The sequence below is a fragment of the Sminthopsis crassicaudata genome, chromosome 1 (genome assembly GCF_048593235.1).
Source record: "Sminthopsis crassicaudata isolate SCR6 chromosome 1, ASM4859323v1, whole genome shotgun sequence".
Lineage (NCBI taxonomy): Eukaryota > Metazoa > Chordata > Mammalia > Dasyuromorphia > Dasyuridae > Sminthopsis > Sminthopsis crassicaudata.
The window spans coordinates 415,749,349-415,961,316 of record NC_133617.1 but is presented as its reverse complement, the minus strand read 5'-3'; the positions used below and the strand labels follow the sequence as shown (position 1 = coordinate 415,961,316).

Here is a 211,968-nt window from a genome sequence, read left to right as displayed (position 1 = left end):
TTGAAGAAACTTAGAGACCAAGAGTCTGGGCTCTGAGACAGATCCAAACAGATCTCTTGCTAAACTCTGTTCAATATCAATTAATCTGATATTCACTTCAGAAAAAAACCTTGATTTTAATAGTACCCATAGTAGCAGTAACTGTTACATGGATTCCACATCTCTCCATCTTTAGAATTACTTATTTTTTTTTGCAAGGCGGGGAGGACCATATCTATAACTTTATTCATGTGGGAAACTTCCATTGTACCTCTCAGCCACTCATCTATGACTTCAATTTAAATCTTTCTCACTCCAAGAATGGCCCACTATCCACTAACTTCTGTAATGCCTCTCAGTTACATAGAGGTACATAAAAGGTACATACAGTTTTGTCCATATGACAATTTGGGGCTTGTGCCACAATACTAGCATTATAGAAAGGGTTTGGTTTTTGTTTTGTTTTTTTTAATTCCTATTAATGAAGCAGAGAATATTAGAAAATCCATAAGAATAACCCTATTCTGAAGATAAGGAAGCAAGGTCATTATTATTATTTCTAATTGTGTAGAATTCAAGTTCTACCTATGACACATGATGGCTGTGTAGTGCTAGGGAAGTTGCCTAAATTCTCATTATTCTAAATAATGCCATTACAGAATAGCTGTCATCTTCATTGGTAGAGAAAGTCTTCTCCTTAAGAATTCCTGAACAGATGAAATCATAACTCTGGACCAAAATGAAATTATTAATTATAATTTATTAATAACAATTATGATATTCTATGTATAACATGCTATGATTTCTAAAGCACTTAAAATAATCACTGTTGTTATAATAATGAGAACAATACCTGTTATTCAATGCTTTAAAATTTTTAATTTAACGTGTTAGAACCTCACAATAATCCTTTATCTCCATTTTACAAAAGAGAAAATTGAGGCTCAAAGATGTCAGACAACCTTGCCATGGTCACACAGAAAGATGGAGGAGAAAAAACACTCCCCAAATGTCAAAGGCAGGATTTAAAACTAGATTTTCTTCACTCCAAATTCAGTACTCTATTCACTACATCATTGATTTGTTTCTCTGCCTTCCCCCTTAATACTTTTTTAAAAATATTAAAAGCTTTTCCTGGAATGGCAAAAAAAGGGAGAATTGGTTTCCAGAGAAATTTTAAATGAAACTATTACCAAAAATGCATCTTTTCCTGTCTTCATATTACCAGTGACCATTGACCATTTTCATTTTCAATCAAAGTGTCTCCACTTTCACATTCTGCCTTTTAAAAACGTCTGATGCAAGAGCAACTGAATCACGACTTTCATCTCTGTACATTAACCAATTTTCCATTTCTCTCTTACTCCTGAATTCGTTTTCCCTTCTTTTTCTTTAGTGGCCTTTATCATTAGATCAGAGATTTTGAGCCGGAAGAAACCTTGGAAGACATTAAGTCCAACTCCCTCGTTTTTGCTAATGGGGATACTGAGGTACCGAGATTAAAGAACTTGCCCAGATAGATGTTTAGTTGGCCCCCATCATTGCTTTTAATATTAAGGAAAAGAATTAGTGCATACCAGGAAGTTAATTGAGACTGTCTGCCTGTTTTAATTCTCAGAGTGGTGTTTGCTGTTTATTGTTTAAAAATCACATTTGAGGGATGCTTCTTTCAGGCCAGTCCTTGCTTGCCTTTTTAACACAAAGTTGTTTGTTTTTGTTTGTTTTAAAGCTCTACCTTTTCCCTCTCTCCCCCATTATTATTAGTCACAATCCAGTCTCTCACAAGCTTACAAGGCAATGGCTGCAAATGAATCGTTTAAAACAGCAGGCAAAAAATGCCTCTTCCTTTCAAATGGCTTCATTAGATCCAAGTTCATTAGGTTCCCTGACCCGTTAGTGGCTCTGCTTTTTATCTCTCAAGGTGACTAAGCAGCCCTCACCTGTCTTCCTTTCGGAACCAGTTCCAGGCCTTTAGATATCCCATCATCCTGCGGGTTACCACCATCCCTAGTCTTGGTAGTTAGTCAGAGTTCTGACAAACCTATTTCACAGCTCTAACTCTCTAGTATTCATGGCCTATACCCTCTTCCACCTCTTTCCCTTTCTTATAATAAAATAGTTCCTGGCCTCCTAGACCCAGCTTCTCCCGCGCCAGTATTGTCATGGAAGCATCTGTCAAAGGCTCAAGTGTCTGCAGATTCTGTACAATGATCTGGGGAGGATCCTGCCACTCCGAAGCTCTTAGAACTCTGCTGCTTGTCCAGCAATTACTTTTGCTTCTTAATTCTCCAGTTCAGCCTGTGTTGTTAACATCTCGTGGGGAAATTCGAAGTCTTTTATTACGGGAGGGCCCTCTTTTCTCCTCCCTTCCTGTATAACTCAATAAATGCAAGGAGATATTCTCTTTATTTCTTAACTCTTTTTTCAGGCAATTAATTCCTCTTCATTTTGCAAAATCTTTACTACTCTCCTGCCCTCATCTTCCAGCTAATTGTGTTGGCAAAGAGAAAGAAAAAGGTTCTTCCTTTCACCTTTCAAAACCCTTTGTTTTCTTTCTCCACATTTCTCTATGTCTCTTTTAATTTGTACCGGGTATTATAATTTTTCTCCTCTCACCCATATCCCGTTAGTTTGCTGCACGCACTAAGCAGTTTGGACCGACTTTTGCTCCCATTTGCCCGGTGTCTTAGTTTAACCTCCCCCGTGCACGGATTCTTTCCCCCAAATTGCTTCGCCCGGCACCCGCTCCCGATTGCCCCGTGCTTCTTTTCAGCCTCTCCCGGGGGCTGTTTCTTCTCCTTAAACTGTTTTGCCGGGCTCCTGCTCCCGATTGCCCCCCTCCCGGTGCCTTTGTTCAAACTCCCCAGTACGTCCAGATTCTTCTCCCTAAACCACTTTGCCTGGCTTCAGCTCCCCATTGCCTCAAGCCTCTTTTCAGCCTCTCTCTGAAACCTGGAACGTAATGAAAGAAAAGCAGTAAGTACTCCGTGCCCTTTAGTTATCTCCCTTAGCCATCACCTTCCTCGCTTCCTGTGCTAAAGCGGGGGGGGAAAAAAGAAAAATGAAAAAAGAAAAAGACCATTGTGTTCAGTCCCCCGCACCCCTCCCTGAACTTCTCTGCTTTTCCAAAGTTAATTGCTATCTTTAATATCGAATGATCTGAAACATACATCTCTCTTATAGTACATTCCATAATTGCCTTCTTGGAAATAGATTTGTATCTATTCAGTTTGTGCTCCTTTCTCTCACCAGTGAACTCTCCAGCACTGCTTTATGTTGTGAAGGAGGAATCCTTCCTCCTTCCCCCCTTCCTGTAAAATGTCCAAATACTTTGCTTGTAAATAATTGTTTTTGGAATCTCTCTTCCGATCTGTCATACAATTCGAATTCTCTACTGAACGGTATTTTTTCTTAGGGATAGCGCCTTTATTGCTTGCTCTGGTCAATACCTTTAATTTAAAAAAAAAAAAAGTTTTATTAATATTTTAGTGGTTTGGCCGTTTTCTGTCATTATGATTGCTTCCCAAAAACAACACTCTCCCCCAAATACTTCTGTAACGAAAAGGTTTTTGTCTGTTGTTTTCTTTGCTGGCCACAGATTTTTAAGAATCTTATCTTTTCCCCTCCCTTTCTGAAATTTGGACTCAAACATTTTTCAATTACAATTTCAAAACATGTGTGTGCTTTATTTGATGTGAGATCAAAAACAGTTTAAATACAAGCTCTAATAGTGCTTCCTACATGCAAGATACCAACTAGACTAGTGTTAGAGGTGGGTGGGAGATAATCCAGACATTTCAAATTGCTTGAAAACAAGACAAGTGTATCATTTATGTTCTCATTTCCTTTAGCACATAATGTAAAATGTGGAAAACATTTAATGTTGAATAAACACCGTCCCTACCCACGGGGACACAAAGAAAGTCTGAAATCTCATTCTTGCTTTGAAACTGAATGTTACATTAAATCATACAATTTAGCCTTTGAAGGGAGTTTAGGGATGATTTAGTCAAAAGTTCAAATTTATGTATGAAGAAACTAAGACCCCAGAATCCATGGCCCAGAGGTCTCCAGCTTTTGAATTATATGATCTGAATTCTCTCTTTTTGGCTTAATATGTTCTGATGCATCATTTGTTGGAAAAGCTTATGTTCCTGTGGAGATATATATATATATATATATATGTTTAGTAGATTGAAATAACTAACACTTGGCTGCCAGAATCATGACCAAGGCAAATAAGGATTAAAAAAAAAAATTAAAAGAGAAATTCAATTAAATTGTATTGAGTGTTAATAAGCACCTGCTATATACAAGATTTTGTTTTAGGGACTGGGAAACATAAACAAAAACCAGTCTCTATCCTCAAGGAGCTTCTGTTCTACTGGGAGATAATATGTACAAAGCTATTGATGAATAGGAATATTTTGGTAGCAGGGCAACAACAGAAAAATCTACTGAGAAGGCAGTTTACATAATGTAAACAAGCATAAAAAGCGTTTAAATTTGACGGACATGTTACACTCAGTTCAGAGGCATTATCTCAGTCTTAAGAATAATTTGAGATTATTGTTAGGTTTATCCAAAAGTTAGACACTGTACTACTGATGGTTCTTTTCTCATCTAGCTTGCTTAATTCAGGGATGGACTAGAAATAATCTCCACACTGCTGCTGCTGCCTAGCTCTTGTAACCCCACTCCTTCTCAGTCTCTCAGGCTGACTGTCTTCCTCTTAAGAACTCTTAGCAATGATTTAAATGCTTTCAGGCTGAAAGATCATGATAGACCCAAATGTCTCAGGGCTAAGAGGATTTCTCAGAGACAGAATTGAAAAAGAAGTGCTTTCTAAGACTGGGAAACAGCCTGTACAAAGACAGAGATGGAAGAGTTGGACGACTGAGTTCAGAGTACCATATAACCTGCCACTTTGGTTGGAATATAACATGTGGTTAAGGGCCTAATGTGAAGAGTTCAATGTTCTTTATTTAGGCTTTGTTTTATCTCTAGAAAGCCACTGACTTTTTTTGGGAGGGGAGGGTGGAAAGGAGGGAAAAAGACATGGCTAGACATTTTTTTCTAAGAAATTTACTTAGTGGAAAATGGATTGGATAAGGAAAAGGTTGATGACAAAAGATAAAATAACAACAGCAAAAACAACAGTAATAAATATCTAGCATTTATATAGCACTTTAAGGTTTGCAAAGTGCTTTTCACTTTATTGTCTCATTTTATTCTCACAACAACTCTAGGTACTATTATTGTTCTCATTTTAAAATGAGGAAACCGAAGCAAACTGAGACTGTGATATTCCCAGAATTCCACAGCTATTTGTATCTAAGGATGGATTTGAATTCAGGTCTTCCTGACACCAGGGCTCTATCCACTGAACCACTTAGCAGCTTGTTGAGAAACCAGTTGTAAGAAAAATATTTGCATAAGAGAATCTGGCCAGTTTACTGAGGTTTTCAGGAAGAGGCCTTTGTATGGAACTTTGTGTATGTCCCCTATAATCCTGCTTTAATCATACCATATTAGGGGTGGTAAGTAGGACTTTTGGCCTGAGCAATTTGGAGCCCATTCACACATCACTGAGATGATTGAATGGTCCTGAATGACTTGACTGGATCAACCAATCTGACCCTGGAATAGGGAGATCAAAATCCCACCTAGAATGGCCTCTTTAACCTAGCCAAAAAAAAAAAAAATTACAATCTGAGAGGAAAAGACCCTCTCTGGCCAAAACAGTAACAATTGCTATTTACATTCACTCCAAGTCCATCAGGGCACAATGACCAATATATGTACCTCTGAACACCCTTCTAATTCTGAGATAATGAGGTTCTGTGTGACACAATTTTGAGGTTCTTAACTTTTTAATATATCTTTGACAGTCTAGTGGAGCCTATGGAACCTCTCAAACAATGTGATTAAGTGCATAAAGTGAAATACATATGTGGAAACTGTGGAAATATAATTATAAAATAATTTTTAAGTTTATGGGCCTTAGGATACCTGCACTGTATAACTGTTATTATAATATGTTGGGGACGCAGCATGAGATTGTAAAAAAAGAAAATCAGTGAACTTTGGTTCAAATCTTCTCTCCTTCACCTATGTGACTGGAGGTAAATCAACCTCTCTAAACCTCAATTTTCTTACCCATAAAATGAAAGGGTTGGATGAAATGGCCTCTTTGGTCTCTTCCAGAACAACTAGATAGCTCAGTGAATAAAGGCCTGAATCTGGAAAACCTGATTTTAAATATGGATTCAGATACTTACTATATAACCTTGGCATGTCACTTAGACCTGTTTGCCTCAGTTTCCTCAGATGTAAAATGAGCTACAGAAGGAAATGACAAAAACCACTCCAATATCTTTGCCAAGAAAACTCCAAATGGGGTCATGAAGAGTTGGACAGGACTGAAATGACTAAACAACAACAAAGAGCTTTCTTTTAAAGAAGTATGCCCTGTGAATCTATCTTCATAAGTACTAGAAAATTAAGCAATTAAGCCAAGGATTAGAACGCCCTTGCTGTCCAGCTGTTGCTTAGCCTGCTAATCTTAAGTCATATCTCAGGAATCATATGTTGTCTAAGTTGTTTTTGTCCTTGTTCATTTCATCATCTAGAATTACCCATCTGACACTTGCTAGGAGTACTTAGCAGCTTCATGAGAAACCCAAAGCAGATGTATTTTCCATTTTAAAAGGAAAGATATTTGAAAAGTTAGTCCTTCAGTAAATGCTATTTATGGGCAGCCAAGAACTCTAAGCAGGTCTTTTTTTTTTTTTTTTTTAATTTTGATTATCTTCTTAACAGTGAGGAGAAAATCACATCCATTGTGTTATCTACAATCTTTGGGTGTGTTGCTGCAGGGATTTGGAGAAAGGAACCTTAAAAATGATGTTCAACCCATCAGTCTTAGTGCTCTTTCTTTTTACCACCCTACCCTCTATCCTGCTGATTGAACCATGAATTCTAAAACCTCCATTTAAGAAGGGAATTCAGCTCAGAAAATCTCATTTCTCACCTTCTTAATTAGGGACTTCAATGACTTTTCCATTGCTCTAGATCTCTTATCCTATTTCTTCTCAGTTCCTTCTCACCCCCATTTTCAGCTTTCTTGTGTATCCCCATCACTTAGCACAGTGTCTTCCCTATACATAGTAAGTACTGGATAAATGTCTATCAATTGATTATTAATTAATTAAATCTTGATTTGTGTTGCAACTTCTTAGCTCTTCAAGGCAGAAATATTTAGAATGTTCATATCCATATCCTATAGAAAGCTGGCTGATAGCAAATAACCTTTCATTTCCCTTCCAGTTCTATATCTATTATATAGATATTTAATTTGGATATTTGATCTGCCAAGTAAATTTGGTGGTATTTTGTAGTGAAATGAAAGTTGAACTTAGAACCAAAAGATCTGAATTTAAACCCAGACTCTGCTACTTTCACCTGAGTAAGATGAAGAAGTAATCTAGCATCAATTTTCAAGTTCGCCCCATGTTGGGCGCCAATATGTAATGTGCTGTTGTCTCCAGAAACTGCCAATCGCTCTCTGGTCTAGAGGAGACTTGTTCTTCCTCCGGAGAGCGGCCTTAAGTCTGGCCCAGACAAGACTCTCTATCTCTGGGGTGCTGCCCTCTTTTATCCTCCCAGAGAATGGGCGTGGGATAACGCAAGGACTGCTCCACACTCTTTACGGATAGGCTTTAGCCCAGGTGTATTGAAGACTATAGTTGGGTAGTGGCAGGGGTGACAGTTCTGCAGGAAAAAAATGACCATACTAAAATAATCATATCATTTGGTATAAATTCTCAATTTATATGTGTAGTGTTGCCTATTGGACCCATTCCCAATGTGAGTAAGTTTTCAGAATACCCTCCTCCTCATGCCTCTGTATCTATTCTTCCTCGGCACTCATTTGTATAACATGTTTACTATTTTTGCCTTAATTCTGCTAACCTTTTTTTTGAGCTACTCTATTGTTGATGTGAATCTTAAATATTTCATATTCATTTCTCATATAAAAAACAAAAACAAAACCAATTTGCTCATGTTTAAACAGCTTGTCTATGCAAAGTTCCTTAAAACTGATCTTTGATATTGGCTTTTATATATTAAATTTTCTGTTAAGTTCAGATTTGGTTGATATTAAGTCCTGAAAACTTGCAAGTTCACTGAAGGTCCATTTTTTTCCTCATTTAAAATTATAGATAATTTTGCTGGATATGACATTTTTGGCCACAGGTCTTGTTCTTTTGATTGTCAGTAGATATGATTCCAGGGCCTGTGGTCTTTTATTGTAATTGCTAATAAGTCTTGTACAATTCTAATTGTAGGTCCAGTGTTTTTGAATTTTTTTTCTTGCTTCTTACAAAATTTTCTCTTTGCTTTGAAATTTGGCAATAATATTCCTGTGTGTTTTCCACAAAGATCTCTTTGAGATGGTGATCAGTGGATTTTTTTTTCCCTATTTGTACTTTCCCCTTATGTTCTATCACTCTAGGGCAATTTTCTTGGATTATTTTCCTGCATTATTGTGTGAAGATTCTCTTTTTGTTTACAACTTTCTATGAGTACAATTATTCTTATATTTTCTCTTCTTGATCTGTTGTCCAGATCTATCATGTTTCTTATAAGATGTTTCGCATTCTGTTCTATTTTTTCATTCTTTATAATCTGTTTTGTTATTTCTTAGTCTCTCACAGTTTCACTGGCTTCACCTTGCCCAATTATAATTTTCAAAGAATTATTTTCATTTTTGAGACACTGTACTTCCTTTTCTAGTTGGTTAACTTTTTCTTCATAATCTTGTTTTTCTTGGATGGTTTTAATTGTTTTTCTTTAGATTTTCCTCACTGTATCTCATTTGATTTTTGATTTCTTTTTTTTTTTTAATTTTTATTTTATTTTATAATTATAACATTTTTGACAGTATATATGCATGGGTAATTTTTTACAACATTATCCCTTGCACTTACTTCTATTCAGATTTTTTCCCTTCCTCCCCCAACCCCCTCCCCCAGATGGCAAGCAGTCTTATATATGTTAAATATATTACAGTATATTCTAGATACAATATATGTGTATAGAACCGAATTTTTTGTTGCACAGGAAGAATTGGATTCAGAAGGTAAAAATAACAGTTTACACTCATTTCCCAGTGTTCCTTTTCTGGATGTAGCTGGTTCTGTCCATGATTTCTTTTTTGAGTTCTTCCTTAAATTTTCTATGGACAGAGACCTCTTTGGGGTAGAAGCTTATTTTAATAAAGTGTCCTCCTCTGAAGATGAATCCCAGTCTTCCCTATTCCCATATGTTTCAATGGTGGAGTTCTTTCTACTTTGCCAGTTCATTTTCTCTTTAATAAGCAATATTAGTATAAGTACCTCCATTCCTGATGTGGGGGGAATGATGTTTCAAGCTTCCCTTCAGCTCTCCACTCTGATCAGGAACCTCTAAACAAGAGCTCCACACTCCTTCAAGTGCCCACCATCAGCAGGGTTCCCACCCCACTGCTTCTGCACTCACTAGGAGCTGGTTCCTACTTGCACAGGGCCGCTTCTCAGCAGCACAGTTGGGCTCAGCATTTCCAAACAGCCCAGGTTCAATCAGTCTTCCCAGACTCAAACCCCAACTCAACAAACAGTTCAGGAGCTGAAAGCTTCTGTGGTTCCTACCCATACCCAGCTAGCCCAAGGGTTCCCCACTTGATGTTTCTTCTGACCTAGCAGAGAGATATTTGTACTTCATACAGGTTAATCATCTATAGAAACTTTCTTCAGATCTTCTCAAGTTGTGTCAGGAGGACCCCTGTTTTGCCCCAAGTCGTCTTGATTTTTCACATCTATTTTTACCCTGAGGTGCAAATTTGTCCTCTTTGTGGGGAAAATCAGAAGAGCTTGAAATTTACCAACCTACTCTGACATCTTCCTGAGTCTTTCCCTAAAGCATAGTATTTTCACCTTTTCTTTTGTTTTTTATTTCTCACAGTTTTTCTCTTTTGCTCTGATTTTTCTTTCACATGACTAATATGGAAATATGTTTTAAATGATCATATATGTATAACCTATATGAAATTGTTTGCTGCCTTGGTGATGGGGGGGGGTGGATAAGAGAGAACGGGAGAAAAAAATTTGGAACACAAAATTTTATAAAAATGAAGGTTGAAAACTATCTTTACACATAATCAGAAAAATAAAATACTATTGATTTTTTTTAAAAAGACTGTACATTTAAAATACTTATAAAGATTATATCTAATGACATTAATGAAGTATTATAGATCAGACAAAATTTGGACCAATTTTTGAGCATAAAAAATAAGGAAAGGCACATTTTAGTTGATGCTTTTTATTGTTGTTATTGATTTTTTTGTCATGTACCAGCCCTTACTGGCACCCTGCCAAGGGCAGGTGTGCCCTCAGAAGACACAGATCAGGCACAGTGCTTCTGTTGAATCCAAATGTACAAACTTATTACTGGTTACTCCCTATGGTGCCGTCTGTGCTCAGACCACAAAGTAGTGCAGCAAAAATAATCATAGACATGAGATGCATGGGAGAGACACAGTGGAGACATAGCCTGCTGATTTGCCTTCCTGGAGGGGAGGAATAGCAGGAGACCATAAGAACTCATGTACAATCTAAAATGCCTCTTGAATGTTGCAACCAGCCTCCAAGGTCCTATCTGAAAAAGTCTTTTTGCTTCTCTTGAACTTTTTAAACCACTCCGCTTTACACTATTATAAAGGAGCTGGTCTAAAGGTCAATATGAGCAATGGTTATATTGTCTTCTCTGCTTAAATACATTGGCTCCACAAGATTTAGGAATGGAAGAAATACTTGGGCACTGTTCTCATACAAACAAACATACTTGCACCCTTCCTTTCTCCATAGTTCCTGTGAATTGCCTTTCCCACTGTGCTAACAAATTTGTTGAAATGAATATATTACTGTAAATCATATTTCCATTCCACAGGCCTCGGACCTGAAACAGAGTTAATACTCAGCCAGTAAATTGGCAAGAGAAAGTAAGTACTTTGAACACAGCAGATGAAAAAAGGAGGCACTGTTCATATGCTTTATTATTATTATCTGACACTTAGAGTTTTAAGGTTTGCAGGTACTTTGTATACATCATTATCTCTTTTGAGATATTGTTATTTACTTTATGTACATTATTACCTTTTTGAGATATTGTTATGCCCATTTTACGTATTAAGAAACATGAGTCTCAGAATATATCAAAAATGAGATTCAAATCTGTTTTCCTTACTCTAAGTTAACAGTATCTATTATGCCATTCTGCAAGGTCTGACTAAATTTGCTTAGATGTATGAACTTTTATTGATATCTTGTTTTTATGTCACCTACATTTCCCAATTTTTATTCCCTCATCTTCCCAAAAAGCAATCTTTTATAACAATGAATTTTTTAAAAGGTAGGGGAAACAGTTCAGAAAACCTAATCATATATTGAAAAAGCTAGAAATTATCTGGAATATTCTACAATCATAGTCCCCACTTCTACAAAGAAAAAGAGGGTTGCATGGAGACTTTTTAAAAAAGATAATTGGAATATTTGAGGTAGATGATTTTAGAAAGATTAGAGAATAACTGTTACATTAAAGCTAGGCAAAAGAAGTATAGAATTCAACTAAAACTCAACTCTTCTTTCCCTTAAAAAGTATAAACACAATTAAATTCCTATATAGAAGCTATCCAGGATATCAAGGAATATATTTTGATTTTTGTAAAGAATTTGTTATTCTCAGATCAATTTCTATGGGCTATCTCTCTTCACATGTAAATGGCTTTGCAATAAGAACATTATAATGTGATCTGGTCCACATATGTTATAGTTCATATAGGCCATTCAAAGTGACAAAGCTATTTTAAAATGGACAGATGGGTTTAACTCAAGTGCATAGAACCATTTAGAGTCATTAAGAACCAACATCGTTATCTAGAGATGCAATAAATGCAATTATCAAGTTAATTCTGACTTAAGCAAAATGAATGTGGGTAGGTGTTGGTAAATTTGATTTTAATTGCTTGAGCATATTATATAATGAATGGTTTGTAAAAATTAATAAGGGAAGTAGTGATCAATAAGAGCCCATTTAGATTCATATGTATTATTTTTTTGGAGGTGATTGGTGTTAAGTAACTTGCCTAGGATCACATAGCTACTAAATGTCTGAGACCCCATTTGTACTCAGGTCCTCTTGACTTTAAGGCTGATGCTCTATCTTCTGCTCATATATATTATTTAAATTAGCATGTAAGAGCCATTTGGAGTGTTTTCCCTCAATTTCCCACGTTATTTTAAGTCATATTGTTGGAGTAACCCAAAGATGTTGGGGTACTGAGACATGGATCGTGGTGACATCTCGGAAAGAATTCAGGCTCAAACCTCCTTATGTTTATTTGGTAATTTACTTGGGGTAAGGGGTAATGTATCCTGCAGGCTTCCTCCTTAAGGGAGACAGGGGGCAGCTAGGTGGCACAGTGAATGGAGCACCAGCCCTGAATTCAGGAGGATCCGAGTTCAAATCTGGTCTCAGACACTTAACACTTCCTAGCTGTGTGATCCTGGGCAAGTCACTTAACCCCAGCCTCAAAAAAAAAAAAAAAGGGAGACAGACAACCCAATAGAGAGAGAAGAGAAATTATATAGAGAAGGGAAAATAAGGAAAAGCAAAACAAAATGGGAATTGGCAGAGTAGAAAATTGGATCATTTCAGAGATTTGCACAAATTTGGACAATCTCAGAAAAATTCCCATGATTGGATTAAGATATGAACCAAAAGGGTAAAAGGATCTTTTGTTCCACTGAGGTCCATAAGAGAAAGTGATTATTGAAGTTTGGGGCAGCAGCTAGGTATGCATGAAAAGAGTAGAGTCCTTTTGTTCTAATGAAGAGGAGAGACACAGAGACACATAAAGAAAGTGACAGAATTATTAGGGCTGGGGCTGAGGTTGCAGCTTAAATTTCATCAGTATGCCAAAATGAAACACTCAAAAACATGAATCCTTTGGTCTTGGGAATAATATTTTTGTGACTTAGAAAAACAGCTATTTTTATTCTAAAGTTCATTCATTTGACAAGTTAATGCACCACTCTGCAAAAGATATATTGTGAAAGTCTATGGGAGATAGAGGGCATTGGATTTCAAATTAGAGGATCTGGTGCAAGTCTTTTGACACTATCTATATGACTGGACAAGCCTTTTAAACTCTGGACTTTGTATTCTTCGTAAAATGAGGATAACCTGTATGGCCCCTTGCATGTATAGATCTATAATCCAAATCATGCCAGAATAACTTCAAGACAACTAGATTGATCAGAAAAATTCTGATAGTGTATTTAAATTTCAGCAAGCATTTAACCAAATTTCTTGTACAGTGCTTGTGGAGAAGATAGAGATATATAGGCTAAAGAATAAGTCAATACATAGGGTTTGGGCTATTTCTTTAAAGTAAATGAGTTTTTAACCAGCATCTTGAAGGAAGTGATATCTGAATTGACAGAAAGAGGGAGAATTAATTTATCTAATAAATATATGAATTGATTCTTATGTAAAACTTCCCAGAATCAGAGGGGTAGAAGGGAAAGTAAAATAGGGGAAGCCATGCTAGAGGGGATTGTGGCCAACTACATTAAAATAATTAGAAGACTGCAGGAGATAGGAGAAAAGGTTGCCCACTAGTCTTGATTATAGTGCTTGATCCTATGTAGTTATGGGGTAAGGCTTTAAAAATGTGGGTGTCTAAGGGAGAAAATGTAGTCAGACCCACACATACACACACTCCTCTATGGAATTTCTTTGGCAGAGTCCTTGAAATTACCCACCCATAAAGGTATTAGGTGATGAGTTTCAGACCTTTCTAACCCTAAATCAGATAAAGGCTTAGGAAAAGAACAAAGTCTCCTAGGGAAAGAAAGTAAGTTTTTAAAATCATATTTAATCTTGGCCTGGGGCAATTGCTAGTTTCTGACTGTTAGTGACCCGTAGTGGCTTATAGTCTTACCTATGACTAAAGAGTTATTAGTCCTGCCTTATCTAGGAGAGACCTTTTTAGCTAACACATGGGCAGTTGGTAGCTAAGATGGCCAGGAGGAGATCTGAAGAGAGGAAGGTCAAGAGAAGGAATTTGGGCAGATACAAGATCAGAAAAAACACATGGCCCTAAGACCAGTGACACATCATCTAGAATAAAAGCCTAGCAGAGATCAATACCTAGTAGAAATTGTATGACATATTCACGTGTCCAGCAGTTCTAGAACCTGGCAGACATTTCACACTATATAAGATCAACAGAAAACCAGTCCAAGAAGAGATTATTGACCTCCCTAGAAGATAACAGAAATCTAACAGCTCTGAATGTTCACTACACTCTTCTCACCAATGCTATGTAAGACAGTATGCCCCAGGTTTATAGAGGGAATATTTTATTGATACTTTTCTTACCAAATTGTTTCATTAAATGTATCTGATTTGAAACGTATACTCTGAAAAGCTAGTAAAAACAAATAGATTGGTTGAGGCTTTTGGAAATGGTTAGTAGATGCAGTAAGGATCACTTACTATAGAAGATTTGTGTATCTCATGACTTTCTCATCCCCAACACTGTATTCCATTTACCTAAATGCAATAAAACTTTATGAATGCATACTCAGAGCAAAATTTGGCATTTAATAGACTATGTGATTGTAAGGGAAAAAGACAGGATGTGAGATAGACAAAGGCAACGTATGATAGAGAGTGCTGGACAGATCATAGACTTATTTTCTCCAAGCTGAAAATTTGCATTCAACTAGGTCCTCAAATCAAAGACTACCAGAAGAATGAATGTGAATAGATTAGATTGTTTCTCTGAGAGGAAACAGTTTGTTCCTAACTCAGAGGGTTGCCAACACAGTTGGCAACAGTGGAGCAGAAAAGGAGTGGACAGCTTTCACAGATTTGATGTACAGCACTACATTTGCTCATCTGCATCAGAATACTTGCAAATATCAAGACCAGTTTGATGAAAATGATAGGCAAATTCAGAAGCTGTTAAATGAAAAATAAGAACTCCAGAGGGTGTATCTATAGAATAATTCATGCATCTCTAAACAGGGAGCATTTGATTCCATCAAAAGTAAAGTACAATGGAAAAAACTTAGAGAGATGCAGGATTTTTGGCTCAGTTAGAAGGCAGATGAAATTCAGTTTTCTGCTGATAGTAACAATCTAAAGTGCTTTTATGATGTGCTAAAGGCTATTTATGGCTCAAAGACCTACAATGCATCTCAACTACTCAGTGCTGATGGAGCCACATTGATTAGGTATAAGAACATGATCCTTGAGAGATAGGATGAACACTTCTATAGTGTCTTCAACACACCATTATCAATCAATGCTGAAGCCCATTGGCCATTTACCTCAAGTTGAAATCAATCACTCCCTGGCTGAAGCACCTACTAAAGAAGAGGTTTGAAGGGGTTGAGGAATAGTTGATATTGCTGTGTTTGCTGCTTGAAAATTCTAGGAGAAATGCCAGGAGCAGAACAGAGGTCTGTATACAACATTTAGATTTGACCAAGGCCTTTGATACTGTCGTTCTTGAGGAGTCATGAAAAATTATGTCAAAATATGGTTGCCCAGAGAAGTTCCTCAGTATAGTACATCATTTTCATGATGGTATACTTGTTTGGGTTCTGGACGATGGGCAACACTCTCAAGCTTTCCCAGTTCCTGATGGAGTGAAACAAGACCTTGTGCTTGCTCCCATGCTCCCATGATGTTTTCAGCCATGTTATCAAACGCCATCAATGAGAACAAATAAGGCATCAAAGTTAACTACTGATTGATGGCAAATTATTCAACTTGACAAGGCTACAAGCCAAAACTAAAGTGGAGGCAGTGTTGGTGCAGGATTTTTTTGTGTGCAGATGATTGTGCAGCCTCCAAAGTAAAGAGGCAACAATGCATGGATCAGTTCTCTGCTGCTCGTGCTAATTTTGACCTAACAATTAATACTAAGAAAAAAACACAGGTTCTCCATCAACCAACCGCACAGCATCCATCCATATATGCAACCATTGATTACAGCAACTAGAGAGGTTTTGAAGGTTGTGGATAAGTTTGCTTCCCTTGGCAGTATGTTTTCCAGGGATATACTCATGAATAATGAGACTGACACACCTCCAAGCTAGCTCAGTGCTTGGGAGATTGAAGAAAAGTGTGGGAAAGGAGAGATTAAATGGCTGTACTATTGCCAAAAAGATTGTTATATGGAGAACTCACGCAGGGCAAGTGCTCACAGAGTGGTCAGAAAAAGTGATAACCCTCAAGATATCTCTTAACAACTTTAGAATTAATTGCATGACATAGGAGACATCTACCCAGAATGGCTTGCCCTCATCAGAGAAAGTGTTGTACTCTAACAGCAAAGTAGAATTAGCTCAAAAGAAACATGAGATGGGCAAAGTTAGAGAATCCACCCCAAATGTTCATAGAAACTATTTGTATCCAACCTGTGGCAGAGCATTCTGAGCAGCTACAACTGGACACCGTTAATTTGACTCTAACATGTCATTTTGTCATCTTTGAGAGTGAAGGACAACAACCAATCAACAGTTTCTTGAACCTGAAGTACCATTTCTTGGAGACCCACATGAAAAAGAAGGTGGCCCAATATTCAACACATCCAAAAAGGATTATGACAGTTTTTTCCTTAATGAAACTTGGATACCCAAATACAGGTCTTTATATTCTGAGAGTACTTAATTGCTTTGAATAGAGAGGGGGGAGTAGGGAATAGGGAGTGTAGGTAGGAGGGGAGATATAGAATGTAGTCTTCGTACAAAAAATGATGGAAGCAGATTCTGGTTGTAAAATTATTTCTATGACTATTTTAGTGCTTAGAGATTTTTATGAAACATTCAAGGATTCTAAAGGGAGTTCAGGATTTGTTCCTGTGTTTGAGTACTATGTGTGAACTATGCTGAGAAAGCTAGGTTGATTGATTGGGTAGGTGGACCCATAATTGGCTCATAGTGCTCATCCCATTAAGGATAGATTGACTTTTGCCATTCTTTGCTTGAATGGTGCCCCATTGTACTATTCACCACCACACCCAATAGTTATTACTTTGTACATCATAAAAGCTTAATAAATGTTGTAGTTACAATCCACTTATGACATGCAAAAGCAGGAAAATAGAAATGAGAAAGATGTGTGTAAGGAATCATAAGAAAAAAAAAAGTTTGGCTGAAATAGCTTCATTCTTGCATGAACTGCCTCAGGACTTAGCATAACCAGAAAACACATACATATTCTTAGGATGATCTTGTTTCTTAGTATTTTTCCCCCTTTATACCTACAATTTGCCTTCAGAAGCAACAACATGTTCATTTTATTCATTTTGTAAAAGCAGCCACCCTTGGGTTGAAAAACCACACGTTCCAAGTTTTTTCCCACTCAACCAAGTGTTTCTGATTGCCTGGGCCTCTGGTACCAAGTCTTTAGAGGATAACTATCCAAATTCTAGTGTGAGCTAATGAAGCTGGTGACAGCTTTATCTCAAGTGGCAGCGCCCTGTGTTTTGGGAGCATTAAGTTCTACTCTCTGAACCATATGTGTGCATTTGATTTGGCTGATGGCTGTGTGTCCTGCATATGACTAGGCTCATTATGTGCTTTACTCTAAATAGATATTGCAATATAACCTTCCAGGTCTTAATTAATGTTACAGTGAAGGTTCTTTTTCTATATGAGGTATACAGATGACCAGAGAGCTCCCTTCCAAATTCTACAACTCTTTGATTCAATAATTGGTATCAACATTGGTGTTACATTCCACAAACTTCCTCACACAAGATGCCATTTCTAATATGGAAATTCTTTTAAAATGCCTTAAAGTTAAATGGTCAAACTTAATTTACTATAGTAATGTGTGCTGAAAATTTCTATTAACTAATCAAGTAGGGATAATAAATGACAGCAAGATACGTTGCACCCACTGAGGATTTAAAGACGCTAAAATTCTAAAAATTAAGTTGGCAATGACAAATGTAAATTGATCTCCTCTGCTGGGTCTCTATATTTTTAAAGGTTCTTCATTCAATATAACCTGAATAAAATAAGCATATGGGATAGTGACATCTATTGACATTTTATGCCCTTTAAATAGTGATGGATCAATGTTCAAGCAGTTGTGAACAATATGGTTTAGTTTTTTGGTTGAGTTTTGGGGGATATTTTGAAATCTCTATTTGTAGGATAGGAATGTTACCCTGGGCAACGAGGTGACATTGTGGATAGAATGCTGGATGTGGAGTAAGGAAGATAGCTTCCTTAGTTCAAATCCAGCCTCAGACACTTAATAGTTGAATGACTGTGGACAATCACTTAACCCTATTTGCCTCAATTTTCTCATATATAAAATAAGTTAGAGAAAGAAATAACAAACTACTCCAGCATCTTTGCCAAGAAAACTCCAAATGGGACCCCAAAGAGTTGAATGTGACTGAAACAACTGAACAATTACAATATATCATCCTCTTTCTTGTAAATATATTCTTGTAAACATATGCTATCTTTGTCTCTAATTCTCTCTGCTTGTATCTGTCTCTAATTCTCTTTATCTCTCACTCTATCTCTTTCTTTTTTATAATAGCTTTTTATTTTTCAAAGTACAGCAAAGATAGTTTTTAACATTTACCCTTGCAAAACCTTGTATTCCATATTTGTCTCCCTCCTTCCCTACTACCCCTCTCCCCTAGACAGCAAGTAATCTAATATAGATTAAACATGTGCAATTCTTCTAAACATATTTCCACATTTATCATGTGCACAAGAAAAATCAGATTAAAAAAGGACAAAAAGTGTCTCTCTCTTTCTTGATACATGTCTTCTTGCTGTTACTTGCATAAAACATTCCATCTCTTGATTCTGAGAATTTTCACTGGATGTCCTCCATACCTGGAATGTTCTCTCCTGTCATCTCTACCTCCAGCTTTCCCACCTTCTTTCTAGTCCCAGCTAAAATTACATCTATGAGAAACCTTTCCTGATCCCTCTAAATGCTAGTACCTTCTCTCTACTGATTATCTTCATGTTATTTATTTTTTTGGGTTATACACATACAATTTTAACACTTTTCCTTATGAATAGTGTTGGGAGAGAAAATCAGAACAAAAGAGAAAAACCACGAGAGAAAAAAAATTAAGAAAAAGAAAGAAAGAAAAAAGTGAACATAGCATGTGTTGATTTACATTCAGCCTCCGTAGTTCTCTCTCTGGATGCAGATGACATTCTCCAATCAGAGTTTATTGGGATTGCCTTGTATTACTGAACTGCTGAAAAGAACCAAGTCTTTTATAGTTGATCATCACACAATCTTTCTGTTAATGTGTACAATATATTCTTGATTCTGCTTGTTTCACTCATGTAAATCTTTAGAAGCCTTTCTAAAATCAACTTGTTCATCATTTTTATGTAACAATAATATTCCATTATTTTCATATACCATAACTTATTCAGCCATTCCCCAACTGAAGGGCATCTACTCATTTTCCAGTTCTTTTTCACCACAGAAAGGGATGCTACAAACATTTATGTACATGTGGATCCTTTTTTTATGATCTCCTTGGGATACAGACCCAGCACTGTTGTATCAAAGGGTATGCACAATTTTATAGCCCTTTGGCTATAGCTCCAAATTACTCTCCAGAGTGGCTAGATCAGTTCATAATTCCATGAACAATGCACTAGGGTTCCACATCCTCTCCAATATTTACTATTATCTTTTCCTGTCTTAGCCAATCTGATAGTCCTTTTAAAAAATTTAAAGCCAAATCTGTGATTTCATTTATATAAGAAGTTCCTGATGAGAAACTTCCTAGAGCAATTCATAGTGGTATTTTGTCTGTACCTTTTAATCTTACAGAGCTGCTTGGGGTGTTTGAAAATAAAAGTGACTTGCTCAGTCAGAGATAGGGCTTGTCCTACTCCAAATTAGCTCCTAGCTACTATACCACACTGCCTTGTCATGTAAGTACCCTGGGAAAACTCTACTACAAGAAACAAATAGTGTGGCTTTCAACTTGCTGCCTATAAAGAACAATTTTTAAAAAAAACCTATATACATCACAATCTCCTTCCTCCCCCATATCTATAACAAAAGTAAAATTCAAGACTTTAGCTCTTGCCTTTCCACCTCCAGACAAGCCAAATGTATAGCATTCCCTTGAAACTTAGGAAGAAAGTCTCTTGGGCTTTTCTTAAGGACCACAGAGCCAGCCTGGGTTCTTTCTGGGTTCAACTCCAAGGCTAGATCTCTATCCATTACACCACACTGCCACCTAAAATAATCATTCTAGACAAATCCTGCTGCAAATAAGCAATTAACAAGCAAACACCAATGAATACAAAACAAGAACTCAGGATTTTAAAAATCCACATAGCGCCATCCCTTTCTTCCCGTGTGCCTCTCCTTCCGATCTATAAAAGAATTAAAACACTGGGATTTTTCTTTTGTTTTTGAATTTCCCAAGAAAAGCCAAAAAAAAAAAAAAAAAAAAAAAAAAAAGCTAAACATGTAGCACTGCTTGAAACTTGGGGAAAAGATTTCCCCTCACTAGGATTTGCCCAGGGGCACCAATATTTAGAGGATGCCAAAAATTTAAAACAGACATTGCTTTAGCAACATAGAAACAAGTGAGTTTAACACCTAGTTAGCAAGCATAATTAGCTAAAAATCAGAAGCCATCAGGCTGTACTGTTAATAACATCCATCTGTGAGCCACCAAAACAACTACTTCACCCTCAACTAAATGTGTCTTAATTACTTCTGTTATTTTCACATCATGAATTATTATTTGACCTTGTCAAACTGTTGTTGGCCCTGGCACCAAAAGTGTTGGTTACAGTTCTGCTTCCAAAGCTTTTCTGGTAGAGAAAGGAAATTATCAGAGAGAAGGGAAAGAAGAAGGAAAAGAGACAGAGAAACAAAGAGAAACTACAAAAACATAGTTTCTATGTAGGAACTTTAATCTTAAAGCAAACTCAGTCTGCAACCCTATGGAACACAGTGTTTCCATGACTGCTAATTACAGCTAGATTGGCTCTTGGCAGATGCTACTGCTGTAGCCATTTGGACATACAACTTAACCTGTTTAAAAAAAAATCTCACTAAATTATAATTAAACTGACCTTTAAGAATACTTACTTCTGCAAATACTGCAAAAGGTTCTTCCTTTGTTGGAATATAGAGTGCTTAAAAAAAGCCGCTGAATACACTCAGATTTAATGCTGAAGAAGATGATGACCTCAACCTATATCAGATTTTCAGACCAAACCTCAACTTCAATCTGTAGCAAAAAAAAATGCCAAGTAATCTAAAAGGTTTTGTTATATCCTCCATTGAAATGTAAACTCTTGAGGGCAGAACTGTGGCTTTTATCTATAGTCCCGTGTGCTTAATCACATAGTAAGATGCTTTGTCTATCTGTAGGTGTTCTTTAGATTCTTTGGAATCCCATGATTTACAAATAGGGATTGTCTAAAAGACCTCTCTGGTTTGAGGACCCTCACCTCTCTTGAGGAAGGTATTTTGCTATAAAATCATGTCCTTTTGTTCTTTTTTGAAATAGTCCATATTGGGGACTTCCATGCTATGCTTAGCAAGAGCTTCTTCTGACCAATTCCTGATGTTTCCCTCCCTGGGACATCCAAAATGAGAAACCAATCAGATGTACCTGAGTGAAACCCCACTCCCTCCTTGTAAAAAAACCAAAAAACAAAAAACATTGCCTTTCCTCATCAGCATCATCCAGTGGCCTTCACTGTATTCTTCCTGTGATACTACTACTGTAGCTTGGTACAAAAGACCTACTTCTTTGAGCTTTTACTGTATAGTCCTATTTTCAAATTTTTTTCTTGAGTTCCAGATCTCCCACGCAATGGACTGGGAACATCCACACCCATGGATAATAAAGCATTCAAAGAATGAAGGTCAAGGTAGTCACAAACATAATAGAATAGAATAAAGCAGTTTGGAAAATAGGAAACACAAATTTCCTAGCAATGGGGGAGTTTCAGTCCTTTTAATATGAATTACTTCTTTTTTTCTTTTTAATTTGCCTTCCCAAGAATAAAAGACAGACAGAAAGGAAAAACAGCAGAGCTGTGGAACTAAGGTTAAAAACCTATAAAAACTCAGTGAGGTAAGAGGTAACCAAAAGTGTGAATCTTGGGAGAGCATAAATGTCAACAGCATCATAAATGCCCAGACACAGTACTTGGCTAGCCTTAGATAATCACTTGCCTTTAATTTTGGTGGAGATAGGATTGTAGTTAAGATAGAGAACACAAACATCCAGAAAGGAAGGTATTCCTTATTCAGTTATGAAAATCTTTTTTGCCTTCTCTGTGCTTTTCAAACAGGATTGAGGAAAGGCAAGGATAAAAAAAAAAGTTAGTAGACTAGACAGAGAAACCTAAGGTCCAAAATATAGGCCTCCTTCAATTTTCCTTTTCCTCTATTTGTGGGTCTTTCCAGGACAAATGGAAGCTCTGTAGACTTTCTTGAATTTTTGGTGATTTGACCACATAGGTGCTTAATAAATGTTTTTTTGGGAAGGATTGAAATTAATAGATGTTCAAAAAATAATCCTAGTTTTCTCCAAAGATGAGGCTTGAAACCTATCATATATAAATCCCTGATCACTCTGACTTCAAATTATCTATTTGATGTTATGTCCTGCTAGTAAAATAAAAACAAGCTCCTTGAAGTCAGTGCTTGTTTATCCTTTTTGTTTTCATATTGTTTTCCTATCAGGAAAGGCATCAATTATTTATTATTGATTGTTATAAATTATTAATGAAAACAAGCATGTATTAAATGTTTATTATACACCAAGCACAGTGCTAAGTGCTTAGGCTAGAAAAATCAACATGAAACAGTGTCTGACCTAAAAAAGGATACGGTCTATGAAGTGAGACAATATAAGCATAGAAATAGATAGATGGTAAGATAAAAACTATTGTTTGGTGGTTTCAATTGTGTTTAAATCTTCATAACCCCTAGTGGGATTTTCTTGGCAAAGATACTGGAGTAGTTTGCCATTTCCTTCTCCAATTTATTTTGCAGATGAGGAAACTGAGACAAACAAGTTTAAGTGACTTGACTTGCTCAGAATCACGCAACTAGTGTCTGAGCCCAGAGTTGAACTTAGGAAAACGTCTTCCCGATTCCAGGCCTGACACTCTATCCACTGTCACCCATGTACTACAGTAAGATAGATAAGAAAAACATATACAAATCTAAATATATAGAAAGAGATTATATATTTAACTAATACATACATATATGTTTGTGTATGGCTATCAAAATTGTTTAACTCAACTTGTCAAATGATTTCACTGGAAATGACATGAAAGAAGATGCATTACCATCTGTTTGGGGTTGTACTCCAAGTTCCATGATATTTTTTTCATCTAACTTGCAAGTGAAATTTCCTATACATACTGTCTTCACCATTGGAATGGAAATTCCCTGGGGTCATGGACCAGTTCCATTTTTCGAGTTTCCTCTCCAACATGTAATGTAGTGCTTTGCATGTGTAACAAGTATTTAATAAGTGCTTTTTAATTCATACAAACTATTTCAATATCAATTTTGCTCCTGAAGGTAGCTGGAGAAAATCATAAAACTATGCCTATTGAATCCATTACAAGTTTATGTTACATGATTTCAACAAGACCCTCAATATGGCAAGGCAGTCATTTTACACTTCATTAATTGATTCACTATCCCATTCTCAAACAATTTAATTTCTTTTAAATTTCCCATAGTTCTCCCTCCCTCTACCTTACCACATGTTTTACTAAAAAAAAAAATAAAATTGAGACCTTTGAAAGAAAATTCCCTTTTCTTCCCTGTTCCTCGTCTCAAAACAAAAAAATCCCAGTGGTCATAAGAGTTCAGGCAGAGAGTAGCAGAAACAGAAATTTGAATATCTTTTGCTACTATCTTCTCCTTCCCATGTTTTAAATGAAGAAGTGACCTTTCTTCTTGGCAAGGCAAATCCTTCTACATGCACAAATGATCCCACTCCATCTTATCTTCTGTATCATTCCCACTCTCTTACTAATATATTTCCTGTCGACTGGCTGCTTCCCTACTGCCTACAAACATTCTCGTATCTCCCCCATACTCAAAAAACTTATTATTTTACCAGTCCATGTTAACCAGGATCCTATATCTCTCCTTTCTTTTGTGTCTAAATTTTTGAAAAAAACCACTGACAACAGATACCTCTGCTACTTTTTTCTTTCATTCTTATTGAAGTCTGGTTTCCAACCTCATCATTCAAGTGAAATTGCCCTCAAAAATTACTGATGATATCTTAATTGCCAAATCTAATGATCTTTATCAATTCTCATCTCTCTTCACTTCTTTACAACCTTTGATACTTTATTGCCTGCTTCTTGATATACTTTCTTTGCTAGGTTTTTATGACACTATTTTCTCATGGTTTTTCTATCTCTAAGACTCCTCCTTGAGAGTATCCTTGGCTATATTTCCACCCAGGTCAAACCCATTAAGAATGGTTGTTACCTCAGAGCCCCAATCTGGGCTTTCTTCTCTTCTGCTTCTCTACACTATTTTGCTAAATATTATAATTATTAGCTCCCAATTACTAACTTTATGCAGATCTATTTGTCCAGCCCAAACCTCTCTTCCAACTTCTAATCTCAGATCTCCAAAGGTCCTTTAGATCTCTTAAATGCAATAGTTTAAACAAGTCATTTTCTTCCCTCTTCCCCCACCCCCACCCCCCAAAAAATCCTCCCTTCTCCTTAACTTTCCTGTTACTGTCCAAGGTATCAATTTCCCAGTCATCAGGATTACAATCTAGGTGCATCCTGGACTCTTTACTCTATCTTACCCCACATATATCTAATCAGTTGTCAAGTTCTCTTGTTTTTAATTTTATAACATCCCTCAGATATACACTCCTTTTTGTCCTCTGATTGCCAATAACCTGGTTCAGGGCCTAATACCTTGCATATTATAATTATCTATGAATATTTCTCCCTGTCTCAAACTACCCTCCACTTGGCTGTCATATCACTCTTCCTAAAATTCAGGTCTGGCCATGTCATCCCCTAGCCTTCATTTGAAAAGCTGCAGTGACTTCCTGTTACTTCTAGTATCAAATATAAACCTCTCTGTTTTGCTTTCAAAACTCTTTATAATCTGACTACCTTGTGATGGAGAGAGCCATCTACATCCAGAAAGAGGACTGTAGGGACTGAATGTGGATCACAACATAGTATTTTCACCTTTTTTTTTTTTGTTTGCTTGCTTTTTTCCTCACTTTTTCCCTTTTTAATCTGATTTTTTTGTGTGTGCAGCATGATGAATATGAAAATATGTATAGAAGAACTGCACATGTTTAACATATATTGGATTGCTTGTTGTCTGGGGGAGGGCTGGAGAAAATGGAGGGAGAAAAATTTGGAACATAGGATTTTTCAAGGATGAATATGTTGAAAACTATTTTTGTATGTATTTTGAAAATAAAAAGCTATTAAAAATAATCTGTCTATCTTTTCAATCTTCTCATGCCTTATCCCCTTCCACATATTTTGCAATCCAATGACACTGGCCTCCTTACTCTTCCTTACACAGTATACCCCATCTCCTAACTGAACATTGATTCTTCCTCATTTCTGTCTCCTGGCTTTCCTAAAACTTCAGCTAAAGTACCACTTTCCAGAAAAAAAAAAAAAGCTTTCCCAGTCCTCCTTAATCCTAGTGTTTTCCTTCTTGAATATACCCAATTTATCTTGTACATATCTTATTTGTAAATTGTCATTGGAAGGTTGTCTCTCTCCTTAGACAGTGAGCTTCTTGAGAGCAGGGACTATTTGGTTTTTGTATATGTGTGTTTTGCCTTTCTTTATATCCCTAATCTTTAGCACAATGCTTGGCAAATAATAATGGGTACTTTAAAAATACTAGTTGATTACTCTATATGTATAATTTCATATAATAGATATGTATCAAGTAAGCATATAAGTATAAAAGTACATATATACTTTTAAGTATTTATATTCTGCATAAAATATATAAAAATAATATATGAATACATATATACACATAAATATATATAAATACAAAGTAATTTGGGGGGAAAGGTCCTGATGGTGAGAGATACCAGGAAAGGCTTCATATAGAAGGTGATGTTTGAGTGGAGTTTTCAAGGAAACAAGAGGTTTTACATGGATTGTGGGTATCCCTTATGCCTGGTAAAGTGCCTTATTTAATATTTGTTAATGAAAAAAATTGTTAATGATAGAAGGATAAGAGCTGAGAATAGCTAGCAGACAGAGTATTGGAATAAACTTTGGAGAGCTCTGATTCTTTTTTGCCATTGTATTTGTGAGCTCCAGCATATACTACCTTTTTCTCTGTTTCAGTGTTTTAGTTAAAAATAGATAACATGACCCCTTACAGAGTGATAAAATAAATTGGATTATACATGTAGAGAGAGCTGTGAGATTTTAAGAGTAGGATGCTAAGTAAAACATAATCTAGGATGATATATTTACCCTTCAGTGGAACATATTTAAAAATAATCCCTTCATTAAAACAGTCAATTTATGTTCCGCTCCTTTCACCTTTCCTTGTCAATCAGTACTTCCAGATCTCTAATTGTTTAAATTGTTCTTTCTCTTAATCTCTCTATTTTCTTCATCCTTCAACTAATGAAGTACCAGGAACTGAAGGACTTTTTCAGGGGCCATCTCAACAATCCTATTTACCTCTTTGTACCTACTAGGCCTTGATGAGATGGAATATCTATTTTTATGCATCAAAAATTCATATTACCTTTTCCTCCCCTGCTATCCTCCTTTTTTCCCTCATTGTCTTTTTGTTTTATGGAAAAAGCTAAATTGTTCTGGTATTTTCAATGGTCAACACAAAGACCTTTCTCAAAAATCCCAGTGATCATAAAAGAGTTCAGGCAGAGAGCAGCAGAAATAGGAGCTAAGGATGGTTCAGAACTACCATTCCCTGCCTTTCCATCATTTATTTTTTTCAAACCAGACCAGCAATTTCATTCCAGTAAGGAAACTACCTAATAAGCAAATCTTACTTTGCAATTTTGTTCAAATATTTCAGTTGTACGCAAAAGGAGAAACTTCTTCATCTTCTTGTCCAGAACAAGCAAAAGTTCCACATTTGGATTTAACCTACTCATATACAGTAATTAAAGACCAAGGTCCCCCACTGCATCCTGTGTCATCACCAGTCATTAGATTAATGTTTTGTCACTGGGTTCTGATGACTTCTGGTGCCATTCTTCAGGAATGAAGGAAGCACAACTTCCATACATCACACATATAAGTAGACATACATATGGATATCCATTCATAAAAAAACAGGTATAAAGGAACCTTCATATGTAGATTAGGCAATTTAGAAAGTATATTTGTAAGGTGTACTAATGCACAGTTTGATGAGTAGAAAAGCAAAGGTAGAGAGGCAAGAGATATGGTGGATGAGAGCATGGAAGGGAGAAGAAGGAAAAAGAGAGGGAAGGAGACGGACCACAGAGAAAATGGATAGCCAGAAAAGAAAATAAGTAGTGAACAATACCACAGGTGCTTGTAAATGAGGTAGTTGGCCAAATGATTTTGAAGTTCCTTCCAACTCCAACAGTAGGTGAATCTATGCTAAATAGAATAATACTACTCTATAATCATAGGGTACAGTATGAAATGGAATGGAATGGAAATGCTCTCTGGGGGAGTTTGGAAATGGAATGGAATAGAAAAGCGTTTTCTTCAAAACTTACTATTGCTAGTTAATTATTGGTTAACCAATTGCACCAACTGAGGGATACCAAAAAGGAAAAATCAGCTCCTGCTCTAAATGGACTTACATTCTAATGATGGAAAAACTGCATAATAACAAGGAACATATAGTAGAGATGAAAAATAATTTCAGAAGAAGGTACTAGAGGATGAGGAGGGGGAAAAGGCATCTATCTGGTAGAAGCAACTTTATGCTGCTGCTGGTCTTGTCCAGTAGGATATTACTGGGCCTATTCTTTCTAGAAGCACCCAATTATTTTTTATGCATTCTATAAAATGTATGTTGTTGTGGTTATGGTTGTGTTTTGTTTTTTTTTCCCCTGAGGCAATTGGGATTAAGTGGCTTGCCCAGGATCACACAGCTAGGAAGCTAGATTCATTTCTAATAAACCACATTCAACTCTTTGTGACTCCATTTGGGACTTTCTTGGCAGATTCTGGAGTAGTTTATCATTTCCTTTTCTTTCATTCTTTCTTTTTTTTTTTTTTAATAGTTTTTATTTACCAGATATATGCATGGTAATTTTACAATGTTGACAATTGCCAAACCTTTTGTTCCAATTTTTCCCCTCCTTCCCCCACCCAGGTTGGTGGCAGGTCGACCAATACATGTTAAATATGTTAGAGTATAAATTAAATACAATATATGTATACATGGCCAAACAGTTGTTTTGCTGTACAAAAAGAATCAGACTTTGAATAGTGTACAATTATTAATTAGCCTGTGAAGGAAATCCAAAATGCAGGCAGACAAAAATAGAGGGATTGGGAATTCTATGTAGTGGTTCATAGTCATCTCCCAGAGTTCTTTCTCTGGGTATATAGCTGGTTTAATTCATTACTGCTCAATTGGAATTGATTTGGTTCATCTCATTGTGGGAGAGGGCCACATCCATCAGAATTGATCATCATACAGTATTGTTGTTGAAGTATATAATGATCTCCTAGTCCTGCTCATTTCACTCAGCATCAGTTCATGTAAGTCTCTCCAGGCCTTTCTGAAATCATCCTGCTGGTCATTTCTTACAGAACAATAATATTCCATAACATTCATATATCACAATTTATTCAGCCACTCTCCAATTGATGGGCATCCACGTAGTTTCCAGCTACTGGGCACCACAAAAAGGGCTGCCACAAACATTCCTGCACATACAGGTCCCTTTCCCTTCTTTAAGATCTCTTTGGGATACAAACCCAGGAGCAACGCTGCTGGGTCAAAGGGCATGCACAGTTTGATAACATTTTGATCATAGTTCCAAATCTCTCTCCAGAATGGCTGGATGTATTCACATTTCCACCAACAATGTATCAGTGTCCCTGTTATCCCACATCCCCTCCAACATTCTGCATTACTTTTGCCTGTCATTCTAGCCAATCTGACAGGTGTGTAGTGGTATCTCAAAGTTGTCCTAATTTGCATTTCTCTGATTAATAATGATTTGGAGCATCTTTTCATTAGACTAAAAATAGTTTCAATTTCTTTATCTGAGAATTGTCTGTTCATATCCTTTGACCATTTATCAATTGGAGATTGTCTTGATTTCTTATATATTAGAGTCAATTCTCTATGTATTTTGGAAATGAGGCCTTTATGTGAACCTTTGATTGTAAAAATGTTTTCCCAGTTTATTGTTTCCCTTCTAATCTTATCTGCATTGATTTTGTTTGTACAAAAACTTTTCAATTTGATATAATCAAAGTTTTCTACTTTGTGGTCAATGATGATCTCTCGTTCTTCTTTGGACATAAATTCCTTCCTCTTCCACAGGTCTGAGAGGTAAACTATCCTATGTTCCTCTAATTTATTTATAATCTCTTTCTTTATTCCTAGGTCATGAACCCATTTTGACCTGACCTTGGTGTATGGTGTTAAGTGTGGATCAATGCCTAGTTTCTGCCATATTAATTTCCAATTTTCCCAGCAATTTTTGTCATATTGAGTTCTTATCCCAAAGGCTAGGGTCCTTGGGTTTTTCAAACATTAGGTTATTAGAGTTATTGATTATTTTGTCCTTTGGACCTAACCTATTCCACTGATCAACTAGTCTATTTCTTAGCCAATACCAAATTATCATTTCCTTTTCAAGCTCATTTTATATTTTTTTCTTTTAAGAATTAGTTTTATTTCATTTAAACCTTTTAGTACATTAAAAAATAGAATTTATTTCACAAGTATTATGAGGAACTGAGTTTAACAGGGTTAAGTGACATACCCATAATCACAAAGCTAGTGTCTGAAGTCAGAGTTGAACTCTGGAAGATTAGTCTTCCTAATTCCAGACCTAGTACTCTGTGCACTATGGCACCATCTAGCTGCCCTGTATAATGTATAATGTAGCCTGGTTGTATAATCTGACGCATACTAATCTTTCTAAATGTCTTTCAATAAAAAGATATAGTACTTGCTTTTCAATTCTGAAAGACTGGGGTTCAAATAGCAGATCAGACACTCACGAGTTATGGGACCCTGAGAAAGTCGTGAGATCCTAAAAATAGAGCTAAAAGGAACTTTCAAGATCATCTAGTCCAAAACAATTATTTTACAACTGTCAGTTTAACTTTTCTGATCCTTAGTTTCCTCACCCACAAAATGATGATAATAATAACTTCTATTTCAAAGGGTTGTGGTGAGGATCAAATGAGATAATGTATGAAACTTAAGGTGCTATATAAACACAAGCTATTAAATCCTATGTAACCCATAATTTTGTCATATGCTCCCTGTATGACCTTAGGCAAGTCACTTAATTTTGCTGTGGAACATTTTCCTCATGTATAAAAATAGAAATGTTAAATTAGCAGGCCTCTAAGATCTTTTTGAAGTCTAAAGAAGCTGTCATTACTATATTCAAAGGAGTTATAGATACCTGTTCACTTTTAGATTATTCATTGTTTAGAATTATATTATTATTTAGAATAACATCTTCCCTAATTTCACTTCTAATTTTTGATTTAAGAAATCTAGCCTGTAAACTCCTTAAACCAAAACCAATCTGATTTTTACTGGCTATGCTAAGCCCCATTTGGTCTTCGTTTAGGTCCTGATTGACTAAAATGGAATGTAAATAACATTCATTTATATTCTGGCCAGAAACCCTGAGGGTTTCCTCCTCCCAGATTTATTTATTTATTTATTTAGATTTTTTTTTTTTTTTTAGTAGAGGAGATCCTTTCCCGCAATTGCTACCTAGCCTTTAATTATAAACTGTTGAAGACTTAGGTTAAAAAGGCCAAGATCTCCCATTTTGTCTAGGACCATCTCCAGTGTCTTGCTCTATTTCTTGCCACTGGACCTAAATGGCTCTGGAGGGGAACATAAGGCAAGTGACTATCCACAGTCCTCCCTCACTTAATCCAATTCACTTGCATGTCATGACAAACAACAATATCCTCTTGAGGAAGGGACCCTGAAACACTCTGAAAACTTTTTCAAGGAGAAATTCTCAAGTGGTTTATTTTGGTGGGACTAGTTGAAGTATTCAATTCCAAGATTTTCTACCCCTATTGTTGACTCAAAACCACTCCCAGTAAGTGGTCTCATCTAGGCCTGGGGACAGTGACAGCATTGAGGGAATCTCATTCGATTGAAACTTCTGTCTCAGATTTCCTTATAAAAATGCCAACTTGGGGCTCAGTCCTTATAGAGGAGCTAATATGCTATGCTAAGGAAACTCTCTCTCTTCATGGCATATTAGAAAATTCTGCCCACTGGAATATTCTCTTTCAGTGTTACCCTCTCTTTATCCTCACCTATTTCCCTAACAAGACTTTATACCTCTCTGTCAGGACCTTACTTTATATCTCTGTGTTGGGACTTTGCCACTAAGGAATTCAGTCTTTCTATTCATGTATAGCAAAGGCTGACTTCTCAATGTCCATAATAAACTTCTTTTTATCAGTCTTGCTTTTCGGGTACATAAATTCCTTTACAAAGGATCTCTGCGCTGCCAGAAGGGGATTCCCCAAAACTCCCTACCTTGTGCCAATCCTAAGGGGGTTTGGGGAGCTAGATCTCTTCATTTGGGTCCCTGAACCCCAAACCTGCCACTAACCTCATCATTTAACTCCCTGACCATCAGGAACCCAAATCTCATCATTTGGTTCCCTGAATCTAGATCTCATCACTCTGCCTTATAATAACATATTATTGATGTAATATTAATGTAATTTAACAACACTATTAATTTAATATAATATTATTAACATAATGCTATTAATATAATTATAGTAACAACACATGCTTATAATACTTTAAATAAAGTAGTATTTAATCTACTTTCAATAGATTTTTGCTTATGACAACCCTATCATGTAGGTAAATTATTGACCCACCTAAATGTGTTACTTATTGTGAAACCATTCCTGAAGAGTGTGTTGCTAAAGCTAAAGTTGCTAAATACCTCAGGCTGTGCCTCCTATGCCTTCTGTTATCTCTGGCAGAGCTCTGATCAATTCCTTTCTTTAACATAGGTGACATTTGCCATTCTTTCTCTTTAGAGATTCATTCTTTACAAACATTTGTCATTGTCAACAACTGGAAATACTCCTAAAGTCAACTCTTGTAACAAAGCTGCCATTCATTACCCAGAACAGAATTGAGCACAATTTCACAAGCCCACACTTCTCTCAGAAGATTGGAAATCTACTCGCAAACAACAGACAGACAGACATTTTATCCTATTAACAGCTCTTATTTCCATTACATTTTTAAGGTTTCCAAATCACTTCTTCCTTCCCCCTTTCCAATAACTCTGGCAGGGAGATAGTTCAAGTATTATTACCCTAGTTTTCAAATGATAATGCTATGCTGGGTTGAAGAGAGCATGGTATAATGAAAAGATAGAGTGATGAACTTAAGACCCATATATAAATTCCACCTCATATGTTCACTTACTAACCATATGCTTACCATATACTATACTTAACCACTTTGAGCTTCAGTTTCCCCATCTATAACCTAGGTACTTGGGACACAAATGTAAAATAGAGACAATCATTGCCTCAAGAATCTTACTTTGTACTGTTGTACTTTCACTGCCTTAAATGAAGGGAGGTCAGAGAACTAGAAGAACAAAGAAAGCCTTTTCCAACTATTTTTCTGGGGTGGGAGAGAGAGGAAATAAGGAAGAAGAAGGAATGAGACTGAGAGTAGAATAGGCAGTCATTTTTAATCCTTAACTCCTTTTACAGATGAGTTTTTGGGGATCAGGCTTTCTGCCTTTTACACCATTGCTGCACAATGACATATGATTCATATTCATAGAGGTGCAATTATCACAGGCCCTAAGCTTGCAAAAAACTTTTGATCCAACAAGCTTGCTGGGACATAAGTAAAGGTGGATTAAGGTTTTTGTCTAAACTCTTTACCCAGAGCTTAATCTGAGTTGATTTCTTTATTCCAGAATGGCAATTCTCCTGAAAATGAGTTTCCTTGCCAAGTTCTTTATGGAGCTGCCCTTTTCACACACACCTCAAAATTTAACTGTGTGCCAGCTGTCTTGCCACTGTCTTACGACCTTCCCCCCATTTTGAAATGCATATTTTGTTCTTTGCTAACTGTCTCTCAGGTTCTTGCTCTTCTATATAGAAGCCTAACAGATGCAAGTACCAAGTGTGTTGGATATTAAAGGCATAAATTGATTCTTTAGGACAAGAGAAGAGTAGCATTACTGAGCCTTCAAGACAATTAAGGATTCTGAGAGAGGCAACTGAATAGGGAATGCTGGCTTGGGGACTCCTGAGCATGTGTGGAAAAGGAGATAGGGTATTAAGTTCTCACTACACCAATAGCCCAATTTGGCCAGAGCACAGAATGTGTGAAGGAGGGCAATCTTTCAGCACTAGTAAAACATAGAATTATCCCATCAGATCTCCACACAGCACTAACTATGTTAAAGTCAAAGTATGGTACGTCTGATTGCAACTCATCCACCAAAATAAGCTTAGAAAGCTATACGACAAATCTGGTAAGATAGTCCACATGAACATTTGAGATGGATATGTCTCTAAATTTGCACCTCACATTTCTTTTGAATAGCTGCATTTCTGCTTTGTTCATAGAGTACAGCACCTTTTTTGAAACATACACACCATGTTTGGTGGTCCTTTGGCAGTATATCGCATGTCATACAATTTATTCCAAAGTTCTTCAGAAAGATCTTGAGTGTCCTTGTATCACTTCTTCTGACTTCCACATGAGCACTTGCCTCATGGTCTCCATAAAATAGTCTTTTAGGCAAATATACATTTGGCATTTGAACAATGTGGTCAGCTCATTTGAGTTGTATGCCCTGCAATAGAATTTGAATGCTTGCAGTTTAACTTGAGAAAGGATCTCAGTATCTGCTACCTTTTCTTGCCTGGTGATCTTCAGAATCTTCCCAAGAAAATTCAAGTGGAGATGATTCTGTTTTCTGCCTTGGCAGTGGTATTCTATCCAGGTTTCACAGGAATACAACAATGAAGTCAGCACAAGACATTTTGGTAGGCAGTCTTATCCTTTCCTTTGGAGCCTCCCAAATGCTGAGCCAGCTCTCACAATGCATGGATCAACCTCATCATCTTTGTGGATATCCCTGAAAAATATACTGCCAAAGTAATAACATTTAATATTTCTCCAACCAAAGGTTCCATGTATGAATGGTGTGATGTTGGCTGGTGGAGAACCCTGTTTTCTTGTTAATTATTAGACAAAAATTAGTACGAGCAGCAGAGAATCCATGTTTTGTGGCAACAGCACTGATGTGAAGAACTCAGATATTTTTCCTTTTAATTTGTGATAAGAAATTAAAACTTTAGGCATGTCTTCTTAATCAAAGGCTACTGAGGATACTGTTGATGGATATATAAATCAGCTTCCTCTCCATTGCAAAAGTCAACATTACCATCCCCATACTGGGATGACTATGAGCTACAATGTTGAAATCAATCCAGGAAACAATTCAGAATAGTTTGGAGTCCATTGATCCTGAGATTTTTTTTCTTTCCTTATTCATTTATAGAACAGTTAATTTTTTAAAAATTAGCTAACATTTATATAGCACATAGAACAATACTTGGCACATAGTAGCCTCTTAATGAATGTTTATTTCCTTCTTTCCTTTAAGATTTGCAAAGTGCTTCATAGATATTATCTCATCTTGAGTCTCACAACAACCCTGGGAAATTATTTTTTTTTTCAGTTATCAGGTTGAGGAAATTGGGAGAAGGGAAGAAGCATTTATTAAGGACTTACTGTGTGCCAGGCACTATGCTGAGAGTTTTACAAATATCATCTCATTTAATTTCAACAATGACCCAAGGAGGGGTGGATGGTATTATTATTAATCTCTATTTTACAGTGAATGAAACTAAGCAAATAAACGACTTGCCCAGAGTTACACAAGCTAATAAGTATTTGAGGCTAGATTTGAACTCATATCTCCCTGATTGCAATTTTAGTGTTCTATCCTTGATATTACCTAGTTGTCTCTGAGTTGAGGTCAGCTAGAATGTGCGAGCTGGCAGATCCTATAGTTGAGTATTAAAAGCAGTTCCTATGGTTGAGTTCCAAAAGCTCAAAAGATGCCAGAATAACTCATTTCTTTCCTTTCAAGCCAAATGAATATGAAGTCATCCATTGACAGTCACCAAGCATGAAATGACCTTCCTTCCAATTTCAATTCAGTGCAACAAATGTTTATTAAATGCCTATTTTGTTTCATCTACTGTGTTCGGTGCTGGGAATACCAAGATAAATGTGAAGCAATCTCTGCAGGCAAGAACCTCACAAGTTACAGGAACACAAACAAATTCAGGATAATTTGAAGAGAGGCAAAAGTACTTATGGTCAAAGGGTCTAGATACTTTAGTTATTTCCTTGGCATAATTCCAGACTTCCTTCCAGAATAGATGGACCAGTCACAATTCCCTGCTTGCTTGTCTTTTTACAGCCCCTCCAGCAATGATAAATTATTCCCATCTTGTCACCATTTCCAGTTTGCTGAGTATAAGATGATACCTCAGAACTTTATAACAATTTGCTTTCATCATCAGTCATTAAGACACATGACACTAAGACACTGTCAACTTGAGCTTTGATATGCTGTTCTGACAGGCTGAAATGACACTTGGAAAGTCAAAGCATGAAGGGCAACTGGACAAATCATGTTCCCAATAGGTAAGAAGCTAGTGAATGCCTCACATTTATTTACTTATTTATTCATTCATTTATTTTCTGAGGCAATTGGGGTTAAGTGACTTGTCCAGGGTCACAAAGCTAGGAAGTATTAAGTGCTGAGGTCAGATTTGAACTTAGGTCCTCCTGACTTCAGGGCTGGTGCTCTATCCACTGCACCACCTAGCTGCCTCATGAATGGCTCATCTCTAAGGAGCTTTGTCTGAGGCATCTCAATTTTTTTTTCCTTTTTAAAAACAATTTTATTTTAAGAAAATATTATTTTTCCAATTACATGTAAAGATGATTTTCAACTTTCATTTTTATAAGATTTTAGAATTCTCATTTTTTTCCCCTCCCTTCCTATGCTTGCAATCAATTTGACATATACAGTCATTTTTAACATATGAGTCGTGGAAAGAAAACAAAAAGGGAAAAACACAAGAAAGAAAAAAACAAAAGAAAAAGTGAAAATATTATGCTTCAATATTCATTCAGCCTTTATAGTTCTCTCTCTGATGCAGATGGCATTTTCTACCCAAAGTTTATTGGAATTTCCTTGGATCTCTGAATTGCTGAGAAGAGCTAAATCTATTATAGTTGATTGTCACACAATCTTGCTGTTGCCGTGTATGGTGTTTTTCTGATTCTTTTTGCTTCACTCAGCATCAGTTCATGTAAATCTTTCTAGGCTTTTCAGACTTCCACAAAGGGAATCTAAAAAAGCTTCCAGTGATTTTCTCTTCCCTGCTCAGAAACCTTTAGTTCCTCCCTTTTCTTTACAGGATAAAATACAAATGTTTCCCTGGTACTTAAAGCCCTCCACAATCTGGCCCCAACTTAAATTTCTAGCCTTGTTCCATGTCTCTCCCTTCAACCTATTTGATATTTACATCAGATTAAACTACTAATTCCTCCTCCAACTTGCAGTCTATTCTGTTTGATTTAAATTTTTGCAGGCCAACTACAATGTCTGGAATTGATTTCTTCTACACCTCTTACTTGTTGCAATCCTCTTCTGTTAAGGTTCAACTAAGATGCTTCATCCAACACAAAGTCTTTCCAAATACTCCCTCTCCCCCCCCCCTCCATTTTTCTTCTAACTCTCTTTTAAGATCCTTTTTTAATTCTTCCAAGAAATTCTTGCGAAATGAGGACCAACTCATATCTCTCTTTGGGTCTTTATCTGGAGTCGATTTGCCATTAGGAGCGTCAGGGTTCGAGGTCTTTTCTCTCTCTCCATAAAAGTTGTCTATGGTCAGAGTTCTTTTTGCTTTTTTGCTCATTTTTAAGGGTTGAGATCTGCTCTTAAGGCAAAAGGGCATTAGTCACTTTAGTTTGCCCTGGGACTGTTGTTTCTAACTTCGGGTGCTGAGAAATCATGGCCTAAGTTCCTGGGGCTTCGTGGCTTACAATTTGCCTTTTGTATTTGCTTTTGGATGTTTTACAGTAAGTTTGCTAAACCCCCTGCTTGCAACTAGGACAGAATAGCCTAAGAACCTCACAGAAAATTCCCTGGTCCCCTTCTCCCCACTCCAGCTCTTTGCCTTAGGATCTTTGCTGCAGTCTGGGCTCCACAGACTGTCCCCCTGTATGATTGAAACAGACCTGTTTTGAAGTTCTTCCAAAGTATCTTCTTCTGGAAATGTGTTGTACTCCAAATATTTTTGGGTTCTGTGATTCCAAAAATTAGAGGCTTAATCCACTGTTGGTTTGAGATAAAGTCAAAGGAGGTCACAGAAAATCAGTACCTGTTCTCTGCCATCTTGTCTCCCCCACATCCTTCCTCTGTCTCTTCAATTTTATCATCCCTATGTAGTTAGTCTTTACTAAGTACTTCTCCTTTAAACCTAGTTATTTCAAATGTCTCTTCAGCCTCTACTTTTGTTAACTCCATAGAGAAGAGGAATTAATTTTTTTTTTCATCTAATTCCAGGTGGGATATTTATTAAATTATTTAAGTAAAATGTTTCCTTGTCAGTGTACCTCAAACAGAAATCCAGTGCTCCTTACCAGCACTATAGATATAGGGAGAATAGGGCTTTGTCCTAAAATACTGATATCTAAAAAGGATGCCCTGTGGTGGATAAGCATCTACCTTTCTCTTCCTTTAACAACTGAAATGTTTTGTCCTGAAATACTCTGGGATATGGAGGCTTTCTATTTCTACTGGACTCTGAAGAATGGAGTTCCTCCTCCTAGTGTAACTGCATTTATAGTGAGATTGTCTTTTGCATGATTTCCCTTCTTCCCCCACCCAATACTGAACTTTCTTCTGGGACATTCCCCACACCTCATTTCTACCACTTCTCAACAGCAGTCTCACTGCCACCATGATGCACCCACAAAACTAGCCCAATGTTCAATTTCAGCTAGTTACATTTCTACTCATTACTACCAAGTTTCCCGGCATTTTACTGTAGCACAAGTCAAAAAAAAAAAAAAAACACTCAATGAACAGCAACATTTGTTTCACTCTGATTTTTCCCCAAATGTCTCAATCTGTTTCAATAATAGACAAGAATTCAGACTTTCTATTAACTCTTATCCAAAAAGGAGGAAAGAGAAAAGGTTGGCATTTTAGCCACATGTTTTTGTTTATTTTTAACTGGATATTTACTACCCTGGGATGCTTTAAAGTCATCAGCAACCAGATGATAGGGCAAAGAAGGTGAAACAGAGCTTCCAGAACTCAATTTCCCTATGATTTAAAACACACATGCACACGTGTGCATGCTCCCACTCACACACACATTTTTCAATCATTATCTTCAGAGAAAACAAGCAGCTGGATCTCTTAACAAAGAGATTTAATAGGATACTAGAGAAAAGGAGAGAGAATTGAAGGGAACAATGACTGTTTCAGTGCCCACTGCACAAAATTACGGCAAGCAAGGTAAAGCACATCTCTCCTTACGCCAGTCACATTGTCAGAGGCAGACCGTTAGATAATGAAAAGTCCCTAATTATTGGCATGCTCTGAACACATTGTGCAAAATGGTCTAAAACCAGAAATTGCAACAGCAAAAGCATTTATGCCCCTTGGCCCCATCAGTGAAAATATATGTAAATGCAACAACAAAAAAAGAAAAAGAAAGAAAACCACCAGCTCTGATGTATCCTGTAGCCATCAGCAATAGACCAACTTCAAGATGGTTTCTCTCTTTCTTTCTCTCTCTTTCTTTCTCTTCAACTGCAATTTGGAGTTTTTCATTGCTTTGAACCTTGCATGTCACCTCTAACCCATGCTTCACCTGCCCTTTTATCCTTATTTGTACTACTAAGTAAAAACCTAATTAGTAATTTTCTTGTTGTTTTAAAGATTCTCATAGCACAGTATTGTCTGAGCATTCAGAAGTAGGCTTACTTGAGTTTTGCTGGGAAGTTTGCCTCCTTCCTTGAGACCACACATGCAATGTTCTTTAATTAGGAACCATTAGATATTGAGGAAAGGCAGGGAAGAGAGGAGCCCTCCCCCCATCAGTCTTACTAGGAAAGCAATGGGGGAGAACAAGATGCTTTTTAAATTCTGCTTAGACCAAATTAGCAACGTGGGCAACAATACTGGTACTCTGTTTTTTCCTTAAATGTGTATATTAACAGCCAGGGAGGCTAAGCAAATTCTGTTTGGTGGAGAATGAATTATGTAAATTCAATTTATAGCATTAATTTGGGTTTGTAAATTTAATCCACTCAAACATAAAAAGGTTTCCGTGCAATGAATATTTCTGAGGTTGTTTAATACATTTAAAATAAATATTGAGCAACTGATAGAAAAGCATGCCCTCCACATCACAAGGGCTGTTTTAAAAATGATAATGCAAGCATCTAATGAATATTTACACCATGGGATTTTAACTCTTAAGTAAATTTTCTCCCTAAAATATTCAGTATGCGGTCTACACAGGTAGTGAAGTAGAGATGCTCAGCAATCAGAAATGTACAAGCCAAGAGAACATTAGGGAAATAAGGGTTACCCTGGAGACAAATAAAGACTTTATGTCCAACCAGCATGTTACAAACAATGTAGAGGACAAGTGAAACTCACATTTGGAGGCCTTATTCCATTTTAAAACATCATTTTTGTCAGCTACCTATTTTGTTAATAAATTGTCCAAGGATGCTTAAAAGTATTAGACAAGTTAAAGAGAAAAGATTTTAAAAGAATTATATTGAGTGTGAATTTTAAAAAAGTTTTTGGTTGCTTTTTGTTGATTTTTTTATTTGGTTGACTTTTTAAGATATATAGATATACACACATATCTCAGAAAAGAATGAGTCAGAGAGAGATAAAGAGAGGGAGAGAGAAGATAGAGAAAAACATCGAGATAGAAAGATACTGCCTGCAGTCATAGCTAAAAAGCTGTCAGAAATAATCAATCAAAAGATATTGTGTTTTATTAAGCAATATTAATAAATACAATAAATTATTGTACTTGTTAAGTACCTTCTATCCACCAGACACTGTGCTAGGTATTGAGGACATAAATAGAATGAAACAGTCCCTACTCTCAATAAGCTTACACTCAAATGAGGATACTAAAAGTATATATAGAAGTAAGAAATAGAATAAATACAAAATAGTTAAATTTAAAGTAGTTTAAGTAGGAGAGTACTAGCAGTTGATCATAAAAGGATTCATGAGGACCAGGAATTCTTAACTATTTTTCTGTTGTGACCCTCTCTAGCAGTCTGGTGTAGCCTAGGAACCATTTTTATTTTTTTTTTAATAATTTTTTATTATATATTTTTTTATAATATTATCCCTTGTATTCATTTTTCCAAATTATCGCCCTCCTCCCTCTAGTCCCTCCCCCTGATGACAGGCAATCCCATACATTTTACTTGTGTTACAATATAACCTAGATACAATACATGTATGTAAATACCATTTTCTTGTTGCACAATAAGCATTAGATTCCGAAGGTACATGTAACCTGGGCAGACAGATATTAGTGCTAACAATTTACAATCATTTCCCAGTGTTTCTTCTCTGGGTGTAGCTACCTCTGTCCATCATTGACCAACTGGAAGTGAGTTGGATCTTCTTTATGTTGAAAATTTCCACTTCCATCAGAATACATCCTCATTCAGTATTGTTGTTGATGTGTACAGTGATCTTCTGGTTCTGCTCATTTCACTCAGCATCAGTTGATTTAAGTCTCTCCAGGCCTCTCTGTATTCTTCCTGCTGGTCATTTCTTACAGAGCAATAATATTCCATAACCTTCATATACCATAATTTACCCAACCATTCTCCAACTGATGGACATCCATTCATCTTCCAGTTTCTAGCCACAACAAAAAGAGCTGCCACAAACATTTTGGCACATATATGTCTCTTTCCGCTCTTTAGTATTTCTTTGGGATATAAGCCCAGTAGTAGCACTGCTGGGTCAAAGGGTATGCACAGTTTGATAACTTTTTGGGCATAGTTCCAAATTGCTCTCCAGAATGGCTGGATTCTTTCACAACTCCACCAGCAATGTATTAGTGTCCCAGTTTTCCCACATCCTCTCCAACATTCATCATTATTTGTTAGGAACCATTTTTAGAATAATGTTTTTAAACTAATAAAATAAAATATATGACTAGGGAGAGAGAAAAATTAATGAACATTTGTATAGCATCTATTCTGTTATTCTAAGTGCTTAATTATCTCATTTAATCCTCAAAATAATCCTATGATGTAGGATTTCAACAGAAACCACTTATATTGAAATTCAGTTATCAAAAAAATTTAGACCTCACATTAAGAACTACCACCCTTCCCATCAAATTGATCAAACTGATATAGAAGGCGGTGCTTGAGCTGAGGAAGAAATGGGTTCTAATCCAAATCTTGAGACAATCTGGCTCTGCTACTGTAGTCACCCACAACTAGATAACCCAACCTCTCAGGACCCCCAAACAGTTCTCAATCATACAATAGATGCCAAAATGCACATTGGTAGAAATTTTTTTCTTAGTATGAGTTCCTTATGCTAGAGAAATTATAGATCTAGTCTAAAAGAGTATAGAACAAAAATCTTTCCACCAGAAACTGAGAAAGGATTTGGTGCATCTAGATCTGTGGGAGAGACAGTGTAATGGAGTGGAGTTAGGAAAGCCACAGTGACATTCCTACCTCTGACTAGTACTGGCTGTATGATCGTGGGCAAGTGATTTAAACTCTCGGTGATCCTAGCAAAATAATTCTGGAATTTTCCCATATAGAGTTACCATGAAATCACAGATTTTGATTAAAAAATTATTCATATCAATGTAATTTTTCATTTGTGGATATTAATGGAACAAAACTCAAAGAGATGCCCAAGAAATCAATCAACTTTGGTGCACCATTTCCGTTTAGAATTAGACCATTCTTACAGATTTACAGCTAGAAAGAAATAGATAAGTGTTCTAGTCTTTTAGGCAATGGATTTTCTAAAGAGGGCGCATGATTTGCCCATGTATTAAAAAGTAGTCTGAGTTCTTGGGTTTGCAACTCTGTAGTCTGAATCTAAATGCACTGCCTGCTCTATGCTGCCCCTGTTTACTCTACAACATTGGTCTTCCAGTGTTCTTACCTCCATTTTACCCTTTAATTTATCACTATCATTCAGGAATGCTAGTACCAACTACACATTTTTATCACCTCCTCCCGTTTCTCCTTTATTCTCTGTTCTCCCAGTACTCCCTCCAAGACAGAAAAAAAAAAAAAAAAGAAAATTTGACAGAAGTTCCAGGATTCTGAAAATATGTAGTCCTATTTTCATTTGACAAAGGAAAGGATAATAGCAAGGATGTAGGAAAGCAAACTGGCTAATAAACCAGGATGTGAGGCGTGTCATAAGTATGCAAAAAATATTCAACAAAAAAAGTTAACTTACAAAGGAGAGGATAGGAAATTTGGACAAGCATCACACTACTAGTTCAGGCTCAAATGAGCCGTGAAATGAGATCACCAGTTAACCAAGGAGTTTTATTTAGCCCTAACATAGCAAGAACAGGCAAGGACCCACAGTGCTTAGCTTCTATAAATATAGCTTTCCTCTTATTTATATAAAAATGTATCCATTCAATAGAATAGGGTGTGCTGAAGGGTACCTCTTATGCCTCAGTTGACCAGGAATCTATGAGCACTAGGAAAATGCATTAAGAAATATACGACTTAGGGCAGCTACGTGGTACTTTGGAAAGAGCACCAGCCCTGAAGTCAGGAGGACCAGAGTCCAAATCTGATCTCAGATACTTAATCCTTCCTGACTGTGTAACACTGGGCAAGTCACCAATTGCCTCAGGGGGAAAAAAAAGAAGAAGAAAAAGAAATATATGCTTTGAGCTTTACCTCACCTTGAACAATTGAGTACTGGCTTTATCATTTCTTTGAGACTTAGCCTTTTTTTTTTTTTTTTTTTTTTTTTTTTTTTTTAATGGGGGTGAGAGAGAAACAGAAACGTTAATAGATATCAGTCCTCTCAGAGACATACAGATTTCATGATTTTGGAAATGAATGAATTTACCTTTAAAAAAATATGTCAGCATTTTTTCATGTGTGAAGATCACATGTTGCATCATTCAAATGGATGATCTTTATGGGGATTGGGAATTAAGGGCATATAGTCTGGTTACGGACATAGACATAATGCTGAAGTGAATTTGTTATCAAGTATGTCCAGCGCCAGAGATTTCCCCGTGGGAATACAACTCTGAAGTTTCAATGGATTTAAATGGGGAAACATGATCTAATAAACAATGACTTTTCAAGAACATAGCTAATGTGTAAATTGAAGTCAAGCTTCATGACAAATTCACCAGATAACTTTAAGTTCAGTACTCCCTTGGGCTAAGAAAATGTGATTTTTATAGGATTAAAAGCCACAGAAGGCTCTTGGGTCTGAGGTTCAATAGTAAATACAAGAAGACAACTTTCTACTTCAAAGAAGAATGGCTTTGGTGGAAGCTTAGAGAAAATCTCATTAGGGAATCAAAAAGCTTTTTACCAGTAAAGGATGGGAGAAATTAAATAGAAAAGCATCAGAAATAGATGATTTTTTTTCCCCAAAATACATAAACACTTAATTTTTTTTTTAGTAGATATGAATGGTAGAACAAATGTTACTAAGAGGTAGGGATAAAAGAACAATGTTTTATTTTTGTATTTTTGCAAATTTGTATATATTAGAACTGTTAAATTTTTTTATACCTCAGAAATAAGCAAATGCTACAAAATCAGAGCTTATCTAGTCTTAAAGTGATGGAAAATATTTTGATAATGCATTTATATTAAAAGTATGTTGCATTACATTTCCCTCCCAAAGAACTGGTTATTAATCATCTACCAGCATATCTATCCAAAAATACAAAGGGCTGGCTGCTGCAGCCAGTGATGAGTTTCCCCATCTTTGATGGAAATCTTAAAGCAAAACTCAACTGCCACTTCTTAGGAATGTTGTAAGAAGGGGATATTTGCCCAAACAGGAGTTGAATGAAATGGCTATTTAAGTAATGTCCAGTTTTGAAAGACTGTGACTTTGCTTACTGTTTCACCACAAATCCCACTGTGTTCTCTTACACTTTTTTATCCTAGCTTTTTTGTGAGATCATTGTGCCATCTTTCCTAAATAAAATGTAAGCCTTATATTATCAGGGATTGATACTTATTCTTTGTTCTCCCCTATGATGCTTTTCACATAGTAAGTGTATGTATGTTGACTGAACTGAATTGCTTCAGTGGAATTATGAATAGAATGAAAATGCAGCTTTTAGGATTGGAGTGTTTTCAGTTTGTTGTAGGATTATGTAAATTCAGAGGGGGGAAACATCCTTTGAACTGAAAATAATCTAGATTTGTCCTGACTCAAATGTGCTCATTCAATAAGTATTTATGGAACACCTACAGAGTAGAAGGCATCATGCTGAGGACTGAAAACATTCAAATGTAGCTGATTTTGCTGGACATAAGAAATAGACATGCTTTTATTGTCCCTAATATCCAAATATAGAAAATTCAGGGAAAATGTTTTTAGCCTTTCACATGTGCTTGGAAAAATATCTTCACATAATAGAATGCCTGTATACTATTGTACAACATTAATAAATTATAAGCAGATCCCTCCATAAAATCATGAAACATCATTGTAATATTGTTTGGCTAGTTGCTGAACGTTTGTAATGTTGTAGCTATGGAATTAACTGTCTCTTGTTATTTTGTTTCACCTGACAGGGCATTTCCCCCATCCAATTAACAGTGTCAGGCAGGGTATGCCTGTATTTCTATTATAGAAATAATAGCTTGTCACTCAAAAGAGCCTTCAAATGGATGTCTGTGCCTTTCTTTAGTAATGACAGGCCACCAAGGATTTTTGTGAAAATGTCTCACCACCATCCACTTGGGGTTTGTGTTAATTGATGGAGAGAAAAAAAAAGATTGTACCTACTGATTTTATCAATTAAATCAAAAAAGGTTTATTGAGTATCTAACATCTAGGAGGCATTGTTTTAGGTGATAAGATTGTACATCTCAAGCTGCAAGAGGTATCAAAAGCTACTTGTGAGGCATTGAGCATAGAGAACCCACCCTGGAGTCAGGAGAATCTGAGTTCAAATTTGTTCTCAGATCTTCACTAGCTCTGTGACCCTGAACAAGTCACTCAACTCTAACTACTTTAAAAACAAAAAGAAAAAGACAGTTACATCAACTCCTTCATTTTAGAGTTGAGGAAATTCAAGCGGGGAAAAATTATCTGATTTGTTCAGTCACACAGCAGGCAAATATGGAACCAGATTTGTAATTTAATTCTCTATGTATTCACAGTAAGAAAATTCCCTGTACCAAAGAAGATGCTTTAATATCTGCTTCAAAATTCCCAGTTTTAGAGAATTTTCAAAGAAATTAGATGACTTATCCAGGATCATATAGGCAGAATGGCCAGCGGGGACCCGGCTCTAAAGTCTGCCCCCTCTCCTGGTGCTGGAGATAAAATGACAAAAATGAGGCAGTTCCAGCCTTCAAGGACTATATATTATATTATATATTATATAATCCTACAATAATAATAATTATAACTTTTGTATACAAAAAGGGTTAGGGACAGGATCTGTGATTTCCTTTGAATAGGAACTTCTATATGAATTGTCCAGTCATTTTAGTTACATCTGATTCTTTGTGACTATATTTGACATTTTCTTGGCAAAGATGCCGAAGTGGTTTGCTATTTCCTTCTCCAACTCATTTTGCAGATGAGGAATCTGAGGCAAATAGGGTTAAATGACTCGCCCAGGGTCACAGACCTAGTAAGTGTCTGAGGCCAGACACTCAAACTCAAGAAGATGAGGGATCCAGACTGGGTATTCCATCCCCTGTGCCACCTAGCTGCTCTAAGTTCTTTCTACTAAGGTAAGTCAGCCTTCTTTTCAGTTTTTAGTCTTTTAGAGAGTTGCCAACACTAGAATATTAAAAGTCTAAATGAATTACCCAGAGTCACTCAGTCAAAAGTAGGACTAGAATCCAAGTCTTCCTAGTTCTGAAATAGGCTATCTACTACTTCATGATGCTTCTCCTAGGTCTCATAGAAAAAAGACAAATTGAGGAAGGAATAGGCACTAACAACTTAGGATCAATGGAGGTTTCACAGAGGAAATGGCATCTGAATTCTTAAAGGAAGACAAACCTTCTCAAAGATGAGGGAGGGGCACATTCCCTCATGCTGGGGACAGCAAGGGGACTAGAGATAAAATGCTAAGTTCAGGGAAAAGCAAGGACTTTGGTTTGGCTGGGATATGGAGTTTGTGATGAAATAAAATTGGAAAGCTGGGTTTTCAAAGACCTTAGTTCTTAATTAGCAAATTAAAGAGTTTCTATTTTATTCTGTAAGCAATGGGGAATCACTGAAATTTTTAATCATAGGACAGTGAAATAGTCAAACCTGTCCCTCAGAAAGATTGTATTAACAGCTGCATGGAAGGTAGACTGCAGAGAGGAGATAGAGAAGCAGGAAGACCAACTAGGAGGTTATTACAATATTTCCAGGTAAGAGAGAAAAAGAATCTGAATTAGGGTGATGTCTGTGTGAGTGCAGACAGATGCCAGAGGATGGGGAAGAGGAAAGAATCAAGGATGATTCTGATGTTGTGAACTTTTATAATCAGAAAAACAAAGTGGAAAGTTTAGGGGGGAGAAAGATAGTGAGTTCCATTTTGGATATTTTGAAACAAAGATGCTGCAGGGCAAAATGGAGGAGATATCCAGTAAGCAGTTTCTGTGTGACTAAATTCACAGAAGAGATTATAAAAAACTTGCCATCTATATATTCTACCTTGGGAGCCTTAGATCATTAGTTTGTCTATATTGAAAATATGGCCATTTCTCAGATCTACAATTTTAAAGGATTATAATTTTTTTACTTAGGAAATATGTACCTTAAAGTTCAACCATTTTATTTTACATTCTCATGCTTGTTTGAAGAGTATTCATTTCAAAAAAATTAATGTCCCTGTTACCTTGAATAATCTAAGGTTTTGAAGTAACAAAGTCTAATTTTAAGAAATTGTTTCATTTTTTTTCATCTTCATCAAACGTTTTTAAAAGATTTCATTCATTTGTTTTTCCTTTCCAATTCAATTCAACACACTTATTAAGTCCCTGATGCATACATAGCACTAGAAATACAAAAATAAAAAAATCATATATTATCTGCCTTCAAGGAGCTTGTTTAGAGAGAAAAGGAATAAAAAATGTAAACAAATAATGATGAAGGGCAAATAGAATATGATCAGAGTGAAATGAAAGACTAAAAGAAAGCATCCTCAGAAGATTTAAGAAGGAAGAGATCATTACCATCTAAGGAGAATCAGAGAAGACTTCTTGGAGGAGACAACACCTGAGCATGGCTGGGAAGGAAGAGGATTTCAATAAGCAGAAATGAAGAGGGAGGACATCCTAGGTAAGGCATTTAGGGACAAAGAGTCTAGCTTCATTCATTGCTACTGCCAAAGCAATCCCACTAAGAGAAATACATTATAAGGTTTCAATGACATCTGATGCTCAGAGACAAATCAGCTGCATATCAGCAGCACCAGCTTGAACAGGCTAGAGGTTCACAGTGTTTTATTAGCATTCAGAGAGTGGGCCCAGGCCTAACTAGCATCAAAGTCTCCATTTCCCATCTGTCAATACCCATATATGCATTTTTATTCCCTTATGAACTGTTTGATTGGTCCTTGGCTTCTTTCATAACACTTGGGCTCATTAGTTCTCTCACACTCTTAGGGACTTATCCCTCAGGTTTATAATCAAGCAACAAGCATTTATTTAAATGTCTATGATGTGCCACGAACTGTGTTAGACGCTGATAATACAATTCCCTTACCCTAAGGAACTCACATTTTATTTGGAGGTGGGAAATGTATAACATTTTCACAGATAAATGAAAACTCAATTGAAGCTAAATAAATAGTTTAAATTTTGTGATGACTATACTCTAGCAGTTGGGGGAATCAAGAAAGTCTTCTTGAAGGAGAGAAAATAATATAAAATGTAAAAAATCAGGATGATAGAATGTGGTCAACAGGAAATGAAAGACCAAAACAAAGTATCTTAAGATTTAAGAAGGAGATGATTACCTCCAGTTAGAATCAGAGAAGACTTCTTGGAGGAGGTGACTTGAGCATGATTGAAAAGAAGATTTCAATAAGCAGAGATGGAGAGGGCCACTGAGCAACACCTCCAAGAGAACTTGGGGTTACACGAGGTGGAGGCAAAGATATAGATAAAGAACATGGAAAAGAACTGGTGGGAGATTGAATGATGTGGACAGAGAATTGCAATTTGGGCAACCACAAATCCAGAACTGGCGAACGTCATAACTTACACTGTTATAATCTTCTAAATTCTGTCTGGGGAGACTTGGACTCAACTACCCCATCCTATCCCACTTTCCAGCTATGGCAGCAACCATGGGCTGATTGGTCTATAATGCAGAGACCAGGAAGTAAGACTATTCAATTTGTATCTCAGGTAATCAGTCAAGGAATGTTATAGTAGGGCTTCATGTCACTGCAATAAGGTTTAATTATAATGTACTTATGTTACTACAAAACAGTGATATTCAGGGCAGTACTAAAAGGTTATCCTGTAATGGCTTATTATTAGAATGTACTTTTCTTCCAAGAAACTTGAAAAAACTTTGCAACTATCATCTTATTCATCCTGATAGCATCCTTTGTAAAACAACTAAGTGCTGTTTTCAGAAGTATTTTGATTCGAGAATGTTAATGCCATTCCTATCATCATTTCATGGCTAGAGACCTACAATCAAGCCACAGGGCCATCAGGGTGATGATCATGACATAATGATCCCTGCTACCATAATCAACCCCTTTAAAACAAGAAAAGCAAAAGGGAGAGACCAGGGACCTGTGTATCTAGGATTCTTTGTTCTCTCTTTTGGATTCTCTCATCTGGCTAGAGACTTCTCTAGCAAGAGGAAATTTATAGTCAGAGAAGTTGGTCAGAAACTACTGAAGGCCTTTTAAATCCAGTGACTGGCCAAACTCAGAAGGTTGAATTGATAGTCTAAAAGTTTCTCTCACTAAAAAAGGGGAGAAAAAGCCTCAGATATGTGTGCAATTTCTGAGCAATTCCTGCCTAGACTTCTGGTTGCTATAACAACAGTCACTGGTAGGTTAACCCTTTGACTTCAAGTCTTCATGGTATCCTCTAGATGTCCAGAAAATGTTTCAGACCTCTGAGGAAGAAATATTCTTCTTTACTCTTCCTCTGATACTCCGTTTCACTGTTCTTATCCCAGCATGTCCAACCAGGCATTGCCTTTAGTGTCTTATGCAGTGTCCTAGTCAAACTAGTTTACTTGTTGTGCCTTACATATCTAACAGTTCCTAATCTCCTGGCCCTGGGCCAGGCTGTCTCTCTGGCCTGGAATGTTTGCCCTCCTCCCACCTGTCTCCTGAAATCCTCCCTAGCTTCCCACAAGGCTCAACTCAAGTGTTACCTCCCACAGGAGAACTTTCCACAGCCCTCCAACTGTTAATGGTCTCCCTTCCTCAAAATTAATTTCTATGTATATTATAACTCATCTATATACATATTGTTTTCTCCAGCAAAAATGTAAGGTCCCTGAGATCAGAAACTGTTTCCTTTTTTGTTTTTGCCCATTGCTTAGCATAATACCTGATGGGAAACAGGTGTTTAAAGTAGTTGTTGATTTGAATTATAGAATTTCATCAAGTCTCCTGAATGTTCATCCTAAATCTAATCTCTAGTAACTTCATCTTCTTTAACCCTTGTCTTGTCTCTCTGGATTCTTTGTACAACTGAGAGACAGAGAATGGTACAGTTAGGGGAAAAAAAAACTTCATAGAAGAATCATACCTTGGTCACGTGACCTTCCACAAATTGCTTCTTTGCACTTCGGTTTCCTAATCTATGAAGTATGGAGATTGGACTAAATCTCTAAATTTCTGACTCACAGATATTGATTTTCTCTTACCTGTTTCATTGTCATGGTCTGACTCTGTGACCCCATTTGGGGTTTTCTTGGCAGAGATACTATAATGATTTGATATTTCCTTCTCCAGCTCATTTTATAGATAAGGAAACTGAGGCAAACCCAGGATCATATAGCTAGTTAAGTGTGTAAGGCCAGATTTCAACTCAGGCCTTCCTGACTCTGCACCTGATACTATACCACCTAGCTGTCCCTTACCACTGGACCCAGATGGCTCTGGGAAAAAGAATGAGATTGGTGACTTTGCACAGCCCTGCCACACTTAAATCCATTTCACTTGCAAGTCAAGACATCACCTTCCTGATGTCGCTGGTCTTTGAAAACAAAGAACAAACAACAACCCTCTTCTTGTTACCTGGCTCTTGATGTCCTGGTCAAGTCTGGTAATACCTGATTCTACCAGTGACTTGCAAAATCCTGCCATCTATCACAGGGAAGGTCAGATGGGAAAAAATTCAATGACTTAATGTCTTTGAGAGGCTTGACACCAAATTGGAGAAAAGAGCACCCCACCATGGTGAAAAGAGTACTAGATTTTGGCATCAGATGGTGTGGAACCCTGGCTCTGTTCCTGGCTCTCTGTGTTACTTTGGGTAAATTTATTTCCCCTTTCTTGGTCTCTTCTAGAAAATTATGTGATTGGTTAATTCAAATGAACCCATATTTATCAGGCACCTACTTTAAGCCAGGCATCCTGCTAAGTGCTGAAGATATTATGAATACTTACAACAACAATGATTTACATAATGATTACTGTGTGTCAAATACTATGCTAAGAGCTTTTTACAAATATCATCTCATTTTATCCTCACAGCAATCCTGGAGGCAGGTACTATTACTACCACCATTTTACATCTAAGGAAACTGAGGCAAACAGAAATGAAGTGACTTTTGAGTCATACCTTTGATATTGAACTAAGATCTTTCTGACTACAGGCCCATCACTCTTTCCATTGTACCACTTCACTGCCTTCCCTCAAGGAGCTTATAATCTATTGGAAGGAAACACAAAGCATTTTCAAGAGGGAGAAAGTGCTAACAATTGGAAGGATAAAGAAAGACTTCGTGTAGGAGTTGGTGTCTGAGCTATATTTCGAAAGAAGCTAGGAATACTATGAGGTAGCAGTGACAAGGAAGATATATGGGAGGGAAACCTGTGTGAAGGTATGGAGGTAGGAGAATGGTATGTATAGAAAATAGCTAGAATGCCAATTTGACTAGACAGAAGGGAAGTCATAAGAAATAAGATTAGAAAAGTAAGCAGGAACCAAACTGGAGAACCCCAGTGTCATCTGTGGCCTTTGCATATCAACTACTACCTTTCCCCCTAGAATTTCTTACGCCTATCTAGGATATATCAACTGATGAGTAAAGTCTCAAGGTTGAAGGGATTAATGTAATTGCCCTCCCTCACAGGTAGGCTAGGCTAGGTATTCCAATAAATATTTCTTACCTTAAAGACCCTGTGAGCCCTGTCATGTTCACCACTCATCTCTCCCTGACTCTCCAGACTTTTTCCATATATCTCCTTGCAGGTACTTTCTCTATTCTATCCTTCCTCCTTTACATGTTTAAAGAAAATAATATATTTCCCCAATTATGTGTAAAGACAATTTTAAACATTTATTTTAAAAATTTGAGTTCCCGATTTTCTTTCTATTTCCCTCAATTCCCCTTCTCTAATACTGTAAGCAATTTTATGTAGATTATATATGTGCAGTCATGTAAAACATTTCCATATTAGTCATGTCAAAAGAAAAAAACTGGGGATGGGGGAGTGAAAAACAATATGCTTTGGTCTGCAGTCAGATTCTATTAGTTCTTTCTCCAGATACAGATAGCATTTTTTCGTTATAAATCCTTTGGATTGAATTTAGAGCATTGTATTTTACTGAGAAGAATTAAGTCAATCATAATTAATCATTATACAATGTTGCTATTACTGTGTACAATGTTCTACTGCTTCTCACCTCATTTTGTATCACTTCATGTAAGTCTTTCCAGACTTGTCTGAAATCAGCCTGCTCATCACTTCTTTTTTTTTTTTTTAATAGCTTTTTATTGACAGAACATATGCATGAGTAGTTTTTCTACACTGTCCCTTGCAATCACTTCTGTTCCAACTGTTCCTTTCCTTCCCTCCACACCCTCCCCTAGGTGGCAGGCAGTCTCATACATGTTAAACATGTTAAAGTATATCTTAAATACAATACATGTGTACATATGTATACAGTTCTCTTATCCAAGAAAATCAGATTCAGAAGAGAAAAATAATCTGGGAAGAAAGACAAAAATGCCCGCAGTTCACACTCATTTCCCAGTGATCTTTCTCTGGGTGTAGCTGATTCTGTTCATCACTGATCTATTGGAACTGATTTAGATCCTCTCATTGCCAAAGATAGCCACTCCATCAGAATTGATCCTCATACAGTATTGTTGTTGAAGTATATAATGATCTGGTCCTGCTCATTTCACTCAGCATCAGTTCAGGCCTTTCTGAAATCATCCTGCTGGTCATTTATTACAGAACAATAATATTCCATAACTACATCACTTCTTGTAGCACAATAGTATTCCATCACAATCATACACCACAACTTGTTCAACCATTCCCCAATTAATGGACATCCCCTTGATTTTAGCACCTTTTTGTGTTGTTTTTTACTTATTAGAATGTAAACTCCTTGAGGGCAAGGAATATTTTTCTTTTTGCTTTTACTATATTTTTATTCTCAACACTCAGCAAATATTTGTTATATAGTAAAGGCTTAATAAATGTTTACTGACTTAATTTCATGCTAAAGTTCTCACTGATTGTTTGAATGTTTTGGAAGGCAGCTACCTAATTCATTCATTCTGCCCTCATTATGCTAATATCATGAGGTTTTTCAAAACTCCATAAATTCCAAACTGTTCAATAACAGGCTAACTTCATAATATTAATTCTCCAAACTGAAATAGGTACCCATTTATGTTTATTATCCCCTTCAGAAGACATAAGGGTGAATTAGATGTTATGAAGTACTCCCCTGATGAAGTAGGGTAATAATGATTAGGCAAAGCAGTCTGAGAGAGAAAGCTTCAACTTGTGGGTACCATGGACATGTGCAATATAACCTTTTATATTAAAACTGTCCATCACTGTAAAATTAACAAGCTGCCAAATTTCTTTAAAAAAACAAAAATAGTTTATTAAAATTAAGATGGGTTGGGGGAAGGGCAGGGAGGAAAAGAAGGAAAGAAACCAGAGGTAAGATATTTAGTTAAGCTAAAGGTGAGAAACAGAAGGCCTTTCTTCCTAAAATTCAATTTGCATTTAGGGGCACTTTTGAAAACAAATAGATAATAGGTTTGGCATGAATAAAATTCAGTTTATCTGCATGCAGTTTCATTATTTCCCTTTCATTGCACCTGCTACTTTTAAAAGATGGGGCAAGCTGACATCGGGAATAGAGCATGAAATCAGAAAAGCCTGAATTCAAATCCTATTTCTGACACTTCATAACTGTGGCTTTGGGCAAATCATATAATCTCTCTGATAAGGCATCTTTCTAAGATTAGGTTTTTTAAAAGCTTTGAGCTGGGAGAGGTTTTTAACCTGAGTCTAAGGGATCCATGAACTTGCATAGGGAGAAAAATGACATCATTATTTTTACTAACCTCTAAATGAAATTTTAGCATTTTCTTCAATTATTTTAAAATGTCATTAAGAAAACTTATCTCTAGGCTTTACCAGACTGCCAAAAAGGAACTGTGACAGAAAAAAAGGAAGGAAAGAAACAACATTTGTTTAAGTGTCTATTATGTTCTAGGTGTTTATAGATATTATTTATTTTTTATTAATTTTTTAATTTTAATTTTTAAAACTTAATTATTTTAATTAATTTATTTTATTATAATTACATTATGCATATAATTATATTTAATTTAATTATTAATAATTATTATTATTTATTATTTAATTCTCCCAATGAGCCTCATAGATAGGTGTAATTATCACCCCCATTTTATAGTGGAGGAAACTGAGGCATCAGCTTGCCCTATGTCACTCAGTTAGTAAATACCTGAGACCAGATTGGCACTCAAGTTTTTCTGACTCCATATCCAATTCTCAATTTACTGTCAACCTACCTGGTCCTGTCAAAAGCCTTTGTACCACTCATGCTAGGTTTTCATACTAACAAAATAGATCTTTGATGTGATAATATAATATTTTAAGGGTTTTTAATTTTTTTCTTCTTAAAGAATACTGAAATGCCATGCCAATTTTTGGAATAGGTCTAATCCTAAACTTTGATATTTTCATGTTTTATAATTTGTACATAATCTTTAGGATGTGAACCATTTTTACGGATATCTAACTACCATTCTTGTGTAATGTTATTTCAGTTCCAAGAACTTTTTACCTCATCTCTAATTACCAAACTATATATTAATTAAATAATCATAAAATCTGCGAAATTGAAGGAATATCTAAAACTAAATATTTCAACCCAAGTGCCTCTAGAGTATCCCTAAGTTTTTGGATAAGTCTAAAACTCCTAAAAAGTGGACTAATCATTCTTCTCCGTGAAAACCTTCAAATATTTGAAGTTAGATATCATGTTCCCTCTGAGTTTTCCATTTTATATCTATAGAACTTATCTTGATATAACAGTTCTCATCATTCAGTTGACTAGTTTCTGGATTTATTGCAACTTGACTACAAACTTTGTAGAGTGTATAAAGGGTGTGAGAACACCAAGTCAAGACATTATTCTATGATACTGCATGAAAAAGAACATCATATTCCTGATGTGTTTAATTACTATTTATGAGGATATGAAATGCATTTTGTGCCAGAAATCAATTACTGTGTGAACAATTATATAACACATAGTATCAGGTATAGGGGCAGCTAGGTGGCACAGTGGATAGAACACCAGCCTTGAATTCAGGAGGACCTGAGTTCAAATCTGGTCTCAGACACTTAACACTTCCTAGCTGTGTGACCCTGGGCAAGTCACTTAACCCCGGCCTCAAAAAATTTAAAAAAAAAAAAAAAAAACATAGTATCAGGTATCATTAAAAACGATAATTTTTCCCCACATCTTCATATTTTAGCTGAAAAAATGTAGGTAAGATTTTGGCATTTTACATGCTGTGCATTTATTGTATATGGGGGAACTTTTTGAGGGAATGGAGGAATGATTTATACTGTAGATAGTTTATTTATAGTTGGAAGAGTCTTTTGAAATGTTCTAATCCAATCCCCAATTTTTACAGATGAAAAAACTGATGCTCAGAAATTGAAACAACTTGGAGCAGTTGGGGTCCCCAAAGTCCCCTTGGCCAACCTTATGACTTCAGATCCAAATAGTCCTTCTCCCCCCCCCCATTTCCTCTTCCTCTTTCTGTGTTTTTGATGTATGTGCTGTTGATGGTATAAAATACATGCTCCCTAGATTGTGATTAATTCATTGCCTAAGATTAAAATGCATGTGGTCTTTTTTTACCCACAGAACAAGTTGTCTCTGGAGCACACTGCTAATAAGAATTGTACCTTGTTGGACAAAAACACTGTCTAAATAAAACAAGGCTTTTTCTTAATGACTAAAAATACATGTGTTTCTCTAAGAGATGTAGAAATTTGAAAAGGCAAAGATAGCACTATGTTCTTCCGAGATGGTAATTAGAAATGAATTAGAGTTTCTGACAGAATGAAAACAAGAAGGCCTCTGTTTATATCTCACCCCCACTCCAACACATCCTCTGTCTCCATTCAGAGATTAACTTGGTAGGAAATCTCTTCAATAAGGTCTTATAAAGCAATTCACTTCAGCAAACTTTTTTTAAAATTTAACTTTATACTTTTTGATTAACAAAAATCTATTTTCTCTCCCTCCTGTCTGTTCTCCCCTCCTCCACTGGCAAAGAAAAAAGAAAATCCCTGTAATAAATATATAGTCAAGCAAAACAAATTCCCTAATTGGCCATGTTCATAATGTATGTGCTTCATCCAGAAAAGGACTAAGAATGTAGATCAAAGCATATTATTTCCACTTTTCTTGTTGTTGTATTTTCTTTTATGTGGTTTTTCCCTTTTTTTCTGATTCTTCTTTCACAACATAACTAATGTGTAAATATATTTCATATGACTACATATGTATAACCAATATCAAATTGCTTGTCATCTTGGGAAAGAGAAAAGGAAAGGAGAAAAATAATGAAACTCAAAAATCTTATGAAGGTGAATATTGAAAACTATCTTTTCATGTAGTTGGGAAAAAATACTATTAATCATAAAATAAAATAAAAAACAAAAAAGAATGCTTTATTCTGTACCCTGAAGTTATCACCTTTGTTAAAAGATGGATAGCACATTTTGTTTTTTGTTGTTCTTTAGTTGTTTCAGTGGTGTCCAACTCTCCATAATCCCTTCCAGTGTTTTGGCAAGAACAGTGGAATAGTTCACCGTTTCTTTCCCTAGCTCATTTTACAGAGGAGGAAACTGAGGTAAACAGTGTTAAATGACTTGTCTAGGATCATACAGCTAGTAATGGTCTCAGGCCAGAATTGAACTTGGAAAGATGAGTCTTCCTGACTGCTTGCTGACTGTTCTATCCACTATACCACCACTTTGTCATTGGTCCTTTACAATTGTGGTTGTGAATTATAGTTGATCAGAGTTCCTAATTCTTCCAAAGTTGTTGGTCTTTAGAGTGTTTCAATAAATGTTTATTAAGTTCCTGTTCCATGCAAGGCTCTGGGGATAGACACTAAGAATAAAAAAGCAAAAACTAAGAATAGGCAAAAAATTGCCCTGAAGGAGCTTATATTCTCTAGGGGATGAAGAGAGAAAGGTACAACATGCACAAAAAGAAGCCAAGATAAAACTAACTAATAAAAATATAAATGAAACAAAAAAAATTCCCTTTTATTTTCCCACATAAATCTTTATAGTTTGTATCCTCATTTCCTGACATATCTGAAATGTTTATGGTTTTATTTTGGATCTTTAGAAGGGCAGCTTTTATTTCTATATAAACCAATTTAGTCATCAAAGAAACAAATACATTGTGTGTCCTCCTTCTTATCCTTTTAAAATATTTCTATCCATACTCAGAGAACTCTCCAAAGCACATACTGAAACAACAAATAAAATGCTTATTTTTTTTTTGAAATGGAATTCATCCCCAAGTAGCTTTTTCTTCTTTGGACATTACACTCAATCATGAATATCATGAATCTAGACTGGAGATGTCATTTACAGAAATTAAAGTGTCTCCAAGAAGTCCTGAGAAAATGAAAATAAAGTCATCCAAAGCTTCCTCTCCCTTCCCCACACCCCAACCTCCAACACACCTCAAACTCTAGTCATTCCCTGGTTCAATAGGCAACTTGTATATCCTGCTCTCTCAATCATCCAGAACAACTTCAGTTCCCAAAGTAACCAAAAGCAAACATCAGCCAAAAAGATCAAGATAATAGATGTGCTGTGATTAGTACAGTCTCAAGAGTTGCTAAGAGGAATACAGAGAGGCTTGGAGAGACTTACATCAACTGATGCTGAGTGAAATGAACAGAACCAGAAGATCGCTATACACTTCAATGCTGTATGAAGATGTATTCTGATGGAAGTGGAGATCTTCAACATAAAGAAGATCCAACTCACTTCCAGTTGATCAATGATGGACAGAAATAACTACACCCAGAGAAGGAACACTGGGAAGTGAATGTAAATTGTTAGCACTACTGTCTATCTACCCAGGTTACTTATACCTTCGGAAGCTAATAATTAATGTGCAACAAGAAAATGGTATTTACACACATATATTGTATCTAGGTTATATTGTAACACATGTAAAATGTATGGGATTGCCTGTCATCTAGGGGAGGGAGTGGAGGGAGGGGGGGATAATTTGGAAAAATGAATACAAGGGATAATATTATTTTAAAAATTACTCATGCATATATACTGTGGGAAAAAAATTCTAAATAAAAATAAATAAATTAAAAAAAAAAAAAAAGAGTTGCTAAGAACCATCCATTCCAAATCCTTACTCCATAATAATGACTGACATTTATAGAGTGGTTCAAGGTAACTACATACACACACACACACACACACACACACACACACACACACACACACACAAAGTTTCATTTGATCCTCAAAAATTAGAGTTGTTAAAAAAACCTATTCTATCTATTATATTTATGTCCTATATATATATACATATTTAATTATGTGGAAATTGATATTGACAAATTTATATATACATATTTAATTATGTGGAAATTGATATTGACAAAGGTTAGGTAACTCCTAGATAGTGAAAGCTGTTAGGTTTCTGAGGCAGAATTCAAGCCTAGGTCTTTATTCCTCCAAATATAGATTTCTAGTCATACATTTAATAGATATTTGGGTCCCTTTATGGTAACCCTAAAGAAAGGAGAGCATTCAGCTTGTCAATGGCCATCAAAGTTAAATTCTCCTGGTGTCGTTCAAGCAGTAAGTCTTAGTGTAATTTAAAGCTATTAAAGCTTCAGGACACTCTGTAGACATTTGTGAGAGATGGAGACAGAAGAGGAAAACATAGAAAAACTATGTACAGAAAATAAGGAAAAGAAAGAAGACAAGGGACAGTGTTATGTTATGTCATGGCAAGAGTTCCAAGAGGGAGATCCACAGCAATATTCTTGAAATAACCACTAAGTTTGCAGTCTGCTCTTGTGAAATGAGGGGATTAAAAAGAGCATTGTACACAAAAACAGCAAGATTATGTGATGATAACCTATGATAGACTTAGCTCTTCTCAGCAATGCAGTGATCCCACGCAATTTTAATAGTCATGGGATGGAAAATGCCATCCACATCCAGAGAGAGAAATGTGGGGACTGAATGCAGATTGAACCATGTATTTTCACCTTTTTGTTTGCTTGCTTTTTCTTTCTCATGGTCTTTTCCCTTTGGGCTTGATTTTTCCTTGTGCAACATGACAAATATGGAAATATGCTTAAAAGCATTATACATATTTGACCTATGTTAGATTGCTTGCTGTCTTGGGGAGGAAGGAAAGATAAGGGAGGGAGGGAGAAAAAAATTGGAATACAAAGTCTTACAAAAATGAATGTTGGAAGCTATCTTTATACGTATTTGGAAAAATAAAATACTACTGAGGGGAAAAAAAATTAAAAAGAGAAAAAAAAGAAAAGAAATGAGGAGGTTAGACTAGATGATTAGAAAATTCCTTCTAGCACCACATCTATCTCTGTTAGATCTGGCCCCAATTTTTTTCTATGTTTATTTCACATTATTTCCCCTTACACACTGTCTACTGAGCAAAGTGTCCTACATTTCAGGTGTAAGACATTCTGCCTATTGTACCATCCACCATTTCCTAGCTTTTGCATATGATACCTCCTATTCCTACAACCCCCACCTACCTTACCTCCAGCTCTTGGAATCCCTAGCTTTCTTTAAGGCTAAGCTTAGGGGCCACCTCTTATATGAGAACTTTTTTGGTCCCCAGAAGTCCTTAGAGCTTCCAGCTTCCTAACAAGAGATTACATTGTATAGACTTTTACTTGTTGGTACATGTTTGTGTGTTTGTATGTGTGTGTATATTCTTGTTATTGTTGTATCACATACCACTGAAATCAATCCCACCACTGCTTCTAATAAAATGCAATAAATTGTTTGGGGGACTGGGATGCTTTCATTTTTATTCTTGATTCCTAATGCCTCTTTTAGAGGACTATAGTCAGCCAGGAAGTCAAAAAGCACAGATTTCAAGCTGGAAGAGTAAGCTATGCCAATCCTATCATTTCTTTCTCTCTCTCTCTCTCTCTCTCTCTCTCTCTCTCTCTCTCTCTCTCTCTCTCTCTCTCTCTCTCTCTCTCTCTCTCTCAACATTTAGTTTTTATTTTATATTTTTCAATTAAATGTAAACAAAAATGCTTAATTTTTTTAAAAAATGAGTTCCATATTTTCTCCTTCCCTTCACTCCCCACTCCTTGAAAAGGCAAGCAATTTGATAGAGATTATACATGTGCAGTCAAACAAAACATTTTCATATTAACCATGTTGCAAAAGATAACACAGACCAAAAAATCCTAGAATAACATTTTTTAAATTTAAATCAATAATGATTTAAATTTTTTAATTAAAAAGTTTTAAAAGGCATTCTCCAATCTGTACTTAGGCTCACTAAAAAGATTCCTGCAAGCATATACTGATTTAGAAAACTACATATTAATATTTTCTATATTTTATTATATTTTTACTTATTTTATTAAATATTTTCCAATTACATTGTAATATAAGCAAAACACTTGAATGTTGTGAACTGCATGTGGCCAACATGTTTGACACCTCTGGTCTAAAATTATAAGACTGCATACCAGAGTAGGAAAGGTCCTGGGTTTCAATCAAAGGCCCTGTGTTAAAATTTTAGTTTTACTATTTACTGCATGTGAGATCTTGATCCATTTAATCTGTGCTAGTTTTTATTTTCTTCCTCTACAAAATGATGGAGTGGAAGAAGAACTACATAATGTCCAAGTAGTGAATTGCATGCACAATGTTCTGATTCATAACACGAAGGTGAAAAAATAGTCTGTTGTTTCAAGGGCTTCCATAAGAGGAAGAAGAAGGGGAATAGCCTCAATCTTGTAAAATATCTCTGGGAAGGACTAAGTTAATTAAAAGCCTGAAGACCACAAGATTATTCTCAACACTTGGTACTGTCCAACTGGGCAATCAGCCTTTGGAATAATAACCTTTAGAAACACTGGTTTGAGGGAGCCTCCTCTAGGCCAGAATCACACCAGAGATGTCCAGCTTTGGAAATCAGCCAGCAGGTCAATTCCATGACTTCCTTCAAGAGTTAATGGAAGAAGCTAAATACAAGCTCAGTACCAACTGCTACCAAAGGACTCCAGAACTGTTTGTATTCTGGAGTCTCTAGGAGCCAGCCTGGGACTTACCTCTCAATTTCAGCCTATATTTCTGAGAATGGCAGATGGCTTCCTGTCATATTCCCTTGGTCTCTCCCTTAACACTGTGAGAGGGGGAGAGTATAAGTGGGGGTTGGGGAGAGAGGGAACCAGCAAATCATTTAAACAACTACTGGGAGCCCTGGAGCTGTGACTGTACCCACACAAATAACACAATGGCTGAGTAAATCTATCAAAATTTCAGGATTTTCTTTTCCTTGTATTTGTTTAATTGACCATGAATTCTAGGCCCACCAACAGAGTGCACACATGATAACATATGGTATTGGTTTAGTTATATTAAAGCCATTTAAACTTCAGAGTAGGCCAAAAAGCCTGACTGCAAAAGCTGCCCCTTTGTGCTCTTCACCCACAAAAGCAGGGTGGTAGATCAAAGCAATTGCCCCAGGCCTTAATTCTGGGCCAACTTGATGCTTCAGAAATCAGAAAATTTGACTTATCAGGAGTTTGGAGAAATGCTGATGCTAAAAACAAACACATAGAACATTCTAAACATTAATGGACATAATGTCCCTAATAACTTTCCTAATAACAATGAGTTATATTTACTTGAAATTTTACAAAATGCTTTCCTCACAAAGTTTCTGTGAACTTTGGTAGTGTATATTATCCTCATCTTACAGAGAAAGAAAAATCAGTCTCAGAGTGGCCAAATAATTATTCCATAGTTGTACAAGAAGACTTAATTTAGGTTCAACCTTCCATAACTTCAGACTTTTGTCTTCTGACTCTTTCTACTTCTCCATGCTGCTTAGACACAAAAAAACCCCACCATTCCTTAAGCTGCAAGGTGCCCTAACAGGAAATATTTTTCCCTTCTAAGGTTGTCTGATGTGCTTTTTTAAAACAATTTTTATTATAACTTTTTATTGACAGAACATATGCATGGGTAACTTTTTACCACATTATCCCTTGTACTCACTTCTGTTCCGACTTTTCCCTTCTCTCCCTCCACCCCCTCCTCTAGATGGCAGGCAGTCTTATACATGTTAAATACGTTATAGTATATCCTAGATACAATATATGTATGCTGAATCGAACACTTCCTTTGTTGCACAGGAAGAATTGGATTCAGAAGGTAAAAATAACCTGGGAAGAAAAACAAAAATGCAAACAGTTTACACTCTTTCCCCAGTGTTCCTTCTCTGGGTGTAGCTGATTTTGCCCATCATTGATCAATTGGAACTGAATTAGATCTTCTCTTTGTCAAAGATATCCACTTCCATCAGAATACATCCTCATACAATATTGTTGCTGAAATATATAATAATCTCCTGGTTCTGCTCATTTCACTCGGCATCAGTTCATATAATCTCTCCAAGCCTCTCTGTATTCATCCTGCTGGTCATTTCTTACAGAACAATAATATTCCATAACATCATATACCATAACTTGTTCAGCCATTCTCCAATTGATGGGCATTCTTTCATTTTCCAGTTTCTAGCCACTACAAAAAGGGCTGCCACAAACATTTTGGCACATACAGGTCCCTTTCCCTTCTTTAGTATTTCTTTGGTCAAAGGGTATGCACAGTTTGATAACTTTTTGGACATAATTCCAGATTGTTCTCCAGAATGGCTGGATATATTCACAATTCCACCAACAATACATCAGTGTCCTAGTTTTCCCACATCCCCTCCAACATTCATCATTATTTTTTCCTGGTCTGACATGCTTTTTAACTACAGTTTACCTGTATAAAAATGTTAGGAAAGATAGGGAGAAGGATTGATGGAATCTCATATGCTGGACCCCAATAACTGATTACTTTGAAGGGAAGATCAGTAGATATGAGCTATGACTGGGGAAAAAAGTTGTGAATTTGAGAAGTTAGGAAGATTTAGGCCTTTAGTTTTATATTATTAACCTGGGGTTCTTGAATTTATTTTTTAAAATATTTTGATATGATTATTTCCTTTGTAATCCTATCCATGGGCTTAACCAGAATGGCTCAGAAATACACACAAAAAAAGACAAAGAACTATTCTAGGTAGGGAAAAAAGTAACAGGATGGTAATTGGTAGAACAGGTGTTCTTAATCTGGAGTCCATGGGATTTCAGGGGATCAGGTAACATAGATGGGGGAGGCAGAGAAATCATCTTTATTTCAATGTAATTGGTTTCCTTTGTAATCCTATGTACTTTGTTTTATTTATTTAAAAAAGTTTATTTTGAGAAAGAGTCCATAGTTTTCACCAAACTCTCAAAGGGATCCATGACACAGAAAAGTTTAAAAACTCTCAAGGTACCATTGACAGTGGAAGGGAATAGAGGGTTGGAATTTGATACTAGGAAACTGAACTGCATTATTTATAGAGGTCTAATTTATTTCATCATATTATTATCAACAGGGTTTAGACCTATATAGAGAATGGAGACATGTTCCTGTATAAGTTATGGACATCCTTATTGAGCTAATTAAAGATATCCCCTGGGAAACATGTGTACGGATTGCTGGGTCAGTCTAACAAGGTTAAAGGATTGAGCATTTTGTTCTTCCTTTTGAAGATATACTACCATAGAAGGTGTTAATTAATCCCCACCAAAACCACAGTTGGGGTGGACTGAGTCATGGCCATTAAATATCAGAGCCTCACTCTTAGTCTTTAAAAAGGAGCAGCCAGATCTGGCATAGATCAGAGGGGCAGACAAAAGCAGAAAAGAACAGAGCTGATCTGAGCTGTACGAGGAGTTCACAAACACCTTCACAATTCTCCTAGTCCATTCAAGTCCCTGGGGATGAAATCCTGCAAAAAGCATGTGCACCCATGGCCATCCACAGATGCCATTTCCAGACCATTTTGGAGAAGCAGTGGCAGAGTGGACAGAGCATACAATTGCATGGCCCCAGAAGAGGGCAACGATGAGAGATGGCAAATGCTGGGGACAGAGTGGAGAAGTGAGTCATCCTGGGACCAAGCTCCTAGAAAGGAGGAGAATAATCGTATGGCCTTGGAGCTAGAGGAAGGAAGGAAATCATAATGTGAAGGAACAAACCTAGACCTGTGAGTTATGTAGACTGTGCTGGTTCAGTTAAAAAGGGGGTGGGCTTTCAAGTAATCCCAAGTACAAAATTCTCTTTTGGGGAAGCCCAAAATCTTAAGTTAGGATATGTTTTATTTTGTAAGCAATCTAAACCATAGAGTATCACTGTGAGTTAGAAGTTTCCTTGAGAGGAAGGGAAGATAGAATTTATCACAGGTGAAAAAAAGAGAGGTACCTTTGATTATTGAATAGTTCCTATGAGTTCCTTATGGTTTTTGCATTTTTCTGCAACATGACATAAAACCTCTCCTGTATGTAATAAACATTGCCAAACTAAGTGATTATAAAAGCCCTTTCTGCTGACATCTATAGACACTTAGACATTCACTATTCTGCTGTTTCTAGAGAAGACTCTAATTGGGGCAAAATGGGTTAAATTCTGATGTTCCATAGGAAAAATCTGAGTGAGGACATGAACTAAAGAGAGATTGATAACAAGGCTCCAAGACTAAATCTAGCTTATGTACACCTAGATCAGGAAGTGAGGTAGCACAGTAGATACAACACTGAATCTGGAATCAGGAATACCTAGATTCAAATCCTGCCTTAGGTATACCAATTGAATGACCCTGGATAACTTGCTTCACTCAGTTTACCTCAGTTTTCCTCAAGTATAAAATAAAGATAATACTATCACCTACCTCCTAGGTTTGTTTTAAGGGTCAAATGAGATAATATATAAAGTATTTAGCACAGTGCTACATAGTAGTTGCTTAATAAATGCTTATTCCCTTCCTTTATCCCTACTTTTGGGATATGGAATACTCTCTTCACAGCAACTTTGTGAATTAGATAGTACCATTATTATTATAGCCTCATTTCAGAGTTGAAAAAGAAAACTGAAGTTAAGAGATATTAACTTTTCCTTGGGTTATACAACTAATAAGTATCATATTTTGGCCTTGAACCTTTGAATAGGTCTTCTGACTCCAGAATCAAGTTATCTATTGTTTTTGTTTTTCTTTTTACTATACCACTTTATGGTCTAAGACAACTTCAGGGTTTTGTTTAGTATCTGTTTAGTATCTGCTTTTCTTTTTATCAATCACCAGTGTCATTGAGGATGTCTTACATAATATTCAAGTTAAAAAAAGAAAAGATCTTGTAGTGATTGCAAGATCATTGAAATGCATCTGTTCAGAGATGACACTGTCCTATTTCCTTCAGACTAGAAGGAATGAAACATCCTCAATGAAATTTATAGTAAATCAAAACATTTATTTAATCATCTACAATGGAAAAGCAAAGTGGATTAAGAATACATGTCCCAGTTATGACATAGGCAGAGTAAACCAATCCATTACCACTTATCTTAAACAAGCATTGCTCATGTATAAATGAAAAAATGAATGCAAGGATGAGGAGGTGAAAAGAAAGATCTCTCTGGATTATATCTGAGGAAGAAGCAATGCTATCATTGATCCTCCTGTACCTGCTCCTGCAGAAGACTCTCATTTTTACCTCAATATTCTCTAAGTGAAATCATATGGTTTTAAATCACAAGATGCTATAATTTTAAAATTAAAATGGCAAAAATCCAAAGGATAATGGGTGTTAAGCATGTTGCCCAGCATCTTATGTAAAGGGACTTTGTTGAATATGCCTCAAATCACCCATGATGGAAGTACCTATGATGGGGAGATAGCAGTGACTGGCTTCTAGAGGATATCTTCTCACCTGCTGCCACATGACTGAAAAAAGCTACTTTCCATTGGTTGTATAACAGTAACAGGCTATGTCTTTAAAACTACCAAACTGGTATAACTTCTTTCTTTTTGTGGCAGCTTCCTATTCACCCACAGCATGGCATCATGAACTAAGCTGGGAGGAACAAAGGGAAAGAATCAATTCTTTTTCCCATAACCCCATCCAAAATAAGCATGGGCTTTTGGTCTATTTTGTTGGTCCTTTTTCAAGTCTATGTCTGAGTGTTGGAACTCCCAGACCTGGTAGCTTGAATCCTGGCAAATTGGAGACAGCTGCCAGCCTAGCAGAGAAGCAAACCCTGGACCAAGGACACAAGCCCAAGGGAGCTTGGAACTTGGAACTTGGCAGGACCTGAGCTAAGTAGGGAATCTAAATCTTCTTCCAGGACCTGAGTTAAGTAGGGAATCTAAATCTTCTTCCTCACACTGGGAAATGAGTGTAAACTGTTTGCATTTTTGTTTTTCTTCCCAGATTATTTTTACCTTCTGAATCCAATTCTTCCTGTGCAACAAGAAATTCGGTTCCGCACACATATATTGTATCTAGGATATACTATAACATATTTAACATGTATAAGACTGCCTGCCATCTAGGGGAGGGGGTGGAGGGAGGGAAGGGAAAAATTGGAACAGATAATTCAAGGGATAAAAAATAATGGGTTGGTAGCTGGAGTAGTATACTGGTACTCCCAAGATACTCATAGAACCCTAAAAGCCTCCAGTACATTTTATAGAATTTATGGGAACACATGAATAAGAATCAAACTGAATGAAAAAATACGAAGGGGCTATGATCTGTCCATGTCAGGAAAATCTTAGATCTCAAGGTATCAAATTCCATTACAAGGCACTTTATGGTTTCCAAATGCTTTACATTTGAACTTCATAACTCTGGGAATAGTTTTCCTACTTTGCAGATAAGGTAATTAAGGCATAGATAGTATAGGTAAGTGACTTGCCCAATTCTCTGAGAAGAGATTCAACCAATGTCTGACTACAAGCTCAACCTGTCCTTCCCAAAATGCAGTACTTGAAATGAAAAAAAAAAAAAAATCTAGATATTATATGATAAAGGGTTATTTTCCTCAAGTTATATTAGGCAGCCCTTTATTCAAATGAATATGTGACCTAATTATTAAGTCACCACAAAGAGAAACAAATATTTAAATTATATTTGTGGAAATAGATGAATGATGAAATTGAAAGCGAACATAAAACTTGATTTTGAGACCACTAATTTGACTAGACAGTAGAAGTCCACTTGTTTTTTCCAAAATTGAATTCAAAAAAATTCTAGGATGTCAGAAGAATTTGGATCATCCCTGGAATTTTAGTAGGACTGGATCTAAATATCATTATTACTAATGAAGCAAAGGAAAATCACAATTATTTATCTTCAAGTACCTGTTCAAATATTACGCAGAGTAAAAGATGATACCATTAAAACCCAGGATGCAATCAGAGTCCTAAGAAGCTGACTAAATATTACAAACTGATGTGGAAAAGGGAGGGGCAACTCACAGAAAGACTAGGAACTCTTGGTCTCACCAGAATCCCATAAACACAAGTGTATGTAAATCAAGCAAGGAAACTGGAATTAGAAGAGGTCTGATTCCATCTGGCATATCCCATATCTCAGCAACAATGCAATATCTGAGTTTTAGCTCTACCACTAGGGATAAGCTCTTCACCTTAGCTTTCTCACTTTGTAAAATGGGTATAATAGTTTTACACATCTCACTAGGTTGTGAAACCCCAGAAGCAGCAGCACCTGCAGCACCTCCACCCTTTAGTCTCTATTTTGAATATTTCCAGTGATAAAGAACTCAATAGTAATTATATTTCCCATTTTATGGCCTAAGGTAAAACCCTGTCTGTTTTCAGTTCTGTCATTGATTAGCAGGGCAAAATCATAAGATAAGGCCTTTCCATTGGTTCTTATGGGAAAATAGAAAAAAGTTTTCTGAGTTGTGGTTTTATTTTTCCCTTCCAGATCTTAATCCCCATTCCTTCTGTCTCTCTAATGGACATTTATTATCCAACCCTTTGGCATTCTGTGACATAAATTAGCATGACAATAGACTCTGTGGGATACAGTGCCAGCCAGGCTATTAAGCCTTATCTTGATAACCAAACAGGTGCATGGGGGGAGTGGAGGGGGAAGAGGAAAAAAAAACTAAACAGTGCAGACAGAAACTAAGCAAGTCAGACTATCCTTGTTAACATTTTTAATGGCTGGTTCTTGTAGGTGCCATGTATGGGAGTGAGTTAACTTAAACATATATGATATATATTACAAATATATGGATATATATAATATATGTGAATACATGTGTGTGTATATATGTATATATATAAGCTATAAAAGCTGGAAATTATTAATAATATAGCAATAATTTTCTCATTCTCATAGTAATGTAAAGAATGATGGATTTGAGTCACAAAACATGTGTTCCAATTCTGGATCTTTCTTTCATCACTCCTAAAATCCTAGATAAGCCGTGAACTCAGTATTATAAACTCACAGACAGAACTGCCTCTCTGTTAATCTAATTCTGCTCAGTATCTATATTAGCATCAAATACAACCACAACAGGGAAAAGGAATTAGCAATGATTTTTCAGTGGCTTTTAAATCCACTAGTATTCAAAGTATACCTTGCATCCTTTAACAGACAGATCTATAAGTATGAATTGTAAGGATAGCTATATTAAAATGGTCCATGTCTCATTAAGGATTTCTAATAGATTTCCTATTCTTTTGACATATAAGATTTCTGTAGGGGTGAGACCTTTTTATATTAATAGCCTTCCAGAGGGACAGTCGTGGTACAGTGGGTAGAGCACCAGCCCTGAAGTCAGGAGGATCTGAGTTCAAATTTGATCTCACACACTTAACACCTACCTGTGTGACTCTGAGTAAATCATTTAACTCCAATTACCTTGGCCAAAACCAAAAAAAACCAGTCTTCCATGCAACTCTCTCCTTATTTCCATCTCTTAGAATCTCTGAGGTTCAGCTCAAGCCCTCTATTTTTCTGAACTTCCTCTACTTACCCCTCAAATTAGCTTCTATTTTGTATAGTTTTCTAGTCAGACATGGCTCTCCCAGTTAGACTAGAAGCTCTCTTAAGTTACTTTTCCTCTTTTCTTCTCCAGGACCTAGCATAATTCTTAGCTAGCAGTATGTACTTAATAATTGATTGGTTATTTGGGATAGCCTGATCTTATCAATACAGTTTTCCTTTTCTCATTCTTTTTTTTTTTTTTTTTTTTTTTTTTTTTTTTGGTTAGGGTTAAGTGACTTGCCAAGGGTCACACAGCTAGGAAGTGTTAAGTGTCTGAGATCAGATTTGAACCCGGGTCCTCCTGAATTCAAGGCTGGTGCTCTATCCACTTCGCCACCTAGCTGCCAACTAGCTGCCCCCTCCTTTTCTCATTCTTAACCTGGTCCCTACAGAAATTCCTCTTCAGTGAATCATAAATCAAGCAAGAAAGTTGTTTCATACAAGTCAAAAGTCAATTCCTTTTTTAAATTTCTTTTTAAATAGACTTTTATCTTTTTTTGTTTTCACCATGGTCCCTGGACACCCTTCCAAAGTCATCTCTTATAACAAAGAATTTTTTTAAGACAAAGAAGAGGAAAAAAATAAGCAAAACTGATTATATGTAGAAAAAAAAATCCTATAAATACAATGTTCCACATTAATAGACTTCCTTTACTTCTACAAAGGAGTAAGGGTAGGTGTCTTCTCATATTTCTTCTTTGGGGCCAAAGTTTGTTCTTTTTACAACATTTATTTTTGATTGCCTTACGATGGTTGTTTATTTTCTCCATATACATTGTTATAATGAGTGTATATGATTTTTTTCCTGATTCTGCTTATTTTACTTTGTATCATTTCATGCAATTTTTTCTATTACTTTAACATGTTTTTTATAATACAGTAATATTGCTCTACATTCATGTGCCGATTTGCTTAGTCATTCTCCATTTGAAAAGAATATATTCTTTTTCCAATTCTGTACTATAGCAATGCTATCATAATTATTTTGGTATATATGGAGCTTTGCTTTTTGTCAGTCAGTCAATAAATATTTATGAAGCAATCTGGGGATATAAATGGGGGAAGAAAAACAGTTTCTCTCCTTGAGGAGCTCACAGTCTAATGGAGGGAAACTGATGTAGACACCAGATAATGGTAGGCACCAAATGTTAGGGACCAGCCATGTGAAGAGTTCGAGATGGCCATTCTCTATGGCAAAAATCAGATTTATTTAGGGAAGAACTTATAGACAAAGTAAAGGGATAAAACAGATTCCAGAAATAGTAAATATGAAATAAAGTTAGGAAAGCATAAAAAGAGGTGTTAATAACTAATGATGAAAAGGGCTAGTTCCCTAGTGGAACTTACCATTTGCCAGGAGAAAGGAAACACCCCATGAGGTTAGGGCAAGGCTGATTAAATCCTGAAAGGGACTTAGTACCCCAAAAGAGTTAGCTCTAAGGAGAAGTGGAGCATAGTAGAGTTAGGGGAGACACCACAAGATATGGGAGAGTTAGGAAAGACGACAATACAGAGGGGAGGGATAAGGGGAAAACCACCACAAGGCAAGTAATTTTTTTTTCCCCTTGAGGCAATTGGGATTAAGTGACTTGCCCAGGGTCACACAGCTAGGAAGTGTTAAGTGTCTGAGGCCACATTTGAACTTCGAGTCCTTTTGATTTCAGAAGGGATTTATAGGGAGAATTTTAACCTCAGGGACATGACTGGAATTTCTGACAGGACATGGCAAAGTCAGGCTGCCTAAAGCCTTCCTGAGCGTGAGCCTCAGGGGTTGACGTAACTTGGATTTCTGACTGGACATCTTCTTCAGAGGGTGGGCCCACTACTTTCTCTATCACTGCCTTTTCCCTGACTATCTCAGGGATCAATTCCTCAGTTTCTCTCTGCCCAACACACCTACCACTCAGGTCCTCATCAGAAACATCATACAAAAAAAAGCTGAAAGGCAATGGGAAGTAGGTGGGGGAGGCTAACCAAAGAGTGCAAACTGGTGAGAAATGAAAAGATGGCTGCCCTGGGAGCCTCTTTAATGGAAACATTAGAACTTAGAGCAACAGAAAGTGTTAAAGATACAGATAAAGTATGGTTACTAGAGATGACGAAATCTTACAGGATAAAGAATTTCCTGATGATGTGATTTCCTAGAGTCATGAGTTCTCTAGGGTCCAATCCAAGTGATATAAGCTGATGGGAAATGATTTGCTGGGGGACACAAGTTCCTATTTAAGGGTTTTTGAATTTTAAGCTTACCAGATTTGGGGTTGACACATGATGTGATTGTGGGTAAAGCATTTTATGCTTTGAAATGGGTTATACACTTTAGACTGTGGACATTTCAAAGAACAGTTTATTTACATTATTTTTATGAAGGTGGAAAAAGGCTAAATGGACACTTGTGCAAGAGGAATATCCAAGTAAAAACTACATTTCCCAGGATGCATTTGAGACTAAATTTAGCATAAGGGGAAATTGCAAAGAAAGACAACAGCTGGAAGAAGAGAAAAAAAAAAATGATTGCAGCTATTGGGATTGATGACTATTAAGAGGAAGAAAGATAAATGCACAGATATGACAATGACTAGTGTGCCAGTTAGTGCATGAGACCAGCCAAGTAGGGAACCGTTGGAGAATCAGAATTAGAGAGTAAGCAGAAGATTCTAGAGGGAATAGTTTTCAAATGGTAATGGTTAGATTGTCTGTATTAAAATCTCCATCGTCCCCATTCTAGAGCCATGAGTCTTGGAAGAACTTGCTTCCCAAAACATTCAGACAGAAAATATAGGCTGAGGCTACATTTATTTGGAAATAAATGTGCAATAGTTTCCCTGTAATAACAAAGTAACAAAGCAAATGTACTCCAATCCTAATTAATTGTTTTATTGATTGACTATTAAAATTTTAGAAGTCCCCAGTTTCACCACGGATGGGGGCACAATGAGTCAGATAAGATAAATTATCTTTAAAAATCTTCCACAATTTGAACCCCAAACCCAATGAATCCAGGGAAAATGGAATATGTGTTGCACATGTTTTTCCCTTGTGTTAGTAATTCCACAGATTGGAGGAGTTTCATTTGAGAAGTAGGCATAGAAAAATCATTTCTAAAGAATGAGTTGGCAAAAGGGAAGCATCTTTGCTACTCAGCTGAAACTCTTTTGCTGATACTGCAATTCTTTGAAAAAGACAATTGTATCCTGAATCTGCATACAGACAATTGAATTAGTCCCTAGTGACCAAGAACGGATAAATAATTGCCAAGTGTGATATCTTCTAAAGGATCTCTCACTGAGATATACCAGAAATGAATCCCACAGAGACATGAAGCCATTATTATTTTAATTGCCTAGAGCATTACCTAAGATTTCATCACCAATGTGACCCTGATGTCATACCTGTACTGCCAGTAGCAATGTTGAGGGCAGGGCAGGGGGATAAAGAGAAATCTCTAGGGTGGTAGTATTTACAGGCGTAGCTAAATTTCCCAGAAATTCTGAAATGTCCCTATCTAAAAGGTTTAAAGATAGTCAACACTCCAAAGAAGAAAATTGAAATAGCTATGGCAGATTAGTGACACAATGCATTAGACTCATGATCAGGAAAATCTTAATCGAAATCTTGTCTCAGACACATCCTATCTATAGGCAAGTCATTTAACCACTCTCAGTCTCAGTTTCCTTTTTTGTAAAATGGAGGCAATAATAGCACCTATCTCATATGGTTGTAAGAACAAAATGAGAGCATATGTAAAGGCTTTGCAAATCTTAAAACACTATATAGCTTATTAGGTATAGAAGCAAAATAAAAATTAGCTATTAATGCTATTGTTATATAAACCTAGGAAATTTATCCAGTTTGTGAGAATAGACACTGAAGCAAGTTTCAAAAATATTTTTGGAGAGATGCTAGCAGTATCTGGTTATAATTGTAGCTTCTCTAGGATTCTTAGGGTTCAGAACATTCCAAACCCCACTTTACCTACTCTGCCCACCTGGGTCCTTGGGGCAAAGAAGAGAATTTTCCTAAAATCCTCCTTAGAAGCCTCAAACTCAACACACCAAAAACAGAATTTGTTATCTTTCTTTCTCAATTCACCCCTTCTAACTTCCCTTTTTCCACTAAGGGTACTACCATACTCAGATAACCCAACTTAAAAACCTAGGGGTCATCTCCAACTTATCATTCATCCCCAGATCTAATCAATGGCCAAGATTTGTGATTCTACTTCCTCATTATTTCTCACTTCTATCTCCATCTCTTTACTAACACAACCATGCAAGTTCAGACCCTTATCATTTCTCACTTGAACTATTGCAATGGACACCTAACTGATAAACCTGTATCCCATCTCTCCCTTATCCAAGCATCCTCCATAGACCTGCCAAAACAGTATTACTAGGATAACCATACAGGGGTATGCTGGTAAATAAGTGCTTAACACTGTTGAAAACTACAACATATTTTTAAGTTTAATTTGTATTATCACTATTTTTTCCATCTCTTTCATAAGCCTGGACTATCCATAGAACAATAAATCAAGTCCTAGTTTGTAGGATTTGCCATTTTCTGAGGTATAATTGTTCAGACTGGAAATTGGCTTTCCCCATAGGAGATAACTCCAGCTCACTCCTGTGCAAGTCTGACAATGTCACTCCCCTTTTAGAGAAGCTACAGTGGCTCCCTGGTCATCCACATAACACAAAACACAAAAGTCATCCAGTTCCATTCCATCAGTTTATAGATAAGGAAACCAAAGCCCAGAGAGATTAGGTGAATTACTCATGGTCACACAGGTTGTGGTTATCAGAAATGGGATGTGAAACTGGATTCTCTGATACCAATGCAAGTGCTTTTTCAATTGTACTTAGCTATCTCCTGGATATATGCTTTCAGGATTATGATTATGAAAGATATGAATTTCCTTGTTGACCCCTAAACCCTTCCCAGTTGGCTGGAGCCTATCTTTCTAGGCTGATGACATATTATTCCTAATCTTTCATGCCGTTGTTCTAAATGAACTGAACTGCTTACTGTTCCTCATATAGACATCCCATTTTCCAAACAAGTTGTTGCCTATACTGAAACGCTCTCCCTCTTCACCTGACTCCTTTCAAACTCTAATCAAATGTTACCTCCTTCAAGAGACTTATCCAGAATCCCTCAGTTGTTAATGACCCCATCAAATTGTGTTGTATTTATAACTGTTTTCACCCAAGTCTGAGATGGTTTTGTAGACAGTTTTATAGTTCTTATTGTTATTCATCCTTCATTCTCAAAGAGGACCAGAAACATCAGGAAGGTGATACCTTGTCTTGCAAGTTAATTGTGTTTAAGTGAGGCAGAGCTATACAAAATCATCACCCTCTCTCTCTTCCAAAGTCCTCCTACTTTTTGTAGCTTAAGTGAAGGACAGTGTGACTCCTTGTTGAATTCTAGAATGCTGGGCATACCCCTCCCTACATGTATAAAGAATTTACTTTGATTATTGTAGAGATTTCATGTGGAGAGAAGACCTCCAGGGAGGAGGAAGTCAAGAGAAACCTTTAAATGGTAGATCAAAGAACCATCAACACATATGTGAGCCCTCTGGACTTGAACTAACAGAAACTAAAGAGTAAATCTCCTCTGATTGCAATCATTCTCTCATAATTTGAGCTGACATCTCATCTTACTTACAAATGAAGAGCTCATTTATTTTTATGCATTATTTGGTATATTCTAATCTATAGAATTTCTCTGATTTTTGTTTTCTGGATTCATTCTCTGTTACTATTCTTGATGGAATTTTATATGAATAACATTTTGTGGGAAGGGGATTAAGCTAATGAATGTAAAGTAAAGAACATCCTCCTTAGCTTAAGAGTGATTTGAAAAATGCCTCTTTGTTTTAAATTCCTCAACATTTTGCCCCTAGACTAAAGATACTTGATAGGTAGTAGATAGAAATAATCCTAGTTCAATACCTCTTTTGGAGATAGGAGAGATAGTCTTTCCTTTAGCCGTGGAACCTGTCTGCCTTTTTCTTCCCCTCCTTTTCACAAAAATAGCCCAAACCTCAAATAATACTATTCATGGCACTTCAAATTATATCTATGGATATAGACAACACACATACATTGTGCATATTCATTTTGTACAGATTTTATACATATTCATCCAAGGCCATATTGTATACCCATCTCCTATTCCCCAGGTAAATGTATCAAGACTCTCAATTTTGTCACTAGTATATAATTAGTCACATAATAAATGCTTATTGATTGACTATTATATCATGGAGTCCAAGTTCTTGAATGTCTCAACACGATGAAAAGGCAGAGAATAATTCTGGCAAAGATTGAGCTGTTCTTATCCCATAACCAGTCTAAGTTCAGGAAGATTCATGAGAAGTCTAACCAACAATTTATGAAGATTTTCTGGCCTCAGCAGTTCATTAAGATTCCATCTACTGTGGTACAAGGGAATTTGCAATTTAGATCAATGGAGGCTATCCCCATATCAGTGAAATCACAGATTTTTTTCAAAGTAATGAAATAAAGAGAATAAAGGATATTTTTATAGTCATAAGACACAGCTCTATCACTTTAATGATAAGTGAAAAATGGTCTCTATGAAGCTCAATTCAGGACATTAAAAGAACAATGTCTAGTGCATCATTTGTCAGACTGAAATTCCATTTTCAGTAAAAAGAGGAAAAACCGAGGCACAAGGAAAGTAGAGAAAACCACAGTTACCTAAGTTTTTAGTCACTTGAGGCTATGCCAGCTATTTGTATCCATTAAAGCCTCTTTGTCCCTAGACATGTTTCCCATGTTTCTCTGTCTAATGGAAGCAATAATGGAACAATCAGGAAATTTCAAAGCTGTCTAAAAGTATTGATATTTAGGCTTCTTCAGGTATCCCTTTCTTCCAAATTGATTTTGTGAGTGGCCATCTAGTTTCCCACTCACCACTTTCCTAATTACAATTATACAACTTATGTCAATGGCTCCCTATTACCTCTAGACTAAAATGTAAATTCCTCAGGGAGGCATTTAAAACATCACAATATAGATCCATGCTACCTTTTTTCCCCAGTTAGTAACATTTTATTTTTTTTCCAATTGCATGTAAAGATAGTTTTCAACATTTAATTTTAAGATTTGAATCCTAAATTTTTTTCTCCTTTTTCCCCTCCCCTCCCCAAGACAGCAGTCTGATATAGGTTGTACATATGCAATATATTAAATATATTTCCACCTCAGTCATGTTTGCATACTACTTTTATAGACTTACTGAGTATCATTCCCCTTCAACAACTCTATTTCCTCCTCCATGCTTTTGCACAGGCTTTCCTCATGCCTAAAATGAAAGACGATACTCACTTTACAGAAATTGAAATTTATATTAAGAAGATTCATCTTTAGTCAAAGAATTCAGAAAGCTGTCTTTAGTACTACATTTTTTCTCTTCTCCTGAACCCCTCTACTGTCATCAAAACAAACAAAAAAACCTCTCCAAGTGAAATCAGAAGAACTTATCATAGAGAGAACCACCATCACCTCTTTTAAATCCTACCTCCATCATTAACTTGGAAAACATTTATTACCTATGTGAGTATTGTAAAAATCATTCTTTGGATCTCAATTTCTTTAGCTCTCTGTTATATCCCCTCTAGGCTACCATCCCAAATCACAGTCTTAGGTTGGGTTCCCTGGAAGATTCCTTCAGTTTCAAAATATTTTAATGGGTGTTACTTCTAAAACTAGAGCCAACAAGGTTCAACCAACATTTACCTTTCAATAGTCAGAGACAACTATGTAGTGCCATAATGATTAGAGTGCCATTCCTGGAGTCAGCGAGACTCATCTTCCTAAGACCAAATCTGGCCTCAGACACTTACTAGTTGTGTGATCCTAAGCAAGCTTCCTCATCTGTAAAATGATCTGGAGAAGGAAATGGCAAATCACTCCTCTTTCTTTGCCAAGAAAACCCTACAAGGATGTGCAAAATGTTTGTGGCAGCCATTTTTGTAATGGCTAGAAACTGGAAAATGAATGGATGCCCATCAATTGAAGAATAGTTGGATAAATTGTGGTATATGAATGTTAGGGAATATTATTGTTCTGTAAGAAATGACCAGCAAGATAAAGACAGAGAGGCTTGGAGAGACTTACATGAACTGATGCTGAGTGAAATGAGCAGAACTAGATCATTATATATACTTCAACAACAATACTGTATGAGGATTATTCTGATGGAAATGGATATCTTCGACAAAGAGAAGATCTAATTCAGTTCCAATTGATCAATGATGGACAGAAGCAGCTACACCCAGAGAAGAAACACTGGGAAAAGAGTGTAAACTGTTTGCATTTTTGTTTTTCTTCCCAAGTTATTTTTACCTTCTGAATCCAATTCTCCCTGTGCAACAAGAGAACTGTTTGGTTCTGCACACATATATTGTATCTAGGATATACTATAACATATTTAACATGTATAAGAGTGCTTGCCATCTAGGGGAGGGGGCAGAGGAAAGGAAGGGAAGTCAGAACAGATATGAGTGCAAGGGACAATGTTGTAAAAAATTACCCAGGTATATGTTCTGTTAATAAAAAATTTGTAAAACTTTTTTTTTTATTAAAAAAAAGAAAAGAAAAGAAAAGAAAACCCTGCAAGGATTTTTTAAAGAGTTGGAACAGAATTGAAAAGACTGAACAATCTTGTGCGGCCCTAGACAAGTCACTTAACCCCAATTGCCTCAGGAAAAAAAAAAAAAGAGAGAGAGAGAGAGAGAGAGAGAGAGAGAGAGAGAGAGAGAGAGAGAGAGAGAAGAGAAGAGAAGAGAAGAGAAGAGAAAAGAAAAGACTGAACAATAGCAGTCTGGCAATGAACCTAACATTAGTAGCTCAAAACAAAGGCAATAAGTGAAATAGTACAGTAATAAAAGCAGTGATAAAACATCACCTTCCCCATAAAACTGAGGCAGACTCTACTTAATGCCCAAGCATTAGAGTGCTTATATACATAGAGATCACAAATAGGGGAGCACATACATGAGCAAAACATGTGACCAGAGTATGTACAAAGAGACCCACCTTATATTTCCTAAACCTCCAGATCACTAAGTTTGCAGGCTGCTTCCACTTTCCTTGGTTTCATGATATTCACTGAAGGATATTCCTTTGGATATTGCTTTATTAAAATAATTTCTAGTTTCTTAATCATCTGGAATCTTTTCAAAGAGTATTTTTGTCCTCTTTCACAAAGAGAAAGACCTTTTAATTACCCTAGGATCATCAGATGTTTCCCCAATGCTGTTCTCTCAGAAAGATGTCTACAAGCTCATAAAGAAGAAATCAAAGAACTGGGTTACTCCAAAAAGCTAATGTCCTTAACCTCAGTCTTTTCTTTCAACAATTCTTCAAATTACAAGACTAGATCTCCTTGGTCAAAGACCTCACTCTAGTTTATGGTGATATTATGGTGATATCCAATATACTTCCCAAATGTTCATCTTTTCAAGTTAAATCATAAATCAGAAAATGGCTATTTTCCCAGTAATTACCAAATAGATGGGAGTTCCCTAATTTTCAAATTTTAAGTGCTTCTCATTTATTTTTAATCTACTTTGGGATTCACACTTAGTAGTGGTATTGTTGATCAAAGGATGTGCATGATTTTATAACCCTTTGGGCATAGATCAAATCTTTTGATCATTTATTAATTGGGGAATGGCTCTTTTTTAAAAATGAATTTGACTCAGTTCTCTACACATTTGAGAAATAAGGCCTTCATCAGAGAAACTTGCTTCAGAATTATTTTCATAATTATTACTGCTAACTGCATTTCCCTCTTGTTTATTCTATTCTCTCTTTCCTTTCACCCTGTCCTTCCTCAAAAGTGTTTTACTTCTGATCAGCCCCTCCTCCAATACCCCCTCTCTTCTATCTCCCTCCCCTTTCTCTTATCTCCATCTGCTCCTACTTTCCTATAGGGTATAGATTTCTATACCGATATAAATATGTATGTTATTTCCTTTTTGAACCAATTCTGATGAGAGTAAGACTCATTCCCCTTTCCCCCCCTTTCTTTCCCTTCATTGTAAAAGCCTTCTCCTAGCCTCTTTTAAGGCAGATAATTTTCACCACTCCACTCTCCCTTTCCCTTTCTCCCAGTATATTCATCTCTCACCCCTTGATTTTATTTTTTAGATATGTGATAGTCACACCCATGCCCTCTGTCTATATATACTCCTTGTAACTGCAATAACAATGAAGTTCTTATGAGCTACAAGTATCATTTTTCCATGTAACAATGTAAAACTTTGTTAAATTCCTTATAATTTCTATTTCCTAACTCATTATGCATTTCCTGAATCCTGTATTTGAAAATCAAATTTTCTATTCTATTTTATATGGTCATCATATAAAACATCACCAATGTTTAAAAGTCCCCCATTTTATTGAATATCCGCCTTTCCCCATAAAGGGTTATTTTCAGTTTTGTTGGATAAGTAATTCTTGGTTGTAATCCTAGCTCCATTGCTCTACAGAATCCCATGCTTTCCAATTCTTTCTTTAATGTAGAAGCTACTAAATTTTGTGTTATCTGAACTGGTACTCTACTATACTTGAATTAGTTCTTTCTGGATGCTTGTAATATTTTCTCCTTGACTTGGGAGTTGTGGAATTTGGCTATGGTAGTCCTGTGAGTTTTTATCTTGGGATTTGTTTCAGGAGATGATTGATAGATTCTTGCAATTTCTAGTTTACCCTCTGGTTCTAGAATATCAGAACAGTTTTTCCTTGATAATTTCTTCAAAGGTGCAGGCTTTTTCTTTTCTTTTTTGATCATGGTTTTGAGGTAAACCAATAATTTTTAAATTATCTCTCCTGGACCTATTTTCCAGGTCAGTTGTTTTTCCAATGAGATATTTCACATTGTTTTCTATTTTTTTTTTAATTCTTTTGGTTTTGTTTTATTACATCTTGATTTCTCATAAAGCCATTTGCTTCCATTTGCTCAATTCTAATTTTTAAGGAATTATTTTCCTCAGTGAGCTCTTGTACCTCTTTTCTTAATTGGTCAATTTTGCTTTTTAAGTCATTCTTCTCCACATTAGGTTTTTATATTTCCTTTTACATCACTCTCATTTCTCTTTCCAATTTTTCTTCTACCTCTCTTACTTGATTTTCAAAATTCCTCTTGAGCTCTTCCACAGCTTGAGATTAATTCTTATTTTTCTTAAGAGACTTAGAATGTAGAAACTTTCACTTTATTATCATCTTCTGAGTATGTATTTTGTGCTTCCTTGTTGCCATAGTAATTTTCTATGGTCAGAATATTTTTCTGTTGTTTACTCATTTCCCCGCCTATTACTTGCCTTTTAACTCTTTGTTAAAGTAAGGCTGTGTTTCCAGGATGGAGGGTATACTGTCCTAAGCTTCAAGGGTTTTGTGTAGCTGTTTTCAAAGATTCTTTTAGGGACCTGTACTGTGAGCTAGCAGTGCTACCTAAATCTGAGTATGGGCAAAGCAACAGAGAACTCACAGTGGACAGCAAAGTGTCCCTGCAATTTTCCTCTGACCAGCCATCCATGCCCCTCTTACCTGGGTTGGGGTACTCTTCATACCTTAGTATGCCAAACCTTTCTCACTAAGTTGTCCTTAGCCTCTGTGGACTGAGGGACCTGGAGATCACTGCCACTTCCTGATTTCCTGGGATCTAGCTGTTCTGTCACAGCCTGCACTAAGATTCTACTTCAGACACATCCTGATGCAACAGACCCCTCCTGCCAGCCTTCCAAGATGTCTTCAGCTGGAAAATTATTTGACTGCATCTGTCTGTGGGTTCTGAGACTAAAATTTGTTCAGAGACATTCTTTAAAGGTATTTGGAGTAGGCTGAGCGAATATAATAAAGATGACAATACTCCCCAAACTAATCTATTTATTTAGTGCTATACCAATCAGACTCCCAAGAAACTATTTTAATGACCTAGAAAAAATAACAACAAAATTCATATGGAAGAATAAAAGGTCGAGAATTGCAAGGGAACTAATGAAAAAAAAAGTCAGAGGAAGGTGGTCTAAGTGTACCTGATTTAAAGCTATATTATAAAGCAACAGTCACCAAAACCATTTGGTATTGGCTAAGAAATAGACTAGTTGATCAGTGGCATAGGTTAGGTTCACAGGGCAAGATACTGAATAAAAATAGCAATCTAATCTTTGACAAACCCAAAGATCCCAAATTTTGGGATAAGAATTCATTATTTGACAAAAACTGCTGGGAAAACTAGAAATTAGTATGGCAGAAACTAGGAATAGACCCACATTTAACACCACATACTAAGATTAGATCAAAATGGGTCCAAGATTTAGGCATAAAGAACGAAATCATAAATAAATTGGAGGAACAAGGGATGGTTTACCTCTCAGACTTGTGGAGGAGGAAGGAGTTTGTGTCCAAGGGAGAACTAGAGACCATTATTGATCACAAAATAGAACATTTTGATTACACCAAATTAAAAAGTTTCTGCACAAACAAAACTAATGCAAACAAGATTAGAAGGGAAGTAACAAATTGGGAAAAAATTTTTACAGTTAAAGGTTCTGATAAAGGCCTCATCTCCAAAATATACAGAGAATTGACTTTAATTTATAAGAAATCAAGCCATTCTCCAATTGATAAATGGTCAAAGGATATGAACAGACAATTTTCAGATGATGAAATTAAAACTATTTCCACTCATATGAAAGAGTGTTCCAAATCACTATTGATCAGAGAAATGCAAATTAAGACAACTCTGAGGTATCATTACACACCTGTCAGATTGGCTAAGATGACAGGAACAAATAACGATGAATGTTGGAGGAGCTGTGGGAAAACTGGGACACTGATGCATTGTTGGTGGAGTTGTGAAAGAATCCAACCATTCTGGAGAGCAATCTGGAATTATGCCCAAAAAGTTATCAAAATGTGCATACCCTTTGACCCAGCCATACTACTACTGGGCTTATACCCCAAGGAACTACTAAAGAAGGGAAAGGGACCTGTATGTGCCAAAATGTTTGTGGCAGCCCTTTTCATAGTGGCTAGAAGCTGGAAAATGAATGGATGTCCATCAATTGGAGAATGGTTGGGTAAACTATGGTATATGAATGTTATGGAATATTATTGTTCTATAAGAAATGACCAACAGGAGAAATACAGAGAGGCTTGGAGAGACTTACATCAACTGATGCTGAGTGAAACGAGCAGAACCAGAAGATCATTATACACTTCAACAATGATAGTGTACGAGGATGTATGCTGATGGAAGTGGATTTCTTCAACATAGAGAAGAGCTAATCCAATTCCAATTGATTAATGATGGACAGAACCAGCTACATCCAGAAAAGGAACACTGGGAAATGAATGTAAACTGTTATTTTTACCTTCTGAATCCAATTCTTCCTGTGCAACAAAAAATTCGGTTCTACACACATATATTGTATCTAGAATATACTGTAATATATTTAACATATATAAGACTGCTTGCCATCTGGGGAAGGGGATTGGGGGAGGAAGGGAAAAAATCTGAATAGAAGTAAGTGCAAGGGATAATGTTGTAAAAAATTACCCATGCATATGTACTGTCAAAAAAATGTTATTATAAAATAAAATAAAAAATAAAAAATAAATAAATAAAGGTATTTGGAGGACTCTGGAGGAGAACTGAAGTGAGTCCCTACCTTCACTCCATCCTGGCCCTGCCTCCCTCTCATTTAACCATGTAAATGAGTATGAAAAGAAAAAAAGCTGGGACATTATTATAATGTCCCAGAGGCAAGTCCATAACTTCTACTTGTGGTTCCTGATCAACTATCCCATTACAAATTCAAAATTTCAATTTTTACATTCAAAATTCAAATTTTTACATTCTTTATTAGCTGCATTCATATTATGAAAAGGGAAAAGTCTGAAAGGGATTTTGCCTCATACACTTTCCTATAAAGTGAAAGAGTTGTATTTGATGGCCTCTAAGGTCCTTTTCAGCTGGTTGCTTGCAGAATTTGTTGCTTAAATTTAACCACTATGTGGTTTTAGAGTTTGCAGAACAGGATTTTTCTTTTTTCCTGGAGACAATTTGTGGAGTTTTTGATTGGCATCTTGTTCTCTGTGTTCAGGAGTTTGGGGCAGTTTTATATTGTGTTATTTCTTCCATTATGATATTCAGGGTTTATTTGACTTGTCATGTTCTTCTGAGAGATGTATGATATTTAAGTTGTCTCTATTCATCCTGACTTTGAGATAAATGTTTTGCTTGCATAGATATCATGTTTTCTTTAAAAGTCATTTTTTTTTTGTTTTTCTTCTTCCAGATTGTCCTTCACTTCTCTACATTTACATTTACATTTCCAGCCCATTTTCTCTCATTTCTTTGGTGAGGTTTACCACTCTGTATTCAAGTTTTTCTATTCTATCAATTAATTCTGATAATTAGGCCATAAATTCTGCTTTCACAATTCTTATTTCTCTCTTTAACCATTGAAGGAAAATATCCTGCTCTGATTTCATGCTATCTCAAGAATACAGAGTCCTCTGCTTCATCAGTTACTAGTTCAATCACCTTTGTCTTATACTATGTAGTCACATATATCTGTATTTACTTAGAAGATCTGGAGGCCATCTTTCCTTCTGTTAATATCATCTTTATAATTAGCTAATCTGCTTGTGGCTTATACTTAAGGCCAAGTTTCTGCACCTGTTCATCAGGAATATTTTATTATAATCATATCTCACAATTTGTTAAGCCAATCTCAAATTAATGGAGAGCCCTTCTATTTCCAATTCTTTGCTACCACAAAAATAAGTATTTTTGTACAAATAAGTCCTTCCCTCTCCCCTTTAAAAAATTTTCTTTGGGATATAATCCTAGAAGTGGTAGTGATGGGTCAATTGGTATGCATGGATTTATGCCCTTTGGGCATAGTTTTATTGACAATTTCATTTTTATCTTTTTATTCCTGTTAACACAATGTCTGACACTTAGGAGCCTTTTTTTTTTTTTTTTTTTTTTTTGAGCACTGGGTTGCATTGGGCTTTTTATTTTTCAAAAAAAATTTTTTTTTCTAATTACATGTAAAAACAATTTAACATTCACTTCTTAAAATTTTGTGTTCTAAATTTTCTCTCCCTTTTCCCCTCCTCAATTGAAGGCAATTTGATATAGGTTATACTTGTGCACTTATGCAAAACATATTGCAGAGGAAGTATTTGATAAAATACCTGTTTGGTTTTGGGAAGTCATTTTGCAGTGTATTGTCTTTTCTTCCCCCTACTCCTTCCCCTTCTACCATATTTGACTTGGAACTGTCTTAAAATCTCAGACTTTAAAAAAGAGTTGAAATGAAATTTAGCTTAGTTCCATGCAAATCTGAGACTTGTCAAATACCATGTTATCATAATTAGTTTTGTAAATGACCAGGTATACAATAATGTCCATTATTATCAGCTTCAATGTTCTCTTTAAGGCATATATTATAAGTATATCATTTTAATAGCATAGGCTTTATAGCAAAGATCTAGAAAATAAGTGTGGAGAATTATCTTTCTGGGATAGAATATAATTTTGTTTCTGCCATATAGTCCTCACTTAAATTGCTAAAAGAATTTGCATGTCATGTTTAACCTATGTTGGATTGCTTGCTGTCTAAGGGAGGCAGTGGGGGGAGGGAGGGAGAAAAATTTGGAACACAAGATTTGGCAAAGGTGAATGTTGAAAACTATCATTGCATGTATTTAGAAAAAAAATTATTTATTTATAAATATATATAGAACATATAGAGAATATAGAAAAATATTATTAAAATTTTAAAATTACACATCATTTCAATAGCATGAAAACCTAAATATATATATATATTTAAGGGTTAAAGTCTGAAAAAAATAGGTAGACATCTCACCACAAAGAGATCCTTCAACATGATTGAATAACAGTATTGTAGCTTCTATCTATTATATTATTGTTCTGATAAGGAGAAGTGGGGAGAAAAGGAAAGAAGGGGGGAGAGACAGAGATAGTCAGAGACAGAAAAAATTGAGAGATTAAATAGATCTCTAACCCTAACCCCTGTTTTCTCATTCTCCCATTTTACAGATGAGGAACTAAGGCTGAGAGAAGTAAAGCATAAGAGCCAAGATTTAAACCGAAGTCCTATAATTCTAGAGCCAATGTTCTTTCTACTTTAACAGAGGTAACCTGTTGTGTGTAAAGGACTGCTTTAACAATCCAATGAAGCCTATATATGCTTTCTCAGAATATTGTTTTTTTAATTCATAATTGAAAGAAATGCTAAATTTTAGACCTTTTTTTAAGTTTGTAAAATTAATTCAGTTCTTTTCACCACACTCATACATCCTACATGCCTTTCCTTCCTTCCTTCCTTCCTTTTCCTCAAATACTTTAAAACAAAATATTAGTTTGAAAAAACAAACATGGCATTTGAACCTGGAACCATGGAATTGATACCTACTGGTCTTCAGATTTACTGAGAAAATTCCATTAATTCATTTCAAAACAAGAGAAAATTCCATTAATTCATTTCAAAACAAGAGAGTAGCATTATCAGGCACATTGGCCAGAGAAAGGAAATGTTTCTCAGCTTGAATTTACCAACCCTACTCACTGAAGGCTGAAAGCCCTCTCTTAGGAAGCCGTGTTTCCAAACCCACGAAATAGACTCAAAGGAGAGGAAGTGAAAGAGTTTCAGGATCAGCTTTAGGTCTGTGAAGGGTCCCACCCCCACCAGAGGTCTTAGAATTCAGGGAACAATCATCTTGCTTTGATTTTTCCCCCCTTTTCACTAAAAACATTTTTCCCTTAAAGATTCAGGATGCCAGTAATAGCACTAAAATTATAATCTTTTCAATTTTTTTTCCCTCTCCATCTTCTTTGTCTTTCTGTTTTTCCCTTCCCCCCCACCTTTTTTTTTTGTTGAAGAGTTGGAAATTTATAGGAAATAGGGTAGATTTGGTTACCATTAAATCAATCTCACCTTTTCTCCTTTCACAAGTGTGAAATTAATTCTGAGTGATACTGATTACAGCAACTGTACTCTGGCCCTGGTCAAACCTAATTACAATTTCATGCCGGGCTGCTTCAACCATTATTGTATCTGGGTAATGTCATGTCTATTTGCAGGCAATGGCGGCAGCAGTAGCATCAGCAGCCTTTGCTAGGCAGCTCCTTGTTAATGAATAGGAAGAGTTGAGAAACCGCCACCATTGTCTCAGGAAACCTCTTTTGCATTGTAAAGGAAGAACGGAATAGATAAATACATTAAGATGAGTTATTATCTTTTATTCAGTTTAACAATTAGGGAACACCTGGTCCCAGGAAAGTAAGAATGGCTGTTTGGTTCCCATCACTCTTTTTGCAGTGTGGTATGGTCTGCACCTACTCCTAAAGTGGAGGAAGGGAAGAAAGTGTGTGTGTGTGTGATAGAGACAGAGACAGACAGACAGACAGAGAGACAGAGAGACAGACAGAGAAAGAGAGAGAAAGAGAGGGAAGGAGAGAGAGGAAGCCCCTTTGCTACTTGACTGAAGAATTAAAATTTGAGGGTTATTTCCATTAAAGTTTTAAGTTGGTGGTTTTTAATTTTTCTTTCAATTTTTTTAATATTTTTATTTAAAGTTTTAAATTCCAATTTCTATCTCTCCTTCTCATCCTCCCCTCCCCACTCTTGAAACTGTAAGAAATCAGATATAGATTACGCACATGAAATCATTTAAAACATTCATATTATTCATTTTGTATAAGAAGACTTGAACAAAAGACAAAAATGAAAAATAGTGATAGTATGTTTCAGTCTGATTTCAATCAATATCAGTTCTTTCTCTCGAAGCAGACAATATACTTTATCATTTATCTTGGATAACTACTGCTGAGAATTCTTCTTGAACAATATTGCTGTTGCTGTGTACTATGTTCTTCTGGTTCTATTCACTTCACTGTGCATCAATTCATATAAGTCTTTGAAGGTTTTTCTTTAATCATCATTTCTTATAGTACAATAGTATTCCACATAGGCTGCTTAGCCATTCCCCAATTGATGAACCTCCCATTAATTTCTAATTCTTAGCCACCACAAGAGTTATTACAAATATTTTTGTAGAAATAGGTCTTTTTTCCCTTTTTTGGATGTCTTAGGTCTGGATTGTTGGATCAAACCGCCTACACAGTTTTGTAGCTCTTTGGGCTCAATGGTTGGATCAGTTCACAATTCTACCATCAGTGTATAAGTGTCCCAGTTTTGCCACCAGCATCCAACATTTTATCTTTTTTGTCATATTAGCCACATCTGTTCTTGGGGATTTTTTTCTTAGAAACTTCATTGATCATTTGTTCAATTTCTTTTGATAAAATTAGATAAAGCATTTTATTTCTTCTTCTATTAATCTGGGTAATTTATATTTTTGAAAATATTCATCTGTTAGGTTCTTACTAAGTGCTAATGAGATAATGAAATATTAGGTTTTTACTAAGTGCTAAGTTGATACTTAACAATTCTCTAGTTCCAGCCTTTACTGGGAGTTTTACCCCTTCGAATTTCTGGGAAGGAGCTTGCATGTTTAGGAAGAGCAAGTTCATTGGTTGAAGTATTTTTTCCCAGAAGCCCTTGCGTTATCCCATGCCCATTCTCTGGGAGGATAAAAGAGGGCGGCACTCGAGAGATTGAGAAGGGTCTCTGCTCTAGGTCAGAGTTGGCCGTGGAGAGATTGAGTTGAGACAGCAGATCTCCTCCCAGAGAGTGATCGACAGTCTCTGGAGACAATAGGACTTTACATTCATCCATTTCATTTAGATTGCCAATTTTATTGGCATATAATTGAGCAAAGTAGCTCCTAACAATTGTTTTAATTTCCTCATCATTGCTGATGAATTTGCCCTTTTCATTTTGGATACTAATGTATCTCTCTGCTTTAAATATGTTTCTTGTCAACAATATATTATAGGATTCTCATTTTTCATCTATTCTGTTACCTGCTTCTTTTTTATTGGAGAGTTTACGCCATTCACATTTATAGTTTTAATAACTTATTGTGTATTTTCTTCCATGCTGTTTTTTTCATTTGTTTATCCTCCTCTCTGTCTTATGTCCACCCTTTTCTTCCTTAAAAGTGTTTTACTTCCGATCACTACTTTCCCCAACATATCTTCCCTTTTATCAATTCCTTTTTCTGCCTCTGTTATCCTCATTTCTTTTTACTTCCTTAGAAGATAAGATAGATTTCTATATCAAACTGAGTATTTATTTTATTCCCTCCTGGATGCAATTTTGATAAGAGTTTTAAGCTTTGCCCGCCATCCCTATTTTTATCCCTTGCAACTTCTCCTCCATTAGGTCTTTCATGCCTCCTTTATATAACCAATCAGTCTCTTTCTCCCTCCCCCCTTCTTCTAGTGATTTTTTTTTCTCATTCCTTCATTTTGTGGTGTCTTTTTTTTTTTTTTTTTTTTTTTTTTGGTGTATCATCCTATCAGTCATCTTATTTCCATACCCTCTTGTTTTTATAGTATTAGGAGGATATGTAGACAGAAGATGTGAATAATAAAGTTATTAAGAATAACAAATATTATCTTGCCATATAGAAATATAAACAGTTTAGCTTTATTGAATTTCTTAAGTTTTCTCTTTCTTATCTTTTTAATTTTTCTTCCTTTTTACCTTTTTTTTTTATGTTTCCCTTGAGTCTGGTCCTCCAGTTCTTTAATGTGGAAGCTTTCAAATCCTGTGTAATCTTGACTGTAGTTCCACAATATTTGAATTGCTTCTTTTTGGCTACTTGCAATACTTTATCCTTAGTCTATGAGCTCTGGAATTTGAATATGATGTTCTTGGGAGTTTTTGTTTAGGACCTCTTTCAGATGGATTCTTTCACTATCTATTTTGTCCTCTGATTCTAATATAACAGGGCAGTTTGGGTTTTCTGGGTTTTGGGGGGTTTTGATAATTTTAAAAAAAATGTTATCCAGGTTTTTTTTTTAATCATAACTTTCAGAAAGTCCATTAATTTTTATACTATCTCTCCTGGATCTATTTCTTATGGTCAATTGTTTTTTCAAAGAGACATTTCATATTTTCTTCTGTTTTTTACTTTTTTGTTTTATCATTTCTTAATGTCGCAGAGTCATCAGTTTCCATTTCTGTAGTTCTAATTTTTAAGAAATTATTTTTATTTAGTGAGCTTTTGTACTTTCTTTTCCATTTGCTCAGTTCTATTTGTTATTTTCCTCAGTACATTTTTATATACTTTTTCCCATGCTTATGACCCTTTTTCTTGATTACTCTCATTTCTTTTGCCAATTTTTCTTCTTCTTCTCTAATTTGCTTTTTAAAAACTTTTTAAGCTCTCCCAAGAATTCTTTTTGAGTATGAGACCAAGTTACATTTTTCTTTGAGGTTTCACATATAGCCATTTTGACACTATTGTCCACTTCTAAACTTATGCCTTGCTCTTCACTATCACCACCTCTCTACCATTTTCTATAGTCAAGATCCAATGTTTTTTGAGTTGGGGCTCTGGGTCTTTGCTGGCTTTCACTGGGCTTCAAGCTTAGATTTCTCTGATAGGTAGAAACCTACCTTGTCCTGGCTTGTCCTGGGTGAGGGGGAGAGCCTCTCCATTGACCTCCTGCCGCATGTATTGCTGGTGCTATGGCAACATGTTTTTTCCTGGTAGCTGGTCCAAGAGGAGGAGTATTCTTGCTGTTCTACCCCAGGAATAAAGTCTTGATGCTGGGTTGCTGTGGAAACAGGGTCTTGCTGCTGGTGGACCCCAATGGCAGGGTCCCACTGTTGGCCAGCCTTGGGGGGGCTTCACTATTGGTTAGCGGTGCTGTCATGGTCTCACTGGTGACTTGTGTTGAGGTGGGGTTGCTAGGGTTGGGTCCTTGCAGTACTGCTCAGACTGTTCACTTGCTAGTTTATAGAAAGGTGAGGTCTTGGTGGTGTATTGTCCCATGCTTGGATCCCTGTCCCAGGGCCCCTGTTGTGAGGCTGGCTGCTGCTTCTCTGCTCCTAGCCAATTCTGAGGCATATTTCTAGTTTGGAAGGGAATTTAGGAAGGATTCACTGCACCATTTTAGCACTGGCCAGTGTTCTATTTCTTCAAACATTTCTCATTTGCGATGGAGGTGACTTCTAGAAAGAAAAAGGATTCCCACTAGTTCCTGACAATTGATACATTTCAAGTTTAAACAAGGCAATAAAGAACATCAGAGAACAAAAACCTCATAGGGCTTTGTATGACCCAGGAAGAATTGAAAGGTTATTGTGTTTTGCCCAATCATTGTTACCTAGGGTTTTGCAATTAACCTAGATCTCTTTGAATTTTCTCTTCTTCTTCTTTTTTTTTTTTTTTTTTTTTTCTTTTTAAACAAATGTTTTATCTTAGACACAATGATTCCTTTGGGGAAACAGACTGCCTATCTTTGACGATAGATATCTGCCAGATTTCTTTGATCTCTGAATGTGTTACATTGAGTTTATGACACCTTTTCAACCCCACTTTTAAATGACAGACTTCCTCTGTTTCAGTAAAGAATTTAAGTGACAGAGTTTGTTGGCAAACTTCTTGGGTTTTGAGCCTGTTGAGGCAAGAATTTATGTTCACTCTTGTCCTTGGCAGACCCTTGTGGAAATTAGGAGGTCATTGTGGGAAGAAGTGAAAGACCACAAAGCCCCTGGCCAAAATGTCAAGAACTCCAAAATTTGGTCCCTCAGCTTCACATGTGAGTGTGACCTTGTGTGATTAAGATCTCTGTGTTACAGAACCACCCAAACTCACACCTGATTTATTGGCAAGAGAAGGATATTTGAATAAGAAAAATATTTTTTAATTAATTTTTATAAAAATTTTATGCGTAGGTAATTTTTAAGCATTGACAATTGCAAAATCTTTTGTTTCAACTTTTCCCCTCCTTCCCCCCACCCCTTCCCCCAGATGGCAGGTTGACCAATACATGTTAAATATGTTAAAGTATAAGTTAAATACTATGTATACATTTCCAAATAGTTAGAAAAATCTTTTTCTTAAGAAATGAGAATATTGGAATTAAAGTTAGGATTATAGGGAAGTTTGTGGGTATATGGGATCAGAGCCCAGAAGGTGTTTATAAGAACAGGTCTACCCAGACCTTGAAGCATTTATGACTGAAAAACAATACTACACAGAATTATAATTGTCCTTTTCTCCACTAAGGCTGGAGACAGTTACAGACATTTCTCTACTATGCTTTACCTTTTCATGCTTCTGTTTACATTGAATGGTTTGGGGTTTTTTAACTTGATATTTTAAATCAAAAGAATCCCTGGTTGTTTAGAAGCACCAATAGGTACTACTCTTACTCCCCTTTTAGATCTGCTTACATCTAATTCATTGGAAGAAAATAAGATCAGACTTTATCATCTGATACATTGAAAACTTAAAAGGGAGCTTAAAGATTGTTTTATTCAGCCTTTTCAACCTGTGGGTTAGGCAACTAAGTGGTGCCATAGTGCATAGAGTACAAGGACTGGAGTCAGGAAGACTCAACTTCTTTAATTCAAATTTGGTTTCAGACACTAGGTGTATGAACCTGGGCAAGTCATTTAATCATGTTTCCCCCAGTTTCCTCATTTGTAAAATGAACTGGAGAAGGAATGGCAAAAAACAAAAACAAACAAACAAACAAAAAACTCCAGTATCTTGCACTTGTAACTCCTTTTTGCCTGAGAAAATTTTACATGACCCTGAGTATATAGGTATACAAAACAGATATATAAATAAAAATTTTTCTGATAATAAATCACAATTTCATGAACCCCATATTCAATTATGAGATTTCATATGAGGACATGAATCAGTTTAAGAAGGTGAGGACTAAACAACAATTCATCTTATAGATAAGAAAAACTGAGGTCCTGAATGGTCACATAGGTCACAAAACAAATGGCAAATCCAGGAATCAAACCTCTATCCTGCTCACTTTTCCATAGTACTTCATGTTTATGATGAGAGTTTAAATTAAACAGGCTCCCCATGTCTGAGGACTAATTTTTGTTATTGTTGCTTTTCCCCCTCATATTTATAATTTTTTGGTTGGTTCAAACTGAGACTTGCACTTTTAAGATAAATAGTAGTAATAATCCACCATTTAATATTATCATTAATCTCAGTGTTTGAACTTTACAAGTTTTAGTGAAGAAAAATAAGTCTGGAAGAAACAAAATAGTATCTTTTTGTAGTTAACTTAAAGGTTCTAAACCTTTCTCCAATTTTACCAATTCTCCTAATTTTACTTTCACTAATGGAAAACAAATGACCTTTTTGCCTACTTTATTAAGATTAGGTCCATTTGAAATTACTTCTTTCTTCTCTTACATTTCCAAGTTTTCCCAGTGATTTAACCCATCTCTTAATTGATTCCCCTAGGTTTAGAGAAAAAGATGGTTTTAATCTTTGCTAGAGGTAGGCCTTTCACCTATAACCTTGAACTCATATTCTTCCGTCTACTTGATGATCTTGCTCTGTTGATCATCATTTTTTTCAATTTCAGAAAAACCTGGGAAGATGTATATGAACTGGTACAAAGTGAAGTGACCAAATAGGAGAACACTGTACACAGTAAAAGCAATGTTGTATTGATAATCAACTTTGAAAGATTTAGCTAGTATGAACCAATGCAAAGATTCACAGTATTTCCAAAGTATTCATGGTGAAAAATGCTATCTACCTCCAGAGAGAGAACTGGTGGTGTGTCTGATTGCAGATTGAAGTATTTTCTTTCTTTTTTTGTCCTTGACTTTTTGCAAGGTGACTAAACTAGAAATGTTTTAGACTTGACTTTATATGTATGATGAGTAGTGTATTTCTTGCTTTCTCAATGAAAGATAGAGGGGATGGAGAGAGGGAGAGAATTTGGAACTGAAAATAAAAATAAAACTTTTTTTAAAGCTCTTCCCTTTCATATATCTTTGCTCTCTCTCTTGTTTGATCTTTTCTTTTAACCTATATTACAGACTGCTTGAACAAAAGAGGCAAGAAAAGGAGAGTTCAGGAACCATCACAAATCTGGGGTGGGGGAGGCATTAAGTAGTAAGGAGGGAATATTTTTGTTTTCTAAATATGTTCTGAAACTAACTTTCTGTATTTCTCTGGATCTCTTGGCTAGCTTTAATAACAACTCATTCTTCAAATGAAGGAAGAAGTAACAAAGAAAAGTGCTATTCTCCATCTGCTTCTGACTGACAAGGAAAAGCAAGTTGCTAAATAAGAAAATTATGGGAATCTTAGGAAGAAGTATTCACTCCATCTTAGAATTTGTCACAGGCATAGTCTAACATGAAATCCAAATTTGGGGAGAGCAGATTTCAAAGGCTTATGGGAAGGAATGAGTTGGTTTAACATCATATAAAAGAAGTCAATTCAAGAAAGACAGGAAGCTATCTAGAAAGTCATTTTGATTATGTAAACAGAAACTTTTAGAAGTGAGGAAAAAAAGAGGGAACTGTCTAAAGTGACCTAGATGAATATTTGAAGAAATTATTGACCAATTTAGCAGGGAAAAATACATGTATAGAAGAAGAAAATTCCTATTAAAATAGGAACAGTATTAATTTAATAGATGCTAAAATGGTTTTTGCTTAACAAGACAAATTAATTGGCTTCAAGATTTGTTTGCTTCAGTTTTATAAAATTCTTATCCTATGGGAATTTAGTGTTCCTGAGAACTGAAGGAATTCTCACTGTCTATAGGAGATTTTTTTGATCCAGCATTGTTGCCATGGCCATTAAGACAATGGGGAAGAGCAGCATTAATTTTTGGTAATAACATTTAAAATCCTTTATTATTAAGTGATTTTATTGCACCTTATGGTTTACAAATGTTTTATTGTTTTCAAACCCAGAACTTAAATCACTGCTCTTTCCTGAAGTAGGCCTAGCTAAGAGCAAAAGGGCAAAAAGGATAATTGTAAGAAAATCATCATCTGATAAAAATGTCTAGGGTGCATAAAATAAGTTAAGGATCGTTAGAAAAGTTAAAGACAACAAACAAGGTTTTGTAAAGCTGTTATAAGGAAATAAGATCCTCCAAAAAAAGTATAGAACCATTTTTCAGAGTATAGGGCATGATGATAATGGACAAAGGAGAGAAGGAAGAACTACTCAAATCCCATTTCACTTCTGTTTTCTCTAACAGTGCAAAAGATGTTTAAAGTATTATAATTATAATAATAAAAATAAAAGATGATTATCATGAAATTGGAATTCAAGATAAGTGAAGAGAGAGTAAGAAAATGACTACCTGCCCTCACAGAGTTCAAACCACCAGACTTTGTTGAATTTCATTCCAGAACTCTGAAAGTATTTGCTAAGAAACTGATGTCATTGATCATTAAAAGATCATAGATAAAAATAAAAGGTGCTCTAGGCCCGGAGAACAGCAAACAAGTAAGATGATGGAGTCTATGAATCATGGGCTCAGTGAGCTTGAGTGATTCCTGGGAACATACTAGAACACATGATTAAAACAAAGCACATCCCTTGAGGTTGTGATTATTTCATTTTTGGTTTTGTATTCCTAGCTCCTAGCCTAAAGTCTTGAACTGAGCAGGTGCTTAATCAATATTTGTTGAACTGAATTGAAAGTGATGGTTTGTGAGCCTTTAGAAGAGCAGCAATGAGCACTAAGAGCTAGAGGGGACAGGAACACTTTTTTCTAGTATTGGAAGGGCTGTCAAATGGAAGAGGGATTAAAGTTATTCTGTTTGGCCCCAAGGGGCAAGACTAGCAACAGTGGTTTAAAGTTGCAGAGATGCTGGATTTAGACTTAGAATGTAAGTTTTTAAAAATGAAAGCTATCCCAAAGTGAAATAGGATGCTACAAGAAATAATAGGTCACTAGGTTTTGTGGGAAAAGGCTAATCTACTTCGTGGTATGTTGTAGAGGAAATTCCTTTTCGGATATTAGTCTAAATGGCCTCTTTTAATAAAGTGTTTATCCATTCATTCATTTGAGATCCACTCCATGTCATATTCTCTATGAAGCCTGTTCCTCTTCTTAATCTGCAACCCACCCAGATGAAACTGATCTCTCCCTTCTCAAACTTATCCTTACATTTTATCTGGATTTCTGTGAATGTCTCTCTCTCCTTTATACAATAGTTAATTGTGTATTTGTTTGTCTTCTTAGTAGATTGTAAGCTCTTAGGAGCAGAACCATAAGTAGGATGGAGTGTGGGCTTTGGGAAAATGCCAAAATTTAGAGATCGTAATGGCTCTTACTTTGTCTCAGTAACATTGAAAAAAATTAAGTTTAGTGCCTAGTTAATGAGAATAGGAAGCTACAGATGACCTGTGCTTTCATTTCTCTGATTGCAACACCTCCAATGATCTCCCACTCTCTTTCCAGAGAATTGCCATTCTGTGTCTTGGGATTCTGCCTGAAGAAGAGAGTGTCTCCTGAAACTCTTTTTCTATCCCCTTACTACCTTAACTTGTCTTCAAAAAATGACTTGCTTATGGCAGCTGTTTTCATAGTGGGAAGAACCTGGAAACTGAGTGGATGCCCATCAGTTGGAGAATGGCTGAATAAATTATGGTATATGAATGTTATGGAATATTATTTTTCTGTAAGAAATGACCAACAGGACTTCCGGCCAAGATGGCGGCGTGGAGGCAGACAGCTGCTTGAGCTCCTCGTTTTCTCTCAGAACTTACTTCATGACAAGCCTCTGACTTAATGCTTGACCCAGAAAGAAATCCACAGATGATCACCAAGAGAAGACATCCTTGAGAGTCGCCAGAAAAGGTCTGTGTTTGTTCAGGGGAGGGTCAATCAGACTGGGCGCAGACTGAGGGCAGACAGCCAGAGCAAGACAGGCAGCTCACACAGCTCAGACCGGAGGGGGAGGGGTGTGATCTCTGCAGTTTCTGTGAAAGGGCTTTTGCCCCAGTGTGGATGCTCCGTCTTGGCAGCAAGCCAGGAGCAGCAGAGAGGGTGTAAACACCGGAGGTGAAGATTAAAACCCCAGAAAGCCAGCGTCTCTCAGAGCCCGGCCACCCCCAACCCCCACCTGGACTGACTCGGTGCGTTCTCAGAGCCTCAGAGCGCAGACTCAGTACAGTCATTGCTGTTCTGTTAGTGGCTCTCTGCTGCCCTACCCCCAGTCTGTAGAGGAAGCCCATTAATACCATCCAGCCCCATCCCCCGCAAAACAGGCCAATTGTTTCTCTTGTCAGTTTGTTTTCTTTGATTCCTACTCTGACAAAATGAACAAAAAATTCAAAAGGGCTCTAACCATTGACAGCTTCTGTGTGGAGAGGGAGCAGACTTCAAATGCTGAGGAGACTAGGAACAGAATGTCCCCAGATGTATCCCCTGGGAGGGATATAAGCTGCTCCTCAATACAAAAGAACATCATAGAGGAAATCAAAAAGGCTCTCACAAGAGAGCTGGAAGAGAAATGGGAAAAGGAAAGGGAAGCTTGGCAAGAGAGCCTGGAGAAGTCATCACATGCATTCAAAGAAAGAATGGATAAAGAAATCAAATCATTGAGAAACAAGATTAGTGAGCTGGAAAAGGTAAACAACTCCAAGGAAAACAGGATTAGTGAGCTGGAAAAGGTAAACAACTCCAAGGAAAACAGGATTAGAGAGCTGGAAAAAGAAATCAGCTCTCTAAAAAATAAAATGGATAAAATGGAAAAAAATTCCATAGAAGATAAAAACTCAATTGGACAATTACAAAGAGATATAAAAAAAGTGAGTGAAGAAAATACATCATTGAAAATTAGACTGGAACAAGTAGAAATGAATGACTCAAGGAGAAACCAAGAGGGAGTCAAGCAAAACCAGAGAAATGAAACAATTGAAAAGACTGTCAAGTACCTTACCAGAAAGACAACAGACCTGGAAAACAGATCCAGGAGAGACAATTTGAGAATAATCGGACTCCCTGAAAAATGGGAGGAAAAAAAGAGCTTGGACACCATTTTCGAGGAAATTATCTTTTTTTTTTTTTTTCTTTTTTTTTTTTTTTTCTTTTTCTTTTTCTTTCTTTTTTTTTTTGAGGCTGGGGTTAAGTGACTTGCCCAAGGTCACACAGCTAGGAAGTGTTAAGTGTCTGAGACCAGATTTGAACTTGGGTCCTCCTGAATTCAAGGCTGGTGCTCTATCCATTACGCCACCTAGCTGCCCCCTTCGAGGAAATTATCAAAGAGAACTGCCCAGACGTTTTGGAAACAGAGGGTAAAATAGACATTGAGAAAATTCATCGATCACCTACTGAAAGGGACCCTAAAATCAAAACGCCAAGAAATATAGTGGCCAAGTTCAAGAACCATCAGACAAAGGAAAAGATATTGGAAGCTGCTAGAAAAAAACAATTCAGATATGGAGGATCCACAATAAGGATAACACAGGATCTAGCAGCGTCCACATTAAAAGAACGCAGGGCCTGGAACATGATATTCCGAAAGGCTAAGGAACTTGGTATGCAGCCGAGAATAACTTACCCAGCAAGAATGAGCATCGTTTTCCAGGGAAGAAGATGGACATTTAACGAAATAAATGAATTCCATCTATTTTTGATGAAAAAACCAGACCTACATAAGAGGTTTGATCTTCAAATACAGAACTCAAGAGACTTCTAAAAAAGGTAAAAAGAAATCTTGAGAACTATACTTCTGTCAAAAAAATATGTAAAGAACATATGTACAATTTGTCTTAGAAACTAGAGGTGGAAAGGAGATTATATCATAAAAAAGTATAAAGTGGTGGTACTACATCTCATGAAGAGGCAAAGGTAACTTATTATATCTGAGAGAAAGAAAGGAGGGAGATGAACATAGCGTGTATCAATAGACATATTCGATTTATGGTGAAACTTCTTCCACTTCATTGAAAAGTGAAAGGGAAGGAGTAAGCTAAGGGGAAGGGAATACAGTAATTTCGAGGAAAAGGGGTAAAATAAGGGGAGGATCTTTAAGGTGGGGGAGGGATCCTAAAAAGGGAAGGCTGTGAAAAGCAAGTGGTGTTTACCAGTTTAATACTGGATAGGAGGGTAAAAGGGAAGGAAAGGGGAAAAGCATAAGCAGGGGTTAATAGGATGGCAAACAATATAGAATTAGTCCTTCTAACCATAAATGTGAATGGGGCAAACTGCCTCATAAAGAGGAAGCAGTTAGCAGACTGGATTAAAAGTCAGAATCCTACTATATGTTGTTTACAGGAAACACACCTGAAACAGGATGAGACATTCAAACTAAAAGTAAAAGGGTGGAGCAGAATCTATTATGCTTCAGGCAAAACCAAAAAAGCAGGAGTAGCCATCCTCATCTCAGATCAAGCAAAAACAAAAATTGATCTAATTAAAAGAGATAAGGAAGGGCATTATATCCTGCTAAAGGGAAGCATCAATAATGAAGCAGTATCAATATTAAACATGTATGCACCAAGTGGTGCAGCATCTAAATTCTTAAAAGAGAAATTAAGAGAGCTGCAAGAGGAAATAGATAGCAAAACTATAATAGCGGGAGATCTCAACCTTGCACTATCAGAATTAGATAAATCAAACCACAAAATAAATAAGAAAGAAGTCAAAGAGGTAAATAGAATACTAGAAAAGTTTGATATGATAGATCTTTGGCGAAAGCTAAATGGAGACAGAAAGGAATATACTTTCTTCTCAGCAGTTCATGGAACCTATACAAAAATTGATCATATACTAGGGCATAAAAATCTCAAAATCAAATGCAGTAAGGCAGAAATAGTAAATGCATCCTTTTCAGACCATAATGCAATCAAAATAACATTTAATAAAAAGCCAGGGGAAAATAGACCAAAAAATAATTGGAAACTAAATAATCTTATACTAAAGAATGATTGGGTAAAACAGCAAATCATAGACATAATTAATAACTTCACCCAAGAAAATGACAATAATGAGACATCATACCAAAATGTGTGGGATACAGCCAAAGCAATAATTAGGGGAAGTTTTATATCTCTACAGGCCTACCTGCATAAAATAGAGAAAGAGAGGGCCAACGAATTGGGTTTACAACTAAAATTGCTAGAAAAGGAACAAATTAAAAACCCCCAGACAAACACAAAACTTGAAATTCAAAAAATAAAAGGTGAGATTAATAAAATTGAAAGTAAAAAAACTATTGAATTAATTAATAAAACTAAGAGTTGGTTTTATGAAAAAACCAACAAAATAGACAAACCCTTAGTAAACCTGATTAAAAAAAGGAAAGAGAAAAAGCAAATTGATAGTCTTGAAAATGAAAAGGGTGAACTCACCACTAATGAAGAGGAAATTAGAACAATAGTTAGGAGCTACTTTGCTCAACTTTATGCCGATAAATTCGATAACTTAAATGAAATGGAAGAATACCTTCAAAAATATAGCTTGCCCAGATTAACAGAGGAAGAAGTAAGTAGTTTAAATAGTCCCATCTCAGAAAAAGAAATAGACCAAGCTATTAACCAACTTCCTAAGAAAAAATCCCCAGGACCAGATGGATTTACAGGTGAATTCTACCAAACATTTAAAGAACAACTAACTCCAATGCTATGTAAACTATTTGAAAAAATAGGGATTGAAGGAGTCCTACCAAATTCCTTCTATGACACAGACATGGTACTGATACCTAAACCAGGTAGATCGAAAACTGAGAAAGAAAACTATAGACCAATTTCCTTAATGAATATTGATGCTAAAATCTTAAATAAGATATTAGCAAATAGACTTCAGAAAATCATCCCCAGGATAATACACTATGACCAAGTGGGATTTATACCAGGAATGCAGGGCTGGTTTAATATTAGGAAAACTATTAGTATAATTGACCATATTAATAATCAAATTAATAAAAACCATATGATCATCTCAATAGATGCAGAAAAGGCATTTGATAAAATCCAACATCCATTCCTACTAAAAACGCTTGAGAGTATAGGAATAAATGGACTATTCCTTAAAATAATAAGGAGCATATATTTAAAACCTTCAGTAAACATCATATGTAATGGTGATAAACTAGAACCTTTCCCTGTAAGATCAGGAGTGAAACAAGGTTGCCCACTATCACCATTACTATTCAATATAGTACTAGAAACTCTAGCCTTGGCAATAAGAGCCGAGAAAGAGATCCAAGGAATTAGAGTAGGAAATGAAGAAATCAAATTGTCACTTTTCGCAGATGACATGATGGTATACTTAGAGAACCCCAAAGACTCTGCTAAAAAGCTATTAGAAATAATTCAGAATTTTAGCAAAGTCGCAGGATACAAAATAAATCCACATAAATCCTCAGCATTTTTATACATTAACAACACAATCCAACAGCAAGAGATACAAAGAGAAATTCCATTCAAAATAACAGTCGATAGTATCAAATATTTGGGAATATATCTACCAAAGGAGAGTCAGGAATTATATGAGCAAAATTATAAAACACTTGCCACAAAAATAAAGTCAGATTTAAATAATTGGAAAGACATTCAATGTTCTTGGATAGGCCGAGCGAATATAATAAAGATGACAATACTCCCCAAACTAATCTATTTATTTAGTGCTATACCAATCAGACTCCCAAGAAACTATTTTAATGACCTAGAAAAAATAACAACAAAATTCATATGGAAGAATAAAAGGTCGAGAATTGCAAGGGAACTAATGAAAAAAAAGTCAGAGGAAGGTGGTCTAAGTGTACCTGATTTAAAGCTATATTATAAAGCAACAGTCACCAAAACCATTTGGTATTGGCTAAGAAATAGACTAGTTGATCAGTGGCATAGGTTAGGTTCACAGGACAAGATAGTGAATAAAAATAGCAATCTAATCTTTGACAAACCCAAAGATCCCAAATTTTGGGATAAGAATTCATTATTTGACAAAAACTGCTGGGAAAACTGGAAATTAGTATGGCAGAAACTAGGCATGGACCCACATTTAACACCACATACTAAGATACGATCAAAATGGGTCCAAGATTTAGGCATAAAGAACGAAATCATAAATAAATTGGAGGAACAGGGGATGGTTTACCTCTCAGACTTGTGGAGGAGGAAGGAGTTTGTGTCCAAGGGAGAACTAGAGACCATTATTGATCACAAAATAGAACATTTTGATTACACCAAATTAAAAAGTTTCTGCACAAACAAAACTAATGCAAACAAGATTAGAAGGGAAGTAACAAATTGGGAAAACATTTTTACAGTTAAAGGTTCTGATAAAGGCCTCATCTCCAAAATATACAGAGAATTGACTTTAATTTATAAGAAATCAAGCCATTCTCCAATTGATAAATGGTCAAAGGATATGAACAGACAATTTTCAGATGATGAAATTAAAACTATTTCCACTCATATGAAAGAGTGTTCCAAATCACTATTGATCAGAGAAATGCAAATTAAGACAACTCTGAGGTATCATTACACACCTGTCAGATTGGCTAAGATGACAGGAACAAATAACGATGAATGTTGGAGGGGCTGTGGGAAAACTGGGACACTGATGCATTGTTGGTGGAGTTGTGAAAGAATCCAACCATTCTGGAGAGCAATCTGGAATTATGCCCAAAAAGTTATCAAAATGTGCATACCCTTTGACCCAGCCATACTACTACTGGGCTTATACCCCAAGGAACTACTAAAGAAGGGAAAGGGACCTGTATGTGCCAAAATGTTTGTGGCAGCCCTTTTCATAGTGGCTAGAAGCTGGAAGATGAATGGATGTCCATCAATTGGAGAATGGTTGGGTAAACTATGGTATATGAATGTTATGGAATATTATTGTTCTATAAGAAATGACCAACAGGAGAAATACAGAGAAGCTTGGAGAGACTTACATCAACTGATGCTGAGTGAAACGAGCAGAACCAGAAGATCATTATACACTTCAACAATGATACTGTATGAGGATGTATGCTGATGGAAGTGGATTTCTTCAACATAGAGAAGAGCTAATCCAATTCCAATTGATTAATGATGGACAGAACCAGCTACATCCAGAAAAGGAACACTGGGAAATGAATGTAAACTGTTATTTTTACCTTCTGAATCCAATTCTTCCTGTGCAACAAAAAATTCGGTTCTACACACATATATTGTATCTAAATTATACTGTAATATATTTAACATATATAAGACTGCTTGCCATCTGGGGGAGGGGGTTGGGGGAGGAAGGGAAAAAATCTGAATAGAAGTAAGTGCAAGGGATAATGTTGTAAAAAATTACCCATGCATATGTACTATCAAAAAATGTTATAATTATAAAATAAAATTAAAAAAAAAAATAAAAAAAATAAAAAAAAAAAAAAAAGAAATGACCAACAGGATGATTTCAGAGAAGCTTGGAGAGACTTACATAAACTGATGCTGAGTGAGATGAGCAGAACCAGGAGATCATTGTGCACAGCAACAACAATATTATATGACAATCAATTCTGATGGACGTGGCTCTTTTCAACTTTTCAGGCCAGTTCCAATAGTCTCATGATAGAGGGAGCCATCTGCACCCAGAGAGAGAACTGTGGGAACTGAGGGTGGATCACAACATAGTTTTTTTCACTTTTTTAATTGTTGTTTGCTTGCATTTTGTTTTCTCTCTAATTTTTTTCTTTTTGATTTAATTTTTCTTGTGTAGCATGATAAGTGTGGAAATATGTATAGAAGAATTGCACATGTTTAACATATATTGACTTACTGTCTGGGGAGGGGTGGGAGGAAGAAAGGGAAAAAATTTTGGAACACAAGGTTTTGCAAAGGTAAATGTTGAAAACTATGCATATGTTTCAAAAATAAAAAATAATTTAAAAATAAATAAAAATTGATTTAAAGGTCAATCTAATTAAGAATTTGTCTTAACAGGGCCTATTTTACATCTATCTTAACATTTCCAGTACTTAACATAGTGTCTTAATAAATTGTCATTGAATGAATGAATGAAAATCCATGGGGATCAACCAGAATCTTATTACAGGAAATTACTTAGAAATAACAAATATGATAAAATTAATAAGGACAACCAAACTGAAAAATATATCTCTAGCATGCTAATGACATACAGAAAGTAAATACAATGAAAGGAAAACATTCTACTTACTAATGAAAGGAAAAATGTTACCCAGTTTTATAAAGGCAGTTTTCTGGGGAAATTATATAGAATTTGGATACAGAAGAGACATGGATTTTAATTCAGGGCTCTAATACTAGCCACGTGAACTCTTAAATTATCTGAACTTCAGTTTCCTCATTTGTTATAGGAAGATGATAATTATATTATCCCTTTCACAGGATTATTGTGAGAGAAATATTGTATAGACTCGAATTATAAACTCTCATTACTCAAAGAAAATCATAAATTCCTATCGAGGAAACAAAAATATAAATAAATGAAAAGATAAACTATGTTCTTTAGCTGGTAAGATAAGAATACTATTGATGGGTTCAATTATCATTTCTTTATAAACAATTGCCAATTTATTTCTTCAGTCCTAATATTGTTCACTGAATACTTATTCTACATTAACAATTACCTCCTGGAGCAGCTAGGTGGCGCAGTGGATAGAGCACCAGCCTTGAATTCAGGAGGACCCGAGTTCAAATTTGATCTCAGACACACTTAACACTTTCTAACTGTGTGACCCTGGGCAAGTCACTTAACCCCAGCCTGGGGGGGGGGGGGGGTGTGGAGAATTTTAAAAAAACAAAAAAAAATTACCTCCTGTACATTTACACCTGGATATTCCATCAGCACTTTATGCACATGTCCAAAATGGAATTTATCTTCCCTGCAGTGAAAGGCCAGCAATTGACTTAAACATGGCTTATAATTTTTTAATCACTTATATCCCTTTTAAAAATTTTATAATAGCTTTTTATTTTTCAAAATACATGGAAAGATAGTTTTCAATATTCACCTTTGCAAAATTTTGTGTTCCAAATTTTTCTCCCTCTCTCTCTTCTTTCCTCCTCCCCTAGACAGCAAGAAATCCACTATAGGTTAAATATGTGCAATTCATCTAAATATATTTCCATATTTGTTATGTTACAGAAGAAAAATCAGATCAAAAGAAAAAAAAAAAAAAACGAGAGAGAAAAAAAGAAACAAGCAAACAAGCACCACTACCACCAAGAAAAGGTGAAAATACTATGCTTTGATCCACATTCAGTCCATAGTTTTCTCTCTGGGTGTGGTTGACTCTTTTCTTAAAGTCTATTGGAACTTCCTTGAATCATCTCATTGTTGAAAAAGAGTCGAGATCATCACAGTGAATTATCACATAATTTTACTGCTGCTGTGTACAATGTTCTCCTGTTCTACTCACTTCACTTAGCATCAGTTCATGTAAGTCTCTCTGAAATCTTGCTGGCCATTTCTTACAGAACAATAATTTTCCATAACATTCGTATATCATAAGTTATTTAGCCATTCTCCAACTGATGAGCATCCACTCAATTTCCATTTCCTCGTCATTACAAAAAAAAGCTGCCATAAACATTTTTTTACTTGTAGGTCCTTTTCCCTTTTTAGGATACAGACCCAGTAGAGATCAAAGGGTATGCCCCGTTTGATAGCCCTTTGGGTATAGGTCCAAATTGTTCCCTAGAAAGATTGGATCAGTTCACAACTCCACCAATAATGGATTAGCATGCCAATTTTCCCACATCCCCTCCAACATTTATCATCTTTTCCTATCAATTTGACTAATCTGAGGGGTATGAAGTGTCTAAATTGTCTTAATTAGCATTTCTCTAGTGATTTAGAGCACTTTTTTTATATGACTAGAAATGGCTTTAATTTTTTCATCTGAAAATTATCTGTTCATATCCTTTGACCATTTATCAATTGAGGAATGGCTTGTATTCTTATAAATTTGAGTCAATATTTTAGAAATAAGCCCTTTATCAGAAACATAGGATGTAAAAAAAATAAAATAAAATAAAATTCCTGGCTTTCTGCTTCCCTTCTAATCTTGGATGGATTGGTTTTACTTGTACAAAGTCTTTTTAATTTAATATAACCAAAATTAACCATTTTGCATTTCATAATGTTCTCTAGTTCTTCTTTGGCTATAAATTCCTCCCGTCTCTGAAGTCTGAGAGGTAGTATATCTCTGGTCTCACCCTTTATGTCTAAATCACAAATCCATTTCGACCTTACCTTGGTATAGGGTTGTAATGGAAATTTTCCCTCAACACAAATAATCCAAATGCAAGAATCTCTTCTCGGGAACATATTACCACTTCCCTACCAGCTCAATGAGAGCTCCTCAAACCTGCCCTCAAGGATTTCTTCATCTTGTCTATACAGTTCTATCCAGAGTTTCTGAGTGTTCCTTTGAAGATAATGAAAGGCCCAGATGAACCTTAGTTTTTATGTTTTGGTTTCCCTGCTTAAGAAAAGCAACCACCTGATCCTACATTTAAGACTACGGTGTCCTCCTATATCAGATTTGATTCTTGCAGTAGAACCCTCTAAACTCATTCATCTTCCCAATTTATCTATTTCTGTTGAGGACATTGCCATTAGTCAACCAGGTTCACCAGTTCACAGTGACCTTTGGCTCTTCTCTCTTCCTAATTCCTCATATACAATCATTTACCAGGTTTTGTCCATTTTATCTCCATGGCATCTCTCCTGTCTACTCTTTTGTAGACTCTCCACTCACACAGCCACTATTCTACTTCTTTTATCATCATCTCCAGCCTGGCCAATTAATCAACCAGAGAGGATTTTAAAAGTGGTGCATAGAATACAGGGCATGAAATTAGGAAGGATCATCTTCCTGAGTTCAAATCTAGCCTGAGACATTGATTGTGTAGCCTTGGTCAAGTTAATTAGCCTTATTTGCCTCAGTTCCTCATCTATAAAATGAGCTAGGAAAGAAAATGGCAAAATATACTATTTTTCATTTGCCAAGAAAACTCCAAATGAGGTCACAAAGACTGAAATGTCACAACTTCTATAACAATGTGCTAGATACTAAAAATACAAATACAACAAATGAGGTCATATCTTCTTGTAAGAAACCTGTATTCTAATAGGGGAAATAAGTACATATAAAAATAGATATTACAAATTAAAAAGCAAAGTGTGGTGTGTGTGTGTACATACATATACACTAGTTAAATACAGGATAATGTGGGGAGGGCACTAATAGTTGGGGAGAAAGCTTGAGCTACATCTTGAACAAAAGAGAGGTACTGTGTAAGGTAGAGGTAAGGCAGAATTATGTTCCCAGCATGTGGGACGCTCATTTCAAAGGCATAGAGGCAGGAGATAAAATATCCTATGTGAGGAACAGAAAGAAATCCAGTTTGGTTGTATTTCAGAGTGCAGAAAGGGGGAATAATAACTACCATAACAACAACCTCCTAGGTTTTGTTTTGGTTTTTTCCTGCTGCCAGTCTCCCCTACTCTTTAATCTGTCCTCTACATAGCTAAAAAATAACTTTTCTAAAACACAATTCAGACCACATGACTCTTCTGCTCAAAAATCTTCAGGATTTCCCTATTGTATCCAGAAAAAAAAAATAACCTTCTCAGTCTGGCTTTCAAGACTTCCATAATATAATTTTCAATTATAGTTCTATCCTTTATAGCAATTACCCCAAAATCAACATACATCTCCTACCTCTGATGCTATACAGATAAAAGTGATAAAGCCTTATATCAGAAGAGTGAAAAAAAATGAGCTATTTTACATGGCCCTGATGGCAAAATAAATTCCAGCTTGGCTACTTCACCTGAGTGAATTGGAGCAAGTCATCTAAGCTTTCTAGCCCTCAGTTTATTCATCTGTGCAATGAGGAGGTTGGACTAGTTTCACTATGAGATTGCTTTTACTCTAAATCTGAGCCTAATATATTTTCTTAAATTTCAAAATGACAAATTTCTAGATTGTCATCATGAAAGAAAGCAAGTACTCCCCAAATCAACTCTTCCCTATACAGTAATTGCTCAGCTGTTAGGTTAGATGAACAACAGGTCTGACTGAGTATCACAATGTCATCCAAAAGCTATTGAAAATGTTTAGGATCTAAAGTTTAAATAAATATATTTTTTATTTTAATATACTTTTTCTTCTGTCTTCCATGGTAAACTTTTTCAAAAAGATGGTCTCCACTTGCCTCCTTTTTCTTACCTCCCACTTATTTCTCAATCCTTTGCAATCTTGCTTTCAACTCCACTAATCAACTGGAATTACTCACTCCAAAGTTATCAGTGATCCCTTAGATGCTCAATCTAATGACTGTTTCTTATTGCTCACTAATCTCTGCAACTTTTGAAGCTGTTGACCAATTCCATTTTGCAGACTACTCTCTCTCTTTCCTTAGCTTTTGTGGGTTTGCTGTCTTGGTTCTCTTCCTACATGTTCAGTTGCTCTTTTAGTCTTCTTTGCTGATTAATTGTGGTTTTTTTGTTTTGTTTTTTTTCACTCATGCTCAGTGTTTTGTGTTCAGGGAGATAAATACAAAGCAGAAGAGGCAGCCAGTTCAAGTTCACCAATGTGATGTGGAGGTGTGGATTGCCATTGCTTTGAACTCACTTGTAGAGCATTATGGCTATTGGCAGGGGAACAGAAAAGGGAAGGAATCTTTCTTGCTTGAGAGTCCAAAGGCAGCTGGCCTAGATGAATCTGAAAAAATCACCAGCCCTCTGAGACAGAAGTAGAGATTGTCCTTGGTTCTTGTGTCCCATTGATGAGGTCTACAAATTCTTTTGAGATGACTTATGATACTGGTCTGCAACCCTAACACATTTTGGGGTGTTATGTTCCACTTTATTATTTGGTGACTAACCATTATTCTGGTGGCCTGGTACAGAAGGAGTTTAATAATCTCAACATTTCGGTATTCCTGTGTGGAGATAGTCCCCAAACTAAGGCAGCAATTCCTCCTAGCTCAGTCACCAGTAATCTTAGATACAAGCACCTTGAGTACCAATCATAATCCATTTACTTAAGAGCATCCTTTAATAAGGGACAGTATCATCTCCACTCTGTTCCTTGGGATGGCCATTATTACAGAGATGAAGAAATCAAGGTTTAAAAAAGTTAAATGATTTCCTGAGAGATCACAGAGTCAGGATGTGTTAACCCAGACCTCCTGACTAAATCACTAAGACATGTTTCTAATATGTCCAGCTAAGTAGTAGTCCAGCTAATAATACTCTACAGCATAGGCATTTGGTAGTTGTTTATTAAACAATTCATATCAAATCTACATTCCTGCTACATAACTGTAAACTGTAAACTTTCTCTTATTCTAAATTTGATGGCAAGGAAAAACATCAGGTCACATAGCTCCTAGCAAAAATTATCTAAACTTAACCAGACTAAGCAATGTCAAACTCTTAGAGATTTCCTGAGAAGGAAATAGGTGGGCTAAAGATGAAGTATCATTGGAGAGGAAGTTTTGAGGAAGCAACTAACACCTTTTTCTTCATTCAAGACCTAGCCCTGGGGTGCTATATATGCTATAAAGCCTTTTTTGATTTCTCATGAAAAACCAACAAAAATGTTTCCCATTGTTTTAAAGAAATAAAATTTGGGGGGCAGCTAGATAGTGAAGTGGATCCTGAAGTCAGGAGGATTTGAGTTCAAATCTACCCTCAGACATTTAATATTTATTAGCTGTGTGATCCTGGGCAAATTACTTAACCCCAATTGCCTTAAAAAAGAAAGAAAGAAATTAAATGAAATGAAATTTTCTCAAGTACTAAACTGACTGAAGTCTTCTATCTTCCTCTCAATATCAATTATCATCTATGTGAAATTAATCACAATAATGAATATTCATAGGATCATATATTTTGAGCTAAAAGGGACCCTCAAGGCCATCTAATCTGACTTTATTTTAGATGACCCAGTAACATAATTAGGATTTGATCCTATGTCCCCTGCGTTCAAATGGGGAGCCTCAGTGTTATAGTGGGTCAAATAATGGGCCTCGTATTAGGGACACCTGAGTTTAAATCTTGCCTCAAACAATTACTATGTGACTCTGGGTAAGTCACTTAACTTGTCAGCCTCAGTTTCTTCATCTAAAAAATGGAGATAATAATTGTAATCCAAGGGTGTTAGAGCATTGGAAACACATTACAAAAATCTTTTAATTCTTTAGCAATATTAAGGAGAACTATTTCTCCAGGCTAAAACTTTTTAGGAAAGTGGGAAGAAACAAGGATAAGACCTTTTTGTGAATTGGACTAAGCTAGAGAAGATGATTGTCTTCCCACCCTCTGAAATAATGGTAATGACCCACCTAGAGGAAAAAAATTCAAGGTTGAGATATTGATCACTAGAAGGAAGTCTTAAGGAAAAGCAGTTTAGGAAGGAATGTGAAATTACTGTTCTTGAATTTTAACTTGAAACTGCATTTTAACATATTTTTCCTTCTTCAAAATTCCTACAAAAGTTATCTAAAGTCTCCTTCAGACAGAGAGTGGTGTCTGAAAATATGGGAGACTATGACAGTTTGGACATCTTTCTTTATCCAAACTAGAAATAGCTTGGATATAGATTAATGACATGTCAAATGAAATTGTTTCTGGCAGACTTGAGCCTAAATTTCCTAGTAGGTTATTAATATTAATATTTTTCAACAAGATCAAATGAGAGGCATGTAAAGCACTTGAAAACCTTGAAGTGCTTCACAGATGCTAGCAATTATTTTGTCTATATCACAATGAATTCATTAAACATCTTTTCATTTCCTTTTCTACTATTACTTTTTAAAGTCAGGCCTTTCTCACTTCACACCTCTCCTACCATAAGAATTTCTGATTTAGTTTCCCAATCTCTAGTCTCTCCTATATCCTATAAGTTTGAATTTTGCTATTAGGTGATTCTAACTGTTTTTCCCTTTCTTATGCTTTGACAGAAAGGACTGCTTTTTTAGATAAGGTGTGAGGAGGGCAACATTTGGAATTGAAAATGATGTAAAAAACAGAAGGTATAATAAATTTTTTCAAATAAAGATGACTCATTCCAATAGATTTGAGATGTAAAATGCCATCTAGGTCCCTAGAGAAAACTATGGATTGTATATAGTATTTTCAATTTTTGTTTGTTTCTTTCTTTTTCCTTTATTTTTTGTTTGTTTGTTTGGTTTTGGTTTTGGTTTTGGTTTTGGTTTTCTTGGCAAGGCAGTTGGGGTTAAATAACTTGCCCAGGATCACATAGTTAGGAAATGTTAAATGTCTGAGGTCACATTTGAACTCAGGTCCTCCTGACTCCAGAACAAATGCTCTATCCACTGTACCATTTAGTTGCCCCATCTTTCTTTCTTATGAGTTTTCTCTTTTAGTCTAACTTTTCTTGCCCAACATGACAAATATATAAATATGTTCTTTAAAATAACACATTTTAAATATCTATCAGATTACTTGGTATCTTGGGGAGGGAGGAAGTAAGGGAGAGAGAGAAATTGGAATATAAAATCTTATAAAAATAAATGTAGAAAATTAACTTTACATATATTTAGAAAATAAAATACTATTGAATTTTTTTTTAAAAAGCAAAAACAAATAAAGATGACGAGGATTGTGGTACCATGAACACAAATAGACAAGTAAGAAAAAATTCTGGGGGAAAATGAGTTCAGTTTTAGACTCATATCTAATGAACAGTTAGATATTTGGATGGAGATACTCAACAGGAATTTAAATATATGGGAATAGAATTCTGAGGAGAAGCTGGAAGTAGAGGTAAAGATTTGGGAGACATTTGGATAGAGATGATACCCAAAAATTAAGATTAGATGAAATTACCAAAGAGAGAGTACAGAGAAAAAGGGAAAGGGGCCAGTGGTAAAACCTTAAAGAAGAACCCACATTTAAGAAGGGGAAGAATACAAGAAGCTTGGGAAAGAAACATAAAAAAACTATGAAGGCAGAACATCATGGAAGGAAAGGATAAGAAGAAGAATAAAGCATCTTAGAGCTTGGAAGGGACCTTCCATAGAATTGGAAGGGACCTTGGAGGCTATCTAAAGGTATTTGTCAATAGTGGTATATGCTCCATGGAGCTTAAAGGAAGAACAAAAAGATAATTAGATTTGGATGCAAGGAAGTATTTAACTTTCTAAATTTATTTTATTTTTATATATAAAATATATATGTTATAATTAAGAATATACCATAATAAATATATTAAATAATATAATAGTATATTATATGATACATTATAATAAATAACACAATAAATAATAAACATAAATAAATATTAATGTGCTAATATATTATATTTAGCATCTTAAGAGATGCTTCATTAGAGTGTGAAGGACAGAAGAAAGATTGTAAGAAACCAAGAAGTTAGTGGTAAGAAGTAGAAGCAGCAAGTGTAGACAACTGTTTTGCCATTTGGCAGAGGAGAGGACAGAAGGAGGATATCTTGAAGGGGTGGCCAGATTTAACAAAAAGATGTTTTGCTGAGCATGTCTGTAGCATGAGTAAGAACACATGAGCAAAGAAGTTTGAAGATGCCTGAGAGTAGATCATGAATGGAACAAGGTTGCAGAAGAAACAGGAAGGGATGGACTTAAGGATACAGGTGTAAGAAAAAAGCCAATTCTCCCTGAGACTTCCTTGAGAAGGAAAGGGGAGACAAAAAAGGGTAAATTGCATCACATGAAGAAGCACAAAAGACCTGTTACAGTACAGAGAAAGAAGTAGGAGAGGTGAGTACTGTTTGAACCTTAACCCCATAGTATTTGCCTCAAAGAGGGAATAACATACATACTTAGTTTGGTATATAAATTTGTCTCTATAGGAAAGTAGGAGAGGAAAAGGGAGACTAGAGAGAAGGAAGAAATAATAAGTTAGGACATAGGAAGAAAGGTTGACTTCAACAAGAAGAAAGGCAAACCCTCCTTTGCTAGAAAAAAAGAGAAAAGGAAAGGTTAAAACACTGAAAGGAACAGAGAAGGAAAAAAAAAAAAAAAAGATGATGTTCATATTAGATTGTCTCAGTTTTCTCAGAGTAGTAGAGGAGGAGGGAGACTTTTCCACTCCCAGCCCAATTGATGAAATGGGAGAGGGAGAAGAGGAAGGTAACAAGAGAGACAGGTATTAATCACCATGTTTAAGTACAAAGGGCATCCTGTTATCCTTTTATGGAATGTGAAGAAATTTCTCTTTTAAAATTTGAAGGGCATTTTCCTAGCTGTGTGACCCTGGGCAAGTCACTTAACCCCAGCCTCAGGGGGGGGGGGGAAGAAACAAAGAAACAAAGAATAAAATAAAATAAAATTTGAAGGGCAGCTCACCAGTGGTCCACAGAAGATTGACCATGTGCTTAGGTGGCTCTTAAAAAGCAAGGCTGTCTTCTCTGAGATACAGTCAAACAATCCATGTCAGGAAGTATCTCAGAAAAGTATGATCCCTGGCAGCAGAGAAATAGCCCCAATAAGTCAGAAGGAGAAGAACCAGAAGAGTGCCTCGTGGGCTGAGGAAAAGGTGGGGGAAAGACCGGTAGATCAATGGCAAGGCACAGGAGAAAGCATAAACTCCAAGGGACAGATTGTTGAATGATAGCCAAGTACTATGATCGATGGGAGATCTATGGATTGGTCCGTCCTTCGTTCTCGAAGAGGACCACAATGACATTACTGTTTTAGAGTCCAGTTGCAGCGTGTACACCTGTGGTTGATCAGACCAATCCGAGCTCAGAGTGCTCTGCCACAGATTGGACACAAGCATTCCTTATGAACATCTGGGGTGGATTCCCTAACTTTGTGCAACTCGTGTTTCTTTTGGCTAATTCAGTTCTGCTTTGCTCATAGAGCACTGCACCTTCTCTGATGAGGGCATGTCATGGTGGGCAGTTCTGTGTCCCCACGTCATACAATTGATTTTTAAATTTTTAAGAGAGACTTTGAGAGTGCCCTTGCATTGCTTTTTCTGACCACCTTCTGGGCATGCGCTCTGCATGAGTTCTATGAAAGATCTATGTGAGGAAGGAATGGAAAGAATAGATTACTTAGAAAAGATAGCTTAAGAGAATCTGTAAAAAAGTAAAGTTAGGTTTTAGTGAATTCAAGGAGGTGGAGTCCATATAGATAAAAGGTAGAGTTCAATATGAAAAGAAGTTTTTATTATTTAAAAAGGATAGAAATGGGCTTTGAAAAAGGAATGGTTAAAAGGGAGAGACAAGGGAAGATTATCTCAGTGGAAGGATAAGGCTTGAGTTAGTAGAGATACAATTATGATGGAAGCTAATAGGAAGACAGGACTTGGACCTAGAGAAGTGCACCTTGATAAGAGAAAAGAAGTGTATAGGATAGGGGCTTCTATTAATCATAGAGAAGAGCAATTGGAGGAATGGGAGAAATGAAGTGCTTAGCAGGCAAAAAATTTTCTAGGCTTAAGCAAGCCCTATGAGATCAGCCTCAGAATTTCTTTTAAAGCCAGAATTTATTTCTACTGAATGATTCCCCTCAGATAAACTTCATCACTTCATAATTAATCATGGATAGGCTTATGGCAGCTGGTTTATTATTATCTTGAATAATTATTTAAATCTGTTATTGTTATTTAACTTTTAACATGATCAATCCTCTCCAAAAGCAAATTATAAGTTCCATGAGGGCAGAAAATGCCTTATTTTTATTTGTTTCTTCCTATGTCTTGACCAAATTGTGGCCAAATTTGTAAATTTTTTGTAAAAGTATTCTTTAAGATTTACATGAACTGGTCAAAGTGAAATGAGCAGAATCAAGAGAATGTTGTATATATTGTATAATGATCTAGTATGAATGACTTAGCTCTTCTCAGCAATACAATGACCCAAGACAATTTCAAAGGATTTGTGAAGAAAAATGCTATCCACTGATGGAGTCTGAATACGGATCTAAGCATAATATTTTTATTTTCTTTTGGTTTTTTTATGTGTAGGTTTTTTCCTTTTGATTTGTTTCTTCTTTCACAACATGACTAATATGGAAAAATGTTTCACATGACTGCACATATATAACATATCAAATTGCTTACAGCTTTAGAAAAGGGATAGAAACTACATAGAATTCCCAATCCCTCTATTTTTGTCTGCTTGCATTTTTGATCTCCTTCACAGGCTAATTGTACACTATTTCAAAGTCCGATTATTTTTGTACAGCAAAACAACTGTTTGGACATGTATATATATATACAGTTGAATACAATATATATATATTGTATTCAACTTATACTTTAACATATTTAACATGCCATCTGGGGCGGGGAAGGAGGGGAAAAATTGGAACAAAAGGTTTGGCAATTGTCAATGTGTAAAATTACCCATGCATATGGTAAATAAAAACTATAATTAATTAAAAAAAAAAAAAGAAAGAAAAGAAAAGAAAAGAAAAGAAAAGAAAAGAAAAGAAAAGAAAAGAAAAGAAAAGGGGTAGAAGAAGGAATGAGGTAGAAAAATTTTGAACTAAAAAACTTTTACAAATGAATGTTTTAAAAATTGTCTTTACATGTAATTGGAAAAAATAAAATGCTATTTTATTTTTTAAAAGCTTTCTTTTATGATTCTGGGTCGAAAGGAAAATTAGAAATTGAAAGGGAAATCTTTTTAATTCAACCCTTTATTTTGCAGATGAGGAACCTGAAGTCTAACTATTGATAAGTTAGTGTTTGAATGGATCTGTGATTTCATTGATGTGTATACATCCTCTGTCCTGTACAATTCTTATCCATTTTAATCTTGCCCACAATTATACAGATAATAAGTGGTGGATTTAGGATTTTTACCCAGGATATTTATTTAAAGCCAGAAGAGATCTTAAAGGTCATTTAATACAACCTCTTCATTTTATATTTAAGGAAATTAAAGCTAAGTAAGTCATACAAGTTGTCAATGTCAGAGGCAGAATTTGAGTCCAGATCCTTAGATTTCACCTTTAACATTCTTTCTATTCTACCACATTATCCATTGATTTGATTTCTTTTGGGTCTAGTGTCATTTCTTTGGGGGACTCAGTCTAGATACCATTCTAAAAATAATGAAAACAAAAACAAATTGTGGCGAGCCCCCCTCTATTATTGGGGGGACCTCTTGTGCCTACAGCTATTGTTCTTTATGTTTACCTACACATTGTAAAGCTATTAAAAACAACATCAAACTTTATTTGCAGTAACTACACCAGTTGCCAATTCTTTAGTATAGCCTAGGTCCAAGGTGCTCATGGATAATGATCACAAGACAGTTTATTGAAGAAATGGCATTTGAAAATGGCTTCCAATAATCCTGAATCAGAGTTGTCAGACCAATTTGACCTTTAGTTAGATTAAATAATTTTTCTAGTTTCATTCGGAAAACTCTAATTGTTAGATTTGGTTTCAGTATATTTTCCTCTCTTCCACATTTTATCCAAGTTCTTTCCAGTGAAGCCAAGCACAATATATCTAATCTGTTTACATGTAACAGCCTTTCAAATATCCAAATATAGCGATCATGTTCTAACTCTCCTTGACCCCCCACAAAATCATTTATTCTTCAGACTAAATAGCCCTATTTCCTTTGACCCATCTTGTTATGATTTCCTTTGAAGCTCCCTTACCATCCTGGTTTTCTTCTACTGCAAATGCTCCTGTTTGTCAAAATCCTTACTCATTATAATGTGACATCTCTGGCACTCAATATGCCATGGCCAGCATAGGACATAATAGGACAACTCCTTCCCCTGTTCTTGATACTGATCTATCAAGACAGCCCACGACTGCATTAACCCATCACATTCTGCTGCTGACACAAATTCTGAGTTTGTTGTTATGGTTGGTCAGTTATTTCAGTCATGTCTTTGTGACCCCATTTGGATCATTTTCTTGGCCAAGATATTGAAATAATTTCTTCAGTTCATTTTACAGAGGAGGAAACTGAGGCAGACAGGGTTAAGTGATTTTCCCAGGTGTAACGTGCTCTCCTGGCAGTTACAATTACTAGTCTGTCCTAGACCCACCAGAGCACCTTTGACCACTGTCCTTTGCAGTGTGAGCTCTACCCGGCTCGCCTCCTCTGAGGCCTTCTAAGGTCTCTGGCCACAATCTCTTGAATCTATAGCTTAATAACCGGTAGCGCACTCAAGAACAACCACATGTAATCTTAAAAGCCTTTATTATACCTACTCACATAATGCCCTGACTGATGCCCTGACTTGTTGGTTCCCTGGTGAACACCTGGTCAGAAGACCCACGTGTTCACTACCAAAACCCTTACCTCTTTTGGCTACCCATCTTGGCTTGGCCACCCAGGCTGGGAGCCAGAGTGAAGAGCACCAGGTTAAAGAGGGCGGTTGCTGCCTGCAGTGGGCTTACATAGGGCCTGTGAGGTCACACACACAGCCAATCAGCGAGAGAGTCACCCATTACGAAACTATCTCAATATGGCCAGGATCCCGCCCAAGGGCAGTCCTAATATCCACAGAAATTACTTCTGGGCCTCAATCTCCCGATGCACTGTGTCCTGTGTCCGCCCATTTAAAGGGCCCTTACAATTCCCTTTCTCTTGTTTTGCGGGAACCGCACATCTCACCAAGCTAAACTTTTAGCACCCAGGGTCTCAGCTAGTAAGTATCTGACACTGGATTTAAGCTCAGGAATATAAGTCTTCCTGACTCCAAGCCCAACACTCTATGTGTCACTGAGCTGCCCAGTTGTACCACTTATTCTGATCTTGCAGTCCATCAAAACCCTTGATCATTTTTCACACAAACTATTGTCTAATCATGTCCTCTCCACCTTAAACTTGGGTCATTTTTTTAACCCAAGTGCAGAATTTCTCATTTATCCCTATTTAACTTAAGTTTCTTAGATTCAGCCAATCACCAAACTCTCAAGATCTGTTAAGGTCTTGATTCCATCCTTTTAACATATTATCTATCCCTTCCAACATAGCATCCACACATTTGATTAGTACATATAAAGGCTGAATAGAATAAGACCAAAGACAGTACACTAAAGCTCCCCATTATAGATTTTCTTTCTAATTAACATTATTAATTGCCATTTTTAAAAATGTACTCAACTGGTTTCAAACCCATTTAACCAGACTGTCGTGCAGTTAACATTGTTTGTTACACCTCAATATTAATACTTCTCTTCTAGGAGAGAAGAGTCAGATCATCTAGTAAATAAAAACACAGATTACTGTATTCAACTCTCCTGAATGTTTTCATGACCTGTTGTCTAGATTTAGTTACAAGACTTCCATACAATAGATCTATTTTGACGTCAGGGAAATATACAAGTATTGTTTAGTCTAAGGCAGTGGTCCTCAAACTTTTTAAATAGGTGCCAGTTTACTGTCCCTCAGACTGTGGGAGGGCTGGACTACAGTAAAAACAAAAGCTCACACTCTGTCTCTGCCCCTCAGCCCATTTGCCATAACCCTGTGGGCCCATAAACGTCCTCAGCGGTGACATCTGGCCCAAGGGCTGTAGTTTGAGAACCCCTGGTCTAAGGGGTACAATCAGACTCTTCCTATACCAGGCCACCAGAATGATGGAGTTAGCCACCAAATGATGGGGTTGGGGTAAGACGGCAAAAGTATATTGGGGTTACAGGGACAGTTTCACAGGCTAAGATATATCCTCCAAAGCAAGGGGCAAAAAATTTGATTATGTCAGAAGGAGTGGACTAAATCCGTCAGGGTTTTTAGTAAGAAAACTTCTGGGGTTTGACACCATAACTTGGATTTCTGATTGGAGGTTTCTGGACACCTCCCCTTGGGGTGGGACTGTAATCAAAAGTCTATTTGAACAAAAGTCCTACTTAAGAACAATTACTGTGTAAAGTTTCTCTTATTAATTGCAACATTCTGGCAATCCAATTATTCTTATGTTTTCTCTTGATCTGTTGTCCAGATCTGATGTTTTTCTTATGAGATGTTTCACATTCTGTTCTATTTTCTCATTCTTTGTAATCTGTTTTGTTATTTTTTGGTCTTTGATAACTTCACTGGCTTCCCCTTGCCCGACTCTAATTTCCAAAACATTATTTTCATCTTTAAGACTCTGTACCTCCTTTTCTAGTTGGTTAACTTTTTCTTCAAATTGTTGTTTTTCTTGGATAGTTTTAATTTTTTCTTTAGTTTTTCCTCACTGTCTCTCATTTTATTTTTTTTATTTTTTTAGTTCTATAAATTTTCTCTGGCAGGGAGCTATTTCATGTTACTCTTTGGGGTAGAAGCTTGCTTAACCAAAGTATCCCCTGAAGATGAACCTTGGTCATCCCTGTCCCCATAATATGTTTCAATGGTAGGTTTCTTTCTTTTTTGCTGTGTTTATTTGTTTGTTTGTTTTTTAATAAGAGGTATTAGTGTAAGTACCTTTAATTATGGGGTGGGGGGATGGTGCCTCTAGCTTCACCTCAGTTCTCCCCTCTGACCAAGAACTCCAAACCAAGAGTTGCCCCCTCCTGCAAATGCCTACAGCCAGCAGCATCCCTGCCCTCCTGCATCTGCACTCACCTGATGCTGGTTCCTTCTTGCCCAGGCACATGTCTCAGCAGCACAGCTGGGCCCGGCATTCCCAATCAGCCCAATCCTCAAATTCAAACTTCCACTCAACAAGCAGCCCAAGAAGTAAAAATCTGTGGTTCCTATTGAGGCCCCGGCCACAACCAGATAGCCAGATGGATCCCTCCTGGATGTTTCTACTGAGCCAGCCCCAAGGTGTTTGCACTGCAGACAGGTTAATCCCAGCCCGGAGTCTTTCTTCAGATCTTATAAGGTTGTATCTGAAGGACCCCTGTTCTGCCCCAAATCCTCTTGGTTTTTTTCTCAATCTATGTTCACCTGAGGCACAAATTTGTTTGGGAAATCAAGAAAGCCTTAATTTACCAACCTACGCTGCCATCTTTCCAGAATATGTACCTGTAGAATTTCTGCTTACCCATCAGCTACCTTCAAATCGTTTTGAGGACTCTAATCAATAAACCTACAAAGGAACTCTATAAGGCAGGGAGCAACAAGATACCTCTTAGCTCCTATAATGTTCTTGATTGCCACAAAATGTATCTGGAACAAAAGCAAAGAGGTAGGTAAACCAGAAACTACTTTCAGCCTCTATCTTAAATACTTGGTTCTAAATTCCTGCTTTATTACCATGTCTTAATCAGCAACAAAACCACAAGTCTTTGCTGCATATCCCTAACAGCAACAAATCTTTCTGATCACCATGCACATATATATGGTCATTTTCCTGATCTGGTAGAGCCAAGTTAAAAGAAGATGTGAGATTAATCTGAGTGTGGGAAGAATAATTCCATGTTAGAAATGTTTTATGTGGCTATGAACTATTTTGACCATGATGTGCTGATAGTTGTTGGTTAAGCAACTTGGTGTTTCTCCATTCTGACATAATGACCTTTCGATCACCAGATTTGGGAAATGCAACAATAATTTTTCCAAGGATGGAGATTGAATTAAGCTCTGCTTACCAACCCCAGAGTACTGACAATTGGTGGTATACTCTAAGTGGGCCTGAAAAACCATACAAAACAAATACAATATGTACCCTGTGAAACTTGAGCTGCTTCCAACAAGCAGTCTCTCTTAGCACTCAATAATTCTTTTCCTTTTTTTTTTTTTTTAACTTAGTTTGACTTCTAGGCTGTATTCTCCCCCACCCCAACTCTCTCAAAGCCACAAAGTACAAACTGATTTAAGTAGGAAATTATTCTTTCTCCCCATCCCCCACCCCACTGGTGAATGAAATATTCCCAGTTGTCCAACTCTTTGACTAAAAGATTCCTTGATATCTAAAAAGATTTATTCTTACCAAGCCTATGGCTTATAGTGATCCATATTTCCCTTTCTAAGTGCTTAGAATATATTCTAGAATCTAATCTTACAAGAATCTCTGTCACCTAAGCTTGAAGAATCCATCTTCTTTACAAAAATTGGAACAGCAGACTGCCTGGCTGTAGTGTGTTCATAATTCCTCAAAGATTGCCCAAGGCAGTTATCACCGCTCTATGATCACTTTGTTGTGTGCAAACCAATATCAATTTGTTCCCTAAAATAGTGCCATGCTTGCATCCTGACCCTCTGACTCCAACCCTGACAGGGGACCTTAACCCCTTCCTTGTCACCATTGGCTTCAAATACTTACTGTCAACCAAGACTTGATTTGAGTAAATAGTAGAAAAATAGAAGCTTTCAAAGTCCTACATTTCCAAAAGTGCTTATAGCTTTCTTCCTAATTTTCCTTTTTTTTTTTTTTTTTTTTTTTCCTTCTTTTAGAATGGTTTTAGAAAATGAAATGGTTGAAGACATCACTGCAGCTGCAGCCCTACGGTTTGGAAAAGAGACATACACATGCTCTTTGTATTGTATTTGTTTTCCAAAAGGAATGCTAAATCCATCCCCAGGCCTTTGTGAAAGGAACATGAATGGCTAAAGTGCCAGCCAGCACTGTGTGAAGGGAAAGGAGATACTTGGCCAACCAGGCTTCTGTGAATGTCTTTGTTCCTGCCCCTCTTACCCCTGAAATCAAGTGGGTCCTGATTTTGATGCTACGATCAAAGAGCAGGGAAATTCAGAATTAGAGCTCCCATTGGGAAGGCTATTTCTATCCAAGGACCCAGGAGACTTAGAAAATAAAAATGATCACTTGTCTCATGAATGGCAGCAGAAAGGATTTATATTAGTTACTTTCTTAGACCAGAAGAGCTCTATGGAGCTAGGTTGTCTTTCCCAGATCCATAGGCTACACCAGGGCATCTGGGCACTCAGATGACATTACTTACAGACCCACATTAATACAGAGACCCAAGATTGTTAACTAATCATTGCTTCTGTTTGGGATGTTTAATATCATTTAAACAAAGGTTTTAGGAAATCGAATCATCAGCTGGAGAATGGCTAAGTTATGGTATATTAATATTATGGAATATTATTGTTCTATAAGAAACAATTAGGAGGGTGATTTCAGAAAGTCCTGGAGAGATTTGCATGAACTGATACTAACTGAAGTGAGCAGAACCAGGAGAACATTGAATATAGCCATAACAAGATTTGCGATGACCAATTCTGATAGACATGGCTCTTGGTAATTCTGGCCAGTTCCAATGGTCTTACGATGGAAACAACCATCTGCACCCAGAGAGAGGACTGTGGGAATTGAGTGTGGATCACAACATAATATTTTCACTTTTTTGTTGTTTGTTTGCATTTTGTTTTCTTTCTCATTTTTCCCCTTTTTAATTTGATTTTTATTGTGCAGCATGATAATTGTGAAATATATATAGAAGAATTGCACGTGTTTAACACGTTGGATTGCTTGCCATTTAGGGGAGGAAATGCGGTAAGGGAGGGAGAAAAAAATTGAAACACAAGGTTTTACAAGGATGAATGTTGAAAATTATCCATGTATGTTTTGAAAATAAAAGTATTTTTAAAAGTTAAAAAAAATAATTTTGTAAAAATATTTTTTGATTTTCTTTTAAAACATATAAAATACCATGTTGGGATAAAGAGAAAAGAATGATTGAATGAATAAAATATCCTCTCTGCTCAATACCCTCTTCCCCACTGTCCCTCCACTTATATAATATCACTAAGTTTTTTCCTGGGGACTTTTTGAAACATAGAAACATAAACTTAGCATGAAAAGGGTCTTGGATTCCATTGAGTCAGTCCTCTCATTTGACATATGAAGAAACTAAGACACAGAGAGATTATATGACTTACCCAGTGTTAACTGTCTGAGGTCATATTTGAACTCAGGTCCTCCTGACTTCAGAGCTGATGCTCTATCCCCTGTGCCACCTAGCTGCCCCTAAAAAACACTTTATTGCTAATTGTTAACCATCATCTGAGCCTTCAGCGAGTTGTAATTTTTTGCCAGTGGAAGATCTTGCCTTAGTGTTGGATGGTGGTTGGCTGATCGAGGTGGTGATTGCTTAAGGTTGAGGTCACTATGGGAATTTTTTTAAAAATAAGAAAACAATGAATTTTGCCACATTAATTGATTCTTCCTTTCACTTGAACACCTATAGGCTATAATCTAAGGTTATTATCTGGCCTAATTTCAATATTGTTGTTTCTCCAGGAATAGAAAAGCCCAAGGAAAAGAAGAGAGATAGAGAAATAGCTGCTAGGTGGGGCAGTCAAAACACATAATAATATTTAGTAAGTTTGCTAGGTACAATTTGTGGCATCCCAAAATAATAACAGTAGTAGCATCAAAGATTTCTGATCACAGAGGACCATAGAAGACAGAATAATAATGAATAAGTTTGAAATATTGGGAGAATTAACAAAATGGGACATAAGGACATGATGTGAGTCAAGCTATTGGAAAAATGGTGTTGATGAACTTGTTGCAAGATTGCCTTAAACCTTCAATTTTTTTTAAAAAAAGCAATAACAACAACAGTTTCTTCAAAGCACAATAAAGCAAAGAGCAATAAAATGAGATATGCCCATCTCTAAACTCACATACCCACTAGTAAATATGTTGACCATATTTTCTCAAGGTATTTGGCATTATATTTGTTGTAAATTATACACATGTGCAATGTACATACTAACATATCATGTACACTATAAAATATATGCAAAACATAAAATGTCTTTATATTTAAAATGAGATAAAGAATACATAAATTCAATTTTAGAAATATGTCCTGGAGATAGGGCACATGTGAATAACTGATAATAATCAATTTCATATTAATTACTGACAGTAATATTTGTAGTCATATATACTATTAGTATAATTTAATACATTTGATAGTAGTTACTTTGATAAGTGAAACAAGCAAAGTAAGTGAATTTCTCTTTTTAGATTTTTTTCAAAATTGAAAGATATACAACATAATAACAAAGTAATAGACATAAGTCAGTGAATACAATAGCTTTTCAGCAGGAATCATGTTTTTCTCTGAATTTAGAGATTTTAGCATAGACAGAGCAAAAGCAGCAAGCAAAAGTTAATTGCCTTTGGTTTCATCTCTATGGAAAGTTTCCAGTATAAATCCATTCCTCTTTCTGTGCATGGTTCTACTTAATGGACTTTTTGTATGGTTCTGCTTAGAGCGTATGATACTTATTATATCCTTAATTTCTTAATCCTTTTTAGATATTTAGTTATGCTATTATGAATACAAGGAACTGCAAGGAGGCCAGATAGAATGGACCAAAGCATTTAGTCATAAGGCTGGAAGATAGGTTGGACCCAGGTAATAAAGGGCTTTAAATGCCAAAGAAGAATTTTATATTTGATCCTAAAAGCCATGAGGAGTCATAGGAACTTATTGAAAAGGGGAGTAATGTGGTTACACTGGTGCTTGAAAAAATGACTTTGTGAGCTGTGTGGATGATGGATTGTAGTAGGGAGAGACTTGAGACAGGAAGAACAATTAGGAGGCTGCTGTCAAAGCCATGAGGTAATCTGGGAGATAGGAAGTAAAGGAGCACAATGTGGAATTTTTCTATTAGCAGCTGCTGCTGGGACTCCCTTGGTGGCAATTAGGCTATAACTGCCTTGAGGAGCTGCCTCCTAGCAGGGAAGAAGAGGTTAGGAACCAGCACAGCAGAAAGGGGGAGAAGGAGGATTTTGGAGAATAATGGGTAAAGGGTTGGTGTTGGAGAAAAGCCCCCTGATTAGCCATCACAGGAAGGGCAGGATAAATCTCATCTTCTCATCTTCTGATTACTTGATCTATGATCAACCCTGGATGTCCATTCCACTTAAACCTTCCCAGGGGAGAGGGGCACCACATTGGAGACACAATTAGCAGCCTGAGTAAGACTAGATCTTCTCTAATGGGTCCTCTGGAATAGATTGCTTAAATGATCAGATTTCAAGGAGCCTCTCAAAGGCTCAAGATTTCCCTCTCCACACCTCCCTCCCCTCAGGGAAATCTTACCCTACCCTACAAAAATAAAAAAATAAAAAAATTGTTCTGTACTTCATTCCATTTAAATTAACATTTTGATCCACTAAAATGCAAATAGCCCTGGTAATATGTTAAACTGTAGGCTGTTATTCATTTATACTTTATGGATGAATTCATATTTTATGATGTTTGGGATTAGGGAGGAGAAGAAGGGAAAGAGAGAGAAAAGATTAGACTGTCCATCCCAAGAGATTATGGAAGGAGAGAGGGGAAGGGAACTGGTAGGTGAAGGAAAAGATTCAGCAAACTAGAATTATTCTTATATTAAGATATTGTGAACTGTGAATTGGTATGCATAGCTTTCCTGTGTGATTATCTTGATCCAGCACAGACAACAGTAGTAATTAGCAGTTTATGGTTATGAAGGATATGCAAGTTCTATGAAACAATTCTGAATATAAGTTTCATTAATCCATGGCAGTTGTGTTTGGTTCCTTTCAAAATCCTCCTAATATAAAGATGACCCAAAGCTAAATGTGAAAGTACTCGGGTACAACAGCTATCAGTCATTATCACTATATCATAATTTTAATCTTGGTTAAACTTCTCTTCTAGGGATAAAAATGCAAATTTTGTACAGATGGTTTCTTCCTGCCCCACCTTCATAAAGAATTTTGGGACATATAAAACTGCATGCAAACTAAAATTTTGTTTATAGGAGGAGATTATCCCTACTTTCTTTCCCACCAATTTTATTTGGTGGTCTGATGTGTCAAACATTTGTAAAATTCCAGCTCAGACTCTAAAGATGTACATAAATGAATTTTTTGTTTTTGTCTCTAAACCAATGCTTCTTCCAATCTTGCTTGTAGTGCTGCTGAGAGCACTGTCATCTTTCTACTGTAGTGTCTGCTTCTCTTGTAGGAAGACAAAAGTAGACTTCTCTTCCCTCTTCCCTTCTCCAAGGGAGAATTTCATTCATGTCAGGAGAGGAAGCAGGTGGTTGGTGTCAAAGATTGACCACTCTGCTTTCTTCAGAGAAAAGGGATACTGGACTAGAATTATATTTTTCTGCTCCCTTAAATATTATTAGTCTAAAATAGGTAATTGTAGGTGCAAGCTAAATACCTGATTGATAGCATTAATAGGAAAATGGCAATCCCCAAGTTTCATATTCAAGACTTGACTCTCTTCCCACCAAATCCCAGTCCACAATGAACATACATGGCAAATAGCAAAGAAATCTATTTATCCAAATTGATAGCAAAACAGAAATCAAAAAAAAGTACACATATAAGAATATATGTATCTATAAATAAAAATATGTATGTATATGTACGATAATACAGAGTGAAGAAGCTCTTTCATTGATAGTGAAGTATCTCAGATCAACTAAGAGAGTCAGATTTCACCCCAAAATATCTAGTATTATAAGTTGAGGATAGTGACTACTAGCTCCTCTCATATTGGCTTCTTCCCAGAATCTGTCTTCATTGAGATTTGGGGCTTATATAATTCTAGTCACTCAAATTTGAAAACTATGTCATCCTCAACTCCTTTCTCTCACCAACCACAAATATCTAAACAATTATCAAATCTTATACTATGTAACTCTATATGTCTTATTATGTCCTTTTCACTCATAAAGTATGAGGTATCTTATTGTAGGTATCCACCACCTTTCACCTGGACTCTTACAATAGAAGGATAACATGGGTAAGAAAAAATAAATTTCAGGAGGAAAGCGAATTTTCACTCAAAGTAGCCAAATTGGGGTTAGAAAGAGCTTCATAGAGGTAGGAGCATCTGAGTTAAACCTTAGAGAAAGTGAAGGAGAAGTCCGTTTAGTCAGTAGGATTGCCTCAGCAATCCTATAGTTTCTATCTCTACAACATCACTCCAATCTGTTCCTTTCTCAACACTTATAAATCCACCACCCTGATTCAGATCTTCATCACTTCTTGACTTGCTATTGTAATAGCATTTTAACTAGTGTTCCTACCTCAAGTCCCTCTCCACTGCAACCTCTTCTCCATCAGCTGCCAAAATGTTCTTTCCTAAAGCATAGATCTGACCAAGTCACTCTGCTAATCAAAAACTCCAGTGGCTTATTGTTAGCTCTAGTATCATGTAAACATTCTAGGCATTTAAAGTTCTTCTCAATTTCAATCTTTCCAACATTTCCAGTCTTCTTATATATTACTCCCTTCATGCACTCTGTAATTAATAAGTATTGGTGGACCTGCTGTTTTTCACCCATCATGCTCCATCTCTGTGTCTCCCATGGCTAGATTATACCCTTTCTGCACTTTTCCCTCTTGGAATGCCTGATTTCCTTCAAATAGCATCTCTTACTTCATGAAGCCTTCTCTAGTCTCCTTGACTCCTAGTGTCTTCCATGCCAAAATGGTTTTTTATTTTATTCTCTTTCCACTGGGATGAATGAAACAGACAGAGTTTCCAGGTAACTAATAACCAATTTATTAATTAGGCTAGCAAATAAGCAGTAAATTGGTGGTCAGTGGCCTCTGTTGGTAACCAAAGATAAAAGATATGGAGATTGTCAAAGACCTACATATCTTTGAAAAAGTAGGTGGGGATCAGTCCTGATTGTTAAACATCCAATGACAGAGTGAACATATTAATAAGGAGGTGGGCCAAAAGGAGGTGAGTAGCTCTTCAACTTAAGTTGGAGGGTTGGGTTTCTAGGGCCTAAGCCAAATACTTTAGGGCTAGAATTCACCTAGAATAGATTTTATTTACACTTTATTCAAAAATAAACTCTCCCAGCTGGGTGGGATCTCAACCAAGATTGAGAAAAGTGTTCCTAGAAGGTTAGAACAATCTCATAGTCTGACTGACCTACAAGGATTGAATGAAGAAGTAAAAAGATAAAAAAAAAAAACAAAAAAACTTGAATCCTAATATTAATAATCAGGTTATTAATAGTCATTTCTTTAGCATATATACATATTATATATATATATATATATATATATATATATATATATATATATATATATATATATATATATATATATATATATATATTTATGTTATCTCTTCCTTTAGAACAGAAGATTCTTGTGGTTAGAGGCTTTCACTTTTGTCCTTGTTTCCCAGTATTTAGCACAGTGCCTGGCACATGATAGGTACTTATTGAATGTTCATTGACTGATGCCCAAATTGAGCAAAGGTTCCAAATACAATTGTGTAATTTGGGCTCTGCTCCCTGCCTGTCACACTGTGAGGAAAAAAGAATGGATGTCTCCTCGTGTCCAACCTACCTTTGTTCTCTTGTTCACTAGTTGCCATTCTGTTCCACTTATAAAGTCCTTCAATTGAAGGCCTTTTCTATGAACTCTCAGTACTGCTGAAGATCAGTTACTGTGGTTATTTTCTGGTACCATGTAACACCTGAAGTCCCTCTAATAGAGAAACAGGAAAAGTAGTATCAGATATAGATGAAGGAGGAACTTTATAAACAATCAGGGAAAGGGTCCATGATTGAGAGGAAAAATGAAATCCTGTTGACCAGTTTACTGTAATTTATGTATCTAATCCCAGCTTTGCTCTCATTGCTCACTTTTCACTTGACTAAGATCAGCCATTGGCCATGAACTCACCTAGACTATTGCAATACCTTCTAGTATTAATCACTTAGTTAATCACTTCTTCTGATCTATCTTCCACATAAGTAATGTTTGGAGTACATTACAAGGCTCATGTGATTCCTTTACTCAAAAACTTTTAGTGGCTCCCCACTACCTACTAAATAAAATAGGAATTCCTGACTAGAATTCAAGACCCATCACAATCTAGCTCCAACTTTTCAATCATATTTCAAGCTATTTTCTTTTATGTTCTCTACACTTTAACCTCTTTCTGACCCTGTCTCTCCCCTAGAAAAGAAAATGTTCTTTTCCACCTCAAATTTTGAGTAGAACTTTTCCTCATTCTCCCTCATTCTCATTCTCCCCACTTTGTATACTTGCCCTTTCCCCTCTTGAGAGTCTAAGTTCCTTAAGAGCAGGATCTTTGCTAAATTCATCTGTAATACTAGCATGTTATAGGCACTTACTATTTGCTAAAAATCAAAGAAAAATATCAAAAAAACAAAACAGAGTGAAGCTAAAGGAAGAAGGAAGCAAATGCATCTATAAACTAATCATTTATTCCTAAATCATACAAAAGAAGTCACATATTGCAATGGAAACATTTATAAAATTTAAAAACATTTATGAAAACAATGTAGATCCAAGGCCAAAATGTGAAACAAACTTACTGCTCATTAGCCGCTCTCCCAGTCACCTCCCCTGGAATATATCAAATGATGGTTGGGATATCTCAGTACACTGTGGTCATTAATTATCATGGCATAAATACAGCAAGCATTGTGTATCTGTTATAAGGGCTCTGTGCTAGATACTTTGGATACAAGACAAAACCCAAACAATACTTGCCCTCAGACTTACATTTTACTGGGAAGGAAATCACCCCCACACTAATAAGTCAATCTGAGATATATTCAAAGTCAGTAATTGGAGGACAAGAAATATTAACAATTAAGTGGATGAGGAAAAGCTTGGTTTGAAATGTGACACCTGAACTGAGCATTCACTGAACTAGAGATCACAAAAGGTTGGGATGAGGAAGGAATATATCTCAAGCATAGGGGATAGATTGTGCCAAGATTCAGGGGAAGGTGGGAGATGGAAGAACAAATGGGCCATTTTACATGGAATGTAAGGTGCATAAGAGAGAATAAAATGAAGTTATTACGGAAAGATAGGATGGAGTCAAATTGTGAAGGATTTTAATTGCTAGACATTTTCCTAGCAATAATAGAAAGCATTGAAATTTGTAGAGCAAGAGGGTGACATGATCAAATTTTCTCTAGAGTCAGCAAACCTTTGACATTGATTATCTATACCAGCCTTCAGCAAATCACTTTACCTCCCTGCCTCAATTTCCTCATTTGTGAAAAAAAATGGGGTATTGGAGTAGATGGTCTCTGAGGTCCCTTTTCCTTCTAGCTCTATAAGCTTATGATCCTCTGATCTATCCTCTAGGATATCAATTTGGCAGCTTTATGGAGGACTGATTGGAGACAGGAGAGGTGAAATTGGAGGCTATTTGCAAATATTCTGGGCAAGAGATGATGTGAACATGACAAGAGGGCTACATGAGTCACAAAATGAACCAATGCTTTTGTTAAACCAATGTTTAGTTTTTCTTGGTTTTTGTTTGTTTGTTTGTTTTTTGGTTAACCTATGTAAAATAATTAAATTTCAATATAGTTGTTAAGAAAAAAGAGAAGTGGACCAATATAAAGGATATTGTGCAAGGAAAAACAAGATTTAGCAACTGATTGGATATAAGGGATAAAAGAGAATGACAAGTTAAGGATCATCCCAAGGTTATAAAGCAGAATAACTGCAAGAGTGATAGTGATTTCCCACAAATTGATTAAGTGTCTGTTCATATAACTGACTATGCCTGGTACCATTCAGGGCCATGGAGTAAGCTTAACAAATGCCTTCCAAGTGCTTGCATTGTGAAACATGGCGGCAGCACAGAAAACACCTTTCCCTGCCAAAGACCAGGAGACAATATCTGCAGTATACAGAAGCAAGTAGAAAGAGATCTATTTTCCTCTCATTGCAGGGAGAAGAGTAAGCTTTTTGCCTTGACCAGATTACAGCTCCAGGTCTTTTTTTTCCCCTTAATACCAACTGGCTCATGCCCTCTCATGCATCAGCTATTTTTGTATCTCTGCCTACACACCTGGTTTCAGCACTGGATGAGGGAAAGCACTGTCTCACTAGACCCTCAGGTATAGCTCAGGTTAATTAGGTCATACTAAAAACAGTACAGAGTATCCATCTCCGGATGACACATCCATCTTGATATATATGCTCGATATAGCAAAACTCTACTGTAGCTGCTGCTAAGGGATTTTGATTTTTAAATGGTAAAAGCTGGAAAGGAAAATTCTTCCATGACAGTGGAACTGTTCACTCTCCTTTATGTTAGATGCTTTTTATGCTTCATTGGTTTCCAGAGAGCCCCACAAACCACATTTAGTGTCCGTGGCATCAAACCACCTGCAGCTCTCCTCCTCACTTCTCTGAAGGGGATATATGGGATTAAGCTGGTTCCTGCTCAGGAAGAAGGAGGAAGAGAGCTCTTCACCCCCTAGAATGAGATACACTCATTCAAGAAAAGACTTACAAGCTCCCAACTTATCTGCTGAGCCAGATTCAGTAGGAATAGAAATCACCTATTTCCTCCTTTTTCCATACAACCTATCTGGGAGACAAAGATGCTTCCCTCAGTAAATTCTCACCTACTTATTCTTGAAGGTAGACCACAGGCCCCCAAGCCAGTTAAATCATGCAGGACCATGTCTATGCCTGCAAATGTGTGAGTGAGGCAGTCCAGCAGGGCTCTCCCACTCAGGGATTTCTGCTGAATTACATCTGGTCTAGCCTTTCTCTCCTCCTGCTCACTCCCCTTGTTTTTCATGTGAAACAATAAGAAAATCTCATTAAAATGTTTTCTATAATTTTAAACCTTAATAAAGCCAGCCCTATTTAGAAAACATTTGATTCTTTGTCTTGCATATAATGTCCTGATTCATCTGTATGCAATTCCTCCTTGTTTGTTACCATGTTGTCATGGCAACATTTTCCCTTTCAAGTACCAAGTAAATTGTTGAGGAGTACATCTTATTTTGATTATACAAACAGCATGCTCCTATAGGTAAATACTTTATTATTATCACACAAACATTTAATTTATTTTACCTACATTCCCTGGTTCAATGCAGGCAGATCCATTAAGATCCAATTTTTGAATTCTTTCCTCACAATAACATGTGAAAGATTTGCTTCTACAGAAGAGCCCTTTAATCAAATGAGAATTTGGTAGCTTTTCTTTTATATTTTCCTTTATTTCCCATTTCTCTTGTGACATAGTGATGTGATAAAAATATTAGAAAGCTTAATTACAAAAATGCTCTCCCAAGAATTCTTGCCTAGAATCTCGATGTTAGTAGTATAGCTCTCTTTTCTCACCCAGATAAAATGGAGATTTCAAAAGCAGAGATGAAAATAAAAAATGAAAAAAAAAAATGGCTACTAGGAGGTTGAACTAGGAAAAGACAGACAATCTAGTTGCTGAATTCCAGTCTATTTTATTGGTATTATTTTGACTTTAAATAGAAAAAGGGAAAGGAAGAAAGAACATGTACCTGGAAACCTTCTTTAACAATGTCCTCTCAAAAAAAAAAAAAACAAAAAAAAAACCCTCCACAACAGATGTGTACCAAGTCAACAGAAATACATAGAAAATTTATAAATATATATGTATTTATATTGTAATGTGGAAAATTTATAAATATATATGTATTTATATTGTAATGCCAGAAAAACTGAGGCAAGATAGAGATTATTTTTTTTGAGAGGGAGGGATTGTTCTGGGGGCAAAACAGGATCCATAATTGCCTCCAGGGCTGATAAGTCTCAAAATATCCAGCATCGAATATGAGTTCTCAATGAAATATATATGGCTCTAAGCTCCCGTAGACAAAGGCAGGGGGTGAAGTCCAAACTCTGCTGAGCGGGAATTTCCAAGAAGGGGACCACCAATCCAGTTCTAACAGATTGGGGGGTAGGACCATAAATTTTTCATAACTTAAGAGGAGTTAGGAGTCAGGAAGTCTGAACTCAGAGATAGAGGATACCAATTAGGTATCTGAGATAGGACATCTGGAGTTTTGGTATGTCAGAGTGGCCAGATCTCAGTCCTAATGATTAGAAAAAGGGAATTGCAACCGGGGGATTGAGGCAGAACAATTTAGTGAAACTGAGGCAGGACAATTAGGGAAACTGAAGCAGGACAATAAAAAGGAACTGTGGCACAACAATATATGATGTGGCTAATGTAGCAAATGATGTGACACCAGAAGTGCTTTAGGAGAAGCACTAAATATTGGGCTTTGGTCACGTGAAGAATTTGCAATGGCCATTTTCTTTGGCAAAATGTAGTTTTATTTTAGGAGAAGAGGTACCAGACAAAATGAAGGGATACAATATTCACCAGAAATGGAAAATGTGAAATAGAGTTGGGAGAGCACATAGCAAGGGAAGGGATTTTAATAATTAGTGATGGAAGGTGGAACCCATAATTAGCCAAGAGAAAGGAAACACCCCATGAGGTGTCAGGTTACCTTACCTGTCAGGTTAAATCCTAACATAGCTGTGGGAAGGAGAAAGACACCATAGGTATAGTGGAGTCTTCGAGAAGAGAATAGTTGGGGGGGGGGGAAGGGAGATGAAAGGAGAGACATCATGAAACATGGTTGGGGGGGGGGGGGAAGAGATCCAAAGGAGAGATACCATGTGTCTCTCATATCATGTCAGGGAAAGGTAAGAGGAAAAACTATTAGGCAGAGTGCAGTGGCGGACTGACCCAAAGGAGTGCAGCAAAGATGGCTCGGCTATAAGCAGATTTGTAGGGAAAATTTAACCTCAGGGACACGATTAGGATTTCTGACTGGACAATCTCTAAACCAAGAACTGACCTCTATCAGAGCCTTTGCCCTGCCTGCCCCAGTTCACTATTCCATCAGTGCTCCGGTTTCTTTCTACCAAATGCAGTCACCTTCTAGGACCAGGATCCACTCTAGAACAGAGTTTTGCCCCCCACTGCCTGCATAGAGACCCTATAATCTCCTTCTGACCAATTGTCTGAGCTCTTTTCTGTCGGGGTTACAAGAATTCTTGAAGCCCCTGCTGCAGATTCAGTTGTCCCTGAAACCTGGCCATTTTGCCTAATGCTTCCTGTGTTGGGCTGTGCTCTGCTCCTGCCAATCTTCTAAATTGAAGGGTTAAAAAATGGTTTCCCACTGTCTTTTTGTGGGCTCTACCTCTCCAGAATTTGTTTTGAGACATTATTTCAATTTATTTAGAGGGGAATTTGGGAGAGCTAAGATGAATCCCAGCCTTTTCTCCATCATCTTGGCTCTGCCTCTATAATTTTCCCTTTCATGTATCAGTTTTGTTTTGAGTAATGCACCATCCAGCTTCTCTTTAAATAGCTGCAGTTTAATAAAAATTTTCTAAGGATTTTGCAGTGTCTATCTGTTCATGAATATTATTTTGAGTCTTTAATAGTTCTGGAAGTGATATCTAGGTATCTTGGGAAATTAGTGGTTATTTTTAACCCAAAGAAGTCCAGAAAAAGAGGTGAAATAACCTTCCTAAAAGTCAATTCAAGTAACCCGGATTAATAGAAATCAGTAAAAAAAAAAAAAAAAAAAAAATTTTAAGCTGTTCCTAAATCCAATATTGCCTGTGTTCAGATACCACAAACAGACTATGCTAGAGGGCAAGGAAGTTTTATTTCTGGTAGCCTATGATGTCACATGCTCGTTTGGCATTTCCAGGATAAGGAAGAACCAGCAGAGATCTACTAATTTGCCTGATGGCTAGACATTATAGGAATTTGCCTGAGCTATTTGGATAAAATTGTCCAGTTCTGCAAGATATCCATGACATCATTATGCTCCAGGGATGGCCTGAGGTAAAATTGTGCAGGAGGCAAAGTTTATCTTGAAATGATAGATTGTTAATACTGGAAGGAACCTTAAAAATCATTTAGTTGATCAATCATCAATCAATAGTCAAGCAGCAATCATTTACTAAGTGCCTACTTTGTACCTGCATGCCTTTCTGCCTTCCTCTTCAAACCCTCCTTTCTCTGTCACTCTTCCCTCTATCCACAAGGGAATCATAATCTTTCTTACATGTGGATGCTCTGTCCAAAAGAAAATAAATTTGAATCCTTGAAACTTTGCAAGCTATCCTGGGGTTCACAGCTAGATCTCTTTCCTCTTTCCTACTAATTTATTTTATTATTTAAAAAAAAAAAAAACCACAAAACAACTGGGGCTATTAACTCTTTTGCCCCAAGTATTTCTTAAATTACAGCATTAAAAACAAACAAGTTTTGATAAAGTCAACTCAATTCAAATGGAGCTACTTGAGTAGGTCTTAAACCCAAATCACTCTGGCTTCCCCAGATTAAACAGCAATAATCCCACCCCAAGTCTTATTTGGTCATTGTTTGGATTTTGATGCCTCAGAGTGAGTGTAAATAGCAAATGTTTCTGTTTTAGCCCCGTCTTTCCTTCCAAGATTGTTGTTTGTTTGTTTGTTTTTTAAACCAAGATAAAAGAGATCATTTTTAGCCTCACTTTTTACCTACTCTTAATCTCAGAGATATAGTTTCAGAAAATGGAGACCTGGGAAAGACAATCTAGAAAAGATCAACATCGCTTCCTAGGCATCTAAGGCCATCTCCAGTCATTGTGATTTATATCTTGCCACTGCTCAAGATGTATCTCCAGAGGAGAGACTGATGACTTTGTCCAGACTTTCCTCATTTAAATCTACTTCATGTTCAAGACAAGATTTTACCTCCTTGATGTCGTTGATACTCTTATAGCAAGGGAAGATAAAGCAACAACTCTGTGTCTTGTAACCTTCATTTTGAAGAATCCTTAATGCTTCTCCCTCACCTGATAGATGCCCTATTTTGAATTCTGTTCAATGGCATCTTCTTTTTCTATCCCTCAGTGCCCCATTTCCCATAAATCCTAAACTCATGTTCCATCAAAGAGACTCCAATAATCTTCTTATTAGAGGTCTGGTAGAGGTCTCTTTACTGTTTGTGGTCTGAGAACTCTTCCTTTTCCTCATTATCAAAACCTATTCTCATATTCTTAATTCACGCTAAAATAGAGATTGTCAACCTTTCAGTATATGGAAATTTCAATCCCATCCACCCCGCCTAACCTCATGTTCACAAGACCAATGACTGTATTAGCAAACCAGAATATATATTAATAAAAACCATTGTGAATAGAGGAAAAATTTGAGATGAATTTACATTTTAATAATACAGGAGGGATATGCTGGTAAATGTTTATTAACCATCTCTCTACACAGCAGGATACATTTAAATTTAATCTGCATTATTAACTTTTTTCTCTATCACTTTCTTAAGTCTTGGCTTTCAACAAAATGAGAACTCAAGTCCTGATTTGCAGCACTTGATAATTTCAGGAGTAGCCAGGTAGGCATTGGGACAGAAAGCCTGAATCTCTGTTAACAATCTGGAAGCATCCCTAAGGGGCAAGCAGGGAAGAGAATGGAAAGGATTATAAATAGACCTTTTTGATTTTGTTTAGGCCTTTTGTTCTTAAGTGGTTCTTTTGTTCAAGTGGACTTTTGATTACAGTTCTTGCTCAGGTGGAAGTCTCTAGAAATCCCACTTTTACTGCATCCAAAAAAGCCAAATTATAATGTCAAATTCGAGGTTTTATTTTCCCCATAAAAGAACTGCTTATATGAATGGATGTCCATCAATTGGAGAATGGTTGGGTAAACTATGGTATATGAATGTTATGGAATATTATTGTTCTATAAGAAATGACCAACAGGAGAAATACAGAGAGGCTTGGAGATACTTACATCAACTGATGCTGAGTGAAACGAGCAGAACCAGAAGATCATTATACACTTCAACAATGATACTGTACGAGGATGTATGCTGATGGAAGTGGATTTCTTCAACATAGAGAAGAGCTAATCCTATTCCAATTGATTAATGATGGAAAGAACCAGCTACATCCAGAAAAGGAACAATGGGAAATGAATGTAAACTGTTATTTTTACCTTCTGAATCCAATTCTTCCTGTGCAACAAAAAATTCGGTTCTACACACATATATTGTATCTAAATTATACTGTAATATATTTAACATATATAAGACTGCTTGCCATCTGGGGGAGGGGTTTGGGGGAGGAAGGGAAAAAATCTGAATAGAAGTAAGTGCAAGGGATAATGTTGTAAAAAATTACCCATGCATATGTACTGTCAAAAAATGTTATAATTATAAAATAAAATAAAATAAAAAAAAAAAAAATAAAAAAAAAAAAAAAAAAAAAAAAAAAGAACTGCTTATACAATCAATAAATTAGAGATCTATTAGATCCAGAGATGCAAAAATTCTCTATGAATTTAGCCCACCAGTCAATGGTATAATCCCATCTTATGGCATCTTCCTTGTTAATTGCTAAATTTCCCTTGCTAAAAATTGTTATGGATTTAGCCTGCTCTTAGGAAAATAATGAATTTGTACCTTGATTTGAAGGATGTTTAAGCCTATAAATTATTTTGAAATGACCAGCTCATAACCCTAATATACTTTTGTGGTATCACCCTGTACCCCATCATTTTGGTGAGTAACCCCATCATTTTGGTAGCCTGATATAGGAAGAGTCTTACTATACCTCATAACCTCAACATTTTGGTGGTCCTATATAAGGGAACTACAACAAGTCTTTCTAAGCGGGCTCTAGTCCACCCCTGAACAAATGAATTTCAGTGATTAAAAAAAAAGTTTTTTAAAGATACTTCAGCATAATAGATGTAGAAATATGTTTAGAAGAATTGCACATATTTAACCTATATTAGATTGCTTGCTGTCTAGGGGAGGGGAGAGGGAGGGAGAGAGGAAGAAAAATTTGGAACACAAGGTTTTACAAAGGTGAATGTTGAAAACTTTCTTTGCATATATTTTGAAAAATAAAAAGCTATTAGTATTTTTTTTAATTCCTCCTCAATCTATGTAGGGAACAGGGCTCTATAGTTTATATTTAGACGTCATTGCAAGTTTAAAGTTCCCTAAGGAAGCTGATGGTGTCAGCACAAATATGAACATAGAATCACAAAATTCTGAGAACTGGAAGGGATCTCAATAACTAGTTAGCCAATCCTATACCCAGGATTCCTACTCTAACCTACCCAACAAGTAGTCATCACTGCACATGCTCTCAAATAAATGATTTGGCAAATATCTTGGGCATAATAGCATTGATTGATACCAGCTCCAATCTGTTCAAAGTGTTAGTAGGATACTAAGGCAATCATTTAGGGTACCTTATCTAAATGTTGAAGTTGGGAAAAGGAATCCCAAAAGTTTGGGGTCACAGACCAGTGTCGCAAAGTGTCTCCAAAAAATCTGCAACTTTAGCAACGTTGCTGGATACAAAATAAATCCACATAAATCCTCAGCAGTTTTATACATCACCAACAAAATTTAACAGCAAGAGATACAAAGAGAAATTCCATTTAAAACAACTGTCGAGAGTATAAAATATTTGGGAATCCATCTACCAAAGAAAAGTCAGGAATTATATGAGTAAAATTACAAAACACTTGCCACAAAAAAATCTGCAGGCTTGAACCCATTTCTGAGTCAAGGGGCAAAGTTTATTTGTAATAGTAACTCCATTACAAGTGGGCTAAATTCCAAAAGAAATTAGCAAAGAGAGAAGAGACTCTTTTATCCAGCTTTCTATCACTGACATGCTAATTCTATGGCCCAGAAGAGTGGTCTCCGAAATTTGGTTATCACTGACCAGATTATCAGTCAGCAATGAATTGAGGAGTGGTTTATTCCAAATCAGACAAGGATTCTAGGAGACATCAGCCAGATTTAGGATTTACTAACTTATTGTTAGAATAGAAGCCCCCTTAAAATCAGAGGACCACAAAATCATATATTACAATATAAACACTGACAATTCATGCTTCTTGTATGGATATTTATAGAAAGATAGAAGATAATATTGATAGAAAACACATCTGGAACATTGACTCCTTCAGTTCAAAATGTAGAAATCTTTGACTTTCCCCCTGAAACACTAATATGTTCTCAGTCTCTTTCAATAAAATCAGAAGTCAGCTCTCTCAGACATGGAAAACTACATGATATAATGTGTAATCAATGGCCACAATTAAGAGATTCAGAGTCTACCTCAGAATCCAGTCTCATCTGTAGAGGTGATTCTGAGGAAGACTAGAGAGATCTGAAGAAGGTACACTGCTAGACATTAAACAAATGGGCCATAGCACCATGCCACAAGTTCAGGAGGCCTTGAAATACTGATTAAGCAATCAATAATTTGCAGTATTGATTTCTGCAGTGGATAATACCAAAATCCCATGGCAGAGAAGTTAGACTTCATCTGCACAAAAGAATTATAACATTTTGAACATGCATTTTAAGGATTCTAGGAGACATCAGCCATATTTCTACAGCTTTTGAGGAAGGTTGTGGGAGAATGATCTGGAAGTTTTGGGATGGGATTATTTCATTGTCTTGAAAAAAGCTTGGGAAAACATGAGGAAAGGGTAATCAAAGAATAAACTCAGGCAAGAAGTTGTACTGAAATTGCTGATTAGAAAGTCCCATTTTTGCAGAGACTCTATTAAGTATGTGGGTCATGTAACATCCCAGCAGGGATTGAATTATGATCCAGAGAAGAGAGAAGTAGCTGGCCACATTCAAAGAACTTCTCTGAACTAAATACTGTTCTGAGACTTACTGGCTATAATAAAAAAATTATAAAATATGTTATCACTGTTGTTTTTTTTTTTTTAATTTGAGTAATATTTTACTTTTCCCCAATTACAAATGTAAATGTTCTTTTTTTTTTTTTAACTTTGAGTTCCAAATTATCTCCCTCTCCTCCTCTCCCTCCCATCCTGAGGTATAGGTCATACGTGTTATCTCCTCCTCCATATATAATGGGAAGAACTAAAATCCAAAGGTCAAAAAAGGCCAAACAGTTTTCATTCCTTTTTCAGCATTTGAATATCATTGATAAGAAATGAGAACAAGCTTTTAAAGATTATTGCAGTTTCAAGAAAGCCCTTTATTCTGCATTCAAGTGCTAACCTGGAAGTTTTGGAAAGAATCCTATGCCAAAAAAATTGATTAGCAGAAACCAGTTGCATTTGTCAGTACAGTGAGATTTGGTATATTATATACATACTTGAGTTCCTGGCTTTAAAGTGGGTCATTGCTAAAAAGTTCAAAGACATATATATATATATGGAACTAAATTTAAAGTATGAAAGGAAAATCCACTCTAGAGATGTGAGACAAGTATTTCTACGTATGTGGCTTCCCTTACCAGGACCCACTCTGATTAAGGTAGAGACTTTGAAGGTAAAATACTTATGGAGATATTGGCTTTGACAGGAATACAGAAAGCAAGGGTCATACATTACTTGACACTTTCAGACCTACAAACAAACATTTCAGTTATATACTGCTCAAAAAGCCTGAGCAAACCTTTCTTTTTATCTCCTGTGCTTTATAGAATGCCTGGTACATAGTAGTGCTTAATAATAATTATTGATTGACTGACTAAAGTTAGTTTGTGACCCTTATACATGATGCTATTAAGAAAGATTCAAGACTTACTTGCCAATGTTTGGGCAAGAGCTATTTCTTCCTATTGATGTGTATTTTAGAGTCTCAAAAGGTAGAGAAGACAGAGACTGACAACAAATATGTCTCTCAGCTATAAATGAGAAGAGGCTTATAACTCAAGTAGCTTCAACTCAAGTTCAAATTTGATAGAATAAATGTTAAGATAATGATCAAGTTTATAGCTTTCTTCATGCTGAAGGCAATAGAGTTATTTGAAATCTTGGTGTTCAGGGGACAAACAAGACAGCAGACTGACCAAAAGCCCATCAAAAACCATCCTGGAACAAGTAATTGAAGATCTGGGCAATTTATCAGTTTGCAAGATAATCCTGGAAGTCAAGGACTGGTCAACACAATACATCACAACCACTGATTTACCTATTAAAAAATAAATTAAGAATCTCTCATAAGCAACAGGAAAGGATTAATAGAGAATCACTCAAGAGGACTTTAGAGCTAAGGCTTCTCATAAGCTGCAGAGACTCTTCAAAGCTGAATAATAGGTCAAAAGATCATAATTCAGATGAGAAGAAATTGGGTATTGGTTCTTGTTATAGGGTCAGGGAAAACAACCAAATCTGTCCTGAGTTCCAGGGAGGAGGGAGAAAGAATAAAAGTTCCTTTCTTGCCTAATACTCCTAAAAGATACCTAGAGAACAGGGGGAAATCTGTCCAGCCAGGCAACAGCGATGATCTACTGGATCCATCTTTAAATTAGACATGCAACCCACGGAGCATGGCAATGCTAACCAATGATCTGGGCCAGAAACTTATTATTACAGTCTTGTGGAGAAATCTAGTGAACAAAGCCTAGAGAAAGCAATAGTCAGTCTGAGACTTTGTAAATAAAAAGATATAATAATAAAAGAGTATACTGGATGTATATGCATGCAATTTATGTACAATATCACTTAGCACAGTTCTATCATGTGATCCTACATGTTTTGTGTCCTTAACTTAATTAACTATTGTCATAAATGCTATTGTGTTATATACAACATATATGTTGTATATATATTAGAGAGTATATATTATATTCATCATATATACTAGTTATATATGTAACTAATTATGGGTAACTAGTGTATGCCCATATGAAGTTCTAATATAAACACTATGTATTGCATACCTACCTGTTCATTGTACAAGACAGTTGAATGGATCTGTCAATTTATGTTGCATGCTCCCAGGTAATTTGCTGGGACTTCAAATTCTTTACATAATAAGACAATTTTTTCATTGGTCAAAATATAGCAACAGAACTTTGAAAAGAATTAATGTTAGCAGAGTAAACAAAACTAATCTTACCTCCTCAGCTTATTTTTAGTTTTGCCTCAAATTTATTTGCAGTGAGCCACAATGGGTTTTGAAAGTGTCAAAGAATAACTAACCCTAAATTAAATAGTTATCTCTAGCAAAAGGCCTTGATATTTGCTCAGACCTACGGGTAGAAAAATAAAGGCCTAATCTTAATCCAAGGAGCTCTCTCTGAGTGTTCAATATAGTTTTATATATATATATTTCAGATAGATGGATAATGAGCTACTCTTAACATTGAATAAAAGAAAGAAGGTATTTTCGCTTAGATATAGGAGATTGCAGTGCTTTCAACATCCTAAGCCTTTAGGTAGACCTGAAGCAAAAGCCTATCTTTTCTGCACTAATATTTTTCCAACATATGACTGTAAAAAGAAGGTAGATCATTGATGTGGCAATAATGGATAGTCTGTCTATTCTATTATTGTCCACAAAATTTCAAGATAACTACAGAAAGGTCCCCAGAATTGAGTAATCACTCTATGAAGGATTTATGGGACAACAAGATAAGGGTTATACAAAATGAACTGACATTGGTAAAATGTGATCCGCATTGTTGGAAAGAATAGCTACATTTATGATTCCTAAGATTAAAGATGCATTAGAGTATCAGTGGATTTTTCCAGTAATGTCAAATAGCTGTAAATCCTGGAACACTACTGTCATTAAAGAATTTTAAATTATGGGTAACTCAAAGGGCAATGTTCACATATATGGTGGACATAAATAGGTAGCAATACATTAACAACAATGAGCACAAAAATCAGTGTAGAAGTTATGCAGAGAAACAGTAAAGTTTGTTCCTGGAGATAATAGAATAAGCTAGAAAGTTTTGCATCTTATAGCTATACATAATAAAGATAGAAATTAAGGCAAGTCAGTAAGGAAAAATAATCTTGCTTCTTTTAAGCACTTTTGGTTCTGAATAGAAATTCATTTGCATGCCAATCAAGAGATGATTTGGGGAATTTCTAACCTTAAACTAGATAGTTATCTGAAACAAAGAAGTATGATTTCATTTCTAGATGTAGAAGTTAAAAGAAAAGACTTAAATTTAACCTAACGGATAATCTATTGGATTTTGTTAGCTGAGAGTGAGTGGGAGTTTACAGCCTCTGACTCTATTTCTGAAATAGCAGTTTGCCCATATTAAGGACATTTTTTTCTAGTCACTATATCTGTGTAGACTTGAGCTAAGACAGCAAAAAAGTGGCTTTGAAGAATAAAGTCCAGAATCTGGTAATAGGAAACAATTCCCAGCAATGATTAAATGATCAGAAAAGGAACACACTCAATAGAAAGCAGAGGAGAGCAAAAAGAATGGGAAGCAGCAAAGACACAATACAAGGTAATCCCCAGGTTTCAGTCCAACAGAAATGGCAACTGAACTAAGCATCACTATGACATACTGGCAGAGGTATGAATTTCTCCTCCATGTGCATGTCCTGGACACATATATTATATACCTACATGCTCCTGTGCAAGATCCCTAGGCACATCCCTCTTCCCAGTATTGGGAGGATATACCCCAAGTATGTCAGGGAAATTTTCCATTACCAACAGGCTTCAAACCCATTTGTGAGTCTCCTCAAAGCATATAAAAACTTCCCCTGGCATAATGGACAGGTGAAAACAACTTGTTTAATGGCTGAAGCAGCAGGTGCTATGGAACACTTGGATCTTGGTTAGACATCTGCCTCCTGAACCACTGCCAGTCATCTTGATTTTTGTCTTGCCACCGGACTTTGATGTGTCTAGAAGAGAAAACAAGGTTCACAACTTTGTGCAATTTTGGGTGCCAGTTCACACACGTCAAGACTTCCCTCATATCCACTATTTTACCCCAACATCATGTTAGTCCTCTTCAAAAACAAAGGACAACTATCCTATTTTATTAAATTTCTTTGTTCTGAATTAAGTATGTCCTCTGTTTTACAACTAAAAAACAAGCATATCACGGTGGCTCATAAACTGTGATTTTGCTAGTTTTTTTCCCTCCAAAAATGACCTTGTATTCATTTATATATATTCTATATTTACTCATATACATTTTATATGTGTTGTAACCCTCATTAGAATACAGTTTACATAAGAGCAGTGCTTTCAACATCCTAAGCCTTCAGGTTGACCTGAAGCAAAAGCTTATCTTTTTGACACTAATATTTTTCCCGACATATTTCTGGACATTTTTGTGAACAATTTTGTGGATAATAATAGAATAGACAGACTATCCACTATTGCCACATTTTGCTTTTGTTTTTATAACCTTAGCATTTAACACTGGGCCTGAAACACAATAGTTGATTAATTAATGCTTGTTGATTTATCCAGGTTTATTTATACCATTAGGGCCTCAAAACTATTTCTGGCATTCAGCCCATCTCTCTCTAAATGAAAAGGATATAATTGCTACCATTAAGTGTGATTAGTAGCACTAATTGACAGTAACTAACACTGATTTTACCCTTTGGTAAGATGAAAGGGACAGCACAAGGAAATTGCTAGCAAATTTGGTGAAGCTCATAGACTAAGTTAAAGGTACAAACAGTAGGCTTGTTGAGTTCAGGATACATCAGTTATTTCTGTTTTTCAAATTAGTTGGACAAGAGATATTCTTCATACAGGAATGGAACTTCAAAACAGAAGGAACAAAAGGATTTACTTATGGCTAACCATGCTGAAACAATCCCCAAAACAAAGGGGCATTGTCTGGTAGGCATTATAGATAGTACAGAAAATAAGTCAAAATACTAGCTAAGAAGAATAGGAAAAGAGTCAAACTTGATCAGAAAACTAGCAACTAGTTTTGGTAAATCTTAACAAACAAAAAAAAATTATTTATTTGTTTATTTTTAAAAAAAAACTTTTTATTTTCAAAACAGATGCACAGATACTTTTTCAACATTGACCTTTGTATAGCCTTATGTTTCAGATTTTCCCCTGCTTCCCCCTCTCCTCTTCCCTAGATGCCAAACAACCTAAAATGTGTTATACATGTTAAAATACATGTTAAATCTAATGTGTAAACATGTTTATACAATTCTCTTGTTGCACAAGAAAAATCAGATCAAAAGGGAAAGAAAATGGAAAGAAAACAAAACACAAACAAACAACAAAAAGAGTGAGAATGTTATGTCAAAACAATTTTTTTTTTTTTTAAATGGAGCAGGAGAAAGGATAAAACATCCTAGGCCCACAAGCCACAGACACCTGCTAGAAAGAGTTAAGGGAGGCAAATACAAAAATAGTGTAGGGAAACCTGAACCCTAGAGAAAGGCTCTTTGGGATCTAGTTTGGTAAAGATTTTCTATACTAAGGGGCCAGAAAATAAGCTGAGACATGGGAAAGCAAAAGTCACTGGCATAAAAACTAGAAACAAGGAGATGCCTATCAATTTGAGGACTGGATTAACAAGTGGTGGTACATAAATAAAACAGAATATTACTGTGTTATAAGGCACTATGAACACGATGAATTCAGAGAAGCACAGGAAAACTTAAATGAACTGATGCAATGAGAAATAAGCAGAATGCAGAAAACAATATACAGAGATTACAACAATGCAAATATAAAAAACAACAGGAACAAAACAAATGAAATTGAATACGGTGCAATCATAATATCAAAGAAGAGATAAGAGTAGATATCTCTGCTTTATAGAGGTAAGGGAATATAAGATCCATTTTAAAATATTTTAATTTTTTTGCTGACCTATTTTTTTCCCTCTGTTTTATTTTTTGTTATGGAAGGAAGAGGAAAGGAGAGAGATGTGTTGAGAAATATAAGAACAACAGATACCAACAAAATATATGAATTCCCCCCCCCAAAAAAAAAAAAAACACAACTCAATTGGGTAACAATTTCAGTAGAACCTAAATCAGAAGGTATTATCTGGTGGCCCATATCCAGACCACAAGCAACCTTATCCTAGGGAGAGGATTCCAGGAAGATGGCTCAATAGGTCAGAAAATTCCAAGCTCTCCAAATTTTCCCCACAAAAAAAAAAGACAAAATCATACCTCAGGGCAAATATCTCCAGGCTAGTTCTGCAGAAATAGCAAGCTGTAAGCCCTGGGCTTATTGAACTGAGAGAGAGTTTCTGCCCAGGTCACAGGATTTTCACTTCCCAGACAGTCTGGATAGTCAGGCATCTGAGTCAGGGAGAATGGAGAAAACCTCTGTTGATAAGGTTAAGTTTATCAACTAGGCTCAGATGAGCTGCCCAGAAGGCCCTGGGAGAGAAGGAAACCTAGCAGGCAAAAGCAGTGGGGCAGGGATGCTGCCTGCAGCAGGAGGGTGGAGTTCTTAGCTTTGGGTTCCAGGACAAAGGGGAAAACTAAAGGAGGACTCAAGACCAGAGGCACCACACTCCCATCCCTACCCATCCCCACTCCAGGACTTGAAGTGATCATACCATCAATATGCTACAAAATGCACAAAGGAGAAAGAACCCAGCATGGAAAGTTACTACGGGAATAGGGAAAATCCAGGCTCATTTTCAGAGGAGAATACTGAAATTTTTAAAAAGCTTGTCCCACCCTAAAAATTAAACATCAAATGGTCATGTGCCCAAAAACAATTCATAAAACTTAAAAAAAAAAAAAAAAAACTTTCAAAATCCAATTTGAGAGATTGAGGGGAAAAAAAAAAGAATCCAAGAAAAACAAGATTATGTGAAAAAAGTCAACCAACTAGTCTTAAAAGAGGATACAGAATTTTAAGGAAGAAAATGACTCCTTCAAAAATAGAATTGGTGAGGGGAAGCCAGAAAAGTTATGAAAGATTAATAAATAATAAAACAAAATATAAAGAGTGAAAAAAATAAAAGAATATAACATCTTATGAGAAAAACAACATATCTAGAAAACAGATCGAGAAAAAAAAAAGAATGTTAATATAGTAATATAACAAATAAAGAAAATTGTCCCCTAGTGTTTCAACAAGAGGAAAAAGTAGAAATAGAAAAAAACACTGATCACCACCTGAAGAAGATCCTATGAGGAAATCCTACAGGAAAAATTAAGTATAATCCTGAATGGGGGGGAAAAAAAGACAATCAATTAATTAATTGTCAGGCTTTCAGAATTTTGTTACAAAAAGACCTAAACTTAATAGAAAATTTGACATACAAGATCCAAAAGAAATATCAGGTAAACATCAAAGATTAATTTCAAGGTTCTCAATAAGGACAAACTGCTTATGCTTTATATTTGAAAATGTAAACTATGTGTCTAAGATCATTATTAGTAAGTGGCTAGTTCAAAAGAAAAATTGGAGTAGAGCTGAATATGATGTGTTTCTACTTACTAATATTTTAAATTCTCCATTTACATGTAAAAAGATCTTCCAACTTCATTGTTATACTATTTTGAGATATATGTATGTGATTACAGATATCTATATATCTCTATATGTATGTATGCATATATGCACATGTGTATATTTGTATGACTACCTATACATGCATATATGTTTAATTATATTCTGCTTAGGGGTGGTAGAAGAATGAAAAGGAAAAAAAAGAATAAAGTAAAAAGTACACATGGGGAACAAAAGAAAGCCTATAAGGAAATAAAGAAAAGATAGAAAGTTCTGAATACAATGTATAGTATTTATTATATGTTTTCTTCAAATGGAAATTTATTGTTTCATATTTTGAATCCTCTCATGTTTTGTTATGCATATGACAATTTTTTTTTCTTTTTTTTTTCTATGTTGTATTTAAGTTTTAAATAAATAAATACATTAAAAAAAAAAAAAACTATTCCAGATACTTGTATAGCCTCAGTCAGTTATAGTCTGGCTCTGGGCAGAATTTCTATCACAGATTGCCTCTAATGTAATTTCTCTTCACATGTCTCTTTCAGAAGTTCTCTGCAGACTTACATCAACTGATGCTGAGTGAAATGAATAGAACCAGAAGATTGCTGTACACTTCAATGCTGTATGAAGATGTATTCTGATGGAAGTGGATATCTTCAACATAGAGAAGATCCAACCCACTTCCAGTTGATCAATGATGGACAGAAATAAATACACCCAGAGAAGGAACACTGGGAAGTGAATGTAAATTGTTAGCACTACTGTCTATCTACCCAGGTTACTTATACCTTCGGAATCTAATACTTAATGTGCAACAAGAAAATGGTATCTACACACATATATTGTATCTAGGTTTTATTGTAACACATGTAAAATGTATGGGATTGCCTGTCATCGGGGGGAGGGAATGGAGGGAGGGAGGGGATAATTTGGAAAAATGAATACAAGGGATAATATTATAAAAAAAAATTACTCATGCATATATACTGTGAAAAAAAAATTCTAAATAAAAAAAAGAAGTTCTCTGCAATATAGACCTTAAAACTACCTTTATAGCTCCCAGCATATGACAGTGATCCTCATTGACCTTTACAGTTTTCCACTAATTTTCCCCAATGTTTCATGTAGTTCTCTTCAGTCTGCAGTTCTTTAGAACATGGAAACTTTCTACTACTCCCCATGGAGTAGCAGAAGTAGTACAATGGGAGCTCCCATTGTAATTCCCCTGGACAATATGTCAGTGTCCAAGTGAAGCCTGTTTGTAGCTGTGGGGTATTCTGCAGAAAGCCTTTTCTAGGTAGAGTACTGCCCCAGCACCCAGAGGTTTCTCCCTTATACTATACTCCTGCCAATCTCTGACTTCATAGAAAATAGTCTAAGTGATCAGGAGCATTCCATCATGGTCATCTTCCAAGAGAATCTTCTCTGGTACCCAATTAAGATGAGGTAAATTTCATGTGTTCTTTTCCCCTCAGTTTCTTCTTGCACAAGATCCAAATGATGCTTTTTTTTTTTTTTTTTTTTTTTTTTTGCTTCTTATTGATGCTTGGTGGGGAAAGAAAATAAAAAGGGAACTGGTTGAATTTAAAACATTTAGTCTCAGTTTTCCCAGTCCTCCTTAATTTTAGTGTCTTCCCTTGAGATTATTCCCATTTTATCTTGTATATTTCTTGTCTGAACATAGTTGTTTGCATGCCATTTACCCATTAGACTGTGAACTCCTTGAGGGCAGGGACCAATTTATTATTTAGCATTCCTATGTTCAGTACTTAGCAAAGTGCCTGACATATAATAAGCAGTTAATAAATAAATACTAGTTGAAAGACAGTTAAACATAGGATCCTAGGATTAAAAGGTACAAGGCTTCTTTGAAGGGATAGAATAAATCTATAAATCTAGAATTGAAAGGAATCTCAGAAGTCATCTAATCCAATCCCTTCATTTTACAGATGTAAAACTGAGGCTTAGTGGGGTAAAATGACTTGCCCAAGGTCATAATTGTTGTGTTAGAAGTGAGATTTGAACCCACCCAGGTCCTTAACTTCTAATCCTATATCCCTTCAATTGTACCACAAAGCATGACCTCTCCATCTCTATTTTTATAGATGAGGTATAAGACTGGCCCAAGAAACAGTAGTGGCAGAATTTGAATCCAGGTTCTCTAACTCCAAATCTTTTTGTGTATAAATCAAAACTCCAGCAGATTTTAAATGAAGAAAGTCTCCTGGCAAAGGCCATAAACCTTATCATGCATAGAAGTAACAAGCCAAATCTTTCCTACCTGACATATTAGCCTGCTGTCCAAATGAAAATATACTAATGGACATTGAGACTATCAACAGATCCTTTTTACTTTCACATGGACAGTCAGTCCTCTTCTCTGATTGTAATTCCTACTTCCTTTGTATTTTTGTCATGTGTTACAATATTTATGGTGCATTGAACTTATTGATCTGCTTAAGGTTTAACATTCATGCATTTTTAAGTAATTTGTTCTTCCAAACTTTGAAAAAATGATCTGCTTCTACAATTGAGGTGCCCAACAACAAAAGGCAATAAGGAGTAAGAGGGGGAAAATCAGCTTTTCTTCTGAGTACAATAAAAACTGTCTCTCTCAAGACCAGTTTTCTAGAATCTCAAGTGTCCAGAATGACTCCAGACTTGGAAGCAAGGATGCATAAAAATGAAGTTTTTCTTTGGGTGTGAAGGAATGACATCACAGGCAGAAGAAGAGAGCAAATTATGACAGTTGCACTATAATTGACTGGTTGACCAACTATTAAAGCTTAATTGCTTGGTGATGTCTATGTAATCCAGGTTCTCTCAATATTCTAAACTCACATAAATTAGATAAAATCTGAGGAATTGACTCCAAAATGATTTTTTTTATGTTCGTTCATAACCCACCTGGAGGATTCTAAGTCTACTATTGTAACTAATGTTTAGGTCACACCTAAATTTCCCCAAGATATGTGTAACAGGAGCCCAGCTCCCATAAAAGTATTCAATGTAACATGCATATAAGTAAGAAATCACAATAATTTATTTCAATCAATCACTCAACAACAAACCAACCAACAAATTTTAAATATCTGTGGTAGGTCAAGCACTATGCCAGGTGCAGGGGATACAAGTCCAAAAGATAAAACAATTCCTACTCTCAAAGATAAAACAATTCCAAAAGTTAAAACAGTTCACACAATTGAAAACACAAAACACAAGGAATTCATAGGAGCCCACAGAAAGATAGGAAAAGGCAGAAAATATTTAAATAGCTCATCTGTTCTCCTCAGAAGAGAACTGAACTTTGGATACTTGTAGGGCAGCCCTTTTACATTCCAATGAATCTCCCTTCCTCTAGAATAAGGCATAATCATCTCTCACTTAAAGTCCCACTCTTTAAATTAGACTTCTCATAAAAGCTAAACATACTTTAGGAGTAGCCTAAAGTACTGTCTGGAGAACTCATAAGAGTAAGAGGAAAGGGCAGCTAGGTCCAGATTCCTTGGCTCTCCCCAATCTAGTTTGGGCAGGAGGCCGAGGAGGAGAGGGAGGGATTAAGAAGGAACAGATAACTGCTCATAAAAATAAATAAAATTTCAAATTAGTTTCAACAGCAGCAGCAGCAATCGTGTACCAAGAAACAGACATTGACAGAAAAGAAAATGGAACCAGGACAAAGACAAAGACAAATTCTTCAATCTTGGAACCTCAGATGCCTGCACTTAGACTAACTAAGACTAGTTTTTGAAGATGGAGACATAGAACAATCCTATTGTGTGAGCAGTTAACCAGGCCAGGATAATTGATTCGATGGAATGGATAGATATTTCCTAATAAGTTATAAGAGCAAATAAGATATGAGAAGGATGGATATAATCCATTGGGCAAACATAACAGAGTATTAATAACAAACATTTATTAAAGACTCTTGTTCTAGGCACTGAACCAATAATTACACATCTACCTGATAGTCCCTGTCCTCAAGAAAGTTATATTCTCCCCAGGAGGCTACAGCATGTACATATTTAGCAAATACATGGTAAAATGTAGGCTTCTTAAGGGCAGAAACTTTCAATTTTTTTCTTCATAGACCAACTTCAAGAACATAGTAGGTATTTTGGAATTACTGTGTTAAATATATTATACATTTAAAAACTGAGAGATTTATGGTTTCATATACAATTTGTCAAGGTCTCTTTTAGCTCTAAAATTTATGACCTATGATTCTCTTTTTTTAATTCTTTGCATATCAAATGATGATATTTGTTGATGTTTGTGAAGTTCATAATTTTTTAAAAAGAAAAAAAAAACAAAGCAAAGAGCAGTATAAGGAACAGAGGGGGACTCTGACAAGCAGAGCAGTATTAGAATCATTGTTTTAAATTTAATATTGCTGCACTTTGAAAAGAATATGCACATAATAAGAGATTCACAATATAATACAAATTCTTTTTTTTTTTTTTTTTGTTCTTCCTTGAATGTTTGCCAAATCATAACAAAAGAAAAGGGGAGAGAAGAACACGGTCAGTATTTAATAAATGCTTGTTTGCTTGATAATTTCAGGATGGAGAAAACACAAACTTTGAGGACAAGGGAAGGCTTCAAAAATGGTGGTACCTAAACTGAGCTTTGATGGAAGTGAGACACTTTTCCAGACAAGAAGTATATGAGTAGTGGTGTGCAGGAGCCAGCTCAGAGAAGTTTTTGAAACTGTTGTTAGATTTTTAGTTTGAGCATTTATATCTTGGAAATTGACAAATTTACAAATCAGGGCTTAATTTTTTGTTCTTGTTGATTATGTGGACTTAATAATGATAGAAAAAATGTCAAGAATGCAGATTAAATTTAAAAGTGTAGCATGGGGAGATCTAGTAGCTAAACATTTATCAGTATACCCCTATAAAAGAGGGAGAATATTTATACCAGCCCAGGAAGAATCACAATGGGTCAAGATAGAACTAGGAAGTCATAGCTAGACAGAATAGCTTTTTAAAAAGTAAATATTCCACATGAACTGATGCTAAGTGAAATGAGCAGAACCAGGAGGTCATTGTACACAGCAACAATAAGATGATGATCAATTCTGATGGACATGGCTCTCTTCAATAATGACTTGATTTGAACCAGTTCCATTTGTTCAGTAATTAGAGAGCTATCTACCCTCAGAGAGAAGATAGTGGGAACTGAGTGTGGACTACACTATAGCGTTCTCAGTTTTTCTGTTATTCTTTGCTTACATTTTTGTTTTCCTTCTTACATTTTTTTTCTTTCTAACTCTGATTTTTCTTATGCAGCAATATAACTTTATAAATATGTATACATATATTGGATTTCAACATATTTTAACATATTTAACATGTATTGGACTACCTGCTATCTAGGGGAGAAAGTGGGGGGGGAATTTTCAAACAGAAGGTTTTGCAAGGATCAGTGTTGAAAAAATTACCCATGCATATTTTTGTAAATAAAAAGCTATAATAAAAAAGAAAAGAACAAAAAAGGTAAATATTCCTCATTTAAGATGGGGAGAGGCAATATGAATACTTTTTAACTTCTTACTTTGGTTATTTTTAAACTTGTATATCTCTTTTCTCTTGTTAAAAAAAAAAACTGAACTTTTTTTATGCATTGTAATTGACTAGTTGACAAGTGAAAAAGAAAGGAGGAAGGAAGAAAGAAAAGAGGAAGGAAGGAAGTGAGGAAGGGAGGGAGGAAGGAAGGGAGGGAGAGAGGGAAGAAAAGAGGGAGGGAAGAAAGGAAGAAGGGAAGAAGGGAGGGAGGGAGAGAGGGAAGGAGGGTAGAAGTGGGGAAAAGTTGGCAGTTCACAAAAAATCAACTTTTGTTGTCTGATGAGTAAAGAGTAGAAGGAAAAAAGGATTAAATGTCAGATGAGGGTATCTACTTATGGTGGCAGCTGCAGAAGGGGAAAAAGTAATTAGGATTGAATACACAACATTTCTAAATCTAGGATATCAAGCCAACTTAAAGGACAAATCAGTTCAGAAAGAAACATGCCTCATCTTGCTATTCAATGATCAAGGACATTAAGAAAGCATTGCAATGTAGAAAATTCTGTGACCACAGGCAAGTGTCCTTGTTTCAACTCTAAATAAAGGAGTTTAAGAACATGGCATTTAGAGCTAGAAAGAACTTTAGAAGACATCTAATCCAACTCCTTCATCAGAAAACTGAAGGCCCAGAGAGGGCACAAAAGGGAGCATGCAGACCCTAGAATGAGAGATTGGATGAGGCCTAGGGCTCAGATCTTAATCCTTCCTAGACTCCCTCCCCTTTTACTCTTTTATCACCATGCAGTTGGGTCTCCAGAAACAGCTTTCTTTGGCCCAGTTCCTAGCTGTATACAGGGTATCCCAAAAGTCTTTATGTAATTTTAGCTTTAATCACTATTATCAAAATACTTTTTTAAAAAGTAATAGACTGTCAAAAATTTTATGCAAAGAGCATGTTCAGGGTATCATTGAATAAATGTATCATTGGAAAAGGAGTGGGTCATTTATGTAACAAGAATAAGGAAAGAGATGGACATCGTCATTATTTTACTGGTGCTCATAGAATTTTTTTTAATTATAGCTTTTTATTTTCAAAATATGTACATGGATGATTTTTTATATTTACCCCTACAAAACCCTGTGTTCTAATTTTTTCCCTCCCTTCCCCCTCAAGTTGTCAGGTGATCTAATATATGTTAAACGTGCAATTCCTCTATACATATTTCCACAAATATCATGCCACACAAAAAAAAGCAGATCCAAAAGGAAAAAAAAATGAGAAAGAAAACAAAATACAAGCAAACAACAACAACAACAAAAAAAAGGAGTGAAAATATTATGTTACGATCCACACTCAGTCCCCACAATTTTCTCTCTGGGTGTAGATGGCTTTCTCCATCACAAAACCATTGGAACTGATCTAAATCACCTTACTGTCAAGAGCCACATCCATCATAAATGATCATAGTATAATCTTGTTGTTGCCAGGTATAATGATCTGGTTCTGCTCATTTCACTCAGTATCGGTTCATATAAGTCTCTCCAGGCCTTTCTGAAATCATCCTGCTGGTCATTTCTTACAGAGCAATAATATTCCATAATATTCATATATCACAGCTTATTCAGCCATTCTCCAATTGATGAGCATCCACTCAGTTTCCAGTTTCTAGCAACTATAAAGAAGGCTGCCACAAACATTTTTGCATATGCACTTTTCCTCCTTTAAGATCTCTTTGGGATATAAACCCAGTAGAAACACTACTGGGGCAAAGGGTATGCACAGCTTGATAGCCTCGTAGGCGTAATTCCAAATTGCTCTCCAGAATGGCTGAATCTGTTCACAACTTCACCAACAATGAATTAGTGTCCTATTTTCCCACATCTCTTACGACATTTGTCATTATCTTCTCCAGTCAATTTAGCCAGTCTAAAAGGTGTGTAGTGATACCTCAGAGTTGTCTTAATTTGCATTTCTCTTATTAATAATGATTTAGAGCACCTTTTCATATGACTAGAAATGGTTTTAATTTCTTCATCTGAAAATTGTCTGTTCATATCCTTTGACCATTTATCAATTGAAGAATGACTTGAATTCTTATAAATTTGAGTCAATTCTCTATGTATTTTAGTTATCAGAATCCTTGAATGTAAAAATGTTTTCCCATTTTATTGCTTCCCTTCTAATTTTTTCTACATTGATTTTGTTTGTACAATCCATTTTGCTTTCAAGAATGTACTTAAGTTCTTCTTTAGCCACAAATTCCTTCCTTCTCCACAGATATGAAAATTAAACTATCCCTTGTTCTTCTAATTTGCTTATAATATCACTCTTTATGTCTAAATCATGAACCCATTTCATCTTATCTTGGTACATGGTGTTAGGGGTGGGTCAATGCCTAGCTTTTGCCATACTAGTTTCCAATTTTCTCAGCAGTTTTTGCCAAGTATCTTATTCTTATTCTTATCCCAAAATCTACTAGATTACTATAGTCATTGACTATTTTGTCCTTTGAACCTAACCTATTCCACTGATTAACTATTCTATTTCTTAGCCAGTTCCAAATGGTTTTGACAACTGCTGCTTTATAAGTCTAAGTTTAAGTCTAGAACAGCTAGACCACCTTCATTTCCATTTTGTTTCATTAATTACTTTGAAATTCTTGACCTTTTGTTCTTCCAGATGAATTTTGTTATTATTTTTTCTAGCTCTGCAGAGTAATTTCTTGTGAGTTTGATTGGTATGGCACTGAATAAGTAAATTAATTTAGGTAGTATTGTCATTTTTATTATATTAGTTCAACCTATCCATGAGCACTTGATATTTTCCCAAGAGATTAAATCTGACTTTATTAGTGTGGAAAGTGTTTTGTAATTGTGTTTATATAGTTCTTGACTTTGCCTTGGCAGGTAGACTCCCAAATATTTTATACTATTGACAGTTATTTTAAATGGAATTTCCCTTTGTATCTTTTGCTGCTGGAAAAATAGGCATTACTTTAAAAGTTTTATTAGCTTATAACTATACTTAAGGTTTTTGAGATGTGCTGTATATTTCCTTTCACCCTTCTGCTTCTCCTATGGTGATCTTTCAATACTTACAAATAGTTTGGGAGTGTAGGGGGTGTTTAGGAAGAACTAGCACCTCTGGTGTGAGTGCTTGCTGAGCTTTTTTCTGAACTTTTCATCCATCTTTGGTGTCCACTTGTTGAAAACCCAACTCTCATCTATGGCTCCAAGAAGCTGTATCATGCACAGCCATACCCCAATATGCCATCTGGACTCCTCAACCAGGCTGAGGGTCACCAACAGACCTCAAACCTATCTGTGAGTTGGGAAGATGTCTACTCCAAGCATGTGGAAACTTTCCCTGGCAGAATGGATGCATAAGAACAGTTTGCTCCAATGGCCATAAAGGTAGCTGAAGTTAGTGCTATGGAGTACTTAGAGACTTAGAAACATACAATTTAAAGGTAAAGCTAATCAATAAAGTACATATAGAGAGACAAACACATACAGTATAAATGTAAAATTAAGCAATACAAATGCATACAAAGGAAACAAAAACATATAGTATAAATGTAAAATCACCAGTAAAATATATTAAGGAGACAAATATAGTATAAATGTAAAAAAATTAATATGACAAAGTATATTTCAGAAGCAGTATAGCAGAATGGGTAATGAAATGATCTCAGAGTCAAAAAGAATTGGGTTTAAATCCAGCTTCTGACATGGTAGCTGTGTGGCCTTGGGCAAGTCAATATTTTAAACCACTCTGTCAGACTATAAGTTGCACAGAAGATCATGCCCTGCATTAGTAATAGGAGTTTCTACATATAGGAATTCTCTAAATCCATGAAATCACAAGTTTATTTTTTAAGTTGACATGCCCTTAAAAATATTTACTTAAATAGAAAACTTTTCCAAGCTTCAAGTAAGTATTTGCTTAAAGTGACCTGACCCTTAAGAAAACAGATCTGTAATGGTTTTGTATAAAAGGAATTTGAAGTCTTAGAATTTAAGCAATTCTTTTGAAATAATTTTGGGATAGCTTAATTATAAATAAATAGGAAAGAGTCAGATTGAATGTCTCAGAATGTAAGTTGAAATTCAAAAATTAAACAATAATCTTTTGGTTAAATTTTTCTCAGTTTTTCCAATCACAAAAACAGTTGAAAATTTCAAACTACCGAAAAAGCTCAATTCAGCAAACTTTGATGTTTCTGACCACGTGTGTTAAAGGTAGAGAAGTTAACAAGACCTCTCTCTGAAAGTTGGGCCACTTATTCAGCCTACCTCTGGACACATGGAAGAAAGAAATTCTTTCATGTCACAGTAGAAAAACAAAAAAATTTCATCCAGTTCCATACAAAACTGTAACTGACTTGGACTGAACTTAATAAGGATGATCAAAAACATTCCTGAAAAGTGTGAGTAAAGGAAGTATTTATCTACTACTAATAATTCACATTTAGATTCTGCTTGATGGTTACCAACGTCTTTATACACACACAAATATACATACATATACCTATGTATTTGCATACTCCATGTATTTATCTATATATGTTTCCATGTATTCCATGTATTTTATGTAATCTTGCAGAAGAGAGAAATCACAAAACAGACCAGGCCCAAAAAGCTAGAGACATCAGGTAGATTGTGTAAAATTGGTAAAAACCTGTATACTTCCGGTGATGGTATAATTTGAAATATTATTTTACCAAGTGTTAAATATACAAATATTATAAAATATACAATATATAAATAATAGCTAGAACTTATGCACTATTTTAAAGTTTGTAAGTTTTTTGCATGTATTATTTCATTTGAGCAACCCAACAACTCTATGAGGCAAGGGTTATTATTATCCCCATTTTAACAGGAAACTATGGCAGACAGAAATTAAGTGATTCAACTTAACACTTAACAAGTCCCTGTGGTCACATTTTAATTCAGGCCTTCCTGATTCCAAGTCCAGAATTCTGTTCATTTCATCACCCACCTTCCTCATATAACATGTATGGAATGTATTATGTATGTGGTGTAATGGGAGATTGAAGGACTGACCATTTGAGATCTTTTCTAATTCTTTTGTAAAAGAAAAGAAGACACAAATAGGGAGTGGATCCATTAAAGCACAGGGAAGAGATTCTTACCTGGGAGACCATGACTTCTTGGGCAGCTATGTGGGAAGAAGGACATCCTACAGAGGGTCAGAGTAATGTCCAATGAGACTGAGTAAGATTATAGTCAGGCTGTACAGGGCTTTAAAAGCTAAACTTTTATCTCTGGCCAACAAAGGAGGAAAAAAAAAAAGGATTTGGTATACACACAGTTCTAGCTCAGCTGCTAATTAAAAAAGGCTTTATATCATCACATAATAAGCTAACAGAAAAGAGTCCCAGAAAAGTTTCTCATACTCTCCACTCCCCTTTTGTGGTAGCAAGTTTACTAACATTCCTGCCAGTCTTCAGAATATATATATTTATTTAAGGGTCTCGACAGGGGCCAGTCTATTGGCTTTATTAATTAGTCTCTTGTTTCATATGTGTATATATGTGTGTGTACATGTACAATATGTATGTACATATACACACACATAAAATGTGATCCACATTCTAGCTCTCTGAGATAAATCACTTAATCCCAATTGCCTCCGAAAAAAAAAAAAAAAAAAAAAAAAAAAAAAGGAAGGTCCTGCCTTTAGAGAGCTTGCTTTCCAATGGGGGAGACAATATGAAAATATATGTGGAAGGAAGGGGGGAGGGTCCAATAATATATTGACCAAATATATCCAAATAAACAGATCCAAATTGAAAGAATAGTCTAAAATTTAGCACCCTAGTATAAAAAATCATAGAAATAAGTGGCCCTATTGATATCAGACAATGCTGAATTCAAACCAGAAGCTACTCCAGTAAACAAGGATAAACTATACATATCATTTGACTCAGTGATACCACTACAAAGTCTACATGCCACAGACATCAAAAAAAGAAGAGAACTCATATGTATTCTCTTATTAGTAAAGCTAATAAGAGAAATTGAAGCTGAAAATAAAATTGAATAGAAATTTTTTTAATAAAATAAAATAGATATTATGCCAAAAGGTTCTCATCAAAATGAGGGCATATCCATTTTAAACACATATATTCCAAATAATTCTGTGGCAAGTTGTATACAGGGTTAGAACAAATAAGTAAAAAAAAATAAAAGTAATTTTATCATATGATTATTAGAACATGACAATGAAAAAATAATAAATTACACTTCGAATAGAAGCTGGAGAAATTAACTCCAAAAAATGTATAGTCTTTGCTTTTCTCATTGAAATGAGAATGCAGATTTTCAATAGGAAAAGTAAAGACTACTTTTTTTGTAGCAAATATGAAAATGTGCAAAAGTTGATCATATGTTGGGTTACAAAAAATCCAGACTACAGAAAAGAGAAAATATTATACATTACAATTATGTGAATCTCTTAGTAAGTAATGACACAATAAATAAAATGTTTCAATTTGCTTAGAAGTAAAAACCCGACTTATAAAATAGTGCCTGAGTAAAAAAAGTAAATTACAAAATAATAGGAGATATTAAAAAATAACAATACAAATAATACTGAGTATCATAGTCTGTGATAAATAAAATAGCAGTTAGAAGGAAATTTATGGATCTGCTCTTTAAAGGAGGAAGAGAAAGAGAGGACAGAAGGACAAGAGAGACAGAGAGGGACAGAAAGGAAGGGAGGGTGAGAGAGAGGAGGAAGGAGAGGAAGGAAGGGAGGAGAGAATATTGATGAAATCCTGGGCAGTTAGGTGGGCATGGGCAAAGAGCTTTATTTCCCGAGGCAAACAGGAAGGAGGAGCACAGATAGGATTTCCCCCAAACCTCCCCACCCCTGTTAGGCCTTTTGTTCAAGTGGACTTTTGATTACAGCCCCACCTCAGGTACAGGCCCACCTTTACTGTGTCTAATCTGAAAGCCAAGTGCCTTATCATCCTACCCACCCCTGTTATATTTCTCCTAAGAAAGGACAGAACTTTACCTCATTAACTTGTTAGCTCCTTTGGGATTAGTCCACTTGCTACATTTCACTATAGCTAACTGCTTTTCGGGGCTAATAGACTGCTGCCTCAGGGCTCTCCTTCCTTTTTGGGATTAGTCAGCTAACTTCTCTTGGAATTTAGCCCACTTTTAGCAGCACAATAAAATCTTTGCTTCCTTGATGTAGAGGATTTGAGACAACCTGTGACAATGGCCTGTAACCCCAATACACTTTTGGGGTCTAACACCTCTATGCCCCATAATTTTGGGGGCCTGATATGGTGAGATTCTGACTGCACTCCATAAACTCAACAATAGAAGGGGATGGATGGGCCTGGACCTGTTATTTAATCAGTCTAGGGAATTTGCAGATAAAGAAATTAATCAATGCAATTAATAATGCAAGTTGATCCCTTCTCTGTCCCTTAAAGTCTTAAAAGAGTTGCCTGAAGCACCACGAGGTATAAGTGATTTTTAGCCAGGAATTTGAATCTGTCTTTTTGGGTTCAAATTCAGGTCTTTATCTGAAGGGGGGAACCCTGAAACTGTCCTCCTTGACTTTTGGGATGAACTCTGAAACTCTCCTTGGACAGAGACCCACCCTTCAGGGCAGTTAAGCATTTTCATTAAGATTGGCCCTGGACTACTATTTAGCTCTTCCACAACTTAAGTGGAAGATCTGGAAATGGAAGATCCATTTAGCTGGAGATCTGGATTTGATATTTCTATTTAGCTGCACTCTCTATTGAACTGAAAATTAGTTCAGGACCACTCCTAGTAGCTGGAACTTAAGTCATCTCATTCAACTGGAAATCTAGGCCTGGAGGCAGTGACAACATTGAAGGAATCTCATTCAATGGAAGCCCCACCCCCACCCCCAATCTCAGATTTCCTATAAAAAACAAAATTTTAAACTCATATTTTTGCAGAATGTCTGAAGCAGGATTATGTCTTGTCAAGGAACCTCTCTCCTCGGCTTAGCTGCCCGCCAGGACTCCTGCCCATTGTGAAGACATTCTCTTCTCAGTGATAACCCCTTTTTATTTCTCTGCCAGGATTTCCCTGCTAGGACTTCTATTTCCCTACCAGGACTTTGCCACTGAGAAAGTCTGCCTTCCTAGCAAAGCAGATTTCTCAGTGCCATAAAACTTCCTTTTTTGCCACTAATATTTCGGATTCGTGAATTGTTTCACATTGAACCTGCACCAACCAGAGGTTCCCACAACTCTGCACTGCCACTAACCATATCATATCCACTATGCCATATTATAAGATGACAATCAAAATTAATAGATTTGAATAATAATACACTTGAAAAATAAGATATAGCAAGACTGAAGTTTTTGCTGGTCAAAAGACAGCACCAAAACATTAAGGTTTTGCTGCTGATAGATACCCATGATAAAGACATGATAAAGTCAGGAATTAAGTGACATAAAAAAGACAAGAATTTAGGCTAGGTGGGTGCAGAAGATTGATATTGTCTTCCTAAGTTTACCTTTTATTGTCATAAATTAATTTGCAGCTAAGCTAGGAATCTTGGGAGTTTGTAACACTTAGAACCCTAAATTAATTAGCTGGAACAAAAGGCTTTGATTTCTGAAGAGACTCAGCTTGAAAAGGAAAAACCTAATTTTAGCCTGGGGACACAGTCTATTGTTTACTTGTTAGTAGAGTGTCTTGATCACAATATGAACCTGCCCCTATTAGGGAGGGGTTCTAACTACTATACCATAGCAACTGAGATGGTTTAGATATTCCTAAAGAAAGAAGCCCAGAGATAGTAGCTGGGACCAATATCTAATCCAAAAGAAACTCAAACCAGCAGAGCAATGTACCAGGGAAGACTATGTTAGATCAGAGGGAAGATGCATTATCTGGCAAGGAGCAAGGGCAGAGATACCTTACCAAAAGATGAGCAGGTCCAATGAGAGAATGTATAATCCCAAGGCACTAGGGGTCATACCATGTCAGAAGTATGAGTTGTCCCTCCTCATATATTCCATATATGAGCCTCCTTTATGTGACCCCTATGCACACTAACTCTTCCCACAGATAATATATTTGTTGTGGGAGAGTGTGCCCTAATTTATGAGGAGAATTTTCTATTACATCTCTTCTTTCAATGCTATTTCATTGAATGTCTTTATTTAGAACTAATTATGTTCTTTGGCTGACAAAAGAAAAAATAAACACACCAGTGAAGGCTTTTGCTATGTTGTTTTGAGAGAATATGGATCCACAGAGTACCTTGAACCTCAGGGTAGCTCCTCTGGAAACTCCATCAGAAGAGGTGCTACAAGTGCCACAAATAAATGAAATGAAAAGATAAATAAATCCAAGAGATTTTTAAGACCAACAATACTAATAATCAATTAGCTCACTTTTTTTTTTAAAGAAGAGGACAAGTTTGACTCACCAAAAATAAAAATGAGAAAAGAAAAATCAATTTTAAAAAAACCTCAAAGATTACTGCATACAGTACAATCCAACCTAACAAGCTTTTATTAAACCTCTACTGTATGCAAAGCATTTTGATATGCACCAGACACACAAAAACAAAATGAAATTTAGTCCCTGACATATTATACTTTTATCCAGAACTCCAGTTTTAACCCTGCTACCCTATGTCCCTGATTGGTGAGAGAATTCACTATATCTACTTGGTCCCAGATCCATCACACTTATATGTCCTCTAGCCATCTTCAGGTTACACTGGTCAAAGATAGCCTTGATTTTACCCTTTTCTTCAAAAATAGCCATTAAATAAACACTCTCATTACCGAAAAGAATACATTGGGCAATTGTCTTATAACTCCACTATCACCCTGACTTCCCAGAGCAAAACACCCTAGCTACCACTTCCTCCTGTAAACTTTCCTCCCCTTTTAAAATGAAGATTCCTTATTATTGCTCAGTAAGAAATGACCAGCAGGAGGAATACAGAGAGGGTTGGAGAGACTTAAATCAACTGATGCTGAGTGAAATGAGCAGAACCAGAAGATCACTGTACACTTCAACAACGATACTGTATGAGGATGTATTCTGATGGAAGTGGAAATCTTCAACATAAAGAAGATCCAACTCACTTCCAGTTGATCAATGATGGACAGAGGTAGATACACCCAGAGAAGAAACACTGGGAGGGGAATGTAAATTGTTAGCACTAATATCTGTCTGCCCAGGTTGCATGTACCTTCGGACTCTAATGTTTATTGTGCAACAAGAAAATGAAATTCACACACATGTATTGTACTTAGACTATATTGTAACACATGTAAAATGTATGGGATTGCCTGTCGTCGGGGGGAGGGAATAAGGGAGGGGGGGTAATTTGGAAAAATGAATACAAGGGATAATATTATAAAATATATATATATATATATATATATAATAAAAAAAAATTTAAAAAAAAAATAAATAAAATAAAATGAAGATTCCTGGAGGATATAGACTGTCTTGCTTTTTATATACAGGGCTTAGCACAATACTTTAATTAGTATTTAATGCTTTCATATATATACATATATATGTTAAGAGAATCAAAAAGGGTTTTTCATAGGAAATGACCCATGAGTTCAACCTTGAAAAAACCCATAGATTTAAAGAAATGGAGGTAAGGTAGAAGATGGGAGACAGAATGCTGAGTTTAGGGAAAAACAAGTAAGCTCATTTCCCTGGAATATAGTGTTCCTGGGCCCAATAGAAAGAAGAGACGAAAGCAGGAATCTTCTCCCTTAAACAATGGAAAACAAGAAATAGTCCCCAGAAGACCTTTATCTCAATGCCTGCCAATTCTTACATCAGGTTTGCTCCCAAACATTTTCATTCTGGTTAAAATCCAAGCTTGCTTAGCTCTTCGTCCTTGAGAGCTAAAAGTAATATTTAATCTTCTTCATTCCAAGTTCTTCAGTATTTTAATTTTAGAGATAGTTCCCAACCTTTCAAATGAACAAGTCAGTTTTGAATTAATCCCAGACGTTACCTGTGGTCTTCTAGGGAAGACAGTGGACAGAGTCAGGAATTCTCATCTTCCTTAATTCAAATCTACCTTCAGACACTTACTAGCTGTGTGACTGGTCAAGTCACTTAACCCTGTTTGCCTCAGTTTCCCTATCTGTAAAATGAGCCAAAGAAGGAAATGGAAAATCACTCCAGTACCAAGAAAACCTCAGATGGGATCAGAAAGAGTCAGACAGGACTGAAACAGTTAAACAATAATAAAAATATAGCAAAGAGATCACTGTCCGGGGATTTAGGATGCAACTGAAAAACAACTAAACAACAAAAAACACATCCTTATGGGACCACATGAGTTCTAGACATATTCTCCTTCACATTTATTCCTTGGTCATATGTGTTATCTGTGTGTGTTTCTTTCCTCATTTGTAGTATGACTATACTCCATGTACACATAGGGTGGAGGTTATAGGGAGAAAGGAGACCTTTCCTTTGCCACTATTTTGTTACACTGCTTGACTGAATATCTTTTGAACTTAAAAAAAAAAAAAAAAATCCAGGAGGCCCTTCCCTGTTTATCATAGAAAGCCACCTCTTTAATCTGATTAACATAATTCGTTTAGTTTCACTCTCTTGGATAAAGATAAATAAGATGCAAATTATTCTGTCTCCCCCACACATTTTCTTATTCAGTCATTTTTCAGTCATGTCTGATTCTTTGTAAACTTTTTGGGGGGTTTTCTTGGCAGAGATACTGGAATAGTTTGCCATTTTCTTCTCTAGTTCATTTTACAGATGGGTAAACTGAGCCATAAAGGGTTAAATATCTTGCCCAGGGTCACACAGCTAGTAAATACCTGAGTCCAGATTTGAACTCAGAAGATGAATCTTCCTAATTCCAAGTCTGACACTCTATCCACTTTGGCATCTAGCTGCTCACCTTCCATACATAAACATTCCAAAAAAACTAAAATGCAGATCCTAATACTATATTCATAATCAAAATAATCTAAAAGAATTGAATATTTATTTGCAAATAAATATTTTATTTGCAAATATACATATATATATATATTAAGAAAACAAAGTATATAACAAGAGAATTTCTAAACAAAAATTAAGATAAGCAAGCAAAAGCAAAAACAAAAACAAAAACCCTGTCATAAAAAAAAAAAAAAAAAAAAAAAACAGGCCTAGTGAGATTCACAAGCTAGTTTTACTAAATATTTAAGTATCAAGAGCCACTCCACTAAGGACTCTGTCCAATAAACCCAGAGGACTGAAACATCCTGAACAGCACTCACCAAAGATCAGGCTAGTGAGAAGTAGACTTGGAGGCAACAGTTTAATTCAAAGTTACTCGTAATCTTTTATAGTTGGAAGATGGAGTTGCCCCTCCACCGATGGGACAGGCTGCAAACATACCCTATATGTCACTATCTGCCTGCCATTATATTACACATATACTCTCCATGTGGGTCTCTTCTTATATGTTCACTATATATAGCAATTCCTTTAGTAAGGGTAGAAAAAGTGCCTGTTACATGAAGGGAAATGTTTCTTTGCTACATTTTTTTTTTAGTTGATGTTTTTCCTTTTAGGCTAAAAACATTGGTAAGGGCTTATAAGCTATGGTTTCTGAGTGGATACAGACCCACAGAATTCCTGAACACAGAGTAGACTTCTCTGAGAGGGACAAACCCTGTAACTTGGAAATTACATCCCTAGACACTACAGATGGAAATGGGATTTTCCCATTTAAAACCCAGTTTAAAGAACACTTCCTCTATGATGTCACAAAACAATAGTCATTGTATTATTTTAACCTAATATTTTAAACATACAAAAATGTGGCCTCTGTTGAGTATTATCCAATTTTATAATTCAGGAGATCTATTAGTTTAAAGTATTAACGAATAAATATATACATAATATTTGCAAATATTTTTATACATATATATATATATACAAAAAACATATAATGTATGTGTGTATTTATATATGTGTTTGTTTATTTATATGTTTGTTTCAATATGTATGTTTGGAGTTTTAAATTTTAAATCAAGAAAAAGATCACAGTTAAATATGGAATAACTATTCACATTTATATAACAACTTACAAATTACGAAGTGATTCACCACATTTTTGCATTCCAAGACTCATAGGTGCCTAAGAAATTGGGGGTACCAGTATTAACCCCATTTTCCAGATTAGAAAACTGTGAATGGAAAAAGGATTTGCCTACAGACATATTGCTAGTAAACAGCAAAGTCAGAATTCTAGCCTACATCCTCTGGCTGACTTTTTATCAAGTACTATTTTTCTGCTACATCATATTACCACCTTTCAGACTTATATGGATATACATATTAATATCTATATTAAAGATTATAAATTTGAAAACATCTATGAGAAAAAAGTACTTCTCCTCTCATTCTTGTTCTCTTTCTAATTATAAATATATATGTGTACATATATATATACACATATATTATAATCATAATTTTTCAATTGTATATATATTGATTTAAAAGTGAGCTTTCTTTTCCTAAAAGATTATGAGAAGGTGAGGGGTTTTTCAAAGTGGTAGTTTAATTTTCTAAGGAAGGGGGGAAAGAGCCTTCTTATTTTTAAATTAACTTAATTGTCAAGGTATCACATTTTTCAAACTGTTTCACAATTCTTAGGGGTTTTAGTTCTTTTCTTTCACTGCTAACAGAAGGAGGAGGGCTGAATGGATTGGCAATAGAGATCCCAGCTGTTTAGTCCCTCACACAGACAAAAGCTGTATAGTCAACAGAGCAGTCTTCCACTTCCTCCTCTTCACATTCAGTACCATTGGATGGCACATGGAGTCTTAAATGGAAATGTAAACGTAAATGCCATTTAAGAAGTACAAAGGTAAAAAACTCCTAAAAATGAATGACAGTGCCTTCTCTGTTCCCTGTAAAATTCAACTAAAGGGCCCAATACATCAGAGCTGCTTAATAATTACTAACAATGGTGGATAGAGCACCAGCCCTGAAGTCAGGAGGATCTGAGACACTTAACACTTCCTAGCTGTGTGACCCTGGGCAAGTCACTTAACCCCAATTGCCTCAGCAAAAAAAAAAAAAAATACTGACAATGGCAACACAGATTCATCATTTATCTCAAGGATAATGGATTTTGTACAATAATTAATAATAATAGACATCTATATAATTAATACATTAGGGTTTACAAATTATTTTACATATGTTATCTTAATTGATCCTTACAACAACCCTACAAGGCAGGTGCTACTACTGTCCCTATTTTATAGTTGAGGAAACTAAGGCAAGCAAAAGTTGAGTAACTTAGCTAGGGTTACACTGCTAGCAATTTTCTGAAGCAGGATGTGAACTCTGTTCTTGACTCCAAGACTAATGTTCCATCCACTAAAACTACATTATCACAGAAAGAATTCATCTACTTCTGCAATACATGTTTTTTTTTAATTTTATTTTTTAAAATAATGATAGTCTTTTTATTTTTCAAAATACATGCAAAGAGAGTTTTCAACATCCACCCTTGAGAAAACTTGAATACATAATAATACCTACAATGTGCAAAACACTACAAAAGATTTTTGTTCAGTCAGTTCAGTGGCAACCAACTCTTGGTGAGAATGGGGAAAAGATTTGCCTAAGGACATATTGCTAATAAATAGCAGAGCCAGAATTCTAGCCCACATCCTTTGGCCAATTTTGAATTAAATACTATTTTTCCACTACATCATATTACCACTTTTCATACATATGAGTATTATGTTGTATTACATATTAATATCTATAATAAAGATTACAAATTTGAAAACATCTATGAGAAAAAGGTACTTCTGCTCTTGTCCTCTCTATGTACATATATATGTATACATACTATAACCATAATTTTCCAGTTCTTTGTGTTTTGATTTAAAAGTGAGTTTACAATATAATAGGTATAGAAATTCACTCTAGTAAATTAGCTCACCATCATTTTGCCCTCATAAACTTTGACAAGATCAGAGAGCTAAAATGGATTTTAGAGGCTACCTAATCCAATCCCCCAATTTAGAGGAGGAATTAAGCCTCAGAGGAGTGAAGTATGGGTCACAAAGATAAAGTGAAATGCAACCATGTTAAGTCAGGGTGAAAGCTCACCTTGCAAAATATCTAAAATGCTGAAGGACTGACCAGTGCTGGAGAGCAGGGATGATCAAGGATTAGGAGTTCTGCCCCAAGGGAGAGAAAGAGAGTCCTAAAATGAGGCTGCCATCTGGGAAGGAACTCATTTGAGGTGTGACTTCTGTGGGTAGGGAAAGGAAGTGGCCCCCAGAAAAGTAAGTTCAGTATCCCACAGCAAAGTCCTGGTTATCCTACAGTAGGTATAGCTCTAACCAAGTAATTTCTCAAATGCCTCAAATTTACAGAACTGGAAAGAGTTGAGGTTTAAATATAGATTCTCTAAATACAAAAGAAACTCTTTCTACAATACCCTGTTTGATGGTAATTTAAAAAAAAAATCTCATGTCACTTAGCCCCCTCCTAATTCCCCTGTCTCACTCCCCAGTAGAGATTCAAGTAATACAATTTTTATTTTTCTTAATAGCCTGAGAAAAAATAAGGATGGTAAATCTTCAAGGGGACATACATTTCAAAAAACAAATGTAATTATTTCTGAGTTATCTTTAGTTTGAATTATTATCTCCGTTGATACTGCATTCCATTAGCACATATATATAGTTTTATATAGAGAGAGTTTTATAGTCTCAATAAACCTAGGAATGACATACAATTGAATAAGATACTTGATTAGTCACTATTTTCTCTATCATTTTAAAATACTGTTTAACAAAACCTTATTTAGTTCATGTTTCCAAGGAGAAATGAACATTTCAGCAAAAGGACAAATAAACAAATTCAAGTTCAATTTATCTTGTTATGATAAATTGCAAAGTGCTATGTCATGGATATGGATGAAAGTTTCTTAACAAGGGAATTAGATCTTTCTATGAAATATTCCTTGTTTTCTCTGTTATAGGAGATGCTTACATCCAGAATGTTTTGTAGGTTTAATTAAGATGATCCTAACACGACTTTCTAAGTTATTGGTGGTAGGCCAAATGTATATGACAAAGTGACTAACCAAAAACCTACCATTGTACCAGACCCACAATCACAACTTAAAATACAGCATGTTATAAGCACAACACAAGAGGTTAAAGAGACTTTTATTTAATTAGGAGAAAACAGGACATTCAGCAGTAACTTCTATGTAATATTTATGTGAAATAACTTCTGTGTATGGCAGCTAGGTGTCACCACAGTGCACCGAGTACTGGGCCTGGAGTCGAAGCCAAATTTTCCTGAGTTCAAATCCAGCCTCACACACTTGTGTGACTCTGGGCAAGTCACTTCACCCCGTTTGCCTCAGTTTCCTCATCTGTAAGATGAAGTGGAAAATGAAATGTTAAATCAGTCCAGGATCTTTATCAAGAAAACTCCATGAAGAGTCAGACATGATTGAAACTGAACAACAGCAAAAACATATAGCAAAGCGATCATAGTCCTGGGATTTAGAAGACTGAATTCTATTCACAGCTCTGCCTTTAGCCAGCAGGATAACTGAACAAAATATTTAATCTCCTGGGGCCTCCATTTTCTAACTTGTAAAATCAGGAGATTGAACTTTGTTTTAGAGCCTTAAAGACCTAAAACTCTATGATCAGATCAAGGACAAGGACTTCCTCTTATATTTTGTGCTGCTTTTAACATCTCCATGACATAGTTATAGAAAGAAAAGAGTTTATGTTAATGATCTTTAGAGCTAGGAAACTTTAAAAATGATTTAGTTCAATCCCCATAATTCATAGATGAGGAAATGAAATCCTGATAAAATTAAATGATTTGGGACCAAATCTGAACTGAAAATTTCAACAGTAAATAGCTATATTGCCCAAGAAAGAAAATCCTTTAAAGCAACCCCAATCCAACAATAAGGTAACAATACTCAGTCAGTTAGGGGTACTGACAAAAACAGTATCTTTCTGAAGCCCACAGAACCTCCAATCCATCTTTCCACAATACCCAGTTCAACTAAACCATTTCAAGTTGCAAAAGATATGAATCTTTTTGAGGGTTAATAACTCAAGGGGCCTAGTATGAAAGCAGAAAATTTGAAAGGGTAATGGAAAGCAAGCTAGAATTAAAGCAAAAGAGATAGTTCTAGCCAGCTGCCTCCTTTTTCATTTCTCATAGGCACAGAGTGTCACTTTAAATTACCCCCACATTAGAGGGGGGGAGAGAGAGAGACAGAGAGAGAAGACAAAAGGAGGAACCCAGTCTGATGGATATCCATTTATTTGGCAATTAACGAAGGGTAAAAGAGCTTTCTGTAATTTTCCCCCTAGGGCCCCAAATTTAAAGATATATTGCAACACAAAGAGAGATGCTTGCTTGCCTTTTATAGGCATGGCCTAAGTCTCTGAGTTTTGCTAATTTGAGGAATAATCACAAAAAAAAAATTTAGTGGTTTTCTTTTGTAAAAATTTTATGTTAAGTAAAAAGTGCATATCTTCTCTGATGTATTCAACATGAAAAATTAGAACCAGTCAAAATTTTTCTATAACTTTTTCTATAATTCTATAATTCCTCAAGTTTAACTTCCCCCCAATTTTTCTATGCAGAAAGTACTTACTAAGATAATCGAGTACTTTGTACCACCTTCCTAATTATTTAAAAAAAAAATCCTAAAAATATTTTAAAAGATTCATGCAGTTCACTGAATCATGTTTTAAAACAAAACTCAAAAAAAATAATAATACTTTGATTTACCTAATTTGGATTTTGGAATAAAGTTCCTTACCCTTAAATTAGACTAAGATTTCTCTGTCAATAATTCTAGTACCATACCCAGATTCTGCTCATACCATTCAACCTTCAACCCACTAGTCTTTCTGTCTATTCATAATCTTCAAACTATTACTTCAAACAGACCCCCTATCTTTCCTTTCTTCCTTTTTTATTCTCTTTTGCCACTCTAGATTTGTCTAATAATACTCATGGTTATAGTGGAGCACTGATCAAAACTATATACATTTAAAGTTTTCTTGAAAGTATATAATCTATTATTACTAAATCTTCAGCTCTTATATCTTCACTGCAAATTACAAGAGGATAATCTCATACATTTGAAAAGTGTGGGGCAAAATAAAATTTAGCAAGTTCCTACATCCAGTAATGTTCACATCCCATTTATTCTCTGAACCACCAAAGGATACCAAGAGGTATAGCTAGCAAAGTTTCTCATCAACACCTCCAAATATCCTTGCCCTGAGAATTTACAAAGGACAATGAGTCAAATACTGCCAAGTTCCATTCATTACCTGTGGCTAAAGAAAAGTTCAAAACAAATTAAATCCTACTTTGATAGAGAAAGCACAATCTATTTTAGTGATATGGTTACGAAGTGATGCATCTTAGTTTTAATTAAGAAAGGAGGACCATTACATCTGAAATGTGGATTAATTACTCTAAAAGCATTAATAAATTTGGTAAGAACCCTTCAATAATAATGTAGTCTTTTTATTCCTACCCCCAGTAAGATTTATCCCACAGAACCATAATCTGCTTATTGATACAAATACCTCCTCCTTTTAGTTAATTTAAGGCAAACATTTCATGAGTGCTCCAGGCTGAAAGGGATGGCAAATAATTTTTAGACTGAAAGTTGAAGTGGATTGATTAGGAGCAATTTTTTCTGTTTTACACAATAAAAAGATGAACTCAGTGGTTTGCCGAGCCAATTTGCAGAGCAACCTCTCCTCTCTAATTGCTACTAGACTAATGTAGAAACACACTCCTCGGAAGTAGAAAAATCCATTTACCCAACCATGACATTTAAGTAGCAAGAACAAGTAGTGGATTTTTCCATTATCCTTCATATAAGCTTTTGCTACATTCCACCTGTGACCCTTATGTTATAAGGGCAATGCTCTTTTATACAATTTGGTGACTATAATAAAGGTCCACTTTAAAATTTTTCAGAGCACACTAAGAACATTTTTTTTTTAAAAGATAATTAGGAACATAACCAATCTCACTAATTCTTGCTAATGTAGTGTAAAACGGAATTATTTGATGAAAGGTCTAATAAATCTCCATCTTCCAGTATGAGAAAATAACATTTCCTCTCTGACAATCACAAAGTGCTTGTCACCAATAGCTCCAGCAATGCACAGTGCCTTTGTTTTGTATTAAATTTTCTTTCGAAAATGCTTTCAAAAAAAAAAAAAAAAAAACATACCAGGTCATTGAAAACAACATAGGTCTTAAAATTTTAGGAGGCTTTGCATCTTTATAAAAAATAAAAGGAAAAATGCCTTCAGATGATATTGATTTTGCAACATGAGCCAAAAGCAAAATAATACAAAATCATGTGCTTCCATTTTCCTCCCCTCTAATTCTTTTGTCATTTGAGTTGATTTCTAGAGTTTTGAAAATATGAACTTTATCCACATGAGAACACTGGGAAGGAAGTTCTAGTAATGTCCCTTCAAAAAGGAAAATTATGCTTTCTTTAGAGAACTAGGAGATTGCAGGTGCAGAATCGATATATATGCTGTCAGACATGACTGCTTTGTCAGTTTTTCTTTGTTATAAGAGAAGGCTCATTGAATTGGAAGTATGGTATATTTGGAAATAACTGATATCAAAACAAAAGATATAAATAAAGGTTTTTTTCTTGCTTTTGTTTTGGGGGTTTTTTTGGTTGTTTGTTTTTTGTTTGTTTGTTTGTATGTTTTCCAGAGAGGCTAAATCTAGACAAAACTAGTTCAATAGAATGATGGATCTGGAAGTCCAGGACCTGAATTAAAATTTCATTTTTGACACTTACTACCTATATTGTGTTGAACAAGTTACTTAACTTACTGAGGCTCAGTTTCCTCATATGGAATGGATTGGATTAGTTGGATTAGATGGGCTCTGAAGACCCTCGCAACTCTAGATCTGTGATGCTAAAATAATGAAGAGAATGGAAATAAAAGGGAATTGGAATCACTATTATTATTGACCAAACCTCTGATTAATTCAAAACTTTTAAGCTAGTTGAACCTCTTATTGATAAGAGCATTTGTTTTGTATGATGAAGGTAAGAGTTAAAAAATAGATCAGAAATGAGACAAATTTCTTCAAAAAATTAAGTAACAAAAGACATGAAAATTTGATACTTAATTCTCATACTGAAATTATGTGCATACTTGCTCAGAATTAGGGTTTCAGGCCACAAGTACTTAAAACTAGGTTGAATTAAGAAAGTAGTATCCCCAAACAGTCAGCTTTTGTGGTAAGCTTCAGAGAGTATATCCCTTTCTTCGCAAAACTCTACTCAGGATTCTGGAAAAAAACAAACAAACAAACAAACAAAAACATCCCTTTGAGTCTTTGTTAATTAAAAATAAAATGATTTAAACTTTTTTTATTCTCTCCCCTCAGCTTTTTTTTTCCCCTAAAATTGTTTTTGGCAGTAATGATTTATCTATCAGATTTCAACCTTATGGAAATGTCACCATCAAAATATTAAAGCTAGCAAATTGTAGGTTACAAAGGAAATGCCAACTCTATTTTTTAATGCCTACAGACTCCAAGTGCCACGATAACATAGACAACAACATTTCTAGGCTTTAATAAGCATGCTTTAAAACACAATTAGGTATGCTAGTCTTTTCTTGAAAACAATTTGAAAACATAGTAACTGCACAAGTGTTAAATACCTGCTTCTGGGCAAAGTGGTGATTTGAACTGACATGATTTAGATTGGCTGCATTGTTTTCTAAAGCCACTTTCACAAGGCAAGGGAATGGTATATTTAGGACAGATACGCTTTACCATATTCTTTTTCTTTGTTTCCTTTTGAACTGCACTTTAATTGAATTCAAAATTTCAAGTATCCAAGATGAAACTTCACAGTTAGAAGCTCTGTAATTTACAGCCATGAACTGAAATTTAATGTTGATTAACCTTTGCCACTGATTGTAACCATCTTGTTATATGGTTTAGATTCCCATTTACTTCTGCTTTATTAGGAAATCTTTCACATAGAAAGCTTCTTAGTACCTGTTGAATGAAAACTAATTTTCTCAGATGAAACCCTTGATCAGCTTAGCCTAGTCAATGCAGAAACTACATTTGATTTGGATAATGCTTCCAAATTTAGGCTCCATTTAAAAATCATTTCAATGCTTTATCCATTAAAGAATTCAGCAGCTCTAGTCAGCTCTTGACAAGGGAATTCTTCAATAAGAAAATAATTACAAAGCAATGTTGAAGAAAGAATTATGTAGGGGAAAAATACATTGGACTTGTAGCCAAAAGACTTGGATTTTAATTCTCATACTGATATTTGGTAGCCCTATAATAGTGTACACAAGTCATAACTTCACTGAACATCACAAGCAAATTGCCTTATAAGTGAGTTAATATTCTTTCTTACTGACATTATGAGCTTGAATTTTAACACAACCTCTATGAATTTTATATAATTTCCACTCCTGACTGTCCATAATATATGGCTGACTGTTCCACAGGCAAGTTTTCCATAGATCTGGCCTGTGCTTTTGTACAGGATACTGTAACCCATGTCAAGAATTCAACCTCTTTACCCTCTCTTCTTATTGTTTTCCTTTGCTCCAGTTACTGGTGCTTCCTCTCTCTTTCAAAATTAGTATTACCTATTTTTTTCTATTATTTATTTTGTATGAATTCTGTGCTTTCTCCCTGTCTGCACACCCAAAAGTTTCATCTTTATCTCTGTGTCTCCATTATCTATCACAATCATTGGAATAGAATAAGCATTTCATAGATGCTTATGGAACTTAATTTAATTTAATTAGCAGGGGTATGTATAAGAATAAGACACAACATGAAATTGTGTCCCATTCTCAATTGTCTGCATACAGATTATTTTAATCAGTTTGCCTTTCCCAGTAGATTTCTAGATTGCTTCTTCCTGCAATGTGCCTCCTTAACGGTGCTCAGCTGGTTAGGGTCACACACTCACAAACACACGCACACACTACACACAACTACACATCAACTCACTGGGGTTGACTGTCTCAAAGATGATGTTCAAGGCTCCTTCTTTGACATCCTTGGCTCAAGGTGTTCTGTTCTGATACATTAATACATAATTTTCAGGCCAGAAGGAACAATTATTTCAAGAAATACACTTGAAAAAAAGCAGAAATAAAACATTTCCTTTATAGAGCTATAGTACTCTTTCCCATAAACACATACATCATCAGTGGGGAAAAATGGACACATACAGGAAATGCACATAGAAAGGGACATACTTAGGGAACAAATGCAACCAGGATACTTAGGTGGAAGGACATATATATAGGAAACAAGTGTGGCCAGCATACCCAAGTAGAGGGTACAATTCATGCTTCTAATGCTACAGATTCTCTATTGTCTACTGAAGCTGTCCTGCTTTAGCTGGGTCAGTTTGCCTTTTCCCTGATGGCTATTGCTCAATAGGAATAAAGTATATACCAGATGTTGTTCCACTGAATATTCATCTTCTGTTTTTAGCTCATAATTTTAAATTAAATCGGTTAAATCTCTAGCCTTTAAATCATGTAATTTATCAGCTTATTTTCTTTAATCTTTTCCCAGAATTTTGTGTAAAAGGTACCTCATATCCAATATCTTAGATCAGAATATTTTTCTATTGTTTGCTCATTTACCCAGTCTATTCCTTGACTTTTCACTCTTTCAAAAAGTAGGGCTCGTTTTCCAGAATGGAGGATGCACTGTCCAAAGCTTCAGGGATTTTATACAGCTGTTTTCAGAGATCCTTCTAGAGTTGTAAATTGTCAATTCTTTCAAGGTAATATGACCTAAAGAGAGGTGTTTTACCTGTGCTCTGGTCTGGAATGACCACAAGTACTCTTTTCTGCCCTGGAACTGAGGAGAGCCAGAACTACATCCTGGATCTGAGAATGGGCAAAGCAACAGTCCTTCCTCAGTGCTAGCAGAGGCCTCTGTAATCCCCTACTTAATCCGCTGCTCAGTCCCCTTAACCCATCTGTGGGCTGAGATCTTCAGAAGCACCACTGCTGATTCAGAAATTCCCAAGGCCTGCTCCTGACTTGCTGGGTCTGCTGTTTGTGCTGGACTATGTTCCTCTCTCACCCAAGTGTGAAAAACCTTTCCTGCTGACCTTCTAAGTTTTCTTCAACTGGAAAATTGCTTGACACCACCTTTTTGTGGGTTCTGATACTCTAGAATTTGTTTAGAGTTTATAATAAAGGTATTTGGAGGAGTTTGGGGGAGAGCTTGGATGAGTCCCTGCCTTTCTTGGCTCTGCCAATTTCCTGACTTTCACACATAAACACTTCATGCGAAAGCCCAAAGGGATTTTGAGCTCATTTTTACACACAGAGTGCAGTATAACTTAAACCAAACATAATTAGGAAGAAAAATCTTCTGGGAGAAAAAAAATCATGTGATCATTCTAAAGTTATTCCCAAACCAGGCTACTAGTTCTTCCTTTTTTGGTGGATATGTTGGGTATGTTCATATGTTTATCAAATGCATAGCAGCATGCATTTGATACCTATGGCACACACCTTTCACACATGAAGGTCTCTAAAAAAGATATTCCAAGTTGAATTATGGGCCCACAAACACTCAAAACAACAGCTTATAAATTGAGGTGATTCTATGCTCTTTCCCATTAATGTACAGTTTTTATTTTTCCTTAGGTAAACAATTAGTCCAAAACTTTCCCAGTTAAAATCCTATCTTCTATATGAAGTTTTTACTAACCTTTCTTAATTCTAGTGCCACCTCTCTGTTCCCTCGTTAGATTGTAAGCTCCTCAAAGGCAAGGATTGTCTTTTACCTCTTATTTCCTGAGCATAGTATGGTGCTTGGCACAGTACAATAAACACTGATTGCTGGAAAATCATTTAATGAAATCACAATTAGAAAATCTGCCATAAACCATTTCACCTAAAACAAGCCATGCTTATTTGGAACTATGCCCAAACTGTGCCTACCCTTCGATCCAGCAATGTTACTACTGGGCTTATATCCCAAATAAATCTTAAAGGAGGGAAAGGAACCTGTATGTGCAAAAATGTTTGTGGCAGCCCTCCTTGTGGTGCCCAGAAACTGGAAACTGAATGGATGCCCATCAATTGGAGAATGGCTGAATAAATTGTGGTATATTAATATTATATAATATTATTGTTCTGTAAGAAATGACCAGCAGGGTGATTTCAGAAAGGCCTGGAGAGACTTACATGAACTGATGCAGAGTGAAGTGAGCAGGTCCAGGAGATCATTGTACACAACAACAATACTTTAAGATGACCAATTCTGATGGACCTGGCTCTCTTCAACAGTGAGACAATTCAGACCAGTTCAAGTGATCTAGTAATGAAGAGAACGATCCACACCCAGAGAGAGGACTATGGGAACTGCGTGTGGATCAAAACAGCATTCTCACTGTACATTGTACATTGTACACTGTACATTCTCTAACAAAAAGAGTTATTATTTGCTTGCATTTTATTTTCCTTCTCATTTTTTTTTCCTTTTTGATCTGATTTTTCTTGTGTAGCAAGATAATTATATAAATATGTGTACATATGTTGCAGTTAACATGTTTTTACCATGCTTAACATATATTGGAATACTTGCCACCTAGGGGAAGCAATGGGGGGAAAGAGGGGAAAAATTGGAATACAAGGTTTTGCAAGAATCTATGATGAAAAATTATCCTTGCATATGTTTTGAAAATAAAAAGCTTCAATTAAAAAAAAAAAACTAGCCATGCTTTTCCATAAATAAAAATGCCATTAAATAAGCAGAGTGAACATGCATAGGAATAACATATGAGGGACCCACACATGGGAAATATAGGTGGAAAAACAATCTCCAATGCACCAGAATCACTCACTGCTCTAGTCGGACCCACTCCTCACTGAATATAATACTCCACTGGACTCCATGGTATTGCTCCTAACTGAACTCAGTGTCTTCACTAATAGTCTCTTCAATTCAGAGCCAAGAAATGAAGTCAGGTGAAAGAATAAATAGGTGTCAAGCACTGCACCAAGCTGGGCATACAAATACAAAAGCTAAAACAATCTGTCCTGGAGGAGCTTTCTTTCCAATAGGGGAAATAACAGATACAGGTGGAGAGGTGAAAAGAGATACTTTGCTTTAGAAAGTTACAGAATTATAAGCAGAGTCATAGAGAAAGAGATTAAAACATATTTCTAGCAGCAATGACAAGAGTTGGTTTGATTGTACTTCCAAAACTGGAAAATCAAGTAATGGGTGCAGGAACAAGATGACCAGGGTAGCATGACAACTGTAGAGAGGGACATTAAGTGAAGTGTGGCCATTTGTTTACTCAGTTTTGCTGACTTTAGGGTATTTTCTCCCTGAATTATTATGAGGTTCATACTACTGTTTTATTTCCTCCCAGGACTACCATGGAAAAGAAATCTGGGTTTTCAATTTCTCTTTTGATCTCAAGCTGAGAACCAGTGTTTAAGAAAAGAAGAACATATTCATCCACTTAAAATTGCAGAGGAAATTATTCCCACTTAATTGATATATTTACTTTTGATAATTCAAAATTCAGCAAAGATTTACTGGTTTTTTGGTTTTTATAACCAGCATTTGTTTTTCTAATGTAGAATAACTGCTCCTAATCCATTAACTAATGATAGAAAAATAATTACGTTTTAATAACAATGTTATACAGTATAATACAATATAAGCAGGAAGTTTTATTGTTGTTTTTTGTTTTTTCAAAAAAGTAATTATACTCAGGCACATAAATCAGATAGAGACCTAGGCCCTGATCCTGAGACGTGAGAGAAATAAGACTGGATTTCAAATAATTCAAGGGAAATAAGAGTAAAATGTGATCCATAGTACTCTTTCTCCTTACCAGATACACTGCTTTATGAATTTGCTAACAAATATAAGTGACTCCTTTTCTCAAAGCAGAGTATACAATGATTTCCATTTACTGTCTACTTTATATCTCTAGATCCATATCATAGTCATAGATGCATGATATTTCAAAGCTGAAAAATATCTAAGTAATCATCAAATCTACCAAATATCTGAACAAGAATCCTCTCTACAACAGCTTTGAAAAGTGGTCAGCACAAGGCAAATGTAAGGCATGTACATATAAGAACGATAACCTTTTACCTCTAAGAGGAAATTTAGTAGCAGTGGTCTCAGTCAAAAAGTACATACAGGTTAGTCACTTCTTAGGATAATTCTAAATTGTCTTCCAGAAGACTTAGACCAATTTATAGCTAGTGTACTAGCATATTTATCTTTCCATAACCTCTGACATTTAATATTCCCACATCTTACCATTTTTGCTCATTTGCTGAGTATGAGATAAAATTGTAGTTGTTTTGATTTTCATTTAGGTAATTATTCCTAATTTAGAGCAGTCTAATATGCACTGGTTAATAGTTTGCAATTATTCTTTAGAGAACTGTTTGTTCATATGTTTTCACTACTTAACCACTGGGGAAATGACTCTTGGACTTAAGTACTTGTCTTAATTTCTATATGTATTATATATTAGACTCAGAGACTTTTGATGAAAAAAAAAAAAACAGAATTGAGAGTTTCTCTTTTTGTATTAATTATACTGATTTTGTCCATGCAAAAGCTTTAGAATTCATGTAATTAGAATTACTATATTTTTTGTGATCATATTTACAAATGCACACCCTAACCATGATTGTAAAAAGTGTCTAATCTAATTTACTCCTTATTTTTTAATGATACATGATCTACAAAATGCAGGCCATAATCTTTTTTTTTTTTAAATATTGTAGCTGGTTTTGGTATAAGATGATGTTCCCACTCTAATATCCATAAAGACTATGGAGTATTTTCAATACCAGGCTTACTAAAGAATTGAAAATGTCTTGGAGGGAAATATTTAACTAATTATTTTGGGAGACATAATGGTTACTTTTTATTAACAAACTGTTCTAATTATTACTTAGATTCTTAGATGGATTAGTAATTTAATTGATGTGAGGTGATACAGAATTTACACATATACTTGTGTAAATCAAAACTTTTTTTTTCCTAATTAACAAGCAATTTTTTCTCCCTTCCACTTATTCCTCCACCCTGGGTGGGAGGGGAAAAAAGCTATACACAAAACTCTTTTAGCAAATATGAATAGTCAAGCAAAACAAATCTCTACATTGGTGTCTGAAAATGTATATATTTTACTAAATATTAAGTTTGTCATCTCTCTGTCAAGAAATAGACAACTTAGGGGCAGCTAGGTGGCGCAGTGGATAGAGCACCAGCCCTGAATTCAGGAGGACCTGAGTTCAAATCTGATCTCAGACACTTAGCACTTCCTAGCTGTGTGACCCTGGGCAAGTCACTTAACCCCAGCCTCAGAAAAACAAACAAAAAAAAAAAACAAATAGACAACTTTTTTCAACACTGGTCCTCTAAAATTGTGATTGTTCATTCCAGGAATCAGGGTTAAGTCTTTCACAATTATTCTGGTTCTGCTCACTTCATTCAAGTCTTCTCAGTTTCAGGAAAAAAAAAAAAAAAAAAACACATCCCTTTCATTTGTGCAGTAGAAAGACTACAGGGCCTAGAATCAGGAAATTCAAATTTGATCTGATACTCTTATTAGCTGTGTGACCTTGGGCAAGCCACTTGACCTCTGGCTGCTTTACTTTTGTCCATTGAAAAAAAGGAATAATACTAGCACCTACCTATGAGGATTGTTGTGAGGATCAAATGAAATAATATTTGTAAAGTGCCTAGCCCAGGCACAAAGGTGCTTAATATATGCTTATTTCTTTTTTATTTCTTATTAAAAATCTAAGTTTTTCAACTATTTGGACATGTATACATATATTGTATTTAATTTATACTTTAACATAAATTGGTCAACCTGCCATGGGGGGCGGGGGGGAGCAAGGAGGGGAAAAATTAGAACAAAAGGTTTGGCAATTGTCAATGTTGTAAAATTACCCATGCATATATCTGGTAAATAAAGACTATTTTTAAAAATCTAAGTTTTTCATTTATAGATATTAATCATTTCATTTAAGTGGTTGGTTTTGTTGGCATATAGCTGGGCAGAAGTTTCTAATAAGTTCTTTCTATTTGTTATAAATTCTCCTTTTCCATTTTTGATACTTGTAATTTAGTTTTCCCTTTTAAAAAATCAAACTAGCTAAAAATTATTTTTATTTTTTTTTAAACCAGCTCTTAGCTTTATTTATTAAGTGGAGATTTATATTCAATTTTGTTCAGCTTTGCTTATTTTCATGATTTTCATTGGGTATTTAATTGGGATTTTTAAAATGTATTGCTTTTCTAGTTTGAATGTATAATTCAATTTAATAAAAATTAAATACCTACTTTGTGCCAGGCACTGGATTATGTGCTATGGATACAAATAAGAAATGGAAGACAGTTCCTGAACACAAGATTACATTCGAATGAAGAAAGACATGTTTAAAAAAAGTTGGAAAGAGTGGGGGATACCAAAAATTATCTTGTTCCATGGAGTTGAAACCAGGAAGAGCTGAGATGAAGAATGGAAAATTCAATTATTTGTTCTCTCTCTTTTGCTAATGGAAGTGTTTAAAGATATAAATTATACTGTAAGGACTGTTTTGACTGCATCCCACAAATTTTGGTATATTGTTTCAAGGTCATAATCTTTGAGGAAATTATCAATTGTTTCTATGATTTATTTTGTAATCAACAAATTCCTTAGGATTAAATTATTTAGTTTCCCACTAATTTTTAATCTTTTCTTCTATTACCTTTTATTGATTATAATTTATTATTGTGCTATTGTGAGCAAATAATATGTTCGTGTTTTTTCTTTTCTGCATTTGTACCATTTTTATGTCTACAACATAATCAATTTTTAGAAAGGAGCCATGGACAGCTTATATATATATATATATATATATATATATATATATATATATATATATATATATATATATATATATATATATTCCTTCCTATTCCTATTTCATAATCACTAGAAATCTATCATAATTAACTCTTCTAAAATGTGGGGGGGTTTATATTAGATTTGCTTAACTCTGACTAAAATCCTTTACTATCCTGGTTTTACTATATTTGTAACTTTGTAACTTGTTTACCTTTTCACTCAAGTATATGGTAGAGTGCATATTCAGTACACATATATATTAAATATTCTTATTAATTCACTGTATATGGTATTTTTCAGCATTATTTCATTTTTACTTCTTTTAATTGTCTTTTTTTGCTACCTTATTTCAGATCATGATTGCTATCCCCAATTTTTTTTGTTCTTACTAAGCGATTTTATTTTTTTCAATTAATAGTATTTTTTCTAATTACATTTAAAGATAGTTTTCAATATTCATTTTTGTAAGATTTTGAGTTTCAAATTTTTCTCCCTCCCTTCCTTCCTTGGTCTCTCCCAAAGACAGCAGGCAATCAAATATGGGCTATACATGTACAGTCATGTTAAACATTTTCATATTAGTTTTGTTGTGAAAGAAGAATCAGAACAAAAGGGGAAAACCATGAGAAAGGGGGAAAAATAAAAATTATTGTGCTTTGATCTGCATTCAGACTCCATAGTTCCTTCTCTGGATGTGGGTAGCATTTTCCATCCTGAGTCTTTTGGAATTGTCTTAGATCATTGCATTGCTGAGAAGAGCTAAGTCTGTCATAGTTGATCACACAGTGTTGCTGATACTGTGTACAATATTCTGGTTCTGCTCACTTCACTCAGTGTCAGTCCCCTAAGTCTTTCCATGTTTTTCTGAAATCTGCCTGCTCATCATTTCTTGTAGCACAATAGTATTCCATTACATTCACACACCACAACTTGTCTGGTCATTCCCCAATGGATGGGCATTCTCTCAGTTTCCAATTCTTTGCTACCACAAAAAAAGTTGCTATAAATATTTTTGTACATGTTGCCCCCTGATTTTTTGAGTTTATCTAAAACGTAGTAAGCTTTATTCCAGTCCCTTCATACACATCTTTATGCTTCAAATGTGTTTCTTGTAAAGAACATATTGTTAGATTTTGCTTTCCAATCCATTTTGTTATCCTCTTCCATTTTATGAGTTCATCCTTATTTATACTTAAGATTATTAATTATGAGTTTCCTCCTTATTCTCTCTTTGCTCCTTGTCCCTTCTTTTTAAAGAAGAAAAGAGTGGGGGGAAAAGTGTGCTTAGCACTAGTTCTCTAAGCAATTAGCTCCCACATCTCTTCAACCAGACTCTCACATTATAAGTTCTTAGCTTTTCTTTCATTTCCTTTTAACACCTTGGAGGATGTTTTATTAGTGACTTTCAGAATATGCCTTTCTTCTTATTCTCTCCTGTTTCCTTATTAAATTGAGTATATTTCTTCATCAAATTGTTTGTTTATATTGTACCCCATTCTGACTCGTTCCGATGAAAATGAGCTTTGACATCCTCTCTTGACTCCTTCCTCATTTGTTTAAAGTTCCACTGGCGTCCTCCAATTTTGTTAAATAAATTCTTAAAATCTGCCTTTCCCTTTCTCCTCTAGCTTAGCCCTTTTCCCTTAGGGTGTACAGTAGACTAAGTCCCTCCGGTAGGAGGCTGCTCATCTGCCTTTGATGTCCCCCTCCATTCGGCCCCCGAAAGCCCTAGTATGTGCAATGGCCACAGGGGGCATGAAGACGGTGGAATCGGGTAGTTTGGAGCTCTCAGATCTTGGTCAGACACCCCAGATGCAGAGCTCATCTGCTGCATCCCAACACATTAGCAGTCATCTTGACTTTTGTCTTGCCATTAGACTTCAGTGACTCTAGGAGAGAGAATGAGACTGACAACTTCACACATCTGCCTCACTTAAATCCAAATTAGGCAAGAGTCAAAAGACAAAATATGTCCTATCTTACTATTTCATTACTTTTTTTTTTTTTTTTACTGTTCAATAGTTTTATCATTATTTTACTATTTTATTATTTAGTAAAATAGTAACACAGTGAAATAATGTCTCATTGTTTTGCCTCCTTTGAAGTGCTCTGGCAATAGGCTAGTGACAAAGCAACAGGTGCAGATAGGCCATAATCACCAGTCTGCACAAAGGCAGCCCGGGCCGGACCATTGCCATCTCCCTGGGCTGAAGAAGCAGTGGGATTCCACAGCTGCCCTTAAGGACCCCACTGCTGCCCTCCGACATAAGGAAGGAGCTAGAAAAGGTGCCCTAAAAAGTGCCTGCTCATTGCATGTGGCGGGATCCACCCTGTTGTCGAAACACAAAAACACGGGTAGACAGGTCTATGAAGACCTGGGACCTTCATCATCCATGTGACAAAAGGGGACAAGCTTGTAATTCTGGGTGACTAACTCCAAAGAAGGCCCAGAGCATCAGACAGGCCGCGGAGGACCACGGCATCAGGGAGGTAATGCTGTGACATGCAAATGAGTTGGCTTCCCGTAAGGGAGGCTGTGCAAGCTCACCTGCCTCACCTTCCCCTCCTGAGCCCTCGGGGGCCAGTATCAAATATAGATCAGGACAATTGAAGATGCCCTGGATGCAGGGAAAGACCTAACCTTTCAAAGGTAAGAGCTTAACAGAGGCAACTGCCTGTTCAATAAATAAGGAATAAATCAGGCAAAGACTCAGATTATCATTCTGGGAGGGGAGAAGTGTCAAGGGCTCTGGACAAAACAAGCAGTTGCTATGTACATTTACTCTGCAGGGAGTCCTGGGGATGAATGGAATTCATCCACAAAGGAATTAATAAAATTAACATTGGTTATTACTGAAGACTTGTACACCTCATGACTCATCACCAACACTTTCTTCCATTTATTTCAACATAATAAAACTTCATGGATGCAGCCTTGCAGCAAACATTGGCATTTAATAGACCATGCCATTGTAAGGAGAAGAGACAAACATTAGAATGTGACTGACAAAGGCAATGAGAGAATAGTGCAGAGTTCTGGACCAATTAGACTTCTTCTCTCCTAGTTAAGCATTCATATTCAATAAAAGCAAAACTTCTAAGGCTTGATACCTATTGAAAGATTCAGTGTCAACAGAGTTCTTCATAGTGTTACTGACTTGAAGGGAAAACTGAACCAACATGTAGAAAAGAAGTAGAAGGCTTTCAGAAAATTGATTTGTAACACTGCATTTACTCATCTTGGCAAGAATACTCACAAACAAAAAGACTGGTTTAATAAAAGTGACAAGGAAATTCAGAAGCCATTTCATGAAAAAAGAGGATCCACCAGAAGGATAGATTATCCATCTCTAAAAAAAGGCAGTGTTTAGTTTCTCAGTAAAGTGCAAGCAAAGCTTAGAGACATGCAAGTTTCTTGGCTCAGAAAGAAGGTAGATGAATTTTAGTTTTATGCTAATAGCAGCAATCCAGAGCATTATGCTTTAAAGGCTATTTATGAGCCAAAAAAACTTTGATGCATCTCAACTACTCAGTACTAATGGGGCCACACTGATCAGTGATAAGGACATGATCCTGGAGAAATGGCCTGAATATTTCTATAGCATTCCCAACAGACTATCATCAATAAATACTGAAGCCATAAATTATATACCTCAAGTGGAAGTCAATTTCTGTCTGACCAAACTTCCAATGGAAGAAGAGGTATTAAATGCCATTAGGTTCCTCTCACATGACTCCATCCCAACCGAAAGTTATAAGGCAGGAAGTCCACTGTTCATGCAAAAGTGGACAAGAAATCTTCTAGGTTATATGTCAAGAGGAAGTTATTCTCAAAGACATCAAAGATGCCTCCATTGTCCATCTCTGTAAAGGAAAAGGAAATGTGTCTAGTTTTCCTGTACTTTTCTATCAAAAAATTTAAGATGGGAGTTCCTTCCTCTTGAAATTCCCATTATCTTTACTTCAAATATCAATTTTTCCTCTCCTCAATTGAATTAAGTTCAGAAAAATCCAAATTCTTCTATTTCTTCCTCTATATTTAAAATAATGGAGTTATCATTTATAAAAGTCAAAAATAGTATTACTTGTTCTGCTTCTGGAAGAGATATTTGGATATCTCTTCGTTTCTCGTGTTTTCAGATTTCTCATAATTTCTCCTTCAGTTCAAGTGGCCTATAATAAATTATTATATTATTAATTCTGTTTGTCTCAGTGCTTATTCTTACCCATATAGCCTCCACTATTTCTCCTCCTTAATAATCTTAAAAATATTTTCTTAATGTATTGCTGCCTTTAGACAATTTCCAATTTGTAATCATAGGTTGAATTTCCCAGGAGATAACTACCAAGTTCATGGTATCCTGTGAGTCTATACTTCTACCATTTATTTACTTTTAATAACAAGAAGACACACTTAGCCCAACATATTTACTGAAATGACATTTTACTATTAATAATAGCTACAAAACATTCTCCCAATAAACCTGGGGTGAATTCTTCCACAAATAAGCAAAATGAAATATTAAGGAATATGCTCACACATAGAGTATGCTAGTAGAAAGGGACATATGCTATACTATATATGTGTAGCTAGAGAATATTTTATGTGTAATTATATATGAGTATATATATGTATGTATATGTATATATACATACTCATAAATCACTGTGTCTTTATATTTACTTAATTTACTTTTAAATTTACTTATTTATATTTACTTATCTGTGTGCCTGTTTGTTTCTTCTCAGTAAAATGTAAGCTTCTTGCAGGTATTGTTTTGCTTCTGTCCTTGAGTCTGATATATAGTATGTACTTGATAAATAATTGTTGAATTGAATTGAAGTATCTATCCTAATTTATTCTCTTCTCTTATATATAGTCTTTTTCTTTGTTCACATATTGGGATGGGAAAGGGATTATAAACACCAAAGAATAATCAGTTTCTACCTGGTTTATAAGAGATAATCCTGCAAAAGATTACATCAACAGAGATAAATAAGCAAGAATATAATTTTCTCTGAACTTTGCTCCAAATAATTTCCAGTTGCTTACATGTTTCAGTCCACCAGACATAATGACTATAGTTCCTAATATATTACTTTAGTTATCACCAGGAACAGAAAACTATTTCATTTTGCAGCTACTCTATGGTTACCTCTCTATTAAGAAAACAAAAACAAACCCACTAAGCAAATAAAGTTCATTAGAATGGACAAAGTAAAGGAAGAAAAGAGAAAGGGGAGGAGACTACAAGACCAATGGGAGGAGACCACCAGGAAAAAGGGAGGTGTCACACTCAGTTTACATACAAAATTTTCATTAACCCCTTCTTTGCTCTACAAAATAAAAGCACAACCATTTAGCACTTTGTTTTTTGCAAATCAAGCTCTTACCTATGCTTCTCAGACAAAGGACTTAATTGTTTCTCCTTCTAAGGGCCTGCAGAGTCTTAAACTGTGGCAGGGCCAGGTTAGCCCAAACTTGATTCAATCCAGTTAAATCCCATCCAACCAAACTCTGGTCTTTGCATTCTTGCTGACTAAGCTACTTACCTCAGGACAACACATTGGAGAAGTAGGGGAATAGGAATGAGAAAAGAGAAGTTACTGAGAATGAGATCTAAGGCAATGACTGCTCAAAGGTGGATAGAAGCATCTCTCCTGCTAGGGAGAGTCTAAAATAACAGGGATAACTATCCTGAATCATTCAAAACAATTGTTTGCCCATATAGGTAATGTGTTCACATAATACATTAAAAGCTTCCCCCTTATAAGTCAAATCTTTCCTTGCTTCTGAGAATGATGTTATATGTTTTTAAATTTTATTTTTAATAGTATTTTGTTTTTCCATATACATGCAGAGATAGTTTTCAACATTCACTTTTGCAAAACCTTGTGGGTTTTTTTGCTCTCTCCTCCTCCTCCTCCCTCTTTCCCAAGACAGCAAGCAATCAGATATAGGTTAAATGTGTGCAATTCTTCTAAACATATTTCCATATTCATCATGCTAAGCAAAACAAAACAAAAAAATTAGATCAAAAGGGAAAAAACATGAGTAAGGAAAAAAACAAACAAACAAGCATCAATGTTGAGATTGGGAAGGAACCCCAAAAAGTTGGGGTCACAGACAGGTGTCTCAAAATAATTTGCAGGCTTGAACCCATTTCCAAGTCAAGGGGAAAAGTTTATTGTAATTGTAATGCCATTTGTAGCAATATAAATTCCAAAAGTATTTAGCAGAGATACATTTATCTAGTTCTTCACGTTATAGATATGCTAATTTTATGGCCCAGAGGTAGAACCAAAGAGTGGTCTCTGGAATTTGGCTATCACTGACCAACCAATTATATTCTTAGGTTGGAGGGGAGGCTGGGTCACAGATTCCAAAGCCAGAGAACTTTAGAATCACTGACAGATTGTTAGAACAGAAGTCCTCCCAGGTCAGGGGACCTTAAAATTATTGCTCTCTCCCCTAAAGGCTGTATTTCATCATTTCTCCTCTCAAGCAGTTTGCATCCCATATTCATCTGGGACAAAGGGACAGAGATCTTATCTTCTGCAGCTGCTTCATGCTGACAAGGAGTGTAAGGCTGTCCCTGCCCAGTGGGGTCCAGACCAGGGAGGGGAAGCATATGGTATAAAGATGGAGGCAGCAGCATCTAGGGGTGCTGAGTATCAGAATCATTTAGCCCATGGTACTCAGGGTGAACAAACAGTTGGAAGTTCACAGCTTGGAGCCTGGAGGGAACAACTCTACCAAAGGAATGTTAGGTTCTCAGGAGGTTATAAAGAAGCTTCAAGGAATGTGGTGTAGAAGCATCAAGAGCGAGTTTGCTAGGACAATTTTGCAATAGATAGCCCTCAATTATTATGTGGCAAGAAGACAGGGGATAGCTAGTACAATCCAGGGTGGGGATGGTGACATTTGGGAATGAGGCCTTTGCAAATTGTGCATCAGATTGCATATGTGGACTGCCTAGAGGATGATGAGGGCACACCCAACAATCCTGAATGCCCCCACTGCCCACGGAGTTCCCTAGTCTGACTAAAGAGTAAGAAATTATCTTCCCTTCATTGGCGGGGGCCACAGAGTAACACTGAGAGAGCTGGAGAGAGAGTACTAAGAGCAAAGCTCTCATCCTCTGAGTGTTGTTAAAGGTAGACCTGGAAAAAGTGGAAAATGGCAAAAAAGAAAGAAAGCTAGAGTGAGGGAGACAAGGACAAAGGCAATGTCACCCTTTTCTATCCAGTGTGTTTCCAGGAGTCCTGAGGAAGAACAGTTTCACATCCTCTGTGGACTCACAGCAATATTCAGGAATGGCTGAGGGAGAAGTAGTAACAGGAGCAGCACTTTTAATTCTAGAAACAGGAGTCCAGCTTGGAGTTTGAGTAGTCAGAATGACCATATATGATCCTCCCTAATGGGAGATTCTTCACCCAATTTTTTGGCGTTCCCAGGCACAGTTTAGTAAGGATTCACCGGAGGGGGTGATTCACTTTTTCCACCTTCCCAGAAGCCTGAGGGCCAGGCAGGGTGGAGACAAGTAATCTTAAGTGGGCTTGATCTTTAGCAAAAACCCCTGAGCCTTTTTATTCTTAGAAGGGAAGGCTTTTACCCAATTAGTAAAGGTGTTAACAAAAAACGGAAGCAGTTTGAAGCCCCTGAGAGGGGGCTTGTGTAAAATCTATATGCCAGTCCTCCCCAAATATGTACCCCTTCTTCAGATGGCTTCAGGATAGGGCATTTAGTAGCCCTTTCAGGACTTACTTGGGCGCAAACTGGGCAGACCTGGCAGATCTGTTGAATTGTTCCTCTTAGCTTGTGAACGTGAAGATAGATTTCACAAGGGATTGGAGAGCATTTTTTCCCCAAGTGGGCCAAAAAGAGGCTTGCCTCTGGGATTAGAAACTGGCCTGAGGGTGTTTGAAAAACCACCCAGAAGGAGAAAGGGTGTGTCCCCTTCCTTCCCCAACAAGGGGGGTGTAAATCAGGGAGTTGGGGAATTAAAGGTGCCATGGTCAGGGACAAATGGGCAGCTGAACCTGCAAGCCTGTTCCCCGGGGCCTGATGTGAATCTCCCTTCTGGGGTTCTTTACAAAACAAAAAGCTCTCTAGGTTCATGGACAGCTTGCAATAGCTGTAGAATTTCCCTTCTTCCCTTCTTCCCAATTCAGTAGGAGAATTTTCTGCTGTCCAAAGTTCCCTTTCTTTCCATAGAGCTCTATGAGCATGAAAATATGAAAAGCATATTTGGAGTCTATATGGATGTTTACTTTCATTCCTTTCCCCAGATCCAAAGCCCTAGTAAGGCAATGGATCTTTCAGGCTTCAGTCTGAGAGCACATACATGACAGGATAAAGCACCCTTAGTTCTGTTTGACAACCAGTCATGCAATAACAATTTCATCTCATAGCCAGACTCAGGAATAATCAGGTGGGAAACAAAAAAACAAAACAAAAAAAACCAGAACTGAGTCAGAAGGATCCTGCCTTAAGCAAAGGCCAAGGTTGTCCTCCCAACTCTTGCCCAGATAAAACATCCAGGAAAGCATTCCTCTGAGTAACTTAGAGCATTTCTCTTGAATGGTGGGTTACTGATTTAATAATCAGGTAATCAAATTCAAAACTCAAAAGATTATCAGTTACAATCCCAAGAGATTTTATCTCTAATAGTAAATTCTACCAATTGCAGCTTAGAGCTAGATACATTATTTTAAAAGTTTGCCAGGACTTAAACCCATAGGAGATTTTATTTAACATGTTTTATATTTTTAAACTTATTCTGGTGCAAAGGATCAATCATTATACAGGTTTACAAATTCTTAATAAACTATATAAATCCTAAATAAGCTCATTTCTCAGGGCTGATGGCCTTGCTTACTCTGATAATTTCAAGAAAACTATAAATTAAGAGGAGCTGATTGAGACCCCAGGGAAGAGGCTGAGCTTGCTGTTGTGCACTCCAACTATTCATAGTGTTTTCATGGCCTGTGCTGTTTGATACCTCCCCCCCACTCTGTGAAGGGGAAAAGGTGTTGTGCACCTCATACTTGGAAATGAACTGATAAGGTTTTCACATCATCCTTCTTGTTCCACACACAGTAATTACCAATTTTAGATTTAACATGATGACAATAACTCCAATAACTTTCCTAAGAAATAGCCAAATAGTCTTAACTAGTTTCTATTCTCTTAAATAAATTTCCCTTTTGTTTTAGGGAGAAAACAAGACAATTCTTAAAATTGAGATAGAACAGATTTTGAAATTGAGTTAACTTTAGTTAATGAGATTCCCTAGATTCTGATTAAATGTTCTAGATAAACTGAATTGTCATTTAATTTCTCTTTTGTGAGTCAGGAAAAGGGTTGGGTTATACTGATCTTGTCATAGATTCCAAAGCTAGAGAACTTTAGAATCACTGACATTGTTAGAACAGAAGCTCCCCAAGGTCAGGAGATCTTAAAATGATTGTTGTCTCCCCTAGAAGCTATATTACATTAACAACAAACAACCAAAAAAAGGTGACAATACTATGCTTTGATTCACAGTCTTCATAGTTCTCTCTCTGAATGTGGGTGGCACTTTCCATCACAAGTCTATTGGAATTGCCTTAAATCACCTCATTGTTGAAAAAAATCAAGTCCATCACAGTTGATCATCACATAATCTTATTGTTACTGTGTACAATGTTCTCTTGGTTCTGCTCACTTAATTTAGCATCAGTTCATATAAGTCTTTCCAGGCTTTTCTTATATCAGCTTGCTCATCATTTCATATAAAAGCATAATATTCCCTACCATTCGTATGCCATAGCTTATCCAGCCATTCTCCACCTGATGGGCATCACTCAGTTTCCATTTCTTGCCTCTACAAAAAGGGCTGCTACAAACATTTTTGCACATGTGGGTCCTTTCCCCTCTTTTATGATCTCTTTGGAGTACAGACCTCTTAGAGATACTGCTGAATCAAAAAGTATGCACAGTTTTATAGCCAGAGTTCCAAATTGCTCTCCAGAATGGTTGGATCAGTTCACAACTCCACCAACAATGTATTAATATCCCAGTTTTCCCACATCCCCTCCAATTTTCTTCATTAACTTTTCCTGTCATCTTATGCCAAGTTGTATTAAAAACCAAGGAATGACATACCTCTCAGTCCTACAACCCACATGGAAGCAGAGAAGGGCTACATGACATGTGATATATGGACCAAACAAGGGCACCAATGTTAATCCATATATTATTAGTAAAGCTTAATATTTCTTTTTTTAGCTAAAAATAATATAAAAAGAAATACTAATATAGTCTTTCTGCATCCCCATGTGCATCTTGTGCACATTACATTTAATCAGATTCACAAGACTCCAGGCAAATATATTTTTGTTGGCCCTTCATTTGGTACATTCCAATATTTTAAGCCAAGATAGAGAAATCTAAATCCTGTTCTTATACTCTATCTTTTAAACCAGCTATTCCATTTTCAAATCTGCTTCTTTCCTCAAGTCCTGACCTTCAACTGACAACATTAATGAAAACACCCCTGGGCTTCTAAGTTATATAAGACTTGTTAAATCTTAGAAATTATTTTTACATTTCTTCTAGTGTTATTTATCCTTTCATGAATCACATCAGAGAATTGTTACTGAGATTTGATTTTCAAATTCCCATTTCCTAAGAAGATATATACACAGAGGAGTTTATGGGATGTTTAAGAAGGACTAGCACCCACTATAAGAGCTTGCTGAGCCCTTTCCAGGGCTGCTCATCCAGCTTTGATGTTTATTGGCTTCAAACTGTTGGGGAGTTAGAGAAGTGTCTACTCCAAGCATGTGGAGACTTCCCACAAAATGAATGGATGAGAGTAATTTGTTCCAACAGCCAAGAAAGCAGCAAGGTCATCTACTGCTTCTCAGGCCATCACCAGTCATCTTGATTTTTATCTTGCCATTCACTGGACTTGGATAACTCTGTAAAAAGGGAGTGAGACTGATGACTTTGTGTAACTCTGTCTTGCTGAAATTCAATTTTCACATGAGTTAAGGCATCACCTTGTGATGTCGTTGGTCCCCTTTGAAAATAAAGGAAAAACAGCAATAATATACATAGATGAATTGGGAACTGTTGCCAGTCTTCTGACTATTTGAATTTGGATACTGCCAGGAGAAACTAATGGACTATACTTTAAGATTTCTTGGAGAGAATTTATTGGAAGTAGGAGGACTCAACCTGAAAACACAGAGTAAATGAACCTGAAGAATGCTTGAAACTATTGAACATCGTTCAATATTTTATGTTATACCAAGAGAAAAGGGTTATCAACTCTGTTTGTGTATTTGTGTGTGTGTGTGTGTGTGTGTGTGTGTGTGTATGGAAACACTAAACACTACATATAAAAAGACTATCCCATTAAGGGACAGATCAAGAATTCCATATCCTGGTTGAGTTGGAGTCCCAGAAATTCAAAATAGAGCCAATTCTAAACCATAAATGGTAATCTGGGTGGAGGGTATGGGTTAGAAAATAGGATTATGGATAGGTGCTTAAAGTAAGAACCAGTATTATATACAGATTCAGCTCATAGCAATACTAGAACTTATATGTTTAAACTGAAAAAGCAGAAAACTATTAAACTGCAAGGGAAATTTAATTTAGTTTAAGTGTTGTATGGGCAGACCTGGAATTTGGCTCCAATAGTCTTCAAGACTTGGGTACTTTTAGTTTCATATCTCAGTTGAATGAGCACCATTTCCTCAAACAAAGTTGAAAGATTTGCCTGACTAATAAGGCAATTCATCTGTCTCTGAAACTTTAACCTCCCCTCACGGTTTTTCAGGAGCCTCTCCTATCCAGGTTCCAACCAAGTAAACCTCAGGCCTCTTTATGAAATATCTGCAGATCATTTCATAAAGGGACAGCATAGAGTTGAAATGACTCAGCAAATATGCTTATAATAAGCAAAGTTTCTATGTGCATTCATTGAGATGCTAAAATAAACCTTGGTTAAACCACTCACTGATCAATTTTTTGTTATCCCCCCCAAATTTTTTTTTAAAGTTATTTCTTTGTTTGATTCGGCTTTGCCCTGGTAAGACTATTTGTACATAAGAAGTCAATAGCTAGTGCACATTTCTTAACTATGAACTCTGGGAATCACACATTTTGCTAAAAAAGAGAAATCAATTTTTAGTTTTTATGAGAAATAATGTCTGCCTATTTAAATGCAAATTAAATTACTACACTTACATGTCTCAATTAAAACTCCCTAAAATATTAGTATTTGCTTATCTACAGTGATTTTTTGAAACAGAAAACTTTTCAGGATTAAAAGTTCCTCTGCAAACCACTGCTAAACATAAATGTCACTTTGAAGCGGGTTGGAGTCACTTTAAGAAACTGTATTTCCTATTGATTTGTGATTTCTTTCAAATTCCCAGCCCCTCCTGGCTGAGGCATATCCTCCCCAGACAAAGTTGTCTTTCCTTGATGATTTACAAATCCTGGTCAAAAGCATCCCTTTGAATTCCAATAGGAGATCCAGGCTTGTCCCAGCTCCCACTGGTTCTGCTCTGCTCCAGTTGTCCCAGTCCCCATTCTAATTTGCTTGGGCCATCCAGCTCGGGCTTCCCAACCCCCACTAAGATACCCAATATAATAAGCGTCCATCAACTAAAGTCTTTGCAGATGGACCTCGGTGGCTCACTCATCTGCCAGGACTTTCTGTCAACTGAGAACTGCATTCTCAGTGCAAAACTCTTTCCCATAGATCTATGGATCAAAGGGTATGCACAGTTTGATAACTTTTTGAGCATAGTTCCAGATTGCTCTCCAGAATGGCTGGGTGTATTTACAATTTTACCAACAATGTACCAGTGTCCCAGTTTTCCTGCAACCCCTCCAACATTCATCATTATTTGTTCCTGTCATTTTAGCCAATCTGACAGGGGTGTAGTGGTATCTCAGAGTTGTCTTAATAATGACTTGGAGCATCTTTTCAAATGGCTAGAAATTGTTTCAATTTCTTCATCTGAGAATTGTCTGTTCATATCCTTTGAACATTTATCAAATGGAGAATGGCTTGATTTCTTATATATTAGAGTCAATCCTCTATATATTTTGGAAATGAGGCCTTTATCAGAACCTTAGACTATTTGTTTTCCCAGTTTGTTACTTCCCTTCTAATCTTGTCTGCATTAGTTTTGTTTGTACAAAAACTTTTCAATTTGATATAATCAAAATTTTCTATTTTGTGATCAATAATGATCTCTAGTTCTTCTTTGGACATAAATTCATTCCTCCTTCAAGGCAAACTATCTTCTGTTCCTCTAATTTATTTATAATCTCATTTTTATGCCTAAATCATGAACCCATTTTGATCTTATCTTGATGTATGATGTTAGGTGTGGGTCAGTGCCTAATTTCTGCCATACTAATTTCCAATTTTTCCCAGCAGTTTTTGTCAAACAGTAAGTTCTTATCCCAAAAGCTGGCGTCTTTGGATTTGTCAAACACTAGATTATTAAAGTTACTGACTATTTTGTCCTTTGAACCTAACCTATTCCACTGATCAACTAGTCTATTTCTTAGCCAATACCAAATGGTAATTGCTACTTAATTATATAGTATTATATAGTAAGTGTTGACCAATGGTCAGGGGACATTTCTGCAAATTACTGGAAGTAGCCACTCCTTGGCCCTTCCCCCACACCAGCTTAGTGTGTGACTGGACTTATCTGCCTAATGGCCCTTGGGAGAGCATAAATTTTGCACTCTTTGCAGAAGAAAAAACTGAAGTACCACTAACTTCTGGAACTTTGCCTGGCATTGTAAGAACACACTCACATGATGATTCACAAAGCAATGAAAATTAAAAATAAATAAATTTTACTAGGGTAAAAAAAAAAAAAAATGGGGGAAGTCAAAGCCAGACAGCCACTTATGTGAAAAATATCTGGAGGTTTTAGTAGATTGAATACTCAATAAGAGTCAAGAGGCCAGGCAAAAAAAAAAAAAAAAGTTAATGCAATAGTAGACAACACTAAAAGATACATGGTCTCCAGAAGTGATGATGTTCTTAAATTCCTGCCCTGGTCTTACCAGGATATTGTGTTTGGATTTGAACACCTCATTTTAAGGGATTTGACAAATTCACACAGTCAGAACTGTGTGTTGACACAGCAAGAACAAAAAAAAAAAAAAAAAAAATGAGGAGAGAACTGAGGATTATAGATTTGGTTAAAGTTATAATGGATATTTAGCCCAGAGAAGAAACTTAAGGTAGGCATCTGAAGGCTTTCATTAGCAATTAGATTTTTTTTTCTTTTCTCCTTACCTCATTAGAATCAATTGGTAGAAGTGAAAGAAGAGGCAGATTTGAACTTGTCATGAGTAATAATAATAATAATAATAATAATAATAATAGTAACATTTATAAAGTTCTTTAAAACACTTTACAAATCTCATTTTACCTTCCCCACAGCCCTGGGAAATGAGAAATTGGGGGTCACACAACTACTGTCTGTGTCAGGATGTGAATTGCAGGCTTCTTTACTCCATGTCTAGTATTCTTTCTCTCCAAGGTGCCATGTAGGAGAATACCTCAAGAAGAGGTCCTCAAGCAGAGAGTGGCTAATCAGGCATCTGAGAAGCTATGGAGTGAATTCCTGCTCAGGTAAAAAATTGGTCTAGATAACCTCTTCCAGCTCTGAGAATCTGTGATAATTCATCTAATTAAATTCAAACCAGGATGTAAATGGCAAGTGTGGAGCCTCTGTAGGCAGAAGATTTCATAGGATCAAAGGGTTTAGGTTAGAAGAATCTTAGAGATGAACTGGTACAACCCCTTCATTCTACAGATAAAGAGACAAGTTCAGCAAGGTTTTAAATGACTTGCCTACAGTCTCACAGGCAGTAAAGCACAGAGTCAGGTTAAAATCTAGCTTCAAAATGTTCTCACCCCACACCGTCCACAAAGTTGTTTACTGCACAAGTTTTCAGGTTTTTTTATGTTTTTAAAAATTGGGATGATTTTTTTTCTTTTTTGTCCTTAAAAATACTATTTGTTGTATAGTATACCTTTCTGGAAGATAAAAAGAAAGGTAAATTATGGTGATGTCAAGAAAAAAGACATCAATAAAAACTTACTTTTAAACAAAAGAACTCATTACAGAAACCCAGGATCTTTTCCAGCACACTACACTGGAGGAGACTGGAAACATGAGAGGGGAAGAAAAGATCATTATTAATGGGGCAATAGTTATGAAAAAGGCAACCTGAGAGACTTGCAATTTTTCCTACACCTAGTTTTGTCCAAGAGTCCCAGGACAGCAAATGAAAGATCCTCCATTTCAAGTACATAGGTACGTGGACATACTTGCCCTAGAATGGAGGATTACATTCCATGAGAATGTAAGTGTCTTGAAATGGAGACATTTGTTTTCACTTTTTTCCTTGTATCCCCAGTGCTTAGCATAGTGCACACAGTGGGTGCTTAATAAATGTTTGGTGAGCTGAATTGAATAGGGGGAAAATTATTTCCTTTCAGGTGATTGTGTTCACCACCTATTTATCATAAAATTTGGGGCAGCCATAGCTACAATGAGCCAAATTTCAATTCAAGAATTACACATAGCTAAAATCCTCAAACATTTTTGAATTCCAAGGCCTTGAAAGAAGTTAATTCTCTCTATAGATAACAAGATAATTTGGGGGCAGGAAGACTCATTCATTCCACCAATTCCCTACCACTACCAAACAAATCAGTCAATGGACTGGCATGGGTAGGAAATTCGGGTATTAATAGGAATTAGCTCAGCACCTACTTTTTTTAAATTTTTTTTTATTAATTTTATAATTATAACATTTTTGACAGTACATATGCATAGGTAATTTTTTACAAAATTATCCCTTGTACTCCTTTCTGTTCCGAATTTTTCCCCTCCTTCCCTTCACCCCCTCCCCTAGGTGGCAGGCATTCCCATACATATTAAATATCTTATAGTATATCCTAGGTACAATATATATGTGCAGAACCGAATTTTGTTGTTGTTGTTGTTGCAAAGGAAGAATTGGATTCAGAAGGTATAAATAACCTGGGGAGAAAAACAAAAGATGCAAACAGTTTATACTCATTTCCCAGTATTCCTTTTCTGGATGTAGCTGATTCTGTCCATCATTGATCAATTGGAATTGGATTAGCTCTTCTCTATGTTGAAGATATCCACTTCCATCAGAATACATCCTCGTACAGTATCATTGTTGAAGTGTATAATGATCTCCTAGTTCTGTTCTTTTCACTCAGCATCAGTTGCTGTAAGTCTCTCCAAGCCTCTCTGTATTCCTCCTGTTGGTCATTTCTTACAGAGCAATAATATTCCATAACCTTCATATACCATAATTTACTCAACCATTCTCCAATTGATAGGCATCCATTCATTTTCCAGTTTTTAGCCACTACAAAGAGGGCTGCCACAAACATTTTGGCACATACAGGTCCCTTTCCCTTCTTTAGTAGTTCCTTGGGATATAAGCCCAGTATGCACAGTTTGATAACTTTTTGGGCATAATTCCAGATTGCTCTCCAGAATGGCTGGATCTGTTCACAACTCCACCAACAATGCATCAGTGTCCCAGTTTTCCCAATTTCCCTCCAACATTTATCATTATTTGTTCCTGTCATCTTAGCCAATCTGACAAATATGTAGTGGTATCTCAGAGTTGTCTTAATTTGCATTTCTCTGATCAATAGTGATTTGGAACACTCTTTCATATGAGTGGAAATAGTTTCAATTTCATCATCTGAAAATTGTCTGTTCATATCCCTTGACCATTTATCAATTGGAAAATGTCAGCACCTACTTTTTAAAGAAGCAGGATGCAGCTGATTTCATAAAGAAGAAATACAATAGGGAAGAAAGAAGAGGGGGGGAAATGATAGCACTGATCATACAAAAGGAAGAGTTGGAAAAAGGCATCCTTCTGCACAGAATCTTTCCTGATTCCTCCTTAACTCCCTATTTAACTACTTTGTATATAGTTATATATTTTTTCATTTTACATTTATGCTATATATGTTTTATATATAGTCATCTCCTCAAAAGGTAAGCTCACTGCAGGCAGAGATTGTATCTTTTTTTTGTATTTGGATTATCAGTGCCTACCTTGATGTCTTGCACTATTAAATGATTGAATCTATCTAATCTATTCCAAACTTGCTACTTCACCTCCTAAAACTCAAAGATGGTATCCATTATCTTGACATTTTTGACAAAAGTATTTTTGATCTATATGATTTGGATAATTATTTCGTCTCTCCATTTTATTTTGAACACTGAAAAAGTATTAGGTCTGAGAGATCAAGGAGAAAGAATGATTATAAAAATATGAGATCTGAGGAAAGGAAGATAAAAAAGACATTTCAATACATTCACATATAAAAATCACCCTCTTTGAGAATATTTCATTTTATATCACTTTCTAACTTCACTTCGGGAGGCACTGTGGTGTAGTGGAAGGAATGTTTAATTCAGAGAAGCAGGAACTGTGTTCGAATTCTGATTCTTACTGCCTGTGTGACTTTGGACTAGTCACTAATTCCCTCTCTGGACTCAGTTTTCTCCTCTGTAAACTGAGGTATATGAACTAGATGGCCCCCTAAAGATAAGCTTCCGATTCTAAATCTGCAATCTGATATTCCATAATTGGAGAGTAGTAACATGATCTAAGCAATTTAAAGCTTAGTCAATATGGTGTGGTAGGAAGAAGGCTGAACCCAGAATTGGGAGAGCTGGTGAATAGTCCCAGTATTTGGCACATAGCAAGCACTTCATAAATGCTTATTGATTGAGCAATTGATTCTGATTCAGATTTCTTTGTTACCTTCCGTAAATGACTAGCGTTTCTGGTCCTCAGTTCTCTGCAAAACAAGAAAATTTGTATTTTTTTTAAGTTCACAAAATTATAGATTTAGAGCTAGAAGGGGCTCCAGTGGTGATCTAAACTAATCCTCCTCCTTTCCCAAATGAGGAAATTGAGGAATTCAGTGTGTACCAAGGCCATCTAGGCAGTGAGTAACAAATTTGAACTCCATTCTGACTCTACATACAATGATCTTTCTGCTATGACAAGATGAGGGCAGCTCAAATAGAGAACTGGGCTTGGAATCAAACCCAACTTCAGTCACTTCTTAGCTGTGTGACTTTAGAAAAGTCACTTACCCCTGTTTGCCTCAGTCTCCTCATCTGTAAAATGAGGATAATAATAACACCTGCTGCCTCCCACGGTGGTTAAGATAATTAAATGAGATAATAATTATAGGACATTTAGTACTGTTCTTGACATATAGTAAGCACTATATAAATACTACCTATTATAATGATGTTAGTTGTGAAAATATTTTATATATCTTACAGCACTATAAAAAGTGTGAACTTAGTAGGTCTTTGGGGAATTTCCCCTCTCATATACAATCTCTTGCCTACTTAGTAGCACCTTTTATAAATCCTCCTACATTCCTGCTTTCTTAAGAAATATGTGAATATGCAACTAATCACTTTATGTATACTACTTAACTCACTGAAAGGGAGTGCAATATGTTATGTGTTGTCCTAGTTTAAACACAGGGAAAAGTAGTTTAAAAATAAATAAATAAAGATTATGTTCTACTACTGCAATTTCTCCTGTTGTTTTTTAAACAATGCGTTGATCTGCTCCCCGTTTTCCAAGTGTCTTCTCCAGCTGTGCAGCCATAATTTAGCAGTATTATGTGCTGTCACTTCTGCATTAGTAAACACTGAGGACCTGCTGAGTAATTACAAAATAACCTCATAATGAAATGCAGCAAAGAGTTCTAATTAAATTTTAAAGTTGCTTAACAACTATTTAACTTAAAATGAGAATTTTCCAACCATGTATTCTAATGAGTCCTCAGAATATATTACCCCCCATGTACAAATGATAAGGTGAACACGGGATATTACCTCCTGTGTGCATGAATGTGGGAAGAACATTTACAAACAAATAAATATACTATATAAAAATTCAAGAATAAGAAATTACATTCAAATCGTACATCACCAGGAATGATTTTATGAACTTTTGTGTTCCTTTTGAAGGAAAAAGAAAATTCTACTATGAGTTTCCCTTCCATAGCATGAAAAAAAAAAATTGCATTAATCTTTAGAACTTAAAAGTGCATAAAAGAAGAGTTAAAGTTCCTCCTTCAACTTTATAGAGAAATTATGTGTACTAATTTTAGAGTCAAAAGGACCTGGATTCAGATATTGCCTTTGATGCTTACAACCAATTATCTTGGGCAATTTATGTCTCTGAGCTTCCATTGACTCATTTGTAAAAAGAGATACTTGAATTGGATGACTTCTGAGTGACTTTCAGTTCAAGATCTATGATCCTGTGATCATAAAAAATTGGGTGCAATACTTCTATGTTATTTTATCATATTCACATATAATTATGGTTCTACAAGGAATCTCCAGCAGTCATCTACTCCTTAACTCATCTCAGACATACCTAATGGTTTAAAGTTAAAGCTCAAAAAAAAAAAAAAAAAAAAAAAAATCTTCAAAGTCGAAAGTTCTGTAACTTGCCTTAAAAATGCATTGTAGTGTCTTATGGTCCTGGGTAGACATTCTGATTATAGGATCTTAGTCCTTAGACCTTAGAGATAATCTGGTCCAAATTCCTCATTTGCCAAATGAGGAAACTGAGGTCCAGGGATATTAGGTCACTTGCCAACATTCTATGTGATGGGTCCATTTTCTTCTGTAATGGCCTACATGGAATGCTAAACTACTACTCATACATTAGTCTTTGATATTAATTCAGTTAATGTTATCAGATCTTTCTTCAATCTTTTCTTCTCAAAAATAAAATAATGTCCTAGACATATGTCTCAATTCAGTGATCATTTTTATCTCTGCTCGCTTCTTCAAACTAGGGATATAGATTTAGAGCTAGAGAGGACCTTAGAGATCACCCAAGCCAACTACTTCACAGGATCAAAGGAAGTAAAATAAGTGATCCAAAGTCTCACCACCAAGGAGGCACAGCTGGAACAAGAGTTCAAATTCAGTGCTATTTCGTTTTGCTTAAATTTCAGGGTCTTTACTCTCACCTCTTCCTAACATGCTGAATTCAAAAGAATTAAGTACGTCTAGAATCCTACAAGTTCATGTCCTATTCATGTATCACAATGCCTTATTGAACCTGTTCTCCAAATCAATCGAACCTGACCCATCTTTTTTTTTTTTATTTTTTATTTTATAATTATAACATTTTTTTGACAGTACATATGCATGGGTAATTTTTTACAACATTATCCCTTGCACTTACTTCTATTCGGATTTTTTCCCTTCCTCCCCCAACCCCCTCCCCCAGATGGCATGCAGTCTTATACATGTTAAATATATTACAGTATATTCTAGATACAATATATGTGTGTAGAACTGAATTTCTTGTTGCACAGGAAGAATTGGAGTCAGAAAGTAAAAATAACAGTTTACATTCATTTCCCAGTGTTCCTTTTCTGGATGTAGCTGGTTCTGTCCATCATTAATCAATTGGAATTGGATTAGCTCTTCTCTATGTTGAAGAAATCCACTTCCATCAGCATACATCCTCGTACAGTATCATTGTTGAAGTGTATAATGATCTTCTGGTTCTGCTCGTTTCACTCAGCATCAGTTGATGTAAATCTCTCCAAGCCTCTCTGTATTTCTCCTGTTGGTCATTTCTTATAGAACAATAATATTCCATAACATTCATATACCATAGTTTACCCAACCATTCTCCAACTGATGGACATCCATTCATCTTCCAGCTTCTGGCCACTATAAAAAGGGCTGCCACAAACATTTTCTGACCCATCTTTTTGCCACTGTTCAAATGTCATAATTTTATTTCCATCATCAAAGATCCCCTGTTATTAGACCACGTTGAATACCAACAATATGAAATGTGTCTACATGACTGCTCCTATGTCAATTGTTGTAATATAAGGTCTTCCAAGTTGTGTATTATTACTGGGCATAATACAGCTTAATGTGGTTTAAAACATGTTTTCTTTATTAATGATGGATATGTGAAGATATGCCCAAGTTTTTTCTTCCCACCACCCCCACCTACCCATAAAAGAAAGATTAGGAATTGCTCCCCTTCAGGCCTCTCTGTGATTTTCTCTTTAGGATAAGGCTTTATCTGGACCCAATAGGAGGAAATCTCTGGGAACTTGACAATATCTACAGAGCAGGAAGGTGGAAGAATATGAGTAACTAGAGATATTTAGGAGAGAAGACTTAAGTGGAGTGTAAAAGTTTTCTTTAAGAATTAAAGGCCTGTCATCATAAGGAAGAACTGGATTTTTTTTTTTTTTTAATGGCTCCAAAGGACAGAACTAGTAGAAACAGAAAGAAGCTGCGATTAGATTCTGTGTTTACTGAGGTCCTTTCCAACTCTGAAATTCTGTGATTCTATGACATAAATAACTAGATTGTACTTTTTCCAGACCCCAAAACACAAGATGCCATTAAGGAATACACAGGAAAGTTCCCATCAGATGGGATATTTGTGAAATGCTTAGCACAGTTGGTACTTAATATTTTTTCTCTACCTTCTTGCCCTTCCCCCATCCATTCACCTATGTAATAGATACAGGCAGTAGCTTTCTCTCCCTTTCAAAAAAACCTACTTTTTCTCTTTGCACTACTACCCCTAATAGAGTTGGAAGTCTTCAGTAAAGTACACTGGACATGGCTATGAAGCCAGAGTGCCATAGAGTACCTTGCAGTAAGTCCTAGCTATCCACTTCCTCCCCTTGTGTACCAAAGCACCAAAAAGGAAACAGCACAGATCAAAAAATAACTGGCACACTGCCTCGACTTTCCTTTGATAAATGCCATTTTTCTCAAAACCATCTCTGACAAAGGTAACTCTTGCTCTTGAAGAATCCACCAATTCACAGGTATCCTCTGCTAGGCACTGGGGATACAATAACCAAGAATAAAATCATCTCCACTCTCAAAGAACTTAATTGATAATGAGGAAGCCAACAAGTATGATGTATAGGTGTACAGGTATGTGTTATGTCTCCAACCTATACATCTTAATTGAAAAAGGTCTATTTACATATGTGTATGTATAAATATACACATTACGAATGCATGTCTCTCTGTGTATGGAGTGAATTTAAAAGTCCTTGAGGATGATGGCAGAAAATAAAGTGAAAAGGAAACTTTGAGCAAAGGACCAACTTTATTGAAAAATATAAGAAGATACCCTATAGCTCTATAGACAGTATTGATGAGGTTAGAGAAAGACTGGTGTAAAGTAACACCAAGAACTTTAAAAGAGAAGAAGGGGATATAAGTGAGACTAAACAATAATATGGAGTTGGTTTGGGGTAACAAGAAGTATGCTGATCATTTCCCTACTCAGTCGACTGCAGTGACTCTATTTTGCTTTTAAAGCTCTTCACAACTTGGCCCCAACTATCTTTCCAATTTCCTTCTCCATTATTGCCCCTTCTATATTTTGCAATTTCTTCTGTTCTTCATGCTTATCCCCCATGCCCAGAAAGCATTCCCTCCTTACATCTTTGTCTTTCTCTCTCTTCCAAAACATGCTTCAAGCATCATTTTCTGCATGAAATCTTTTCTGATCTCCCAAAACTGCTAGTATCCTCCCTTCCAAACTACTTTGTGTTTAATTATCCTGTATATACTTATACTCATTCACTTTATATTAATGTTGTATATGTGGCCATATACATACACATGTCTATATATATATTATGCATATATATATATAGTTACACATTATATATATATATATATATATATGTGTGTGTGTGTGTGTGTGTGTGTGTGTGTGTGTGTGTGTGTGTGTGTTCATGTATGTAAAGAGTATCCCCAAAGTCTTAGTGCTGTTTTTAAAAAGCTATGGAAACTTTGGGACATCCTGCATGCATTTGTATAATAGTCATATTTATGTGTGCACACATACACACACTCATGCCACTGACCATGGCTAGGTTCTCTGGGCTCTCTTCTCTTTTCCTACACAATATCCAGCTTGGTGATCTCATAACTCCCATGGGTTCAATTTTTATGTCTATGCAGATGCTTCTCAGATCTATTTATCCAATCTGAACCTCTCTCCTGTACCCATCTTGATATTTTTCAACAATGGATCATTAATCCTAAGATTCATCTCCTTGACTTCAGCTGACAAACATTAGGAGACCATACTGATTAGGGAATAGTAAAAATTCCCGCTACTTAACAATAGCTATTAACTAACTATAGCTTAACTGCAACTATTTCTGCTAGTTAACTTTAGCTAAGCTCTCACAAAATTCAGCAAATCTTATTTTTCATGTCTTTTCAGTTTCCCAGGATATTCCCCCAATAGCTGTTCCAAACCTTCACCATTCCACATTAGCCCTCAATCTTAGCCCTATTCTTTTATTCTTAGCAATTGACCTCTTCTCTTACTTCCCCAAGACCACGGTATTTTGTAAATTGTTATCCTATTTGGCCCTGTCCACATCTAGAACGGGGCGACCTGCTGCTTTCACAAGGGGAGAACAGTCTTGGAAGGGGGATAGACCAGATTTTATTTGAAAGGCAGAGACAAAGTCTCATCAGGCCTCAGAATCACAAGTCTAAAGAGCTGAGAACAATAGAAGGCCAGAGACAAAAGAAAAAGGCTACTCCAGTCACAGTAAGGAGTCCAATCATAAGATAGCAAACAACACATGAGAAGGGTTAAAGCTAAGTCAGAATCCAGTTGGAATTAACAGATAGCCTAGAAGAAGGTCTGCAAAGGACAGCATCAAAAGCAAGGATTACTAAGTATCAGCAGTCACAGGAAATTAGTTTTCACCCAGTTGGATGGTACACGTTCACTGCCCATCTCCTCATTCTGCTCAATAAGCCACAGCTGTGCCAATGAAATTCAATCTAACAACTTGTTCAAAAAAACGTTGTGGTTCAATGGAAAAACAAAACAACGAATTTAGAGTCTAGGGAATGTAGGTTGAAATCCTGTCTGTCACTCATTACTCAGTGACCTTGAACAAATCTCAGTTTCTTCATCTGTACTGAGTACGGTGAACTAGGAGGAATGCTTACATCTGTGACCTAGTAAGCATTTACTAAGATAAGGCATTAAAGTCAGGTACCAGGGAAAAACGGATAAAAACAAAACTGTTCACATGAAACGACCAACATTTTACTTGCCATAGTAGACTCCTTTGCATGGATCCTTGACCCTATCCCAGTCTTCTCCAGCAGGTTGCCCCCTTCGGTTTCCCTCACTCTCCTTATCTTTAGCCTCTCCTTATCTACTGAGTAAAGCTTACCAAAAGGCCCATATTTCCCTTGTCCTTAAAAAATCCTCATTTGATCACTCACATTAATTATTGTCTTATAGTTCTCCTCCCCTTCAAACTAACATCCTTGAGAAAACTGTCTGCAATCAGTATGTCTACTTCCTTTCCTTTCACTCAATTTTAACCCTGTACGATATGGCTTCCAGTCTCATAATTCCATTGAAACTCCTCTCTCCACAGTTGCCGCGATGAGTTCCTAAATGCCAAACCTAAAGGGTTTGAAGTCGTAATTTCAATAATTTTAATAAAGGTTATTGGATTTAGATGGGAATCGAAGCTCTGCCATTTACCTGTGTTCCATCAATTCCTGATCCTGGTTTCCTCCTCTGTAAAATGAGTGGAGGTTTAGGGGAAGAGGGACTAAATGGCTTCTCTGGGCACTTCGAGCACTAGAGCCCATGAGGTCTAAACATGGGATTCATCCAAATAGAGTGAATGGTGGAAAAAATTGAGAAGAGGCTAAAAAAAGGCCACAGTCGCCCATCCCTAATGGAGGCTCGGACAGCATTGTTAATCTTACACTGATAGCTATAACTGACCTGAATAATAACGCTTCTTTTATAGACAGCTCAGTGAGTGACCACGGAGCCAAATGCTGGCTTCTTTCCTGATGTAGCACTCCAGTTCTTGCCATGAGTGCATGTTCACGGAGTGCCACAAAGCAGAATTCAGAGCGAGCGAGCTAGCTTTCTACTTTGTGCTGCCAGGGAAGATTTTGGGCTGTGCACAGCAATCCAGCCCTCTAGGTTGCTACAGGAGAGTGACCTCAATCTCCCAGCCGGCTGTCAGTTAGGAAGGCTGTGCTGACCCAGCACAATAATACATAATCTGGTGCATGACTTCCTGTGTTCGGAATTTCAGGATTGCTGAGGGTGGCCTATCATTTTCCTCATTTGCAACTGCCTGTCCTCCAGAAATAAAACAAATGGTCTTATCATCCCACTGTGGTGGAGGAAGGGGAGAGGTTCAAAGTGAAGGGGGAGGTGAAAATGGGGAAGTAGTAAGAGACTAGGAGAGCAGAAATGGGTGGCATTCATTCCAAACACACTGATTTTTGGCTGCCATGCACTGTAAGGGTTTCTTAAGTGTAAACCATTTTGATTAAAGCCCCTACCATGAGTCAGACACAGTACCTGGTGTTGAGGCAGGGAAGGAGGAAGAGCCTGAAAACTACACAGCCCCTATCATTAAGGTGTTCACATTCTATTAGCGTTGGGGAACAACATGCATATCTCTAAGTTAATTCAGAATATATATAAAATGATTTTGGGGAGAGCAAGGTGGGAGCACCTGTGGACAAGGAAATTCTCATTTTAATCTATGAAGGTATTTTGGCACTTATATTTTTCAAAGCCTCTTGAAAAATTCTACTAAAGTCCTGTCCAATTATTCCAAATGTTTATTGATTGATTTACTGACAATCAAATCTCTGGATAATAGAATCCAATTTAAGAGAAATGAAGTAAAGGAAATGGAAGTGTGTATGTTATCTCTGAGTTTCTTGCTTTTAAAGGTTGACTTTACTTTCTCCTAAAAAAATAAGAACAAACTTAATGCTACTTCATCAGCCCTAAGATTAGAAATTATAACCTATAGCTTCTTAATTTTAAAGGCTGTGCAGCATAATGAATAAAAGATTGAGTTTAAGATTGGGACAATCTAGGTTCCATTCCTGCCACTAACACTTACTAACAGATCATTTAACCTCTATGTTCACTGCTATTACTTATGATTTATCTACTAAGTCACAAATGGGTTGTAATCTATACTGGTTGAGAAAGTTCCCAAAGATGCAGGTCTCAGCTACTTTCCCCCTTAGTAATCAATTTCCATGAGCTGCTATAGTAAAAAATAATAATAATCAAAAGAAAGAAAAAATAATAATCATTCAGTGGCCAATCTCCTGATAATGACCCTCTTTGAACCTGAGTCAGCTAACTCTTCACATGACAGAAGCCATTCCCAATCTTGTACTTGATGCCTTTCCAAAGTAGCAGGATCTGCCATAGATGATTCTCCCTTGGCAACACAACCTTCAAAAAATAAGGATCACCTTCTTGCCCTGATAAGGTATCAGGTAGGGCTTTAGTAGAAAAGGGTATATTATTTCAAAATAGGAACAATGAAAGGAACTTTCATAGTGACATGGACAGAAGGCTGCATCCTTCTTACTTAATGACTAAACTTAGTTACTAATACAATTCAGGACTGGACATGTTGATCTTCATCACAAATCACAGCTGTTATTGGGATAATTTCATTGTTGTTAAATGCCTAAATGATGTTACAATCACTTAAATATCTGGAGTACATGTATTAAAACCATAATTTATCTTCATTTTGCCTAAACACTTCTGTAAGAATTTAATTTAATTTCTTCCTATCTTAGTGTTCCAAGTCCATCATTACAATTAATTCCCATCTCTCAGTCAAGGGTACAGTCTCCTTGGTTATTCTTGCTAAGTAATGAAAAATATAAGTGGGTGTCCATAACTCTAAAATTCACCGCAAAACTTTTGGTGATTATATTCCATTGTTCTTAGGTGTTAAATCTGGAGATATTGATAGATGTTATTTAAGAGCCAAATAATCTCACATGAGACTAGTAATGATAAAAGCAATGCAGCCTTACATTTCAAATATATTGCAGAACTGAAGGTTGACCAAATATAGGATGAGAGAGCAAGCAAAAACATATTTTTAAGGGTTCAGCAATCTATGACAGATATACTCTTAAAACCTGGCAGTGTCCTAATCTTCCCCAATGTCAAAAGGAAAGGTATCACACACTGGCAGACCATTTAGTAAATGTTACTAATCCCTATACACTTGGCTAAATCAATACCCTTCAAAGGAAGTCAAAGCCAGAAAGAAAAGTCCCACAGATAAAAAAAAGAATTCATAGTAGCAATTTTTCTGGCAATAAAAAAACCTGAAACTAAAAATTAATAGATGCCTATCAATTAGGTAATGGTTAAGCTAAGAACTACTACACCTGTGATTTCATTTATACAGATAAAGTACTCCTTGGTCAAGAAACTTCTTCTATAACTGCAGGTTGGCACCTTCTCAATAACTTGGAAAATTGCCTAGAAAACCAAAAGCTTAAGTGATTTGTCTACAGGAATACAACTAGCATGTAATAGAAGCAAGAATTGAGCCCAGATCTTATCACTCTCTATTCACTACAATATACTGTCTCCCACATGATGCAGAATATTATTTTGCCAAAAGAAATAACAACTATGAATAATTCAGAGACACGTGGAAGATTTTTATTAACTGACACAAAGTGGAATAAACAGAACCAGAAGAGTATGTTCTCTCAATTCTTATCTTCTTTATAATTTTCTTTTCTTTTTATATATTTTGTTTAGCTCCCCAAAATTATTAAGTTACTGATTACACAGTATTGTTTAGTACTTTTGTTTCACTCACCTTTTAAGAGAAGCCATTCCTGATTCTTCCTTGGTATTTTCTCTCTCCTCAAATTACCATGCACATTTTATATTTATATGTGATCTTCCTGTTCACCCCAAGCTTCTTGGGGTTTAGTGATTACTCTTCTTTTTGCCATATGTATAAAGTGCTTAAGCACAGAGACCGACACATGGTAGGTGCTATATAAATGTTTAATGTTTATTCTATTCTCTCTCACATTCTTAGGTCATCTACATTCCATAACATATATTGCCCCTGACTAGATGTAAGGAAGACCTGAGTTCAAATGCAGCAAACAAAATATATGACAACAATAATGTGAATGAAAGCACTAAATGGTAAACAAATTCTAATTGTGATGACCAGGGTCTTCTAGAGAAATCATGATGAAACACTTCTTACTCCTTGAAGTAGAGATGCAGGAGTTACATACAGGTCCAGAACATGGCATTGTTCTATGGTTCCTGTGTCAGCTGGTTTGGCTTAGCCATTTGTTTGGGTTTTTTAAATTATAGAATAGGATTCCACAAGGATACACCAGGAAATGACTGTAATATAAAAAGAAAAGGGATAAATTAAACTTCATTTAAAATAAAACAAACAGGGGCAGCTAGATGGTGTAGTGGATAGAGCACCAGCCCTGAAGTCAGGAGGACCTGAGTTCAAATGTGATCTCAGACACTGGCTATATGACCCTGGGCAAGTCACTTAATCCCAATTGCCTCAGCAAAAAATAAAAAAATAAAATAAAATAAAACAAGTAAGTCTAAGAGAGGCTCAAATAAAATTTACATCTAAGTTTCTGGCTTAGTAAAAGCTAGAAATGATGTTACAGAAGACAGGGGCTTAAGACACTATCTAGTCTAATCATTTTGTTTTAATAGATGTGATAACTGAGGCCACATGAAGCTGATTAGGAGCAGAAGGCCTGGAAGCTGAGTCTCCTAACTCTTGATGGCCTGTGGAATTCTCCTTTACACTATATTGTCTCCCATTAAAGAACAGAAAATGAGGAAGAAGACTGGTGAAGGAATTTTCTAAGAGTCAAAGAGAGAAAAAAGTACTAATGAGGTAACTAAAATGCTAAGAAATAAGAAGGAACTACTAGTTGGGATAATTTTATGCCTATAATTTTGCAAATTCTAATTCTTTATTCAACTAGACCAAATATTTCATGAAACTGAAGAAAATCTTTTCTGTTTTCCTACACCTAAGATGCTTGCATTGCTCTGTGGGATGTGAAGTTTTACTTTCTTTTTTTTTTAATTAACTCCTCTGATATTTTTTACATTGACTATCAAGAATTGCAAGGTACATTTTTTCCATGAGACACCACACAATATGTTACCTAATCAATGCCATCATAAGCAACTAACTGCTATTACTACTATTAAGCTAATATTTATATAACACTTTAAACTTTGCTTATAAATTTTTTTCTTACAAAAATTTGCAGATTTTTTTTTTATTTACAAAAGTGCTTACCAATCTCATTAGTCCTCACAACAACCCTTTGAGGTAAATACTGTTATTATCCCCATTTTACTGGAGAGGAAACAGAGAGTAAAGGAGATGAAATGACTTGCCCAGAATCATGTAGCTAGTCAGTGTCTGAGACAGAATTTGAACTCTGGTCTTCCTCAGTCAGGTATTTTTCTTTATGCCTCCTAGATGACCTGGAGAAATGAAAGGGGGCTGGGGATGAGAAAATGGAATAAGCCCTTATATGGTACCTACTATGTGTCAGGAACTGTGCTAAGTACTTTACAAATATCATTTCACAAGTAATATGATAACAAAAAGAAAACAAGAAGATTACATGAGGGGAAGTGAGAAGGCAGCAGTGAACAGGAACATAACATATAACTAGAAAATATGATAATATGGGGAGAGAGAAAATACTTAGGGGGAATCAGGAATTGCTTCTCTTAAGAAATGAGTAAAATAAAGGCACTAAATAGTGCCATATAATGGACAGAAGTAATAACTTAATAAATAATTTTGGTGGCCAAAGAACTCTTTTCTGTGTAAATCCTGCCACCAAAATACCTCTTTGCTGGACAGTTCTTAGGCAAAATTATGAAAAAGAACAAATGAGTTTTCTGGCACCCTAATCTCCTTTTGTTCTTTTCCCTCCTTTCTTCCTTCTCCTCCCCCCATTCCATCTTAAACCTTCAGCACTGTTTCCTTCCTCCTCTTTTTCACATCCTGAAGCCAGGAAAAGATTATTCATTTATACCTTAGTGAAAATGTAAGGGTAGTCATTTCTTCCCAGGAACATTTGCACTCTGAACCTTATCTCCAAGGCTTTTGGAAGGAAAGGCACTGTACTCAATTAAAAGCATTTAGAGTTTATTTGAGCAAATGATTGGGAGTTGTTTGGGAGAGAACAAAATATTCTCAGACTCCTGAAATTGTACCCAAAATGCAACCTATTGGTCAGGCCAATCTTGACTCTTAGAACAAATTCTTGATAGAAAATTACTTTTTCTTGTCTAAGTTCACAAGTCCCCAGCCAGTTGTCTTTTCTATTTTCTTAATCTCTTCTCTTATCCTAATTCCCAATTATTATCTCTGCTGTTCTGCATTACTTGTTATCTTTTTCCTACTCCTTTTCCTGCTGTGATTAGACAACAGTTTCCACTATCAATTTCAATTCATTTGAAACATTTATTTAGGTCTACTAAAAAACATTCAATAGGAAGAATAGAGACTAAATCATTTTTAGGAAACTGCATTGCTTTCAATGATCCTAAGGGATTCACTGCCTTTCAAAGTCCATCTTTTTAATGCTAACATTCTCCCTGTGGTATTCTACAGCTGTAAATCATGAAACACTATGATCTTGGTGGAATCTAAACTTCAAATGACCCAAAGATAAATGAAGAGATGCATGATAGGTCTAATAGGCTATAAGATAGTATTAAAAATGTCTTACATAAAAAAAAAGTGGAGTTAAGATATATTATTCAAGAACATGTCTTGGAAAAAAAAATGGTAAACCAGTGAGGACAGTCCAAATCTTTCACCAGCATTTAAAAATATATCTATATCGAGTATACATAGACAAAAATATCACTCAGGAGAATCAGAATTTTAGAATTGATTCACAATGAAAAATGCTATGCACCTCCAGAAAGACTTGATGGAGTCTGAGTACAGATTGAAGAATAATTTTTTTCACTTTATTTTTCTTCCTTTTCTTTTTGCATCATGATTAATATGGAAATATATTTACGTGATTTCACATATATAATTTGTATCGAATGATTTACCTTCTCAGTGGGTAGAGAGGAGCTGGAGGAAGGGAAAGAATTCAGAAATAAAATTGTTTAAAAATGTTAATGATTTTTACATGTATAGACTATATCAAGT

At 35.9% G+C, this 211,968-nt stretch overlaps 2 long non-coding RNA genes across 2 annotated transcripts; one reads left to right on the top strand and one right to left on the bottom strand.

The window, feature by feature from the left end:
* The first annotated feature begins 2,739 nt into the window (after positions 1–2,739).
* Positions 2,740–121,688, top strand: LOC141554846 (uncharacterized). The gene is made up of 3 exons (XR_012485982.1): positions 2,740–2,955; positions 85,484–85,580; positions 120,621–121,688. It is a non-coding gene; the product is annotated as an uncharacterized LOC141554846 (long non-coding RNA).
* A 20,833-nt stretch (positions 121,689–142,521) lies between these two features.
* LOC141554844 (uncharacterized) lies at positions 142,522–156,919 on the bottom strand. Its single transcript, XR_012485980.1, has 3 exons — positions 156,888–156,919; positions 144,913–145,044; positions 142,522–142,647 (listed from the first exon to the last, which is right to left on the bottom strand). It is a non-coding gene; the product is annotated as an uncharacterized LOC141554844 (long non-coding RNA).
* Between the last annotated feature and the right edge of the window lie 55,049 nt (positions 156,920–211,968).